Source organism: Molothrus aeneus, chromosome 5 (assembly GCF_037042795.1).
Source record: "Molothrus aeneus isolate 106 chromosome 5, BPBGC_Maene_1.0, whole genome shotgun sequence".
In the NCBI taxonomy this organism is placed as follows: Eukaryota; Metazoa; Chordata; class Aves; order Passeriformes; family Icteridae; genus Molothrus; species Molothrus aeneus.
Genome location: NC_089650.1, coordinates 63700029 through 63918676, shown reverse-complemented (window position 1 = coordinate 63918676; position 218648 = coordinate 63700029). Strand labels below are relative to the sequence as shown.

At 44.0% G+C, this 218648-nt stretch overlaps 6 protein-coding genes and 2 long non-coding RNA genes across 14 annotated transcripts; 4 read left to right on the top strand and 4 right to left on the bottom strand.

Annotated features, from left to right (window-relative positions):
• Positions 1–2480: 2480 nt before the first annotated feature.
• On the bottom strand, positions 2481–36617 carry CCDC3 (coiled-coil domain containing 3). The gene is made up of 3 exons (XM_066551002.1): positions 36446–36617; positions 35349–35523; positions 2481–4554 (listed from the first exon to the last, which is right to left on the bottom strand). Exons 1-3 carry the CDS (start codon positions 36550–36552, stop codon positions 4279–4281), a joined length of 558 nt encoding a protein of 185 aa, XP_066407099.1. The 5' UTR covers positions 36553–36617; the 3' UTR covers positions 2481–4278.
• A 28053-nt stretch (positions 36618–64670) lies between these two features.
• Positions 64671–81216, top strand: OPTN (optineurin). 4 transcript variants are annotated; one of them, XM_066550988.1, is made up of 14 exons: positions 64671–64731; positions 65377–65553; positions 67230–67432; positions 69735–69881; positions 70940–71016; positions 73090–73221; positions 74283–74364; positions 75619–75734; positions 76403–76552; positions 77517–77610; positions 78268–78426; positions 79100–79230; positions 79997–80076; positions 80226–81216. In XM_066550988.1, exons 2-14 carry the CDS (start codon positions 65388–65390, stop codon positions 80345–80347), a joined length of 1659 nt encoding a protein of 552 aa, XP_066407085.1. In that variant the 5' UTR covers positions 64671–64731; positions 65377–65387; the 3' UTR covers positions 80348–81216. The 4 variants fall into 4 exon arrangements, with proteins under 4 accessions (XP_066407085.1, XP_066407083.1, XP_066407086.1 ...); XM_066550986.1 differs by having other exon boundaries at positions 73087–73221; XM_066550989.1 differs by lacking the exon at positions 64671–64731 and adding an exon at positions 64803–64822.
• Positions 81217–83925: 2709 nt separating this feature from the next.
• Positions 83926–99089, top strand: MCM10 (minichromosome maintenance 10 replication initiation factor). The gene is made up of 19 exons (XM_066550985.1): positions 83926–83965; positions 84734–85054; positions 85809–85913; positions 86493–86627; positions 86845–87019; positions 87724–87889; positions 88992–89159; positions 90444–90560; positions 91574–91773; positions 92702–92802; positions 93806–93907; positions 94006–94123; positions 94475–94703; positions 95504–95663; positions 96335–96453; positions 97321–97434; positions 98146–98291; positions 98503–98545; positions 98915–99089. The coding sequence occupies exons 1-19, from the start codon at positions 83959–83961 to the stop codon at positions 98996–98998; spliced, it is 2610 nt and encodes an 869-aa protein (XP_066407082.1). The 5' UTR covers positions 83926–83958; the 3' UTR covers positions 98999–99089.
• A 1978-nt stretch (positions 99090–101067) lies between these two features.
• On the bottom strand, positions 101068–114219 carry PHYH (phytanoyl-CoA 2-hydroxylase). Its single transcript, XM_066550984.1, has 9 exons — positions 114097–114219; positions 111872–111927; positions 110999–111109; positions 110741–110906; positions 110084–110165; positions 108966–109147; positions 108061–108210; positions 106917–107048; positions 101068–105333 (listed from the first exon to the last, which is right to left on the bottom strand). Exons 1-9 carry the CDS (start codon positions 114193–114195, stop codon positions 105280–105282), a joined length of 1032 nt encoding a protein of 343 aa, XP_066407081.1. The 5' UTR covers positions 114196–114219; the 3' UTR covers positions 101068–105279.
• Positions 114220–118817: 4598 nt separating this feature from the next.
• Positions 118818–145281, bottom strand: SEPHS1 (selenophosphate synthetase 1). Of its 3 annotated transcripts, XR_010783749.1 has the most exons (10): positions 144411–144801; positions 141863–142124; positions 138693–138796; positions 134071–134178; positions 133105–133259; positions 132199–132289; positions 129156–129255; positions 127345–127557; positions 120736–121065; positions 118818–119498 (listed from the first exon to the last, which is right to left on the bottom strand). XR_010783749.1 is itself a non-coding variant. In XM_066550983.1 (9 exons), the coding sequence occupies exons 2-9, from the start codon at positions 142053–142055 to the stop codon at positions 120851–120853; spliced, it is 1179 nt and encodes a 392-aa protein (XP_066407080.1). In that variant the 5' UTR covers positions 142056–142124; positions 145218–145281; the 3' UTR covers positions 119737–120850. The 3 variants fall into 3 exon arrangements, 2 of the variants coding, with proteins under 2 accessions (XP_066407080.1, XP_066407079.1); XM_066550983.1 differs by lacking the exons at positions 118818–119498; positions 144411–144801 and adding an exon at positions 145218–145281 and having other exon boundaries at positions 119737–121065; XM_066550982.1 differs by lacking the exon at positions 118818–119498 and having other exon boundaries at positions 119737–121065.
• Positions 144448–149322, top strand: LOC136557286 (uncharacterized). Of its 2 annotated transcripts, XR_010783751.1 has the most exons (3): positions 144448–144742; positions 147199–147496; positions 148426–149322. It is a non-coding gene; the product is annotated as an uncharacterized lncRNA (long non-coding RNA). The 2 variants fall into 2 exon arrangements; XR_010783750.1 differs by having other exon boundaries at positions 147199–149322.
• Positions 149323–160612: 11290 nt separating this feature from the next.
• Positions 160613–207435, bottom strand: BEND7 (BEN domain containing 7). Its single transcript, XM_066550981.1, has 9 exons — positions 207144–207435; positions 203289–203372; positions 194099–194398; positions 188252–188374; positions 185520–185785; positions 180317–180542; positions 175328–175447; positions 167261–167311; positions 160613–162542 (listed from the first exon to the last, which is right to left on the bottom strand). Exons 1-9 carry the CDS (start codon positions 207202–207204, stop codon positions 162481–162483), a joined length of 1293 nt encoding a protein of 430 aa, XP_066407078.1. The 5' UTR covers positions 207205–207435; the 3' UTR covers positions 160613–162480.
• Positions 207436–207582: 147 nt separating this feature from the next.
• LOC136557287 (uncharacterized) lies at positions 207583–211460 on the top strand. Its single transcript, XR_010783752.1, has 2 exons — positions 207583–208713; positions 211111–211460. It is a non-coding gene; the product is annotated as an uncharacterized lncRNA (long non-coding RNA).
• The last annotated feature ends 7188 nt before the right edge of the window (positions 211461–218648 follow it).

Genomic DNA, 218648 nt, shown 5'->3' with positions numbered 1-218648 from the left:
TGTCCAGCTCCCCCTGCAGGGACACCCTCAAGCAAATCAACACTCCCAACTCTCATCCAGCTTGGTATCATCCGTGCCAGATCCTGATCCCCCAAGAGATGACTCCTGACAAAGACAGCATTGCTCCTGCCCCACTAAATCCCTGCTGAGCCTGCCTTGCCAGGCATCCCTGTTGGGATGGCTTGGCCTGGTTTCCTGCAGGGCCAGGGAGCCCTCCCAGCAGTGCCACATGTGCTGGGACGTGCTGTCCTGCTCTCTGTGTTTGTTTGAGGGGATTAGGAACATGCCTGAACCCAAGCACATGCTGGAAATGATGTTTCACATGCAGAGCAGGCTGGTTTGGAGGGAAATAGGTGCATGTCTGTGATTAAATGAAAATAATTGGTGTTAAATAGGGAGGAAAATGAAAATTTCCTTGCAATTACTTGGATTTGTTATAAGAAAGAATGACACATGTTTTCAGTTTCATCTGCTTTCTCCAGTTTTGCCTCTATGTTTTTTCTCCTACTTTCAGAAATTAATTTGGGCTCCTTTGCCTCATTAATGGGAGATTACCTAGCTTGGCAAGAGGTTTTGTGTATTAGAAATGGGCTTTACTGATACAACTCTGAAACCCTGATGGGCTCTTTAGTTCCAAAACCCCCTTCTGCCAAAACCCAAATAGAATAACATGGCTATTTCCCTAAATTATTATTCAAACATAAGGAAGTAATTTTTTCCCCAATGGTTTTGGTGTTAAGAAGCAAAGAAAGCTACTAACAGTGTCTGCTCCCCATAAATCCTACCTCACTTTGTGGTTCTTCCCCAGTTATTCAGGTAGGGTTTTTAAATCAGGATGATATTGGGATTTATGAGAAAAGTTTATTTTATATACTTTGTTTTATAAACATCCACTTTCAAAAAAACCCAGAAAATTCAGTGGTAAAGTCTAAAAAACTCAAGGTATTTTTGGGTGCAGATCACCATCTGAATTATCCCCTTACACTCTGGTGAGACACACAAGTCCTGCAAAAGTTGTGACAGAAATAGTACAAGAGGGATGTGTTGATGGTTAAAAGGAGAATCCCTATGAGAACAATTTCCCCTCTGCTGTTTCTTTCTGTCACCTCTCTTCTCTTCTCTTCTCTTCTCTTCTCTTCTCTTCTCTTCTCTTCTCTTCTCTTCTCTTCTCTTCTCTTCTCTTCTCTTCTCTTCTCTTCTCTTCTCTTCTCTTCTCTTCTCTTCTCTTCTCTTCTCTTCTCTTCTCTTCTCTTCTCTTCTCTTCTCTTCTCTTCTCTTCTTCTCTTCTCTTCTCTTCTCTTCTCTTCTCTTCTCTTCTCTTCTCTTCTCTTCTCTTCTCTTTTCTCTTCTCTTCCCTTTTCTCTTCCCTTCCCTTCCCTTCCCTTCCCTTCCCTTCCCTTCCCTTCCCTTCCCTTCCCTTCCCTTCCCTTCCCTTCCCTTCCCTTCCCTTCCCTTCCCTTCCCTTCCCTTCCCTTCTCTTCCCTTCCCCTCATCTTTTTTTCAATTACTCTGCCCTGTTACTATTAATTTTCCTCTTTCACTTCTTGTCATCCTCTGCATCCATCAGGAAAAATGTATTTGTCCACAAAAACATCCCCACAGTGAAGACAGATGCCAAAAATCCCATCCTTGTCTCCAGTTGTGTCCAGCTGCTCTGGACACCCCTAGCACTGGTCCTGCAGATGCTCTGGCAGCCTTCCAGCTCCTGATATGTTTTGAAAAAGCAGATGTTACTAATTTGTACAGCATCTTTGAACTTCTCAAGGGGACCTGACACATTTGGTGCTGTTTCTAACAAAATGTGAATTTTCTTTGTCTTTCTTTTTTTACCAGGATTTTTTGGGTTTCTATGCCATCTCTTGTGAGCCCACCCAGCTATGCCAACCTCTTCTTCATTTCTGCATCTCAGTCCCTCCCTCATAGCTTTTCAAGAGGAACATAATCATGCCTTTCCCATTACTCTTGGAAATGGCAAGAAATTCTGCCCTTTTTGCAGGTCTCCAGATGAGCTGATCCCTGAAATTGTATGGAGTGGGTCTAAAAATTATAGCTGTGTGATGTGTACCAGCCTGGGTGGACAGAACCCAAATTCCTCATTCCTCTTGTGTTTCCTGCATGTGCAGCCTTCCTGGTCACTCTCTGGACACTGTCACCAGCAGGGACAGGCAATCAATTCTGACACTTTAATGGCATTTTTATTCAGGTTTGACATCCCCTGTTGCTTGTCAAGAGGGTTAACTTGTGACCTGATCTGACTGCTAGTCCTTATCTCTGGAAATGATCCAAACCCAAGCAGGAATGAAAGGGAAAAACAAACTCACAAGGAAACAAACTTTTTGGGTTTTGTACCCAATGAAAGCATTTTGGGTTACATTTGGACTTTGCATTTTGGGAGGTTCTTTTTGTTTTCTTTGCAGAATAAATTAAATTCTCACAAAACTCACAAGGAGAACAAAATGTTTTACTTTTTTTTTTTTTTTTTAAGGAAGACAAAGGGGGAAACAGGAAGAAAATTCCAATCTTTTCATCAAGCAACAAAAATACCAGCCAAAAGAAAAAGATATTCAACACTGTGTTTGGAAAATCTGTAAGAATAGCAAAGGTTTAACTATATTAATTATAATTTCTCAGCTTTATACAAACACTTATAAAACATGAATGAATACCAGAGGGAATATTTTTCTTAACAAAAAATTAAAACACAAGCTTTTAATACCTATGCCAGGAAAATCAGTTCATTTATTTAAACAGTAGTTTAGAAGCCAGAAATTAAACAACAAAAAGTAGTTACTTTTCTATGGATTTAAATTTTGGAGTTAAAAATCTCTTGATGGCTTCTAGGGAAGCCTAAGTTCTGTAGCTATTCTCAGGAAACAGCATTGCTGACTCCAGCAGAAAACAATTCAAATTGTGGTGATGTGGAAGGTGGAGCCTTTGAAACCAGTGAAGCTTGAGGAGGAGTCAGAATCTTAAAAAATGCCAATTTTATTTCAAGAGGGGGAAAAAAAGTATTTCCAAAAGGAGCAAAACTGGAAGGTAATGAGAGTCAGCTTCTGTGTTCTGCTTGGACTGAAGCTCACATTTGAAAGCTGATATGGGCTTTTCCAAGTGCAGGGATAGTTTCAAGCATTAACATTATCAGCCATGGATACTGAGGCCTAAACCCACACTGCTTGAGCAGAAGTCAGTTTGTAAATACCTAATAAAGGATATGATGGACTTTTCTTTTTCATGAGATAAGAAAGAAACAGGTTTTACTTCATATTTTCAGAAATTAGACTATGTCAAATGTGTAATAAAAATATTTTCTATAGGATTTTAAAATATATACATATATAAACTACCTAAATTTTTAATGCCCTGTTGATATTGATGTGGTCTCTACAGGTTTTAAATGTAACTGAGGCTGCCCAGCAACCTCCATTATACCTCAGTGACTACAAAACTTGAAGCTTTGTCCACACTGTAATTAAACCTGCTTGAGAATGGGATCTGAAATTTCCTGCTGGGCCTGATCCAACACCCACTCATAGCCTAAGTCCACTCCTGACTGCAGGATTTGGTCTTAGACACAGTCCCAAAATGATGTGGTTTCCAACCCAGTTGGCTGACCAGTGATAAAGGCACCTGAGGGAGTTACTGAGAGCCTTGAGGCACTTTTTGGAAAAATAAAAGTTGTTATTTATTCGATTTAGAATATTTAAAGATATATAGGGACAGTCTTAAGACAATATGGGCACATGTATATTTTGTGCTGAAGAGAGGCACAAACTGCCTCTCAGACACAGCCTATGCCCAGGCACTGGGTGAAGACTTCAGTCAAGCCCAAGCAAGGCTGAGAGCCTGGGGGTGATAAGGGAGTGAAGGCATCCATGCCTTCATCCTTCCCACCACATTCCTCTCTAGATCCCAAGCCTTGCTTGCCCAGCCCATGAGGAGGAGGTAAACTGGCAGGAGGAGCTCCTATGTCAAGTGCCTGCAATGGCCCAGAGGTCTGGGCTGGCACTTCCATCAAACACAGCCTAAAGCTGGAGGTGCAGCTGGGTGAGGGAGGAGAAGCACAGGTGATTGTCGGGCCCTGTGTCCACTGAGAACAGCAGGACATGGCTTTGGGCTGTGCCAAATCCAGCTGCCATTCCTGTTTAATCTGGCACTGTGTCTAAAGCAAGGTCAGATTCATTTTCCATGCAAGGTTTGAAGCACAGCATAGACAAGGTGTGAGGGCCAGACCCTGATCTAACGCAGACAAAACCCACTGGCCTGAGCACTTACCCTGCATTATACTTTCAGGTAGGTACCGTGGGAGTTCTCCTGCTTCAAAGAGTTAATATAGGGCATTTGGCCACCTGCAGAGGAAAGTTTCTCACTGAGCTTTCTGTTCACCAGCTCCATGTGCCTGGAGTTTTTCCTGGCTTGCCGGAGAGACCTCTTGACTTTCTTCACTCGCTCTCGCAGCTGCTTGTTGCGCTTCTCCAGCGCCGCCACCTTCTGCTGCAGCTTCTTCACCCTGTCCTCCTCCTCAAACAGGGCCTTCTGCACCGAGGAGCACATCAGCTGTGGGGACACCAGCAGGTCAGGTTGCACAAGAAGTTACCACAGCAAGGGTTAATTCAGGCTTTGCGGAAAACACCTCACAACTTTTCAAAAGCTTGAATGCTTTTTGGGGGGAACTTTGATTTTGGTTTTATATCCTTTTAAGTAAAATCCTCTCTTTCACTTATGGATTTAGTTAAGATGTAGATTGTAGATCTTAATGATACTAGTGATTCAAAATTACTTTTATGAACTGTTTTGTCAGATCTATCCAGTGCACTGAGGCTACATCAAGTTTATGGAGAAAAGCTGGTCTAATTCTGGTACTAAACTGGAGTTTGGGTCAAGGGGTGTCGCTTTTGGAAAACTCTGGTTTGGATTCAGCTTAGCAGCCCTTCAGAAACCCCAAATTCTGATAAGAGCCTGCCCTTTGCTCTTTATGTCAACATGTGAAATAAGGACAGCACCTGCCAAACACAGAACTGGTTATTTTGCCTTTCCAAGAACAGAGGTGTCTTAAACACCTCATTATATTGGCTTGTTTAAGACAAAACCCTAGAGGGTAAGATCTCAGCAGTCTCTAGGAGAATCCACGATCCCTTAACTTTAACATAAATTATTTGGGAGGTCATTGCCTGAAAACTGCCCCTCCCACTCTACCCCATACAACTTACTGCAATATTTCCCCCAGAAGGGACATCAAGTTTTGACATTCACTCATGCCAGTGGCTCTTAGATAGGAGATAAAAAAGAGAGAAGGTTTTAAAGGTGCTGCCCCCAAGGCATCACTAGAGGAACAGCTCACAGAACATTTTCAAATCCACTGGGTTGGGTGATGGTACAACTGCAAAACATCTGTTGGACAAGTGCTCATCTTCTACCACCTCATCCTAGGATGACCCAAAAGATCTCTCTTATCTCATAGGTGTGTTTATGGTCTCACTGGTTTCGTGTCTGTAGGTGCAACAACAGGGGTGGGATGGCAAACACCAGCTGGGCTGCTGAGGAGTCAGTTCCCAACACACAGCCTCACTCAGGATGGGATTCAGCTGCCTTCTCTTAAGCTAAAAGTGAGACTCAGGTCTGGGCTCCTCTCTTTGCACTTCCCCTGTAGTGTCTGCAGGGAGAGACACCCTTCCAGGGGCTGATGTGCCCCTCCTAGGGCAGAGGGAGGAATCACCCTCTGAACACAGCTCTCTCCTTTTACTGACCACAAAGACACCAAGTTCCATTTTTTCTACCTGGAAAAAACTTTCCAGGCAGAAAAAGAGGAGACACCTGGAGCTCAAGGACAACTCCACCAAAAAGTTTCTGATTTAGAAGATCCACATCAAAATCAATTTCTCCTCAGGTGCCTCCTGCTTTTTTTTTTTCCCTACAAAAAGCATCCTGAGCTATTTTATTGTGCATGTGGGACTTTCATGTTGCTGCTGCACTGTGAGGACAGGCAGTGTATTCTGCTGGATTTATCTTCTAAATACATCTAGAAATTTTTCTATGTGTGTCAAGCACTCCTGGAGTCTGGATGGGCTTTCTCTGGCAGAACATTTGGAACAGACAGGGAATCTAAATAAACAAGTAAATCCTGACTGTGATGATGAAGGATTACATGTTTCTTTCCATCTTACTTTGTAGTATTTTCAACAACTGAAAGCTGGGGAGGGAGCCTGCCTTGATGAATAACATTTCATTTGCTTTGGAAACCCCCAGCAGTGGGAAACCATGGTCAGTCAACACAAACACAGCAACTGCTTCCACTCCCTTGGAAGCTCTTGTTCCTTGTGCAAAGGCACTGTGGGGTTTTGCTGCATGGCAAATTCTTGCCCCAACTGTTCTCTCTCTAGGGTTCTTTTATAAATGCATGCTAGCAAGATGGGGAGCTCACAGATAGAGGGCCAGAAATTGTGCTGAAAAGGAGAGGGTTTGGTTTTGATCACTGCTCAGTCCAAGTGGTCTTTGAAAACAGCCAGCACATCTTGGCTTTTGTGTTTGCCAAACCCTTGCAAAACCTCAAGCAGAACACTTCTTGAATTTAAATCGCCGTAAAGGAGGACACTGAGTTAGGGAAATATGTTTGTTGGGAAGACATGAGGTGGAAACTCTACTTCACCAGGGATTTCCTGCATTTTCCCTGGATGCAGTGATAGGCATGGCCCATGCCAGAGTCCAGTGCAGAGGAACAAACACTTCATGAAGCTGAAGTGGGAGGTTCTGTGAACCCAACTGCATTTCATGTGTCTGGGCTGGCTGATGGGGGAATAGCAGATATCAGGGATAGTATTATCCTCATCCCAGAGACACTCACAGACATTTTGAGGTTGGTCCTTTGTCAGGAGAGGTAGATCTGCTCTACAGAGCCACTCAGAAACTTCTCAAACACTATCAAAAAGCTAACCAGCTCATTTGCTTATACTGTTTTTCTACAGCCCTCACTCTCCAGTCTGAAAGACACAGTTTAGTGCTTAAATTATCTGGAGATATCCAGAGACATCACAGGAACAGCATGGTTCTAAAAAATGAGGCACTATCTGACATGCAGGGCTTTGTTTGCCAACAGGGTAGGTGATAGGAAGAGCCCAGCTTGATAACTGGATGCCTGTCTGCAACTGCAGGACAACCAGCTGGAAAATAAACACTTTGTTCCTTCTACCTAGGGAAAAATAACAAGGTGGAGTCCTCTCATTCTCACTGGCTGGTTACAAACAGCATTTTTCACAGGACTCTGCAGTGGGGATGATGATGATGATGATGATGATGATGATGTTTAAGTGTGAGTGCTGTCCTGTCCCTGCTGTTAGTGCTGGGGCTGTGATTCACCTGGCTGCAACCAAGTTCTCCTCAAATTGGTGCTGAGAACTGTGTAACTGTGACAGCTGTGAGCTCAGCACAGCCTGGATCACCAGCCCAGCTGCTGAACAAGCTGGTGAAAAGTTAACCACTCCAAGTTGCTACCTGGATGCTTGGGAAATGAAGAGAAGGACTAGGAAATGGCTTCTTAGGCAAACCTTACAGGTCATTTTCCAAATTCCATTCAAAATTTGGATTCCCTAATGATCCATAATTAGGAAGAGTTGTTTGGTCTGAAGATCAGTCTGCATGTCTGCTTGTTCTGCAGTTTTGTTAGGAGGGCATCCTCAGCAGTGCTACACTCAAGTTCAGAGCAGTACCAGGAGATGTAATGAGAAAGGTGGCACAAGAACCATACAGATCCTGAGGATTTATCCAGGACAGTCTACAGCTGTGAAACTGCTTATTAAATATGTTTGAGTATTTGTCTGAGAGACCATATCACAAGACCATGTCACATACTGAGTTTAAAGTGTCACCATATCTAGGAGATTTACAGAAAATGCCAAAGAAATCAGCACTGTAATAAATAGAATAGAATCACAGAATCATTGAGGCTGGAAAAGACCTCCAAGATCATCCAGTCCAATCATTAACCTAACAAACTAATATTAGATCATCGCATTATAGGCATGCAAACCCTTACCAAACACCCTGAACCTATATATATATATATATATATATATATATATATATATATATATATATATATGTATATATATATATATATACACACACACACACACTTTTTTTATTGACAGACACACACCTGCCTTCTGGAAGCCTGATTTGAGGGCACAGTTGATGAAGGTGCCATGGGTAAGGGTGTGATTGTAGTGTTCATCCACCACAAAATGTCCATAAGTGGTTGAAGTTAGTGTTACAGAACTCCAATCACTCAAAGCCCAGCAGTGGCACCCAAGTCTTGCCCTTCACCTACCCAAGGGAGAGATGTTGAGTCCCAGCAATCTCCTCATGCTCCTTATGGCAACACTGCTAAGAAACACTGGAGTCCCACTACCTAAAAGTCTTTCCAGTGGGAGTGAGTGTGTTGCATGGAAAGAAAGACAAGGAGTAAAAGAATAATGGGGGAGGTCTGGCAGAGGGCAGCATTGGGTTTGGGATGGAGTGACTAAACCTCCAGTTACTGGGGTTTTTCAGCCAAGACCAACACTCATGCTGAAGTGTGGAAAGGTCCCTGTCAGCACTGTTAAAGCATCGTGTTGGGTGAAGTGCTGGGGGCATGGCAGTGCTGAGTTAAACCTTTGCTTGCTGCAAGAACAGCACTTTCAGAGGTACAGAACTGGGGTCCCAAGGACATATCCATATCACTGGCATTAATGGAGATAAGCTGGGATTTCACCCTAGGACCTCATATGCATCAGCAAGATACACAAAACCTGGATGGAGAAAGAATTTGTAGTGGCTGTTGTTCCCTTGCAGAATGCTGGGTCAGCATTTGCCACAGGAAATATAATGTTTGTAACACAGCTCTCCAGTTCCTTCAAAATATTAGAGATGTGGATTTCTTTGGGGTATGAAGCACTGCCTACAGGAAGCCTCTGCCAGGCTACATCCACTCTCAAGGTGCTCTTCTTCCTCATTTCACTCCTCACTAAAAGCAGATTTTCTCTTTAAGCTCCTTAGATGCAGATAGTCAAGGGCACATCCTAGAGGAGATATCTTGCCTACCTTAGACACTTCCCTTAGTGCACTTCCTTTGGAGACTCCTGCCTAGATAACTGTCTCAGACTGGAATGGATGTCACCATGAGTCCCATCAAATGGCATCTGAATGGCACTGACTTCCCAGGGCAGGCTGCAAGGGCAAGATACAGATAATTTTCTTGGAGTTTGGAGAAGCTTGCCCTGGAAACAGACCCAAATCCATGTCCATGTGTACTTGGGGGTCTTTAAAAAGAGCTTTGTTCTGACCTGCATCAAATCGCTGTTTGGTGGGAAGGTATCTGAGCTGCTGGTGGCTCTCATCTGCAGTGGGGGTTGCTGGCATCCACTTCAAAACCCCACACTCCCCCTTCAAACTCACAGTCCTTCCACCCCTGCTCTGGCTGGGGGTGTTTTTACAGGATGCAGGGTCATTATGGGGCACTTGAGGACTGGTGAAAAGAGCCTCAGCCATGGAGGTACCTGAAGAGAGGTCCCTGGCCCCAAAACCACACATAGAGTTTGTCCTGAGGTGTTGCTTTGGCACTTGGAGCCCTGAAGCCTGAGAAGCTGCTGGGAGGATGGAAACAAAGATAGCAAGTGACAGTCACACCAAGTCACCTCTGCCAGGATTGGAAATGGGGATGGGAATTTGTCATCACAGTCACTGCCAGTGCCCAGGAAGGGATCAACACCTTATTCCCTGTACTTGTGAAGGAAAAAAGTCAATGGGTTAGCAAGTATTAGAAACCACACTAATCAAGACAAGAAAGGGGGGAAAAAAGGTGTAGGGTATGAGCCAGACTGCCTACCACAGGCACCTCACCCGTGCCAAGTGAGCAGATAAGTCAGTCCTGACAGTAAATCCCTAAATTCCCTGCCCAGGCAGTGGGAGACAGAAGGTCTCCAGGAAGAGAAAAATAAATCAAGAAGGTATGACCTCACTCTGGGGCATCTCCAAGTTCCCTTCCTGTGCTCACTGACCACGCAGCAACCAGGGAGGGACACAGGGACCAGCCAGGGAGGGACACAGGGACCAGCCAGGGAGGGACACAGGAGCCAGCCAGGGAGGGACACAAGGGCCAGCCAGGGAGGGACACAGGAGCCAGCCCACTGCTTTTCCCCGGCAGGTGCTGGGGAAGATGAAACAGGAAAGCCTTATAAATATGATTGTCTGGCAAAAGATTTTGAGAATATAGAAACTGTAAGCGAGACTGAAATGAAAGCAAGCTTTGAGATACCTTAGTTACTGAACAACTGGAAAACAATGGTATGGCTGGCTGAAGGTAATCCCCTTTTGATGAAACAATACCCTCTGCTTGCAGACAGCTCCAAGGGTCAGAGCAGACCCTACTAGCTTGGCAGAAGGGGTCCAAAGAGTAGTTTTTAGGGTTTAAAATGTAACACAGTATGGTAATGTAATGATTCTTATAGGCTGTATGTAAATGCTATAGGATTTGCATATTGTAGTAGATTGGTTAGTGAGAATTAGAATATTCATCACAGAAGAAGATTTATTGTATTGTAATGGGAACCTCACTCTCTTACCCTTCAATGCTCTTACCTTTTTTACTCTTTTGGGTTTTTTGTTTGGTTTGGTTTGTTTTTGTTTTTTTTTCCTTGGGTTTTGGTTTTTGTTGGGTTTTTGGTTTGTTTTTGGGTTTTTTTTGGTGTTTTTTTTTTCCTTGGTTGGTTTTTTTTGTTTGTTTGGTTTTTTGTTGTTGTTGTTATTGTTGGTTCTTTTGGTTGGGTTTGGTTGGGTTTTTTTTGTCTCAGAGTGATTGCAGTCTAAGCAGGGTTCAAAACTCTCTGTGAGAGGCTTTTCCCCCAACAATATGTACAGAACCTATTTATTACCACAGCTACCAAAGTTACCAAAACTTGCTATCCACTTTAATTTTCAACTCAGCTTTTTTCCCACCTAGTATTACTATTCTCACAATGAAACCAATTAGGTCTGATATGCCTAAAACTACTTTGCTAATATACCTTACCCCAAGTGTATTGTTCTCTGACTGAAAGTTGCTGTGTGACCATGTCTCCATCTCAACTTGTTTTACTTGGCTTGTATTTCAACAGGATTAGATCACCATTCCCCCCACATATACACACAGAGAACTAATTAAATACCAAGGAAGGGATAAAACCAGCAAGACCCAAAATCAAAGTGTATTGTGTCCTTGCTTCTCACTCACGGGAACTCAGGGAAATGAGAAAATGCTGATCAGAGCAGAACAGCATTTTATGATTTGCTCCTATTTATTGACATTTCTGAATGAACTGACCTTTACTTTGTGTTACAACAGCTTCTAGAAACCTCCTTTATTTTAGTGTTCTGTCAAGTAGAGAGCACACACCTTATAGCACAGTAGCAGAGAGGGAAGTACAGTATATCCAAATATACCATCCCCAGATGCAGCTGAAGCTGAGAACCAGAATCAGATGGTGAAGAAAAATATTTATCTTTACCACAATTAATTTGCATGAGAACAACACAGGTTTAACGTAGCATTATACCTGGTTTGGGGTCTTTACATTAAGTATGATTTACTTCAGTCTAATGTTTTACAACTTGTGGAGTTCCCTGGGAGTCCTGACACGTGTCTGATGGTCTGGTGTGGCAAGTGCTGCAGGGTTTAATTAAACATGGATGTAAGGGGTACAGAGGAGCAGGTAGGAGACATGGACTGTGGGAGAGAACAGGGGACACATGGAAACAAGGTTGATTAAGGTCTCAATGAATTCAGAACCTCCTGGGGGTGAGGCCATGGCAGACCCCCCTGTACCCCTCAGCAGGTTCAGAGTGCAAATGCTCAGAGCCCACACCCTCTGTCCCTGAGGAGGGAAGAACTGGGATCAGTAAATATATAATAAATGTTATGTATAATATGAAGAGAACCTTTGTTTCTCTGTCACCTATAAGTCAAAATGGGGAAAGAGAGAAGCCAAGCAAATCCCAGCAGGCTGTGGGTGGGTATTGGCAAATGGCCACAGCGTGACTGCAATGCACTAAATGCTGCCTCTCAAGAAAGCAAAGAAATGGGCATTTAGTGTAATTTGAGGCCATGTCTCCTCCTCAGACAATATATCATACCCAGGGGCACTTGTATGCACAGGGGGAGAACCCACGCTGAGAAAGGCAAATGTTTAAAGTTAATGCAACATCTATAAAAGTCAAACTCCCCTATAAATCCCTCTGCTCTGGATGTGTTGGCTTCACACTGCACACAAGCTGCTGCAGCTCAGCTGCCTCTACAAACAGATAGGGTTTCCTTGGCTGAAGGCTCAGCGGGAAGCCCTGAGCGTGCCCTGCTGCTGTGCACAGCTTTGGGATTTCAAAGAGGAATTGCAGGTGCCCCAGGGAAACCTGCTGCCCTATGGTGCCACTGGAGAGGGGGAATGTTCACATCCTTCCTGAGCATCCATAGGAACTTCTGGAGACATTTCACTTTTTTTCCAAGTGTATTTGGGTCCAGAAAAGCACGGGGACCACGCTCAAACTTGTATTTATTTGTGTTTGGTGGGTCCTTTGTGGTGGTCTTTGCATCACCCTGCTAAAATAGGTAACCTCAATCCTGGGTAGGAAACATTGGCTTTCTGATCTTTTTCTACAGTCTTTACAGGGATAGAAATTCCTCTGGAGGATGAGTCAGAGGAACTAATTTAGAGCAGGGAATCAGGCACTGAAACTGAGTTGAATAGTACGGAAACAACTCCAGCACGGCGCTTACGCACACGGTGGAGACACCCCTGCCATGGCAGGAGCAGGACAAGAGGCTCTAATGAAGCCTTTCCCTGCAAGCAGGAAGGGATTTGTGAATCCTGCATGGAAATGACGGCAGCAGCATTGAAGTCAGGCTGGGTGAAACACAAGGGCTTGACAAAAGGCATCTGCATCTGCTCCTGAGCTGCTCTGTAAGCCCAGAGCAAAGAGGAGAGCTCAGCAAGGAGCTGTTTGCTGTGCCCCATCCCAGCAGGGCTGAGGACCAGGTCCAGCCCTCATTCCAGCATGGCAGTGCCGCAGGTTGCCACGGCATGAAGTGGAAAAGCCTTGGTGAGGTTGAGGAAGCAAAGACAAAGGGAAGGAAAAACAAACATCTGTGATGTGCAGGCGCTCTCTGAATAATGTCAGTGCTGAGAAAGGGACCAAATGCCTGAGAGACTGATCAGCAGCTCTGAACAACAAGCTCCAAGCACTAACATCTGGCTGACGAGAGCTCACTGCTACTCACAGATATTCCTGTCCCACCAGGCAGCCCAGAGCAGCCTGTCCACAGCTCTGGCTGCTGCGTGGGCTGTAAATCCTCAAAGGGCCCCAGACCACCCTGGGTGAGATAAATGGGCAACAGGCTACTCTGAAGATGGCAGGATTTGGCAAACAGACAGTTTTCAGTGTGGAAAGATAGATGTGGTATTTAGGGAACCACCCTCCTGCTTGCATGTGCTCAGATGCCCTAAGCATTTGGGGCATTAATGACTATTTCTATAGGAGACAGAAGCTGCTTTCATTCCAGTACAATTCCTCAGATCAGCTTCTATTCCTGGGCCATTATTTCAATTCTCAACAGAAATACTGGATCAGGGAAATACAGGATCATATTTTAAATCCAATGTCATATTTAGTGGCCAAAATCTCTCCCTGCTGCTTTGCTGAGTTTCATACAGACACAGAAGCACCACAAACTCCCACCATGTGCTGCACAACTTACTGCCTTATACAAGGAAAAGCTTTTCACACAGGGCTGGCTGCAATGCCTGCAGAAAATAAGGTCATAGGGGAAGCATGAGTCAGGCCTCGCCATACACACAAGCCTGGAGCACTCTTTCCAGCCTGATTTCAGGAGAAGGAGGATTGCAGCCACAGTTACACAGGATAAAATGCTCACAGGGCTGGTGGATGCCCTGTGGTGAACTCTTTCCTCCAAGCATTTAAATTATAGAGCACACACCCCACTGCTGGTTAATGTTGCAGTGGTGGCTCTCAACTGTTTAATCCTATGTTAATAATTGTGCTGGAGAGAGATAATGACATAGCAAGTGCCACACCACTGCACAGTGAGCACATGGTGATACCTTAGAGCTACAGTTCAATCATGGACTACCTTGGGGTTTGGCTTTTTTGTGAATAACTGCACTGAGGTCTGAAAAACCTCATAATATCCTGCTGTTCTGTCTTTTTACCTGCAAAATCTGCTATTGTTCCTGGCCAAATACTTAGGGACAGGCAGTAAATGCTTTCCCCTATAAGTCTGTGTTACTGTTTGTGTATGCACAGGCTTTAAACATGATTACGAAATTAATTTTCTCTATCAGTCCAAAATTCTTCTGTGGAATTTGTTATGCTTGTCCCATATTTCTCTGACACAGAAGTTATCTGTACTTTCACCAGCTTTGTGTTGCATCACTTCAGCAATAGCAAGGGCCTGGGAATGGACAGCCTTGAGGAGCAGATGATCTGAATTGCCCCACACCCCTCCTGCCGCAGCAATCACAGTACCCACACCAGTCACCATCCCCACAACTCCACAAAAATTGCCTACCATCACAGAATTAAAAAAAAAAAAAGACAAAAAGACAAAAAAAGATGGCAAACCCACTCTGAGGAAGTCAAGACCTGGGCTCCAGTCTAGTTCCATAATTAGGACACTTGCCTGTCTTTTGGCAATGATCATGTTGGAAGAACAAAACCTCTATCGTCCTGAGCTGTGTTATCTGAACAGCTTGCTCTCATTAAGCAACACATGCACTTCACAGCTCATCAGAGAGGGCAGATAAAATCCTTGTCCTAATCAGAGGAATGGGACTGGAGGTCTCCACTACAGTGAGGACAATAACCAGTAAAGGGCAAGTAGGTCCAGTAAACAGCTTCCCTGTGCTTCCATTCCTTGTCTCCAAAAATGGGGATTACAGAACAACTGTGATTATGGAGTCTCTGAGTCACTATAACCTAATCCAGAAAGGTCTCTATTCAAAGCCTGAATGGTGTGTATGGGACAGGAGCAATAGCAGAGCCAGGACTCATGGGCAGATACTTCACTTGCATGCAGAATGGCCACAGTGTTTCTCTGTGCAAATTCAGAGTATGAGCCCAGAGACCATGTTTTTCCTTAGGTGCTGGTAGGCATCGCCCATAACTGCTGTCTTGTCTCCTGAAACATATTGCTCAGCAAGGATCCTGGACAAATTGCCTATCACTGAACCATGTGATTGATTGAGCTGTCAATATTGAGGGATTTAGTCAATACAATTTTGCAATAATAAAATTGTATCTTTCTGTGTCACTGATCAAGGCATTAAAGTGCACATTATCCAAGAAGGGGGAAATCCTGGCTTTATGAACGTGGCTCAGATATGGCTCAGATACATGAGCAATGCCAATGGTCCCAAGACCAAGGTTCCAAGTATGATCAAAGGGACAACTTCTAGCAGCTGCCTTTTTTGGGCCATTGAAGACAAAACAAACCATTCCTTAGGCACCATTCAGCAACAAAATGGGTGTGAGTGGTTAGGCAACAACGTGGTAATGGTCATTCCTCTCATTATTCTGGAGTTAATGGGTCAGTAAATGAGCAGAAAAGCCAGCAGAATACATTTTTACAGGAATGGAATAAAACTTTTATTCTCACTCATTACCTAGGCCAGAAATGAATGGGAATGTGAGCTAATCTGGAAGAGCACAGCAAGAACATGGCACTAAGCCTCTGGAGGGGATGGCAAAGACCCTTTCCTGCAGATATTTGAGGCCTCTCTTCTTCAGCCAGATGTGGTTTAGGGTTAGTACATGTAAAGTGCAGCACAAACTCAGCTGATAAGACTGGATGACAAATTTGTTTGATCTGAGCCCCATCCAGGTGATGTCTCAGTTCTGCCTTGCTCTGTTTAATCTTGTTAATAAGTACATCCCTGGCATACAGCACCTACACTTCTTGTGGCAGTCAGTGTTACTGAAAGTCAACCAAACTGATTTATCCTGCTCCCTCTAGATATCTGTGAGGCATTTCAAGAGAAGAAAAACAAACAGAAAAAAATCCTGATAAATTGCATAATTCCAAATGTTTTTCCTTCCACATTCTCTCCACCCTAAAGACTCTGCCACTTAGTAACATTTCTTTATTTAATCCCTTCCTAAAATACCCTTTTACCATTGAGAACTTTGCAACTGTTTGGGAGTGGGCCGAGTTGTTTGCTGTTTTGATGGAAAGAGAGAAACTAAATTATTTCCTGGCTGAGATTTATGCGTGAAGATTTAGCTTGCAGCCAGACTTTTTTAGCCAAGTTATAAAATCTGAAGATAATTCCAGCTCTCATCGTCAGTGACTTTTATGAAGCAATTCAGGATATGTGCAGGAATAAAAGGGAACTCCTCACCATGGAGGTTTTCATGGAAATGAAGAGACACATTCCTGCACAGAAGGAAAGGGCAGGAACATATGTCAGCCTAAACAGAGCTGTCAGAAAGCAGAATACCAGCTTACTAAAAACTCATGAACATGTTGATGAACCCATGGGGTTTTTTTAATACTTTGGATGCAAACTGAGAGTGAAGCAGAGGCTGCACTTGCCTGTGGACAAAACAAAGCTGAGTTTTGCTTGAGACATCAGGCTTTTAGAAACTTAAGAGCAAATGCCTTGGTGTGATACTGTAAAGATGCTCCTGATCTCCTGAGATTATTCAGTTCAGTGCTGGTCAGCTGGAAGGTATGATGGTCATGTTTTCTACCAAAAGGACACAGAAATGCCTCACTAAGCCATGGATAATGTTGTGCTTCTCCACATCTTCTGCCACATTTGCTATGCCAGACCCTGATGGGCTGACCCATGTCTGAACAGTAAGGTGGCCAGAGCAGTGTCAGGTGGACAGGCTTAAAGAAAAGAATAGAGAGGAAGAAGAGACAAGTAACTGAAAGTTCCAGAAACCCACAGTGAGATTTGTGTGCCTAAAACTCGAGGTGTCAGGTGAGACACCCCAAAAAGGCTTGTGCTGTTGGCTGCATCCACATGAGCAAGTCAATTGGAGCAAGAGGAATGTGTCTGTAGACTGAAGCTCTAGATGTGTTTGGGGTGAGCAAACAGGCAGGGAAAGGGCTCAGAAGGTGTTTGAAGGACCAGCTGTGGATCCCTCACGTTCCCATTAGGAGCTGGTGCACACCATACAGGCATCTGCAGCAGTCTGGCTGTGTTTCCTCCAGGAGGAATCCACTCATTGTGCAGCAAAACCTCTCTGTGAACTGAACCAACAGTTGTCAAGCAAAATCACATGTCTCCTACTCACCAGATTCATTCCCTGGATGAATGGATGGAGAGTGCACTGATTTGACACGTCTGGCAAGTTAAGACACTTCCTGTTCCCTCAGGTGCTTTGCCTGAGCTCCATGGCTTGGGAAACTTCCAACAGGAGACCTCACAACCATTGCAAAGCCTGCAATGCAACTGCTTTCACATTTGCCTCTCATCCTTCCTGATGGGCCAGCTCCAGGCTCTGGAGGTGTTTCACTGGCCTGGTGGAGGCCCCTCACAACTCATCTGAGGACAGGAGGTGGGGATGGATGTGCAGTGCAGCTCTGGGATTGTGAAATCCAATTATAACTCAGAAAGAGCAGCTAGTGGCTCTCCAGAGCCATCTCCTACCACAGCTCACTAAGTTTCTCTCCCTGAAGTTCCTCTAGAAGGCTCAAGCAAGGAGGCTGGCTGAGCTCTAAATCAACTCACCTATTTCCTGCCACTTGGTGCACTGCAAATCTTTACTGGTGCTGACATCCATGCTGTCCCAAACTCCTACATTTTTATGAACAGTTGAACCAACAAGTGCTGGGAGAACACCAAGACTGTGAAGCCACCTTGGCTGTGTTTCAACATCTTCTGGAAAGATCCTAATGCAACACAGACATTCATGATATGTTTGCACTTGCAGCTAAGTGCTGGCTACACTTGAGCTTGTCTGTAATGAGCTCTCTCCACAATACCACACATGAAATATAGACAGACAGACAGACAGACAGGCATATTGGTTTCAGAGTTACATGGGAAGGAAGGCAGATGTCTAGCAGCAAAAAGAACTCAGTAGATACAAGGACATTGCCTCCCAGCTCTGCTCATCACTGTCCATGCCTTAAAGCCAGGTAAAAATTGTTTAGACACTCCAGTTCAGAAATGAGTTGCTGAGACACAACCAAAACAACTCTGAGGCTGGAGCTGGACTGAGTTCCATGGATGTTCAGAGCCACTAAAAATGCCAAGAAATGTGGCTGACCTTTTGGTTTTGGGGCTGAGGAGTGACAGACCAGAGAAGATGTTTGGCTATGGATTCTAGGCTGAGTCCAAGTCTTGCTTACATGGCTGGGCAGCAATTGAATATAGCAACAGAAAGGAGAACAAAAGTAATGTGGTAGCAGCTAAAGAAGCTGCCATCTGTCCAACAGCTCATGACAGCATAGTTGAGCCTTTTGGAGTCAGGGGTGTCATTGCTGGGAAGGTGTAAACTCATGTTTTACATTAGTGACTTAAATACTTAAATTTAATGAAGACTGTTGAAAATGCATGTCACATCCTTTGATTGCTGAGGGAATAATTCCCAGGTATTTCAAAGCTTAATTATTCAAAAAACTTTTCAGTCAATTAGAACGAATGCATATGTAACAATAATAAAGAAACAAAAAAAAATATAGGGATAATTCAACTTAAACATCAGTTGATCCAATTACTGGGCTCAGCCCCCGAAGTTCAGGTAAAAGCAGATCTCACAAGCAATGTTCCACCTCTACCACTTCTCAAAGTAGACCAATACCCTAAACTAACAAAGCTACTTTCATCCAAAAATCTCTGAATGTGGCTTCATATTTCAAACTCATTTATTACTTTGCTTTCTATGTATAACTCACAGTTTTTGAGAACTATACAAAACCACATAAAAGGGAAGAGGAAAAGGGAGGGGTGCTATAATAAATTCTGCATTACCTGAGAAGATAGGTAAGTGTCTTTTTGTGCCAACTGCCCTTGGTGTTAAATTGCAGGAAGGGTTTATATGCAGTTATAACCTCATTGATTCTGAGCTGAGTTTTGAATCTTGGGTGGTGACACAGTGGTTACAATTGTGGGTTGCCTGGACTTTGAAAATGTGATTAAATTACAATAAAGTTACAGTAATGGCCATGACAAAGAGCGTCTGTAGCAACCACAAATGAGCACTCCTCAATCTTCACCCTGTGTGTCTGAGTTTTACCACTGTAGGCATTGCAGCTCACAAGAAATTCTCACACAGCATCTGTGAAGCTTGCAGAAGCTCAGAGGAAGAGGACACAGCTCTGCTCAGCTCTGACAAATTACAATCAATTCACTGTTACACATTCTCCATGTCTTCCAGGGCAATGCAGAGTTGTGGGGCACTTTTCACTCCTTGTAGCCAGCTGGGTCAAGAGCTTCCTGAAGGCTACCCCAAAAATCTGTGTCTGTGTTTCATCAGGACCAAAAAAACCCAACCCTGTAGCAGCTGTGAGAAGATGCTATTCCATCAGCCCTTTCAACAGCTGCTGGACACCTCTGAGCACAGTCTGCACCAGCAGGACCAGTGTTTTGCATCACTGTGTCCCCAGCAGGTCAGCAGTGCTGCAGATCTCCATCTCCTACATGCTCCTTTTCAAACTCCACCGTGTCAGCTGAGTTGAATCAGTTTTCTGGATGCCTTCCCACTTCCTTAATACTTCAGCAAACAGCACTAAGAGTGTGAAAGGGCTCAGTGCACATCTTTGAAGGAACCCAGGCCTGACAAGCTTTTCTTGGCTGTCACTCTGTGTCAGAGATATATTTGCCTTTGTTTTCCCCTTGTTTTTAAAGCTGCTCTATAGTGTGTTTTACTGCTTTTGATGGGGAACTTTAAAAAACTCCATAGAACAATGCTTTTTCTCACCCTGACTCCTCAGCTATAGTAGAAACTGGAAAGATGGTGCCTTGGACAGCTTCTGACCCTCCTCTCAAGGCTGCTTCTTATTCACTCCTGTGGTTTGGATTTCTTTGTAAACATGGCTGTACATGATTCCCTATGACCCATAGGGAGGGAAATCCCTAAGAATGGGCTTTGGGGCAGGGACACTGAATTCTCCATTATATGTAGTATAGTCCCAAACCCCACATTTTCTGTCAGCCAAACTAGAAAATAACTTGCTGTCCACTATGAGGCAATGAGGGCAACAAGAATCTGTTCTCTTTAAACCAGATTATATCAGACTTCCTGTATAAAATTGTTGGAAGTCATTCCTTTTGCTCACCAAAATACTTCAGCAGGTGCATATCTTTCCTAGAAAAGAGTTCCAACCTCTTTTTCAGTGATAGAAAATCTATCATGACCCCTGGCAAACTAAAAATTAATGATCTACTTCACTTCAAAAACCCACTATATTTAGGTTGGGTTATATGGATGCAGACTGCTGCCAGTTTCAAGCTGTAGGTCAAGAAAGAAAAATATTTAAGGCAGAATAGTTCTGGTTTGATTTCTGAGTCAGGAAATCCTTGCTGTAATTGCAGTCTGCCAGGTAAGACACACTTCCCCCTGTGCTCTCACCCAGACCACAGCCAGGTGTTTGAGGAGGTTCTGCCTTCCTCTTCAGAGAAACACAGTGGCCCCTAGCAATGGCTAATTGCCACTCTGCTGATTGACAAAGTGCCAAGGAGTGAGCTCTGCTACCTCCATAACCGATAATTACATTTTTGTCAGGCTGCCAAGGTCCTCACACACACCTGCACGCTGCCCACACAGTTGTTACAAAGAGATTTATAAGAATTAATTGTAGCATTCCTATCACGCATCTCCCCGCCCGCTTCCAGCAGCAACACGTAAATCCAGAGATGAGCATGTCTAATTTCCTCTCCTTGCTAACCTCAGAGTAAAGCCAGCTAAGAACACCTTCTGTTTGCATCCTTTGAAGCCTTGAGTCATGTTTTTTCCTGACATCTTAATTTCATTCTAGGTGAGGAATCACACTTTTTTCTCTTCTTCTTCTATTTTACTCTGCTTATTTGTTCACGCCTTCCTGACTAGTCTAGACAGCCCTACCACTTATGATTTTCCCGAGATGGATGCTTTCCAAACAGTACAGCTCTCCTCCCACAGAACATGGGCCAAGCTTCACAAAACCAAGCCTCTTCCCACGGATCAGCATTTCCCCAGCTAGCAATTGACTTCCAGAACTGAAGAGGTAGGAACTAAAGACTGTGTAACATATTCATTGCCTCCAGGATCCTTCCTGATTCCCAGAGGCATCTACTGTCCATGCAGCATCCCATCAAGCTGCATCCCTCATTTCTACCCCCTCCCTACTTCATGCTCACCCCTGGAACCTCCCAACCTGCTAACACTGATGAGCCCCTGTTGCAATGCTTTTCTTACTGGTCTTCATGCTGCCCCTTTTGGGAAAGCAAAAAAGCCCCATTGAAATTTTACTTCTCCTTGATTTGCTCCTAATCTGTTTTGCATTTTATTCTTTCTTTTTATTCCTTTTTTTTTTCCATACTATATTCTGTTTTTACATCCTTCTCAGTTTTCACTTTCTCTCACAGGTTGCTGGCACTATTGACATTCATCTGCACTTAATCTTCTTGGGGTTAGGTCTTACACACAAATATTTGCTTTCCCTGTTGGCACTTCCAACAGTCTAGGCAAAACTTTGAAATTTCCCTGTGGCAATAGCAGTGGGAGGTCCCAGACAGCCAGGGAAGGGGCTTTACTCCCTCTTTTCTTGCATTGCAGCAGTAGCTGATTCCTGTCCAGTCTGTAAGTCCAAACTTAATGTCTGAGCCTCAAAAAAAATGTAAGTTTTGAGTCCTGTGAGAGGGTTGAGGATAAAGGTCTACACAACCATGAAGGGAGAAAATAAAGACTTACAACATCTTCCAGCAGAAGAACTGGGAGCATCAGAACAGGTTGAAAGCAATCTAAAAGTTGGCAATCAAATCAAAAAGGCAATAAAATTCTCAAGAGAAGGCTGGACAGCTTTATGGGAGATAAATTGACTGGATGTCACTGAATATATAGACAGAAATAAATATATGGAAGTTGCTTCACCACAGAGACTTCTTCAGCTTAAAACATTGGAGAATGGGAAGGCATCAGCTAGAATTCTCTTCCTGTACTCTTCCACAGATACCTGACTTAGGTAACACTTGGCATACTGTGAGTCTTGGGATGGGGACAGGGGAGAATGCTGACAGTCTTTTACTTTACTTCCTCAGAAAACTTTTGGCAAAACTGCCATTTTGCACCAGTTCAGGACTTCTGATAATAAAATACCTAACAAAAGGACTCCTGTACCCCTCTCTGCTCTTGGCCAAAGCCCTTCAGAATGTTGTATACAATGAAATTCAATCTTTGCTCACATTTTAAGATCAATACTGAAGTAGACAAGCTCCTTAACTCCATTCAACTAATACTTAAAGACATCCAACCAAGAAGCCAATCCAAAGCCAGAATATTTATCATAAAATGCATAAAAAAACATGCTCACATGTTGAGTTCACTGTAGAGTCACATCTACAGTGTAGATTTGAAGTTCAAACAGAAAAAGCCCTAAAATCAATGCTGAAGTAATTCAAACAGCCCCATTACACCTCCAATAATGTTGACTGCACTAGAAAGATTATTCCAGTTGTTCTACAAACTTTAGAGTTAAAAGCTTTCTGTGTTAGAGACAATGTTCCCTTTTGGTAGAGTATTGATAACACGTGTCCTCTCTTTTTATTTCTTTTCCTAACATCATTTTAATTAATTTTTTTTTATTTCTTTGCACCATTTTCTGAATCAGTTCATGATTGACCACAGCCTTAAAAAAAATGGAGGCAGAGGTTTCAGAATTTCAAAACACAAGGAATTGCTTTAAAGCAATTTAGAAGATTGGATTTAAATCCACAAAACAAAACTCTACATCCTTCATGCACTCAGCAAATTTTATCCAAAAGGCTTTATGAGCTAGAAGATAAAGACTCCAAAATGCATCATAAGCTCCAGCCAAATTCAAGCCACCTGCTCCACACAGCAGCAGACACAGAAGGAGGACTCCAGGCATGCTGCAGTGCTTGATTCAAGCTCTGGACTTTTCCTCATCCACTGAATCTAAGCTGGAACTGCTGTATCGAGAAAAAGAAGCCAGTGAGACAGAGCCATAGTCATGGGCAAGGGGCTGTGGCCTAAATGGCCCAGGATCACATCAGTCCCTTTTAGACACAAAAAAGTTCATATGTGGCCAAGGCCAGAACCCAGTGTGAGCTCAAATTACCTCTATTCTTGCAATTAATATATTGTCTTTGCCCCAAAGACCAGCAGAATCTGAAAACAGTTATTTGTAGGGCTAATGTTGCAGTGGGTGCAAGATTAGGAGATCTTTCCACTCCCATATTGTGCTGGGCAAGGATTTCCAAATCCCTGTGCTGCTCTAGAGAAGTCAGGAATACTGACTGCAGATGAAATGGCAAGGGAAGGGGAAAGGGAAAAGGAAAAGGGAAAGGGAAAGGGAAAAGGGAAAGGGAAGGGGAAAGGGAAAAGGAAAAGGGAAAGGGAAAGGGAAAAGGGAAAGGGAAAGGGAAAGGGAAAGGGAAAGGGAAAGGGAAAAGGGAAAGGGAAAAGGGAAAGGGAAAGGGAAAGGGAAAAGGGAAAGGGAAAGGGAAAGGGAAAGGGAAAGGGAAAGGGAAAGGGAAAGGGAAAGGGAAAGGAAAAGGAGAAAGGAAAAAGGAAAAAGGAAAAAGAAAAGGAAAAGGGAAAGGAGGAAAAGGAGAAGAAAAAGAAAAGAAAGAGAAAAAGAAAAAGAAAAAGAAAAAGAAAGAGAAAAAGAAAAAGAAAAAGAAAAAGAAAAAGAAAAAGAAAAAGAAAAAGAAAAAGAAAAAGAAGAAAAAATATTTCCTAGGACCTGGAAAAAAGGATACTGGATCTGACAAATACTGAGAGCAAACATTAACACTTCAATAGCCACGTTCCCAGCTCATAGCTGTGGGGTTGAGGCCGCCCCAGGACACTGCCGATGTGTAAGTTAATATTTAAAGATACGTGTGGGCTTAGGAGCAGATTAAAGTACACAATGAGCCCTGGGCAAGCCTGAGATTTCTCCATTTCACAACATAGGAAATGCTGTAAATACCATGGCAAATGCAATTACCAGAGTGTGATAAACACCACTTCATTAGCAGAGACCACAGGAGGCTTCTCCTGTTTCAGAGTTTCTGACAATGAGCAGGACCAGAGGCTGATCCTGAACTCCAGACACAGAACAGGCAGGCAAATGCCTCAGGGATGCCTCCAGGCTGGGATTTTGTTTTTAGCCCTTCTCTGGCCTGATGCTTTGATGGAAGGGCTCTGCTCCTTCATATCCTCCACATCTGTGATGTGTTTTTTGAGCAATGACTGTCTGTAAGGACAGGATGTGTTCCAGCAGCTCCAGAATGCCACTGATTTGGAAGCACCACAACATTTTCCATCAGTAGTTCAGCTGCTTTCAGACCCTATATTTCAGTTAAATATAGGAGGATTTTGTCACTGGATGTGGTTTCAAGCCATTTTTATTATGGCAGGCAAGATTTGAGAACAAAGTATTATTTCCAGGACACATCTAATCAATGATTCTACACCTTTGGGAAAAGAATCAAAAATCACATTTGCTCCTCTGCCCTTTGAAACCAAGATTTAAGAAAACACAGGCTCAATTAGGATTTCAAGGGACAGATAGTGAAGTGCTCACACAATTCAAACAAAATATGCCTGAGCCCGAAATGTGTAAAAGGACAAATCATTGATGGTAGTAACAGCTCTTCAGTAGACCCTTTTTAAAAGTGTTTGTTTCCAATCCTCAGTGGCTTCTCACAACACCAGGACTCATGTCCAGCATGGCACAGAGAACTTGGAAGTGATTTTTAGAAAAATTCACCTCCAGGTTATCTTCTTAAATCCAGCTGATGGAGGTGGGCTTTGGATGGTACCTGGTACCTCCTGGAGCTGCTCAGCCACAGAGTGGGGGACATAAACCCTCTCCAGAGAGAGCAGCACCCAACAACAGGACAGGACAGGGGGCTCTGAAAGCCTGTACAGCCCCTCCCAGAGCCATGTCATGAGCTGTGCAATGGCTCTTCCTCCAGAGGCAGGCAGCCAGAGAATGTCTTCCTCTGACCCACTTCAATCTCCCAGCTAGACCCAAGTTTTGTAAGTAATTGAGATTTTAAATCAGTGGGACACACATTTCGGTGGGTTATTTCTTCATTTCCTATTCCCATGAGTTATTTTAATTTTCTCTCATTTACAATGTTATTTTTTCTTTGTCTCTACTCACAGAAAAATCTCCAGCAGAGGTACTTACAGACCAAGTAAGGTTCTTCCCCACAGATAAGCCATGTACACACAGAGTCTCACTTAAGACAACTTTTATAGACCATGAATAAACTCTCTCCCAGCCAACCCAGACCTCAGAACTCTTTTAAAGTGTGATCAGGCATGTGGCAGAGGTGCCCTATGGTCACTGTGACTAAGCCCCCTCCTCGTTATCTCTCATCTCCTACACCCAAGGATGTTGCTTTAAGGGTGGAAAAACAGCTTCCTCATTCTGCAACAAAATAGAGAATTTTGAGTGCATGTAGCTGCTGTGTTTTTGCTTCAAAGGCTCTGAAATGGGAGTTCCATCTTTCCCCATGTAAAGGAAATTAGGACTTAAAGCATCTGAATTTCTGTTCCTATCCCTGAGCCATTGTCAGTACAAGCTGTTCTTCCACTTTGACTTTCCCTCCTTTCTCTCCCAGCCACCATCCAGTTAAGCATTTAAGTAATTTTCCACAATAAAAAAATCTAATAAACAATACCCAGAAGAACATATTTGTGTTTGTACCCCGTTTAAAGGCTCTGGAAATACAAAAAGAAAGCCAACAGTTGTGCTCTGAAATGGGTGTACAGCAATGACAAACGAAAGCAATAAACTCATTGCATTTTGAGGAAATGAAGAGGATACAAGACACCATCCACCTGAAGAAGGAAGCCAGACTTCATCCCACCAACATGCTCTATTTGAATAAACAGCTAAACCCCAGCTGCTCATGCTAAACCCACCTGAAGAAAACTCCCTACTCAAAATGCAGCACTACCTGTGCAATAAGGCTGGAAACCATGGGAGGGGAAGGGCACAGGATTTTGACAAATAAGTTTACAGGTAAAAAAAAATAATTCAGACAGTTGTTTCTAATCCCAAAGGTCATGAATCTGGGAGCAAAAATAATTGTCTCCACTGGACTGGGATACAGAGCCCAACACACCTGCCTTTCTTTTTTACCTCTGCAGAATGGAAATAGCTCTCCTGCTGCCCCTGCATAGTGAAGGAGATGGGTCAGTTTGAGGATAACAGTGTGTAAATACCAGCTTGCATTTTAGTCCCACATCTTGTCTCAATATAAAACACTGCACCAACATTCTCCCTTGCAGTGGCTACTGGTTCCTTACTGATCTAGGAAATGCAAAAATACCGCAGAAAAAAGTCCATTAAGTGCTTTCAGATCTCAGGAAATATTTGTTTCCTTGCTTGCTCTTAAGTTTTTTGGGCACAAATTCAGACCTGGCTTTTTAGACATATTATTTTCCTTTTGTATTTTACAGTGTCATGGAAACTTGCCTCTCCCTCAGTGTGTTTTTCCCTGCTGTCATTCCTTTTACTGATGACTCCACTAACAGTTGCAGCAGCCTTGTTCCAAAAAAAGTTGACAGACTGGGGCAGCAAGAGGAGGGAGTCACAGCATCAGCTGCTGGAGGCACCTGCAATGATTTGCTCAGCAACCAGCTGCAGTTGGTCCACCAAAACCATATGTTCCCAGTCCCCCAAAACCAGGCACTTTGGTTTGTCACTTCACATTAGCTGCTGCAAGGGGCTGAGTGCTGCCAGGGCCAGCAGCCAAGCCAAGCCTGGCACCACATGCCTGCTCCTGGCTGAGCACAACAGGGCAAGGACACTTCTCCAGGGGAATTTGGAAAGGTTCTTGGCTGGTGGAGGCAGGATTTAAAAGGCTCTGTCTGCAGCTTCCATTAGGGACTCGGACTCCTACTGCCTCAGAGCCAGCTTGGCTTGTCATTTGTGAAAATAAACATCAAAATGCATGGGCTGGGAGAAAATATGTCCCAGATTAAAAGATCTCATCTCCCTTCAAGCCACAATGGCTGATCTGGTTACAGGCAGCATCACAGGTGTCCTGTCTGCCAGCTGGACTTTGGTGGCTGTTGATTTTAATAAATGTTTTGCTCCATCTTTTTCTGTATCTATCTCACTCAGGTGGGTCAGGAGAGAGAGAAAAATTCAAAGAAAATACTCTCCCTAGGTTCAAGGTCAACAGCAACTAAACCAAGGTCTGCCCACAGCGCCTTTAGGAGCATCATGTTCATCAAGGAGAAATCCTGGTCCAGGACTGCTGATCTACATGAATCATCCTTTCCACCTGCTGACCAACACAAAGTATCAATTTGCACACAAAAACCACCCAACTCATCTACAGACTCACAGATTTACAGAAGGGCGTGGTGGCTCCCATAACTGGGTTGAACATCACAAATTATGGGCACCTCCCACATTAATTTTGGCAGATCTTGTTCCAGAAAACTTGCCTGAGACTCATTCTGAATGTATTCCCCAAGAGCTGGCTCAAAACAAGCTCTAGGAAAATCCAAGCAGGTGAAGAGCCATGTGCAGCCAGCTCTGATGTTTGCTTCCCCCTCCTGCTCCCAGCCCAGCCTAAGCACTGGAATAGCCTCAGTGTGTTACTGTGAGCAGGATCCAGGACTCATCTGAGCATCTTTCAGTGGCTCCCAGGCAAAGTCAGAACCTCCACCCTCTGAGACTGAAACGTCATGGGACAAGTATGACTTGTAAGCATGACTGGATCCAAAAGAACCCATGATCTGCTTCTTTGGACTGCATATTCTGTTTTGCCTTGGGTTAGTAAGATGATACATCCACCTTAAGAACATTAGCCTCAACTCTTCTCCTTGGAGAACATCCCAGGTATCTGGGGAGCACCTTGAGCACACAAACCTCTGTTGAGGAAGGGGATTTGGCTGTGGACACAAGCTCTTTCAAGCGTCCTGCACTACTCAATTTCACAGCCCAGATCCACACCAACCCTTTCCCTGCACCTCTCCCTTCATCTTTCACAGTGGTGGGATGTCCCTTCTTTCCACTCTGGGGAGGCCATCAACAGGAGGGCAGGAAAGCAGAGGTATCACTCACACCCAGGGAAGGAGACAGTGGACTGAAATCAGCCTCCTCATGTGTTCTGGTTGCCAGTTTTCCCATGACAGTGTCATCTCCAGAGGGGATGGATGAGAGGTCCACTGCTCACTACAGTGCTGCCATTCCCAGCCCATCTTCACGTGTGGATGCTCAGGGTGGGATTCAACCTTCCCACTGCCCCCCCTGAGGGAGGTGTCACCCCCCTCAGCCACTTCTGTGTTAGCATAGAGGGAACATGGGCAGCCCAATCAAAATCCCAACTCTCCTCCCCACACAGTGCCTTGGCCCTTGGCTAAGAGGCTTCCAAAGGTCAGGGCCTCCCAAAAAACTTTTCATCCAGCTAAGAAAGCACTGCTGGGCTTGAAAAGCCATGTCTGGGCTGGAAAGTGCAAGGCTATGGCATCCTGCAGACAGCCTTGGATCTGAAACAGAGGAGGGACAACAGGGTCCCTTCAGCCCCACCTTTGTGTCTCTCAACATGCAGAGCTCAGCCTACAAATGCCAACTGCCCCCATGGCCACCAGCCAGGCAGAGAACCTCAAAACTGTCCTGGGGCTGGGGTCAGATGCCTGCTCACCACCAAGCTCAAGTACAGCAGCAGATAGCCTTGTGCCATGAAATATGGAATGAATTAGAGCGTTTGGCAGAGCTTCATTAAAGTGTGACTCTGGATAATTAAAAGAGGCCTGGAGCCATGTGGGTCTCCCTTCCCTGCCAGTTCCTGGAAGGATTGTTGCTTCACCCTTCGAGGAGGCAGCAGCACACACACACACACACATATCCCTGGTTGTCTTGGTATTTCCTTGCTTGGTGAGCTGGAAACTGGATATTTTTAAGGATATTATGTACTTGGATGTGCCTGAGACACAGCAAGAGAGAGCTGTGCTCTGGAGCAATCTGCAATGCCTGATAGGCAGCAATGGTCCAGACACGTTCACCAAGAGCTGTGGCACTCTTTGGGGCTCCCCTGTTGGTACCAGGAGGGGGCTAAGGGGAATCTCACCTCAGCACCTCCCTGCCAGCAGGGATGCCATGGGGGACAAGAGCTCAGATGGGTGGGAAAAGGCTCAATTTTCAATCCCAAATTCTGACTGTTCACAAATGATACCAAATCCAAGGCTCCCATGTTACACGGGTCATCCCTCCTGCATTGTGTATGAAAACCAGCCAACCTATCCCCACAGAAATAATGTGCTTCTAAGAAACAACTGAAAACCAGAGATATTGCCCATTTTTCTCCTGGGAAGCACTGCTCAGAACACCTTCTGGGTGCTATAAATATTATAAAGACCATATGCAATGGAAACATCCTGTGGATAAGGCTATTGTGTATTCCTTTGTGATCTTTTACTCCATATTTTATCAGCCTGTGTGCATGTGGAAAGATAGAAAACTGATAGGGATATGCCAGTCAGAGCCCTAAGAGTCCCCTACAACAGCCTGGGTGTGAAGATTTGGGAAAGAATCAATTCCATTTCCGTGCCAAAAGACTCCTGGGGATGTTACCCAAATGTATCAATTGTCTCGTGGTCTTCCCTTGCCCCAGACACTTGTCAGCAGTTCTCCATTTCATCTGATATTGCTTAAATGTACTCAAATTAAACGCAGATCATAGGGAGGGGGTTCACCCTGGGTGGGTTTCTGGGAGGAAAACAAAAGCTCTGTAAATCACTATGAAAACAACCCAGAAGTGATGGCACTTTCTATCATGCTATTAGGCTCATGGAGAAACAGCTCCTCTAACCAATGGCAGGGCAAGAAACCACATGCAAAAGAAGGTTTTCAAACCTCTAGATATTGGACCTCACTTCAATTCTATTTTGAGGTCTTTTTGTACTGCCCTTGCCACGTAGCACTGGTTTTAACTGAGGTTATTTTGTATTTCCCTAGTGCCTTAAGACCACAGAAGGGAGAATGTCTAATGCAGCTCATGCCACAAGCAAACACAAAAACTCAGTACATGGGAATTAAAGAGAACTGTCTCCACCAAGCCTGGATGCTACCTGCTCTTTTTCAGACTGCTTCATCTCCTAAAACAGCTGGCTCTGGACTCCATGAGCAGCATTTTCCAGTCTTGACATTCATCTCCCAGCACTCAGAGCAGAGAGGGAACTCTGCAAGAGCAGAAGCTCTTAACTTTAATAAGAGAAAAAAATATTACTTTTTCATTTTAATTTTGTGAATAACATGGACAACACAGTTATCAGCTTCTTTTTCCTAGTGGCCAGGATTTGCAAGATTCACAGAGCAGATTCACTTCTGGCATCAGCAATGTCCATCTCAGCCACCACAAGACCTCTGGCCCATGGATCCATGGCAGCTCAGGCTCCCTCTGGACATGGCACTATTTAATCACTTCCAAAATCAGGGTGGTCTGAAACATTTTGGGGACTTCCCCAACTTTCCCTCTTTCTTCCCCCTCTCTGGGGGCATGTTGTCAGGGAGATGGATCAAAACAAGTCCCCATAGCAAACATCACATGAACAAGCCCTTCTCTGTCTGGTAGGCAAGGAGCTCTAGTACAAGTGGCTATTTCTCTGTGGCTTGTGTCCTCGTGGTGCTGTGAAGTGTCACTGATTGAGACCCTCAGCCATTCACCTGGTTGAGAGCATCAGGGAAAAGACAGGCTGGACCAGCAGATGGGCTCAGGGATTCACCCAACCCAGTGGCTCCCAGTCCATGCACACAGCAGGTGCTCAAATACAGATAATTCTAAAACTATTTCCTCTACTTCCACAGAGGAAGAATGTAATTTAATTTAATTTTTGCTTTGCACAGTAATGGCAAGGCCATTTATGCAGTTACATTGCTTTTCTTATCTAGTTCCCTTTTCAGCTGCTCCAAAGTCTTCCAGGTGTCCCAGTCAGGTCATTAGTCTGTTACAGCAGCCATGGTGCCACCAGAGAAGAAGATCCAAACCCAAAGATGCTAAACAGATGCTGGGCTAACCCACTAATTACCTTGCTTTTTATTTGGGACACTGGCTACTCCCATAAAAGCTCTATGATTAGAGATCATACTCCAGATAAAGCTCTGGAGGTCTCTCAGAAGGAAAGTCCATTCATCTAAATCAATTGAGGTAACTGTGTGGTTGTGGCTCTGCTTGCTGCTTGAGTCAATGTAGGGAGAGAGGCTTAATAAAGGTATGATCTCCCCCTGCAATCTCTGAGCTTAATTGAAGTTATTGGACTCCTTAATTTCATGGACTTTATCTCAGTGCTGTCACTGTTGCTCACAATCGGGCTGACAGCTTGACATCAATCCCTTGTTGTGGGGTCATTTTGCAGCTCTCCTGCACACATAAAGGGAGAGGCCAAAAGAACACATCTCCTTACCAACCTGTAGACAAAACCAGTTCAAGCCCCTCTGAATAATAACTACAAGTGCTGCTAGAGATTTCTACTGTCCTTATTGACACCAGACCTCAAGTCACTTCTCCTGAAATCCCTTGTGTGCAGACAAAGCAACAAGGTCCTCTCTGTGAGATCACACAACCCTGCAGAAGGCCAGAAGGAGAAATTACAGCTCCTAGATTTGCACTAAAATGGTGAAACTCTGCAGGGGGGCTAGATTTCAAATCCCAATGTAAGGCATCATCCCTTGGCTTTAGAAACAACCTTGTGGAAACCACTGCAACAACGAGCTGGAGTAAAGCAAGAGATCTGCAAACATCACCAAGGGGCTGAGACAAAAAGTCAAGATGAAGCCACATGAGTATTTGCCTCTGCAAACGTAGAGGCCAAAATGCAAGTGCCTAAAGAAACAATGGCAGGAGCAATCATTGCACTCTGAAATGGCCAGAACAAGAGCCTGAGTGAATTTATGAGATTGTAGGGTTATTGGAAAACTATGGAAAGCAGCATTTGGCTCTTGGCCCAGACTGCAAGGGGCTTAAACATGCAGCTGGAATTAGCTTACAGCAAAAGCAGCAGGCCCAGGATGAGGAAAGTATTATACTCAGTGAGATGTGCCTTGGGTCTGACCTCTTTTCACCACACACCATGGGGCCTTTCCAAAAACTAAAAGCATTTTACCATGATGGAAAAGGCAGGTGGCACATCCCAGTGCATCAAAAAGTTCCTGCACATTTCTTTGCTCTCTTTTGCATCATCAGACACATTTGCTGGAAGGAGGAGAAGAAGCTATCAGTGTTTTCCTCATTTTACCCCTTGGGCAGCCCAGATAAAGCTGCCTGCATTCAAGGAGCCAAGCAGGAGGACAACATGTCAGTGGCCACTTTGGGGCCACCTGCTCCATGGCCAGCTCAAGTACACCCTGCAGAAGGGACCCCTTGCTTGGAGTAGGATTACATGAGGCAAAGACACTCGTCCATCATGGGATTTTCTCACATTCTGGCTGAGCATCCCAGAGCTGCAAACACAAATTATCCATTGCATCTGCGCGTGCTTCTAGCACCAAAGTCTCTCTCGAAGTGTCCACCCCAGAAATATATCAAGAGCAGGATTCCAAAAGACTTTCAGACTGTGGGATTTGTCTGTAAACAGAAAATTTTATCATTCCTTTATTTTAAACCTCCTCTGGCCTGCTGCTTTTTAAGTTGTCCCTGCATGCAGCGGTTCCAACACCTGGAGGCAGGACCTTACCTATGAACTCCTGGGATGAGACTCTCATCTCAGCTGCCTACTGATCAGAATGTCTCAACATTTCCACCTCTCCTCTCTGACTGCACAAAACATCCATGATGTATTTTAAGTAACAATTTATGTCAGTACACAGCAGCTAGTGAGACCCCTGACTCCTCACTACAGCATGAGCCTCATTAAACAACCTCCTCTCTATCCAAGCTCTTCCTGACTTGACACCATCACAGAACCCTCCCTTTGGATGTACCCAGGCTTCCAAAGAGGTTCTTTTCCAAAACCTTCAGGAGTAATGCTCTGAGTTATGTTCACTGCCTGTGCCATGAAGCTGGCACACAGCACAGATTTCAGCTTTGGAGCCAGCATGGGGCAGCTCGGCCGAGCACATTTGGAAATGGAAATTGTTCACACTGTGACAGGATGTGAGCAGACACAGTAACAATTGGGAAATCCGCCACAACAGGTAAAAAGGCAGAGAGAGGAAGGAGACATAAAGAGAGCTGTACCTGGGAAGAGCTGAGGAACAAATTCCTAATATTGCAGCAGGTAGAAATGTCATCCCTTTCCCAGGCTGGGGCACGCAGGCGCCGGGAGCTGGCGCTCGGCTGGGCAAACACAGATGCAGGAGCTGAATGGGAGCACAGTCAGCCCCATCTATTTTTAACTGGTGCAGAGGAAGCTTTTACTTTTCATTATGAGGGCTGGACAAAGTGTCCATCAGTTGTGCTGAATCTGTTCACTGGGTGGGTGGGGGTTGAAGTGTGTAAAGCCCCCAGCCCCAGCAGTGGGAGCAGCAGCCCTAATCCCCCCCAGTCTGCTCACAGCTGCATGGGTCAAAGAGTGCAACAGCTGAAATGCACTTCTGATACATAGGCTGAGGGTTGCCCCAGCTCACCCTGGGGGTTTCTGCCTGGTCATTTCCATTAAGGCTGACTGGTGAGATTCACTGCTGGCATAAACGAGCGCCAGCCCATCAAGATCCCCCACGTTTAGCTCAGCATGACGAAATAAACAGTGCACAGGCATCACCAGCAGACACTGGCAGTTGGGTCTGGTGGCCTCCCAATGCCACTTTGCTCCCCTGGACGAAAATCTGTGGATTTGGCAGCAGCAGCACCTTTACTTTCCAAGTATGTTGCTTGTGTCACTGGGGAGCAGGGGGTGGGAGGGAAAAGGCAGGGCTGGGACCAGGGCTCTCCACCTCCCCCTTCTTGCCTGGACAGGGTTACAACTCTGCAATTTAATTGTAGGATAACTATCTTCCTCTTAAATATCAGTTTATGCTGCTGTCCCATATATTTGAACAGCACCATTTTACAGTCTCCCCTCAAAAATATCAGCAGCAAGAAAACACTTGCTCACGGGGCATCCCAAGGAGAAGAGCTGTGTCACTGGCCAGATGGCCACACAGCAGCTCAAACTTTGTATGCTGGCATTTGGCCAGGTGGTGAAAGGAAAAGGCTCAGCCAGCTACTGAGTTCCCTCCATCCATCTCCCAAGCAAGCCACTCACACATCTGCTGTCACACATAAACATCATGCCTTGGGTAAATCCACAGAAGACACAAGCAATGACACCTGTCCTGTCCATCCTGACCTAGAGAGGTGCTTAAAATGTTCTCAGATACCAGGGGAAGCCACCAGCCTCACAAAACAAAGTTTAACACTAAACCAGCTCTCCAAGTTCCACCTTCTCAAAAGTGCACACACATCCAGAACATGCAGACACATGACAGCATGTTGCTCCTCTCTGCCAAATAAGCATTTGTTAAAATCGTGCATTTGTTACGCACACTACAATCCCATAAAGGGGCTCAGAAGCCACCAACAGTGGGCATCTTTGGATGTCCTTAAGGGAGGATCACCTAGAGGGTGAACTGCCTTCTGTGGCCTTCCTTGAAAGGAGAAAGAGACATCTCATCTGTCTTGTTCAGAAGTAAGTGCTGGCATCCCTCAGAGGAGCCCTGCCCTCATCACTCACATGAAATGTGCCCTTAAGAGTATTTTTTTTTATGCTGTTATGTGGAGTCAGGCAAGAATAATCCCTTACAGTCTGTCATGGTCTAGGCACTGCTCTCACTACATGAGATGAACAGAGAAGTTCAAAAGCAAAGATCGGCTCCTGAGCATTCCAGCTGAAATTAAAAAAAGAGGTCTAGAGATAGCAAACCCTGAAATTATCTGGGTTGGGGGAGGACAAGATCACAAGTAATACTATTTTTAACCTATTGTTCATGAACAAGTTGATACCAAGCTTTGCTCAGGTCCATGGGAAGCTGAAGAAGTTAACACAGAGGTCAGCTTTGAAAACAGTTTAATATTTCCTCACCAGTGTGTTACTTTGCTAGTGGTACTACCCAAGGAACAGGAAAATCAGGGACCTGCTGCTCTGCATTCATGTACACATGTTCACAAAGGACATGGGAATGCCTGTGCCCACTTTGAAAACAAGCACTGGAAAGCAAACAAATCCCTTACCCGGTTGTCCTCTTGAATCTCCCAGTCACTGGAGAAGCTCAGCACGTGTTGTGCCTGTGAGCAGTTGGAAAACTGGAAAAGGCTGGCAAACATTCTTCTGTTCTCCTGGGTGTCGGGGAAAATCGCCTCCTGGAAGTTGACTCCATGTGGCAGGAGGATGTAATTCTCATCCATTCTGGAACACAGATTGCAGGGGCAGCCCACTGTGAGAATGAACAGCACTCTCTCTCCTGCAGAAGTCACCTGTCATACTTCAGCCTGGCTCGACAAAAAGTCACACAGTCTTTTAGCCTGCAAGTAGCTCTCAGCTCTCCTGGCACCAAAATGACAATTTTCACCACAAGGACCGGATCAAGCAGCAGCAGTAAGGACCAAACTGCTCCTTCCACCCTGCAGACACCATGAAGGAGGCAAATCTGTATTTTGGGCCACAGTTTCTAGTGAATTTGCATCACTTTGCCCTTGAGCCCAGAGTTTAAGGACTCCTTCAAGCAGTCAATAAATAACTTGTGTCAATAAAATGTGTTTAAAGATGTTGGTGCAGACTAAGCCCTAGACAGCATCAAAATGAGTTTTGTCATGCAGTCTAAGGATACACCAAGTATTTCAAAACAAGCCACTGAGTAGTATTTCGCAAATGCTCTCGAATTGAAAGGTCACAGAGATGGCTCTGTTCCCACATTGTGGTTTATTTTCTTATTCTTTCGATGAGCCCAAAGTCAGGGTCTGGCTGGGACTCGGGAGAGTCGATGGAAGGCTATCGGGTGAGTATTCGGGGATGGGTTTTAAACTCCCACGACAAACTTCGGCAAACGCTCTGGCCTCTCTCCAGCTCCGTGACCGTCCCGCCGTAAAAACAAAAGCACCAGCACCCACGAGCTACTCAACAGCAGCTCCCTGTGCGATAATGCTGGAACACTACGGGAGTTTGGTGTTCCGGGCTTTTCTTTCCCTATGAAACTGAGGGTGGAAGCGCAAAAGAGAAGGCGGTGCGCGGAGAGCGGCCGCGGGACGGAGCGAACCCTGCGGGCAGGGGCGGGCGCGCATCCCCCGGGACATCCCAACCCCTGCCCGGACCCCCCCAGCCCGGGACTCACCGGAGGAAGAAGAAATAAGCGTAGCCCTGCATGACGGTGTGCGAGTGGCAGGAGAAGTAGCCGAGGCCGGTGAGGTTGAGGCGGGAGCCGGCGGGCACCTCCAGCATGCTGCCCCACGCCTGGTCGCACAGCAGCTCGATCTCGGCCGAGTAGAAGAGGTCCCCCGCTCCGTGCTGGGGGCCGCCGGGGGGGCCCCTCTGCCAGGGCAGGTAGTTGTAGGCGCCGTAGGGGTCGGGGTGCAGCGCCAGCACCCGCGCGTACACGATGATCGCGGCCAGCTCGGCCCGGCAGCCCTCGCTGAGCGGCCGCCACTCGGCCGGGAGCTGGCAGCCACCCCCGGCACCCGCCCGGGCCCCCAGCACCAGCACCAGCCCCAGCACCAGCACCGGCACCGGAACCGGCACCGGCAGCGACGCCGGCACCGGCACCGGCATCGCGGGCGGCTCCGGGCCGGGCTCAGCGGGGCTGGAGCGGGGCACGCACGGCCCGGAGGCTGCGGGGGACCGGGGCTGGGCAGGAGCGCAGGGAGGCGGCGAGGAGGAGATGAGGAGGAGATGAGGAGATGAGGAGGGGTGGAGGGCGCCAGGGGCAGAGCACAGAGGGCTGAGAGCCGGGCAGACAGGAATGAGAAGGGGCGAGGGGCAGGAGGTGTGCGGGGGCAGAGATGCGAGGAGCAGAGATGCGAAGGGGAGGGATGGGAAAAGGCAGAGATGCGAAGGGGGCAGAGAGGCAAAGGGGAGGGCTGTAAGCGAGAGAGGTGCAAAGGGGGAGGTGAAAAGGGAGGGATACAAAGGGGAGGGATGCAAAGGCAGAGTTGCAAAGAGGAGGAATGCGAAGGGAAGAGGTGGACAGGACGGAGGCTGCAAAGAGGGAAGATGTAGAAGAGCAGAGATGGGAAAGGCAGGCACACTCCGGGGTGAGCACTTGGTGGTACCCAGGGCTTTGAAAGGTGAAGGTGTGCCTCGTAGGGTTTTGGAAGTGCAAGGATCCCAGTGGAGCAGAGGGCTGTGCACAGCTCCCCTAGGAGAGAAAATCCTGGGAAACTTTAGATGTGTTTGTGTAGAAACTTGTAACTCTAGTCATCCACTTCTCCCACTTGAAATGAGGCTGGAGAAAAACTCACAAGTGTAGGAGAGCAGCCTGCAATAATTTTCCAAAATACACCTGGTGAGCAAAGTAAAAGTAAAAAGCCAGGTCTCAATATATTTTGACTTCCCGCTGCTTCATCCTAGAAGAGTCTGATGCAGCTTTTTGGCAGATAACTCGAAGACTGACCCTCTCCCCATATACAAACTGCTGTGGAGCTTCTCCCAAGGATCCCTGGGGGCCTTGCACCACTCACAGCCTCCAACAGCCTCTTTCTATTTCAGTATTCTCCTTTTCCCACATCTGGTCCCACTTGGAATAATAGTCAGGAATGGGCATGGGACACTTAAAATCTTCTGGAGGTTTTTTTTTTTTTGGTATGAATTTCATGGAGACACAGTCACAGCTAAATCTCTCCCTGGCTGTAAAGGTTACTCAAAGTCTGGCAGCATGTCCTGGCTGGTTTCTTTAATCTCATCTTCCATCTATCTCCATCTACCTCTCCAGTCCTCTACAAGGACTGGGAGCTCCTGGAAGCAGAAGGTGCCTCTTTGTTCCATGTTCATGCTGCTCCTGGTATAGGAGGGTCCTTGTGCAGGACTGGGGTTCAAAATAATGTGCAAAATAATGAATCATCAGTTAAATAATGCTGAGTCAACTTCATAACAGTGAGACAAAACAGCTTCAGTGACAACAGTCTTCCTCTGGAATAGTTTCATCAGTCTCATCTGTGTGCTGAAAAGTTTAACAAAGTAGTATTCATATTTTATGATGGCAAGATGCTACAATATATTTCACCATAGCTTTATGCATGAACTGCAAAGTTGTTTCTTGCTAAAAGATCAACAGATTTGGATTTTTTTTCCCTAGAAAAAATTTCAGAATGACAGTGTTTTTCTATTTTTTCCCTGTTTCTCAAAGATCAACAAATTGCTTCAAACTTTCAGGAAAAAAAAGCTTTAAAGACAATTTTGCATTTTTTAAAGAAAATACCCTCAAGAAATCCGAAAAGGCCAACCAGCTCAGTATTTCGTAAATGTTAAGCATTAGGAAAAACTGCTTTTTGCTTTGGAACCAGAAGGGACAAAACTGTGATAGAGAAGGTTTTAGAGCCTCTTTCAGTAAGTTTTAGATAAATAAATAAAAAATAAAGAGTAAAACAAATAATTGAGGCTGATGTTGACTTCAGATAAAGCTGAGGCAGTTTTGGAGGCATTTTGTGCAATCTGGTGTAAATGGAGGCTTTGATATGAACTTCATGTTTCTATAAGAAATGGTTTCTTGAGATACTGGCAAAGAATAAAGAGAGAAGCTGCAAGTGGTGGGAGAGATGTTCAGCCCATGCAGGCTGGTGTCTCCATGTCTGTCCATGTCTTTCCAAGTGGTGCAACTGGTGTCAGAGCCTGGCAGCTTCACTCACACAAATCTTGTGTGCAGCAGCATGTGAGTGCCTTATTACTTCAGTGCCACTTGTCTGGAGGCAGAGCCCCAAGAAGCTGAAGAGATGTTTGTAACCACAGGTTGGTTGGTTTTGTCCTGGGAACCAAATTCTCAGCTTGTGTGAAATGCAGTTGCTGTTTCCTCTGTGTATACACACAAGATTGATATCTTCTGGGTAAAAAAGCCTCACATTTAACCTTCACCTCTGCTTACTGTGTGTTGCAAGTAAATAATGGTCATCTGTCCTCAAACTGCTTTGGACATATCTGATCTAAGCTGTGATCTGTTCTGCTGTTCCTCACATTTCATTTAGCCACCACAAAACATAACATAATTTAGCTGGGAGGGAGAACAGGGTGAGAAAGGACAGGCAGCTCACAAGCAAAACGTGGAAGTCTCTCCTTAATGCTACTATTAATAGCCTAAAGTGCTTATATTTGATCAGGGTGCTGGAATCAGTGAGCCAGCTCAGAAAACACAACAGCATTTGCTGGCATACTCCGGTGCTGGCTGATGCTCTCCAAATTGCTTTTTGGTGGTGATTACCAGAGTGTGGATGCAAATAATTCATGCTCTGTGGAATTTCTCTGTCATTCTGCAGAGTGGTCATGTCAGCATTTTGAGGATATAGCAGGCATCCATAGAGTTGATTTTAGAGCTGAATGAGCTGAAGGAGGGTCTTATAACCCTGGAGCAGATGCAGTAGGTGTGAAAGTCTACACATAAAAATACTCTCATTTGGAAGTGCCTGATTTCCTTGGTCTCTTCCATTCATGTTTGCTGGTGCTGTGCCCACTGTCACTGTAAGGACTTGGGGTGGCTCATTTTCTCCCGTGCCCTCTATGACATGTCCCCAGCTGAGACCTCTCCCTGTCAGGAGTCTCTCTGGAGATTTATCGGTGCAACCTTTCCTTCCCATACCAATAAGATGATCCCTTTGCTGTTTCAATTAATTAGCAACTTAGATGGGTATTTTGGTAAAGAGTTCAAACCACCTACATTCAGTGATTATTGTGATTTTGTTCTTAAATTTCTCTCCACAGAAGCACCATCAATTTTCTTCTCTCTTCCTTCATTTCTGAGGTAGTGAAAAGTAACAGGAGCATCTGAATCCATTCCAGGAGTCCTTTCTCTTCCAGCTCTAGATAACGAGGAATTAGTGACATGAAGTAAGGATTTAAAGCCCTCCCTGGAGGCTGCATCCTTCAGATCTGTGTTTGCTGTTTCTCTGCAGGGATCCACAGGCTGATCTGAGACGTTTTTCAGTGCAGTGTGAATACTTTTGTACTGTGAACTCAGCGTGGGTCTGACAAGTGCTGTAGCCAAAACCAGCTAATCAGAGGAGCACCAATAGAGCCAATTACTGCTCAGGCTGCACTTTCAGCCACTCATGCATGTGCCACAGTTATTCATTCACTTCCTCTGCTTAGATAGTCTTGTAGACTTTGAGACAGGCTCATGATTTTCCCAGGCAGGAGCTCTTCCCTTTTTTTCACACATTTTTACAGATATTTAAATCAAAGATTTCTCCCCTTGGGCTATGTAATTTTCTCTGCTGTTTCTGTGGCAGTGCAGGTGTTTGAAACCTTTTAATAAAACATTGCTCTGCTCTGTCTCTCTTTGCCCCTAAAGTATTGACTGAGTGGAGCATTAGTCCAGGTATCCAACAGGAGAGCACAGTGCTCGGTCTGGCTGCCTTTCTGATGGGTGTAGGTGATCTGAAACCTCAGCCCAGCTGTCTTTTATTTCTATATCTGCAGTGATTCCTTTGTAGTCCAGGGTACAAAATATCAAACCCAGATTTTTTTCCCCCTGTGCACTGCTCTTTAAACTGGGTGACCTACAAAGATGAGTATTTGGCCGTGCTAGCATCCCCACAGGAAGAGATGTTTTTGTTAGCTTCTTCTATCTATGCTTCTCTAATTTGAGTCATTCTTCTCATAGTTTGACATTTGGTCCATTGTATTTAACTATTTTTGTACCAATACTGGGCTGGCTGATTCCTATTTAAAAAAAACTAAATCACATTTCCTGTCCATAGTTGTTAATGATTTTTTCTTTTGAAGAGTAATCATGACCATGAAGAAACTAGACCTGTCTTTTGGGATCAGCTGGAAATATTTGTCTCAAAGAGTTTGGAAATATTTATTTGATGCAGAGTAGTACAATTAGAATTTGAATTAAAAAGTAGAAGGATCAGGTAGTTGGTATAGATGGAGATCTTTGGCTACACCTCCACTGTATTTTTCTGCCCTTTCTTGCCCCCTTGTCCTTTACCCTTTCCTCTTTCCATCTTCACAGTATCATAGAATGGGTTGGGTTGGAAGGAACCTTAAAGATTCCCAAGTTCCAACCCTCCTGCCATGGACAGGGACACCTTACACTAGAACAGGTTGCTCAAAGTCCCATCCAACCTGATGCTGAACACTCCCAGGGGTGAGGCACCCACAACTTCTCTGGGCAACCTGTGCCGGTGCCTCATCACCTGTCAGTAAAGAGTTTCTTCCTAATATCTAATATAAACCTACTCTCAGTTTGAAACCAATCCCCCTTCTCCATTCTGCCCCCGCTGTGGTCACTGCGTCCTGCTCTCTTTTCCCTCTGCCCTGGTCTCTGACAATTCAATCCAAATTGAATTCAAATTCAAATTCTCTCACCAATTCAAATGCAGTTTCCTCTGGATCTGGGCCTCTGTCCTGTTAGCTGTGTTCTCCTACTGAAACATCTTCTCCTACTCCCACCTTAGCCTGGCTCCCTGACATCTGGGGACATCTGGTCCTCATCTCAGACCCATTGTGTCTGAAAGGGAACTGTTTTTCTCTTATCCATCACTTGGACTTACAACCTGGATGACATCCTCACTTTAGACTTGAGAATAGAGACCTCTCTATTCTCAAGGTTGTGTCAACACTTTCCCTGTAGCCCTGTATCCCAGATGTTCTCCCTTTCCTGCCATTCACACAACAAAGATGGTTTTTTGTCTCATGCCTGGAGTCCTGCTGCATCTTTTCCTGGGCAGACCCAGCCTTGGCTCACCACTGCCTATCCAGTCCTTTTCCAGCTCATCATGACTGGGCATGTTTCCCTCCCATCTTTTCCCTGGGTTCCCTTGGCCACCTGGCTCCTCCACCCCTGCTTACAGAAGAGCTCTGAGGCAGGGACTCCCTCAGCTCTGCATTTCTGCAGCAGAAATGGTTCCTGAGCTGTGACTGCAGGTCTGAGAACGAGAATAGCAACAACATGCAGGCTGATTGCAGCCCAAGACAGCAGAGGCCAGAAGTTGCTGTGCTCATAGGTCTGTTCATAAATCAGAGTGAAATGTGCTGTCTGAACGTTGCTCCCAGTAGACACACATCTGCATAACACATACCACTGACACAACCAGCAATGGGAAAGAGATCCAAACACAGCATTCCCACAGCTGGGGAGAAGGGAATAGAGACATCTAATTCCCCTGTCCCTGGGGTGAACCCTGGCTCAGGTAAATGCACTTTTTAAGCATCAGAGGTTTTAAAGGCAGAGGGATTGTTAGGAAATCTAACCTGTCCACGTTGATGATGTCACCCAGGGACTCCTGTGTCATGATCATTACTGAATTTAGAAGAACAAAGTGGAAGACACACAATTCTCACTTTAAAATCTCAGGTGGTGGAGAAGATAGGTCATCCCTTGGTCAGTTGTTCCAATGCTAAAATCTTGTGCTTTTTCTCCTTCTGGATCTGCCTGGCTTCGGATTCCATCCATGAGTTCATGTCATGCTATGTGAAAAAAAAAAAAAACCAACTTATTAGATATTCTCACCCAGCTTTGGCATTTATAATCCAATATAAGTACTCCCTTGAATAAATTGAATACACTTTCCTTTGCTTGGTGGCAGGATTACTGGACATTATTGTAGCTTGATTGCCCCAGATTTTTAAAGTTCTTTTCTTCAGCAGACACCAGAGATGAACTCAGGATCATAAAGCCTGGTCTCCAAAGAGCCAGGGAGAGAGCAGCACCACCACATCTCTTTGGATTTCTGTTCTTTTATCCAAGAACCACATTTATTCTGCTAGCCAGCATTACACAAGTATGGAACAATTTTCATTGGTCACTCCTGAAGAAAAATTGTATTGGCAAAGTACAACTTGCCCTTCAATCCAAGCTTCACTTATCAAGTGAAGGCAGTTCTGGCCTGGTTTTGGGCCAGGGCAATAAACCTCCAACACCCAGTCACTCACACTGGGTGAGCTCTCTTCAGCTGCAGGATCACAGCAGAGTGATGAAGAAAGTGATGCTTACATATCTAAGTCCTAATGTAACAGTCATATTGTAAGATTTTGGCTTCTTGTCTGGAAATAAAAAGATAGAGATGTGAAATGTTTTGTCTTTGCTTAACTTTCCTGGATTTATATCTTGTCCCTCCTATGTTTCCTGAGAGCTGAACTTTCTTCAGTTTTTGAATCACAGCTGGAGGTAACATGTTTGACACAGTCTTCTTCTAAAGTGAATTTAGTGTGCTGAGTGGTAACAGATTGCTGGGCCTGACTTCTGTCTGTGCCCCCAGCAGAAGAGAAGCAGGACATGTCAGAGCTGTGGGAGGGAAGGGGTTACCTTTCAAAAAGGCCCCAACAAGTGCTCCCAAACAAAGCCCACTCTGTCTTTGTGAGTGCAGAGAAGGTGTTCAGGTAGATCCAGCAGAGACAGATCATCAGAGACAGCAAGTGTCCCTGTGCAGCCTTTCTTCCTTCATCACTCAGAAACCAGCACCTGCCCTCAGAGGCTCTGGTGTGGAGCCCAAATGGAAATGAGAACCATTGCTCTTCTGCTATTGCTGCCTGAACAGCAATGGGCACTTGTGCACAGGAGGCTGCCCAGCCTCAGCTTGGGATGATCCCACGTAGACAAACACTTCTTGCACTTTGGCTGGACAGAGCAAAAAGGAGAAAAGGGCTTCTTACAATGAGAGATCCAGGCACTGTGTATGGTTAATGCAATTGAACTCACTCTCTGCTCAGTTTTCACAACTGGGTTCTTACTCTGATGAGTTAATTCCCTTTGACGTCCCTTCTGTCCCTCCCCTGCTTCCATTGAGTCTAAAATAACCCAACTGTCCATCTTGCTTATGGAATTACTGAACTTTCAAGAGAACACAAAGTGCTCTCCCACAAGGATTTGGGATTAAACCTCTCTTGTTTATGTTAAACATAACATCTTAATTCTTCCACTGCTGGAGGGCAAATGAGTCCCCACAACCCCAAAGAAACCTGCTTTCAAGCCTATAGCAAAGGTCAGTGTGATTTGTTTCTCATTATAGATGTTCTTTCTAGTGAAGTTGTCTCATGGCATATGACAGTTCTATTACAAAACACCTCTATATAATTTAAAGCATTTTTATTTAAAATATTTTCCATTATAAAGCAATGGATGCTTAATTTTCAGAATTTTTAATTCTCTTCTCTCAAACTGCACTAATCAGTGGAGTACCTGATTGTTTTTCATGGGATGGGGTAAGAAAAACAGCTGCTTCCCATCCCATGTCTCATTCAACACCCAAGGAGTTCTGGGTTTGGAGTGGGGAATCCCACTGAAGCTGGAATTTCCTTGAACTGGGTCTCACTTCAGTCTCCTGGCTCTGGGGCTATGTGTGCCCTCATACAGATGTGCATGCACATCTGGAGGGGGAGACTTGTGGCAAAGAGGGGCAAGGCGGCACAGATTACTGAGGGATAGATTACTGTGGACTACCACAGGGTTAGACGTGCCCCTGCACCCCAGGCACCCCCCAGATGAAGGGGTAGGAAATGATGAGGGATGAGGCAGACACAGGGATGCAGAGCTCAGGAGAAAGCTAAAGACAGTGGGGAAAAGGCAGAGGAAGTGGGAGAAAGAGACTCAGGACAGGAAGAAAAGGGCAGTAAGGGAAGTAGCTTGTCAAGGAAAATTTAAAGCAAAGAAGGAGCAAATGAAGGAGTTCAGTTAACTAAATGAAGAGTATATGGTAAAACTAGAGAAATACCAACAAGAAAGGAAGGACAAAAAGAACAATGAGAACACTAAGCCTCTTTTTTTACACGGCCACCAGCTGGAGGAGTCCAGTACAAACCCCATCAGAGAACCTGTACATCCCCACAGGAGCTGTCAGACCTTCTGTAACACAGCTTCCATCACGCTGGCCAGCTTGCATGGCCTCTTGTCCTGCAGAAAGCTGGGCTTAGCCTGAGTGCCATGCCCTGCCTCATGCCCTCTCTCAGCTGTTCCTCATGCTCCCAATCTTCCTGGAACCACAGAGCTGCTGTGCCTGCCCCATCACAGACCACCATCACCCCCAAACCACCTTTCTTCTCACCTACTTCAATTTCTGGGCCATTTTAAATGAAGTACCAAGAAGAGGGAGGTGAGTTTTGTGTCTGGGGTGGTCTTATAAACTGTGTCCCTGACAGTGCAGGGTCACAAACTTCACACCAACTTCCAGCAACACTCACATGGGATGTGCCCCCACCCCACAAGCCACCTATTCCCCAACCACCAGGCAGCAAGCTTCTCTCTTTAACTGCTGCTGAGAGGGCATCAAACCACCCAGAAAAAAACTCACAAAATGGGTGAAGGTCCTGCTTTATTAGCATATGGGCTTTGTATTTTTCTGTCTTAAGAAGCTCTGGTTCATCTCTGCCATGCTCTACAATAGAGCTCTGACACGAAAGCTCTGACATCCCCCCACTGTTGTACAGGAGGTTTCTTTGGATTTTAGAGTTAACCCAAGCACGTGGCCAAGGCAGTGAAATGGGCTCTGATCAAGCTCCTCTCCAGGAGGAGAATCCTCCTCTTTTCATGGCAATCAGCTGGCTTGGTGCTGAGCACCACTGTCCTCTTGACTCAGGGGAATTTCCTTCCTCCAGAACTGGGTCAGCAATGCCACCAAGATTCCTGAAGAATTCACTGGATTGCTTGTGATGAGGGCAATGCTGCTGATGGGTTCCTATTGGTACTTTAGTTCTGCTCCCAAGTTCTTGGCAATGAGATGCTCACACACACCATCAGAATTGCAAAGGAGAAGGAAACAGCTCCAGAACCTTCCTCAGCTGAAACTCACCCACACAGCTGCTGATGACCCAGTGGCAGGGACTGAGCTGTGCTGCTGTACAGGGATTGCTGCATTTGCACACACACAGCAGCCAGTGCAAAGTTATATATCAAATCCAGGACAGCTGTCCCCTGGCCACCATTTCAGGGGCTGGTGACACATGTACAAAACAGGTGCTGTTGGAGCCAGTGAAGGCTACAAGGTCCACCAGCAGCAGCCAAAGCAAATGATTTGCTGGATTATATGGCCTGTCAGCAGAGTTGCCTGGCTTTCCCTTGGATTGCATTAATTGTTTGGGCTGAAATATCACATTTTACATGTTTATCTTGGGTGAGATTTCTGTAGAAAAGATTTCAATGCTCTCTTCATCATGGCAGTCTAAAGAGTAATGCTTTTTTTTTTTCTTGTGTAGGAGACTTTTTCTACAAGTAGAGGCAAGACTTTCATATCTGGCTGAAAAATGAGGATGGAGAAAGAGATTGACTGGAATGATAAGATTTGGGGACAAAAATGCTGAGCCTGGTAAGTCACATGGGACCAGCTTCTTACTTCATAAAAGGATTGTGAATTCACAATCCATTAACTTGTTTGCAGCACTCAGATGATATGAAGACAAGCACCACAGGAAAGTCCATACAGGTGTTAATAGTTCTGCCTCCCAGGTTCTGTCTCTCAAACCCGTACAGATTCAAGGATGGGATCTCAGGACATCTGCACACTGAGCAGTGAAGATAAAACATAAATGCTCACTAGGAGGTCACATTCCAAACTGCTGCTCATGGCTCAGCGCCCTGAAGAGACAGCAGGAGTTCTTGTGCTACTGAAAATTTACCATTACTCGTTTGCATCTACAAGCACGTAGCACTGGGACAGAGGGAGGGATCTTCTCTGCTCATCCCATCTCCAACACAACAGTTAGAGCAGAGCTGCTTCTTGTAGATAACCTGCTAAAAACCCTGCAGATAACCTGCTAAAAACCCTGCTATACAGGGGCTTGCTGGAGCTGGGCACAGGCAAACCTGAGGTCCTGAAGCACTTAAAAGTGGCATTCATTATGTAGACAGCCCAAAGAATCTGTCCACCTTATTTGGAGAGTCAGTCAGTAGCAGGAATTTCTGGGAATAAGAGCACAAAGTCACTTGCTCACAGCTTTCCCATCACAGCCCTCCATCCTCTCACCATGAGTTCATCTCCAAGCCCTGTCTGCTACACAGGTGATAACGACCACAGGGGGAGGTGAAATATCTCTTACACAGAGGTGCATGTTAATCTCTAGTTTGGATTAAATATATCTCAGCTGCTAGAAACAGCTGTGAAGGATTTTTTTTTTCTCTGCTGTTTTTAAGTGTGTTGCATTCCTCCTCTTCACCATCCCCTCATGAAGGAGGAAAGAAAAGCTTGGATAAAAGCCTTGCTCCAGGGCAAGAAAAGATCCAAACTGCAGCTTTGCATAAATCTGTCACTTTGATTCCCCTGAGAATAACTACAAATGTGAAAAATGGCAGAGTAAAGCAAGCACAGGTGTTAACTCCTCTTTTTTTAATTGTGGGGAGAAAAAAAGGGAGAAAGCCTTTTCTTGTAAGTTGTGAGCAGCCCCCTGAACATGATGCTTTTCACTCAGCTTTATGCTTCATTAGCTCTTCCATAACTATCTCTGAGTCCATGAAATCTTATTTCTAAACCAGAAAGGAAATGGGGAAATTATCCCTTATAAGTATCTGCTGCAAAATCCACATTTTAACCTCTTTTGCTGCTTCTGCTGTTTTATTCTCCCTCTAGAACAATTTGTAGGGCTTTCCCCCCTCTCTCTCACTTTTCAACACTAATGCATCAAAGATTTTCTGAGTTTGGCTCCTGCGTGGGAGGGCAGCCTCTGAGGACGCTCAGTGATGTTTCACCCCAGGGTCAGCTTTGCATCCTGCATTAAACTCGGCTCTTTAACTCCCAACAAAGAAACAGTGTTGTTACAAACATTTTTCTGTCCTCAATCCTTTCACCTCCAAACGCTTCTGCAGCAAGTGGCCAGATTTTGCTCAGGGAAGTGGAGGCAGCCGTGGGGACTGAGCTCATCTTCGCTGCTTGCACCCAGCAGGACTGACAGCACCTGGAGGCAGGGGCTGCCCCTCGGTGGCACCGGGATTTGGGGCATGGGGCAGGGCCCCCCGCACCCGCGGGAATGGCACAGGCACCTCCTGCCCCCAGCCATCCCACACTGACCCCTCTGGCTGCAGCCCAGCTCCACACCCCTACCTTTGTCCCTTCATCTTCCAGGCTTTCATTAAGCAGGAGGTGTTTTCGTTAAGGCTCCATTGTGCAGAAGGAAATTGCTTTTGCCACTGCTGTCCCGAGGGCTGTACATTTCTCAGGCAATTAGACCTTTATCAGGCTCGACGGTGTAGAGATAAGGATTGCTGAGTATCTGTTGGCTGACACGGACTGACATAGACAAATAGCTTAATTAATGTAAGTGAAATGCTTTGAAGTCCTTTTTATTCTTCTTTTGGGGGCGTTTTATCTTGTTTGTTTCAGGGATTGTTTATGTTGTTGTTTGCTTGTTTAAGGCTTTGCCCAGTTAATTAATAAAAGTATATTTGGACTATATGCAATGAAATTATTTAGGATATTACTGGGTACCACTAGTAACCATGTCCAAGTCTGGCAAGCTGCTGTCTCCAGCTGTGATGGACTCGGTGACCAGTTCCCTCCTGTGACAGTCTCAGGAGCACAACCTGATGGGACTGGAGAGCCCAGATTACTCACACTGAACCACACCAGGACTCAGGGTGCTGATCCAGGAGAGAGCCCAGCCCTCTCTCTGACACTGGAGAAAGCTGCCCACCCCAGGACATCTCTAATCCTGCTCAGCTATAATCCAACAGTATGTGGAAAATGGTTCACCCACCAAGGAGTTTTGTATTACAGGGCTGTGCTGCTTGTGCTGGAAGCCAAATTAATGGTAAGGTTTGGCCACGTTCTGCATAGGCTGAAACCTGATTTTTGACTCCGTTTCTGTCTGACAAAGTGCACGATTTTGGCATCTCCATCAGCAGCTTTGTTTTCAGGCTCTCGCTCCCATTCCAGCAAACAAGGCACAGGTGGCCTGTGCTCACACTGAGGATACCTGTGGATCTTGTGAGTTGTGTCAAGAGCATTACATGGGGTTGAGTTTAAACAGATGAAAAGTGAGAATCTCTGGAATTTTGGCAGCCTGTACAATTAATTTGCAATGACAGAGGTAGGATGGATTCCACCATTGGAGTACATGGCTTTTCCTGGGGAGGTGCAGTCCAGGCTCATGTACAGTGATGACTGAGGGATCACACTGAATCACACCCAGAGCTGTGTTGGATTGTGACTGGAGTTTCTCATTTCAGTAATCTACCAACCCTCACTGAAACAAACAGAAGGCTGAAACTGATGTCTGTAATGTGATTTGGGTTGCTTACTGAAACCCAACATTATTTGTGATCATCTCTCTTACATCCCTCTGAAATCAAAGGAACTCACTATGGACAAGTGCAATTATATATAGATATAATAAACATATGATTAATACTCTACAGTTTAGATCAGAGTTCAGATCTCTCTTAAGCAAAAGATCTTTTTCTGCCCAATATCTTGAAGCTAGAAGACAATTTTCCAAGAGGAATCCTTGGTTCTTAAGATCATCTTTCCTGAAAGGCATTTGGTTCATCTTTCTTTAAAGGCATTTGAGAAAGTGGTAAGTTCTGCTTAGACTGGAAATTGCAGAACATTTTGTGAAAGAGAAATACATTTTAAGACAGCAAAACCTAGCAGGAGCTGGAGCCAGGACACCAGAGTGTAATTCTCTTTCCTGCCTCTGTGGCGTTTTGGGCAAGTCACCAAAAGATGAATCTTAGTCCCACTGTACCCCAGATTTTCATTTGTAACTAGGGATCACCCCATTTTCTTTGATCATGGTACTGTGGTGAAGAAGAGATCCTGGAGTATGATGATACCACAGTAATGGGGACTACATGAACAAGGCTCATGTTGCAGGAAAGACTACTAGCAAAGAATTTATAACTAGCAAATTGAGGAAAAGAAATACAGCAGTGAAATGTTCAGAACTGCTAACTGTGTGTTTAAAGGTTTGGGAAATTGCCTAGAGCTGTAAGTAGATGCCAAAAAAATTAATTATGATAATAAAACTTCTGGGAAGAGGTAGAAAAGCTGGAATGGTCAAATCATGTGTAATTATGAAGAATATTTTCTGTCCTCTTGGTAACAGAGAGCTGCAAGGAATGTGTGTGTTGCCTCCAGAAATGGGAGGAGCCAGGATGTCATTCTTTCAGAAACAAAACAGACAAGAACTGAAAAGAAAAAAAAAATTTAAAAGGAAGAAAAAGAAGATAAAAGCCAAACCAAACAAATGCCTCACAGGTCAATATGCAGCAGCCAGAACTTTGAAAGGCAGCCAGGGGAAATTCCCTGCAAACCTTCCCTCTGCTCACATAGGAATTCCTTGCCCCTAACCTTTGCCTGGGATCAGCTGAATCATGCTATATGGTCTTATTTTCCATTCCAGCTGTACACCTCCAGGCTGCACACATCCAAAGGATCATCAGGGACAAACAAGCCTCTACTTTCTTTCCTTTCTTCTGGCCCTTGAGTTCATGGTTGGAGATTCTTGCTCAACCCAGTGGTCTCTGCTGGAGCCACCTTGGTCTCAAAGAGTGATGGGTAGAAGTGGTTGCTGCAGCTGAGAGCTGTGCAACTGCTCCTTCACTGACACCTTTAAAGACAATATCTGCTGCTTGCTACAAAAAATTGTTCCTAAAAACCCAGCCCTGATGGCAAGTTGGCAGCACAATTACTTAAACTTTCTGTATAGAGGTCACTGGTGACTGTCTAGGCTGTGCTGTTTCAAGATGAATTAATTGCCTCCTGGGTTTCCCCTGGCTCTGCAAGGCTTTTCTGGATTTACACATACTGCCAAATGCTGCACAAAAAGCCAAAGGGGAAAGATAGAGCTCAGAGAGGAGATACAGATGGGGCCTATCTAGAAAAGCTTTTGTTTCACTTGCTTCTGAATATCCTGATCTCTTTACGCCACAACTCTTGTGGTGTTGCAGGCCACTGTAAAGAAATAATAAAAAAAACACATTGCAAGCCATGAAAATAAAATGTTTTGATCTTCTTCTGCTGTTTGGGAGAAAAGCTACAAACTCCACCTGCTGAAATGCAGCCCTAGCTGAGCTTTTCATAAACTCACTCCTACAGACTTCATCCAAATAACAAAGTGGGTCCCCATCTGGAGTTTGTGTCATCCCTTTAAAGGATGCTTTGATACACAGTAGTAGGATTCCCCCATGCACCAGGTAATGTTTTCTTGATTGTTCCCCCTTACAGAGATCACAGGCAGTTTTTACTCCTTGCAGAAATTCCTGATGGGATAACTTGGTGCTCATCCTCAACACACACCGAACAGCCCTGATGCAGTGAGTGCTCAGCACCATCCCAGAGTGCTGTCCTTGGGGATGCTCCCATCCCTTGGCAATATTTTAACACCTTTAAATCAGGCTGTCAGCCTCCTCACACTCCTTAGGATTCAGAGCACTTTTCCTAGACATGCTGCAAAAGGAACCCAGGAGATTCTCTGAAAGAAAGGGAAATTTTACATGGTATTTTTTATCTGTTGGCTCTGCAGTGATACTATCATGCATCTCCTGGCTTGCTGACACCTTGGCATTAATTCTCACTGAATTCCTTTGCCAGCTATATCCTGCTGTCTCAGATATGATTTATGCCTTTACTGATATTCTGCCCCATTAAAACAAGACTATCCCTCAGAGAAGCCCCCTCTTCTCAATATTTATGAGCAGGTTTGATCTAGAGATTCCCAAACCCAGTACTTTCAAAGAAGACATCATGTAGGCAACTTTCATAAATTGCAAAAGCCACCAGGGTGATATGACAATCTGATGTGACATTCTATTTCTCAATGGTTTATTGGGATTAAGAGACCCTGTCCCTTAAGCACTGTGTAATTTCATCAGGGATGTTAGGAACTTATTGCAGTCTTTTCCAGAAATGGCAGCATTTCAGTGAGGGGATGTTGTGGAGCATCACATTCTCTCACATGAGTGGGGTTCTCACCCTGCATTGTGAAAGTATCCAAATGTCCTTCAGAAACACTTCCAGTAGTGTGTTTATTGCTTTTTCTTTTCTTTTTTTTTTTTTTCACTCTCCAAGTTAAAAGCTCAGACTCTTTTCTTCTTTGTGTTCTTTATCTGATCAGCTCTCAATAAGTACATGATTTATGCTTTAGGATGAAACCTGGAAATAGCACTCAGACCCCTGGAGAGTTCATTCCTCCAAACCAAAGATGCTTTCAAACCATTCTGCCTGATTGCATCCCGATACAGAATGATTCAAGAGAGCAATCCTTATTCACTTCTGCCACCCCTTTGGTGAGAATCATGACAGCACAGCACAGGGGGGAGCCTGCTGTTTGGCTTTTTGATTTTATTTTGGTGTTTTTATCCCATTTTCCACCTCAGCCTGCACCTAATTCTCAGATATATTAGCTCAAGCCAGGAGTAACTGCTCTGATTTCAAGTGAGATGGGGTTTACTCAGCTGGCTGCCTACTTTGCTCAATTATTAATGTTGGAGCACTATTGATTTTGCCTCTCTGAGCTTAATGGTGAACAAGGGCTGAAAAATGGAAGTGGCAAGCACAGGAACAGGGAGAAAACAGCATATTCCAAAACAGTTCAGTCACCTGAAATCCAAGTGGTCCATGAAATACATTAATCTGTGTAAAATCATTCCCATAGCAGTGATTTTTTCTCTCTCAAATTCCTCTAGTTACACTCTCTCAACATTACTCTTCTTTCCCAGGTTCAAGGATAAGATGTGTCTGGGGTAATGGTTTGGGCAAATGATACCTTGGCTCTAATCTAGGAAGTTCTTTGAAATTTGGTTTGTAGAGACAACACACTGAAGAGTTTACAAGGGACAAAACCAAAGTAATATATTAACCTAGCTCTCACTCCCAAACTCAGTCTTCCCCTGCTTAATCTCAAAATGTATTTTACTGGCTGCAGTCTCAGGCAGCCCAAAATCTTAGATGGCCCTTTGTTTTCAAAGAATAAAGAAGAGAAAATGCCTCTTAAGAAGTTTACCTTCATGAGGTCTTCTGACCCAGCCCTAAGTTGACATATCCTATACAAAAATCCTCCAGGACCCTAAAGTGCCTTCCCCTATTTTCTCTCTACTCTGGAACACACTATTGCTGCCAAAACTCACCATGTCCAGCTGTGACTCCAGCAGCAGTGTGTTCAGCTCAGATTTGGCCTCAAGGAGCAACTACTGGGGCTTTTAAATAACAGATTTGTACTTAATCCCCACCTGGAGCACAGCCTATAAAAAAGGGGGATGGTTTCAAAGGGAAAGTTATTGGGCCAAGAAAAAAACTCTGCAGAAAATAGAACAGGTTGGTATAGATCCATAGGTTTTTACTACAGCATCAGGGGGAGCTCAGACCCTACAGTGATGCACTAGAGAAAAACTGCAGGTAGAAACAATCTCTTAAATGGAATCCTTGTCAGGAATAGTGGCAGTGATATTTGATATTAGTGATGTTTGACATTGGGCTTGATTCAGATTTTGTCACAGATCCCTTTCCTGCAGAATGATAAATGGCTGGCTAAATCAAAGCAATGGGACCTGGACAGGAACTCTGTCATTTAACCCTCCTCTGACATTGAAATGCTAATAAATGCATAAGGAAAAAATAATGTAATAGTCAAACTAATATTATACTCATTTATTACACTAACCCTTCAGTGAGAGCAAGTGGCTAAAAATTTTTAAATTTCCTTCCCCTTTCATTGTCTCTTGACTAAATTAATAGACAGAAGTAGTGATGTAATTCAGTCAAACACAAGAGTGACTTTTCTTTCTCTTCAGCATGGAGTTGAGGCCAGGTATCCTTTCTCCTTTGTACCCTCTAACCCAATGGCCAACCAGGAAGTCAAGTAGCTAGGGAAAATCAGGTAGCTAGGGAAAATCAGGTAGAAGAAGAGATGACTGTGAGTGAGACAGTAAACACCATACCAAGGGGATGGTTTGGCACAGGCTCCCAAGGGAAGTGATCACAATACCAAGCCTGTCTGAGTTCAAGAAGTGCTTGGACAACACTCTCAGACACATGGTGGGATTCTTGAGCTTGTCCTGTGCAGGGCCAGGAGCTGGACTTGATGATCCCTGTGGGTCCCTTCCAACTCAGGATATTCTATGATTCTATGATAGGAATTACTGCAAAGAAACTGCCTGGGTTCCTGTTTGGGTCTGCATCATGTCCTGTTCACCTTGAGAGAGCTGAGCAAATATAAGTAACCACAAGTGTTTACCTCCTGTACACTATATTATCCAATAATCTACCCAAATAAAACAATATCCCTTTACATCAAAGAAACAAGTGAAAATGAGAAGGAAAATAAAACACATATAAAGCAAGCAGCAGCTTTGAGGCTACAACCTGTGTGTTAACAAGTTATTTTAATAGGCTATTTCTCTGTCTTCACAGAACTCAGCATGTCTTGAAACACACTTTTTATAGCTGACTTTCTATGACACCAGCTTGTTCCCATCTCTGTAACTAGCCTATTGCAGCTATGATAACAACTGATCAAATTGTAAACCTGCTCATAAGGTCTGCTCGCTCATCTGCTTTGTGCCTTGGCTGGATGTCACTTTAGGAAGCCACAGGGATTTATTTTAGAGTGGTGGCTGTCTGTGGCATCCATCCCCTCCCTGATTTGCCATTAAGGGTGCCTGATTCAGGAGGTGCAGTCTGCCTCCAGTGGAGCAGATGGATATATACAGAGCCTCAACCATCAACCCCACCCGGGTCTGGTCCTGGCTGAAGAGAGATCAGAGTTGCAGAGGGAGGCAGAAAGGCTGGCAGGAGGGATCAAATGCCTCTGTCTTGTGTCATTGCATCCCACAGAGCTCAAGGGTCACACCTGTGAGATACTGACCTGCCCAGAGGCCCATGCCCCTCAGACAGCCCCCTGGGTCTGATAGCTGTGGTGCTGCCTGGAGCACCCAAAGGGCAGAAATAGACAAAATGTTAAGCAGGAGACACCCAAGAGAGATCACTTGCCACTGGGAACACCCACAGGCTACCCCTTGAGAAATAAATCCACTTTGAATCACTCCCAGCAGATCTGACAGACAGAAACATGGATTCAACCATTTGACATCTGGGTATCAGTCTGCATCTCATCAGGCAGCTGGACTTGATTTCTGCACATCTCTCCCTTTACTACCCAGGTATTTCTTCATGTGGAGAAAATAGATGGTCCCTGTGCTGCCTGGCTCTACTATGAGGAACTTATGCATTGACAAAGGCATTTTTTATATTATTGGAAATGCTGAGATGGGTTGGGAATCTCACATTATGAGTACTGAGAAATTATGTTTTCTCAGTGAAGAGAGTGGTGAGAAACATGCTCTGCCATTTCTCTGCAGAATCATTTCTCTGTGCTTCATCCCTCAGTGGGGAAACCAAGGAGCTCAGCAGCTCAGGAGCCAAGTCCTGTGCTCAGGGATGAAAGCAAACCCCTCCCAAAGGCCCCATGCCAGCTGCAGCCTGGCTTTGTGTCACAGAAGACAAAGAGGAAGACATTTGTTCTATGACAAAATGTAAAGCCTTAAGTGCCAGGGCACCTGAACAAAAAATGAGGTGGCCCATGCCATGCCTTGAGGCTCTGCACAGCTCAGGTTAGGAGACACCACCACAGCCACATTGTCATATACAAACCCTAATTTAAGACATTTTTCTCCATGTGGGGAACTCACCACGCACACATGTACCTAAGTGTCTTGGTTTGAAAAGACAGTGTCTGCTAAGGAAGGCAGGAGCCTCCCTTGAAATGGAAAATGCAAACCCCCTCCCTCTGAATTATTATAATTTTGAAATTAAGGGGGGGCTCTCTGGCAAAGATATGGGAATAGGAATAACAGTTCTTTACTAGGGAAATTAAAAATACAAATGCAATGGTACCAAAAAAACCCCACTGACAGAGTCAGAATAGGCCCTGACACTCTGTGGGTCAGGGTGGTGGCACAGTGCCATTCCATGGTGGCTCAGCCCTCCTGCAGTGACAGCTGTGGTTCTGTTGGAGCAGGGATCCTGTAGAAGGGTGGAGTTTTCCTCTGAAGGTCCAGTGGTGGTGTAGATGGGCCTGATCTTCCTCTGGGAATCCAGTGCAGAAGAAAGCTGCTGCTCTGGAAATCCAGTGGGAAAAGGCTGCCTGTGGTGTTCCAAATCCCAGATTATATCCAGGTAGGAATGCTCCTCCCCATGGGTGGAGCCTCTCCCAGTGGGATGATGGACTTTTATCAGCCAGGCAGTGACACTCAATGGCCATGAACAGAAGATATCTCCTGGAGGAAGGATTGTATGTGGAAGAGATAAAGAAAAGTGCCCAATTAACAGAAGATAACTGCCCCACCTCTAACAGATGGCAATAAAATACACACTCTCAGCCACATCTTGCAACTTAAGACACTGAGAGATGTTACATGCCCAATGTCAAATGGCCTTGCAAGTCACAGATCCTTTAATTTAATTACCAGTACTTGAAAATGCAAATCAAAGTTTCTGTGGATGAACACGAGGCAATTGACTGACTCAAAAATCCTTAACTTTCTAAGCCAAGATGTCCCTTTTGAGCTGAAAAAATTGCAGAAATGACTGCCACAGTAAGTAGATTAACCTTTCTTCTAAAGACATGAAGTATCCAACTAAGAAAGACTTTAGTTGCAGTAATTACTTGACTTTAATAAAATAAGTGAATGTATTAAGTGTATTTCATCAAAGTAAACTAATTTTTATTCATACCACTAGAGGTAATAATAAAAGTTTAAAAAATCAGAAGCATTGTTTCGTGTCCTAAGAAGCTTTAGAAGTACAAGGAATTAAGGATTTACTAATAAAAAGTAGTGAATAAACAAAAACCACAGAACCATTTTAAGAAGCTTGAATAAGCTAGAGAAATCAATGCAAGACAAATGAGAATCCAGAGAAATCTGATTTATATTAAAAATCCCTAAAAAGAATCATGCATCATAGTCTGGGTGAAATGAAATCACTATGTCTTTTTTCCAGACCTGAACAGACGTGCCCAAAATGCAGATTCCATCACAAGAGAGGCTATTTCTTGGAAAATTTGGGACAGCTATAGGTGGTGATTCTGGCAAAGGTGTGTCATGCAAAGAAACAGATCTCAGTGATAAGGATAAAACCAGGATGAGAGAAAACTGACAGAAGATGACCAGAATAAAAATATACAGGTATATGAGCCTAACATTTTTCTCCAGTTCTACTTTTATGGTGCTACTTGAAATTGCAATAAATAAACAAAACCCTGCTGCTTCAGAAGGGGAAATCAGTGATCAAAGTGTTCTTTCAAGGTGCCATTGAAATGAAGGCAATACATTTATGCTTGTACTGAAGCACATAAGCAGTTATTTAACCAGCTCTGGGTCTTTAATTTTTCAGCTATTGGCAGTGTTGGACCCTGAGCCCCTGCCCAGGCTTTGCTTACCAGCAGTGCTATGTGTAATTAGAGCATTTTAGTGCTATAACTTAAAGCCCAAAGCTGCAAAACGCCAGCTTCACTTAAGAAGTGCTCAGCGCCCTCAGCTGTCTGAAAAGCATTTTGTTTTCTGACAAAATTTCAGTCTGACTTTACTGCCTCAAATAGTCTCAGAAAAGTTCTCTTTCTCTACTTTTTCTTGCAAACCAAATTATTCCCAGTATTCACTGCTCTCCCAGTGTCATGGGCAGGAACAACTTCCACTAGATCAAGCTTCTCAAAGCCCCATCCAACCAGGCCTTGAATATTTCCAGGGATGGGGCATCCATCCATGGCTTTTCTGGTCAACTTGGGCCCGTTTTCACCATCCTCCTTGCAAAAAAAAAACCACTCTTATGTCTACCCTCTTTCAGTTTAACACTGTTTTCCTTTATCCTGTCACTACTAGTCCTGTTAAAAAGTCTCCCTTCATCTTTCTTACAAGCCCCCTTTCAGTATTGAAAAGCTTCAATAAGGTCTCCCCAGAGCCTTTTCTTCTCCAGGCTGAACAACTCCAACTCTTTTAGCCTGTTCACGTGAGAGGTACTTCAGCACTTTGTTAATTTTCATGGCCTTCCTCTGGACCTGTTCCAACAGGTCCAAAGGCTACTTCTCCCCAGCACACTATCAAAACCATGTGAGCATGTTTTGAGTCAGCACAAGCAAAACTGCTTTAGGTAAAAACTGATGCAGGTGAAAAACCTCTGGCCTGGTTCACTCTGATCTGGTTGTCTGTATGTCTCCATCTGCACTTCTTTCAGTGGCAGTGCTGTCTCAAAGAGGCTTAAACACCATACAAACTGCACTCCAAGGCTCCCTGCAGCAGCTATATTCCCAGGGATGCTGGGGTATTCCTATCATCACAGAGACAAGCCAAGGGTGAAACATGAGAATATCCCTTAAATGATATGGGGAATACTGCAATTTATGAGATGTGCTTGCAAGCTTCATTTCCAGCCAGTAAAAACCACAGTATCTCAAGAACAAGATGAGGATATGGTTCCATGTCTGCTCAGGGTTTATGGCTTGTAGACCCAGAAGATGCTCCAGAAAAAAACCCAGTTAGCTCCTATCAGGAGTGTGGTCTGGGGTGTCTTATTGGGAAATTCTGTACTGTAACAGCCTCCAGAATGTTCTGGAATTTTCCTCTTAGTGGTTTGTCTTTGCTGCATCCCATCAAAAATGCCAGTGCAACTCAGTTCACTGGGGTAGCACCATGTCCCTCCTCCAGATTGTGTAAAAAGAGAAATAGTGAGGAGTGCAATTACACAGCCCACTAGAGTGACATTTTCCACATTTAGCAGGAAAGCAGCTTGTGGAGTCAAAGAGCTCTTCAACCAAAAATCCTAGCAAGAAATTTGAGGTAAAAAGAAAATAAGGGGCATGCATGACTGAAAACATTAGAAAGATATTTTTTAAAAGGATTTAAGTGGCAAAATTAATGAAGAACTCATTTGCCTCCAGGCTATAGCTGAGAGTTGTGCTTTTTTAAATAATGTTTCTAAAATAATATATTTTTTTTTACATTTAAAATAATGTTAAATCTAAATATTTTTATTTTTTTATTTTGACCATCTCTTTGCAGCCAGGAAGCAATGCTTTCTTTATGTCATGATGTGTGATGGAAACCTGGCTCATCCCTCCCCATGGCCCATCTGGTGGTATGGAGCTGTTCTTGTCTAATGAGGAACACAGGTGCATTTCAGGATACAGAAAACAGTCTTATCTGCCAGAGATTCTTGCCACAGAACTTTCTGAAGAGAGCCATCCTCAGCTCCATTCTTGTTTCATTTCCTCTTGAAGATTTATATAGAAAATTAAGAAGTCACTTCTTCCAAGGGGACAGTCCACTGTGTGTGATTCTCCCTCCACAAGGTACACTGACATTGCTCCTTGGCTGCCTGAGACTTCTCCATCTGACCTGGAATCCTCATGTTCCATTCCCTTCTTCCATGGATCTCCAATTCCTTCTCAATTAAACCCTAAAATAGCCCCACTTTTACTTTTGATCATTCTTAGGCAAAAGCAAACCTCCCTCCCCCATCTCTGAGCCCTGGGTCACGTTTGCTGGTTGACCTGCCAGTGTTTTCCTGGCACAGCTGTACTTGGCAGCAGTGCCACATTCCAAGGGCTTCAGACATTTTCTCAGTCTGCTGCCTTCTTGGTGCAAATTTCACACTCAGAAAGAGCAAAAGAAAAGGGCAAAGATGCCTGTATTTTTTAATTCTTCTGGTATTCTGGAGCTCCTGACCTGTTCAACCGATGATGATATGGAAAGAGAATTACTGCCATCTATTGGAAAGAGAAAAGGATGGTGGTCAGTTTGGTTTTTAGATTTTCTGCACATTTATCCATTTTATTTTTGGCATGGCAGCTGCTGAGTGAAATGTACTGCATCCTGAGTTGACACCACTATCTGCTGAGCAGTCACGAAAGGGAAGACAGCCTGAACAAGGACCTGAACAAGTTATTCCACAGCCAGGAGCCAGTTCATCTCCTCTGCAATGACAGACACAAAATCACAAAACCATCAGACCTGTGGTTAACATTTTGCTCTTCTCCTCTGCAAAACTTCTAAAGCAGCTTACTGACAGGCAGAAAATTACTTTGTCATCAGAGCTCCTAAGGCAGGGCCAGGTACCTAGAGGAAAATAGTGTGGAATACTTTTTCATTTCTGCTGTTCATGCTAGACTGTCTATAAGTGGGATATTTTTGCTAGTTTGACTCAAATCACTAAATTTATTAGGAAAAAAAAACTACAGATAATATTTTTGACTGGTGACAGAATGAGTTGCTTTCAAGAAAGAAATCAGAGATGCTGGTGAGGAATTCCAGCATCTTGGCACAATCAAACTGCAACTCACTAGACGAAGGAAAAATCTGCAAAATAAAACTGTGACATCACAATTTCCCTACATTCCAGCAGTCTCTGTATTAGATCATCCAAACATTGTTCCAGAGCATCTTTACTCTCCTGTATCATTGCACAGGAGTGTTATATAACTGCAGTTGTAAAAGAAATGATCCATTTGGCTATATGTGGGAGGGAAAGAGGTACACAACACACTGCATTAAACTTGCAATGGGCCAAAACCAGTTAGTTAGACACATTCTTTGGTGCTACCTTTGCTTCACATATCCTGCCCATGGCAGGGTTATTAGATTGAAAACAGGACCTTGGGTCATTTTTTTTTCTACTACTTCATTTCTGTTATCTTTTGGCTTCCTGATCTTCCTTTTTGATCATTTTCCTTTGGAAGGTAAGAACAATATCAATAGCAATAGATTCAATGCTGGATTGATAATCAAAAATCCATGATGATCCCATATTTAACCTGTCCTACTATCTGTCAGTGGCAGACAAACATTCAGATCATACATCTGACTTTCATGCTCTTTGTAGCTGTTTTACTGTAGATGATAATCTAAGGCCTGATTCTGCTTAATGTAAATTTTACCAGCTGGCTCTGAGCCCTCTCCAGGCCATGGTAGCACTTAATTGTTGGAAGAAATGAATGCATTTCATCATCTTACTTCTCTCTAGGTTATGGTGACATTCATCACAGAGTACTGCTGACTGCAGAAGTTGGATGTGCTTTATAACAACTCCTCTCCCCCACTTAATCTGCTCAAAGCCTGCAAAGAACATATCTTGATGGTGTTTTCAAATTACCTGTCAGCTGGAAATTAAGCTTAATCAGCAAATCTGAAGTCACAGCAAACACTCCAGCATTTATGCTGGCAAGAGGCCCAGGTACTAATCAAGGTTAGTAGTTCTTCCACAGACATGCAGATAGCTCTGTGGCAGATTAAGCAAAGCCTCTTTAGGCACCTGAGCTGCTCAGAGGACATGATCCAGACAGGATAGTGCTATTCCTTATGTCCTGAGAGAAAAGTCAGTCTTTGGGTTATGTCTGCACATTATCTATGGGACCCTGGCCAAAATCAGGAGTTTCCAGCAGCTACTGCAGCAACAGTCAAGAAGGCAATGCTGAGACTTGAAAGACAGAAAGAGAAAAGCCAGCAGAAGAGATTCAGAAGCACGTGAGTTCCACATAATCCACAACAGACAGAGAGATGGATAAATTGTAAACTCTGAGTGTATATATATAGAGATATTCATAGAGAGGTGTCCTTTGTACAAAGCTTTCCAAAGTTCAAGCCTTGGCTGATTCTCAGGACTCAGCTTCCAGATAACTGCAAAAACAATACCTAAGATGTTAGCCCAGACTGATGTGATAATTCAGCATTTCAGACTAATCTAAACTGAATTATCCCACATTTGCTATGGAGTCAGGGTGCACACAAAGACTGTTTCCATGGCTCAGATGCCACAGGGAAATTTCTTAAGTAACTTGACTGCATCTGAGCCCTCAGACCCAGAGCTGACTGGTGTCTTTTTTTGCAAACAAATGTTATGGAGTGGTTTGGGGAAAGCTGGACACTTTCATACCTCTTACCTCCAAATATTTATTTTCTGTGCTGTATGGCATAGAGAGATGGGCTACTCCTAACTCACCCCAGCAGTTCAGACCACTCACCAGGAGAGCCAGAACAGATCTCATTCCTACACAGAGCCCACACATTTCATTTCTGTGTGTTACCTGTAACCTGCAGAATGGACAAAAGGATTCATCACATGAGAAACTGTGCTGAAAAAAAAATCTGAATAGCTGAGCTCAAACAATTGCTGTATCCCTTGTATTCCCACAAGGGAATACATGTGCAACAGAACTTTTGTGCAAACAATTTAATCTTCCTTAGACAGAAGCCATTTTTTTCTTACATGTAAATAAATTGTCTCATATTTTTTATTTTTCCCAAAGCCTCTTTGGTTATTTATCTCCTTTCTGTATCTCCAAGGACTCTAATTTTTCTTTGGCTTTTAAAAAGCAAACTGTTTCATTGCAATTAGAATCAGATATATGACTTCTGCTTCCAGGGAACCCACCTCCATTTTAGAACTGCAAGCAAGGATAATTCTTGCATTTGGATCTCTTCAAGGCATTGTGAGATACATAAATCTTACTTGCAGTGAAGCACACACTGAAAAGATAAACTGCTCCCCCAAAACTTGGTTATTTGTGGCTTAAATAATATCTGCTCCCAAAAATTAATTCTGGATTAATTTTGAATTAAATTTCTGAATTAAATCCCAGACCTGGGATTACTGAGGGAACAAGTAGCTATCAGGAGTGCAAAAAAAAAAAAAAAAAAAAAAGCTAATGTTTATTTAAACTTCTCTGACAAGTAAAATTCAATTTTCTTTGCTGCACATGCAGTAAGGTCATGCTGTCTGCAAGAACTTAGCTCAGAGCTCAAATAAAAAGCCATGATGAGCTGTAGTAATTGTGTTCCTCAGTCTCTCAGAAGGTTTCTTTATTGCCCCTCTAACTCCTGTCTAACATCCAGCCGCAGATGCAGTGATGGGAGACGACATCAATTCCAAAACCATATTCCCTCCCACAGAGATCTCACTCTACCATCAAGGAGACAGATTCTGTTCATTAGCAGTGTAAGCAAAAAGCACGTGGATTATGGACCCAGCATGCATAATCTGCTGTCAGACTTGTTCTTTGCACCATGCAGGTGGTCCCAAATATTTGCTGGCTTTATTTCTTGGCAGATTTGTAAGCTACATCCTGTTTAAATACTGAACCTGTAAAAGGACTCCTCCCTGCCAGTGTCCACCATTCAAACATCCAATGGGCTCTTTACTTCTCTCCCTCATCCTGGGAAATCCCTGGCTGTGGCACTTGGAGGGCAGCTGGGGAGACCAGCCCATGGAAGGGCACAATTTTATTAGACAACAGGCAAAGGACATGGCAAAGCAGCATTTTCAAATCAGAAGAGCTTATTTTTGAGCCATGGGGTTATTTAATGAAAGATTGGTATTTTCCACATCGGAAACTGACATTTTAGCTACAACGGCTACAATTTTTCACATTGTAAACAAAGGAACCAAAATGCTTTGTTACTTTAGAACTGGAAGTTGAGGAACTCCCAGGCCCACATGCTGCTAAACACAGTCACAAAGCACTGGGGCTGTGCAGGGTGAATGACCCCAGCTAACCCCATCCCGGGAATCTGCCATTTAAAGGCTTCTAACCACATCGTTTGACAGCCATTAATGGACTATATATCCCCACAGCATGGCAAAACCCTTCCTAATTGATTTGATCCTGTGGCAAAAATCACTAAAATGTCCTGTGCAATAACGTTCCCTTTTGTTCACCTCACACCCACCTCTCGATCCTGTCTTTTGCCTCACGCCAGGAGAAGCCATTCCTGCCCCTCGTACTGGGCAGGGCTGGGGCCACACCTCGAGTGCTGTGCTCAGTTCTGGGTCCCTCTGTTCAGGGGGGACTCTGAGGTGCTGGAGGGGGTTCAGGGAAGGGCGGTGGAGCTGGGGAAGGGTTTGGAGCATGAGTCCTGTGAGGAGCAGCTGAGGGAGCTGGGTTTGTTTATCCTGCAGAAAAGGAGGCTCACGGGTGACCTTATCGCTCTCTACAAATCCCTGACAGGAGGTTGTACCCGGGGGGATGTCGGGCTCTGCCGCCAGGAAATCAGCGACAGGATGAGAGGACATGGCCTCGAGCTGTTCCAGGGAAAGTTTAGGCTGGACATCGGGAGGAATTTCTTCACGTAAAGGGTGATTCGACATTGAAACGGGCTGCCCAGAGAGGTGGTGGACTCACTGTCCCTGGAGGTGACAGGAAAGGAAAGTCTGGAAGCGGCAGTCCGTGCCATTGCCTGGTGACAAGGCGGTGCTCAGTCATAAACTGGGCTCGAAGATCTCAGAGGTCTTCTCCAACCTCATGGACCCGCAGGATTTTTCCCCCTCGGAGCAGTGCTCCCCACGCCACCTTGCAGCTCCATGGGGGACTTGGCTCCCGCCCCGCTGAGCCGGGGGCCCTCAGGGCAGGTGCCGGGAAAGCGAGCAGGAAGCGAACACGGCGTGCCCGGGAGGCGGCGGGAGGAGCGGGGCTGGGAGGTCCCCGCGGAGGCGGAGGCGGGGACGGCAGGGGAGGGCGGGCAGTCCGTCCGTCAGCTGAGCGGCCATGGGCGCGCCGTGAGGGGTGAGTGGGGACGAGGTCCCTGAGGCCAGCCCAGAGTGCGGGGATGGCGGTCGCCATGGTCGGGCTCGCCCGGTGACTCGGCGGATCCGGGGTGGGCCTGCGGGAAGGAAGGGCAAGGCGGGGAAGCGCCGTTTTGCGGCTCCCGGGGGCCGGTCTGGCCCAGGGACGGAACAGCCGTGCCTGGGCAGAGGCGGGTGCAGGCGCCGCAGCCTCCCCAGCACCGCGGTGGGGTATGGAGGAGAACGGGAAGAGGGGACAAGAAAGCGAAAATGAAAGTTAAAAATCAGCGGAAACGGGCTCTCGGCCGGGGCGCCGACAGGGCCGGGCGGGCGGCGGGGCCCGGGTGCTGTCAGGGATGGGAAGGAGTGCGAGAAGTGGGAGTCTCGTTTCATTCCCAGAGAAATGGGCTCCTGAGGAAGGGTTGGTTAGCCCGAAAGACGTCTTGGGGATCGTGTGTTTTAGGCCCATGGGGGATTATGTAGACTCACGGATACTCTGGTGTAGCGGGGTTAGAGGGATTGAAGGTGCCTGTGTGCTGTGACAAGGGATGTGGCTTGCATGTGTTAATAAAATGAGTGTGTGATTATGCTTTCTTTATAACTGGGCAAGAAACTGAAAGTTTGCTCTTGGCAAACCTTGTAACAGCTGCTTCAGAGATGTCCAGCAAGTCGAAGGGCCGTCCTGCTGAAAATGGAGAGCATTCCAAGAGTAAAATGGAAAATGGAGTGGACAGCATGGCAGCCCCAGCCCTTAACACCTACACCCCGGAAGAGATGGTGCAACAGATGAAAGAACTAATCACTGAGAACAATGAGCTAAAAGGTGAATGCACACGTGAGCTGGTCTTGAAATTCAAGAGCCCCGAATCTCTTCTGAAGGGTTTGTTTTGTGCTATGAGTATGAATTCTGTGCTTATCTGCCCTTGCTGGGTAGCATTTGCTGTATAAACAACTCTGCAAATGACAATGCCAGTTTGATAATACACATCAACAGGATATTTGGTATCACACATCAAATTGAATTGGTGTGGTAAATTAGGAGGAGAACAGCCCAATGTAAGGGTGACTTACTTGCTCTTGAGTTTTATATATGAGCACTGTCTATTTTAGAGGGTGACATGAAAAATCTCTTCCTATGATGTGGGATTTGCTCATCAACCTCTAAAAGAATTTTTTGGCTTGTATTGTAGAACTGTTTGATCCATTACAAACATTTTGCCAAAGCTGCATTAGGAGGGGTGGGTACTGTACCTTCCATACTTCAAAAAGGAATGGTGGCTATGGCAGGATACATCTGGGAGAAGCCAGTAGCCTTCCCTGGAAATTCCTAATGATTTGAGTCCTTTGTGTGAGATACTTCTGGATCTGGAATTTAGGTGTCAGTTATTTCTTCCTTTAAACGGTTAGAGCAAAACCTGGGGGATCTGAGAATTTTCTGTGTAAAAGACAGAAGTATCTCACTGTTTATTTGACAGCAGAGCATGAAGTCACATATCTCCTGTATTGTGATTTTACACTGGTGTAAAATTCTTCCTGAATCATTTTTGGATGTGGTCCAACTTTTCTGTCTCATGGGAATCTAGCAGGAAAGTTGTTTGTAGAAGTTCGTCTGGTATTTTGCTAAAAAGTCTTATATAAGGTAGTATTTACAGCTCCTGTAACCCATAAATTGCAGAATCATTCTCCAGACTATATTTTTTTTCCATAACCTGAAGGATTCATGGGCAGTTTATCATATAACATCAGGATGGCATGGAAGTTACTGGAAAGTATAAAGGATTTTTAAGTAACCAGCTTTGAGTTACTTGCTTAAAAAAAAGCATGTCTAAAATAATTTCACTGATTCTGCCTAAAAATCTTGTAAGCATTTTGCAGGACTGATACTGTTACATACTGACTTTGTTAGGTACAGGGAGCTGACTTGGCTGTAAGTTGTTTGGTATATTTCATTCAAATCTTAACCAAATAAACCATACATTTTCGAGGGGTGAGACAGAGCATACCATTTAAATAAAATGTAACAGCACATTGGGGGAGAGCATTGTTGGGCATATTTGAGACATTTGATTTGATAGCATCTGTTTCCATGCAGTAATTCACCAGTCTAGGATGTTTTCCCTGCCAAGTCTCAGTAGTTTCAGAAGCTCAGTTCAGCAGTTTCATTCGGGCTGATCATGTGAATACCACACACAGCAAGATACCAAGTATCTCTTGTGAGCAATCCTTCTGGCTTCTTGGTTTAGGAAAAAGTCAAGAAGTCAATGAGTGTGGGCATGTGATCTCAGCAGTGGATTTAAAGCTGGTTATTATAGTGCTAATGGACTATGATAAGTTTAGTTTTGGTATTTAAGGTACGCCAGGCAGAGGCTCATATTTCACACCCAATTATTGCCAACCCATTTGATGCTGAAGAATGCTGAGCTCAGTGTAGTGGAAATCTGCTGTTTCATGGACAGAGTATTGATGTGATTCAATGTCTTCTCTCTGGCTACCATTTAGAAGCCATGAAGTTGCACAACCAAGCTATGAAGGACCGATATGAGGAGCTTTCCACCTGGAGAGAGAAGCAGAAAGAAGAGCGAGAATTTTATGAGTTAAAGTTTAAGGAGGCAAAGCAGTGCTTGCAGGCCAAGTGCATTGAAAATGAACAGCTACAGCAGCAACTTCAGAGCTTAAAGGAAAGAGAAGAAGGAGCTGAAATGGTAAATAAGGAATTGGTTAGATTGACATGCTTTTGAATTGAAAATCTGGAGCATTCAGTCCCTTCTATGATTCTAGGATTCATCACACTGGGATGGTTTGGAGATTTGTTAATATCTCCATTTTTATCCTTAGCTCTAAGAAATGGTCTTCACCTGACTTACTTTATAAAGTGAGGCCTTTCGGAGTGTAGTAACAGAAAATTATGGCACACCTGAGATAATTTCCTTTTTTTGTTAGCATTTAGTAAACAATAATAATTAAACTTTTTTACATAATAAATAAGAACTGGCATTTCTTGCTAATTTTTCATTTATCCTTGGGTATCTCTTTACTTTATCCTTCTCTTTACTTGTTAGATTATCTGTCTCTCATGATCATTTAATTGCTTTTTTAATTGTGTTTCCAGGGAGAAACAAGTCTCATTGTTGTTCCTATTCTCTAATCACGCTGGAAGAGATACAGGGAAAGGCATGTGAAGTATTTAAACTAAGAATTTCCAAACATGAAGACTATCCGTGGAGTTTTTTTATTTATCTGTATTGCCATGATAGCATTACATACAAACATGTAAACAAGCAAAAAAAAAAGTGCCATCTATTTTTATTATATCAGTCTTCTTTTCTGAAAGCTCTTTTGCTGAGGTCAGATTAGATCTGTATTTCTGCTGCTCTGTTTGAGTGTGACTGAGCTTTCTCTCTGTGTCCTGCCTTTGGCTCTGTTACACATCATTTCTAATGTTGCAGGTGGTTGCACAGTAGCCAGGCAACATTTTGCAGGTGGTACTAAAGGCATCTGTGGGCAAAGCTGATCAAAACAAAACCTGCTTTGTGTCCCAAATAGTCATGTGAAAAGTTAATTAAGAAGTTCATGCAGAGCCAAACTGATGCATTCTGGTGTCTGGTACCTCCAAGACCCATGTGGATTCTCTGTTGTCTGATGAAAAATGAGTGTATTAACCTTTTTCTCAACAGGGTCACTAGTAGACTCTCCCTTCCTCCTGACTGTTTGATGGAGCTCTGTAAGAAATGTTTCAGCATGTAAATCAAAATTGGCCAATAGGTCAGAAGATGCAAGGGGGAAGAAAGTCATGTTTAAATAGTGTGATTGTGTAAGTATTACTTACACAGTCTTTACAGAATGAAAGCTGTGTTTCAGGATTGTCAGGAAAATTCAGGATTTCATAAATTGTTCAGAATTTCATAAATCTGGAATATTTTTAAGGGTATCCAGAGGATTTATAATCTTTCTATCTGTTGTAGAACTTCTTGTACTTTGAATGCCTGAAGAATGCTGTTGCCAGAGTCTTCCAGCCTGCTTGAGAAATCTAAAATTTCTCTCATTCCCTGGAACTGACTCTAAACACATCCTCTTACAGTAAAAGCACAAAATCAGAGGCAGCAGAGGGTCAGAGTGGTATTTTGGGATGAGAGGCACTGTCAACACAGAGATAATTTGGAGATTTAGCATAATCATATCTGAGAATGTAATTCAGACTTCAGGAATTGTTCAGAATTTGCATTGATGGTATGTGCTGTTATAAAGGCATTATCAGGAGGTGAAAGCTCAGATTACAAAATGAGGAAGAAACAAACTCACAGGGAAAAGTTTCATAATGGGGAGCAGCATTTAAAGGAGAGGAAATAATGAATCTTGCTGGTTATGTAGAGGCTTAGGAGAGGGTTTTGAGTAACCTAGAGAAAGGGAGAAGGCAGAAGGCAAAGGAGATGATTGTGATTGGAAATAGGGAATTTTGGGGAGAATCTCTGAGGAGCAGAGACTTTGTGGAAGGGATCTGGGACTTTGTATGAAGGTCAAGGAATTGGGAGAATTTATACATGGAAATGGGGTACAAAGAAGCTAGAAGGTGGGGAAAGGCTAAGAATAGGATGTGTGGGAAAGCTCTCTGTCCACTGGTCTTTTCTTCTTTGGATCTTGGTTAGATTTGGGAGAAGAATAGGAATATGGGTGAAAAAATGTAATAATTCTGGAGGTTGGCCAATACCCTATGTAGTAGCAAAAGGCATAGACTCAGGCAAAAATTTACATCCTAATTATGTGTGCATTCAGAGAACCAGTCCCATATTTTCCAGCAGTGACATGCCCAGTGTTTGATTCCTTGGTTTCGCAGTTTAGACTTCTTCTGTTGAGTGAACCAGAACATACTTTAGGGGTCTGTCCTGTTGGGTTTTCAGGCAAGCCTGAAGAGAAGAGAAGGGATGCAGGACACTGTTCTGTTCAGGCTGTGTGCTCCTTGGCTGCTGTTCCCTGTTGGTTGGCTAATGCAGGGTGTTTTTATCCCAGGAGGCTCCCGAGAAGGAAGTGAGGCAGCTGAAGGCCCAGGTGCAGCGGCTCCAGGCTGAGAAGGCAGATCTGCTCGCCATCATTTCAGAGCTGCAGGTCAAGCTGAACATCTCAGCAGAGGATTCCTTTGTGGAGATTGGGATGAATGTAAGTAAAGGGAACAACAGGAGCACAGGAACCTGCAGCCAGGTGCCAGGCTAAAAAATTCTGTCATTCTTTGATTCTTTCTGTCATTCCTAGATTACCTGCCTTAGAGCACTTGTGTCTTAAAGGACTTGGAATTAGTTTTTGTCCTTCCACTGTAAGGCTCTAAGCAAATTGATTTCATAGATAGCCTCTATTGCACTAATTAAAAATGTTAAGTCTTGTCTTAGTTGAAATTTCTGGGAACATCAGTACTGTGTTTTGTTAAGGGGCAACACCTGTGCATAAATGGGGCATTTTCTTTGGAAAATGGGGCTTACTTCCTACTGACAGATAAATAGAGATGCAGGCAAACAAAACATAAGTGCAAAACTCTAGAGAGTGTTCCCTAGAGGCAAAAAAAAAAAAGTACTTTTTTTACTGTTCTTGTATCTGGAATCTCTTCATAAACTGAAATGTGAAAATGTAGCCTCTGCTACCCCTCTATTCCCCATATCATCCCTCTGTAAAGTAGATGTGCAACAAGAAATTTTAAAAATGTAATTAAAATTTATTTGGAGTTGTCAGAGAAAACATAGGGGTGCATTCTCCTTTTTATTTGCTAGAAGGATTCTCCTTTGGGCTACAAAGTGAGTTTGTAGGAGTGGGGAGTCTGTCAAGGAGTGGGGTTTGTAGAGGGAAAGAAGAGTGGTTCTTTTAGGAGGCTGGAGGGTGATCTCTAGGCTTATATTGAAAGTCACCTGCAGTGCTGTTGACTTGCTGTGTGCCCAGTCATCTTCACAGGGGAGAGTGGCTGTGGAAGTTGCTGATGAATGGAGAAGGGCAAGTCTCAGTGTTGTTCCTGTTCTCTAATCAAGCTGGAAGAGATACAGGGAAAGGCATGTGAAGTATTTAAATTAAGAATTTCCAAACATGAAGACTATCTGTGGGAGTTTTTTTATTTATCTGTATTGCCATGATAGCAATTCTCTGTTTTTCTTCATTCCTTAACTCAAATAAATAAAGTCTTGCTGTTCTGCTTAGATAAAATACTGAGCTAATAGTGTTTTTTTCTCTTCTAGGAAGGGGAAATAAATAGAACTGCAAAGGAACATCAAGAGAATGGTGGTGAAATCTCCAGTGAGGTCACTGTCTACATGTACGTAGGTTCTTGTGTGATATGTGTGATTCACACTTCTGCCTTGAGTTTTGTTTTCAATGTAAGGGAATTTCTTTCTATGAGGAATGCACTAGAAAATCCTCTTTTTCTTTGGCTTTGCACCCCTCCATTGCAGTAGCTCTACCTCATAGCATGCAGCAAGACCCTCAGCTCTCTCTGACATTTTTCCTTCCAATTTTTACTAGCTGACAAGAGGGAGTGCATATTCTGGCAAGTTGGCCAGGCATTTGTGGACATTCTGACTTGCCAGCTCTTCAGGCTTTTAAGGGAGGCCAAACAGAAAAGACAAAGAGGCTGCAGGGACTTGTTCCCTCGTAATCATTGGAGACCATCCAATAGAGTATCTGTCCTCTACCCAATTATACTGGTGTTGGTAAGAGTCAGAGGTCTTACAGTCTTTCAGATCTGACCCTGTTGGAGTGTGGTTGGTATGAAGTGTTTCCATGATGGGGTAGACACACAGTGCAACACAGTCCTTGCTTTTCAGGTTATTGGGTTTAAGGTAGCAGCATTCTGTTCAGGTTACTTCTCAAAATTCAATCTTTACATCAGCTCCAGGACACAAGGGACTTTCTTGCCCCTGGCTGAACCTTTACTCCTCGTGGACATAGACATCTGATACTGTTCAACTTTCTACTTTGGATACTGCCCAGTTTAGCAGCTAGATGGTTTTGGCTGAACTCTTATTTACTTTGTGCCTGTGCTTTTGAAAGGGAAGAATACAGAAAATGCTAAGGACGTAGCAGGCCAGAAAGCTGTGCTCCATGTTGTCACTCTTATGTCACTGCAAGGGAGAACAGTGCTTCAGTGTAATATCAGAGAAAGTTGTCCCTCAGCATGCAGATAAGAAGTTGAAGGAGGAAAAAAAATAAGGGTGTTACAGTTGTGGACAAAACTGAAAGAGTTGCTGACCACAGACCAAGCTGCAAGTATTAAGCTTGTTGTTAGTTGTGGCTTGTGAGAACACTGATTAGAAGACATTCCCTGTGGAACTTGCTTACCTTTGGAGGAGAATCTGGGCCATATCTACAAGAACAGGAGGCATACGTAGCTCTGAAAATATTTCCAGTGTCACCACGTGCCTTTGTCCAGCACTGAAACTTTAGACGGGTGCTGTTAACAGGTTCAATGAAATGTGAACCACTCAGGATGGATTTATTTCTGTAAGGGTAGAACTGCACTAAAAATCCCCTGATAAAAGTTATTTACTTAAAATATCCTGGCTGAACACTGTCTTTTGGGTATTGAATTTTGCTCACCAGAGGTTTCTAGCTCTCAGAAGCACACAGAAGACTCTGCTTTGCTTTCTTTTCTGAACTACAAAAGCAGAACTTTTAACACATGCTGTTTTACAGATGAGACTCTGAAATACACAGTCTAACTTGCCTGTCATCCATACAGTTTGGGGACTTTGACTTTCTGTCTAGATGGCCATAAAAATGGATATAATGGAACACAGTATTTTATCACTTATCCTATTTTTTGGAGCTTTGTATTTGTTCTGGTTCAATTTACAGTAGTAAAATATGATTTTGAAAAGAGCTATAGGATGTGAGGAGGGTAAAGTGTTAGTTAAAGAGTTTTTTTTTCTGAACAAGAAAGTGATTTCTGATGACCATTTTTAGTGGGATATACTTTGTTTTACATAAAGGAGCAAGGCAGAGATAAGAAAAGTTCCGTGCTTTATTGCGAGAAAAAGTCGTTTGTAGGAATGGACAGCAGCACTTTGCAGAAAGGGCTGCAAAATAGGTCAGAATAAGTGCACTGGGTTTTGTATTGTCCTGACTGCTTTTGCTGCCCTTCCTGAAGTGCTGAATTGTTCCCTCAGCTGGAAGGGGAGTGCCTTTGCTCTTCATTTGCACTCACAGGGGCTGTGGCTGCTGGTCTTGGCTCTTGGCAATTGGGAATGAACCCTTTGCTCAGAGCACTGGTTTCCAGCACTGTGTGAATTGGTGGCCTCTCAGACTGGATTCCAGCATTAGGGTTGAGGGAGTGTGCTGCTATAGGGGTAGCTGTTGTTATTTACATCTGGTTTGGTTTGGTTTGAAGCAGGAGCAAATCTGCAGATGAATCGAAGAATTTGGAGTCTGAGGAGCTAACTGTGAGCCAGCTGCTCTGCAGCCTTAGAAATGAAACTCAGAAGAGGGAAGAACTTGAGAAGGAGCTGCAGGATCACAGAGAGAGGTATGAAGTAGGTGCACTGTAACATTTGGAGCTGTTTTCTTTCAGGGCTGCTTGAATGATCAGCAACAAGCTGAAATATCGGTGTGATTTGGGGAATTTCCTGAGCACTCAGTTGTTATAATATTTTCTGGTTTTCTGTATAGGGATAAACCACAGTTTTCTTCCATGGGATTTTATTTTCATTTCCTGAAGTGCCACAGATCCAGGCAAATGACCCATTTCTTCTTGGGTTTGAACTATCCCTGGGTTATTCAGAAAGATAGGATGACTGTTGAGGCTGTTCTCCCCATTCACTCCTCCATAGTCATTTGGCTGTGGATGAATCATCTCTGTGTGTGGCCTTAACCAAATCACTATGTCTAAAACAGGTCCTCTTCGTGATACTGGCATGCTACATTTAGCAGTGTGTGAGCTTGCAAAAGTTCCTTAGAAATGTCTAAAATAAGTTTAATTCCAGAGTTTTCACAGTGAGACCTGTATGAGGGTCTATCTCAGCTCAGTTCTGTGGGTGTAAATCAGCACGACTGTTCAGGAGTGGCCACTTCCCCAAGCAGTTCCAGATCCCCACTTCAGAGAAACAGAGTAAGACGTTATCTACTATGAAAGGTTGGTGTCACAGTAATTGCTTCTATGTGGTCTTCCTAGAAGAGGTAATGAGCCATAACCAAACAATTCTTAGAAACCTCAGCCCCTGAAAATACCACAGGAAAACAGAGACAATATTGATCACTGGATTCAGTGAACAGAATGATCTGTTTCCAAAGAGTTGGCAGTTTTGGACTGTACCAAAGATCAATCCCTTTGGACTGAATGTCATGACCTTCATCACACCTGCAGACTTACACATCCATTTTCATTAAATGTACAGTGTCCTGTATTCTTCAAGAACCCCCATGATTGTGCAGGCCTTCCTGTATGTCTGCTTTCTCTTCTGGCTTGTGGTTTTTCTGTGGCTGTGATGTTACAAAGAGAGTCATCACTTGCATGAAATCCTTGTATAGTCACAGTCTCACCTGAAGCATAAGCCAAATCCATCATTTTTGGCTCCTTTTTTTTTCCAGACTGTCAAAGCTAGAGAAGGAGACCAGAAACTGCCTGGAGAGTGGAACACAAACTGAACAGGAAGAAGAGAGTTCAGAAGCTGTAAGTTCCTGTCCTCAGTCAAGATATAACAGCATGCAGCTGACTTGCTGAGGTCACCAACCTCAGGGTCTAGATTTCCACTTGCACTCAGGGAGCAAAGGGCAATTGTCCTGCACGGGTAATGGAAGTGAACTTTGATGTGTCTTAGAGGTGGTTCCACATTACAGCAGCCACTGCAAAGGGGTGGGACTGGGGGCCAAGTATTCAGGAAGCTTGGCATAACTGCAGTCACACCACATTGCCCTGGCCATGCCCAGTAAGCAGAGAGAAATACAATAATTTCTACCCCCAGAAATCATCTAGACTGTGTGAATTTCCTCACTGCTGCCTAAGTCAGCTTTTGGATCAGAATCCAGTGACAGCATACTGTAAAACAGACTTTAAACGTGGAGCTCATATGGCACCTGCTTTAGGTTTGTTCATGTTTTTAGTGGGATTACAGTGGTGGGGCATAACTATTTTGGATTGAGACACAGTTCCAGGCAGAAACTTAGTCCTGATGTTCTCAATTAAGATTTGGGGTTGGCATTCAGCTCCAGTCAGATGCTTAAACTTCTGTGCCTGCAGCTGTAAGCTTCTGTGTGAGGTGAGAGTGCAGCCCCATAGCCTTGGAGATCCATGCTGGTTCAGTGCAACTGCATAATACAGGCAGCTAAGAGTGCTTTTATGTGAGGTGTGTGAGTTTGTGAAGTGCTGCATGGGAATTGGAAATATGCTATGGGATCTGCTGGAGACCTGTGCCCTTCTGAAGGTCAGGAGAAGTATTTTAGGGCAGGGCTGGGTTGGTTAAACAAGACCAGTCTGCAGTCAGGCCAAGAGATGCCCTTGCTAGGGAAAGCAGATGATGTCTCAGTTAATTAATGCTTCCCAGTTCTCTTATCTCCACTTTGCCTGAGTTACAGCCTGGGCCCAACACTCCTCATTGAAGTGGACACTGAGGTCAGCCCTTGTGCTTGTGCTGGCAGCAGTTTCCATGTACACTGTTGTGTTTCTTCAGAGGCTCCTGTCAGCAGAGCTCATGTTAGCTGCCTCTGTGGTAAAATGTAAATCTTTAGTGGAACAATGAATGGGGTGCAGTGTGGAATAATTGTGAAGCCTTGTAGATGAGGCCTTAATACTGAGTATAGACTGTAACTGTGCAAACTAACTTAGGCAGTTTTCTCTAGAGTGAGACTTCCTACTTATCTTTCTTAGCCTGTAACTTTACTATCTTGAAATGTCCATATGTAATTTTCTTTTTTTTTTCTCTAAAAGGTTGGCAGTGAAGTAGAAGCTCTGAATCTGCAAGTTTGTGCTCTGTTTAAAGAGCTTCAGGAAGCTCATGAGAAGTTAAAAGAAGCAGAATTGATTCAGAAGAAACTTCAAGAAAAGTAAGGCTCAGAAGAGCAAAAGTTCTGTCATGACACGCAGTACTTGTATGACAACTCCCATCTTGGGAAACTCACCAGCTCTACAAATACCAACTAAAATAACTGTTTCATAGAAGTGCTGTTAAAGAGTGCTCCTTCTTTGTAAGTGGTGAAGTGCAGAAATACAGCAATTGTCAAAAAGTCTGAGCTGCCAACCTAGTTCTGCAAATAGAACTTCAGTGCCTTGAATTATAAGATTTGGGTTGTAACCCTTCATGATGTAAAGAAAAAATCTTTTCTGTTTTCTCCTTCACATAATCAATCCCTATTCTGGCTTTAGGGGAAGAAGCCAAGGGACTTGGTTATAACCTTTTCACATGAGCTGTCTGGGCTTTTGAAGAGAATTGTGTAGGTTATAAAAGTGGTTACAAGACCCTCACTTTTTTTGCTTTGTTTCCTGTCAAATTCCAGTTCTTTGGGATTCATAATAGTAAGAAAATAAATGTTTGTTTCTATAGCTTTGTTTTCTGATGGTTGTGTATAGACTGATTTTTGTCTTTCCATGTTTTTCATCAAAATAAGCCTTTAAAGTGAACCATACAAATACTCTTTTTCCTATATGCCTCGTGGGAAAAATCCATCAGGAGAGAGTGAACAGAAGAAATCAATCTTTTTTTCTTTTCTATCAGGTGCCAGGTACTGGAAAGAAAAAGCTTGGCTGCTGCATCAGAATTGGAGGAGAAGCAGCAGCTAATATACACCATCAAGAAGCTGGAACTTCAGGTGGAGAGCATGCAGGCAGAGGTCAAGCTGGAACAAGCCAAGACACATGAAGAAAAGTGAGTATGACTTGGCTTTGTATTCCAGGAAGGTATTGTCAGTGAAGAAGAGAAGTCCAAGGGAACCCAGCCAAAGGAGAATTGAATCTGAAATACTACTTTGTGTCCTGTACCCTTTGAAACTAGGCTGTGTTTGTAGATTATGGGGTAGAAGTCTGTATTCTTTCCTCTACTGAACCCCTCACTTAGGAATACTTGAGCTGTCAACTCTGACTTGTATCTTCCTTTACTCATAAAGTCCAAGGTGGAATAGAGCTGGGTGTAACATACAAGTGGAGGAAGCAGATAAGTGACAACAGCTGTGCCACTGACTAGCAGGGGTAAATGTGGACACATCCTGGAGGGCAGAGACAAGCCAGGTGGTGACAGTGCTGGGAAAGGGACATTTCTGAAGAGGTCTGCAATCCCTACAATATGTTTGCACTAGGAGAGTTAAGTGTGTGGTCAGGCTGAGGTAAAGAGAGGCTGTTTGCTTTGGCTCCCTGCTCCCTTTCATGTGCAGTCCATGTAAGGAGTGTGAAAATGTCACTCCAAGCTGTTCAGAGAGGCTGGGCTTCCTGAAGGACACATCTTCAGCTGCTGCAGAAGCTGCTCATTGTCTTCGGAGTCTGTGTCTGGCTATTCTGATAAATTCTGCTTCACTTGAAGTCTGAGTCAAGACTTGGATGTCTTCCAAAGAAGGGTGTTACAATGAGCAGAATTTGTGAGCTTCATATAAAAAAACTGAGTGATGGATTCTTTAATATGAAATGCACGTGATCAGTAAGGACATTGGTTTGACTCAATCCATGGATAGAGCAGCACACAACTCATTGCAAGAGAGATGTTGAGACATGGGGCATGACTTTTTCTCACCAGAAACGCACACTGATTTGCAAGGAGTTGGTAGTGGCTTTTTTTTAAGTTCTAACATTATTTAGATTTCAAATAATTGTTTCAAATTTTCATCTCTTGTCATAAACAGGGCAAGATACAATAACCTTCAGGATTCATATAGCAAGCTCCTTCCAGAACTCACTGAGGCAAAGAAAAAAATTGATGAAATGAAACTCAAAGAGGTAAACTCATCACAAGAAGAAATCATAATTAATTAGGGGTGAGGGGGAAGGGATGGGAGAACATCTTTAGAATCAAATTTGGTCAGGAAACAACTGTCATCCCTTCTACATAATTACATGCAACATAGCAGCACTGCTCTGATAAACATAGATCCTGTGCTGTCAGTTACAGAAAACTTTATCCACACATCAGTACTTCCATGGTGTTTTCTGGGTAAGGTCTAATCTGCAGTGCAGTGCAGCACAGAGTCCAGTCCTCAAACAGAAGTGATAGATACATCGATGTTCTTGCAGCATCATTTATAAAAATGTGGGAAGGTAAATCTCGAAACATTTTTGTATTCTTAAATAGAATGCCTGCCACAGTGAGGTCTTGTTAGGAACTGAACCACGGTGGAAGTACCATATTGCTCTGTGTAATTTCAGAAACTGGGAAAACGTCTTTTACAGTGTCCACTAGGGGGTTGTCTTTTAACTTGATACAATGTAGTTTGAAAGCTCAAAACTAATCTTTAAGGTAAAATATCCGTCACCACTGCTGTCTTAGTCCAAGTTCCTTTGGTGACCAAAATGGGAACCTTTTCCAAGGACAGGAGGAGTAAGAAGCAAACTTTCACTTCAAGGAGTTCATGTTGTAATCACAGTTCTTCTTTGCAGCTGGACAGAGTAGATAAAGCTGTGGTGGAACAGCTGACAGCAAAGGTGGAGTTGGCAGAACAAGCCCTTGCTGCAAAGCAGCTCCAGATAGATGAAATGAAGCAGATGATTGCTAAGCAAGAGGAGGACCTTGAAACTATGTCTGTGCTCCGTGCTCAGGTATCAGCTCTTCTGCACAAACTGGCTACTTCCCCACCCAGTATTCAGAAACCAGGAGGTATTTAATGGCTCACTCTGGACTGCTGAATACGTTTTCTCAACTTGAAAGCATAACACCCCTTACTTGGCTTGTCTTGCAGACACTTGCAGAGCCTTTACCCACTGTATTCTAGGGCTCTAGGAGGAACTGTGTATGCTGGAGTCTGGCACAACAAACAGAAGCTGGGAGTAGATGTGTGTTTAGAACCACTGGCTTAAGAATCACTGCATATGATTTTACTCAAACCAGCATGTGTTAAGTGACTAAAAAGGGTTTGCCTCACATTTAAGGCACAGAACTGGCATCTTGGCCTGGTTCCACTGTCTGAACCACAGATATGTGTGTGTAATCAGTCAAGTCCCCTCCTCACTGCTTGTCTGTGCCTCATTTCTGCCTCTGTACAGCAGAGGCAATACCTGTGTCCCAGGTAAGACACTCAGAGTATCTTTTACAGAGTCCAGAAAGCGTTAGGTCTCCTTCACCTTGGGAGAAGTGCAGGTCTTGGCTTTGCACTGTGTGTGTGTTTTGAGTAGATGCAGATTATGATACAGATTCGTGATTTTGATATGTAATACACAAATATGGTTCAGTCAAAGTTACAAATTTTCAGTCTGATTTCATTTCTCTGATCAGATGGAGGTTTATTGTTCTGATTTCCATGCTGAGAGGGCAGCAAGAGAGAAGATCCATGAGGAGAAGGAGCAGTTGGCTGTCCAGCTGGCATACCTACTAAAAGAGCAGCAAAACTTTGAAGACCTTGGCCGGTGAGAACAGACTTTGGCTGAACTGCCTTTGCACTGTCCTGTTACTCTGTGTGCTGGTGTTGACCAACATTGTCTTTGTAAGCATCCCAATAGAAAGGCAAATAACTTTGCAGACATTTCTTGCTTAATTTGAATTTAAAAGGAGAAAAAAAAAAGAATTGGCTGACTTCTCAATTTTCTGGTAGAATGTCTGTAAAGTGTGTTAGTTCTTAGTTGGGTGCCTTAGTAAGTTTTCATTTTGAGTGATTGCATGCTTGGTAAATTCTCTCTGTTGATCCATGTGAGTTTCTTTGGGTTTTGGCCTCAGTTTTAGCTGTGAATCTGCAGGTAATCTTCCTGCATGTGTGCCAGGGATATCTGCTGCTTCTCCAGGAGGCAGTAGTGAGTACACAGTTCTGAGTATTGTGGTAGTTGAATCAAGTTGCATTTCACATTAACTGCACACTGAGTCCTTTTTATGGTATAACTTGCTTTTCTACTTAAAGCAAATCTGCAGTTTTCCCTGAACAGCTGAGAGTCCTTGGAGTTTTCCTTGGAGAAGGAATTCTGTGAAAAATAGGGTGCCCTAGATCCCTAGGTGTGTGTGCCTGCCCAAATCCTGCTGCTGGTGTCAGTTGCATGCCCCTGATTTCAGCAGACCTCTGGCATGGTCTCCCAAAGCAGTGGCATTTCTAGGCCCTGTTCCTGAGCAGCAGTTGTGAACTAAATGCATGACCAGTTGACAGGAGTCTGTTTTCAGAGCTCTTGACCTGTTTATTACCCACAGAACCTCTCTGGCAGAGATGCAGAGTCGCCACGGAGCCAGGATGCCGGATCAGGAGCACTCACCTCACCTTGTCCAAAGAGGTACTGCAGGCACCTTCTGCAGCCCTCGGGGTCAGGTTCAGCTTAAAGCAGCTTTGCTTTGCTGCAGACAGCTTCCCTGTGGGTATCCCTCTGCAGAGAGCAAAACTGGGTGATACAATAGTTCATCATTTTATCTTCTCTGCTTGCAGGAACAAATAGTCAAGACTGGCCAGAGCAGCGGAATATTTCTATTTATTCATGTCCTAAATGTGAAGAAATTCTACCTGATTTGGACACACTGCAGATTCATGTTATGGACTGCATTAATTGAGTGATGCCCTCCAGTTCTTTGTCTTCTGGAATTTCACCTGCCAAATACTTGGGGTTTTTTTCCTTCTTGCTCAAATAATGCTCAGCTCTTATGTCCTATGAAGGAGGTTTTCAGGAGTTTGCTTTGCTAATTCAGTGGGAAAAGGGTAAAAACTCTTCCCGTGTCCTGTAGTGACTAATCTTGTTGTAATCTGCTTTAGGGAAGGAGTTTTCATAGATTAACAACATGGATGTGCTACAGAACTTGCAGTGTGTCTGCTGCTATGAAACCTTTCAGGAACATTCCCCTGAAGTGCTCTGCTCCATGGCTATTCTGCAGAACAGGGCTGAATCACTGAAGTCAGAGGAGAGATGAGATATTTGCTGATCAAATATATATATATATATATATATATCAAATATATGTGAGCCTGTAAATACTTCATCTCTTACATACTATATACCAGGAAAGTAATACACGAAAAAAGCTGTTTGAGAAGCTTTCAACAAAATGGAATAGTGCTGTATTCATTGAGAATTTGAAGTGAACCCTGATCTTTCTCCAGATGGCCATTTCATTGCTGCCCTTGTGACCATACTAATCTGATGTTAAATTTTTGATGGCTTATGTAACTTCTTGCTTTAGCCAGATGTGGGTAAGGTTTAAAATAGATCAGCTAGGTCTGATACATGTAGCTCCTGCTGTACTCAAGTCACTTGATTTTATAGAACTGTTAATTTTTATGATGTTGTCTTAATTTTTCTTTATTATAATACAAGCATTTGCACTTGTACAGTATTGTGGTAGAAAGCACTGAGATGGATGTAACCTAATTTAAAAAGAGTATAGTGGATTTTCACATATCAAAATAAATCTATTACGATTATGAATTTATCTGTGCCTGTGAGTACGTGGGAGACTGGAACAGGATTTCAAATTCCTATGTCTGAAAAGCTTGTGTAGAAACAACTGTAGAGGATTAGTTCTATTCTTGTCCTCCCAGGTGTTTTTATCTCAACAAAAAGGAGAAAATCCCTTTTTTGTCGTTGTAATTCGAGTAAGATTTTTACTTTGCTTGTTGTCACTGTTGTTTTAATTATCACTTTTAGACTCTGGATTCTTATTTTCTGTTATAGCTTATCTATAGCTTCATCCATAATTTCAGGTAACACAAGAGCTGACTGTTGTGAGTAGGTTTTTATCAGCCTTGTTGCAACCGTCTTCATCAATTACAAGTAGTCCCAGCAGATGCAGTCTCTTACTGGCTTTTAACTGGTTCCTTTTGACAGTAGGATTTATAGGTTTTTTTACCCTGAATCCAGTTTTATCATGGGAGCTGTGATGGTTACAGATTCTGCAATGATCAAAATCTGATGGAAATGCTACTAGGCCAGAAGCAAACTAACAGAATAATAGAGCTGATTTCATCTGAGAAGTATTAACCTTAATGAAAACACAGAAAATCAGTGTGAAAGGAGGAAGAAGGAATAACTTATGCATTCGTCAAATCAAAATGAATAATCTGAGGAGGTTTCAGAGAGAGGGGATGTTAGCACAGGAGTGCTAAGAGGAAAACATGGGCATTAGGTGAAATAGATCTTCACAGAAAGATAAAAGAGCAGGTCTAATAGTAGAAATCAGGAGGGGCAAGGAACTGCAAAGAGTAAAGCCACAATACACTGAAACCTGTTCATGTTACTGGGAAGATTATTTTTTGCTGTCATTACTTGCTGCAGTCCAGCAATGAGCTTGTACATCCTCAGAACTATTTTTCACAGAATTACAGTTCTACCAAAGAAAAACTGACCAAACTACAAAATTTTGTCCACTGCATGTGACAATAACAAGGATTGAATTTGGTGGTGTAAAAGAAGTGTTGACATTGTTTAAGTTCTCCAGATGAGGATGGCAGCTTCTGTGACCCCTCCTGAGGCCGCTCTCCCCAGACACGGGCAAATCTGCAGCCAAATGGGCTTACCCAGAGCCTGGATCAGGAATAATGGCCTCCAGCAGGAGCAGGGCTGTGATTCTTCCCTCTGTTGTGGACATTGGTGTGGCCACAGCTCGAATCCTGTGCCCGGTTCAGCTCAGGAAGGGCATTCAGGTGCTGGAGAGTGTCCAGAGAAGGGCAGTGGAGCTGGGGAAGGGGCTGGAGCACAAGGCTGAAGAGAAGCAGCTGAGGGGGCTCAGCCTGGAGAAAAGGAGGCTCAGGAGGGACCTGTTCACTCTCTGCACCTCCCTGACGGGAGGGTGTAGCCAGGTGGGGGTCGGGCTCCTCTTCCAGGTAACACGATAAGAGGACATGGCCTCAAGCTGCACCAGGGGAGGTTTAGGTTGGACAGTGGGAGCAATATCTTCACAGAAAGGATGGTTCCACATTGGAGTGACCGTCCCTGCAAATGTTTAAGGAAAGTCCGGACGTGGCAGAGAGTGCCGTGATCTATTTGACAGGTGGTGATCTGTTACAGGATGGACTCGATAGGACTTTTCCAATCCCATCGATTCTGTGATCCCCACGCCGCCATCTCCCCCCCGCCGCTCAGCGAGCGCCCGCCCCTTCCCCTCCGCCCGCCCACAGCCAAGATGGCGCCGGCAATGCCGCGGCTGCCAGCACTAAAGATGACGTGAGCGCGCATGCGCGGGAAGGGGCGGGGCCGCTCCGAATTCTGGCGGGTACTGGCGGCGCGCGCGGCGGTGAGCGGGGTGTGTGAGGGGAGCGGGAGAGCGGGGGGAGCGGCGCGATCGGCGCGATCCCGGGCACACGGAGCGACCCCGCGGCATACGGAGCCTTTCCGGGGTACACGGAGCCTTGCCGGGGTACGGAGGGTCGGGGAGCCTCGGAGGAGGGAGCCCCGCAGGAGGTCGGGGTTCTCCTGGGTGAGGGAGGCGGCCGAGCGAGAGGGGAACTGTGAGGGAAAAAGCGCGGGGTGCGCGGTGGTCACCGGCCTTCCCTGCTCGTGCGGGTTAAGCAGTGTTGCTGAAAATGAGTATTTTCGAACCAGAGAAAACTATCAAAAGTGGGCGAAACAAAAGATTCTGCAGCAGGAAGATCTGTAAGCACAGTTGGAGTTAGGGTTTTTGACTCATTTGGCCTCAGTGGATATCCCATCTTTCTTGTCCAAGCTTCCCTGGCCCATTCGTGTCCGGCCGTGCTGATTTATTTTTTCACGGGCCTATGGAGAAGCTGTGAGAAAAGCAGAATGTGCACTTTTGAGAATAACAACTGTTAGACTTTAATAACTATAGTTAAATGCTAGTTGTAATTATGGTGTACTCAGTGTAATCAGGTGAGGTAGAATTGGTTATTACTATGAGAATGTAGTAGGCATTTCTTAAATTCTTTGTCTGTAGTGGGCTTTTTTTTATAAAAATAGTGTCCTTACACTGCAGCGGGTTAAGCAGGGGTCAAAGTTTTGATGTAGAAAATGTATGTGAGGGTTTTAAATTGAGTGGAGTTCTCATCTGTGGCTCTAAACAAAACCAAGCTGGAAGATTGTCAAACAAGGAGCCTGAACACAATAACAATATATATTTCTATATAAGTTATATGTATTTTAACAGTATCACTTTTGTTCTTTCCGTAACAGAATATTTTTGCCTTGAGGAGCTCTTGAAGAAATCCTGCTGAAACTATGGACGGTAAGGGAGAAAATTCTGTTCCGTTATCAGCCTGTTAGCTAATAAGTTCAAGTATTCAGAAAACCTGGTGAGGCTTTTAGCAAAGGAATTTACACTCCCCTGAGTTTATTTGCTGAGTCCTTTGAGGTTGCCTCTTGCTTTCTTTATTGTCACTTTCCTGTGAGGCTGCTGTTTGCCTTCCCTGGTTTGGTGTTTTCCTCAGCAGCAAAGGCTAAATCAGTTTCTTGGCTTGCTCAGATTTTCATTTCTGCTCTGTCATATTCTTCTCTCTGTACTTATCTCTTCTCCATTTTTGTCCTTATTTCTTTGTTCTCCTCGTTTTTCCAGGAGCACACTGTATCCTATGAGATGCTTTGTTGCCTGCCTTGCACATCCCTCTTCCCCTTCCTTTGGCAAAAGCCACATGAGTGTGTCTGTTGGCTACATGTTTACAGGTTCCAGGCTTTTCTGTGTAACAGCAGCTGCTGTTCGAGGAACTGCAGAGGAGGAAAAGCCAGTGCTGAGTAGCTGGCAAGTTTTCTGCTGAGTGCCAGCCTGTGCCACGAGCTGAGAGCATCTGCAACTACATTTCCATCTGGCCTCACAGCCAGAAGCTGCTCTAGATGCCTTTAGTTAAACCTGAAATGTATTCTTTTTAAAAATGCTACTTGCTGCTCTGATTTAGTTTCAGTTGTCATTAGCTTGTAATCAAGGTGTCTTGGATGTTTATTCCTTAGCAGCTTTTCTTTAACTCGACAGAAATAACTCTGGGTTTGATTTTTGCCTTAGCTGATGATGACTTGGATCTGCTGGCTTCTCTTCTGGAAGAAAATGAAGCAACTGAGGAGGGGAATTCTCCTGAGGAGGAAGATGCTCCAGAGGATGAAGATGGAGAACCAGATGAGTATGATGAGCTCTTTGATGCAGAAGATGATGCGTCCTACACTGAGGAGGCTGATGCTGAGGACAGCACGATTGATGAGCAGAAGGAGAACTTGGCTGCGCTGTTTGGAGATGTAGAGGACCTGGTGGAAGAGGAGGAGGCAGAGAAAGCTGTCCCCACTTCAGCTCCCAGTCAGGCAAAGGAGAAAACCAATGAAGAACTGCAAGGTTTCTGCAACAGCTTCTTTGATATATTCTGTCTCTAGAGAGCTAGAGGGCAAGAGGCATGGCCTGCCCCTTCTTGATGATGGCTGGAGAGGAAATACTGAAAGGCCTTGTGAAAGTTTCTAAGTTCAGTTTTCAGGATCCAGTGGCCAAACTCACCAAACCTGTTTTCCCAAAAGAAAGAGAGAGGACTTAAGTAAGCCAGGGAGACTAACAGAGCTGTGCTGAGTAGCATAGGGAAGGTTGCCTGTGTACCTGTGCCTTGTCTGATGAAGAGCAATGTTGCCTCAGTCTTCAGGGCATCACATATCATCCTGGCATCTTTCACCAGCAGGATTCCCTTCCCCCCCAGGATTATTGACAGGAGGTTCTGCCCCAGCAGTGTGGAAGCAGAGCTGGCCACAGCTTTCCTGTGTCCAGGCTGTGTATTTGATTATAGAAGGAAGTACTTCTTAATGCTAAGGAGTGCAATCATCAGCCATTTAAATTGTCTTATGGTGATCAGAAAAGTTTTATTCAACATGGGAACACCACAATTAAGTAAAATATTTTTATGAGAGGACCCAGCTCCAGGCTGTATAGAAAAGTTTGCCTTCACTATGTAGAATCAAGTAAATCTGCACTGAGACTCAAGTCTTCATTTAAGTTTCCATGATGCAGTAAAACTGCCAGACTTCCAGAGATCTCATAAATCCCTGCGTGCAATGGCTTCCTGGTGTCTTCATTATTATCCTTTTTCTTCTCCTTTCTTTCCTAGCTGAGCTGAGAAAATTGCAAGAACAGATGAAGACGTTACAGGAGCAGTTGCAGAAGACTGCACTTGGGCAAGAATCCAGTTCAGGCCCTGAGAAGAAAACCCCTGGTAATGAAACTAATTAAATGGATTTATGATTTATTGGCTTACCCATGTGAGTTTATAGGCAGGACTTAAAATAATCCTGAAGCAGGCACTAAGTAGCAAGGAGGAGTGGTGATCTGGTGTGTTCCCACACAGGTTGTTTTTTACAGCTACAGATGAAAACAGTTTTGGTCTCTGGATCATGGGTTAATTCTACATTGGACAGGTTTCATGACAAAGTGCTCCAGACTCTTCTGGAGGTGTCTCTTACTGGCAGATGTTGGTACACCCAGTATATGCAGCTGTGCTTGTTGCTAGAGTGTGCTAGATGTAGTAATGAACCTTCATGGGAAGATTGCAAAACAGGGAATGTTTCTACTTTCCACAGTTTGAGGTTGCAGTGACATCCAAAGTCTTAAGTTGTCATGGGGAAGAGTCTTTGTCACTTTTTCAGCTGTTGCATTTCAGCTGACAACTTGGCTGAAAGGTTTCCAAGTGGGGCACTGACCTGGACTTGTTTTTCAGGAATTACACTTTTTGGAGCAGTGCTTAGAGCCTGAGTCCAGATTCCAAGGTCTCATAGTTTTTTGTTCCCTTGGCCAGGTAAATCTCCCTGTCCACCCTTAAAGGAAAGGAAAGTTCAGAAGCTGCAAGAGTCACCATGCTTCTCAGCCCAGCTGGGCAATCCTTTACCACCAGCCAAGCAAGGAAGGCAGAAATCAAAAGCATCTTCAGCAGGTACCATTCCCAGTCTGCCTTTTACTAAAGCCACTGAGCTGCTGTTGAAAGCTTGTATTTCCCAGTAGTGGTGGTGTGGACACATCCAGGACAGTGTCACACTACTCAGTGCACCAGGAGTGATCTGGTCACAGTGGCAGAGAGCTTGTTAATTAATTATTAAATTAATTATTGTATTCTTTGTAATGGGAGCTCTGCCTTTTTTCTTCTGCTAAAGAGAACAAGATTCCTCCTCCACGGCAAGTCCTCAGTCTGGCGTTCCAGCCTCTCAAGTCTGCCGCAGGGAACACCCCCAGTAAGGTGACCAGGGAGAAGACTCCTCCTGTGCCTGCATGCTCCAGCACAGCCACACAGCCAGTGTCTGTGGAAACCTTCTCAGGACTGAGATTAAGGTCAGCAGCCCAGCTCTGAGCCCTGTCTGGGGCCATCCCCTCCAGTAAAGGCAAAGAAAACAAAATGTATATAGGTGGTTTAACCATGTCAGATTAGTCACTTATCATGAAGGGATGTAACACAAAGCCACAGCACTGGCTGGTTGATCAATAATCATGTAACAGTGACTTTTGGCTCAGTACCATGTTTCTGTTTTCACTTCTGCTCTTTTCTAACAGAAAAGCTCTAATTTCATTAGCACTGCCTTCCCTGGGATATCCTCAGTGGCAGAGCAGGAAAGCAGTGGCCATGTGCAAAGCCCAGCTGAGCTCCAGTTGACCCAGGTTTTGCTGCACATGGAAGCCTCAGGAACCACTCACCATCCCTGTACTCAGTGTGGCCACAAGAGGACTCTGAATCCTCACAGTGTCCTCACCAGAACGAGCTGTATTCCCAGCTCAGTCAGCCATTCTTGGTTAGTCTGAAATGAGCAGAGTTAATGTAGGCTTGGGGCTGAGTTGCAGTGCAGCTATTTGGATAAAAAACCAGTGTCATCAGTAGCTTTCTGATATGGGGGGTTTTATTTCACGTGACCTCAGGGTGAAGCAAGGCACAGAGGTGTTTTGCAGGAAGATGTAGTCTCCCCAGAGAAGTGCTGGTTCTTTTTGATTGTCCATTTGTGCCAATGGATGCGTTGTCTTTTCCCTGCTTTTACTGGATCTAGAAAACCCCGGGTGTCTTCAGCCGAAATGGACAGGAAAATGGCTAACAGGAAGCTCATCCGACTGTCTCAGCTGAAGAACAAACTTGCTACTGAAAATCTGGAGGAAATAGACTGGGTAACGTTTGGAGTCATAGTGAAGAAGGTCACTCCTCAGAGTGCAAATAATGTAAGTAACATCACTGTATCCCTTGCTCAGTTCAAGTGAAATGCTGGTGGTCTTTGCTGAGAAACTTCCTTAGATCTTCAACTTAATCAGCCAACTTCATGAATTGTGGGGGTCCCAGTTGTGGGTTTCTCTGGGTCTGGATTGAAGGCACTTGAGATGGCAGTTCATGTTGGGACTCAGCTATTTATTGTTTCTTATCAGTAAAAGTCTCACTACTGTGAGTTCAGCAGCTTTTCATTAGAAGGCACAAAATGGCCAACAATCTCTTGTTCCAAGGTCTTTTAAGACTAAACTATGCAATTAAGAACTGACACCCAGATTATTTTCCCTTTTAACCCAATAACTGATCCCAAAGAGCTGCAATGCTGACTTTCCTGCCCAATTACAAAATGCCACCCAAACCCATGAAGGAGGAAGAAGAAGCATGAAGAAGAAACCTACGACAACACCCTGTGCCCTCCATCTTGCTTCCATCCACAACATACTAAAAATTCCAAAACCTAAATTTCTCATCAAGTGATAGACCTACACTGCTTTCTATAATCTATTTCACACTTTTGTGGATTCTAGTCTTGAAGTCTGGGAAACTTTCTCCATGGATGAGGGTCAAAGTCAGTGCTCCCCCTGGGGGTCAGGGCACCCCAGAGTAGACAGAAATATTCCCAATGCTTTGGGTTTCCACAATGTAGTTAATGGAAAACTTCTGTAGTAAAGATCTGGGCTTGTCTGGTTTCATCCAGTGTTGTGTCCTGTAGAAAGTCATTGATGAAACAGATCTGGATATGCCGTGGTTTTGCGTGTTCAGTGGGGTAGAAACCTCTTTATTCAACAAACAAGTGTGCTGCCCAGCTTTGATATCAGAAGGGTTGGTAGGGCAGTAGCAGAATTATTTGCTATTTTGGCCTTTAGGAACCCCAGAACTGGCAACATGGATGGCTGGAGATACTGTACCTAAGCCCTACTGTGATTGCAAACTGTGCTTTTCTAAATCATGAAAACCTTGGGAGGGGGAAAGTCAGAGTAGCTCTTGAAAAGAAACAGCCAGTGGGGACGCAGTCAGTGTGTGCAGCAAAGCTGAGAGGAAAGGGGGTGTCTGTTCCAGGGCAGGACCTTCAGCATCTGGCGGCTGAACGACCTGCGGAACCTCAACGAGTGCGTCTCGCTCTTCCTCTTCGGTGAAGTCCACAAGGAGCACTGGAAGACTGACCAAGGCACAGTCATTGGCCTGCTCAATGCCAACCCCATGAAACCTAAAGAAGGCTCAGATGAGGTGAGAGGATTTTTCATTCAGCTGTAGATAAAAACCCATACTGAACCTTTTCATATTTGGCTGAGATTTCACTTTATAGCACATCTTCATGTTGAAATTGCAGCAGTCTGCCCAACAGTTTGAATTGCATTCAGGTAGTTGATGGTGTGTATCTGCTCCTGGCCTCCTGGGAGACTGATCTTCAAGAACTCATATTAAACATTTAAACCCGGAGTTTATTCCAGTTTTTAATCTGCTCTCAGTAGCAGTTGGCTCTTCCACAAATATAGAGAGCGTATTTTCATTTCAGTTTATTCAACTACTTCAGTGTAACACCTATTTCAGCCTAGAGGTCTCTCAAAGCTGAAAAAGGTGGAGAAGTACATTTCTCTCTTCTAATTGAAGCATGAGATATGACTTCAACATGTTTCTGGTTCAAAAATCGCAACAGAGAGGCAGCAATATTTGATTTATAAATAAACAACGTATTATGTAAATATATGTCAACTGATACATAGTAGTTCACTTGTTTAATTGATTATTTATAAATGCAGAACATGCAGAACATTTAAGATGGCTTCATTTTGCTAATAAATTAATATATTTTTAATTGCACTGGAATGGAACCCATTTCCAGTTACTTCTGTCAAGGGGGATTTCAGTCTATTAGCTGATGATGTAGTGTTCTGCGTGTTAAATTCTCCAAATAGAAAAATTAAGGCTCTCATTAATTGTCTTTTAAGCTGTATAATTGCTTAAATTAGCATGAATAAGCAGTAGATAGTCCCGTTGGTGAGCAGAAAGGCACACCAGATTTAATAGGAGGGCTGCATTTAACTGTCAAGAATGGCTCCTCCTAGCTGAAATGTTCACATTTATTACTACATTAAAACCGACTTCTGAAATTGTTCCTTGGCTACAGACACAGTCCCTGGTGTATTTGGGGGTGTGAAGCAGACACTTCTTGCACAGGACTCAGTTTTGATTGGACCAAGACATTTGGAGAAGGACAGAGAGCTCTGGTACAGCTCTTCCTCCCATCCCTTGCTGGATGTGGAGGTTAATGATGGTATCAGAGCCAAGGAGCTGTACAGGACCATTTACAGCAAATTAGAACTGCTTTAGGTGTTGTTTGGTTTCCTGAGGCTCTGAGCATAGAACTGAAATGTCTTTCACTTGGCTTTCTTAAGCTAGGCCTGCATTTTAAGACTACATTGTTAGTACCAGAGGTACTGAACCAGATCAGAGACAAACCAGTGACATCTAGAAAGAGGTCTGACCAGGAGTGTTCTGTTTTCTGTCTAGGTGTGTTTGTCCATTGACCATCCCCAGAAGATCCTCCTCATGGGAGAAGCTCTGGATATGGGCACCTGCAAAGCCAGGAAGAAGAATGGTGATCCTTGTGCACAGATTGTGAACCTGGTCTGTATCTCAGTAATCAGGGCATTCCTAAGCTGTTGGTGAAAATCTGGCTGCTGATTTTGTACTCATACTCTGACTTTTTTACTTGTTTCTGGATCTTGACTTGCAACTAACTAAAGTGGGTGGAGAAAGTGAGAAATGAAACTCAGAGGAGCTGTTTCTGTGCTGTCACTGTGAGGGGATTTCCCTAAATGCCAGGTTGGTGCTGCAGTGAAAGGAGATGGTATTGACCCATGAGGCCACAGCCTTTCACTCTCCTTTGCTCCATTGCAAGCTTCCATGCATTGCACTAGAAAACTCATTCAGAGAAAAACAACATGAGATTTTTTTTTTGGGAATGGCTATTTTTTGGAATTGTTTTACCCAGTAAGCTTCCTTGTCCAGCATACCTGCAAGCTGTTAGAGTACTTACACCTGAATGTGGGGCACTGGAAATGAGAGAAAAAAGTTTTGGGATCCTTTCAGGACATTACTGACTTGTACTAGTTTAAAGGATTTGTGGATTATGTTACTTCATGGCTATGGTGATGCTGTGATAGCTGAAAGGAACCTTGTCTGAGTCAGAAGGGTTGAAGATAGTAGGGTATCAGAAGGAGGAGAAAAAATGAAGGAATTAAGAACTGGGAAGAAGAAAAACACAGGAGGTACTTGTAGCCAATCAAGTCTGTGATTGCAGACCCACTCTAGGAGAAGGCTGTGCAGACAGTACATAAAACTGAGTGAGGAATACAGAATCTGGGCAAGATGTCCTGGGTGGGAAATGAGCTGACTTCAAGGAATACCTTAAAATTCCTTGATGCACAGGGTTGTTTCTAGTGATTAGTACAGGCAATTTTAGCTTTGTTTTTTGTTGCTCAAGTGTGGGCATATTTTTGCTTCGTTGATCAAATGCTGGAGTACCACAGTAGAGATGTTACTTCATTTTAGCCATACAAGGATGCATGTGGGGGAGAGGAATGGAGGGAATTGTAATTGCTGGTGTTCTGTAACAGGCCTCTCCTGTTTCCTTTCAGAATGACTGTGAATACTGTCAGTACCACATCCAGTCCCAGTACAAGAAGCTCAGCTCGAAGCGAGCAGATCTGCAGTCCACCTTCTCTGGGGGCCGCATTCCCAGAAAAGCTGCTCGGAAAAATCCCACTTTGAAGGAGAGGCTGTGTCAGGATGGCTTTTACTATGGAGGAGTCTCTTCAGCAGCATATGCAGCTTCAGTGTAAGATAAACCATTTATTTCCCTTGCTTTTGAACAGAACTTCCCAGAATTACATATACAAGGGAGCCTGAAGCTATGTCTAAGGGAATCTATTCATTTAGAGAATGCCTTTGCCTTAACTACATTCACTAAGCAGGAATAAAGCCCCACACTTGGCATAATCCTACTGGCCACATGGGGTAACAGAGCTGCTGTTTGACAGGAAAATTTAAAGTTAGTACTAAGATGTGGTAAGGGTTGTTTTTACCTCTACATGAGTACTATGGTGTGAAGCCAGGCAGCTTTGTGTTTCAGTAGATTAATGGACTTTGAGATCATGAGATCCCAAACATTCGAGTCTCTGAGATTGGATGTGTATTTTCTTAGGGCTTATTGCATTCAATCCCAGAGTCAGTGTTTTCTGTATTTCCTCATGTCTTCCCTGGCTGAAATAATACATTGTCACTCTGGGTTAATGAGGAAACAGGGCTGACCAAGATCAGTATGCATCTCATAGGGGCCAGGTCCTTTATCCAAATCCCATGAAGACAGCTGTGGAAAGATGAATCGCAGCTGGATCCAGCCCTGTGCTTGGACACAGCTTTTATTCCCTTACCACTGCCCTCTGATACCTGGTGTGACTCCACAGTAATGAAGCAATTCCAACCTCCTTTCCATCCCTGGAACGACCTGTGAGCAAAGCAAAGCTTTGATCTATGTTTAGTTTTCCTGTAATGCAAAGGAAATACATATCTCAACAAAGGGAGAAATAGGAGATCCTAAGCATTATGCTGGAATTTGGATTTAGTTTCACATCCTTTCAAAAACCAGACAGCTGGCCCTTTAGGTGGCTGGAGTTTTGCTGTAGCACTGGGCTAGCATTCAGGCTTCTGTCCTTACTCTAAGCATGGGAAAACTCTGATATTCTGTATTTGTTTCCTTTTTCTAGTGCTGCAGCTGCTGTGCCAAAAAGGAAGATTCAAACCACTCTTTCCAACCTGGTCGTGAAAGGATCTGATGCAATTGTCCAGGAAACCAGGCAGAAAATTGGTACCCAATTACTCAAGTAGTCTCTTCATTCTTTAGATGTTTCCAGCTCGATGTGTAGATGTGTCCCAGGGCCTTCTAGTCACTAACTGAACCTGGCAGTCACTTTGCTGCAGAAGGGGTCATTTGCTTCCTCAGTTGGTCAAAACTCCTCTTCCTTCTTGAGATCACAGTTTCAAGGCAAATGTAATAAGCAACTGTGTGGCTTCTTGCATCTTTTTTTCATCAGTGCCCCCAAATTAAGTCTCCTGTTCTGTCTTTGGACAGTGACAGAAGATCTTTGCCAGATTAATGGGAATTGGAAGTTTTAAGAACTTTGAATCAGAGGATTTATTTTATTTGATTAAAATAAATTACTTCTGCCACCTTGAAAGCTTCTAAGGAATACTAAGTATAAATCAGTCAGGTCTGCAATGCAGGCTACCTCCTGAGAACCCACCTTGTTTCTAGTGCTTTTCTTTTGTGTCAAAGCATGTTCCTTTTGTAGCCCCTGGGATGTCATCAGTCTCCCCTGCCTCTGTTTTGTTTCTGTAAAGCTCTTAATATTACACTCTTGATGCTCTTTGGACAGCAGGTGACAGATTATTCAAACTGTGTTCTAGGTGCCACTTAGTCTTATTTACATCTTCCAGTTCCATCTGTTGGTTGCCTCCCTTTCAGACAACATAGAGTATATCCATAGCAGCTTTTAGCTGCTCTGAATTCTGCAGGGATAAAGTGTGGAGCCTTCAGGACTGTCAAGCATCCTAAAAACAGGAATGGTGCAAGTAACACAGACAGCCAAGGCTGATGAGGAACTGATTGAGTTGCTGAAGTGATAGAAATGTCTGTGACAAATGACAAGACCTTGGGCAACCAAATATAATGTAAAGGTTGGTCTTGCTTTGAGAAGTGGTCAGCTGACCTGCAAGGGTTTCTTCCAACCTAGACAAGTTTACATCTCAAAAGCCAGGCCTGCTTCCCTTCCTCAGGTCAAATCTGTTGTATTTCTGCCTCTTCCACTCAGGTGCAGCAAAGAGACCCATGCAGTGTTCTGAAGAATTCAGGGAACTGCTGGCACAGCCAACTTTTGGAGCACGAAACCTCTGCAAACACTGGACCAAAACAGGTATTGTCCTTTTGCCTGAAGGAAGACCCACTCCCAAAATCACTCGACCTCCTTCTGAACAAAGTGGCTTTTTATTTTGCTTTATTATTTTTTCCCAGATGCTGAAAAGAAGCAAGGGGCAGATTTCCAGTCTATCTCTGCTTCAGCCCTGATCAAGCAACAGAAACAGAAATTGCTGGAGGCCAGAAGAAAGCGATCTGAAGAGATTCAGAGGCGGTAAGACACACTGGATTTCACAGGAAGGTTCTGTTATTGTATCCATAAGGATAGCTCTGTTTTCACTTCTTCTCAGCTTTGTGTGATCTCTCTCTGATTTTAGCTTTGAAAACAATTGGTCATTTACTCCTTCTGGTGACTTGTTCAAGTCACTTTTGATTTCAGTGACCTAATGAGTCCTTTACCAGTTTTGTTTTCTTCTCCTGAATGCCAAAATTGCTGTGTGTTTCTTTTAGCAATTAAAGGCCAAATAGTAAAAAATCTTAGTCTGCATCCCCTCCTATTGGTTTCTTAAACCTTTTTATTTGTGATTTATGTCTCTAATTGAATGAATTATTCTTGTCTTACAAGGTTTCTCCAGAACACAGGTAAAGCCAGCATTCCTGCTCTCCCATCCTCCTCCAGACAGACCTCCCTCCATTCCCCAGTGCCCGGGGCAGAGTTTCCCAAAGCTGCAAAAATGTCAACTCCTCAGAGGCCCAGGCTAGGTACAGGCTTCTCAGAAGGAGAAGATATCCTCTTCTTTGACAAGTCTCCTCCTCCAAGGCCAAAGCTAGACAGCTTGGCAGAAGCCAAAAAGGTACCAGCTCTTTGGGTCTTTAAAGTATTAAACAGAGGTTAAGGGAAATTTGGTTTGTGGTAGAAGAGGACTCTCTGGTCAGCTCAGTTCTGGTGTTGGTGAAGTTTCTCATTTGTGGGATCACACTGGCCATGTTCCAGCACACAGGATACTTGTCAGTGCCAAAGTCCCTGCTGCCATCTTGCCTTCAATCAATCTCTTGAGGGAAGGGATTTGTGCTGAAAATCCCTGGAGAGCTAAACTCTGGCACTGCTAGTGCAGTGTAATGCAGGTGTTTGACAGGTAGGTAAGCAACTGGTTTAGCTGTGTTGTGCCATGAGTCTGGATAATTTTATTTTCCAGCCAAAACAGTCTGCATCTTTTTTGGCAAAAATTTGTTCATTGTTTGTCAAGAAACTTTTCCAGCTAGAATGAGGAGGTCTTAGCATTCTGGGAGTATGAGAAGGAATAGTTGTAATAGATTTTCTATTAGTTCCTAATTATTATAAATTTATGTGCAAATCTCAAGTGAATTGATTTTTCTGAAAAACTTGCTGATTTGTGAAGCAGGTAAAGCTCAGCTGCAGAGACACCAGGCCTGGTAACACCTGTGGAGAGGTGATTTTCTGCTTTGGGAAATCCCAAAAGGTTGGGTGTATGTCAGAGCTGGGAATTCTCTTGGGCCTCTCTCCAAACAGCTCCATGCTCAGGCCAGTGGATGTTGTCTCTTCCAGCTGACAGCCTTTCTCTGCTAGTCCTGGGATCAGGAGCTGGAACCAGACAGGTCACACCCTCAGTTCCCTGCTCTTTCTGTTTTCCAGCTGGCTGCAATACAGCGACTGCGAGCAAAGGGCCAGATCCTTCCCAAAACAGACCCAAACAGCGTCAAGAGGAAGCGGACTGATGCTGAGGATGTCCTAGAAATTGTTGAAAGAGTTGAGAAAAATGTTGCTCAGCCACGAGGTGCAGAAGCAGACAGTGGTATGTACTGTTAGCTTCTAGAACAGAAAAAATGTGCTTCTGTCCTACTGACAGAGCAGGAGTTGCTCTGGGTTAAGGACTTAATTGCTGTGCTAAAAAGAAGCCAAGTTAGGTCTGTTTGGAACTTCCAAGGGTTTGTTGGAAAGACTAAAAAAAAAATCTCTAACCCTGTGGACAAAGTTTGAGATGTAATCTCTGCTATCTCCCTGTGCTCATCTCTGTTCTCTTTCTTCTGGCACTTGAGTATCTGCAGTGCAAGGCTGACTTCACCAAGGGAGAACAAGAACCCTCCCACCTGGGAAAGTGTCTGAATTTTTTGTGGGAACTTGAGTTTGCCTGCTGGTGATTTACTGTGTGATCTTGGATGAATTGTTTAATTCCCTTTAAAGTTTCTTCATCAGTCAGTGAGGGAACACTGCTTGCACTCCTGGGAGCAATGTGAAAATTCCTAGTACAGTGCTTTGAGAGAAGATGCAATGTTATTTTTAAAAAATACTTTTATTTTTTCTGAAGCCATATTTGAACTTGTTTTCATGTTCCCAAACTGTGAAAGGCTGCTATTTGACCTGAACATCTGCCTGAGAGACCTGAGACTTCCAAAATCTCCTGCAGTGAGCAAGTTTAGCCATCAGAGCCTTGTTATGTAGGACTGAACCTTTTTGTCTCCCTAGAAATGGATGAACTGGAACCTGCCCAAAAGAAACGGCGTGAGCAGCTGGCCTATCTGGAGTCAGAAGAGTTCCAGAAAATCCTGAAGGCCAAGTCCAAGCACACAGATGTCCTAAAAGAGGTATGGCCTCCATCCAGCTGTGACTGAGGGCTTAGAACTGGGAGCTGACTGGACTCCTCATGATTTCAGCAAGAAGCAGGCACCCAGCATCTCACGGGCTCCAGCCTGTCCTGAGGAGTAGGGCTGGGTGTCTCTGGCATGCAGGGCACAGTGCCTGCATCCAGCACTGCTGCCATAGCCAGGGTAAGGCCATGTTGCCAGTTGACACCAGTTTTATTCTTGTGTTTGGAAGAATCAGTGAAGTTTCCTATTGGTGGATAACCAAAAAAATCCCTCTGCCTTAAAATCAAATGAGCCACATGCCTATTTTGTCCCTCATTACTTGACATCTTGGCCACATAAAGCCAGCTGCCACCTTCATCTGGGGCTCATGTCAGCTGTGAAATGCCATCAGGTGCCCTGGAGAGCTGAGAGCTTGGCTTTGTCACACTGGGGGTCTCTGCTGAGCACTTCCCCAGAGTTGCAGCACCTCCAATGGCACAGGGCTCTTGTCTTGGACACAGTGACAAGTCATAGTTGTTTTAAGGTCTTCTGGGGAGTAATATTTTGGCTAAGAACCCATTCCATTCATTCCATCTGCCTACCTGACTTCTCTCTGCACTGTCCTCGTGGCTATGTGCTCATTTCACTACTTCCTGCTGTTGTTAACCTTCCCACTCGTGCATTTCAGAGCTGGCTCGTGTCAGTGCAGTGAGCTACAGCACGTGTACAATAATGGATTGTTTGAAACAAGAGAGATGTTGTGTTTCTCTGCTCCCAGACTGCAGTCTGCTTCAAGCAGGCCTGATAATAAGTGGCCTTTGGGCTATTTATGGAGTGGCTTCTCCCCTCTTTGTGTCCTCACAACCCATTTTGTGTGCCCCACAGGCTGAGGCTGAACTGCAGGAGAAATACTTTCAGCCCCTGGTGAAAAAGGAAGAACTGGAAGAGAAGATGAGGAACATTAAGGCAGTGAAATGTCGAGTTGTGACATGTAAAACAGTGAGTGAAGGGGAGCCAGGGTACCAGCAGGGGAGTGGAACATGGATCCTACAAAATGGTGCAGGACTATCCTGCAGACTCCCATCTGCCACTCTCTTGGCTGTGGTCCAGTGCAGGGATTGATGTTTTGTTCCTCATGCCTGTTGCTGAGAGCAGTTCAGAGTGACTGAGACATGGCAAGGCTTCAGTGCTTATGCCAGTGGTTCCATGGGTATTGCTGTCCTGAATTTCTCCATTTCTTCCATGAAGTGCTTTGAACCAGCACCCTCAGTTCCCCATATTTCATGAAAAAATAAGCAAAGTCCTTGAAAACATTAACACTGGGTGGGAATCCTCTATCTGCATGTCCAGGGATTTTGCCATCTGGAAGAGGATGGGAGCTTTATGACTGTCCCAAATGTGCTGAGAGGAAGGGAAGCACTCCTCCCACTTCCAAAGTTTCAGCCCCTGCTGAACTTTACCTCTTGCTGCCTTCCCTACCTGTTTTGGGTTGCACAGAGGGACTTGTGTCCCATGAAGTGCTGGGAGCAGGACCACAGGGTGCTGGCAAGGGGAGGATGGCATTAGAAGGAGCAGTGACAAAGCCTGGAGTGGTGATCCAACTGCTGGGCTCCTCGGGATGGGAGAGGACAGGGATGCTTTCCTCTGAACATTCAGCTGTTGCCGGTCCCCAGAGCAGGTCTCATACACACTCTCTCTCCTCCCTGACAGTGTAATTACACCTATTTCAAGCCTCTGGAGACTTGTGTGCAGGATAACCACAACTACCTCTGGCATGATGCCATCAAGAGATTTTTCAAATGTCCTTGTGGAAGCAGAGCTATTTCCCTTGACAGGCTTCCAAAAAAGCCCTGCAGGTAAGAAATGAGCCTCATGAAATAGGGACTGGGATTTAGGTACTGTCCCTTCACAAGTAACTTGCTGTGAGTCACATAACCATGTCCTAAAAGGGCAATGGTGGCCCTTGTGCCAAGGAGCATGGGCTGGGTGTGGGGCTACTTCAGGATCCCCTCACCCTGTGCAGCAAACACAGCACAGTGATCCTCACATGCCATCTTCATCTTTCAGTTACTGTGGCCTCTTCAAGTGGGAGCGAGATGGGATGCTAAAGGTGAGTGTGAGTGAGCACCTCAGCACTCTGGCTGCTTCCTGTGGTACTTCTGTCCCCCTCTGGTTCTGTGCCCCTGTAAGCTCCCAGCAAAGCCACCAGCTCTGTATTTTGGCAGGTACACACAGGTGCCTGCAGGCTGTGTTATAGTGCACTTCTACTTTTTGCTTTCTGTCCTCAAAGCTTTGTTTTATTTAACTGTGGGGAAATGGCATTTGAACAAAGTTATAAGAATTCAGAATGTCAAGGTCCCTAGAGGGTCTGTCAGTGCTTAGTCAGGTAATTTAGCCCTACCACAATTTCTGCCAGAGAAGTGTTTGGGAGATTCCTACCACACATTTAACTTCTTTTCTCCATGGTTTGTGTTTCCAGGAGAAAAAAGGTCCGAAGATCGGTGGAGAAACGCTTTTACCGAGAGGAGAAGAACAACCAAAATTTCTCAATAGTCTCAAGTGACCTGGAGTTGATTTCTTCCATAACATATGGATGGATTTTTGTGTCTGAAACACATTTATACTGGACTGCTAAGAGGATTCTGGTTTTAGTGATGAATCAGTAGGGGAATCAGTTTTTGATGAAAGGATCATCTGCCAAGGGTCCACCAGGCTGCTGCATGGATATGGAACTTTGTTCTTCTTTTAATTGACTGAAGAAGACTTCATGTGAAAGGCACAGTCATGCCTGTTCTTTCCAGCTAACAACACAAGAGTGACCTCACTATTAGGTGACAAATCATCATGAATGGGACTGACTGTAGATTCCATAAGCACTTATGAAATTAGTACCCTGATGTGTTGATGCCAACCTGTCTTCAGCTCTTGGACAAAAAGGGGGTGAGAGGGTTGTGGGCACAGAGCATTCTCCATTGGCTTCAAGATTACTCACTCTGAACCCTAGAAATAGATGTCAAACTGCTATCCTGAGTTTCTCCTTGGCTTACCTGTTACAAAACCCTTCCATGGCTTTGGCCCTGCAAGCCAGCAGTGCTTATGCTGGAAACTCAGAGCTCCCTGTCCCCCAGCACCATCCACACTACAGCGCTCTTGTGGCTACAGACCTGTAGCTCCCACTTTGAAAAACTTTTTAATGAATCTGGCACTACTTAGTGAGTGGTTTTAAAGAGCTGAGTGATTATATTTAAAGGTTTTTACCCTTTTTCTGGGATATTAAATAGGAACAGTAGCTGTGTCAGAACAAGTAGGATGAAATCTCCCTGCAAGAGGTGGCTCCTGAGAAATGCTGTCTCCATACAGGCATTTTTCTGATAGCACATCTCTCTAGGGATGCCTGGGGAATTAAACCAGCTTATCCTGGACCTGAGCCTTTTCCTGCCCCTAGCTCATGCCCATAGGATCACAGGATATTTTTAAGTGCCTAAACCCCCCCTAACCTTAGTGACTCAATCAAAGTGCTCCTAAACATCTCACATGTCCCAGTGGTCTTGTCAATGTGTCTTGTTTGCTTGCACAGGGGCTGGAAGAGAAATAAGTGACTTCATTTGGAGCAAATGGACAGATTACCTCAGCATTCTGCAGCCCTCATCTCTTACTGGTGCTTTTATTGGTGCCCTGTAGCATTGATTTCAGTCTCCTGTTGGTACCATTTGCTGAGTGGGACAGCATCAGTAACTGTGACATTGCTTGGCAATGTCTCCTGTGGATTCCTTATTCAGAATAAATAGAGTACAGATTAAAACACTCCCTGCCTGGGTCTGCATGGTATTTCTCTGAGGAAGAGGATGAGTTGCTTCCTCAACATCTTTGTTTTCTCCCAAGCTCAGTGGTGAATCACCAAAAGGAACTGGTTTGTTGTGGTCTGTTAGTTCAGCTTTCACAGAATTTGCTCATTCAGACTTAACAGGAGTTTCTCACCTGGAGTCCACAAAACCACCATGGAATTCCACGTTGGTCTCAGCCTTCAGGCAGCATGTTGAAAGCTTCACACTTTTGCCAGTTCCTGTCTCTTGGGCCCAAGGAAAGGAGATTCTGAAGAAATTAAAATGTCAAAGGAGGGTTAATGTTTTGTTTTCATTAATGCCCCCAGGACTGGGGTATGTAAGACATGTATCTCCATGGGAGTGAAAGCAATGCTTGTGTGCAAAAACAGGGTGAATAAACCAAACAAATTCCTTTGCTTAAGCTCTAGCAGTGAACAAGGAGTGGGGGAGATGGATATATTGGGATTTGTGTGCCTCACTGTTCTGAGATGCTTTTCTTGTGCCAGAGGTTGCACTACCCCCATTCCTGAACACTCTGCTCTAACACCAGGGGAGCTGGGATCAGTCAGGATCGTCACAGCAAGGAGAGGAGGAGACTGGCAGGTGCTTTGCCCAAAGCTCTCTCCAAAATGAGCTTGGCCCAAACATCCTGCAGGACCAGCAGTTACTGGATTTTTGGGTGACTCAGCTGCGGCTCCCCAATGTTTGCCTCAGACCCAGCACGTGCCTTTCCAGGATTCACTTGGGTTATTCAGCCAAAGAAGCCACAACAGAATTTCTGAGCCACAGAAATAATCCAGTGCAGCCATTCAAGCAGGTTTTGCTACAATTTAATCTTCATTTCAAAAACAAAATAAAATCCACATTCTCCATCAGCTCTCCCAATCACTTCCCATGTAAGCTCACACTGAAACTGATTCACTGGTTGATTTTGTGCAGAAGAAGGATGTTAAAAACCTTAAACACATAATTACACATGGAATTTTATATTAGTATGATTTTACCAACTATATTATTAGTAACCTTACATTAATAAAGTATCAGCCCAAAAGCATATCAAGAGAATGACTAGAAAAAATAAGTAATGCACAACTCACCATATTATTAGTAGGTAATCATTTGATTACCTAAACTAGCTGCAGCAATTTTGTAGGTCAGGTTTTCTTTGAAGTCCATCAGGTGTTCAGCCTTGCTGCACCTATTTTGTATTAGCATGAAATACTTTTGTAATGCAGCATTTGGGGCAAGTTCCTTACACAGGGGGCAAAAAGCACATGAATCTGGCTCTTAGACACAGGTTTCCCATCCTGGTCTTTGGAGGTCACTTTAAAGATTGATTCTTTTTCCTTACACTACCTTTGCTCATTTCTTCCTAGCTACCTGCATTTAAAACTCACAAAACAACAGCAACAACAAAGCCAGAGAACAGCATCTTTGAGTGCAGTGTTCCCTGATTTTTGCTGGTTTGAGCAGATCTGTTTGGCCATAGAAACACCCATTCACTTATTCACTGTCTCTTCAAAAGTCTCAAACAGAAATGTAGAGACAACACTAAATGAAATTAAAAGCTACAAGCTCCAAGGCACAGAACCCTGCTTGGTGTAAGCCAAAAGGCTCATTGGACTGATGTGGTGAGCAGAGAAGGCATTCAGATGGGTGTTTTATAAACTATGTCCCCTTCTTGCAAATCCAGTTAGAGGGGTTGAACAACAGCCTCTCCTATCTAAACACCTGCTGGCACAAGCTCATCCTACCTGGGTTGATTTCCACAGAAAATACAGCAAAGAAATCAAATTTGGATGAAATCCAATTTGGATGTGGATGAAATCAAATTTGGCAGCCCAGAGGTGGGAACAGTGATGAGTAGGGCTGGATTTGCAGAGCTCCTGGGCTGATTTCCAGAGATGTGAATGGGCTGTCTGTGGAGCAAGGGTGCTTCTCCAGCACAGGCAGGCAGCAAGAAGCCTTATCAGCAAAAAGGCCAAAATTACTTGTGAGTTACAAGATAAGGTAGTGATTTAAGATTAGCACAAGGTCTGGAGCAGAAACAGTTTTATATTTTGCATGTCCAAATTCAATTACTTCTTTCTCCAGCTGCTCTTGGATCATGTTCTTAACATCCCTGTAGTAGCACTCTGAGCTGGTGAGGTGACAGCTGTGGGAGGACACTGGGCATCACTCACTGCCACTTTGATTATAAATGACTGCTGGAAAAGGATCTCCCACATCCCAGATCAGCTTATAGCATCAAATCTACTTTGAAAAAACTATAATGTAGTTAATTAAACTTGCTTTTCCTCCCCATTTCTCTTGCATGAAGTAAGACTTTGATCTACAGCACCAGAAGCCAAAGCTGGGATTCAAAATCCTTCCTTTGGCACCTACCCAGTGTCTTCACATCAAAGCACTGAGCTGTCAGCAAGGTCAGGAGTCAGACTAAATCTGACATTTCTGAACTGTTAGTCTGGAAAATAGCACATAAATTCTGAGCAGAAGATCTCTGTGTTTATTGTCTTTTACCAAGCTCCAGGAAGCCTTTGTTTTCAACACATGTGAAATGTCAAGGCAGGAAAAAAAGTGTGTCTGAAACACTGGGGCTTCAGGCTTCATGCAACTGCAGATGGCCAAATAAACAGCCAGATGTCCAATTTTTACATGGTCCTTTTTGAAAATTGGATGCTGCTATTAAAAAAAAGTCATCCAAGAAGGGCTAACATGTTTAAGCTCCTGCAGGAACATGAAGTTAGCTGGAAAGAAAGTTTTAGATGTAACATGCTGTTACATCAATTTAGGAGCATCAATTTAGTACCTCCAACATGTGAACCTGAACACCTACAGCAAACCAAATTATAAGAAAGATCCCACCAAGCCAGGGCTAAACTAAAACACACTATTACCAAAATAAATATTTTGCTTTTAATTTGATTCAATTCAAGCAACTTTTCTAATAGGGAAAGGGCTGATTCACAAAAATACCCAGCAACCCAAACATTTCATTAGGTTCTGCATTTCCCTGTCTCTTGAAGCTCTGCCTAACGGATTTGGAAGTTTATTTCTCAAAGGTATTATTGCTACAGAGGAGACATCCAGCAACACCACACATCCATTCTGGGAGAATCCAGCTTCCCCCAGCTGTGTTCTGCCCAGCAGAGGGCACAGCCTGCCCCAGAGGGAGGTTACCCAACCAGGTGTGGGAAGGAATGAGGACACAAGTCTCTTATCAGGTGCTGAGTTTGGATGATCTCTGAGGTCCTTAATGGGTTTGTTCTTCTGAAAGAGGCAATTGTAAGCTGAAATCCATAGGCAGAGGGGCATAAATTCTTAAAGGCAAACTTCTTCCTTTTCTTCTCTTTCCTAGCTATAGTAAGAGAAACTCTGTCTTGAAACCGGGAGTGTGACACCTGTAGCTCTTCTCTGTGGTCACAGCTCCCTCTGCAGTCACCCCAGCTCCACCAGTGATGCCAGACACGGAATTCTCTCCATGAAATCCTGTGCTGTGAACCAGACAGAATGCACCAAGTCCTCACAAAAATCCCATGGAAGGGACTCAGCAAAGCCACCAGAGGCATCTCCAACTCACAGGAATCACTCACCTGGGCCCTTGCTCTCCACAGGAGTGATCAGTGTCAGGGTTATAGAGGGCATGGGAAAGCAGGACACCCAAAACCACCCACGGAGCCGGGCGGGGGGGTCTGTCCTAAGTGACCCCTGATCAGACTTCTTGGTGCTGTGGTCAAACCAGAGGCTGCTGAGAGCTTATGGCTGGCTCCAGGAGGGAACCACAGCCCTGATACCTCACTCCAGCACCAAGGGTGCAGGACCAACACTTAACTGTGCTCAAACCTCACCTTTAAAAAACAAACAAGAAAACCTAGAGATGCTGCATGAAGATGAAGAATCACAAAACAAGGCAGAAGGTGCCAAAAGAGCCCATCACTGCAGCCTTTGGTCCTTTTTTGGGTGGGCTGGGGGGAGTGGAAACAAGCTGAGGGCTGATGCTTTGCACTGGGGTGTTCAACATCCCCAGCACCAGTTTCTGAGCAGCAGCAATGACACAACAGAGCCCTCAAGTGCAGTTTTGCTCTGGTTTATTCTTTATTTCAAAAAATAGATTCTGAAAGCGAAAGAATCTTTCAGAAAGCCAGAAAAAACACTGTCAAAGGCAAGAGGATAATTTCAGCGTGCATCACTCCACCCTGCCACCACTGCATCCCGGGGAGCATCCAAACACTTCCCCAACCTGGCAGCAGCAAAAGGCTCCTTTTCCCAGACCTCCAGACTCAAAGTATTCCCTCACTTCACACAGCCTTGGATCAGTTGTGCAAGGCCAGTTGGAGGCTGCTTGGTTGGCCCAGTAGCTCCCAACACTGTCAGACTCATATTTCACTGTGCCAGAGCTGCCTGGTCAGGTCTGATGCCACACCAAGCCATGCTTGAGGAGCTCTGCCAGCAATCATATTCCTGTCCATGAATCCCAATTTTCTCTGTGAGTGGTTGCTGCTTTCTCTTTAGCCACTTCCTTACACCATTGTTTGTGCTGGTACCAACACCCACATCTTCATCAGCTACACTAGTAACTCCCCACGTCACTCAGGGCTTGTCTGAAACTGATGTTTGTTTTTTTTTTTTGGCACAGGAAAGTAAGTTGGAAATACTGGAAATTCTTGCATAAAATCCTATATTGGTATAGCATCATTCTAAAGCTGTGTCATGTTAAAAACTTTTAAGAATCAAGAATGAAAACACCAAGAAAATCAAAGTGTTCTTTCAAGACTCTGATTCTTCGATTGTCTAAGACACCTGCAGCAAATCTGTTTTTCTAGGTTAGGTTTCCTTTGACACACATCAGCTGCCCAAGCTCAGTGCAATTATTCTGAATTAGCATAGAACGATTTTGCAGTGCAGCATTTGGCTAAGTTACCATTACAGAGGTCAACAAAGGGAATTCTGCCTGCCCAGAATTCTGTGTTCTTCCCTCAGAGAAGCTCATTCTCAGGGCCATGTTTTGCATCCTGCTCTTCTACAGGTTGATTCTTTCCCCTTGCACAAGCCGTGCTCGGAAGTTCCAAATATCCTTCAAAACAAAAATGAGACAAAGAAAAAGCACCTTGAGGGCCAGAAAAGAGTGACCAGGATTTCAGTTTACACAGATGGAAGTAGAGGATTACTTAGTTCTGATCATCTTGTGAAGGTGAAATAAGATGTAGGCACTCCTCTGGGAGAAAACTCCAACTCTGGCTAAAAACAATCCTTAAAGCTACACAGAGACTTCTCTGGGGTTTGTAAGAACAACCTCATTTCCACTCAGGGGAAGGAGAGAGCCTCACTACACATCCCTTTGGATTTCACCAAGCACCTAAATAACCCCAGGAACTGAAAGCCAAGCAAGCTGTGACTTTAGAGCCATGAAAGATCAGATTGCAAAACGCAGCTGGGCACCCCACCACACCCAGGCACACTGGGGGGAAACACACAGAACAACACAAAACCAGCAAGGGTGACATGTGGCAGCAGCTCTCTGGCCACAGACAGCAACAGGCACAACTTTCCCAGGCATTGTCCTGGGAAAGGCTGGGAGAAGATCAGAGAAAAGAATGATAAACAATTCTTATCTTCACTGGCTCCATCTGTTGTTGTGAACGTGGGGAATGTGTAATGGAGGTTTGTTTACCAAAGGGTGGTTTCTTGATTGGCCAGTGGGGATGGTGTTTGGATTGAAGGACCAGTTGGGTGCACCTGTATCTGTCTATAAGGGTGATGGGTTTCTTAGTAAGTATAGTATAATAAAGTGATTGATCAGCCTCCTGAGAATCATGGAGTCAATGCTAATTAATACCTGGCTGGGGGCCTGCAGTGACAGTGAAAAAGAAAGTTCCCCCCTCCAGAAAGCCCTAGATATTGTAAAACAAGTACATTTTAAAATAAAATTGCTGCTTTTACATCTGGACTTAACTGCCTTGATACTGGCTTTGCACACGCTTGGGAACTGCTGTGGATTAAGATATTCAGAACATTTTCACCTCAGTAACAAGGCTTATTTTTCTTCCAGTGGCTGGATCCCTGAAGAATTTACATTTGCTTTCTGTTTTACTCAATGGTCTCAGTTATTCAGCAAGAGTCCAATAGTCCCATTTTTTTTGAGGCAGATATGTATCACTGCTGACAAACCTGCTATAGCCTCGAGTATAAACAACTGATGTGGGATTATATTTAAACAAAAAAAAATCCATTTGTTATTGTGATCAGATGTGGCTGTTTGTTTTAAAAGGAAAATCCACCAACCAGTGGGGGAGGGGAGACTGTAAAAACTGTGGACATAAAAACTGGACAAGCACTCAATTTATTCCAATTTATAGTTTTGAATTCAGGGCAAATGACCACATTTTTTATTTACAAGCAGAGCTTCTGAAGGAATTTCTGGAGATCATGGTATGTGAAGAGGCTGCCAGTGAACAAGGCATTATGAGGAAAAAGGCCCCAAAAAAAGCCTGCCAGTCATCCTCTGAACATCAGGTCTTTCATCCTGCCAAGCACCTCTGCCTGGTACAGCCAGATCGGCCACGCAAGGCATAGCAAAGAGCACCAATGTGCCACAGCAGAGACTTGGGAAAGGGAACTGACCTGGTTTGTAACAAAGGGCACTGAGCCAAGTCTCACCTTGAGCTCCACAGAAGTTGCATTGTATTTCTTGCAAACCATTTCCTGCAGCTCCTTCTCCAGGTGCTCCTGAGTTGTGTTCTTGACATCAATGTAGTGACACTCGGAGCTGGCAAAGTGGCAGCTGATGCTCTGTGTGAGGAAATGGGTGTCACTCACTGTCACACTGAGACAAACAACTGCTGGGAAAAAACTCATGCATTCCAGATTGTGGGCACATCACTCCTTCCTTACAGATCATGCCAGCAAAACCCTTCCTCCTTTCCAAGAGCTCTAGAGAGTGTCCCCTTGGAGGAAACTCTTGCTGCTGACTTCCTTCTCTCCCTCTTCTTCCCTCCCTTCTCCCCCTCACTCCCTCAGCATGAGCTGTACTACTTGATCTCAGAGTATCAGCAGCTGGAGTGGAAATAGGGAGAGCCAGGGCTGGGGCAGACCTGTGTGTGCTCTAAGGGCTCTTAGTTCCTGCACCCAGAGGGTCACAACCCACTTATTTTGAATCCACCAACAAACTGCCACAGGGGCTGAAAGAATAGGCCACACAACAGGAAATCCAAAGTAAAAACAGCAGCCTATGCTGCAGTGCCTGCATGAATCCCTCCTGAGACAGGACCAGGCCTCCAAAGGAGGGCACTTTTGCCTGTTTCAGTTAAAGAATCATGCATGTCAACAAATCTTTTATAGAAAAATAGGTTGTATAATCATATAAATAAATATTATTTATTGAATAATGGAGACTCATGTTATCCAGAGATGGGATACCAAGAAGACAGGGAAAAAAGATTAGGTAAAGTCCTGATGTCTGGGACAGCTGAAAGGGAACTTTCAGAAAAGCAAGTTGAGCCAGACAGGCTTTAATTTAAATGTAGATTCAACATCTAATTTCTACTCCTGTTCTGTTTTTCCCAAGCAGCTGCACAGCGTGCTCTTCTTACAGAAGACAGATGTTTAAAAATAAAATAATAAATAAACAAGAGAGTGCTGAAGTATATTAGGAAGATAAAAACTCTTTAAGACATTCATCCACATATTCATGAAATGAGAAAGGATTCGAAGGGGGTGAGGGATAAAAATAGAGGGACAGTTGGATAATTTTGTTTTAAAAATTTAAGAATATAAAAAATTGTATCAAGAGATGTTTTCCTACCTTTCGAAAACCTGATGTCCTGTTTATCCCAGAGCCATGAATGAGCAGGGGGTGGAAGAACACTGTGTCTCCCTTCTCCATGACAAGGTGAACCTTGGGAATCTTCTCATCCTCATCAAGCAGCCCATGGAAAAGTTTGTTGGTTTTACCCTAGGAAAGAAAAAGGCTGAACTGAAATCACTCAGCTAGAATTAGAGGAAGTGCTGATTCTCAGAGCACAGCAGGGACAGCTACGGATCTGCTTTCCCCTGGAGAGAATATTCCACATGCCAAGCTAAAAATCTGACTATTGCCTACTAGTCCTTCTACCTCAAGCCTGACATACAGAAAAATGACACTTTCTGTATTTTCTGCAGCTGGATTTGGACAAAGACATTCTCAGCTGGAGAGAACAGAGAAGAGCACTGGGAAACCCCACAAGGGTGGCCTGATGCCACTGCTGGAGTCCAGCCTTCTGCTCCTGGTATAACCATCACCAGTGACAGGCCAGGCCAGGAAACACACACTCTTAAGAGGAAGGTATCACTTGGTATTTCATTCCATCCAGCTGTTTACTGTCACACTTCTCCTCTTTGGGACAGTACACATGCTGCCAGGCAGGAACAAGCTGACAGGAGGAGGCAGAGCCCTCACACTTGGCAAGGGCAGTGGAAAATGCTGGCATGTGTTTATACTGTCATGCCACAACGTGCTGGACATTTTCCAGGTGAAGGTGGGAACAGAGGCAAATCCACCCTTGGAGTGAGGTCATGCAAGAAACTCTCTCCCAAATCAATGTCAGTATTGGCATAAACAGAAAAAAAAAGTCACTGAAAACCTCAGTTCTGACCTGCACATGCTCCCCCTACAGTGAGTCCTTCCCAGCCGAAACACATCCCCTTCCTAAGCCCTCCATGACTCCCTACCTCCCACTGAGGATAACCATGAGGCTTCAGGGCTGTCCTGTGTGTCCCTGGCTGCACGACCAGGCAGCCATTGTCCTGGTGAGCCCTCTCCATGGCGGTCCAGGCGCACACGATGCGGGACGCGGGCCGGAAGGGGAAATAGTGCAGGTCCTGATGCATGGGGTGCAGGAAGGTCTGCTGCTCTGCAACACAGACAGAAACCTCCAGCTCATCAGTGTGACACAGCCTTCTCCTGCTAAACCACTGTGGCACATCCCAGGAGCTGCTGCTTCCTGCTGGAGACACTTGGTGTACTCAGTGCCCGCTCCAGCCCAGCCAGGGAAGCCAAGCCAAGCTGCCATCCCAGCCCAAAATGGACCATGGTGGTGGCTCTTGGGTCACACAGTGAAAGCTGCTTAGCCTGTGACCCCTCAGAAGGCTCCTTTTGCTGGTCTTTACCACCAGCACACATTTTTCATCACTCATTTCGGCTGCTCTGCAGTTTTGAGATCTTTAACCAGCACAGTGTTGCACAAACCTCCTGAGCACAAAGCCCTTCCAACAGCTGTGCTCTCTGCAGGCACTGGATGTACTGCTGTGATGCAAGCAGAACCAACCCTGTCTGTGCTGCACACCCTGCTCATGCTTATTTAGCTTTTTCTTTAAAAGAGGGGAAAAAAAATCTCAGTTTATGGACTGCAGTCCCCACAGAGAGTCTCTGCCCTAGAGGCTCTCTTCCATGAAGTCTAAACATAAATAAATATTCTTGAAGTTTTGCTTATTATTTTCCCCCCATGGAAATGGAAACATCATCCACACCAGAAGAACCTTTTATATATAATTTATATACTTATTTGGCCATTGATTTTGCTCCTTAAATAGATACAGTAGGATATTTCTACTTGCCTCATTTGCCATACTACTTACACTTTGTGCAGCCTCAAAAACTCTCCTGTGTTTTCTCATCTTGTCTCATTAAACCAAGGTAAAAAGAAAACAAACTATCACCAAAATGGCTTTGTAAATTTTCAATGTTATTTGGGTTTCATTTTTTTTCACAGCTTTTCTAAAATACTAAGTTCAATTCTGGCATGCACACAATAATTCATCCATTTTCCACTAATCCAAGTTTTCCTTACCAGAATCTGGAAGTTTATTTATCAGCATGGTGTGCATTGCCATGATGTTTGGCCCTGTGAAGCACTCAACATATTTGAGGATCTACAAAGACAAAAACATTAGGAAAAGAAATCAGAAACATGAAAAACAAGAAGAAATATTGCTGAGGAAGCACTGGGAGCTGGATGTTTGGCTGAGGACAAGGGTACAGGAGGAGAGGTTGGGAAGGATGGAGGGATGCAGGACAGGAGGCAGGATCTGGCTTGGCACACAAATGGGAATGGTGGGAGGAGGCCAAGAGGGAAGATGGTGCTGCAGGCTGCTGAGAGGGATGGAAAAGATGGGGAGGCTATCCCCACAGAGCTGTATCTGCCACATGAATTTTGGCTGCAAGGCTGGACCCGCCCAGGGACAGATGTTTGCCTGGATGAAACACACTCAGAACATGTGGCTGATCTGCCTGGCATGGTTTGGCCAAGTCACATTCCTGATTGGTTTCACACCAGGGGCAGAGCAGCACTGCTTTAGGTCTTCTGCCCCAACCTCCATCCATCCCCTGCTCACTCTTAAAAGCTGACTTATCTTCCTTCCTCACTTGTGTGTTTATGGGAGTGGCCTGCAGGGTCAGATACCTCCATACAGGCTCTTCCACCACCAGCACCCTTTGTTTGTTTTACCTCAGGCAGAGTGCAGTATCTGAACAGCTCTTCATCTTCCTGGAAGTCCTGCACTTTATTAACCACGCTTTCAGACTGACCAAACTGGGACTTCTGGGACTCATCCTTCATAATCATAACTCCTGGTGGCTTCACCTCTCTTTTGCAGATCCTGGTGAACTCCTTCCTGCAAACCAGAGGGAACATCCATGTTGGAAGAACCCAAGGATCTCCAGCTCCCCAGAGCTCCCCCCAGACCGTCACGCAAGTGCCTGGTACCTGAAGCGCTCGATGTCCTGGTCAGACACGAGGTTCCTGATGAGCAGGTACCCATTGTCCTCATAGAACTGCCTCTGCTCCCTGCTCAGCACATCGTTGTCCAGGGTGTAGCTGGGACACAAGGGACACATGAGCCACACCTAGTGACCCACACGTGTGCTTGGGGGAATGTAAGAGCTGAAATGAGGGATGTGGGACTCCAGGGGCTCTCCAAAATGCAGTTTATTCCATCCAAGAGTTACAGCAGTCCAGGGTTGTGAGTGACAGAGCCTGTGCCTACAGCTGTCAGCTCCAGACCCTTTGGTTTTGGTTACATTGCATTATATCCTTTTCTTTGCTGAGCATCTTAATACAGCAGAACCAATCTATACCTTAACTTTTATCTATAGCCAATCATAACTACTGTAATTACCATATTCATGGTACTGTTCTCCAATCACTAAAAGTTAGTACATTACAGTTTAAGCTAGAAGTTGTTTTTCAGTTTTCTTGCAGTGGAAAATTCTGAGACCTTTTTTCTACTTGTAGCTTTGCTGACTTGTTTGCCTGTGCTCTCTTTCTGCTTGGTAAAAACATCTTCTTGTTTGAGGTGGGTTCATCCTTTGCTCAAAGTCATAAGAACCCCTTCTAACTAACACACCCTTTGCCTCCTTGGTTATCCAGTAAGACTGGCTCAGCAATTCTTTTCTTCTATATCAAAACTTGCTTCCATCTCTATTCCTTCATCAGACTCTACATTTAAAAATCTTTCTGCTAAGCACACATATCTGTGAGACTTTCTTGTCAAACTTTCATCCTTCCCAACAGGGGAAGAGAGAGCTGAGCTCTGAAGGTTGTTTTGCTTTCATCTCTACCAAGGAAGATGGAGCTTACCAAAACCTCCCTGAATGAGGAGCAACAGTGACTTGGGCTGAAGTAGGATTGCTTATCTGGGGTGGGAATTAAGGAATATACAATCAAGCAAAATGGATTAGAACATTATGTACAGGTATGAGTCCTCGATCCTACAGTGCTGCTCATCTTAAAAGCAGGTGCTGTGATGGACACTCAATCCATGTTCTTGTTAATTTTGCTTCTATAATAATAAATTATAATAAAAAATATTCTATAAATGAAAAGAATCTAAAACAATAAAGCAATAGGAGTAAACCTGAGGTTTCATGTTCTCAGAGAGTGTTGCAAACCCTCACCATCTCTCCAGTTACTGCAGAGATCAGGTCCCTTCTAAATGACAGGGATAGCAGGAACAGAGGAGAGCTTTAGGCTTGTCCTCCACTTCAAGTCATTTCAACAGGTTTTTAAAAAGCTTTTTATTTTCTCTTATGCAGAGACAACATTCTCATCAACAGGGCAATTAAACCCTACTTGCTCAAGAAGCCTCACAAGAGCTTTATGCATGGTATTGAAGTGTCATCCATAACAAAAATTAGCATTTTCACGCTGATCTTTTGGTCTGCACATGCACGTTTGCTTCAGGGTTTTATGAAAACCACTGACTTTCCTCTACTGCTCATAAAACCATGAATGCTTTGGGAATGAGAAATAAGTTTCATCACAGCAGTTGTGTCCCCACACCAGGAAGCTTAAACATTATCCTGTCATGGGTCACATAGAGCGGGAGAAGAACAACACACGCAAAAACGTGTGGCAAAACATGATGAGCCAGAGGGAGGAAAAGGTGCTGGGAAGTGGGTGGAAGACAGAGAGAAGAACATGGGGGACCTGCTGCCACAGCAGCTCCCAGAGCAAGGAATCCCCCAACTGAGGGCACCAGTGCTCCACACACATTTCAGGCGTAATTTCAGTGAATATGGGACTCCTGATCATTCAGGTTCCTTAATGTCCACAGACAGCTGATGGAGACACAGGCACCGGCTGAACCCCAGCATGGGACCCTCCTCAGCACCTCCACCTCCCCAGCAGGGGGACGGCAGACAAGCCCACCCAGTGCTGGACTCCATTTCAGCACCTTCCTCCCTGCCTTTTCCTCTCACTGGTTTTCCTCTGGACACTTTGCAACATTCAGAGGACAAGTCTGGGCTGCCTGGACAACTGAAACCATGAGACACAGATATTAAAACAAAACCAGTGAACTGATGTACCATTTGATGTATCAAATAAATCATTCTTATTAGTCTGTAATTTACTTTACCCACGCACCTTTCCTGCTCCAGCCCAGCTTAGTCGGTTTTGGTCCAAAGCTATTTGCATCATGACCCAGATTTAAACACAAACAGGTTGTGCAGCACCTCTCCCTACTTCCTCTATGTTACAACCAGGGTGTTTTTCTGATAATTTATTCCTAATTTTGTGTTCCTACTTGTGTTATGCCAGTCTGAGTCAACAACTATCCATCTGCCTTCATATTTTTAATCGATTTGAGGACTTCTACATCCTGTTTGATCACATCCTCTTCTATGTATTATAATTCAGAGGTAACTTGTCAGTATTTTGCTCTGTGAAAAAGCTTTTTAAAAGCAACATTTATGACAGCAGCTTTAAAAATATTCTCAGCAAGCAGACTCCACTTAACTTCTGGAACCAGGGGACATATCAACGCAAAAACTTATTTCTACCCAGGTTTCCTTTGCCTTATGTTGGCAGCCATTTCCACCTCGGATCCCACTCACAAACCAAACCTTGATGTTTTTCCTGCTGCTGCTCTACCAGTCCAGGGTGGACCTTTCAACGAAACCTGTGACTTGCCGTGCAACTTCTAAGTCATGCGGAGTTGAATCTCTAGGAGGAGAATTCGCTGCAGGGAAGCCTCTGGCTGGGTGCTGGGGGGCACTGCCAGGATCCACGGCTCCCCACAGCCTGCGGGGCTGAAGCTCGGGGAGAGGCCTTGGCGTGGGTCAGCTACTGACCCCGATATTCCAGTCGGGGCTGCCAGCAAGCGCTGTCCTCCAGCACCAGGCACAGGGCAGGATCGCCCCGTGAGTCCCTGCCAGCCCGGTGTCCCTGTCGGACACAGCACGGGCCCACAAGGGCGGCGGAGCGAGGGGCAAAGCGCGCCGGGCTGGGGGAAGCGGAGCCCCGACCCACGGGGGGCCAACGCGCTGCTGCCGCCCCATCCCGATCCCACAGCAGAAGGATACAGGAGCCGGGGCCGCTGCCGGCCGCGGGGAGAGGTGCCGCAGGATGGTGTCCAGCCGGACCGCCGAGCGCTCCCCCAGCCGCTCCCCGAGCCGCTCCATGACGCCCGGGCGGCCTCAGCGCTATCCCGGCCAGGGCGGAGCCGCAGCCGCCGCATGCTCAGAGCCCCGGCTCAGCCGGGAGGCACGGGACGGCGGTGGGAAGGGCCTGAGGGAAGCCAGGGCGGAGCCGGGAGCCCTCAGAGCCCGGGTCGCGCCGGGCTCCGTGGTGCGAGGAGTGTGCGGGGCGGGAGGCGACCGTGAGGGACCCGGCGCCCTCAGAGCGCCGGAGCCCCGGGGAAAGGGCCTGAGGGAGGCCGGGCCAGGCGTGCGGAGAGCTTGGAATTTTCCGTGCGGATTTCTTTGTGTTTGTCCTCCCGCTTCCCCTCATTTTCCCGTTCTCTGCCAGCAGTGAATTACATCAGCCCCGTGTGCAGAGCAGCGCTTGGCACAATGCGCTCCTGAGGCCGGCATGGATCGATGCCTTGTCTCGCGTCTCTAAGGAGACCGTCAGAGTTCACCTCATTCATGCATGAAAACCTTTGGAGAGATTCTTGTGGCCTCAGTGTGAAAAGAGGTCTCACACCTGCCGGGTTGTCCATAAAACCCTTGCTCACGAGCACTCCAGGCCCTGTTCCCATCACAAGTCTCCTATAGATCCAGGCAGGCCAATGATGACAGTGTGCAGCAAAATTCTGCTTACAGCTGCTTTAGGAAGTTCAACTCCCATTCTGCAACAGGTTTTGCTGGAATCTGGGCTGACATGTTGGTAGATCAAAAACTCAGCTGTCAATACATTAAGCTTCCTGTTAGTGCTGCAGATGAACAGAAGCCAAGGCATGGGTAGAAAGGGTTTCTGTACATAACCTGTATAAAGCTGGTTCCCTTTAAAACTCAGAGGCAAAACTCCCGTTGATTTAAATAAACTACAGCAGGTTTATGAACTGCTCTGGTCTGTGGTGCATTCGTGTTTATGGCTCTTACAGTATCCTTGGTGGAGTCACTCCCTTCAGGGGCGTAACAGAACAGGCTGTTCACGGAAATGGGACAAACAAGGTTGGGAACCCAGGAAAAAACCCTCTCTAAACGATTTGGTGTAGTCACAGAGGTAAGAGTACAGGCACTGTGAAAGTACAACAGCAGCAACAGTGACAGCACCCTTCATTGCCAATAAAATCAGACCTTTGACTCCTGAGCCATAGGAAAACTCTTAGTCATAAGAAAACAAAGTTAATAAAAGTCCCTCAAATCAAACTAGTGAGAGGGAACAGAAAAAAAAAAAGCAACTAGAGTAATAGCTTTATTACTGAACTCCTAATTATAACTGCATTGAAAGGCCTATATATAATTTAGATCTATGCTGCAATTGCTTTCACAATCCAAACTGAAACAGGAACCTCAATAAATCCTCATGTGTTGCAAAGTTTAGGTAAAAGCCCTATCAAAAAGATGAAGCAGAATAATACTACACACGCCTATTGTGGCATGGACCTGTTTGCAATGTAGATATTTCTTCCACAGGTACATGTTTGACAGCATTTTATGCAAAGGTGTCTTTCATACCTGTAAAAAATGAACAAAAAGTATGGATTTGGCTGTACTGATTTAGGAGAACTAATATGCTTTTGTATATACATAATACACACGTACATAAATATATATATAGAATCATAGAACATCCTGAGTTGGAAAGGACCCACAAGAACCATCAGTCCTACTCCTGAAGTCCAGCACAAGACAAGCAAAGAATCCCACCCTGTGCCTGAGAATGTTGTCCAAAGGCTGCGTGAACTCTGTCAGCCTTGGTCTGTGACCACTTCCCTGTGGAGCCTGTCCCAGTGCCCAACCATACTCTGGATGAAGAACCCTTTCCTAATATATGCATTTTTAAACAAGAAGAGCCTCAAAAATCCCCAATATCTCTGTGCATTAAAGACTATTATTCCTAATTACATACAGCCTCTCTGGCAATCTCCATACCAGTGACTCCCGTGTCGCTGGACTGCCCTGGTGTATTCTACCACACAGCAAAGAATTGAGGACACCCCGCCCACCTTGGCAGGAGCAGCGGGTGGCTGAGGTCATTGCCCTGTATTTGTACCCTCCTGCTGAGGGATCGAACTTGAACACAACAAAAGATCGATCTCGGCCACTGCCGGCACCACGCAGTGACAGGAGGCGGCTGGTGGTGTAGCCACACCCCCTGGAATTAGAAATGTGTGCACACCTAAAAAAACCCCAAAAAACAACTCCATCCTTTGCATCTAAACAGTCCAGAGTGAATAATTTTCAAATCCATTGATAGCATCACTGAAATACAGGCTGAATGTCATGAACCCAGTAAAAGAAACAAGGCAGAAATTTTCTTTGTTAAGGAAAATGATGGTGGCATTAATCATTGTATTAAAATGGATGGCATTTAAGAGAGGCTGTGTCTTTGCAAAGTACTTTTACAGCTATGTCTGTCAGTTTCCTGAATTTTATAGAACATTTTTATACAGATGGTTTGCATTTGGCTTTTTGTTTTAATGTTTTCTGTTCATTAAATCACAAAACTAATAAAAACTAAACGATTGAGATTCCTCCAGCAGCACAGGAACATTCCTAATGCACAGTCTTATAATTTAATAAGCATCTCAATTGACTATTAAAATCCACATTATGATCAGAACTGTAATTCCAAAGATGAGGTCTTCTGAAAGCTTAATTTACTGTGGTGAGAAGTGGCAGCTGCTCCAACTCAGCAAAATTAGCTTTTTTAACTGAGGTGCCAGGAAAAACAGATGTTGATGAGACAATAACAACAAAATCCACCACCAACATGCAGGTTCATTTCTCATCACCAGAAGAGTCAAGAAGGGCTTCTATGGATGGTAGAAGGGAGAAGGAGGGAAAGGGAGATATGGATTAATCAGAGAACAAAACAAGGGGCATAGTGACAAAGGATATGGGAAGGGTCAAGGGTCTCCATGACTTCTCTGCCTTGGGCTTTGCTTTAGTTCCTGGCCCCCGCTGAATTCCAAGGAGGAGCTACTGCCAGGCTTCTCTGCAGCTGTCCCAAACTTCTCAGCTGGGGGTGCCCACCCATTCCTTATTGACACATCCCTTTGGAGATACCAGAGACAGCTGGATCCGCCAGTGCTCTGAGCAGAGAGCGTAAGAGCCCCAGCTGTGGTTGGCTCTTGCAGTGCCAGTGAGCCAGAAAGGAGAAGTCTCCCTCATGGACATGGTGCTCTTATTGGTGTCCACAGCTCCCAAAACGGTTCCCATTCTCCCTCAAGACCACCCAGCTGGGAAAAACACCTACCAAAGGGCTAAACAAGAGGGTGTTTTATTACCTTTCCCCTTTTCCAGCACCAGTCACAGGCGTTGCCATCACATTTCGTGGTCAGAATGCAGACATGGACTCAGGTGGCTCTTCCCAGCTGTTCACTGACTTCCAGTGAAACATCAGTGAAGCACTAAATATCAGCCACCGTGCCCACCCAACTCAGGTTTGCTGCCCTCTCACTGCAGCAGTCACATTTCATTATCTCATTATTAGAAAAGCTTCAATCCTGAATTTAGAGCAGAATATGAAATAAAAAAATACCTAACAAAAATGGCCAAACTATTCTGTCTTTATATTACTGCCACAGATTTAAAGAGTGTTGTTTTTCCTGGATGCAGGGGGGAAAGTAAAATGCTGAGGAAAACAACAGACTAAAGAGCAACAACTGTTACAAACTTTCCAAAAACATATGCTACTTATCAGATGTATTGATTAGCCTAGTGAATATTTCGATTATTAAATGCTTTCTTTTCAAAGAAAGATAGGTTTTTTCCCTTCACTCTTTTCACAACTTGGATGGAGTTCTACAAGCAGGGATGGGAGCTGGTGCATGCAGAGATTCCTGTGTATGTAAACAAAGTACATCATGTTTGTATAAATGACGTGGCTACTAAAAACAACTGTTCACTGTTGCTTTCTCACAGCTTTTTGACACCAGCATCTCAAAACCCCTTTCATTTAAGAAGAATCTCTAAGCGTTTTGCTTAACGGTGAGGGATTTAGGACTTGCCAGTCCCTTACAAGATACCCTCCTATAGCTCACTGGGATCTACAATCTCTGATTTAGCACAAGAAGTCATAAAACTTGGTCAACAAAGGTGATGCTCACAGAGGACTTCCCAAGTTATCACCCACTCAGCGGCGCACCAGGAAGCGCTTTGGGATGTAAATTCCAGCCATCAGGAAGCACTGGGAGAGAGCTTTTAAATCGGCTCACCCGAGGGGTTTTCCTCATAGCTGAAATCTTCCTCCGCAAGTCCAGAGATAAGGCAGCCTCCTTGGAGATGGACCTTCTGCCATTCCGGGCACGTCCAGGCAAGGACAAGGGTTGGTTTCACACCTGGCCGATGAACCCATTATCACAGCGAGTGAGAAAACCCAACAGCATCGACCCACAGGGACCTTCTTCTGCCGGAGGGGAATTGACACACATCCAGCGCCACTTTCAACTACAACTGACCTTTCTGCATGCACTCCCATACAGAACAACTCAACTGTTCTGCGCCCATTTGATATACTTACGTTTTTTTAAAACTAAAATAACCTATATCGATACAGTCTTGCCCACAACCACAGAGAAAATAACAGAACAAACATCACAAAACAGCAGGGAAAAAAAAAAGAATTAAATCAGTATTTTTTGCACAACTGGTTTTTGATACTTTATTTTCAGAACTGCCATGAAAAACCTAACAGTTTTTGGGTTTTTTTTTCTCAAAGCAAAGTCAAAAACTTGGTTACTGCTTTGAGGTTTTGTGGTGAACCCACAACTCTCAGACTTCTTTTCCAGGAAAAGGAGCATGGGGGGACTGTGTGGTTTAAGCCATTCACAAGGGAGGAATTAAAAAAAAAAAGAACATTCTAGCTTTGCAAAAGGTGTCTGTTAAAAACACTGCTGAGTGGAAAAAAGATGAGCCAAGGTTTGCCAGAGGTGCTGTTACGAGGAAGACTGGAAACGTAAACCGTGCATGATGCAAGACTCGATCTGACCCAGTAACTTGTTTTTTATAGATGGAAGCCTTTGTAATTCTTGCTGCAGTAACAATTATCCAAGGTTTTCTTCTTGCTGGTCTGAATATCAAGGAGCAAACTCCAGAACCTGGGAGAAGCTTCGGGAGCGGGTTCGGCGCAGTTCAGGACAGCAGGGAGCGTCTGGGCAGAGCGGGGTCAGCGGCGAGGCTGCTGCAAGGGGCAGCTCCCCGTGCTGGCCGGGCAAACAGGGGCTCCAGCATCCCTTCCACGAGCCCTCCTCTTGCTGACAGCAGGCACAGGAGCACTTGCAGGGGAAACAATTCAAAATGTTGCAGACTTGGTGCTGGTAAGTAAAATAAACAAAATCAAGTGGGTAATATACTTGGAGATAATCTACTTGCCCTCAGCTTTACTCGAGGTTACCACTGGACATCACAGCTTGGAGAACTGATTCAAGGAGTGATCACAATTATCAATATAATCACACATGCAATATAATTTTTAAAAATTAGGATTTCTCCTCTTTCAAGTGAATAATTCAGATAGGAATCAAAAAAGTTCATGCACTTATACAAGAGCAATAAAAAAAATTAAATATTTATTTTGAATAACAAGCTTAAGTTCAAGCTGCATTGTTGGCAATGTTGGTTTTAAACACAGATCACAAAAGCGTGCAGAAAATTGTATTGAGCAAAGAATAAAATAATACTAAGAATTATACTAAACAGCTGCTGATTTTTAAAGAAACAAAAAAGGCTTGTAATCACTATACAAAATATAAAATGTATTAAACACTACCATCCACAGAACAGAGGTTTATTTTAGTTTGATTATATTTAAAAATTATTTGTGTAGTTATTTATATAGTGAATTGTAAATGAATATTATACAGTAACCTCCTTTTGGTCTGCAAAACCTTTGTTGCACTATAGCACATCCAATCAGGTTGCAAAAAAAAAAAGAAGATTTATTTGTCCTTACTATCAATAAAGAAAACAATAATTGATAATACAGTAAATATTTGTCAGGTCTACAAATAATGAAATTCAAAATGACTCCTTCGACTCTGAAGCGCTTTCCATGCAAAAAGTCAGCACTTGCTGTTTAAACTGAGTGCACTACCAAGCAATGTCCAGGGTCGTAGATGCTCTTGGTAAGACTAAACTTTACCAAAAAATTTAGAAAATAAAATAAAATAATTTTTTTTTAAATCGAAGATTGAATGCAATCATGCAACTCTTACTACTGGGTAACCCACTGTGTCTCTTGTCAATTTATTGCCTTTCTGGAATATCACTCAAGGCATCAAAATTAGATTCATGATAAATATACACATAATGAAAGGACACAAACTGCTATTCGACACTACTACTGGTAATGTCTGTGCTACGTGAAAGCACCTTTAAAAAGAGCCTATGCGGCAAGAGATAAGTGTCTAAAGATTCAAAATGAATCAACAGTATTGGATAACAATATAATTCTCAACTCAGAAGCTGCCTCAAGATTAGGTGCATCTTCAGTTAATGTAACAGGAAAAAAAGGCAATGGATTTTATTATTTGTATCCACTCATAAACTGACCTAAGGCCACCAGATGTGCAGACACAACAAGTTTTCTTTTCTTTTTACAGTTCTTTAAATTGTAGGATGATAAGGGAATAGATCTATTCAAAAACAAACAGCTATTTCATCTCTATTAAGAGGTGGCACCGGGCGTGGGGTTCACGTTCTGAGTGGCCACTTGCGGTGCCACTTCAATGATCCGGGGTTTGTCTATGATCCTGGCCGTGCGGTTGCCCTTCTCCACAATGCCGATAATCCACGCCTGGTGGCCCTCGCCGTATTTCGGGGACTTGATCTCGGCGCAGAAACGCGCTGCCTGCTCTCGTGGTAGGCAGATGAGGAGGCCTCCTGCAAAGAAAGAGAGCAGAGCATCAGAATATCTGACTGAAAAGTATTTCAGCCTTGCTCTGCCATGTTATGAGTAGAAAAGTTGCCCATTTTTTTAAAAGGTTGCAGAGTTCACAGGTTGGGCCACTTGCTGCCAGGGTGGAGTTCTAACTGTTTGTTGCTGTAATCACCTGTTGTTCAATAGTTTTTCGTTAACTGCCTGTTGTAGATGGTTGGGAATTCCCCTTTTTTGTCGAGTAACACACTGCTGCTTCCTGGAGGATGGCACCCGGGATGGTGAAGAGGAGGGGACATCAGGGTTGGCATGCAAAGGAAGAAGCCCCTCACCAAACCTGTCAAAAACCCCTAAAAACAACGAGCCAACATGGAATTGAGGGGTTGAAGTGATATCTAGATGTGAGGAACAGAATCCAGTGTCCGCTAAGACCCTTTTTACCCCTCACCCTAATCTAAAAAGATGTTAGCTGGAAAGAGGACCTCGAATGTCAAACCAAAAAACTGGGAATCTCCTGATGCTCTTGTGAGGACAGAAGCCCCAGCTGTGCCTGCAGGCCAGCCGACAAAGCTGCACTTTCTGCTCCTCCTCAGTGCCACTCCTGGGAGCAGCGGTGGCATGAGCATGTGTAACCATGATATTTTCTGAAAAATCTTTTCCTTAGGATTTTTCCTCCTGAGAAGCTAAGAGGCCTCAGGAACAAAATGTAAACAATGGTTATCTGCTGCTGTGGAATGCAACAGGTGCATCTGTGATTGGTCTCATGTGGTTGTTTCTAATTAATGGCCAATCACAGTCAGCTGGCTTGGACTCTGTCTGAGCCACAAGCCTTTGTTATTCATTCTTTCTTTTGCTATTCTTAGCTAGCCTTCTGATGAAATCCTTTCTTCTATTCTTTTAGTATAGTTTTAATCTAATATATATTATAAAATAATAAATCAAGCCATCTGAAACATGGAGTCAGATCCTTGTCTCTTCCCTCTTCCTCGGACCCCTGTGAACACTGTCACAAGCGTGACCTGTCGATTCTTCCCACCCAAGCTGATTTTTAATAAAGGCATTAAAAGGAGAAAGACCTCCTGCCCTAATTAGTTCATGCCAGAGCCCTACTTGGACAAGTACTTGGTGACTTCAGTGGAGTCTGCTGAACTCCAAAGACTCCAAGAAAAGACGCAGGAGAAGCCCAATCTCTGGCTCTACAGCAAGATGTCTGTGCCTGAATGCAGTATTTAGTTTCAGATAAATGAAGCCAAATACACACAGATGTTGGCAAAAGGACGTGGTATTGATGCCAACAAATGACATACTGAAACAACACCAGCATTGTGACCTTCCTCACAGGACTGCAGAGTGCCTCTACGCAGAAACATTTTGGATAAAGGTCATCTGCAGATACCTGTAACCACATATTGGTGGCAGCTGATTCTGTGAGTAATCCCATTGCCTGCAATGAAATCATTCATCCAAGCAGGGACCACTGCCCTGCTGAGAATGCAAGAGGCAGAACATGAAGCACAGGCCTGATCCAGTACTCCCTGTGACTGCCCTTGTGACCCCTTTGTCTGACAATTTTCTAACCTTTTTAGCCTTTCCTGTAAGTTTTTTTCTCAGACACAATAGAAATTACTTCATTTACTAATGAAGGCTTTCAGAAGCAGCACAGTAATGAGTTAGCAAGCTCACCATTCCACAGTTAAACCCAAAAGCACTTCCATTCTTAGAATCCCAAAGCACTGAAAAAGACAGGTTGGCAAGTGAATTGAAAATGTTTGGAGAACACAGGCAGAGAGTAGATTCACACACCGAGGAATTTGGGCACATGCTGAGCCTCACTTCTCTTTGACCCCAAGCATTCTCATCCTCACAAGTTCTGCCACCAGCTCTGAGCCAGCCTTGGGGCAAAGGGCCATCATCACCTGCTGAGCAGGTCACCCTGGGCTCGGGTGCCACATCCTCCTCCTCCACAGGCAACTCCTCAGCACAGTGGGCACCTTGATGTTTGCTTTTCTGAGCACACAGACCCCTCGGTGGTGACTTAAGACACTTCATTTAAGGCCATGAACAAGCAGCTACTGAACATGAGGAGTTAATTAAAAGGGCAAGTGGGAGTGTGAAAGTGATTTCTTTAGATTTTGTATGAAGAAAAGTGTACCAGCCAAAAAATGCCTACCTCTCTGACATTTCAAAATAACATCCCAGTATTTCCATCAAACACAACAACAAAAAACCCATAAGCTTGAATGACAGTGGCTATAACTACTCCAGATGTAACAGACAAATCAATTGCAAAGGAATTATGTGACATTCCCATGGAAGGCTCTAAATTCAATTGAAGAGAAACTTATGTCATGGTGCAGGTGAGTCGAGGGAGATGCGTGCAAGTGGCAGTGCAGAGAAGGTGCAAACTAGCCAGGAGGGAGATGTGCAAAGTAATCTTGACTCAATTTTACACACACATACACACAGAGGTTCTTCCTGCAATTTTGTATCACTTGTACACATACCCCCTTATCATCCTCTGGCAACACCAAAAGTATGAACAAAACCCCAGTTTCTGGTGGAAAAAAAAAATCACTCCCCACCTGCTGGCTACATCCCAGTCTGATCAATAGTGCTTAAAAAGGCTATGGGCTACTCTCAACCAGCAGCAGGCTTCCTGTATGCAGTTGTGTCTCTGGTACACTGACCGGTCTCTTTACCCATTGGGTAAATCCTTAAGATGTTTCTTAGGTTAGTCTGTGCTATTGGCATTCCCAGCTGCTTGGCTTTTTGGGGATTGAAAGGATGCAGATATTTGGTGGCTGTCCTGGCTTATCTTTGGAAGAACAAAAGGCTTTTTTTTGTAACAGGCTTTGAACGTTGCTGGTTTTAACAAGTAGTATTTCAAGCAGGGAAGTAGACACAGAACACTTCAAAAGCAGGCCAGACAAAGCTCTGTAATTAAGAGCAGAGATACAAATAGTTCATGAATCAAAACCAAGTCCTTGCTCCTGCTAATGGCTTTCTCCCACAATGACTTACAACAGGATGACATCATTAGCCTTGCCTCTTGTCAGGCACTGACACAGCCATTCCATCTTTTCCATCCATCTGCCTATTTCCACCCAATCTCCACAAATACCAAGTTGCTGAGATACCTCTACAACACTAAAAGAGTCATCTGACACTATCCAAAAGTTATTAGGACTGAAAAATACATACATGTATCAACATCCCAAACAGTAACTGACTTATCTCTGCAAGTAGCCACTCTAACAAACAGCTCATTCTTTTGAAACCAAATTCCTGACTGCAACTTTAACCATTACCAAGGAGTTCCCTAAAAGAGAGTGCAGAATCATATAAAAGTGCAATTTTAGGAGACTACACCATTAGCAAGAGTACCTCAAGGATGGAACAGATGACATAATACATCTTTTCAACACTGGCTTTTGTCAACAGGTGCCCAGCAAATGCACATAGGGGGAAAAAAACCCCAACTCAGTAACCTTAAAATCCATTCAAATAGTTTTCCAGTAAACTTCTTATTGCCTGTGCACTCAGCTGAAAAACATCTGTTCCCAGATGAAGAAGCTACAGACAGAGTGTGTCTAGAAGTTGAAGCCAACAGAGAAGAAGTGTCAGAGTAAGCAGAGCCTTGAGCAGCCCCAGCAGGCCTCCCCACAGCTGGGTATCAGGCACAGCAAGGCAGGCCTTGGCCTTCACATAAATCAAGGCCAGGACAGGAGGAGTGCAAACAGCCTGGTGTGAATGCTAAGGAGCCATGCCAGCAGAGCCTGCCCAGCTCACACTGCTGACACTCACCAGGCCCTGCAGTGCAAGCCTGAAGCCTGTGGGTGGTTATTCAGCTTCCTAGCCAGGGTGTCCACATGGCTACTGATCCTTTTTGGGGATCTGGCAGACACTGCCCTGTGACAAATCCCTGTGGCCATCTCTAATGCGAGAAACACAGCGCTGTGATCAAATCAGACAGATGTGTTCTGAGGCACCCGCAGTTCACCACCAACCAGATCTGTCTGGCTGTTTTTCCCATCATCATCCATCTCTGCACAATGCAAGCTGCTCAGCATTTCAAAAAGATCTCTTGCTCTCACTCCCAGAAGAGATTCTGAAGTCAAGCATTTCCCACTTCCTGGCAGTGCATCCATCTGCACTGTTTTACATTCCTGCAGTGAAAAGAGAATTGGGTATCCCCAAGGTGCAGGACAGGCAGCTCTGAAGATGTAAGCACTTGGTTTGCAGCTAAACCATTCCCACACCAACTGCTACCCAAACCTCTACTACAGCCACTCACCTGGAAGGGCACCTTGCAGTTCCAGCTCTGTATCATGTCATTTTTTGGGCTTTTTCCAAGTAATAAATGTACTGGCACTCCAGCTATGTGGGCTCCTGGGTTTTAAGAATCTGACTGGTATTACCAACCTTACTGACACAGCTTGCCAAGCTGCCACCAGATATTTCTGCTCCCTTCTGACTGACTCTGGATTTGAAAAGGGTTCATGTCCCATATCCTGTTACACATCATCTGAGTCACACAGTCTCTGTAGGACAGAGTGTCTGCTCAAGCACAGAGGGCCAAAGAACAACTCAGCAGATCAGGGTAAGTTATGTATTCACGAGGGGAAAAGTTTATTGCTCTCATTGTGAGGCTTTTTTCCAAATCTTCCAACTGTTCTGCTTCAAGGGGCCCCCTATGTTGTGAACTGCAGAGAACATGGGTAATACTTCTGAAGAGCCAGAAGATGGCAGGGAAATGAAATAAGAGAAAAAGACAGATTAGTTGCTACATCTCTCCATTTCCCAAAGAGAAAGAAGAGTCAGACTAAATTAGAAAAAAATAAAAATAAACAGAAGATTCAGAACAAGTAGAAAGACATTCAGCAGATGACAGTGATCATGCTTATCAGAGAAGAGCCTACTCTTAATAAGGCAACTTAAAAACCATCAGAAGTTCTCATCACCTGATGACTCTGTTTTTGTCCATAGCCAGGTTTTCAGTGCAGTCTGTTGTACTCATTGTCACTGCACGTGGCAGCTTTATTGAGCTCGAGTAATAAATGGGTCAGAAAGCAACACTGACTTTTCTGCTGCTTGTCACAATCCCTGAAGTCAGATTTCATACAAGTAAAGGAGAAAAGCTGTAAGCTGTATTCTTGGATGTCTGTATGCTGGGGACAGAGAAGGCCTCAGTTGCCAACACTGGCCCACCCAACACTAAATTTTATAGTACCAAACCAAACACCATCCTTTGTCAGGCAAAACTACTGCCAGTGGCTTTGCTTTTGAGAAAACTGTGCCAGATGAGGTGGAATTTCCAGATATCTAATGTTCTGCAGTTAACAGAGTTTCAAAAGAATTCAGAATCATCACTAATTTCTAACTGCAAACTGGAGGGTTGCAGGGTTTCTCTAATAGTGTTCCATATGGGAGCAAAAGACACTCAGGACAGGATGGTGGTTTGCAAGTCCAGCTGAAGCAGTCAGTTGTGAACAGCTGTATGGCTGCTGCTCATTAGCCTGGCCAGGTGCCAAACCAACTGTGACTCTGAACACACAGCACCAATTTGTGCATCTGAAATGGAACTCTGAGGTGCAGGTGTAGGGTGTTATGAGTAGAAAAGTTGTCCATTTTTTTAAAGGTTGCAGAGTTAACAGGTTAAACCAATTGCTGCTAAGTTGGAGTCCTAACTATTTGTTGTTAATAATTTCATGTTGTAATCACCTGTTGTTAATAATTTTTCTTTAATTACCTGTTGTGGATGGTTAGAAATCCCCCTTTGTCGAGTATCACCCTGCTGCTTCCTGGAAAATGGCACCTGGGACTGTGAGGAGGAGGTGACATTGGGGCTGGTATGTAAATGAGGAGACCCCTCACCAAATCTATCAGGAAAAACTCCTAAAGCAATGAGCCACCATGGAATTAAGAGATCTAAGTAATGTCTAGAGGTGAGGAATGGACTCCAGTGTCTGCTAAGACCCTTTTTACCTTTCACCCTAACCTAAAAAGACGTCGGCTAGAAAGAGGACCTCGAATGTCAAACTGAAAAATGGGGAATCTGCTGGTGCTTTTGTGAGGATGGAAGCCCCAGCTCTGCCCACAGACCAGTGGACAAAGCTGCACTTTTCCTCCTCCTCCATGCCACTCCTGGGAGCAGCGGCGGCATGAGCGCAACCGTCAGTTCTCCCCACCAGAGCTGATTTTTAATAAAGGCATTAAAAAGGAGAACGATCTCCTGTCCTATTTATTGCATAGGGAAGGAAGAGGGTGGCACAGCTGTCACCTACCTGAAGTCTCTGGACAAGTGCCGTGCATGAGGCCGAACATGTTGCCACAGGCCTTACTGACAGCAGCCATCTTGGCCAGGACGGGGAGGTTGTGGATGACGAAGGACACCTCGTTGCGCTGCTGCTTGGCAAGGTTCTGTGCATGGCCCAGGATCCCAAAGCCTGTGATGTCTGTAGCTGCATGTGCATTGAACGTGTGCATGAGGCCAGCAGCTACAGGGGAGGGAGGGGGAAAGAACACCACATCACAAAATACCCAATCGTCAGGAAAGTGCTTTAGCAATATCGTGCACAGTTGCGTACAGTTGCGAATGAAGTTGCGAACCTTTAATGCAAACCAGGTTGGGTTAAAGAAATAAAATAAATAAATAAAAGAAATAAAATCGTGCTTGAAGAGAACTGGAATTCACCAATAGTGCATGTTACACTTAAAAAATTCAATCTGTACTTAAGACATTAAATCATGCTGGAAATCTGTCCTGGAAGTTGCCTTAATGAGCATGGGCTATTAGACACGTGCTACTCATTTATACTGGCAGTCTAAGAAACAGGGGTTGCTTCAGATCCAAACTTCCCAAAGCTGAGGGCCAGGGAGGTTCTGAGCTCAGCTTTGCTCCACTAAGGGCAAGGACCAGACACAGCTCAGTCTTCTCCCACCTATTCCCCTGCCGCCCTGAAATATTGACATCAGAACTTGAGATTCGGACACTCGAAGTTTAAGAGCTGAAGAACAAAGCCCGTGGCTGTGGGGGAAGGGCCCCAGCCTCCCCACCTATACATTCATGAAATTCCTGCACATTTGCAGCTCCAGGGTGGGAAAAGGGCACCCCTGCTTGCAGGACAATAGCACCAGTTAAAAGTATTTAAGTGTTGTTAAAGGTGTCTGACAAGAGTAGAGAAAAACAAAACTGAGAACACTTGGACTTTCTTTGGGTGCTTCCCAATGCAGGAGCAGGACCGAGTTCTTTTCCATAAGGCAATGCTGGTCATTTATCTTCCCTGGAAGGCTTTGACAAAGAATGAGAAACCAGGGGATGACATAAGAAATGAAAACTGAATAAATGGGAAAAGAGATATTTAACTATGCTTGTTCCTTCAAGTGAGAAGTAAGTAAGGAAATACTTAACTCAATTCTCCACTCTGCCAAAAGATACTTTGAACAAAGAAGGGAAATCCTGGATTAAAACTTCTAGGGTAAAAGCAGAACCTTTCCTCTACCAAAATTAAAAAAAAACCACAAAACAAAAAACCAAAAAAAAAAAAAAAAAAAAAAACCCCAAAAAACCCACTACAGGAACAGGAAAAAGACAAACAGGAAAAAAAAGTATGTTCCACATATATCCACATATATACTCCACACTGTGGAAAACACAGTACGAGAACGAATTAGGACAAAGTAAATTTTTTTTTTAAAAATCAAAATTTAAATTGAAGCTTATAGAGCTTTTCCTTTTTTATTCTATTTCAAATTCTTTTAATCTTATCACAGCCAGGCCTTCTCTATGCAAGAAAATAAGGAACAAATCCAATATTTTTCGCTTTCAAACATACTTTAACTCACTGGGATGTTACTTGCAGCACGCACATGAGTCATAATCATATCCAGCAGCTTTGTGTTTTTGCTGTATAATTACAAGAGAGCGTTTGATTTTAATTTGCTGGCTTTGCAACACTGAACAGCAGAGAAATGGGGCAGAATGAAAGGGACAAAGTGGCTGTGTCACAATTCCCCAAAGCACTGAAATGAAATTGATATGGAATTGGAAATACTCACAACCCCTGCCCTCCAAGACACACACATCTCTTCTTACCTGTCCTGTTCAGCCGTGCCATATTCATCATTGCCTCCTGATATGCTAGTTCTACATCTTCCTGCGTTACCACCAGTTTGATTTTATTCCACTTTTCAGGCTAATGGATGAAATAAAAATGTTTCTTTTAGATTTTCAGCTGTACATTTTAAAGCACACCCTGACCACTTAAAAAACCCCAAACTCTTAATCCAAAATGTACTTTTTTTTTTAACAGTTAAAGAGGGGGAAAATGTTCCAGTCAGGTGTGTGCCTTAGTGTGCTGTACCCCAGCAAAGTTCATTTCAAGATCTATTAGGCACTAAGTACCTCAAATCCTACTTTCAGCAGCTGAGTGGAGTGAAATACACTACCCTAGGGAAAGAACTCCTTCAAGGCAACTCTCTGGATTGAACTCCCACAGCCAAATTAAAAAAAAAAACACTTTGTTGCTGGGTGTTGAGATTTGTAATTTCTGGCTTCTTGGGTTTTTAAGAGATTGTTCTTGACTTCACACCTGGGCACTCTGATGAGGAAAGACCACTGACATCCACCAGTCCTGGTCAGAGGACTGTATGCTAAGGCAGGATATAATCACTCTAGTTTAGGATTAAGGCAGTTTCATAAGCCTCCTCTACAATTTAATACCAGCATCTTCCACCCATTCTCCAATGTCTGGTATGGTGTCATCCCTTCATAATATTCCCATAAATGCTCCTCATCCCAGAAGGGTTTCACAACAATTTAGGAAACAGTACCTTTATAAAGGGTAATTGTTTCATTCAAAGCTGAAGTGATTCCAGATCCAGAATGAAACAAAGCTACTATTTTATTTTTAAAAGCCACACTACAACTGATTTAACTTTTTTTTTTTTTTGCAATGAAAATAAAATTACAGAGAACTGAAAGTCAGAAAACACAGGATTTTTGAAGCCACAATACTTACACTGCCATTCCATAGAGTAAATGTATAGAACAAACATCTTACTTAGCAAAAAGTGCAGGAACTACTAAGAAATGGTAGGTGATGCTACCCTGGGAAGGATCTTGTCTTAACAAATGAGTGCTGACTTCAAGGGGTGTAAGAGAGAATCCAGAAATGGCAAAAGGGGGAAAGACTGGTCAGCCAAAATAAATAAATTGTTAAAGAGCAAGGAATGATGGCAGTGGGACCAGATTTTCTGATATTAGGTTGAACTGGATCTACCAATTAAAGAAAAACATCTTTGTTTACACAAATTAGAGGCCAAATAAAAAAATAAGATGTGGCTGTTACAGACATGACAGAATAGTGATTATTCTTACTCTGGGAATGACTGAAAAACATCTGAGCAGTCATTCTGCCTTAGGTTTCAGAAACAGTTCTGAGGCTGATCATAGGACAGAAACTGGTCAGATGATGGCAATGGAAATCACAAACAATGTGGAAGCAGAACTCAAGGCTGAGGGTAGAAGAGCCACAAACACAGGTAAGATATGAATTGAAGGAAAATTCCTCTCCACTACAGCAATCAAAGTACTGGTGTTAGTCAACAGGGAATTAGGGTGGAAAAATTTGCAAAAACTCCCAAACACATTATAAAAGCAAGATTGGATTTCCAAATAGGAAGGGTCTGTAGACAACAGCAAAGAGCAAGAAAACCCTCTCTGAAGGGGCACATCTCAGCCCCTTTCGTGCCTTTAAGCACGAATATCTCTGCACTCCAGTTTGCCTTTCTTGCCTGTGCATTCACTTGCTATACTATACCTTCTCCCACACACTTTTTAATGTGAAGTCCAATTCCCCACCAGAAGTTGATTTACAGGTGGATTTGTGATGGGTAATTATTTCTAGTTTCACTTTCCCTGTGCTTTCACAAAACAAAGCTAAAGAAAAGGTAGCATAGATACTCAGAAGTTTTCCTACCACAATCAAAGATATATTCTGCTTACACACAATAATAGCAGTATTGATTTCCTGGCTCTCCTCATTTTTCAGACCAGGTTTTTCTGTTTGACAGTTGAGGAAATTAGTAGTATTTGAAATATGTGGAAATTTAGAACAGCCTTAATTTGCAAGTCTGCTCATCAGTACAACAAGAAGATATGTTAAAAAGTAAGATTATGGCCAGAAAACATACTATGGAATTAGGATCTTGTTTCACTTCATTTTCATTTCAAGATTATCTGAGACCCTGATCCTTGTATCTGTGGAAAACACAGGATTCTGAAGAGGTCCAAGTTGCTAGGCCAGACCCTATGAAGAAGGAGAAAAATATTTTTCCCTTGTTGCTCTCACTTCAGACTCCGATGAAGGTTTAAGCTGGTTCTCTCCCACTTTGCTAACACTAGCTGTGTTAATTAGAATTCATCTGACAATGCAGTGGCCAACAGCCAAACTAAAGCAGATTCCAGCTCACTCCTCTGCTAGTCTTTTGGCTCAGGAGTCCCAAAAGTAGAAAAGATGCATCTTTTTAGAGTGTAAACTGAGCAGTTATAATTTGGAAGTCACTTACTGGGAGCCAGACAACATAAGCAGATGCCAATTTTGCAGTTACTTTTCAGTTCAGTAGTTACATTTTTCCCTGAAGTAACAGATGGAAGTATGTCTACATCCATAATGCTGCTAGAAATATTCTTACTGAATGCACAGGGCAATACATGTGAAACGCAGATAAACTTCCATGTACACAAGCAGAAAGCCCAGGAACACAGAGAGAGCATTCCTGGCCTAACTGCCATCAGCAAGTGTTGAAAATTACTTTGGCAGGTGGAGTAGGGCATAATGTTGCCCAGGGTGATAGTCTGTTGTTCTGTTAGTAAACAATTTTGGTTATTACAGCAATGCCTGAGAAATAACTAAGAATTAGGTGCAATTAAGATGGGATCACTAAGCACAAAATTGTAAATTGCCTTGATTCCAAAGAAATGTTACATACAAGTAGGGAAGGCTGGAGCATATCAAGGAGGAAGGAGGAGAGAGGTGACAGATGACTCCCATCTGAGCTGAACTTTGTCATGTTGAGGGAATGAGGAAGGTCACCTTTACACCTCTTCCCTATTGCTTTTTTTGCAGTGTACTCACAATATCTAGCCACTGGTGGACAGCTACAGCCACTTGTGTTCCCAAGGGTTTAGTTAATACAAGCACATCTCCTGGCACTGCATTGTCTGGCCTGGAAACAAAGAATTCATATATTAACTACACAGTGATATTCAAACATGCTATTAGGAATAAGTGCTGATAATTGCATTTTCACAGACCCACACATCTTACTGCGCAGTTAAAAAACTGACTAATTGCAGAATTACCCTTTGGGATTCATTGCCACTCAGTATTTTTGAGGAAAATGCTAAAAACTTGTTTAAAAAGTGCTAATCCTTCTTTCTTGGAAAAAACAATGCTTGTAGTCAGACACACACCAAATTACACCTTGTCTTTGAAATTGTTTGAGAAGACATAAGAGAGGATAAGGGAAAAAATTTACCTTTTTTACCCAGGGCATAAGATATCCAGCATTAAGATCATGAGTGAGTTCATTTGTATAGAGTAACATGCCACAGTGGGACATTCAAAATCAGCTACTGTTAAATGGACAGAATGCTCTAAAGACAGCAGTTCTGTAGTTCTCTACAGCCATTAACAGGATAATTGGGACATGGTTTAGAAATATATGTATAAGTGAGGCAGAAATTTATGTTCAAAACAATCTCCACTGCCTTTAAAGATTAGGCATTTAATTCTCCTGTCAAAAGGAGAACAGGATCAAAAAGGACTGGGGTGTGGGGAGAAGTAAAAGGACATCCTGTTCAAAAAAAAGCAAATATGTACAAAGAGATGTGGCATCTTGTTGAGTGCTAAGGACAAAAGCAAGCAGAAGGTACTGCTTTATTCATCAGAGACACACCACAAGATCACAACACGGTGCTTAAAGGATTTTTACTGTATCCCTCAGACCAGTGCCTTTGATTGTTTAGTGATTTAACTTACATTATAAATTCATTAGGCTGACAGACTGTCGTGGCCACTCCTCCTAAAACAATCCAGGGATTTAACACTGTTTGGCCACCAGTAACAGATGTTCCTGCCTCTTCTGCTGCATCTTTGAAACCCTGGATAATTAGAGGCATCACTTTGTCTCTTTCCTAGAGATCAAAACAGAAGTCAGAGTTCCATACACAGCAGTGCTAGTCATTGCAAGACTGGTCCAAGGCTTTAACCACTCCAACCAAATGCCCTCATGGCAAATAGTTCATGACAGAAAAGCAACCCTTAGGAAGAGTCTGGCCTCCTGAAGCCTCATGTTATCCCACAGAGTTACAGTTTTACAGCTCCCTGTGGAAGTTGAGCAGAGACACTCTTACACTGAAGAAACATTGTTCAAAAGGTCATACAAGAGTCATCAGAGTTCTGGAAACTCAGAACAATTATCCTGCTGCTGTAAGGTACAGGCACAGCAGAGCAGTGCTAAAAGGCAACATTTAGCCAAGATGGCATTTGGGGTCCATTGACCATCAAAGTTTCAACTTACATCCTTCTAAGAAAATACATTCCTTTTTTACTACAGCAAAATGAACATACATGCTGATCATGCTGATCTCTTCCACAAAAAAAAAAAAAAAAAAAAAAAAAAAAAAAAAGGGCAAAACCATCCCATAATCATCTATCCAGATTGATAGATGAATTGGCAATCAAATGCTGGCCTTTGATAGAAGGAGGCACCCCATTTTGGTGGGGATGAAGGCAGCAGATTACAATGCCACAGAAAACTGAACTTCTAGCACATGACCTCAGAATATTTATGAGGCAAGATCCTGCGAACTAAGCCACTCAATAAGACCATCTCTTCTTTACACAGCTTCAAACTTTGAGGAGAAAATGCACTAAAGGTAAATACATTCCGAGCACATTTAGCTGTTTGACTCTTCCTTCAAGAAAAAGTGTCAAAAGTCTTACCCTATCTGTCATTTTATTGCTGATTCCAAGGAGCATCAACATGTTGTCACATTCTGTGACCCCCATGGCATAAAGGTCACTTAGGACATTGGCACACGCTATTCGTCCCTGAAAAACAAAGAGAGACAAGAAAAAAAATCTGCAGCACTCTTGGTGAATGTTTAAACACTTTCCACAAGCAAAGCTTCAGTGTGAGTTTGCACTCTGACACAGCTTCTTACCCCACAGCATTAAGAAACCCAGCTAGAGATGTGGTATGGTCCATTACATGCTATGTGCCCACCTAGAAGTGCAGGTATCCTTCCTTTTACAGGTATGGAGAGAATTCATCCCAGCTGTCTTGGTCAGCACTCTCTCCCACTGACTCCACAGGAATCCCAGAGTTCACACTGGGATCACACAGAGGCTAAAGTTAAGATCAGCAGTCTATCCTTCATAACAAGCTCTGTTCACTTTACATGGTATATTCCTATTCACTTTATTCCAGCACAAAACTCTACATCCTGATGGAGATGGCCATGGCATGGAACTCACAACTGCTAGGAAGTTCATCCAAAAAGCACATATTGCTGAACTTGTGCATCAGAATACGCAGGAGATGGGTCCTTGAAGAGAAAGATGTTTGTTCCTTGCCCTCCTCTGGAGGCCATGTCTGCAATCCTCAGTTTCTAGGATAGAACTCCTCTTCCCTGAGGATACAGCTGTGCTGCCAGCACACACCCACACTGGGCTGCTTCCTCTGCTCTGGGGATCCCAGCATGTACAGGGAATAGAGAAGCTCAGGGCTCTCTGGATTTGCCACCACTGGGGGAAGCTGTGTACCCCCACCACTCACACTGAGAGAGATTTATGTGTTTATCTGGCACTTTCCAGGTGACAGAATCAGGCTGAATTTTGCTACAGCACCAACAACTTTACTGACTGCTGTGTGTGCATGTGAGTATCTCCACTAACAAAAACTTGTACAAGATACAAAACTGTCTGTCTGCTGAAGATTGCTCTAAGAAGTCAGGAAGCTGACTGGACTGAGACGCCATCACTCACATTGCATGAGGTTAGTTACTCTAATTTTACTAAATTAATGGATCTGAGTCAGGGTTTCTGAGGTATGGACCCAACAGAGATGACACATCAAGTTTCCTGATGAATATGCAGAACTGCCTTATACAGTGTGTGTCCTAAGGGACAGCAAGATATTTTAAAATATAGGACAAATTCTGTCGTGTTACTCTGGAAGACTCCATGCATTCTATGAAAGTTGTTTTAGGTTTAGAGCTGCAGAACTGTAACCAACACCTGGCTTTATGATTTTAAATCTGTGCTTTTCATTATGTTCAAAGGCATTCAACACCATTGTGGTAAAAGTAATAACATGCTTATTTGATACAATTTGCAAATAGGTAATATTTTCAGGCAGTTACTTCACTTGCTGAAGACATGAAACATCTCCATCACAAATAAATTTAATACAGTTTTTCATAAATTCAAGAGTTTTCAATGGCATCACCAAAATCCCTGAAATTTGGAACTGGAATATATTTTAATAATTCAAATTTTAAACTATTAAGAAAAGACTTGTGTACTGCACTATCTGATGAATATTAGCTGTTAAATTTCTATAAAATTAGAATTGCCATTTCCCTTTTGAAATGCCATTTCCCTTTTGTGGAACTATCAAGCCATTCTCTGTTATCTCCAGTATCTACCAAGCAAACTGCTGGTTTGTTCCCTGTTAGGAATGACAGATAAGTTTTTAAAACCATAAGGACAATACCCCTGACAGTCAGAGGTCAGTCTAATAATGCTTTTGCCAACTGCCAAAACCACTATGGAAACAAATTCAGGGAAGTGCAATTCCCAAGTCTGAAGGAGCAGAGAGAACAACACAGGGCTCTTGTGAACACCAGCCAATCCCACAGAGCTCACAGACAGGGGTCAGCCTGGCCAGGTCCTGCAGGTCACCTGCCTGCTTGCACAGTGCCCTGAAACACAAAGTCTGTGTGCAATACTAAGAACTATTTGTAAGGGCAAAGGATGAAGAATCAGACAGCCATCTCCAGTTTTGAGTGAAGGTTCCTAAAACAGCAACAAAATCGCTCCTGGATGGAAGGGGAAAGATGTGCTCTGTCAAACCAGCCAGCTCCCTGCTCCTGCACTCAAACAGGTGTCTCCACAGTGCCACAACAGAGGCCAGTATCCACTACTAGTCCCAGTGGATTGATACTTACTATGAAACCTTTTTTTGATTGCTTCTAACTTTTCTAATAAGCCATTTAAGCTAAATAAATCCTATGCTTGGTACAGATTTTACAGGTGTACATCCTAGGGATAATTTTGCACATGGACTGAGCATTTTCAAGGACAAAGTGAAAGTGAAGGAGAAAGAAGGAAGAATGGTTTTGCATATAACTGCAGAACTTAGTTTTAAAATAAGCAGTAAGAGAGTGAAAGCTGTTTTCTGGAGCAGAAATAGGAAGTTCAGCTGAGTCCACAAGCAGTTTTGCCTTCCTCAGCTGTTTCCTAATCCCTTCTGTCACAGCACCCAGCTTGGAGTTCATTTGCACTTTTGGCTTTCCCTCTTTGCTTCCTCTCCTCCAATTAGGAAGAGAGATCAGATAAGGAGCTGCAGGTAAACCCTGTGCACAGAGAAAGGAAGAGACTCTAGATCAGGAAACACCCACTCAGAAGTGCCTGGGTAAGGAGACTGAAGGGAAGGGCAAGGAGGGTGTGCACTGCAGGTGAGTGATACTGGTACCATAGTAACAACAGGCATGGGTCAGGGGACACCTGGACTTAAAGCAGGGGAAGAAGCAGTTGGAGAAGCAGGGTAGCATTAGCATCTCTTGAGCACAGGAGGCCAGAGCACACCCCTTTATACAGCCTGGACACCAACTCAACATTCCCAAGTGTCACAATTCCTCTGCTTGTAACAACCATCCATAAACCCCATGGCAAACTGTATTTGACTGTCCTCTAACCAGTGCTGGTCCACACAAGTAAGAGGTAATCTATTCTGTCCCTTGGGGTACTCCTGCCCTCAAGAGAGAGGTCTGAGCAGAGGGTCCAGGAGCAATATCCTGCTGGATCATCATTGGTGGGATCAGCAAGAAGGCTTGAGACAGAATCCCCATCCTCAGTTAGCTCTTAGGAAGAAATACACATATGTAAACAGATTAGGAAGTGGCCAGCCACCAGATTAAAATAAATGCCCTCAAGAATGAAAAGTGAAGGACTTGAGAGTTAGACAGCACCAAGGTTACAGCTGCTGGTGCATGTGGATCACAGCACAGACTGTAACTATGATGCAACCACTGAAGCTGGACTAAGGCCAAATTTACATTCCACTCCTACCACACTGACCTAAACCTCATCTGGGCACAGGCCCATCTATCTACTCCTGTGGCATTTGTATCTGCAAACAAAGCAACCCTCCCCCTACACCACAGCCTTCAACACTGGCCCTCAAGTTTTTGTTACAAGGTGAGAAAAGAGTTTCTCAGATGACAAACTTGAACACAGATCTCCAAACCATTTTTTCTCCTCTGGTCCCTGACAAGTTCCCACATGATATTAAAGCAACCCTCTTGAATCAAATTTCTCAGGACAGCTCAACAACTCCACTCTCCAGAGGCCAGCCTGAGATTTTTGGTTGCTCAGTTTGCAGAAAGAAAGCTCTCCTGGAAGAGAAATTACAGGAGCTAGGCTTACATATATGCAGAACACGTGGTCAAGCAGGCTAAGGAAAAAAAAAAAAAGCAAAAAGATGGTCCCAATCTCAAACTTTGTCCAAAACCTACCAGAGAGGTCTCACAGAGCAAACAAACTGACAGCAGCACATAAAACATTCAGTCACACCAACAAGAAAAGCAATGAGTCACATCCAAACCACAGAAAACATAAATTCTAGCACCTTTCATTTAACATTTCCTTATAGCTTTATTAAAGTATTTTTTAAAGCTCATTTGCTTCCCAGGATGTGTTCCAGTCAATACTGATCACTGCCACACATGCAGGAATCTCTGCTGAGGCAGACCAAGTGTGACAGGAACACAGAATGGACCAAGGCCAAAGTGCACACACCAGTTCCCTCCAGTCATTTCCATGTGTCCATGTTCAGGTGGAGGTAGCACCACAGGACAGCTGGTGTTCACAAGGCACTCTGAAACTGCCAGGTGCTATTGACAACTACTGACATTAGGTATTTCCAGTTCTAATGGGTTACCTGGTTATTCCAATACCTCAAAAAAGGCCAATTATAATGTGGTTCTGCTTGTAAGTGGAGTTTACTCTCTGCTACTTCACAGGCTGCTCTTTTTTCCTCCTTTTGGGCTTTTCAAACCAAATCCCACAGAACAAGAGATGAAGGGAAATCTGAATTAAAGGTGGCAGTTCTCCCAGCCTTCACCTACATAGAAAGCAGCACTGCAGCATTCCTGGCCAACATGGGAGATTCCAGGATGAAATTATGCATTTCTCTCTTCATGTCTATTTAGGAAAGACTCTGAATGCAATTAATCACACAAATAGCACCACACATCTAGAAGAAAATGTCAGAACTGCCATCAGGTTGGTGAGAAGCCCAAATCAGCAACAGACCCAAGAACCAAGTTTAGCCAACTTACCATCATGTAAGGGTCATCCACAATAGGATAAATATAATCTGTCGTCTGGACTAATGACAAACCTCCATGTCTTAATGGAATAACACAAGTGTCCATCCCAATTCCTGCAAAGACAGAAATCCATGAGTGAGGTGGGTAACTGTGCCCTAAATTATCTGTTGCTCTTAACTAAAAAGTTTATAAAACATGTCTGTGAAATACAACTCCTAACATTGCCTAAACAGACAAGGCAAATTCCTTTGCCAGGAAAAGCACATAGCACAAGTCAGAGGAAAAAACAAGCAAAGAAAGAAAACTCCTGGTTGGAACTGAACATAAGTGCAAATGGCTGAAGGCAAGAACTAAACTACAATGTTTTTTATTCTTTTGCAGCAACATAGCAGCACATCAAGAACATCTGTGCTTTTATGTAAGTACATTTAAAGTTAAGAGGAACTAAACACACTGATATTGTCAAAAGCAAATAGGTTTTCCTGTCACTCTGATCTCAACAAAAACACAGTGACAGTTGTGAAGGGACACAGCATCTCATAAAGGACATTCCCTCACTTCAGAAGCAATAAGGACTCCACAAGTCACAGCCCAGGCCCTTGGTGAAAGATGATTGACCCACTTGGAGCTTTAGCAACTGCATTAGCCTCGCCTGGCACAGCTGGAAGGTTGCAGAGCACCTGATAGATACAGAACCCCTTGGAGAAAACCACAACTCTGAGCACCACAACCTTCTCCCTGGCAGTGGATATTTCAAACAGAACATGTGATATTAGAACCTCCCAGCATTTGCTGCCAGGGAAGAGCCCACACCAAAGGGGCAGGTGACAAATCACAACATGCTGGCGGAGCCACACTCCCCTGTGGATAGCCCTGTGCCCTGCAGCAGTGGCAGGAACTTACCTCCTTCCTGAGCTGGCAGCAAGCTACCTGGAATTACTCTGCATGCCCCACAGGGCAAGAGTCTTCACAACAGCCCATTTTTAGGGAGCAGATGTCTCACAGGAACTTTTCACCATGTATTAATGAAACACACTACCCTAGCAAGAGCTACAAAGCAGTGCTTGGCAGTGTCCTGTACAGGGATGGAGCAAGTTGCTGTCATCTGAGAGGACAGAGGTCTGCCATGCAGTCAGTATATAGGTGGAGAGGATCTTGCCTTGGAAGAGCACTAACAAGCTCTCAAGCAGCAATTTAGGGCTGCTCAATCTCCACAGAAGCTCCCAAGCCATGGTGCCTGACATCCAGTGCCTCCAGGGAAGGGCACATAAGCAGTTACAGAGAAGTGGCTCAGGTGCAGGAGCTGTTTTGCCCTCAGTTCACCTGTTCATGCCATAATGCTGCAAAACCAACTCTGTTTGCCAGACAGACCAAGGGGCTAGGATGATGGTCCTTCTGAGGCTGTGTTAATGCTCCACCAAAACAGCTCTGAATAACAAGTGAATCTGTTCAGAGCCATGACTGATTTCTGATCTATAACACTCTGAGAATAAACATCAGATTTGCAGTTTCTTACTCTCAGTTGTATTTAAGTTTGCTCTGGGTAACATCTCCTGCAGAACTAAAAAGGGCAGAGCTCGAACCTGCTGCTGGCAACCTCCCTCCTGACTGCATTTCAAAAGCTCAATGCCTATGCACAGGGGGCAAAGTTACGTGTCTATAGCTTTTTAGCACAAGACATCAAAGGCAAATCTCACACCAAACTTATCCAAAGACACATTTGCTAAAGGGACACTCATCACAAAAGCATATTTGAAAAGAGATCTGAACTCTTCACCTTCTATTACTAACAGATTTTCTGTTACATAGTATCACACCTACACACTGATGGCATAAATCTACTTTTATATCTTTTCATATAGCTGTAGAAGAAGTCTACTAGCAGTTCCATTATTGTTTAGAGCCTGTAAGTTTGTAAGAGAAAAGAAATCTAAACCAAACTATTGCTGATTTTACAAAATTGCCAAACTGAAATGCTGCTGTGAACAGCTTACTTAATCTAGAAAGATACATATAAACAGCAATTTGGGGATGAAAAAGGATGGAAGTGTCCCCTAGCAGGGAATATTAAATTATAGTGCCACCCCAGCTTCACACACAATTGCTGCTTAGATACTTCATACAAAGATCCTCATTGTTTAAGCAAGAGCATGGGTGCCTTACTAATCTCTGATTATATTCAATCTCTACCAGAATAGTGGGTTGCAGCCTGTTAGCCTGCTAATAGACAATTAGTAATGTTTATATAATTTTAAATAAGGTTATTGAACACTAAACTGATAATAACTTCAGAATAAATGCTCCATTGGTATTCTTAAGTTGAGGGGAAAAAACCATTCTGCACTGCAAAGAGATTGAATATGCAGGGCTGAGTAAATAGACAAACAGAATTAGAAGTGTCATTAAACACATTATCTACATTAATTTATCTATATCAATATTAGGTACAGTAGCTGGTATCAAAATACCTACATTTGCCCTGTTCCCCATGTAGGTGGCTTGTGCAGGTTGTTTTCCCTTACTGCTTGCATCATTGTGCAAATATCAAAGAGAAAGTGAAGCTGGCAAGAACACAGAGGTCTTGGAAAGGCAGCCTTTCCCAGGCAGCTTCTACAGGTGAGCAAAAGAGTTAGAGTGGGGAACAAGGAAAGGACTCAAAGGAATAATGACAACTATGAAACAATTTGCTCCCAGTGAGCTGAAGCAAGGAAGTTCTCTTGCTCACTTTCTGTGACCCAGGAACAGAGGGGAGGGGAGGGAGGGGAAATTCACCTGGGAGTCATCCAAATTCATTCATCCATTGCATCAAATTCCAAATGCAATGCATGAACATAAAAGTCTAGAAATGAACTGAGAGGATTTCAGTTTGCACAGCATCTACTGGGGGGAAAGGCAGGAGCAGACTAACACCTAAGCATGTGCCCATCACAATGGCCATTCCTGAGTGTTTTGCCTTTGTAGTTGAGTGCACTGCAGGATGTTAAATAATTAAGATAATATTCTTGTATCCCAGATGCCAACAAATGACAGCATGAGATTCATTCTTCAGCTTTCTGGATGCTGTGCATGCATTATACAACACACAATTTTCAAACTGGTTGAACAAACCACAAACGTGATCGTGGCACTAAGGAAACTGAGCAGAAAGACCACCAACGTCCAGAGCAGCAACTACTTACCCAACCTGGGCATAACTGCCCCCAAGAACTGTTCATCTTCCTGAAAATGGTTTTCTTGTAGAGATTCGAGCAGTTTCTGTAAGACATCCTGTGGCACTTTGCAGCCTGTGCCCTTCAGTTCAGTGAATCGGGTGAGACGGAAGCTCTTGTCCAGTTCGTAACTTTCTGGGTTGAAGGACTCCCGAACAGACATGGTTCTGTCCCACGGACTGCCGGCCTCTCCCAGCCCAGAGCAACGGGATCAGTTTCTCTGCTGATCACTCTTATTGGAAAATAAAAATAACAATTAAAAAAAAAAAGAAAAGGGAACATTGCAAAGTCCTGTGACCTGCAAGACAACGTGTTTTCCACACGGTGCAAGTTAAAAGCAAAAGAAAGTGCTCGTTATGGCTGTTCACCTGTTAAGACAGGTGTGCACATCTCACACAACTCATTTCCCTACGACTACACAGGGATGACTCCTCATCCTACCTTCTGACATTTAAAACTACAACTCTGCCAGGTGAATCAGAGAATTAAGCTCTTTTCCAGATATGCTACGTAAGGATTTCATTAAAAAAAGAATCTAACACACTTACTGTCCTCATTTAACACAGAGGTAATGAAAGAAATAATAGTTCCCAGAGCACACAGGCCAAAAGGCAGCCTGGGCCCTGGTCCTGCAGCATGCTCAGCACAGACATCTGTTTGTACTCAGCTCAGTGTGGGGTCATGATTTTAGCCATTAACATATTAATCTCAAAAATGGGATGCTTTTCAAATTATGGCTCTGCTTCAGTCCTGAAGCTTCCTACACCTGTTCTCCTTGGGAGAAAGCACAGCCCTGGTGTTCTGTTGGTACAGGTAGCAGAAGAACAAAGAGGCTGTATTTGAGCAGAGTGCTTCACCTACAAGCATGCCAGTTTACCTTTTAGCATGTTCACAGACAAAAAAATACTAAAAAGTTTCTTGCCTCTTCAGCCCTTTTTTAGTCAACTAATGATACGGAAAATCAGAGAATTGTCCATTAAAATAGTAATGTAAAAAGACACTGATGCAATTCATTTAATAAAATTCTTAACAATGCGTGTCTAATTTTAGAACGTTTTTCCACTCTGACTCACATCCACCACACTCCAAAACTAATAAGAGGCCTGAGACACTGACTTCTAAACAGGAACGGCTGTGATAAAATACAATTCATCTTTCTCGGAGAACAAGTTTTCAGGAATTACTAAAAGCAATCTGTCTAGTAGCAGTTTCTTAAAAAGCAAGGTTCCTATGGAATAGCAACAAGAAGAGAGTTCAGTGGCATCACTGACAAAACCTGATGCTGATGGTCATGCCCTAATGAGGTTAAGCTGAAAAGAAGAATTCAAGGGACTGGTATTTGCCAAGTTCAACGTTGCTAAATGAGGGAAAGAAGTAAATCTACAGACCGTGCTCTATCTGCCCTCCACAGCACTTATTAACAAGCACATCTGTTCCATAAACCTTTAAGTCAATTTATTGTCTGTAATTTGTAGGAACTGAAGTTTTAAGTTCCCTGAGAACTTTTTGATGTGGAGCCCAACTCCCCTTCACTGTGTTTTCCCTCCTTCTCTGGGAGGTGTGGCACTTATTTAAAACAAATCTTCCAAAGCCTAGGCTCGGGCAGAAATCCAAACTCTAGTTACAGGAACGTGTCTTGGATGAGCAATGAATTCAGTTCCTAGCCGTTGTCTTCCAATGCAAGACACTAAGCACTTGCAAAAAAAAAAAAAAAAAGAAAAGTGTCTGGAAAACAACCTGTCAACAGAAATAGGAGACAAAAGCTTTTCAAGGAGAGTTTTTTTTTCTTCATTCTTTTTTTAACGCTTCATTCTAATTAATTCCAGAAAATTAAAAAAAGCAGCTTACCCCACAAGAGAAACATCTTCCTTCATCTAACCAATAAGTGCAAAAAGCTTAGCACCCCCTGCCTACAGAGATGGATGCAGAGGCCACAGCCTACCAGGAACTTTTTGCAGCCTTGAGGACTGTAAGGACACAGTTGCCCCGTTTGAAAACAACTCGTGAAACAAACAAGGTGATTTCATTTAGTGGAGAACATCCCCAGTGCAAGAATACAGTAACTTTTCTAATAAAGATCTGATTAAAGCTGCATGCAACTGTGTAATTCGCAGACTCCCATGGGAGTAACATTCCAAGTTTTGGTGACTTTGGTAGTCACAGCACCGAGCCTAGCAGAGTTCACGAAGAGTTTGGGCAACTCTCAGGCTCGAGGTGTGATTCTTGGGGCTGTCCTCTGCAGAGCCAGCAGCTGCACTGACGGCACTGAGAGTCCCTTGCAACTCAGAACATTCTGCGATTCTGGCAGTCTATGCAGCACTGCGATGTGAGTGACAAGCATCCCTCCCCAGCAGCAGACAACACCTCCTAACCCAGACGTTTCTTACTTTAAAAGAGCGGCATAATAAATATTAAAAGCTAAAGTTTAACCCTTGCCTTCCTAAACAGCAGAGAGAGGGGAGCACAGGAGCGAAAAGGGGGGGGAGGGAGGGAGGGAGAACCGGAGCCAGGTACATACCCCAAACCAACCCCAGCGCACCCAGCGCCAGCCCGACCGCCCGAGGCACACGAGGCGAGGCGCTGCAGCCACCATCGATCCGGGGAATGCGGCGGGCAGCGCTGCGGGCAGACATGGCTCCGGGACACCTTAAATTTCCAGCCGCTGCCTTTAGAGGCAAACCTGGGGCCTTCGCTGCCGCTCTTTGTGCAGCCGGAGAGGCGGCGAGGGAAGAGGACGAGGAGGAAGGAGCTGCGCACGGAGCGGCGGTGGCAGCGGCCCCTGCCCGGGCTACGGCGGGGACGGAGCCCGCGGGTGTCCGGCCGCGGTGTCCCCCGTGTCCCCACGTGCAGGTACGGTGTCACCGGGGCGGGGTTCGCCCCTCGCTGGCGGGGACGGCCGGGGGGATGTTGGGAGCAGCACCCCCCCCCCGCCCCCCCCCCCCACGCCGACACTCCGTAATGGGGAGGGAGAGGAGCACGGGGGTGGGGGGAGGAATGGGGGGGGAAAGGAGGGAAAAGGGAAAAAAAAAATGTCGGCGGGCGAAAAATTTAACCCGTCCGCTGCCGGCATCTAAATTTTTTTAAAGCGGCCGCATCGCGGTGAGGCGCTGCCCCCCCATCCCCGCTCCTTCCTCCGCCCTTCCCCCGGGGCCGGGCCGAGGGAGGGCGGCGGGGCCCGGGCCGGGCGGGCACCCCGCGCCCCGGCCGCGCCGCGCCACCCCCCGCGCCCGGCCCGGCGGGAACGGCGGAGGCGAATTCCCCTTTAAATCTCCCCGCCTTGCACCCCCCCTCCTCCTCCTCCTCCCTCCTCAGGTCTCCCTCTCACCGGCTCTCGCCGCCTCCTCGCCCTCCGCCTCCTCCCGCGAACGGGACTCCCAGCGCGGTCCCACAATGCACCGGGCGCGACGGGCTCCCTCAGCGCCGCCTGAATAGAAAATGCCGCCGCCGCCGCCGGGCACGGGGGGGTTAAACCCCCCCCCCCCTTTTCCTCCCTTTCCCTGCTTTTCCCTCCCTTTCCCTGCCGCCTTCCCGCCCCCTCCCGCTCCCCCTCACGCCGCATCCCACGCGCGTTCCCGCGCGGGGGCGCTTGTCGTTGCAGCGCGACATGTCGCGACACCGCCCCCCCCCCACACGCACATCCCACAGACGTCCCCGCGTCCCCGCCCCTCAGCTCGGCCCGTGTGGGCAGCCCCCGTGCGTGTGTGGGGTCCGGTGCCTTCGTGCAGTCCCGCAGCCATCGAGGCTGGCAGAGACCTTTAAGATGGAGCAGTGCGAGGCAGCAGTGCTGCTGTAACCCCTTGGATACTGAACCTCAGCACCTCTGGAACTCAGCTCCGGGCACCGCGACCGCACCGCCTGTCTGGGCAACCTACCAGGAAAAAAAATGCTTCTTTAGTATCTAATCTGAATCTCCCCTGTCTCTAAGGCCATTTCCCCTTATCCCAGAATTGATTAGAAATTGATTGGGAAAAACCTCTGAGATCGAGTGCAACCTGTGATCAAACACCATCCTGTCAACCCGACCATGGCTCTGAGTGCCACATCCAGGCCTTCCTTAAACACCGCCAGGGATGGTGACTCCATCGCCTCCTTGGGAACCGGTCCTAATGTCTAATCATCCTCCCTGTGAAGAAATTCTTCCTCACACTGATGTTTCCCCTGAGAAGCACGAGTCTGCCTGTAGAATTCCTTGCTCAGATACCTTCTCCTTCAATATGAAAACTTTGAGATTGGGAACAATTTGGGTGGGAAATTTAACCAGAGCTGAGAAGACCTGACAGCTGCAAAGCCAGGTCCTCTGCTGATGCTGAATTTTGCCCAGAAACTGGACAAAAAGTCACATTTGAGCGATGTCACACCAAAATGTTGGGCTAAAGGAAAGTGAGGTGTTCAAATGGACCTGACAACGGGCAAAATTTGGCCAACATTAAATTTTTCTGAATGCAAAGCCAAGACTGTGGCCACAGGGAGATAGAGGTGTCATTTCCTCAGGTGTCATCTCCAAGGGGTTTGATCAGTGCGTGGCCCATGGAAGGCTGCAGGAGCACTGCAATGTGGCTGGGTGTGTCAGCTGGTGACTTTTTTTACCCCAGAATGTGGTTTTGAGCATGCTTCAGGAAAAATGTAATCCTGTTTTGCAGCAGGTGGTGATGGGTTCAGCACAACTCTAGGATGCTGGGGTGTGTTTTAGTAGCCAACAGCCAGGATTGTCACAGACTACTGCTCAATTCCACCCTTTTCCACCACTGATTTGCAAAGCATCCCATTTTTTCTTATGCATTTAACACACAAATCACTGGAATCTAACATGTCTTTAACATGTGTGATTTCCAGTGTCTTCTCAGTTCATTTTTCTCCCTGAAAGTGCTTTTTGTGCTTCCAAAGACCCTTTTCCCAAACGATTAAAATCAGGATTCAGATGAGTCTCTTGCTTCATGTGCAAGACAAGTTTTCTCTAGAAAGGAGGGAATTTCTGTGTTAGGGATAGCACAGGGCCCAGTTTACATTTCCAGATAGATAAAACAGGCACTTTGCTTCATGTAATTTGCAGCTAAGTACCTAATTAAGTAATTGCCTGTTAATTCAAAGATTGCTTTTCGTGCAACTGGCTTTGAAAAAGTCTTGTCTAAAAACAAGCAGAAAGAGAAAAAAAATAAAGTGTTGCTTTTCTTGCCTGATTTTAATTACTCTCTTTATCTCCCAGAGAATGTAGTGCCCCAGGACTGTGGACCAGAGGTGCATGGGAGCTCCCGGCACTGAGCACATTTAGGAAGTCACTAATATTTGGATAATTAATTGATTTTCAGGCTCCTCCGTGTTGCTCTCTGAAAGCATTTCAAGCTCCACACACAGAAGCTGTTTCTCAGTGAGCAGCTGTGGGGCATTTGGCTGATGGTTTTGACAGCAGAGATGAATTGAGGACGTGGCATCTGCAGTCCTGACCTGGAATTTGAACCCTTTAGTGCCTCTCCCTCCTCCCAGATGGAGAGGAGGCGGAAGATCTCGGAATCTTCTGATTGCCATCTATCTGATTTTGCTGAGCACTGGCCTCGTATCACATCTGTGTGTTCCTTGAGAGATGATTTCAATCTGTAAAAAACCCCTGTAAGTATCTTGAGAGCTGGAAATCAGATGCTCTGATCTAACATTTCCCCAGCATTTAGCCATTGCCTCTACAACCAATACCTCATTAAAAAAAACCAAACATGAAGCGTAAGGAAAACCCTGAGATAACATTGCTGATTTTGAGCCCTGACTTACATGATTTTCCTTTCTGATATTTTTGGAGGGAAGAGGGAATTGGATCATATTTTTATCTTCTTTTTCTTTTACCCCATCTGTAAGGACTAGACATTACTTTAACAGAGGAGACAATAAAATAAATTGAGAATTCCAGGTGGTAACATGGCTGAAAGAAAACATGAATACTTGGAAATTCATGCTCATTAGTATTGCCACAGATGTGACTCTGTAGAGTTGAAGCTAACCAGGACCAGGGTATAGAGATGAGAACTGCACATAATTGAAGCCCTGATTAATTAAAAGCAATTTCTTGGCACAGACAGTGATGGAGCATCCTTGGGTGGATCTGCACAAGTCCCTGTGGACGTGTGGCCCGGGCCCTGCTGCCTGTGCTGGGGATGAGGCTTTGTGTGGGCAGGCAAGGGGTAGAAAAGTGGCTGTGCCAAGGAAGCCAAGCCAGGAGGAGCAGTGGCCACCACTGCGCTGCAGCCTCAGGTGTGCTGCTGCCCCCAGCTCTCACCTGCTCCCGGCTTCTCCGGGGGCTCCACGCTTGGAACAGCTGCAGGAAGGGAATCAGGGCATCAGGAAGGGAGTCCTGTGCACACAGGGGAGTGTCCTTTTTGTGCAGGATCATAAACAAAACCCTGAGAGAGTAGTGATGGATCCAGCAGCCCTGGGGAGACCCCACACTGCTGGAGCCACCAGCTTCATGGAATATTTTCCTGGAGTCCAATAGTGGTTTTCTAGACTTAAAAACTGATCACATTTCCTTTCCTCCCTCCCTCCCAAAGGCGTTTTTTGTCATCTGTGTCCAAAACCTCCAGCAGAAACTCCATGATTGGAGCAATTTGGTCCAATGCCATGAGAAGGGACTGCTCCACACACTTTAGGAAGAGCAAAAAGGAGAAAGAAAAGAAGGTGAAACCCTCTGTGCTGTGCCTGATCACTCATCAAAGCCAGCTGCCTCCTGTGCTGGCTTGAGGGCGTGACAGATGTCTGTAGCCTTTACAGGTGCAGGGGCTGCATTTCATCAGTCTTTTTTCCATGGATGACCTGGAGTGTGGTTTATTAGCAGCTCAGATTTCTTTGGCCAAGGTGCTTTGTTGTGTACACATCCGGGTTAAAGCTAAGCAATATTTCTGATCCATGTAGGATTCTGACTTGGTCCTGCATCTCTGGTGTTTACAAAATGATCAGAGTTTGAACTCTGTTCTGTTTCTTAAATGTCAGCAGAAACTTTTTCTTATTTTTTTTAAATAAAACAATACAGCCTTCCCCTGCAATGTTTGTAACCAAGAAACTGTGGCATCACAAGAGCATGAGGAAACATTGGCTGATTAAAACCAGGGTAAGAAATGACAGAGAAAGTGTTTGTCTTTTTTTTTTTCCTCATTTTAGAATTCACAATGAAGTGGCTGGTAAAATGGGACCAGCTGGTTCAGCCCCACTTGGGCTGAATACCATGTTTAATGTGCTGAAACTACTTCCACTGGCAAACTTTAGTGTGATAATTTAATTTCTCATGTAAAGCACATCTCACAGCATGACTTTTTTCCCCTACCTCTCTCTGTTTTGACAAAGTAAAGTAAGTTTGGGCTGTTGTTGGTTTTCTTTGCCTTGCTTTTTGTCTTTTTCCTGCCTCTCATTAATATACAAGTGGTATTAAATAGTAATGGTGCCAGTATTGACCTCTGCTGTGCCTTGGTGTTTGTTCATTTTTGCTTCAAGCAGCAGATGTTGTCTGTCTTTGTTTTCTGTTGCCAAATGGGGACTTTGCCCCTTTAACCTTTGATAAGGTGCATTAAAATAGTCTCTGATGTGAGATTTTATCAAAAGCCAAGTAAATCATACCTGCCTGGCAGCTTCTTTTAAACATTCCCATCGTGGTTTACAGCAGTTCAAGAAAGTGCAGTTTTCTCTGTGTTCTTGCAGGCTGCATTTATCCCCTGCACCCAGCTGAGCATCCTCCATGGAGGGAACACCCATGGCAGGGCTCCTGGGGTTCTGCTCCTGGATGATGCTCCAGCACTAGTCCCTTGCCAGTCTCCACCCTGTAGCAGTCAAACAGGGTGGTGTTGCCTGTCAGTGACCTATGGGGTCTGACTAGACTCACCTGGACCCCATTTTCCATCAGTTGCTGATGTGGGAAGGGGAGGGTGGTGTGTACACAGCTGCTGCTGGGGTCTTGGTGCTTGTTCCCTTGCTGTGTGCCCAGAGAGGGGCTCCTGGCTGCTTTTGCACCAGCAGTTTAACACCCCTGTGCTATAAAGCTGCTTTAACCCTCCCTACTAAGAGGCACCCTCACAACATCTGTCTCTTCCTCATCCCTTTTGCAGCATTTCATACTTTGCTCCTGCACTTGGCCTCCCCAAAAGTTGCAAGGGAAAGTTCACTTCTCAGTTTCTATTTGTTTTTTTGGCCAGGCAACTACATGGCTTGTACAAGCAGCCACCAGCCCTGGGCTAGGGTGGTGAGAGCTCTCCCCAGGGTGGGCAGGCTGAGTTGTACCTCGGGTGGAAGCATGCCTGGCTCTGGGAAGCCTTGTGGGCACTTTGGGAAGGTGGCATTTTGTGTCTGAGATGTGCCTGTGTGCTCTCCCACGGCCTCTTGCAGTGTTAGGGATGGCTTCTGCTGAACCCCTCTTGGATTTACACACATCTCTGCAAAACTGCATTGGATTTGGTATTCCCACCCTGCCTGTCACATCCTCATGGTGTCACATGTGGGGGAAGCAATTCCTGGAGCCCCTTTGTTCTGCCAGTCTGGGGCAGCAGGCACAGCACAGCTGCTCTTTGTTACTGGCCACCACACAGAAAATAAAACAATCACAGGGGGCTTGGTGAGGCAGCAGCCTCTGCCCCACTCCCCTCAGTGCCACTGCCCAGCCCATGTGGGAACCACTTCCTTCCCCCTCCAGACCTGGAATTTCACCTGTGCTGACACCACCTGCATGGGGACAAGCCTTGTGCCTTGCAGTGCCCACAGAATGCTCCTTGTGCCCTTCTCCCTTTGCAGGGCTTGGTGTCCCTAAGCCACATCCCACCACTCTGAGCCTGGCCATCCCCAAGCATTTCCCACTTCCTTTGGCAGGGATGAGCCCTGGGCAGAGCTGCTCCTGCAGTGTGGATGGCAGGGGCACTATCCCATCATCACCACCATGGCCTTTGGTCCCAAGCACTGCCAGGGTTTCCCCAAGGCTGGAGCCTGTGAATAATCCAGGAGTGTCTCCTCCTGCCCAGCTCTGCACTCTGCTCCCTCTCTTTGTTGCAGAATGAGCTGTGTGGTTCTGCCAGCCAGAGCTGCAGCCACCCAATACAGGCTCCCTTGGGATGAGCCTCCAACACTGACTTCCCAAATTACTGTCTGGAGTGAAGGGTGCAGCCAAGCTGAGCCAGCAATCCTATTCCAGCTGCTGGCACGTGCCAAAACATCTGCCTGCCTGTGCTGTGCTTGCTGATGGAGCTGTGAGCAGCTCCCAGCATGTCATTTGGGAATATAAATTGAGTTTCTCCAAGCTGGAACCACCTGCTTCAGATAATTTCTCTGGCAAGGAATCTTTTTCTCCATCCAGGATTTTCCTGCTTTCCTCTGCTGCCAGCCCTGTGTAGAAGCTGAAGGGTTGGTACTGATGGGTGGGAATTTAGGTGAATCCAGAGGGGAAATGTCCTGCTGCCAAAGCACAGCAGAGGGCAAATGTGCTGTTTAAACCATAGGATTTTAGAATCCCTTACTGGTTTGAGTTGGAAGGGACCTTTAAAGTTCATCTAGTCCAAACCCCCTGCCATGGACAGGGACAGCATTTGATATTTTGGGTTGCTCAAGGCCAGCCTGGCCTTGAACACTTCCAGGGATGGGGCACCCACAGGTTTTTGAGATGCCAGGCCCTTCTTGATGCTGAATTAAGGCTGGTGGGATGCACAAGCAGGGAAACAAACCTGGGAAACAGGTGGCTGTTGCAAGGAGCAAAATGACCTCAGCAAACCTGGAAACCAGGGGTGTGGGAATGAAGGATGCTGCTGCTCCCAGCTTCCCTTTTCCCTCCCTAGGGTGACATGCAGCCAGCCCTCCAGGTCTATTATCCCTGTCCCTTCTCCTTCTTCTGTCCCAACAGTATCTATTAGATGAGCATGTAATTAGGATCCCCTAAACACACCTGAACTGTTGTCTGTCAAAACAAAGCTGAATCCCACTCAGAATTGTGCCAACCAGGCACTTAAAACTTGAGCAAATGGGGAAAAGTGGTTTATATGGGAAACAGGTGTAACATCAGCAGAGCGCTCTCAGAGCTGCAGGTGAGGTGCCCTGGAAGAGACCAGGTGTGCCCAATGCCACCTCTCATCTCCACAGGGATAACCACTGTGCCATGGTGTGTTTTCCCCGTGGAAAAGCAGAAACAAACCAAACCCAAGCCTCTAAGCAGGGGCTGGGTTTGGTTTGATCACCTTGAGGGGCTGGATGTGAGTGTGTTGCCATAACAGTCTCACAGCAGAGGAGGCACTGAAACATCTCTCCTGCTCCCAGTCCAAGTTGCTAGCAGGAGGAATGAGGATTGCTGAGCCCACAGGCAGTGGCTCCTCCAGGAAACTCCTGGAAAGCCCCTGATTTACATGCACCAAGACATGCAAAGGCTGTTTCAATGGAGTGCTGGATCCTTGGAGCTGCCAGGAGGTGAGACCCCTCTGGTGGGACTGGCTGGGATGTGGGGGTGGATGGAGGAGGGTGTCAGGGCTCCCCATGTCTCTGTACCCCCAAATGCAGCCCTGCACTCAGCAGATGCACCTGGCAGTAGTGGGAAGTGCTCCACATTCTCCTAAAGGGCTTTTCCCCAGCATTTAAAAGTAAAACCCACAAAATCCCACAGGTAGGGAAACAATCACACAGTAAGTCTTCCCATTTCTTCACTTCTTTCCCATTCCCTGCATCCCACTGCTCCTCCTCCCTTCTCTGCAGCCAGATTTGAGTGCGTTTTCCCAGGATTTGTGCCCAGCATCGGCATTAAGTAAACTCTGCACACCAGCATCTGCCTTCGCAGGACCTGACGCCTGGGCAGCGGGATAAGGGGCAGTGTGGAGAGGGGCAAATGCTCAGAGCGGCCTGCGGAGAGCATCCCTCCAGGTGAGGCATTTCCCCGTGCAGACAGGAAGGCAAAGCCGGCTGATGGGCAGCGCCTGGGGGAAGCAAAGCCCAGCAGCCAGCCCCCGTGCCGCTGCTTTGATTTCCAGAAAGGCAATTAACACCCGCCCGGTGCAGCTCCATTGCAGAGAGCAAAGCAGCAGGAAATAGCTGCTCTTCCCAAATGCAAAGCGTTGCCCCAAGCCCCGTCTGCTGCCAGCTTGAGTGATCCCTGCGGAGCCCAAGGAGTCAGCAGAGCCAAGGCTGAGCGCTGTTTTTAACTCGGATTTTGATTTAATCCAAGCTGCAGAGCTACATCTCTATGAGCAATATCCATAGCACTATCCATTTAGCTAGAGTGTAATCGATGGGTCAGGGAATAGATGTGTGCTTCAAAAAATGGAGTTTCCCCACTTTACTTTAGGGTTGGTTTGATCTCTGCACAAGCTGCTGTGAATGTGGCATCATGAGGAGTGGAGGTGGGATGGGTGGATTGCAGCAGAGGAACAGGGAGCTGGGGCTGGCTGCTGGTGCCACTGAAACTGCCACCAAACATCAGCTTCATGTGCACCTCCTGACACTCAGCAGGTAACACTGGGGCCAAAGAAGTGAACCCTTCCAGTTTGGATAAAATCTATAGGCACTGGAATGTCTCTTGTTCATAGAATCACAGAATGGTTTGGGTTGGAAGGCGCCTTTAGAAGTCACCTGGTTCCAAACCCCCTGCCATGAACAGAGACATCTTCAACTAAACCAGGTTGAAGTTGAAAACTTTAACCCCAACAAACCTGACCATGAATGTTTCCAGGGATGGGGCATGTACCACCTCTCTGGGCAAGCTCTTGCAGTGTTGCATCATCACTTTCATTGTAGAAAATATTCCCCTTCTATCAGAGTCTACCATCCCCAAGGTGATCTTTGTGGTGCACAACACAGGTGGTCCTGCACTGCTGGTGGTGCCATCTTGCATTGCACCCTCAGCATCCCGCCTGGGTGGGACCACTGGCATGACAGGGATGGGCAGGGTTTGATCCAAGGGAATCTCCACTCCCAGGAGAGGCCTGCAGTGCTCACAAGAGTCCACATATCTCATTGAGTGAGTCAACTGCTCCTAGAAGCAAATACTGTGTGCAGTTTTGGGCACCACAATATGAGAAAGATGTTAAACTGTTAGAGAGTGTGCAAAGGAAGGCCATGAGGATGGTGAGGGGTCTGGAGGGAGAAGCTGTATGTGTAGGGGCTGAGGTCACTTGGTTTGTTTAGCCTGGAGAAAGTTGAGACTGAGGGGAGGCCTCATTGTGCTCTTCAACCTCTTAATGAAGGGAAGAGGAGGGACAGGCATTGAACTCTTCTCTGTGGTGACAGTGACAGCACTGGAGGGAGTGGCCTGAAGTTGTGTAAGGGGAGGTTAGGGTGGATAATAGAAAAAGGTTCTTCACCCAGAGGGTGGCTGGCACTGGAAGAGGCTGCCCAGGGCACAGCACTGAGCCTGACAGAGTTCAAGAAGTGTTTGGACAATGCTCTCAGGCACAGGGTGTGACTCCTGGGGTGTCCTGTGCAGGGCCAGGAGCTGGACTTGATAATCCTCGTGGGTCCCTTCCAACTCAGCATATTCTGTGATAATATTTTAGAGGTGATCTTCAACAGGGGACAATATTCCAGTGAGTTATAGACCGAGGAGGCACAGTTCAGGGTAGAAAATTGCTTAATAAGTTCAGCCATTTAGGATATCAGCATCAGTTTTTCTTCTAAAACTTACCAAGTGTGAGCAAGAATCACCTCACCCACCCACACTCACTAAATATTTAGTCATTTTTAACAAGTTAAACAAAGCCCTTTGATTGGATTTATGCTAATGGCTCCTCCGTAGGCATTTCTGATTCATTTACATTTCATTTTAAAATTGCCTGTGTACACTGCTGATTCTCACCAACACCATTAGCAGATAAAAGGAACGAGCAACGGGTCACAGACGCCACAAGATGGCAATAGTTGAAGAGCAATTTGTTTCTGGAGGAAGAGATCTGGGGCTCACAGTGAACCCTCCCTGGGAGGGCAGCACTGCTGTGCATTAACCTTGGCACTCACAGAGGGCTCTGTGGCCCACCAAGGCAGAGGGGTTCCTGTGTGGGGTGGGTGGGTTCACCTCCCCCCCTCGGAGGAGGATGGAGAACATGGAAGAGCTGCTCAAGGTCAGCCCAGCAGTGTTCTGCCTCACAGCTTCAAGGACCAAAACTTGCATGAAGCAGAGGGGGTTTGCATACCCCAACACGGAGCCTCAGAGCCCTGCTTCTGTGTGCCAAGGCTGGGTTTTGCTGGGTCAGAGCCTCCCAGGGGTGTTGCTGTGCCAGCATCCTGTGTGAATCTGCAGCACCTGATTTGCCAGGTCAGGAGAAGAGGTCTCAGCCCCACAGCACCCCTAGATCCAGCACAGAGGTGTTTCAGTGGATGGGATTGTCTCTGACTCTGTCACAGGGTGAGACAGGCTGCCACCTGAATACTCTTCAAACGGTGTTGGATCCTGTATGACCTACAAGCCACAGCAATGGGGTTCAGGGCTCCTGTAAGGCTTTTGATATGGTCATTCCCATCACTTTGGCCTCGAGATGGAGAGGTATGAGTTTGAGGCTGTTAGGTGGAGAAGGAACTGGCTGGATGGTCATTTCCAAAGAGTTCAGTCAAACATTTCATGTCCATGTGGAAAGCAGTAAGGAGTGATGTTCTTTAAGGGCTTGGACCAAAACTATTTAATATTGTCATCAGCAACACAGGCAGTGGTTTCTAGAGCACCCTCAGCAGGTTTGCAGGTGACACCAGGTGCTGCTGATGTGCTGGAGGGAAGGGATGCCTTCCAGAGGGACTTGCACAGGCTTGAGGGGTGGGTCTGTGTGAACCTCATGAGGTTCAACAAGGCCAAGTGCAAGGTCTAGCATCTGGGTCAGGGCAATCCCCGGGGACACCATGTAGGGGGATAGAACATAAGTAAATAAAGGTGGTATAGAAAGTAATCTTGCCCCCTAAAGAGTTGCAGCTGGGTTAATTATTAAGGATTAGGAGCAGGCCTGATGTTAACAGGCTGCAGCTGTAGCCAGTAAGAAGAGTGTTATAAAAGAGTGGATTGGTTGGTTGGGGAGAACTGGAGTCAGTTTGCTGCTGTGAGGATAAGGAAGAGTCAGTGCCTGGAGGAGCGGCCTACAAGAAACATCAAGGAGGTACAAAACTCTAGCAATATGGAACTCTTGCACTGTAATGACAATAGAACTCTTGCACTGTAATGACAATGACACCATCCCACTGGGATGGGTGCTGGGGGCCTGCATGAGGCAGGAGTCTCCACTGCTCCAAGGCCTCTCCAAAGGGGCTTTGAATGAGAGGTGGGAGATGATGCACCATGCTCAGTGAAAGGCAGCAGAGGAGCCATGTGGGAGCCCATTTGTAATGAATATTAAATGTAAAATCTGTGTTAATGCACTGGGGTTTGGTACTCTGTGCTGTCCAGGAGATGAAGCTGGGAACATGATGCCCTGATGAGCAGAGGCTCTAGGAAGAGCAGTGCTCCACCTCTGTGGGATGCAGCACATCCACTGCCATTCCTTGGGGCTGGCAGCAGCACCTGGCTGTGCAGGTGGCCATGGGCTGCTCAGGAGCCTCTGTCTGTGCTTTAGCCCTGGGGGAAGGAGTGAAGGCAGCAGGACCCCCAGGCAGGATGGGACTCTGTGGTGTCAGATCACCTCTGTGGTACCTGGGGCCAGAGGGACAGAAAGGACAAATCCACAGTGAGTCATCGGCTGTCACTGCTGCTGTTCTGTTGTCCAGCCAGACCGTGGTGATTGGGCAAATTTTATGCAGGCAAAGGTTCCTTCTAACCCTGAGGCAAACCCCATTCCCTGCAGGGTGTCCAGCCCAGTCTTGGCTCTTCTTACAGCATCAGAACAGTACATGAAGGGTGGATGGTGATGCAGGAAGAGGATACCCCACTGGTGCTGCCAGCATCAGGCCAGGGAGGTGGAGGTCTGTTAGTTTTGAGGATGGAGCCATCACCAGGTAAAAGTGAAGAAAACAAAGGGTGGATGATGTCACATGGAATATTAATCCCAATATTACCGGGTGGGACGTGCCTGGCCTCGTCTGACCCTTGCTGCTGGACCAAAGGCAGCAGCTGTGGTGTTTCACCTCAGAGATACCTTTGGCCAGCTGGATGCTGCAGCTGGGCACTCAGAACAAATCCAGGCAAAATAGGAACTCCGTTTACTTCTTGTGGAAAAGGTTCAGGCAATGGTGAAGAGAAAAAGGAGAGGATTCTGCCGCAGAGTTTTAATCCAGAGTTTATTCCAGGATGACAGACCTCTGACTCTTGTAACAGCTCCCAACAGAATCCAGACTGCATGGTCCCGTCTCCTTTTAAGCCCTGGGGACAAGTGAGGGCCAACCAGGTGAGAGGAGGGGAAGGCTCAAGGGATAAAGACACTTGGACAGGCCAATGAGCCTGGACCTGAGGGGCATCTTTTGAACTTCTGCCAACCACACCACGACCCTGCTGGAATGTTAAGATTGATGGACAGCTCTCAGCAGGAGGGGAAAGGAGAGGCTGGCACACCTGAGGGGTTGGGATAGGTGAAACAGGAAATGGCATCACACTGCAACAATGTCACCCTTCTCACCAGCCAAAAAGTGAGGCATGGCCCACACCACAGCTGTGTCAGGAGGCAGGGATGTGGCAGTGGGGAGAGCTGGGCACTGAGGGCCTGTGAGGAACTCAGGAAAAGGGAAATCAGGAGGGAGCAGAGGTCCAGCTAAGAGCAGAGCAGTTTACACACGTCCCCTGTGCTGTGATGAATGGAGACATGAGATACAGTCGGTGAATCCTGAAATCTCTCGGGATTAAATGATTACATTAATCTTTGCTTTCTCTAAGCTGTGGTAATGGCAGTAGCCACATGCTGGTTCCAGTCCAGATCCATCCCTGCTAACTTCCCAGTGACTCCTTGGGGAGCTGGCACGGGCTCACACTGTCCTGACACACAAATGCCCCCCTCATCCTTCTCTAGCTGACACCCCTTTCACCTGATGTCTCCAGGGCACTGCTGGGCATGGGGCAAAAGCAGAGCAGGGATCCTGTGGTGTGGGAGCATTGCTGTAAGGGAGGTTTTTTAAAGTTTCCTGGACTGATTTCCTTTGCTGGAGTGCACATGCAGTCTGTATGATTTGCTGAACCATCCTGGGGCAGGAAAGATCCTCCAGGCCACCTGAGGGTCAGTGGATGGCAGAACTATGTGGGTTGGCCTTTTCCATCCACCCCAACCTGAAAATGACACTTCTGTTGGGTGTGCTGGTGATGGACACAACCAGGGGACATCTCTGCCCATGGTGATGGTTGCCACTCCAAGTTGGCCCTGTGGCCGGGCTCCAGCAGGAGCCATGGGCCACCATGGTACCCTCACCTGTCCCTTGCTGGGCATAGGTGGATGAAGCTCTTCACCCCCTGCTTGTTGGTAGCTCCAGGGGCAAGGATGGTGTTGTGAACGCTTTAACATGAAGTTACTGCCCTTGTTATCAGCTGGGTGTAACAACATGTGCATGGAGGGGATAGAAAAAGCTGATGGAATTATTTTGGGTTTTTTAAAACTCAGAATTGATGTTTACACTCCGGAGCTAAATTATTTATACACATAATGTTATAGGTTTCACATCAGTGGCTTTTATTAGCAGTCGGCAGATGAGAAATCATACCTGACCTACTTGTACAAATTCCTCTCGTGCCTCTCTGTGATCACAGCGTGGCAGGAAGGAGTGCAGGTGCCTATCCTAGCCCAGCTGCAGGGATGCTCAAGCAGTGGGAGAGCCAGTGGAGGGAGAAGAGATATCTCAGCACCTCCTACAAGACATTTTGCTGCTTTAGGTTTGGGGGAGAACATGCACAAGGGGGTTATATTTGAAAAGTCTTGCAAAATGCTGGCAACATCTGTTTCTCTAGGAGGATGTGGCCCCATGGGGTTTTTTCCTAGGACTGTGCCCCCTCCCTTCCCCAGAGAAGGAGAAATGCACTTCCCAGCGAGGCCTCAGCAGAGGGGAGGCTTTTTGGGGAGAAGGTTTCTCTAGAGGAGGGGTGGCTGCATCAGGACCACCCATCCCCAAACCCCCCTGATGTGACAGAGTGTGTTTCCCCCGAAAGACTCAGCCAGCCATTTCTAAACCAACATGTCACAGGCACTTGAGATGACTTTCTTCTTGTCTCACAATTAATGCATTTTTTATAAAGCCCAGGCTTCGGTTTCCTTTCATGTTACCAGGAGGATATCCTTTTTCCTCTCCAGCTTCAGAAGGATTTTTTTCACCCAAAGTAATAATCTCCAGTGTCCTGTAGACAGGACAGAGGGATGCACTGGCTGACTGGGCCAGCAAGGAAGCAGGAGTGTGGCTGGAGCTCAGGTGTGGCTGCTGCCAGAGTCACTTGCTCCATCCCAAAGCTGTTCCAACAGGTGAGCCTGCAGCTGGCAGCAGCACGTGCTGGTGGCTCTGCAGCACAGATGAGATTGGTGCTGTGCAGATCACAGCACACAGGAACATTCCTTGCTCAGAATTGTACCTTAGACTTAATTTCAGGTGCTCCACTTAAATGTTGCAAGACACAGTGTATTAACCTGATCCCTGTTTTTTAAAACACAAACCAAACAAAGCCAGGCTTTAACATCCTGGCCTGTATCAGCAGGACCAAGACAGTGATTGTCCCCCCTGAACTTGGAACTGGTAAGGCCACACCTTGAATCCTGGGGACACTTTTGAGCTCCCCACTACAACAAAGACATTAAGGTGCTGGAGTGTGTCCAGAGAAGGGAGAACAGAGCTGAGGGGCTCAGCCTTGAGAAAAGGAAAGTTTAGAGTGGTGTTTCAGTACTTACAGGGGGCTTGTAAGAAAGATAGAGAGGGACTTTTTACTAGAGCCTGTAGGAACAGGATAAGGGGCAGCAGTTTTAAACTGAAAGAGGGTTAGATTTAGATTAGCTATTAAGAAAAACAATATTACAATGAGATTGGTTTACAGTGATGCTCTGTAACAGATTGCCCAGAGAAGCTGTGGATGCTCCATCCCTGGAGTGTTCAAGACCAGTTTGAATGGGGCTTTGGCCGACCTCATCTTGTGCAAGGTGCTCCTGCCCATGGCAGGGGTTGGAGCTTTTGAGGTCCCTTCTAACCTAAACCATTCTGTGATCACCGAGATGCTCTTCCAGCACCCCCCAGAGGGGAGAGCCTGCACTGGCTCTGCTCACCCCACACGGATGCAGGCTCTGCACCAGGCTCCATCCGATCCCGGCAGCCACTGAAATGTGAAGGAAGCTCTCCTTGGGACTTTTTACCATCAGTGTCTCCATAGTGCTTCTTGTATAAAGCCAAAAAGGTGTGGTGAGCTGCTGCTTCACTTCACATCACTGGCTCCTTGGAATTGATGGAAGATTACCAGGAACATGTTTTTGCAGGAAGTATTTTCTAAGGCTAAACATTTGATGAGGGTGTGATAATGAATTACCAAGCATATATCTTTGCAGCTACTCCAACCTCTGAGTATTGGTTTGTCCTTCCTGTGTGTTGTTTCCATAGAAGCAGAGCTTAACCTTTTAAGTGCAGATTATAAAGGCACCTAATTCAATTAAAATTAGACTTCAAGCATATCAGTTTGTAATGCTCAAGAGTTATTACATGATTGGATATAGATGTTGTGATTGGCAAGGCCAGTGTGGTTTCTGGCTGAGCCAGCTGGAAAAACAGTATCCTGGTGGGAACTTTCAGGGTTTTCCTATGCGTAGTCCGCTGGTGGCAAAGTAATTCCTCTAAAATATGGGAATCCAGCATAGAACACAGGAGCACACATGCAATTAAAGTTATTTATTGTAGGTTTTCTTTTCTGAACTGACAAAGAGGATTTCCCAGAGATTGGTAACACAACACAATGTTATACACCATTTCACAACTAGTCCCTTGTTGCTTTATTAAGAACATAGTAATTTAAAAATATCTAAATATTTACATATTAATAAAACATATATACAGAAGATTGAGACATTTTTACCTAAATATGGAATGATTTTTTTTTTCTTCTCTCTAATAAACCCTATAAAAAGATTTCTGAAGAAAGTCTGAACAGTAGTCACAGTAAGTAAACACAAATGCAATCTTCCAAATTTACAAAACGCTGATTTCATTGCTGAAGGGTTACAACACAACGGACTGGTGCCCCCTGCCCAATGCAGGCAACTCCAAGCCATGAAGGAAGGAAAGACTCAAAATTTAAGGTTTGCAGTGCACATTCAATCTATTCCACAGTTTCAGAGAGAACATGGTCATTCCTAAAAGTCCATGGAAGGTGTGTGGGGAACAGCTGGGAGCCTGATTTCTCAGGTGCCAACAGAACAAACTGTTCACGTTGGCTTCAGTGTTATTTGTGGGTATTCTGTGACACCTGAGAAACAGGCATTAGGATTGTTAAAAAAAGAGGTTGAACATTTTGAAAACCATCCCACTCTGTAATAGCACTTCTGTTGAGACACTCAAAGGCCAAACAGTTTCCAAAAAATAAAAAAAGTACCTAAGATAAGATACACACAGGGAAAGGAAACACAATGGCAAAGGCTCTAGCAAGCTCTCCCTCGAATTGCAGGACATGTGCTCAAACTGCCTGGTGATCAATAGGTGTTGTAGGTAAGACCTTCCAGATTTCTCTGTGACATTTTTAAAGTGAATTTAGTGCTGATGAAAGGTGCAGAAATGAAGGTTTGCAGGAGGGGCCACACACAGTTTTACCTTAGCCCTGACCTGACCCTTTCAGTGTCTAAGAGGGTAGTGCAATTTCTTGATCGATTCCCTTGTCTTAACTGCTGAGATATTGATACAGTGCCAGTTGAAAGGTGACTTGTTTTTTTTTTAAATAGGTGAGTATTGTTGCCAAGGACAGGGGCTGAAACATCACAGTGAGCAGACCCTCTTCTTAGAAAACAGAAAAATAATATATTTTGAAATTGAGGTGTTGAGCAAGCTGGGGGCAACAGTGAGGGGAAAATGACCACCTCCAGCAATCTGCACAACGAAGATGCTCAAGAGCCATCCCACTAGGACCACACAGGGGAAATTGTTTGAGGAATAGCTGCTCCTTGCTCTAACTAGGAACCTGGGCACTGCTGGGAGAAATCCTCCTTTACTCCCTCCTAAACCCAGTAAGGACTTTGTTTAATCAGAGCTGTGTGTGACTGGTCGTTGGTACCACAGCAGCCAGGAAAGGAAAAGTGGGTCTGCAGAAGCAAAGAGCTCCACCAGGTCAGATGCTCATTAAGCCCCCAGGGTTCATGGTGGAGAGAGAGGCCACCCTGGTCCCTGGGGACAGGAAGAGTCACAACTTCCTTGTGGTTTAAGATGAGACACTGCTGGCAAGCATACAAACATGTGGAAAAATACAATCATGGAGGAGAAACACAGGCAAGAGAATGACCTCAGAGTGGGTACCCCGCTAATTCAGTAATGCATGGGATGCAGAGGGAAATCATCTTAATTAAGATGAAGAACAGTGAAGAGATCTGGTGGTTCATTACTTGAGGTTACATGGAAAATACACAGCCTTGTAAGAAAAACTGTATGGATGCCCATGTCTTGTAGTACACTGAAGGTCTCGTGCTGAGCTTGCAGGAGCATTGCTCAAAGGAGAGGATGTTTCTATCCGCTAAGAACACTGATGCAGGATGTGAAATTCAAACTGAAAAATCTGGGTTTGCATCTATCAGATGGTCTGTTGTGGTGTCGAAAAGGTTACCTGAAGGGAGAAAGAGTTTGAAGGAATCAGTTAAAAAATGAAAGAATTGAAGATATCAGTAATTTGAAACAAAAAACCATAGTATTTTAGAATAATGGAAATAATGTATTTGAGTTTTAATTTTAATTAGTGATGAGGCTGAGCTGCTGGTGTGCACACAGGCAGTGCTGCTGAATTCCAGTAAGAGTAGAGCTCGACAGGCTAAAGAAAAGCAAATTAAATAAATTTTTTTGAATACAAAATTTGCCAGCCAAGTTTTTCACACAACATACAGTGCAGCCCACTTCAGATGTAAAGCACTCCATTAGTCTTCAGCACAAACTGCACTGCTATGCTCACCCCTTTGAAGTTTAGGTTCTGAAGAAGTGAAAAAAGCACCCCATGAATTTTAAACCTTGAGTACATACTTTGGGATCTTATTTGGTAAAAACCCCCACCACTCCACAGCAGTCTAAATGCATATAGGAGAAAAAAAAAAAATATATATATACACACACACCTTTAAAAGGTGCACTGTATGATTATATCCCATCTTTTAAAAAGCACTTTAAGAATGTGCTTTTTCTAAACAGAACAATGAAAAGATGGACAGAAGAATTACAACGAGGGCACTAAGAACACAGGGCAAAGAGAAGACAGACATCAATCAGCCTGAGAGGCAAATACATCCCAATGAAAAGGGAAGACTCATACAATCACGCATTGAAAGGATAAAGATTTATATTACAATAAAGGATTTATATTTAAGGTTTTGGAAAAGATTTTTCTTTTTTTTTTCCCCCAAGTTTCATTTTCCTGATATTGTATTTCAAGAGAAAAGGAGACAACCTATATAGAATTGGATTGTTGCTGTTTTCTTATCATCCGCTTCTTTACCAAGAGATTGCTCTCATCTTTTCACAAAGCTGTATCACCCCTAGACCTGAGGATTGGGATGTTAGTGTTTCAGCTTCCGTTAGGGATATCAAAATTCTTTCTCATCTCAAAATTAACCCCAGTGTGGAGAAACTACACAAACTCTCAGCATGGCTGTGGTCCAAAGCAGGGGTAAGGAGTGCTACCTCATGGTCCTAAACCTGCCTACATCTTTCCAATCCAATTTACAAGATGAGGATTCAAGAAAAGGGTGTTGCAGCTGTGTTACATTTGTTCTCACATGCAGAATTTATGGGTTATGCCTTCCTTTTGTTTTTCTTTGAAACCACAAAATCCCACTGCTTTGTGTAAATTGTACACTGAAATAAGATGAGCCTTTTCACAATACCATCTTACACAGAAAGACTCTAAAAGGTGCCTCATCCTCATCCTGATAAAGATCTATCTCACACCCTCCAGGTATTGTGTATCACCAAGAAACTAATCAGCCTTTCCACTGAGCCCACGATAATTACCCCCAGAGCTGTCTGATCTGTCTCAGCTCAGGTCTGGACACAGCCTGCAGCTTTGGTTAGGTGCAAAAGCTGGAACTCTCTGAGACCTGAGCTTTGATAACATTTGTTAGGGACAATTCTTGTAGTATTTTCTTGAGATTTATCTGTCAATGAACCAAAGTTCCCAGCAAGTTTAACTGCCACAGTTCTTCCAATTTACTTTAAACACCCTTCAATCAACAGCCTTTAAAGACAAGGCCCTCTTAGTATAGAGGGTGATTTTAACACAGGAGCATCATTTCTGTTCAGGAGTGCTAAAATATAATTGGGAAAAATGTCTTAGCTTTATGAGGATGTACCAGCTTCATTATTTTTTACCAGGCTTTTGAGTTCCAAAAGAGCTTTCTGAAAACAAAGCATCCCCTGCTCTCCTCATATCCCAGGACTCTGCTAGTTTGTGGGCACAGAGGGAGCTGGTTCAGACCTGGCTGTGGGCACTGGCACCAATTAACTGCACTCAGAGCCTGATCCTGCTGGCACCAAAAGAGAGACACCTCCAAACACAACTGCAGCTGACCTGGCCTTCCCTCTGGAAGCAGCTCTCTTGCCACCAATGATGGAGAGAGTTGAGAGCAACCACACCTGTGACTGAGGTGTCCCAAATGAAGCGTCAGCCAGAGGCTACAATCCAAAATCATACAGACTGAGACATTTCAGCACTGATAGTCCACATATACTCAGATCTTGTTCATAATGGCATTGGTGTCACAGGCAGGACTGACAGAGCTGGAAAGGCAGATTTAAGGCATCTGAGTTTTCCCTTGTTTTTTGGCACCAGTGCTTATCACTGATTTAAATAATTCTCCCTGGGTGCTTTTGCTTCACAGTTTGTTCAGTTATTGAAGATCAAGAGAGGAATTGTTCATGGATAGCTCCTATACCCCATCTTTTCTCCCCATCCAGTCTCCTGCAAGATCCCCTCAACCAACCCAATTCACTCTGGTTTTATTACACCAAAGCACCAGGTTAACCACTGATCACAGAGTAACAGGATCATTTAGGTTGGAAAAGATACTTAAGATCCTGCACTGCTAAGTCCACCAACAATCATATCCCCAAGTGTCACATCTACACATTTTTTAAATACTTCCCAGGACCATGACTCCACCACTTCCCTGGATAGCCTGTTCCCGTGCTCAACAACATTTTTGGAGAAGAAATTTTTCCTAATACCTGAGGCCATGATTTATCTGGTATTAGCTGTCATCTGCAACCAAGGCCCATTGCATGAGGCACTGCACAAACACAGTCAGAGAGACTTTTCCCCAAAGATTTTTCAAGCTAAACAGAGAAGACAGCTGAATAAATTGCACGCAGACTCTCTTTAAAGAACCTGTCAAGCACCCTTTTGTAAAACCAGCTGTACTAAAACAGGGAAAGACCCCAGTAAAAATCATATTCCACCTCTTTTGCTACATTCCTTGATACAAAGCAGCTATATTTTGGCTCTGTCTCATAATTACTGTCATTATACTGTCTGTGTATCACTTTAAATAATCTGCTTCCAACAACAGTATGATATTACACAGATCTGTCCTATAAAGAGGCACTGGCACACATATAATAATGGGTGTGAATCAAATTCTTGGCTCACAGCCTGTGAGCATCACCTCCCCCCAAATGCAAATTGCAGCGTGGTTTATTTAGGCATCCTTCCACAGGTAGTGTGGAGCAGTACACATCACACACAAGCATTTCAGCTCCAAAGCTGCATGCATGGATGCTCAGAGGCGTACAAGCAAGCAGACCACAAGGGTGATCTGCAGTGGAGTGGAAAGGGAGTCTCTTTCTCTACCACAACTATCTCAGCACGTTCATCTCCATCCCTGATGTACAACCTGAGCAGCGACTACAGAAAGTGCTCCAAGAAACCCGCAGCAAACTGCTAATTCTGCTCCAGAGCAATGAGGAGATAACACTACACCACATTAACAACCTTTATTAGGGTCCTCTGGCAGCGGAATTGCTTCCCTCCCTGATAAAAGAAACCAACAGGATGTTGCTTGGAAGGGACCTTTCAAAGCAGAGCTTCCTGCACCTTTCATCCCAGCCGTAGCCTGCCATATTATTCAGCCAGGAAAGCAGGATGGCAGCTCCCAGGCAGCGCGTGCTCCCAGCCCCCCCTGGGTCCCTGCCAGAGCCAGACTAAAGCTGCTTGTCCTCCCAACTGCTCTGCTGCTCCTATTCCTTAGTAACTGCACGTGCTCCAACAGCGCTCCACGGCTGGCAGCTGCTGCTCCAGCACACAGCGGCGCGGTGTGAAAGCTCCTTCTGCAGCCCTTGTGCAAGAGAGATTAGGGAGTCCTGGCACAGGAGACAGATGCTGTGATGGTCACCAGTAGTCTCCTGTCCTCCCCACAGCTGTCAGGTAGTGTGTGGTGTGCTCAGCAACTCAGTACCAGCCCTGTCCTGCTCTTCCAGCAGTGGCATTGCTGAGCTCTGACCACCCTTTGTTGTTAAATGAAATAACACAAAACCGCACTATAATCAGTGACGTTATTTGTCTGCCCAGGACCCTCTCTGCTTTGGGAATAAGAAGCAGCATCTCAGTGACATTACAGACTTGGAAATGCAGGGAAATGACCACCTCCCCAGACTCTGGCCCCACTGGATTTTCAGAGGATGGCAGCTCAGCTCCTACCATCACGGCACCTACTGATGGACTAACTCCTTATGTGAGGGTGCTTCAAATTTCAGTCTCAGTCTGGTGATTTCAGCACCAAATTCAACAGTGTGGAAAAATGTTATTTCCCAGTCTACACAGCTGCACAGCCAAGCTGCTGCATAGCAATTGTCAGGCTTTTAAGGCAGGGTGGCTGCACTTCAAGAATAAGTAAACTAACACTTAACTAGCATGTAAAAATGTCTGTAATCCTTCTGTGAGTCCAAGATATTATGGCTAATACCGCCAACAACTCAACAGATGTGACACTACAAGTGATTGTGGTTGTCCCTACCAATAACTCTGTTAAGAGATAAAAAATACTCCCAGAAGTATCAGGGATGAGCACAAGTCCCTATCTGGCATAAGAAGTGTAACTTACAGGCCTTATTAGCTTAGCTGCTCCCATGGACCTTGAGGTTTTATGAATATGAAATTGAGGGGAAAATTGTAAGATTCTGATGCATTTGTTTTTGAACACAGACCATTCAAAACTTTAGATAGCAGAGTCCTGTGTGCAATTACCCAGCTGTACATGGCAAGTTAGGATTATTGAAAAGTGCTTCTGTGCCATAAATAAACAAAAACACATATGGAAGACTGATAAAAATTTTGATGCATTTTACCTGTTTGTAGTAGAGAAATGTCCGGCTTCTCATCACAGTCAGTTGCCTCTGCTGATGACAAATATAAACAAGAAATCTCATTACTTTTACTGAATATGGGAATGTGATTAAAAAGCTGCAGACTGTGAAGTGATTTTGCATTTTCTATCTACTTTCCTCAGCTGCAAATTTGCAAGTGCTCTGTTAAAAACTCACTGCTTGGAGGAAAAGGTCATATAATAAAAATGCAAACTTGGAAGAGGGAGTTGGGTATTAAGAAGCAATTGTACCAGCAATGGGATGGAGTAACAGTTGTTCTTTTTCAGGTTTCAGGATATCTGTATGATAAGAGGAGTTGTTATCACTTGGTAAAGTCACAAGAAAAGTCCCCAGCGGTCCTTAGAGGAAGAGCCTTGCAGGCTGGAACTCCACCCACCGACAGTCATCTGATGCCTGCAGGGAAAGGAACACTCCCATTTCTGCACCCAAAATTCCCATGACCACAGGCAAGCTCACTTTGCAGGGGACAGATTTACTAGGGAAAAGTGTCTTCAAAAACGCAGGTGGGTGCCCAGTGTAATTAAAAAAGCACGTGACCACACTGGCAATTAATGTGTATATACACACATGCTTTCAACCCACAGCTTATGCAAAAGCATTTGACTTAATTTGGCCCACGGTGAAGGGAGGCTAAAAGCCTAATTTGTTAATTTTGTGTTTGCCCGAGGCCAAGGGATTGCACAGACATAGCTTGCCTCACTCAGCAGATGTGCAGGGACTTGTTAGGCTGTAGTACCTGGGACGTGCATGTGAACCCTGAGTAAATCAAAGGTGTGTAACAGGAAATCCGTGCCTAACCTAAACAAGCCCTATTCAAAATCCTATTACCTTTGTCTTTTGGCACTGCAGCACGATATTTAAGGCCTTTGAAGCACAATGAGATCTTTGAGGGCACTTCAGCAAATGAGGTGTGGTCAAACAGGACAAGCCCATTATCACTGAATCACAGAATAGTTTGGGTTGGAAGGATCTTAAAGGTCACCCAGTCCAACCCTCCTGAAATTAGCAGGGAGAGAGCTTCAACTAGATCAGGTTGCACAGAGCCCTGCCCTTGAATAATTCCAGGGATGGGGGCATACAGGATCTCTCTGAGCAGCCTGTGCCAGTGTAAAAAATTGTAAAAAATTCTTCCTTGTATCTAATCTAAATCAACCATGTTGTAGTTTAAAATGATCACCCCTTATCTATGAACTACCTTGTACAAGGTCAGTGTGGTGGATGTATATCTGCTCACATCCATTCACTGCACAATATCCACAGGGATCAAAACCAAAGCTGCAGATAAACTAAACAACTCAGTTCACCTCCCACTTGAGCCTAAGTTAACTGTCCTGATCATCTTTATCATGGTTCTGCATATGAGGATGTTCAGTTGTTGCCTTCATTATGATAATGTATAATCCACCTCCTAATCTACATTAATTTTCTAATGTTATCCATCAACCCTTGTCTCTCCATCCCTGGGCCAAGAGACTGCTGTCTCTCCCACATGCCTGGATGTCAGGTTAGTTTTTAGCTATATGCTCTCAGTTCTGCAAAATTAACTGAACCAAAGAAAACATAAGCAAACTAAAACCCTACTATCAGGCAGCTTTCCTCCCACAAAAGGTTTAAATGCAGAGCCCTGGTTAAGTTCATGTGGCACAGACTTGCAAGTGACTCAGTGAAATTGAGACCTTTCTCTGCTTTCTGGGAGAAGGTGCCACAAATTCAGTGCCTGGTACAGCTCACTGTGAAAACCTTGAATTTTGGAAGGGACAGGTGGCTCACTAAGTGGGAAGGGATCACCTAGGCTGGTCTGAATCTGGACCAGACTCAGTGATGGAAGGACTGGATGTGCAAGGGAGGAGACAGCATGGTGCAATGAGAAGGCAAAACTCAGCCAATGGGATATACATTATAGTCACATGGGATATACATGGCTTTAAAAATCCTGTCAGTCTGAGGCCAACTTCTAGCAATGCTGTGAAGAACTACCTGCACCAGGTGATTCTGTGGCACAACTCAGCATACAAGGACAAAGCTGCATCTGGCCCCTTGAGTAGAAGGGAGCCAAGCTATGAAAATGGGGGAAGCTGGATCTGAATGCTGGCAATGGACTGGAGAGCCTTCCCTCTATGAATATCAGGGGTGGTGCCAATGGGCTGCCCACTGTAGTGACAGCTTTTCTAGAAACTTCTGCAGCAATTTGTGAAATAGCTCCAAAGATGTGGTCACCTTTCTGCCTAACTGCTCTTCCTACACCAAAGGAAAGCAATAATACAGAAAGAAACAAATGGAAAAAAAGGAACTTCCAGAAGGTAAGGACTTGAGTCTCCAACTCTACAGAACCAGAAGTTACCTGGCCATTTTAATCTGGCAGAAAACTGATAAATGAGGTTCAGCTCTCCATCAATTGTTCCAGTCTCATTCCTCGTGCCAGCACAAATGTTTATACAGTCACCAAGATCAGATCCAGTTAAAAACTGACAAGATGGCCACAGGAATGCCTGTGCCAGCGCCAGCAAGGGAGTGGGAGCACAGCAGATGCCCAGAGAGCTACTCACTCTTCTCAGCAGCTGCCAGGATTTGTTTTATGAAACTGGATGTGTAACTGCAGCTCCAGGTGAAGCTGGAAATAACACAGGGGAATGGCAAACATCTCGACCTCCTAACATGGGTATAAACCACCAGTCTCTTACATGTCATTCCAAGAAGAAAGGAAGGTTTGCCTTCCACAACCACACCCACAGACTGCAAGCCAAACCTCACTGTCCTGGGCCAGCTTTCAAGACAAGGCAAGCAGGAAGAGAGCCTACTGTGGGAACTCAGAGCCTCTTCTCTGTCCTTTGCTTAGATAGAGTGTTGCAGACCTTGCAAAATAATGCTGGTAGTCATTTCCTTAGATTCCCCCCAAATTGTGTAGCTTCTGAGGTACATGTCTGCCTGTTAAGTTGCTGCTTTCCTGGAAAGAAGTACACACGTGCTCAGGGCTGGAAAGTTGACTACAGCAGTTACTATTTTAATATTGCCGGTTTTTATCTAAAATACTGGCCACAAACACATTGTACCACATGCTGGACTCCATCCTACATCCTTCCTGTCCCTGTGTGTATTGCTAAGCAAAAATCAACCTAATCTCTTGCAGCATGTAGATATTGTGTCAAAAGCAGAAACCAGGGAATCAGAAGGCTGAAGAAAAACAGAAAGAAGATAAAACCTCATGTAAAACAATGGAAGCAGCAGTTTGAACAAGGACATGGGAGAAAGCATATTCCCAGGGAAAAAATTAATAAATAAAAAATAATTTTTTCCTCCTTCCCCACTATTTTACAGTGCAACAAAGTAATGTTAAACAACAATTCAAGGATGAAGCATCATGGCACATGATTTATTTAAATAATTTTCAGCATGTTTTCCAAAACTGCTGTATTTTCCTTTAAGGAGCCAAGCAATCCAAAGGTTCCAGGTTATGCAGAAATAATCACTTGGCATGAACAGCTCATGCACTGTGGCAGTGTTAGAACAGAATCACAGCATATCCTGAGCTGGAAGGGACCCACAAGGATCATCCAGCCCCTGGCCCTGCACAGGACAGCCCCAGGAATCCCACAGTGTGGTAATTTACATATTATTGTTATTACATATTCCCCCCACAGCATCAGCTTTCCCATGGATAGCTGCTATGGAATAATGGCTCACGGGCTCTTCAAAACATAAAAAGGGAGGAAGAACTTACTGTGGGAGATGTGTGAACCCTGACCTGCTGCTTATTAATGGATGGAGAGTTTAGTAATCAAAAGGCTCAAATGCAGTGCCTGCACAGAGGTGACAGGAACAGCCAGCCAGCTCCCTCTGATTTTACCCATTTAAGATCTCTGTGATAATGGCTGACTGTGTCCCTGTGTGCTGCCACTGGCAAGGCCACCAGACACCTGCTCGTGTTCTCTTTTGCAGGGTGAAGGGACCACGCTGGGGCAAGCCCAGCACCGTAAATTATGAGGCAATTTACATTGTAATTCATGCTGCTTTAAGAGGGGAAACCCATGCACACACACTTCCTTTGACTTCTTTCCTTCCAGGGCAACTTTGCATCCCATCCCATCCACCAAAACGGTTCAGCTCCTCTTCTGGGAGAAGACAGACCTTGCATCATGAAGCTGTTGGCATGACATGGGACCAATAGTCAAGGCTGAAGAATATTATCATACTCTTTAATTTTAATTATAACATCTGTTTGTAACATTAACCTCACAGTCTCTTTTCCCCTTTGTGACAGCTAACTTGTGAAATTTTGAAAAGACTGAACAGGGCCAATAAAAATTTAATGGCAGCGGCAGCTTTATTCTCAGATCTAACAAATAAAAAAACCCTATCCAAGTCTCAGATCTCAGGCAATAATCTAAAAGAACTAAGAACAAGCTGAAGCAAAATAAATAAATTTAAAAAATAGAATATTCCCAGCTATGAAAAATATTGTCATTGATTCAGAACGTAAATGAAGTTTTATTTGGCTTAGGATAACAACCTTTCAAAATCTACACAGGGGAACTGTTTTCTAGAAAGCAGAATTTTTAAGTGTTTTTTTTTTATTAGCTTTTGAAATAAGGAGCTTTTTCAGTCCCTAATTCTAGGAGATGAGCCAAATATGGTAAATAAGGTTGAAGCTGGGCAGCATCTATGATCTAGTGATCATAATTTCATTTAATTTGGAAACACTCATGGGAGTACACCCTATAGAAGGGGCTACAAAAAGCAGATCCACCCCAGTCGTTTAAAAGAATTCCCTGAAATTATTACTGTAATTGAAAGATAGAGCAGGATTTACATTTTCAGACTGAAATAATGTTTCACAGGATAAAGTGGAGAGGGCTGCTCATGAATGCAGTGTCTTACTGTCTGGTTTGAAATAAAAAACTCATCAGAGGATGCACTGAATGGCTTGGGGGAAGGCAAGCAGGATGAAAAGCCTGTCCCTCCTCTTAAATACTTCTGTTATTAAAATTTAGCCCAACACAGTGCTGACTAAAAAGTTGTCTTGTGACCTCTGAAATAAATGGATCATCTTAAGCTTTTTCCTTATAAAGCCTGTGCATTATGACAAACCAGGAACTGATGTAGATAAATAATGAGATCAAGCAGCAGGGAGACACATTGGGTCAGAAAGTCCTGGCTGAAGTTAGATAATTGGTGGCTCAGATTTGTTCTTTGGGCACCTTAGCCTATCCCCACAAGATCAGCTGGCATGTTCCAGTGAGCAAGTGGAGACAAAACTCAAAGAGAATGTACATAGGACACTTGCTCAGCTTCTGCTCCTCTGGCCACAGGCAGACTGGGAGAGCTCAAGAGCTGAGCCAGAAGAGTGATGAATCCCACATCTCAGTGGCTGCAAGTCCCATAGTTTTAAAATACCTAAAAGCCAAGGTTTACAACATGAAGTCCTGGAAGAGCTTCTCCCTCCATGTTTGCTCTCCACTCTTGTTTTGGTCTCTGTAAATTACACACAATTTTGGTATGGTTTCACATTAAATAGAGAAATTGTGCATAATTCCAACATCACCAGTTCTATATCAGGATAAAGCTGATGAGGGCTGAGAGACTATCCTACCAAACACCACAACATCCTTCCCTCAGTCCTACAGAGCTCCCCAGGCATCAGCTAACAGCCAATGCTGGACACAAAGTATGGGAGTAGATGGATCTATTGCCTGGTCAGCTCTAGATTCCTCATATCAGAAGCTCACAATTGTAGCATAAAAGTACCAACAAATCTTATTTCAACAACACAAGGATGTTACTGCAACCAGCTGTCTGCTCCTGCCTCTTTGCTCCCATCTACTGCTTTGCTGTGACAAAGGCCTGGGAAACCTCTTTGCTTTAGTGCAAAGTCAGGTTGGGTTAGCTACAGCCACCAGAGGAGATGGCAGTGGCTGGAAGGGTGCAAGTGGCCACAGTGGTGTGTTCAGTCACTCCTGACACACTGAAAACAGCATGTCTGCCTGTGGCCACATCAGAGAGAAACTGGGGCACTTCAGGGATTGGCCAGTAAACACCACAAAAAAAGAGCTTTTCTACCAATCTAGGTATTGTGCAGGGTTTTTTTCAACAAATAAGCTTGAGGGGCTGCTAGGTACACTGCTGCTCACTATGCATCCACATACAGGTGAACAAGTTACCTTCCCTCTGCAGCACAGACAGGGGAGCCTATCTGATTCTGGCACACTACTCAGCTTCACTTCTTTTCCTTCATAGTCTTGCTAGCTTACATACAATATCCTCTGCTTAGATTCTCCCATCCTGAGCAAGGACCAGAGATAGAGGTGGCCCCATTTGAAAAGCAAAAGCTGAATGTCATTGTCATTTTAATTAATATCCTGCAGAGGCAAGAAGAAAAGCAAATAAAAAAGGATGAAAGAAAATAAAAATCAAAACAAAATTAGGTCAATCCTCTTTCCTGAGGGATCTTCTGCAAGGACCCTCTGATCCCCCACATCCTGCACTGCACCCTTCACCTTACTGTAGCCTGACATCCCACTTCCACCCTCCTGTCCTGGGGAGGCCGAAAGGCAGCTTTGGAAGGGGCAGAAAACAATCCTGTTGTACAACACCAGTAATCTGACACTGCCTTTAACAAGATTATCTCCTATCCCTCTGTCCTCCCTCCCTCAACACACAAGAAACCCTTTTTAAGGCCAATGCTGGTTTGTTTCTCTACCCTGGGAAGCTTATGCTACCGAATAATCTGCACTTTTGTCCTCCCCCTGCGTTATTTCTGTCTCTGAGTGTTTCTCATTTTCCTCTCTCTTATGCTTTTCCCTCCTGGCATCAATAACGTTGTGGAGAATGATTTCAGATGCCAGCCTAAGTGTGTGTTTCAGAGATGCAGCTTTGGACAGAAAAGGTTGGCCCTGTGAGACAGGGAGATGGGGAGGACATTTCCTGTGGTCTCACTCACCACCAGGGACCACAGGGTGAGCATCCCCCGTGGAGCCATCAGGTTTCCCATCCATGGATACTAACAGGCACTTAATTGTGGTGATGGGCAGAAGGGAAGAGGGGAAAAGGCAGGCAGCTAAGTACAGTAACAGCAAAGGACTGTGTTTAAGGAGGTGGCACAAGTGAAGTGCCTCAAACAGCAGTGTCAGATATACCCAGGGAGAGAAAGACAAGAAATACAACCCTGAGAGAGCCTTAAGAAACCTGCAGGCTGAGAAAGGGGAAGTGAAGCCTCGTGTGGAGACAGCCCCTTGTAGGACTGGAGGGATGAAGATGGGAAGTAGACTAGTTATGGTTTATAAGGTAATTACATGGCTCTTCATCAGTAACACTGCTTTCCCAAGAACCCCACTGGGGATTTCCAGGCTGCACACTCATGGCTGGAGCTGAGGGCTCAGGAGCCAGGTGCTGTCAGGGTGAAAGCTCAGCACTGAGCTCACTGCAGGCTGGTCCCAAGCATCCAGGTTATCCCAGCCCAAGCTGAGCAGCTTTGCTGCAAAACCCTGCCTAGATTACCTGTCACTGCTGGCAAGCTGCCTCCCACGTATTGCAGAGCCTTGCTGGCACAACAAGGGTGGGTGGCTGGCTTTTCTTTTTTTTGGTTTTTTTTTTTTGGTTTTTTTTTTTTTCTGATTCTTTCACAAGGAATGTGAGGAGACTCATCTATTCTTCCAGACACATACAGTTTAGAGGGAAAGGTCAGCTGGGTTATGTCTTAACAGTACAGTCAGTGGCTTGTCAGACTAAATAACACAGAATTAAAAAACTTCTACTTGCAACCCTGGATGGATCAGCTAATTTCTGAGAAGAAGAGTCTGGATGCTAAAAGAAAGGAGACAACATTTGAGAAACACTCAAACTTGTCTGTAGAGATAGCTCCTAAACCTGCTCCATTCCAAACCCACAAGACCTGCTGAAGTGTTAAGAGTTCTAATTTTCATAGAATGAACAAGTACAACTCTACAGTCAACAGGAAAAATACTTCTGTGGATACAAAGGCTCTAAGCTTTTAATCTTCCACTCACATGTTGTAACTCATATTTTTATACATACCTGAGCCTCTTTTTAATCGTCTTCTTGCAAGTTTAATTTGATCCTGAAGAATCTGGACCCAGTCCCTAGGACCCGGAAGTTTATCCACGTGGTTAGCAGTGCAGTATTTTTCTGTAAAGACTGAAATAAAAAGATACCACATTTTTGAAACATGCCACCAAAAATGGAGAAAAGGAGATGGGAGAGGATGTTAATCAAAATATATGAAATGATTCAATTATCAAACAGAATTTTAATGGAGGATTTATTCTCCCAAATGTAGGATTGTGAGAATAAATCCCAACTCAGTGTTTCACAAGTTCAGCATTCAGTAGTGACTTGGCTGCATAAATGTCACAGGAATGGCATCATTACTACGTATAAAAGCCTGTCCCAGAGAAATGTTCTACACCTGATGTCTTCATGAAATTCACACAAAATGATCACAGAAAAATAACAGTGCACTTAGAACTGAGTTTTAGATGTGGCAGGCACTTGTTATTGCTGCCTGCCATATGGTACAGGTAAGGAGTTGAAGATCTGGTCATTTGGGGGCTTCTTGGTCAGGCTCCTAAGGCTGCAGGCAAAGTTGTGAAAGAATAAAGTCCTACCACTGGGGAAATCTCCACAGTTTTATACTGCCAAACCAGACGGAATAGAATTTATAGAAAGCCACTAAAAAAAAAAAAAAAAGGCAAAACAAAAAAAAAAGAAAAGCACTATTACTGAGAAACAAAATATCCTACAGGTCCAATTTTGTGTTTTGTAAAAAAGGTACAGAGAGAGTCAACATTATCTTTAAATCCATATTTACAACAAACCTAACAGTGTTTTACCAAAAATACAGAATTATAAATGGAGTGAAACTGATGCAATTGATTTTCATCATGCAGCTGAGAGGTATGCAAAAAATAAAAAAAGCAGAAATAGAAAAAATATTCTTGCTGTTAGTATTGCTATTGTAAACTTGGTCAGAGGTCTCAGAGCCCAGTGTCCAATTATGACTGGCAAGCAAAGAGAAAAAGCTGGTACCAGCTCAAGGGATTTGTAATCCTTGAGAATAAGTATCACACAAATGGGATCGGGAAACGGGCAACAAAAAAATGACAACTTCAGTATTTCTATACACACACTTTGAAGAAGCACTACCTGCTAAGTATAAGAGAACCAAAAGTAATCCCCCCTCCAGACTCCTTCCATGCTAACAGCTTCACAAAACCATGGCAAGGCAGGCATCAGCAACACTTTGCTCTGCACTCTGATCTACAAGGACATCAGACCAACTCTGAGGGCTGCCCACAGAAGTCAATACATCCCCAGACATTCACAGTGTTTGATTTGCAACAAACATCACCTTTGTGAAGGTAGAAATAATCTTTCCCTTCTGAATCCATATCGTATCTGACACAACGGGCACCTGATCAATGACTCGTGACTCCTACTTACTTAAACCAGGCAACTGCTCAATGTGTGCTTAGAGAAATAACAACATGGACAAAAAGGAATGGGAATGCAGCAGCAAGGAGTCCCAGGAGAATTGGGACCTGCCTTTCTAGTCCACCCAAGCTGTATGGTATTAACAGACCCTCTGCCATGGAGACATAGACTGGTTTGAATTTAAAGGGGACTTTAAAGACCATCTAGTCCAAGCTCACTGCCATAAGCAGGGACATCTTGCACTTCCTCAGATTGCTCAATGCCCTGTCCAAGCTGATCTTAAACACTTTCAGGGATGGAGCACCCACAGCTTCTCTGGGAAAACTGTTCCTATAGTCTCATCATCATAAAAAAATAAAAAAAAGTTTCCTAATGTTCAAATAAATGTACCCTCTTTCAGTTTAAAGCCACTGCCCCTTTGTCCTGTCACTAAAATATCCATCCTCGTCTTTCTTACAAGCCCCTTTTCTATTATTATTATAAATTTATATTATATTAAAAGTCCACAATAAAGTCTGCTAGAGCTTTCTCTTCTTCAGGCTGAACCACAAATCTCTCATCCTGTCTCCATAGCTGAGTGAGATCCATAGAGATGCTCCATAGAGGTGCTCCAGCCCTCTGACCATCCTGGGGGTCTCCTCTGGAATTGCCCCAACAGGTCCATGTCTTTCCTGTGCTGGGAGCCCAGAGCTGGTGCAGCACTGCAGGTGTGGGCTCTCACCACAGTGGAGCAGAGGCAGAGGATCATGCCCACAGTTCTTGTGGATTTTTTGTCTATCAGTACCCCCAAGTCCTTCTCTGCAGGGCTGCTCTCAATCCCTTCATCCACCAGTCTATACTGACACTGGGGATTGCCCTGACACAGATGGAGGACCTTGCACTTGGTCTTGTTAAACGTCAGGAGGTTCACATGCCATTCCTCCAGCCTGCCAAGGTCCTGGATGGCATTCCTTTCCTCCTGTCAACCAAGCACACCACTCAGCCTGGTGTCATCTGCAAACTTGCTGAGGGTGCCCTAGAAACCAGTGCCTGTGTCATTGATGAAAATATTAAATTGTACTGGTCCCACTATGGATCCCTGAGGGACACATCACACTTATATCTGAACACAGCTCATTGATTTCTGCAGGGAAGGATTTCACTGGCATTTCTAGTCAACAACTCAAAGGAAAAATGCTTCTGACTAGTTTTATTTTTTCATCTTTTTTTTTTCCCCCAGTTCTGAGTGCAAGACTCACAAGAGAAGCTGATTGCCCAGGAGAAACACTGCAACTGATACAACAAGTGCCACTGAATACCCAAAGTCAAAAGAGAGAATTGCTCCCTGGCTAATCATTCTGTTGCAGAAGCATTAAATTACTTTTAAGGACAGCAGTGAAAATGTTTTCAGACAGGAAGAGTGATTTTCAAACAGTCCCTCCTTTAAATTCTCTGCCCATTTTTGTCATTAATGTAGCCTTTTGTATCTCTGTCATGGAAAAGGAGTGAAAGTGCCACTAAAGGATATCTGGGCACGTGGTAGAAGAATTTCCTAATGATAATAATGCAAACAACATGATGTTGTTCTTGTAGAGATTTCATACTGGCCCAGTTATTTCTTGGAATAAATGAAACCACAGTGTCTGATAGCCCAGCTCCTTGGAGGGAAGAAGGGTGCTATTGGAGCCAGACTGAGTGAAGACTCACAGGACATCAGACCTTGGCATCTTATTCCATCACAGCTTTTAGGGACAGGCTTCCCTATCAGGGAGCAGGCACCAACATTTGGGCAACACTGTAAATGCCAATAGAGATCACTGTTATGGCAGTGGTACCTTGTAGTACCATCACAGATTAAATTTTTCTGTTGGAACTACAAGTCCCTCCTTTCTTCTCTTAAACTCAAAGGAAGAGGTTAAGCCAAGCCTCAGAAGTTGCTTCATTAGTACAATCCTAGCTACTAAGAAACATTGCTCTCTGAAGTGTGTACCAGCTGCTATTTTAGTAGTCCTGTTGCATTTACTGTAAAACATTTATCAAGTGCTTTTCAAATTAGAGTGGGTTTTTTTGAAGCAATTTTGAGCTCCTCTTTCTTTCATTTAACTTATTCATTAAAGCTTTTAAAAAACAATGAGATACAGATAGAGAGAATTCAGACAGATTTTTGCAGATTACTGAGCTCAAGAAAAGAAGGTACAAAACAGTGTTTGTGATTTAAACCTAAATACAAGCATAACTGTAAGAAAGTCTGTCAGCTGCACTGTAAGATATATTAGGACTATGCCATAGGCACAGCATACACATTGCTGCAGAACTGCACACTTGAGAGGGTCCTCTGAAGGCCTCCATGCCCAGCCTGCTGCTCAAAGCATGGCCAACTACACCATAATGCTCTGGCCTGTGACCAGTCACATTTTGAGTATTTCCAGGGCTGGAGGTCCTGCAGCCCCTCTGAGCCCCTACTGCACTGCTCAGCCTTTATGTTGAAAATGCTTCTCCTTATCAAATTGCAATTTTCCATGTGTTCTGTGCCTCTTGTGCCTCTGAGAAGAGTCTGACTCCACTTCTCCACACCATCCCATTAGGTAGCTGTGAACAGCAGTAAGGTTTCTCCTGGATCATCCTCTCTCCAGTTCTCTCAGCCTGTCCTCATTTGATACTGGAGCAGGGAAGTGGTGAAGTCCCAAGTCTTGGTGGTCCCTCCACTGGACTCGAGCCAGTTTGTCAATGCCTTTCTTTCATGGGGAGAGGGGTCCAAAACTTGGCACAGAGGTGGTTGCAGAAGATTTTCCTGCCTCCTTTTGCTGCCAATGGACTCAGAGAAGCTCTTCTTATTACCCTGTGTCTCCTAAGTTAGCAATCTGTACCTGAGAACAAGTCACAGACTCTAAAATAAGCTCCACTCTTAGAGCTTATTTTTGGCCTGTCTTTTGGTAATGTGGGTATTGTCCCTACAATATCAGATTTCAAAATAGAATCTAGTTCAGAAACTCTGGCCTAATAATATCAGCTCTTTATATGCTGTCATCACAGAGTTTGAAGGAACATGTGCTCTTCTGGAAGCTAGACAGCAGCGACTGCTAAGAAAAATCAACCAGCAAAAGGTGCTCACACCAAGAAATTTGCTCCCCCAAGAGAAGGACCACTGTACTTATGAGCAATAAACTAATCTCATGCCAGTATTATCTTCCTCCATCTCTCCCCAATCCAGCCACCAACTACTGAAAAATTTACAGAGCAGACATAGTCAAATACAGTGCAAGACTCAGAACCTTGATTGAGTGTATCACTTACACTGTCATTATGTTTTCAAGATCTCTTTGCATCTCTGATATCTGGGGGGAAAAATAATTATCTTACATGAACATTGAGTTTCCAGCCTTAGAGCCTGACTTCAGAAACCAGGATCACTGGCTTAAAATTAACACAAGCTGTCCCCGTAGAAGCTATTTTTAACAAGTGAATGAAAGGGAATAAAAATAAGACTGCATATTTTAATAGACCTAACACACGTCAGAAATTCTAATCCCCTTACACTCTCCTTAGCTGAGAATATGTTCTAATTACACATAGGAAGGAAAGCAGAAAACATACCTTTTATTGCACCCACAATATTTTGGTCTAGTCCTTTCCGGTTGTCATTGAGCCCTCTTTTCCTTTTGCCATTTGGTAAAGAGTTAGCCAGAGTCTTGTCATCAAAAAATGCACAGACCAGCTTCCTAAAGAGCAGACTTCCTGAGCGAGTGTAGTTTGATAGTATAGAGTCCAGCTGTGATTTTGGCATGAAGACATCAAAGCCTTCTGCAAGTTGCACTTCTGGCTACCAAAAGAATACAAATGTTTTAATTAAACGAGCATTCAAAGACATTATTTTACTTCAATCATGCATCTGGTGAGACTTTACAATCACTTCATCAAACCATGAATCTTTTTCTAGCTATTCAGGACCACAGCAGCCTAATTCATTGAAATCAAACCCTATCAGTGAATAAGCACCTTAAAAGGCAAATCAAACAATCACACTCCTTGTCTAATGTCTGTAAAAGTTAACAACTACTGACATCATTTCTAGGCATACAGCTAACAAAAAGACAGGAGATACCTTTCAATGTTGGGTAATAACGACAAAGCACAGGATCATCGCAGAGCAGTGCTCCAAAGTGCTGCTTTTTGAACATTTATCTAACCATTTAATGGACTTGTTTCACTGCCAAATGCTGTGAACAAGTGTGCTGTGGGGCAGCCAGGCACTTCCAAGAAGCACAAATGCAGGGATACTGGCCCAATCCATGTGGCTTCCCAAGAGGGCTTCCAGCAAAGATATGGCCCACGTGAGTATCAGCACATGATGAGTCTGAGGTTGCCCCTGGAGCCAGCACTTGCTGAGCATCCATTTGTCCCTCCTTTTCACAGTCCCATAATGCATGTTTAGAAGAGGATGATGTTAGACAGACAGTTTATTTCAGTACAAAAATCCTCAACAATGAATCACAGGGATTTAAATCACTGCCAAGGTGAAATGGAGGGGAAGAAGAGAAAAGAAAATCATGCTGTATTTCACAAGAGTCTTCTCTCAAGTACACTGAGGGCCAAAATAGACAAAGGCCTTTGAGGAAGTCCCCTTACCAAGAGTCTTTTTGCTGCCCCTGTCTGTACATATCAGAAATTACACGAACAGCATTTGCAGAATTTTCTTCTGTGAGTACCATACAATGCTTATGGTAAGATTTCTTCACAGAATAATTATATATCTAGAAAATACATTGGGAATAAACTAAAGTTTTGAAAATACTGTTTAGAAGTTGGCAAGGAGGTAAAACAATCAGTGATCATGATGTGAGGAAATAAGCCAATATTACAGCCTTGCTCCTAAGAACTTGCCCTTTTTTTGCCCTACATGAAATATATTCAGCAATGATGATGCCTTTTCAGAGAAGTTTACAGAGCAAGAGCAAATGCCATCTCCCATCATATCACCTGCAAACATCTTGAGTCCAGACAGAAAAAAGGGCTGAAGTCTAAGAACAATTTGTGTAATTCTTTTCCCATGGATTTCTAAAAATCAGTATGGATTGTGTTGCAGCAAGTAGAGTATTTCCAAAGCATGTACTGTCATGAGATATGGATGTGTACTGTGTGATAAAACTGAAGATTACCATGCTTTGGGAAGCCAGGATGAAGAATCTTAAAATATGCAGACAACAACAACAACAACAACAACAAAATTATAAGAAGCATGTAGTTCCTCAGCTTGTCCTAGATGAAAATATGGATTTTTACCTCAAGAACTTTGAAAATGCTGGATCCAGAAAAACAGCCAGTTACTGACATTTGACAATATTCAAATGTAGGTGGGTTTTTAATATGTTACTTCTAAACTTCTGGTGACAGATTTTTAAGAGTAAATAAATGCGGGCCAAGTTCGCAACTTGGGAAAAATTCTACTTCATATAAATCAAAAACCAGAATGCAGCTGACATGGTGATGAAGGATACCTGCCCTACTCTGTTTCTTTGGTCTTGTGACAGCCATCTAAGATGACCTCAATGATCCAGACACCCAGGGCAGAGAAATTATAGAGCCACAGGAAAGTTTAGGTTGGAAAAAGCCTTAAAGATCATTAAGTCGAGCCATTAACCCACCACTAAACCATGTCCCCAACTGCCACATTTACATTTCATTTAAATACTTCCAGGGATGGTGACTGCTACCACTTCCCCAGTCAGCCTGTTCCAGTGCTTGACAACCATTTTGGGGAAGAAATTTTTCCCAATATCCAAAATAAATCTTTTGTGGTGCAACTTGAGGCCATTTCCTCTTGTCATATCACTTGTTAGTTGGGAGAAGAGACTGACACCCACCTGGCTACACCCTCCTGTCAGGAAGTTACAGAGAGTGATAAGGTCCCCCCTGAGTGTCCTTTTCTCCAGGATAAATATTCCAGCTCTATTGCCCTTCTCTGGACATGATCCAGACCCTCAGTGTCTCTGTTGTGAGGAGTCCAAAACTGACACCAGGATTTGAGGTGAGGCTTCACCAGTGCTGGGTATGGAGGGACAGTCACTGCCTTGGTCGTACTGGCCACACTATTGCTGGTACCCTCACCAACAGCCAGCTGTTCCTGTGGTACTTCTTCTGAAACCTCCTACTTAAAACCCAAAAAACCAGAAGGATCATGAGGCCCTGCTATTATCTTCTCTATTTGTGCTGAAAAATCAAGTGAGTCTCTCTTCTCTTCTCTTCTCTTCTCTTCTCTTCTCTTCTCTTCTCTTCTCTTCTCTTCTCTTCTCTTCTCTTCTCTTCTCTTCTCTTCTCTTCTCTTCTCTTCTCTTCTCTTCTCTTCTCTCTTCTCTCTTCATGGTTTTCCTCTTCCCTGGTTTTACCTTGGAACACCTGCATTACACTTTGGCAGGTGCATCAACCACTCTACAATAGAGCTGTAAAATACATTTCAAATCTTACCATTCTACCATTGTGGAGGAGTCAGTATTATTTTAGTTTTGATTGTTTTATTCTTAATATAGGGATTGATTTGTTTATCAGTGAAACAGTTTGGAGGCAAAGCTATGATTTATTCTTGCTTTCCTTTAGTAGTTAGCTATTCTTCAATCAAAGACAATCAGTAACCATTTGAATTTCATGATCACTCTGAATGTAATTTCTCAAAGAAAAAGCACTTATTAATAGATAATGATCATGGCAAAAGGAACTGGAGGGTAAACTATTTGTGAATAACAAAATAAAGAAGACCTGAATGCTAAAGGCTTTTGCTGTGCTAAAATTAACAGGCAGTGAATTAGATTTAATCCTAGATATTTTAGTAGGTTGTAATATGTAGATTAAAAATGATTAGGTTATAAATGAAATATTACAACTGTAAAACAAACACAAGTTCAACTAAGAGTTGTAATCAGACCACTGCATTTAAAAAGCAGATTCTGTGATCCATGGTCCAGATTAAGGGTTTGTCTCACCAAGACATCTTCCAGCTCTGTAAGTAGCACTATTTCATCTCAGCAGGTCTGGACTAATTGCACTGGTTTTGGCAGCCCTGATTTTATACCCATTAAACTTGGATTCTTCTTAAAGTTCAATAAATGTTGGCAAAATAGCAGTGGCAGCAGTGGTGATGTATGACACAGCACACACTACAGACAACCTGTGGAATATTCTCAAGGGAACATTCATTTATGGTGCTTTGTAAGATGTCTTTCAGGGTTTTTCAGGAAAACAGACATGCTGGTTGTGACCACACCAGAGATGCTCATAAAAAAGTAGAAAAAGATAATACTGCCATTCATTCTCAAAGAAGTGACTTTCTTAAGCCTTCTCAAAATATTTAAGGTCACATTTTATTTTTGCATTAAATATATCTGTTTTCAGAATTCAAATGTTTTCTTTCTCAAGACAAAACAAAATCAATTTGTTTGTCTCAAGGTTCTGGCTCTGTAAATTTAGTCAAACAACTGTTGTGGCAAGCAAAGGCTCAAGCATGGAAGGACAGATGAAGACCTGATTTATGAGCCAAATGTTTTCTCTTTTTTTCCTTAGGTCAAACTGGCAACTACAAAGAATCGTGTCCAGCGATGAAACACATTCATAAAGCCAAATTAAATTCCACTGCAAGCACAAAACTGTTTTCAAAACCGTGTTTCAAGCTGACAAGAGTGCCACAAGCAAAGAAAAATTATAAGCACAAATTGCATACTGGAGATAAATTACCAGTCCTCCCTAAACCTTTACCTCAAACATTATTAAGCTCAGTACTACAAAAGGAAACCCTCTGAAAAAAGCATAAACTAGTTACTCTGTATCACTACACTGACTCTGTAGCAACCTAATTAGTGGTGTGGCTTGCATCTCTGTAACTGAATTATCCTGACTGCTCTTTTTTATTATTAGTTCCCTCTTCCAGAAGGATAGAATATTATCTGCTGCATTGTTTTCATTTATGCTTATTGATACAGAATTTAATTATGTTTTTCTAGCTCATAGTACTTAGGAAATTGGAAAGAGCCTGCTCAAAATTAAAAATATATTCGAGAAATTAATGAGCAGTTTACTTGTCAGTGAACTGGTTTGGATGACATCAATTTGGTCATTAAACAAAGCCAATCATCCACCAATACATGTAATTTCTATCAGTGTGTACATGAATCAGGAAAACATGCTTACTGCAATTTTCTATGGGAAAAGTGCATGTTCTTAGAGTGGCAAATTTTGGCCATTTTAGTCACACTGACATCATCAACAGTGCTGAGGCCCTACTACAGCACACACAGCAATCAAGACCAAAGGACCCCATTCAGCAAAGACTGAATATGAATTTTGCTAGAGATGAAGAGTCCCCCAAAGTCAGTGGGACCATAAAAGCAGGAAAGCACATAAATACTCCTTGGCAGGATAAAGACCCACGTGTGGATTACATGAGCTCATCAGCAATGATGGGGCTGTGAATGCTTTACACACCTTGCACTTTTCATGGCTCCTCACCTCAACTGTGGCTCTTGGCATTGGGAGAGATGAAGAGCAAGTTTCCACTGAAAGCTCAAAGAACAGGAGCCTTGAACTCAAGGGAAAACTTCCTGCTGGTGAAAGTTGAAAAAAAAGACCCAAAACCCTGTAATGAGCACTCCCCACATCTAACCCTAACATCTCCATTCACTCCTACCCAAGATTTGCTTGTTCATTCTAACAAAAAGTGGGAAGATGCATCAATGTGACTTGAGTACTGATTCTTCTGAATGAGTCAGTATTTCAAAATCTTTCAATGCTGCATATTAAAATTTTAACTTACATCTGATGAAGCTGATTCAAGGATAATTCCAAACCCTGAAACAGGGGTCTCTGGCTTCAGGGGGGGTTCAATTGCTTGCAGACTCGACTGTTCTGAGTTTGCTGTCAGCCTCTTCTCATTCTCTGGAGAGCTGGGTTTCTTATTTGTGGAAACTGCTTCAACAACTTTGAGGGGCAGTTTTCTCTTTTTATTTCTCTTTCTTGATATTGTTGACTTCTGTGCACAAATCAGAGGAACGGGAGGCTGCTGTCTGTTTTGAGTCCCAACTGAATGAAAGAAATTAATGCATTAATTTTACAGAGAAAAGCCCATGAACATCCACACAGATGCACCATTAAACTACTGACTCATTGAACTTATTTTCTAGATAAGTGATGTGATTTTCAGGGCTGCTGGTGCATGGGAAACAAATAAGTTTTATCACCTTTGCATAATTTTCCAATCTGAACAATGGGGATAATGACAGTGAGCTCTGTGGTGAGGCTTTTCAAGCCTTTTCAAGCCATACTGATGAACAGTATGTTAAGGAAATGAGGAATACACAGTTCTTTTTCCTAGTGACCACTGGATGGCTGGTGACATGAAGCACTTAAGAGATGATTAATTTGTGTGTCCTCTGAATGACTGAGAATCTCACTCTTTGAGGATCTGCTCCTGATAAAGTAAGATAATACAAGTGCTAATGCAATTACAGTTATTTTTATGACAGTGGTCTCCAAGTTAATTAGCTCAGCAAGAACATTTCAAGTACCATTATGTCAAGAATGAGTGAAAACACTATTCAATAGTTTAATTTCTGAGGGGAAAAAAAGTAACCCAAAATTCCATCAGTTTGTTTTGCTCATACACAAAAGCTGACATGTATTACCTCTGAAATATAAGAAACCATATTTTACATTTATCAATATTTTGCATTTTCCAGCATTCACAATCATTTGTATAAATTAAGGCACCAATCCTGAACCTGTACCAATATGAACAAGCCCTCCAGAAGAATGCTATCAAGATACCATTATGTGTGTGGATAAATCACTAACATCAAGGTCAAAACAAAGAAAAAGCCACAAGTGCTCTACATGCAAATCAAACTCATTCAAGATATGAGCAAGATACAAAAAATCCTCATCTACAAAGCTTCAGGAAGAAAACAAACCTCAGACTATTGTTTATTAAAATATTTCTGGAATATTTCATTTCTGGCAAGGATTTACAAGACTGTGATGTGTAGTTTATAATTAAGACAGTAGGGTGTCTGAATACTAAAATAAGTTATTACACTTTCACTTATAGGTTTGAATTTTAGGTTTTTTTTTCTTTTAGCGACAAAAATGCCAAATGATTTTTTTTCTCTGCAAAACCTTAATTTCAGAAAATATGAAGTATTCCAAGTGAATAAAAAGATTCATGAATTAACAAAGGTACTTACTCTGTAGATACATAATAAATAAGAAATGTTCTACTACTGAGGAGTCAGCTCTTTTGGCATAGACCCCAGTTTTCTAACTCTCACTCACAAGCCATTTTTCAATCACCCATGTGATCTCAATGACATAAATTGGTGTGATTGCATAAAAAATCCCATGTACCAGCAAAAATTGTAAAACTGGGCTTTGGTGTACTTCTTTGTAAACTGATGACTTCTAGAAAAGCATTTTTATGTGTGCCAACTGATATTACAAAACCTGTCTGATCGTTCCCATCACTCACTCAAACATTATACACCGTGAAGACAAGGAGTTTAGTCAGCCCTTCACTCCACCCATCTTTCAGTTAATTACTCAACACTCCCTTTTCTTACAGAGGTCTTATCCAGCCTCTCCACAAGAGAAGCCTCCATGGCTCCAGTCCCCATCACTCATGCTGGATGGGCAAGTCAGCTGACAAAATTTCCAACATCTCCATCTCCTCATTAGTATTAACACTAATTTTTAGGTAGCACAGAGCCTGCAGCTTCACATCAGCCTATGATGACTTAACTCTACCTACCACGTTCTCATTATCTTGCTGGCTCAACTACTCCTCTGGCTCTGCACTGTTCTGTTTCAGCTCCCAACCTAGGAGAAAACTAGACTCAGTAATTTTCCCCAGTGAACAAATTATTGCTGGTATACACACTAAAAGCTGGTGCTTCATAGCCAGAGGAAGGGTGGAGGCCACAACATGCAGTAGCTAGCTCAGCTGAGACTACCACAGAGCTAAAAGAGGTTTGAATGAAGAACTATTTGGTAACTTTCAGCTACCTTCAAATTTTACTTTTTTTACCCCTAAGATTAGTGAAGTGCTAAGGAGAACACAGGTGAGGTAGCACTTGGCCCCCCTGGATCAATACACTGTGAAAACAAAGTGGGCATATTGACCTGCCCACTCAGCTCTCATTATGTATCTGATCACATTAATTTTATTTTCAATTTAGCCTTAAAAGGCTAAAGATAAAATCCCGTATTTCAGGTAAGGATCTGAAAAGTAGAAGTTGCATTTCCAAGAAACCTGTGAAAATTTGACTTTGACTTTGATATGTCAGGATAGCAGGAAACAATCCAAGTTTTCCTGAGTGCCCACACAGACTTTAATCTCCTAGACCATTCCCTAACAGGAAGATCACGGAATCATAGAACAGTTTGGGTTTGGAAGGGTCTCCAAAGACCATCTCATCCAACACCCCTGTATCAAACTGGGCCATCCTCAAGTCATTGCTTGCCAGAGGTTTGCACATACAGGACTGGTCACTGTACCTGCTTGCAGCTGCATCAATTTTCGCATGGTCTTGAGCTCCTGAAGAATGGCCTGCAGGGTTGACTGGCAATTACACGTACAGCAGTTTGGTCCAACTGATGAATTCACCATTGGAATTTCTCCTGAAAGAGAGTGGAATGAAATGGGTGAGATGTAAGCCACACAAAATCACCCAGCCAACAATTGGCAGGTGTTTGAAGCTATGATCAATATACTAGATTGTAAAATCAGATCAAAAGCATGAAAGGAAGTAATTTTCAACATGATTCCTTTTAAGAGGAAGGGACCACTAGTTTTTACTCAATTTCTAATATGTGCAATTATATTGAGTTGGGATGCAATGTTACATGGGCTGGAGAAGACTGCTCAGAGTGTGAATATAATGCAGTCCTCACAGCAGGGCTTTCTATTGTCAGGCTGGATCATCTTGAATAACAAAAGCACCAAACCTCATTACAAACATACTTATTTTATCACACTCACATAAAAAAGCCCAGCTCCTGGAACAGTCTTACAAAGAATGAAGACAGTCTGTGCAATAAAGGTTTGTGCTGTACATAAAATGAGGGTCTAGCAATTTTTAAACTGCTTGAATCTTACAGGTGATTCTTTACCATGTGAAGAAGAGAGAATGAAAATAAAATACCCTACTTGGAGAAAAAAAAACCCAAAACAACAGGACAGAAAAGAGCCACATGAAAGCTTTCAAATCTGCTCTTCTATTTAGTAGGGTGGGATTGTTTTCAATGTTTTCCAGCACTGTGACCTGCAAGATGGGGTTTCCAGAGTCTCCCTTTGAAAATTAATATAGTAGTTCAAGACATTCCTTTTCTCTAGTAATTCTTATTAGTGTTTAACTGAACTCACATAGTTGTAGTTGTAGGCCCTCAGCAGTGCTTTTATTACTGTCTTACTTTCCAGAAATTTTGCATTTTTTGTTCTGAATTAGACCAGGCTGTAACAGCTGAGGGATTTCAAACTTTGCAGGATAGTTGTATCCTGCACTTTAGCTTAAGACAGCTGTATCCCTAGACAGCTATCCCTAGCTGCAAATAAAAATTTCAAAATTCAACAAAACACCTAACAGTATCTGGTTGAAGCTGAGACTAGATGGGATGCACCTCCCTTCCTTTCCAAATATCCTTACAATGATTTAAATTGATGGCTATTTTACTACTCAAGACTGCAGGAGGAGGGATGACCATTTCATGAAGATAGGTACAAATGCACCTAACAAAATAACCTCACTTGGTGTCACATGTGGACTTCAGCCAGTGTATTTCCCTTTTTCTTCTGCAGACTGACACTTACCAGGTGCCCTTTAATCATGACCTAGCTAAAGTGAACAGAAGCAATTCATTTAATCTCCACTTATAAATCTTCTCATTTTTCATTATTACTTCTGCTTTCCTCTGAAGCCAAACCAGGTTATTAACACCTTTTCAGGTTTGGGTTGTGTTCTTTCATCAGAGATCCCTGATGTCAGATCCACACAGATGCCCTGACTTTAATCCTCATTTGAAATAAGTGAAAATCTGGCCACCACCAGGCACTTGTTCTCTGCCTCCTTCCATACAGTCCTTCAGACCTGAAGCAACATCTATCAGACTTGAGCAAACTCATGGTAACACTCCAAAGGTGAGCTGCTTGTAAAGCTAAACTAATGCATCACTTAAAGCCAGCTGGCATCTTCTGGGTGTCACACTCCTCTTTTCCTCCAATATTTAGATACTCCACACTCCTGCAATTACAAATTTTGGTATTTTAAAATATCATACATGGATAAAATCTGTTAAAACTGTATTAAGATAAATGGAGTAGTTAACAAAATCCCTGCAAATCTAGCAGTTGCAAATGCCATAGAATCACTGCCTTCATCTCTCAATTTCAGCTGCAAATAAAACAATTTTTATACTAAGAAGTTACTTGGAAAACAGGCTGAGAATCTCAAAATGAAACAAAAAGGCTTCTGACTCAGCAGGACTCTGCCTAGTTTGATCTCACCCTTCCTTTGTACACAGTCTATTCATTGGAAGTTCCTTGGGGCATGGATGAGATTTTACCTTTTCAATGGTCCACAAAATGTTTAGCCCATTGTTACAGGTACAGAGATAAAAAAAAAAAATTGTTATCTTTAGCTTTGCAGCAGATTAATCAGAATCCCTCAACTTGGCTCCACCAACACCCTTCACCTACATGTTTTAAGTAGATGAATTTCAAGACAACTTATAATTTAATAGCACCAGCATAACCCTACCTTTCAGTAAGACAAGCAGGTACCCCAGAAATGGGTGCCCCAGAATTTAAAAGAGTTTTATTAACAGACTAATACAAAGTAAGACCATCCTTCCCTCACTCCTTTCTCAGTTGTTTTAGACTAAAAGATCCTTGGGATGAAGCCTGTCCTTTCTCTTGATCAGAATTCAATATTCTAGAGGGCTTCTGGAAGTGTTTTCTTCTGGAAATGATATCTGAAAGACTCTGGGGGGGAAAAGGGTTGGTGGTTTTTGTTTCCTTCTTAACCAAGGCTCTACATCACGGTGAATTGCACGTGAAAACTTGAACAAATTGTATCAGTAAATACCTGTGCATCTTTCCTGTTGCAATATAACATGTTCCTAATGAAAACACACAGGCACACAGGCTCCTGATGGAAAACCACAGGGTCTATTTTCCCATTGAGGCATAGGGGATTTACTTTATAATCCCCATTAGCATTGATAGAAATTACCCATGTAAATCTACCATAGGTACTGGGAATGGGAAAAGAGACCACCAATATTTTAAATCAAAGCAGGGTTCTACTGACTCCTTACATATTCATGAGGGTTTTTTATTTTCTTTCTATCCTCCCTCCTCTGATCAGTTATTGTGTTGTAAGAAATATCTAGTAGAGTGTTCTCAGTCATTATTCTAAGCACTATCTTTATCATTTTTAGAGGACAAAAGCAACCCTTTTCAACTGTTATAAATCAATTTTTAATTTTAAAAGGAGATCAGACTTTTTATTTTTATGAAGGAGTCTTTAAAGAGCCATCTCCCTCTCTTTTGGAAGCTGGCCAGCAGGCAAATTTGATACCTGCCTGTGTGACTGAGAGAAGGAGATGACACAAGTACAGGAGTTGCTTCCCCCATGTGAGCAGTAAGTAGCCCAGGACAGTGTTTTCTTCCAGCTGCATCTGCTGAGAGGGAATTCACTCACTGTAACTAACATTGCTACCAGTTTATACTGGAAAAGCATGCAAGAACTACCCAGTGAGAATGATCTTGATGCAACCCAAAAACAATTCAGCTGCTGTATCACTGCTGGATTTGGTACAGAACACAAGAAATGAAACTCAAGTGTGAGTTTACTGTCTATAATAGGACAGACATGGTGCTTATTATCTGTAGTCCCAGGTGGCTGCCACTAAAAACAGTGGGTCACAGATGTCTACCTAACACCCTGACTTGTGGAACCACCACCTTAAGTCTGGTCTGGAATAAATCCCTTTAGTTTTCATGGTCCTACTCTTCCCTCTTTTGCAGCAATGTCTATTATTTTATTTTAGTTGATGCCTTAAGTTTTAGCTCTCACATTTTTCAGATTCTGTACTGCATTAGTATATAAGTCTGAAATTCATATAGAGTGTTCGAAAGTTCTCTTCACAGTTTAGTAAGACAAAACAATCCTTTTCCAAGCCCCAAAAAGTATAAACAAAAGCAAATTAGGGGGAGTAAAACTGGGAGAATGTCACTTCATTACCTGAAGCTGTGATTGGACAATTAACCCCAATATGTAAATGGACCAAACTTATAAAAGAGTGAAAAACTTGTGACCCGTCATCCATCTTGGGTGTAGCCTGGGCCAGGCCCTTGCACTGCCCAAGGTGTATCCTTTGAAGGCCTTTTTAACAAATCCCTACTTTATTTCTCTTACTCTGTCTAGCCTCTGCTCTAGGTACCCTCTCCAGGCATCACTTTCAATAACTTTCTCGTGAATGTTTTCCACACCAGCACCTATGAAACATTTATTGCAGCCTCTCCTTGAACCACCTCACCCTGTGAGTGGATAAGTGCACCACTGGGATGGACTTGATGTGTCTATTACATTCAACTTTGAGCAATTCAGATGGCCTACAACACAGATCTTCATTTTTTACATAGTATCTATCCACAGTGGACAGAAAGAGTTTCTGGACTCAGAAACTCTTCATCACCTACTACAGATGCCTGAACACCTCCCCAGTGATGACCTAAGCCTGACAGCCCCAGGTAATAACATTATGTCTGGCAGTTTTGTTCTGGTAACTTAAACACCACGGTGAGAACCAAGGAGTAAAATCTCCCTTGAAGTACTGCTCAGCATTTCTACACCCAACTTTTAAGAACTTTGTCCATCCTCTGAATAACATCTAAAATACTGAGTTTGATGCTCAGGCTCTCAATGCAAGGGCTGGGGGGGGAATCAGGCTGTTAAAACGCCCAGAAGAGCTATGTACTGGGTGAGGAGCAGTTTCAGGGCTCAGAAATGCATCAAAAGTTTTTCTCGCTGCTCAGAAATGCATCAAAAGTTTTTCTTCCCTAGAGGCCAGGGTTTGGAGCCCAAGCAGGAGTCAGGATCACAACAGCCCATCAGAGGCAGACACTTCAAACCCAACTGCTACACAGATTGTCTTTTCAAAGGCGGCCAGAGGAGAAGGCCCACACCCTCCTTTATGTAATAACCCAAAAGATTGCATTCCTTTCAGCAGCAGGACAGCTGCAAAGGGAGGTGCCCCCTGGGTGCCTCCCCCAAGGGCTGGGAGCTTGGGCATTTCTCCTGCCCAGCCCAGCAGGTTGCTCAACCTGACCCTTCCATGTCCCATTGACCACTTCAAACCTGTAAGAGATCATGAATCAACTGAATCCTTCCTCCACATATAAAAAAATCAAAGCTGACATTTTCTTGCATATAGGGCCAAATCCTGTCAACACATTTTAGCTCACATGCTGAATCAGGCCCCTGAGGGGATAGAGGTGCTGCTCCACCTACTTTCTGGATTTGGGAACAAGGCACCTAATCTATGCAGGCTTGGGCACTTCTGTGCATGCAGAGAACTGTCCCTGCCAGTGCCCAGGGCCTCTGAGGACAAAGAAGGAGATGTGTGATGAATTTTGGGTCCTTCCATATTTAGAAGATTGTTATGGTGGGGTTTTGACAGCAGAGTTTTTTAATCTGGCAGCAAAACTTCCATTCTCTGGGACTTAATAAGAAAAAAGGCTTTTTAAAGGCACACTGCCATCTACTTCAGGGCAGAATTCTCTGCCAGTACTGGATTGGCCACAGTCTAGAACATGCTGTTCACAGGTAGACTCCATCATCTCTTTTCTCCAATAGTCTCATTGGAATAAAAGCCTAAGGCTGTGATGGAATTTTGTACCTGCAGTTCAGTGGCCAGTTATAAGGCTGATGCCATCCCTTTATGAAAGGCAGTAGAATCCTGCTCCACAACTGGTGTCACAACAGTGCTACATTACTCACAGCAAAGAGGAGTGGTATAGGTTGACATTTAATTAGCCATGAATTTAATAACAATGACAAAAGCTGTTTTAATAAGTACTGTATAGAAATTAAGCTTGTAAAGGCATTGAGTAATTCTATCCTATCACCATTTTAAAAGCTAAGACAGATGGTAGCAGAATGTACAGTGCCCACTTTCACACCTTTTTGCAGTGATAACCATGTGCTCATTTTGTAGACTCTGAACTATAACTGCTTTCAGTGCAGTGCTACAATATATAATCACAACAAAGGCAGATATTTAGTAGACAACAAGGAGAGGGGGGGAAAAAAGGCACCATTCTCAGTGTCTAACAGGTCATACCATTGGATGCCACAGTTCGAGCCTGATTTTGGAATGTTTTGGATCGAGTTCCATATTGCCCTGACAGGTGGCTGGCTTGGGGTGATAACTCATTCCATGCTCCGCTCTGGGACGGATGAAGGCTCGCCTGGGACTCCGCAGGGGGATTCAGGCGCTGGGCCCAGGCTAAGTCTAAATCTTGGGGCTCCTCCTTCAGTTTTTCTCCTTCTTTGCCAACTCGTTGATAGATTCTTCCAGTGCTGTCATTCAGTAATCTTCTCATCCCTGTAATTTGTTTTTTAATTTCCCGGCTTTCATCTCCTAATGAAAACAGAGCCACAGTTATCACTGGAAATTAGCAAAAACAGTAATGGGTAGCAATTAGTGGTTTTAGATGCCAATAAGAGTTGGAGCAAATAAATAAATAAATAAATAACAACGAGAAAGAAAAGGGATGCTTGAATGGTCATTGGGATGTACCAGGCTATGCCTTCACACAGCCATGGCTGACAGCTCTCATGCCTGAAAGACCTGCTGAACTTCGCTTTCTTGATGTTGTTTCTAAGGCTTTGATGAGTAAGATTATTTTTTTGCCAGAAGGAAATAATAACAGCCACAGCAATTTCAAATAAACTGTCCTTTTAAGAGCCTGATCCTATTCAGGCATTGACATCAGTGGATATTTTCCCTGAGTAAAGCCCAAAGGATCAGACCCTTTATGTATCAGGTTGCTGTATGCTCAAGGATAGATCCTACAAAAAAAAAAAAAAAAAGCACAGAAAGCACCACATCACACACATGCAGAACAGCACTGCATCTATTGATTTTAATGAACAGAATTAGTTCCTTATTCCACAGAATTTAGTAATACTGGATTATACAGGAATAAATTAAACAGTAGCTAATATGTGTCTAACTGCAGATAGCTGAATTGCTGGATGTCTTAAAAACGTAGATTCTAAAAAGAAAATGAAAATATATACCAGAAAAATGTGACTGTTCCAAATAAATTCAGGGCATTTAAATAATAAAAGTTGCATACTTAATATGCCTGGCACCATTTAAGTATTAATTTTACATATGAAACTGCTGATTGCACAATGAATAGAGTGTTTTGGGCAGATAGTAGCCTGTTTTGCTTGTTAAAGCATATATTACATTTCATGAGTAATAAGGAAGTATTCGTTGCCCTTTCTGAAGAAAGAAGCTTCTGGTTTTCTTACTGGTAATAGAAAAATTAAATACCCTAAGCAAATGTCATAAGTAAGATCTAGAAACTGATGAATGAACCTTCCTTTATAGAATACTTAATACAAAAATGCCTGGTATCCTCTATTCAATTTATATTCCTGCTTCCCTAAATAAACCTATTTTTGGAAAAGCAAGTGTTCTAAAGAAACTTTAGAAGAAAAAAAAACTACTCTCCAAAAACCCAAGATGCGAGGTGTGCCGTCTCTGGTTCAACAAGGTACTTGAAAGTGTGCTAAATTCCAGGCATGTGAACAATTTTATCAACTCAATAGCACCATTCAATTGCCTAAACTTAGGTGCACGTTTAGGTAGCAGCTAAACCAGACAGCTAAAAGAGCAGCAAAGCCCTCCCCAACACAGGCCAAGCTCAGTGTGGCTGGGACTGCTCCAAGCCTGGTATGCTGAACATCCAAAAGAGGGAGGTTTTGTTCTAGGAGGAGAACGAGCAGAAGGGGAGAGGAGCTGAACAATGTGCTCCAACCTCTGCTGGATCCCAGCATCTCCTGCTTGACCTGGTGCACCGGTTCCCTGGGCTGCTGCCAGCTGGCTCCAGCCCACCCCGATCCAGCGAGGAGAGTGGGCGGCTTGCAAGAAAGCTTTGAGTCCAAACTTAGAAAAATATTTGCCAACCCCGTAGAGCAACACTCCAGCACCATTTCCACTCCAGCTAACACAGTGAGAGAAACCCTCTGCAAGGAAGTTCTGCGCTGTATTTATTTATTTTGTTGGTTTGCCTGCAGATTTCTGTGTGCGGGTGTGATTTCATTAACAGTAACAGCACCAACTCCTTTAAAATGACACTTTTTGGCCCCCACCCAAGCAGGAGTTGACTGTTTGCAGTTCCCAACCTTGAAAGGCTGCAGAGTAGCACTGGACTCCAATTACTGAGATACTCACAGCCCTACACTGCACGCTGCCTTTCTCCTGTACACAGCTGTACCTGCCCCTGTCCCAGCTCCAAATGTTCCCACCACACCACAGCCTGGAGCAGTCCCTTCCTGTCGTGCCATTTAACATTACCCTGGGAGCTTTAAGTTGGCAATTTGGATTTGTACTCAATGGCAAAAAGTGTGTGAGTATCAAAACAGCTTCCCACCCACCTCCTCCTGCTGGGTGCAGGGACTGTGCTACGTGTCTGGTCGGGTGACATGTTGTTAGAAAGATTAAATTTCCGTTACCCAATTACATAAAATATTAATGTTAATTGAGCTTATTCAGCCTTGATTCTGTTCCCTTGTTCCTTTATATAGAAGTCTTTCTATACAGTGACATGAGCATACTTAACTCCAGACAGAAAAAAAACACTACATTTATGTTAGAATAAACCCTGAACTTGCACCCTACATAAACTTATCTTTTTGATTAGGTAGATCCTTACAGGGAGACTCACCCTTTGTAAGCTCGTTTGTTGGGGTTTGGGTTTTCAGAGTTTTTTCAGGGATTTTTCTGTTTGTTTTTTTGTTTTGTTTTTAAAATATGTCTTCCCTTTTGCAAGAAAGCATGTTAAAATCCTACAGGCTATAAGCCTGACTTAGTCTTCAGTGCAAGTTTACATCTCCCCTCTCCCAGTCATGCCTTTTTCCAGCTCTTAGTTTGTAGCTGACCAGCAACAGCAGCATCCTCCCCACAGGAGTGGAGAGGAGAGGATGTTACACCATCTGAATCTGCAGATAGGTGCAACACCAGTAACAGATTTAACTTCTTGCTCCCTGGTTACCTCATTTGGCTATTAGCTCTAGAGCCCAAGGACAGCGTTTTGTTATCAGTTATTCCACTGCTGATAATTTTCACAGATAATAACCATGTAATTTTAAAATGAAAAAAAAAATAGATGGGGCACAGAGAAAACACAACAACTCAAATTAGTATGTCCTGTGGAAGAGCCAGCCTTCTTTTAAATGCTAAATAGAATAATAAAGCACTGGAAAAAAAATCATTTATTACACAGAAATCTGCATTATATATCTGTGCAAAGCTTTCTAAGATAGATGCTGAAGCCTGAGAAGAGTGGTGCATACTTCAGCCTCTCTCTGTACACATACCAGAGCTCCTCACCATTTCCAAGGAGATGGGGATGCCTCCAAAGGCTGCCTACAGGATTTGCCATTTGGATACCCCATGTAAATCCCTGGGTTTTATCTGAAACCATTGAAGTTACTTGCAAAACACTAAGACACTTACAAAATGCTATTCAAATAGAGCCATGGCAAGTTAGAGCCCTATTTATAACTTGTATATAGAGATGTCAATTGTTATAACAAAAACATATTAGGAATTTTAAATAACTGCTGTTACAGGTGTTTCCACGATGACCCCTTACAAACAACCTATTCTTTTTCCTATGTGATGTGACTATAATCTTATAAAAACAACATCAAAAAAAAAAAAAGGCAAAACAAAGCCCTTTAATAAATGCTACACAACATAAACAGTAATTTCCTCAAAATTAATTTCAATCTATTTCCTTACTGAAAGTGTACAGGACTTTGAAAGATGCAAGAATGTTTAAAATTACAAAGGAATAAATGGAAACCAGAAAACTGTTCCAGGCTGCAGTAGCATCCACGTGCTAAGTGTGCAGCTGTCTGAAGCAACAGGCCTGTAAACAACCCCAGTTAACAACATATTAATGATAATTTATTTATTACACTCTTCACTCCTATATGCCTGTCCATCTTTTCACTATTATGTTTATTAAACTTAATATATCACACTGCCTACCAACACCTTGTTATACTTTTCCTGAACAGTTTATCAAATATTATCATAGCACTGCAAACAATTATAAAATTATATGTGACCATATTGATATGTTCAAGCATTAATTTTATCCCAGTATCACAGAAGTGGCAACCATGACTGTATTAATGTGTGTGCTTTAAAGTGTATAAATGGGTGAACAGAATTAAAGTTGGACAAATGTCTGTACCTGAGATTTCCTTCCTTTGACTCACAAAACCAAATAACCATCATGATCTCTTTGTCCAGTATTTTGGAATTCCTTCCTTTATTTTTAACATTTGTGTTTCTCATATACTTTGGGAAATATTCACAAGCTGACTTTGAACGTACAATTTTTCTATTAATTACAGTTTAATTTTATGGTTTTTTGACAGACAAAACACCTGTGGAATTTTTTCCTTTGTTGAACATACAAATAGGGATTTCTCCCGGATCAGGCTGCTTACTGAAGTTACTTTTATCTCAGATTTCCAATTTGTGTCCAACTAGGCTGAAATTGGTGGAGCTGTTGTGAGGGTAGGAATGGCAGCAACAGACAGCCAGACAAACACATGTGAGCTGACAACAGGAGTCTGGTTTGTATGGAAACAAGGCTTCAGAGGTGAGAAAAAGTGGAAGTTGAAGCATATGGTGTGAAAGCTCAACAAAAAAATAGTAAGTAAGTGCAAAGGGTTATATAATTAAGCATATTAAACTGCAATTTATTAGATGCCATTTGAATGTTGCCCTCTCTGGAAGGGGGCCAGCAAAACTCGCCTGCTGTGTTTGAAGACTGTAAAGGGCTGATTCAGCTCAAGGAATCAGCAAGTATGTACACACAGGGCACCCATCTCCACTGCTCAACCAGGCTGAACTCACCAAAACACCTTTTGGAATGCTACACGCTGTTCAGGTATTTCCATCAGAGACAGTTATCCTAGAAGGAAGCTCAGCATCCCTTCTCAGCAAGAACTATACCCACATCAAATCCTAATTTTCAAAAATCTAGGTATTTTTTGGTCATCTTGTACCACAAGTTGTCCTGAAACAGAAAGTTGCAGAGGTCAGCATGGGGAAAACAGAGGATCCATGTGCATGATTCCTTATCAGAGCAAAGGTCTCCTCAATCACGTGGAATCTTACTGTGGCTTCTCTGTGCATAACTGGAATCAGGCATCTGTGAACTAAACTGATGGGGTAAGCACACATTTCCCAAAAAAGTGATCCCAGGTCTTTGCCAGCATACAAGATTCTACACTTAGGCAACAACATCCTTGGCAAATTAAAAACCTAAACCCCAAGTCAGCAGGGAGGGCAGTGGTCATGAACAGTGTCAGAGGGTCACACAAGCAACATGAGTTCCAAGCTGGAGAATTTGACTCTGCTAAACTAACGTGGGGACATTGAAGCTGTCTGAGTTGAGGCACCTTAGCAATGCTCTGAAACATCACCTCAAAGCATTTGCTATGTTCATGTCACCACACAAAGCACTAGATTTAGATATGCAGGAAAACTGGATCACCCTCAAATCAGACCTCTTACAAAGCAAGCACAGAAACACATGGTTTAATAACCCTGCCTATCATGAGACAAACAAAGTTATTAAACCCCACAAACACTAATGTAAGCAAAGAAATTTGCAGAATCAAACCCAGGATCAGACCCTGAGAGCATTCAGGCTTTTGGGGTTATTTCCCTGGAAACTGGGTCATACCAGGTGGCCCAGCCACCACTCCCACCTGGTGAAAGAGTTTCAAAACACCCAAGAGGAGAAGCTACAGAAGCCCAAGTTACACACTTTCATGCCATACTAAATCGCTTGGGAAAGGACAAGTGAGCAACTACTCAATAAAAGCATATATTAATGGGGTCATATAATTAAAAAAGTAATAATAGATACACATCAACATCCCCCAGTTCTTGGAAATAGCCCAGGCCAAGACCACGCTTTAGCCCTCAAGGGAAATACTTTACCAAGTTAGATCATTAGAAAACACAGATACATAACATAAACTTCTATGGAGTCTTAATTACAGAAGCCACTGCTGCAACAACTAGACTTGGGATATAATCCTATTAACAGTAACACAAGTCTGTGAAGTTACTTGTTAAGTCAACTTTTTCTCTGTGAATAAATTGCAAAGGATATAATTTCTGGGACAGAATAAATTCTTGAAATTAGTGAGTAACTTATGCATTGCTCCCCTGCTCCAAGAACACATTATTTATTTTTACCATGACACAGTGAAGTTATTAATCTGCTGCCTTCCATTTCAACAATGTGAAATGCTGTAAAATGCACAGACACCTGCATTACAGTACATTTCAGTTCCACTTTATATCAGTCATAAACATCTCTGCTTTGGACATCTCTTCAAAACAAATGCTCCAAGCACACTGTGTGTAGCGTGCAATTTTATGAAACTATAAAAGTTCTTCACTGTTAATTACACAGACAAATGTCTCATCACACATTTGATTACCAGGATAATATAATTAGTTTTCTGCATTAACCTTTCAAACATAGAGCCGGAATTTCAAGTTGAAAGCATTGTAAAAACACTCAGTCTGGAAGTATACTGTATTTCCACTTTTTTGTGTTGGTAATAAAAATATTAAGACTGGAAAAAACCTATATGGTGTATGCAAAAGAGTTTTTTAATAGATAGTGTAAGTTTAATCATCACTGTCCACAAGACACAAGTGTACATGATCCCTTCTAGGGCTTGTAATACCAAGTCTGGGCTAGCAGCCCTGTGACTTTACTGGAAAAACAGAAGTCAGGTCTGTTTTAAATTTCACCCATGTTTGAGGTTTAAGCATTTCACTCTGGGCTGCCTCCTCCTTCTCAGGCTAAGCAGTCTGTCCTGGTACCAGATAACTAAGCCCTTTCCTTCAAAACAAAAGACATGCCAGTCCTCATCTACAAAATATATTCCACATTCCCCTGGAATCTTGTAAAGACTGTGGTTAGCATGTCCTTCATCTAGAAAGATGTGACTTCTTGTTCATCATCTTATCAGAACAAAGGACTGGGGGAGAGGACAAGCCACCACATCCCCACTCCCAGCACTGCACTACATGAGAAAACTTCCAAGCTCTATTCAGATTGCAGTTGGACTCTGCACCATTGCAGCCATCAGAGGACATATCCAGTACCATGTTCCTTTAACTGCACTGAAGCTTTCTCCAATTTTCTCCAATTGTGCCCATCTATGCTGGTGCAAAAAAGACCATCTAGGTTCATCAGGTCCTTCTTGACATCTCATCCTTATTTTATCTGTACATTAAACAAACTGGATTCTTGTGATTTACTCATTTACCCTAGCAGCTCCCCTCTTCTCAACAGCAGTTTTGAGTTAACCATGCTCAGATGTGCAAAGGCATTTCCACATCCCATTTGTCATAAAGCTCCACTCATTTATAGACTGCCACTAACATTTCACCTTCCCTAAAGGTAATAGTTTCAATGCTGTATCAAAGCATCCATTCCATACTAAACACTGCATCACACTCAGGTTTCAACTGCCTATCCCATGGATCACTTAAACTGGAGAACAAACTTGACTCTAAATCACCAAGTTGGAATAAACATCCTTCAGAGATAAATTTTGGCATAAAGCAGTGAAATCAAGTGAAGCAGTGATTACACCCTGACTATACCTGATAAGAAGATCCTTGATAGGATTCACATTCTTAAAGGTTAAATTCTGACTGACTCTTGAAATAGGTGAACTTGAGGCACTTAAATGCCAGAACACTTTCAGTCACAATGAAAAGCTGGACTTACTAAAAAATAAAAACCCAAATGAACCTAAGGACAACACAACCAAGCCAAAATCAAGATCAGTGGGTCTGACTTGCAGCACAAATGTCAAAGCATAGACTACTGCACCCTGGCTGATGCCTAATTCTTGCTAAAGCTTTTCATGACTTAGAGTTGGAAGAAAAAGCATTTAAAGTAAACCTGTGGTGGAGCTCACTCCATCAGGTTTATCAGACTTCACCAAAAGTGCATCCAGAACATGAAATCCAAACACAAAGCACAGCAGTGGCCTTTGCTTCTCCTTGGAAATGGGCGTAGGGAAGAAATACTTGCTCAAATGGTGAAAAGATGAGAAGGGAATTTAAGGCAGCTACAACCCCTGTTTTATTTTTAACACCCTTCCTATTCTCTCCCATTTGCTTCTGACCTCTAGAAGAGGATGTGGCACTATGAATTTAGGAGACAAAGGCATTTTGCATGCAGAGTATCTTCAGGTGCCAATTCCCACATTTCAGTGCTACTCGCTGGCTCCAGGGGGCAACACAAACAGGCTACAGAAACCTTAAATCGCCCCACAAAAATGTTTGGGCTCCTGGTGCTGAAAAGGAGAGGCAGACAGTCCCAAGTTTCTTGGTGCAAAGGCATCTGCTTTCTCCAAAGCCTGAACAGAGTGTTCACAAGCTTGCTTTATACAGCTCAAAAAACTGGCCTCTCCTTCTTTGAATTTAGCCTGCCAAATCTTTGCCAAGAGGGGCTTTACCCAGGTGAGGTCCTGGATGCAATTGGAAGGGAATAGAAGCAGGAAAAGAAGAAGCACTCTGCAGCTGAGGAGTTAGAGAGGATAAAAAGCACACAAGAAAGGTAAAGGTTCACTGATAAACAGTCACTGATATGCTGTAATACATATCATGCTGCAGACTCTATATTACTTCTGTATTTTCTTTACACATTTTAACTGTTGATTTAATTTAATTTTGCCATGCCAGGATTAGCAAGCAAGCTCCAGAGGTGAAAGGACATTACATTAAGACAGCACATTAATCCTCTATCCCACCCAAGGCAGAAGCAAAACCAAACAAATAGCAGCTTCCTGGAAATTGAATTTCTGTTATCCAGATGTCAAAGATGTAATACCCCAATTACACAAACTATTGCCAGTGAAGCATGCCAGGGAATATGCAATGTAAATGGGGTGAGCACAGAGCTGCAAAACTGCAGAGTCAGCATCTGGCTCTCTGAGTGAGTGATAATTAGCACTGTGTGTAGACACTAATAAACATTTATGTCTGAAATTACAACTTTTAGCAGTGTTAATAAAGGATATATTGGCAATTCATAGAATAAAAGGGTCTTGAAAAGAACGTCATATTAAACAATGGCAGGCGCTTTCTGTGCTTGCACAGAGGTTTTTTCCTCCCTAATTGCAAATGGCCACGCAATGTTGCTTGAAAATTAATCAACACAAGCACATACCTAAAAAAACTGGTTGTGTTTCTTTGGTCTCCCCATTAACATCATTGCTGTAGTCAGAGATCTTATATATCTCATGATGGTAATCTGGAATGAAAAACGATAAAAAAAATTAGAATTCAAGTGATCTGGAAAAAATGAACACTGAACACATTGCTACAGTTTTACTACACAATTTATCAATATATCTGCAGTTTATTTCATGTACATCAAATTAAGCACAGAAAATGTGCTCTGTATCAGCACCTCCTAAAAAACCTTTGCTCACACTGGAGAGACTCAGCTCAAATATTTCACAGATTTTAGGGAATAGCTACGCCTGCCCTAAATTACTGTGTTCATTTTCACAGCAAATTATCCCACCAGATGCCAATTATCTGGCTTCTTGCTTTACAGAAGGAAAGCAGATTTATAATGAAAACTTTACCTTCCCAGAGACCAAGGCAAACTTTCAAACTTCACCTCAGTAAGGAATCAGCTATGTACATCAGGGCTCTATTGCTCAGCTGGCTTGACTCATACTGATGTCACTGGCCTCCCAGTTCTGAAGAAAGGAGGATCAGTGACACCTTAGGATATCCATCTATAGAAATTAATGCCCATAATGACCTGAAGAATTAGCACTGGCATCTCATATACAGAGATGTTACAAGATATTAAAAAAAAAATCACCACTAAGTTTCTATTTTAAATAAAAGAATATTTTGCTGTGAAGGTCTCTGTTGTAACACCAGGCAGGTGTTCACTAAAACCAGAGCTTTGTTTACACAGAGAGAAATAGTAAGTCCAAATAAAAAAAAAAAAAATCATCTCAAGGCAGCTTGTCGTGGATGCTGTTTCTGACTCTGATACTGGCACACGCTCTGTCCTTCGGCAAATCGCTCAAGACTGAACAATATATTCAGTGTCTTGAAAGAGCCACCTCCCCACCTCACTCCTTCCATGCCCTCCCAGTTGCCAACGCTCTTAGCTACTCCCTCCTTAAACTGGTTTTATGTTTACTTGCCTCACAAAAAGCAAGGCAGAGATTAACTCATGGAAGGGACTTTGGGGGGATTCACTTAAAAGGTGTAACACAAGTGGAGCGCAGCAGAAGCAGCTCCTTCCACAAGCAGCACACCTGCACCTCTGACCAAACAGGCACAGGACTGGAAAAGTCTCCTGGAAGTCACTTTTTTGTTAGGTGTGTTTATTTGTACAGCACAACTGTCTCGAAGGCACAAGAGGAGGAACAACCCAGTATGTAAACTAAAGTCGAGCCTAACACAGCAATTCTACAGAATGAGAAGGGCCTGGAAAGAAAATGAGGGGGAAACAACCACACCACAGAAGTGGAGAGGTCAGGGATGAGGTGCTACACAAAGGATTCCTCTGCTTCCTGAGCACGCCCAGCCAATGAAATGGGTAAAGGTGAAGTCTGAGATATGACATTGAGGAAGTAAAATCTTCTTTTATGAGACTAAACTGGCAGGGTTTGTGCTGCCTTCCATGATCACTAGCTGTCCTGTTGAGCAGAGGGTGGGATGAAGTGGCTTGGTGGGCACCTGATGGCCACAGCCAGTCAGGGTCTACCTGCCACACTCTGCACCTTCATCCTCTCAAGGACATTCAAGATCTGTGGAAGCAAGTAAGTGGAAACTAGGACTTAAATGACTTACAGACTCATGGACCTTAGATATACAGATTACACCCAGTTTCTTCTCTAGCACTTCCCTGTACATCCAGCTGGGCACAATATTCTTCTGGTCTGCAGCTGCTGCCTTAAAGTCACCACATTTCACCCCAGAGGTGGCTCTGGTTTAGCACAGCAATGGACTTTTTCTTGATTTGGTCACTATTGATAATTGTGATAAGGTGCTCAAAGTAATTTTTGGGACAGAATAAGCATTGTATGGGCACACATCAATAGCAGATGGTGTGTTACCAATTCATACAGCATAGCCTTTTCTCTTTGGTTTCCTTTTTCTGCCTCGGATGTTACAGTCCAGGCACTGGAAAACTGTATCAATTTCACAACAGTAAACACTAAACTGTGACATTACAGAATAACTCCTGCAAGAGGCAAAGGCCAATTACAAGAGACAACTATTTATACATAATTATCTTTCTAATCAACTGTGATAGAAAAGAGTATGAGAGTGCAGACTCACATACAAAACCTGATTTTTATCTCCTCCATTCTCAAAGTAAAAAGACATAATTTTCTCTCTAGCATATGCTTTTAGTGTAGCTCTGTATTTGACTCTCTACATCCAAAAAGAGACCATAGATAAAATATTATTAATAATGTACCATCATAACTGGATTTACCTATTAAAATAAGGTTAAATAGATTATCTCATACACTGAGGCATATCTAAACCTGTAAGACGTGGCAACTGAGATTGGCAACACAGTAACCTATTTCTGGCAAATACTCTTTTTACAGGCCCATTAGGACGGAAAGAAAAAAAGCAAAATTTCAGTTTTGTTTTCCACATTTTGCTTTCACCACCTCCATGCTCCAGCCCAGTCATGCACTAACTCTGCCTCCAAGTTGGGAGCATGTTCACTACCAAAAGCCCACAAAGCAAACCCGTTCTCTGTAAAATTACACCTTTGATAGGTTTGGTAATGGATGCAGACCTCCAATGCATTTCAGACACGTCTGGCAAGTCCCTGCCCCTCTAGTTTTAACAGGGACCATGTGTGATGCCCCAGACCCCCCTACCACGATACAGCACTCATTATTTACTATTCCCACCAAGTGAGTTTATTTCCATCTTTGAATTTCTTTGCTTCAAAGGTAATTTTGCAGAGCACTCCTCAGACAGCAAATCTTGACACTCGTGTGTGTGTCCCCCTTTTCACCAGCGTGACATTACACCCAAGCAGTCACCTGCCTTGAACTTGGCATGCAGGACACACACAGCGTTTCATGGAGATATTCCCGTCCAATACTTGAGAACACAAAAGGAGAAACGATCTCGAATCAATTCCATCAGGGCAAAAACATCTCATCGGCCGGAGAAGGGATAAATCCCCAAGCAAAATAAATCCCCAGGGCTGGGAAGTCCACCTGTGAAAATGCCTACCAGCGGCTCTATCTTTTTCCCCCTTTAATTAAAGAAAACAACAACAAGAAGACTGAAACACAGAGCTGTGCTTCTTTCCCGACATGAATTCAAATATTTCTCCCCTCACGATCCCTTTTAAAATATCCTCTTTTCCAAAAGCAAACACACCCCGAGCGAACAAGTTACACGCCAGCGGCTCTCCCCTGCCCACGTACAATTAATTACCTGCGTGGATTTTTAATAAAGCGATCTCGATTCAGCTTTTCTTTGAAATACAAGGATGTACACAGACGAGGAGAGGAAAAAAACCACCCCAAATACAATAAATCCACAAGAGTTGAATACTAAGGAGGTCTGTCGCTGCTCAAGTGTCATTATTTTTTGCTCGCTTCCCGATTTTTTTTTTCTCCCCCCCGCCCAAGCTGGATTCACCACTAAACACGATCCAACTTTATTTTGTGCAAGGTTCTTTGCTTGTAAAAAAATAACACGTCCACCTGAGGTGGTGGTGGGGAGGCTTGAGGTGGTGGTTTTGCAACAACACGTAACACACATGCAAAAAAATAATTAAAAAAAGAAAGAGGAAACGGGAAAGGGGCGAAAGAAATAAAATTAAAAAAAAAAAAAGATAGGCGTGCAATGGTTTCGGGGAGTTCAGGGAGAGGATTGCGGAGTTCAATAACAGAGCCGGGAGGGAGCGGCGGCCCGGGGGCGCCGGCGTTTCATAACGCCCCGCTCCCCCCGGGGCAAAAGTCGGGGCTGCCCCCGGCCAGCGAACAAAGCCCGGCCGCCCCCGCCTTACCTTCGTTGACCAGTTTAAAGCTTTGGGATTTCCTGCTCCTCTTCCTCTGGGCGAACTCCATGGTGCGGGCAGGAAGGAGCGGGGCGGACACAGGACCGAGCTCCGTCCCTCCGATCAGCAATACACGCGGGGGTTGGGAGAGACGGCGGCTCCGGCGGCGAATAAAGGGATCCGGGACAAGTTGGCTCCGGTCTCCCCCCCGCTCCCGCCCCGAACTTTGAGGAAAAGCGGGGTGCGGCGGGGGGAGCCCCGCGGGGGCGATGCCGCCGCCTTCCCCCCCGCCGGCTGCGCGGCCGCGGCCCGGCGGCGAAGGGCGGCCCGCAATGGCTTCGCCGCCGGCGCCGGGACCCCGGTGCCACCTGCTGGGGGAAGGAAGGCGGCGGTTCCGCCGGCCGGGAGCCGCCGCCACCCCGGGGTCGGCCCGCCGCCACTCGGCCCCGCCGCGGGCTGAGGGCGAGGGGCTGAGGGGCAGCGCCATTTTGTGTCCCCCTCCCGCCGCGCGTCTCGCACACGGGCACCGGCGCTGCCCGCTCGGCACCGCGGTGCTGCCCGCGGCTCCCCTCAGGGGCTCAGCGGGGGGAACTCCTCGTGTTTAGCAGGACCGGGCCAGGGCCGGCGGGGAGAGGGTTGAAGTTGGCGTGCGGAAGAGGGTAAACCTCAGGAACTGATGGCAACACCTGTTTGTTGCCGTGTTTTACAGGGATTATCGCAGCGATGTGTCCGCTGGTGTCATGGACCGAGGCCTGGAGAAGAGCGCCGAGCCGCCAGCTGGGCTGAGCTCTGCCAAACCTGGATCGCCTTACCGAGAGGAAGGGAGTCCCTCGGCCAAAAACTGGATCGCCTTAACAAGAGGAAGGGAGTCCCTCGGCCAAAAACTGGATCGCCTTAGCAAGAGGAAGAGAGTCTCGGCTCTCCAGAGGAGCGAGATTTAGGGCGTCTGGCAGCCCTCCCGACGGTCACCGTGAGGTCACTGCAGCCATACGGCTGGCCCGAACACAGCTGAAATTAGTGCTTTGATTTATTCACCACTTGACGCCTTCAGCCACACTTCCAGTTCGCTCACTGTGCTAAATTCACTGAGGGTCGAGTGGGTTTTTTTACAGCCGAGAGTGCTTTTGCCTGTTGCCTGTAGAGAAAGGACCCAGGCGTTTACAGTTATGACTGCTGATAACTGCAAACACAGCTCCGATCATCATCTTGTGTTTTACGTGTAGTCAGACTGTGTTGTGACAAGGAGAAGACTATGTGATACTTGCATACGCCTACTTGAACAGATGCAAATGCAGATCTTGCCTTGGTCTCCTCAGAGTACCCAGGAGAATCCCGTTAGCTCCAGTAATATTGACCGACCTTATCACTCAGAATAACGACATGAAATGAGCAGGAGGGAAGCAAATTGAATACTAACAGTAGCGATTTGTATCCTAACTGTGTGCATGGACATAGTCAGACCTGAACTCTTTGGTTCAAGGTGCCATCCAGACACTACACAGAGGGTATACATGGTTCTGAAAAGAAAAATTGGGAAATAGCCTTAATGGTGAAGCAATATCAGAAAATATGCCTAATGGTAAAATTTATTATATGCTGGAAAATTAAATTCACGAGGGAGGTTATGGAAACCTCACAGATTGGGTAGGGGTGTAATTTTCTATTAAATTTCTAAGTGGAAAATCCCAGAGGCAATCAGTATGCTACTTTTGGAATTTTCCTAAACTTCTCTGTAAGACTTTATGAAAGGAAACTGGGCTAACGTACTATTTAAAATCCTGCATTATATATTTTTGGGAGGATGCTGAAGCAGCAAAGGTAGATGGATGTCATATGCTGTTTGCTGGATTTTGTGGGTCCAATTAATCTCTGGTACAGTGTAATGAAGTCGGGTTTGAAATGCAGCAGCAGTGTGCTTATATTTTTCCTACAAAAAGTGTATTTTCTCTTTTTTTTCCTCCCCAAACAGTCTGCTGATTTTTGTCTGCTAACTAACTTTATTTATGGGACTTACATGATGAAACTGACTCTCATCCTTCCTGGGATAATAGGAGAATTTTTATAAAGCATAAGGCCCTCATTTACAGTTCAGCTCACATGATGAGCTTTATCCTGCATTTGCCAAAGGAATGTGCTACAAAAATCTTTTCTGTTTTCCTCTGTTACTCAATTTTGTGAAACATTCTGGGGTATAATTTATGGCAATGTTTTATCAGCTGCTCTTTTACTGGTTTTAGTTCTTCCTTCCCTGTGCTGATATTTTGCTTAAAGGGGCACTCGTGGCTTTAAATGACATTTCAGTCTGGGCAATGCAGTTTCCAGTAATGTTTTCCAAGAGTTAGCACATCCCCTTTTCCACTGATATTTCTCATTTTCCTTTTTGTGAGTTAGAGAGATCCATCCTTTTCATGCAGAATAAGCCTGATCCTGCAAGCTAGCCTAGTTGTGGTCGCTCAGATGAATAAATCTTTGCAGCTTTCATTTCTGAAAGTACGAGCCAGTGTGGATACCACAGCCCCAGTCCTGCCATCTCATCTGCATAAAAGTGAATTAGAAACTAGGACAAGGTGACTTTAGGTCAAAGTCTTGTAGTTATCCATACAACACGTAGGAGGATCCGGTGGCTGGAAGCTGCTTTCTGTCCTGCACTGCTGGTGCTTCTCAGCTGGGACTGAGAAAAAACTACACAAATTCAAAGGCTCCCATGTACAGGGAGCTGTGAGTCTGTTGTTGGGCATTTTGGGGTGGCCATCCTAAAACTGGCCTGGGATCATCTGCTCGTTTGTCACAAGCTACCATTGCATTATTCCAGCTGGAGAAATGCAGGGATGAAAGTCCTCTTTATCCCACTAGAATGGCTGCCTTGTGTCACCCTAGATAGTCACTGCCTGCATCGCTGTGGCAGCCAAGTGACTTAGGATAAAGTGCACACTGGCTCTGGGGGGCAGACAGCTTTTAATTTCATCTTTTATTTCAGTTTCTGTCTCAATATCATGTTGTTATTATTACATATTAAGAACCCATAGGTCTTTTTTTTCTGGTGAAAATATGAAAAATTCGAGCATTTTGTATCTATTCACGAATGGTTTCAAAGTATTTCCTCAAACCATTGACTGAGCAGTGTGTTTTTCAAAATGCCATGAAATTAGCCAACTAAATAAGGGCTTTGTCTTGCAACATGTCCCAAGTCAGTATGATCATCCCTGATTATTTCCTAGTTAACATTTTATTATACTTCAAGTTACTTTCAAAATATCCCCTCCCCATTCTAACTGATAGTGACTTTTCCAACAATTTTCTGGTGTGCAAAATAGTTTTCTTTTTCATTTCAGATCATGAGCTAACTGATTAAATAGAATTAATCTAGTAATATTTCAGTATTAACAGCAGCAGTGCTCTTCACACAGGATGTCCCAGACTTTTTGTTTCCAGGTGTGTCCAGTTCATGATAATATTTTATTATTCAGAAGTAGTATGGCATAGGACAACGATGACTAAAGAGTCCTAGAGCTGAGGAGAATTAAATAAGTGTACTAAGAACCACTTCAGCTTTTCAGTTGGAAAAATTATAATGGAGAAAGTCTCATAAACTCAGTGATTTGATCTGAGGCTTAAAGTCTAATGTCAAGGAATTCATGTGAGGCTGTGTGAAGAGGGAAGAGGCTGCTGACTGTCACATTAATAGCACCACGATTACCACTCATCCTGGAGCCTGACGAGGTTCCGTGTGGTACTGGGGAGCAGGAGAAGGGTGAAGAGGTAAATTGGAGACCAGGAGCTGCACAGGTGACAGCTTAATAGGTGAGTTATTTTGGTTAGTTATGTGTAATGAATGGCACTGAGGATTTTATAAACTGTAGTAGTGTTTCCAGTGGTGGTTTTGAGGTCATATGACACATGTGGGCAGTACTTAGCCCCAAAGCTGACAATAGGCCACGTTGTGCTCTGCTGTCTCACTACAAACCTTCCCTTTCAGCAGGCTCTCAGGCTGGCATATCCAAGGACTCAGAGAGGAAGGTGTCTGGATATCCTGAAGAATTCTGAAGTCTGGAGTGCAGTTTAACGTGTTTTCCAATCCTCCCTAAGTTTTTCCTGACCATTTGAGTCACAGTACTTGACATTTCATGTCTCTGTCCTTACTCTCTTTTTCTTTTGGAACACAGTTTTGAAATGCCTTCTTGTCCATCCTGCTGCCTGTTAATCTTTCTCATATAAATTTTAAAGAAAAAAATTCTAGGACAGACCAATGTTTTCATCTGTTTGCCAGCTCAGGGAGACCAAAACATTCCAGAACTGTTTCAACAATAAAGAATATAACTGAATCTATGTACAAAGTGTTCTTTGTGTGTGCAGTCACAAACCCTCTGAACATTTCCATATCGGAATGCAAACCTTCTAAACATTTCCATATCAGAATGCAAACCCCCTTTTGACTGTAAGTTTGGACTTTCCCCCCTGTTTTTGAATTTATTACAGCTTGGACTAAGGTTTCAAGGAAGGGCACTGTGTTCTAAGAGTCAATGCTTGATGGTCATCCACTCTGATCCAATACTTATGGGATAATTGGATATTAAGTCATCCTTAGGACAAACCAGTGTTTGGATTTGAATTCTGGGAATGGAGAGGAGACCAAGGTGTCTAAGCAACAGATGTGGTTGAAGGATGAAGAAAGAAAAGGTCTCAACAATGCTCTTTTTTTATGAAAGAGGATGTGGGAGAGTAAAAGAGATCTGCCTACATGGACATCCTCTGCTTCTCTGCAACATGGAGAAACCATGGGCCGAACTAATTTTGGCCTTACAACCCAAGTCCTTCAAGGCAGCTGAGAACAACATGAGTATGGCTTGTTATTTTGCCTAGAAATTTGAACTTTCCTGCTATATGAAGAGTAATAGTGCTTAGAAGTTTTAGGCTGGATGTATCTTTACATCACTACCACCTCTGCCTAAGAGATGAAATGTAAAGCAAGGCTGGTGTCCTCAGAAAGGGCACATTTGAGCTTTGGGTCATCCCAGAGTCAGTGTCAGTGGTGCCAGCCCAAGCACAGCAGTCAGCACTCCCAGTTCTGATGGATGCTGCAGGCACAAATTGCAGCAAGCTCAGCTCAGGGTCCAGCAGCCCAGCGAGCCCCCTGCTAGGGAGAGTTCCAAGAGGGTCATGCTGCTGATCATTCCTACATTTTTGTGTCAGTTTGCTTCAGCCACGGCAGCTGAAGGCAGATGTAAGAGTGCAGCAATGCAATTGCTGGGGCTATAGATGGAAAACGAATGCAGCCTCAGCTGCAGGAACAAAAGCATTTAACACCATTAGACAGCTCCTTGAGGCTGCAGGGTGAAGCCCAGGCAGCAGCCATGCTCCTCTAAGTCCTGACTGAGCCTGATGGGGGGATGTTGTGCCATGCTCCCCAGCCCAGCCTCTCTCTGTTTCCAGCTTGCCACAGGGACTTGCTCTCCATGTCTGGATTCTGCCTTGATCCTCTTCCATTTCTCCTGCCACACATTAGTAAATGCACTTGCAGTAAAATCAATGGGAGTTTGAAAACTAAAAGTAATGTGTGCTTTGGTATGCTACTAATCCACTTATTTGGATCCTCTTACTGCTCCTCTGGGCTGCCCTGATCCTCTCTATCAGCCCACCCAGCTGCTCTGATCTGCTCTCTAAACTTGTGCCGTGGCTATATTAGCATCCCTGTCAACTCACAGGGCTGCTGCCTCAACGCCATCAATCCCCTCTCCCAATGAGAGTTTCTCTACTAATAATCCCTGTAGCTCAGAATACTGATGCAAACTAAAATACATTCATGAAAAGTTGCTGCATCTCCTTCTAAGATGTTCTATTTTCCTAAATGTTTTCCAACAGTACTTACATTTCAGGCTGGTGAAATAGCTTCAGACACATTCGTAACCACCTGCCCTGCTTTTCAGTTCTAAAAAAAAATATTTCATTGCAAGGTACAATGGAGTTCAAAATCTACTCACACATGTACTTTTTAAAGAGAGATTATGTGAATTTTAAATCTCTGTCAGGCTGCAGACTGACAACATCTGAAAAAGGTGCTTTTATTCAGCAGTAAGATACATACAGCAGCATTTTCATTAATGTGACCCCCCCTGGATTTACCTTCAGAGATGTGTAGATACTGAAGACTCCATCACCCATTCAATCCCTGACCTTTCTGCTGAGGCAGCCAGTGCACCTGCATGGGCATTTTCTCTGAGATGGACACATCCTGCAGGGATCACACTGACAACACAGAACTATGATCAATTAGTAATAACTTTGAGAGATTTCTTGCCTGTGTTGAATAGAAGCTAATGAACTCAGAAGTACAATACTTTATGCTCAACCATTTATCTTCTATATGCATTAAAGTGGAAGAAAAATAGATGTTTTTATGGGCTTTTATACCATCCAACAAGATCTACTTGGTGTTTGGATGGTGTCTGTTAATACAGCTAAAATGTCTCAACACCAAGGGATGTTAAGTGTAGATATTCCTTTGGGGAAGGTTGAATGGATCTAAAATGCAGTGCATGCAGTTTGACAACACAGTCTGTATTTGCAGGGCTTAGTCCTGTAACTGCACCTTTCCTGGAAAGACTTTGTTGTTTGGGTATGTGTAGTGCAAACTGATGCTGGGAGTAAGGATGTTCAGTGCTTCACATCATTTGCCCTGCACTGCTGGAGTGCTAGAAAGAACAGCTACAAAAATATCAACAACAGCAAAAAGCCAAAACCAAAGCAACAAAAAAAGGCAGCATGACCATTTTCCTCCAAGATGTTTTGGATTCTTTAACAGCCACAAATGGCCACTGCTGTCTAAAAAGCACAGTCTCCCTAGTGACATCTTGGGACCAATTCCTTAGGGACTCCAAGACACAGTGCCATTAGCTGAGCCACGAATACTGTTCCTGAAACAACAGAATTTTCATCAGATATCTCATATATCAGTCAGTTTGGCAATAATTAGCTGTTCTTAAATGCAAAGCATTTTAGAAGCAACGATGAGTTTTTTACACCACCTCAGTTTTACAGATAAAGCTGCTGGGATAGGAAAGACTCACGCATCCTATAGGCAACCTAAACAATGCTCATAAATATTGCCTTGTCAAAATCAGAGAATAATTAACAGCCAAACATTATTTCAAGTGTGTTTCTAAAAGCCACACTAGCCTTACTAAGCAGTAATATCCATACGGATGTCACTACTTTCCTAACTATTTTAACAGTGCATTCCAGAGGTGTGTCCTGGCAGACAGCAGTTGCAGGGGTTGACTTACCATGAGAACTAATCAAGTGATACTTTAAAAAGCAAAACAAAGCAAATTGAAATGTCACCTTCATGATACACAGATGCCCTACACTTTGGAAGAGTTATATTAGAAATGTGGGAACCTTTTTTCTGCCATTTCCTCCCCAGTGAGCTTTCCTTGTCTTTTTAGTGTGATTTGGACACCTGTGGTGGAGCACTATCTCCAATTTCTTCCTCATCCTTCTCTCTAGCTGAGTGTTTCTCTGACTGTGATCTCCTGAAGATTGTGTGCTGTTTGGAAAAGTGAAAGCCCAGAGTGGCTTAAATTGACTAAATGGATGGGATGGGCCCATCCCCAGTGTCAGGGCTGTAGGGAAGTGCAGTTTGCAATCCTTAGCAGCAATACTAACACCTCTGATAGAACACCTGGAGGTGCCTGTAGATATGACAAGCTGGAGGTACCTGTAACAAAGTAGATGTGGGGGCAAAGAATGGGGAATTGGGTGAGTTAATCCCTCCCAAAAAGTTAAGGACTGCTTTAATAAAAAAAGAAAACTCAGACTGGGTATAGAGCTGCCTTTGCCAGAAGCGGACATACTTAGTCATGGTGTAAAGGCAATTTTATCCAATGTCTTTTTTGGTATAGTGTTTTGAAGATGAATAAAAGGAACCATGTACTTATCTAAAAAGGGTTTCTAAGAATCATCTGTGCCCTTGTTACTTGAAATGAGTTCTGCAATCTTGGTCAGCTGCAAGGCATCAGTTCTGCCTCCTGTGTGCAAGTGAAAGCATATGCTGGCTGAACTGGGGATTTCCCCTGTTCTAATATCAAATAGATAAGTGAAACTTGATGCCCATAAAGATATGACCTGAAAACAACTAAATGTAAACTGAATACAACCACTGAGAGCAGTCAAAATTACTCTGATCCGTTTTACCACTTTGGCAAATAGATGACATCTGGGTTATTTGAGTGAAACTGGGTTATTTGAGCTGCCTTCAATAATCTGTCTGCAGGTTGACAGTTGGCTTGCAGCAGATAAAGCTGAGCAATCACTTAACCAGCTAGAAATTGGAATGAAACACCTCATGTATGTTGTAAGCTTCTATTTCTATTGCTTACAAGGCTCTTACAAATGTTCCAAGATTTTGAATAACTTCTAGATTTCCCTTTCCAGTCTTGATTTCATATTTAATGTTTTGAAGGAAATGACTTCAAAGTAGCTTTGTGGTTAACCCTGTGGGTTGTTCCAGAGGTCTGCAGAAACCTAGAAATGGGGAAAACGTGGGTAACACTATTGCTTCCAGACCCAAGCTCAGTTGCTGGGAGCTCTCAGGACTCTGCAAATGATTTTGTGAGAGCTTAAAGGCCTGACTACAGCCCTGACAGCAAATATCATATTTATTAATCACATGAGAGACAGAAATACACAGCCATAGTGGTACCAAATCAGCAGGACTGCCCTGAAAAGCAAAACAGGAGCAGTAGAAAACAAATAGTCAAGCTTTGGATTTATAGCAATGATCTAATTGACTCTAATGAGTAGAGTAATGCCATGTATGATAAACTGATAATTTGAAATACAGCTGGAAAAGCACACATTTCACTATGTTAAAAATATCTTATACAGTGATGTCATCTAAGGGATCATTGCATGGATGAGGGACTGGCACAGGGAAGCAATTGTCTGCTTTCACAACACAGTTAAACAGTTTCCACACTCTCAGGGCTCCTCAGAATGGTGGTGACTTGGAGAAATCCTTTTGCAGTGTGGAGGTACAGTTTCCACTACATGATCCAAGGATGGTATCTCACACTGTGAGCTTTCATGAGCACCATGAGTTTGCCCAGCAAGTGGAGCTCCATCTACCCACCCTAGGGCCAAGGAGCACGTGTGAATGGAGACAGTCAGAGCATGAGAGATCCACAGTGAAGCAAGCAGGGACCATAGCAAATTGCCAGCACAGATATTGCCTCAGGAAAATGTTCTGAGGAACAGAGGAGCTTTGAACTGTGTCCAGTCAAGACCTGATCCAGCCATCTCACCAATCCACGTCCCTCAGCAAACACTGCCCTGACCTCAAGGCAAAGAGGAGTCAAACAGATTTGCCATCCTGGAGATCAGACAGGAAGCAAGAGTGGATCTCTTCATGAGGTGTCAGTGAAAGAAAAAAGATATCACCTCTTCTTATGGATTAGAAGGTTTTGCAATCCCTTCAAAAAGAGAAATCTCCAATGGATGGATGGCACCAAAGATTTTCTTTTCTCTCTTTCCTTTTTTGGGGGAGATATTGGTGAATGTTCTCAAAAAACCAGAACCAATATAACTACATATTTGCATATGAGTTACATACAGTAACTCTTCTGGGAGATGTAGTACTCTGGAGATTGCCACTTCTGGTCCATAGGACAAGACAAAGTCTAGATCACAGAGGGGATTTACATTACAGGATGCTTTGATTTGGAGGCAAGAGAGCAGAGAACCAGAAGTACTGGAAAAAGAGCAATTGTGGAAAGTTAAATCATCAATAGTGAACTTTTAGGTCACTTTTAGAGGTACAGCATTACTTTCCAACCTTGCCAAAGTTGTTTCACCAACATAAACTAGTCAGCTGCTTCTTTGTCCCTTTTACCCCTCCCTGACACCTTTTTTTAAAAAAAAAAAAAAACCCAAACCAACAAACTGGGGGATCTTTGGTCTAAGAGTCACCTGGCAGTAACTGCATCTTTCTCACAAATACTGTCTGTGAGTTGGCTTCCCTCCTTCCTTTTGGACTGTCTCTAATTGAGATATAATGTCTATCATGGTTTAATCCCCAATGGTGCACAGGTTCTCACTCTTCCCCAGCCACAGAGGGATGTGGGAGAGAATTGGAAGTGTGAAAGTGAGAGGACTTCTGGATTGAAAGACAGTTCAATGGGACAGCAAAGGAAGAAATAATAATAATAATAATAATAATAATAATAATAATAATAATAATAATAATAATAATAATAATAATAATAATAATAATAATAATAATAATAACAACATAATGCACAAAACAAATTATGCACAATGCAATTGCTCACCATCTACTAAGTAATGCCCAGCCAGTTCCTGAGCAGCAGCCCCCAACCAACTTTCCCCCCGTGTTATATACTGAGTGTGATGCCAACAGTATGGAATACCCTTCTGGTCAGCTGGGGTCAGCTGTCCTGGCTGCCTTGTGTCCCCCAGTCTCATTGCTGGCAGGATATGAGAAGCTGAAAAGTCCTTGACTCAGTATAAACTCTGGTTAGCAAAAACTAAAGCATCAGTGTGTTATCAGTTATTCTCATACCTGATCCAAGCCACAGAACTGCACTAAGTACTAGGAAGAAAATTACCTGTATCCCTGCCAAAACCAGGCCAGTGTGAGACTGGAGCAGGAAATGAAGAAGGTCTAAAATTGTGTGTATTCTAGAATAAATGAGGGGGCAGCTGGCACTCTGACACAATTCCTTTACCATAAAGTCCACTACAGGGAATTCCTCCAGCCTCCCGACTTGTGCCCTTACCCAAATGTGGGCACATTCCCCCAGGACTCATACAGAGACATTCTTGGATGCTATCACCATCAGATGTGATGTAATTTCCTTTTAGAGAGCTCTGAGAAGCGTAGGAGGGCTCTTCCTGCTTCCTCATTGCAAAGCAATTGCATTCAAGCCTGAGGTACAGCAGTGCACGACTTCTAAATCCAGAACCCTCCAGCCTGGGGTTAAACAACCCCTGTAAACACTGTGCCATTTTCTACAAGGAAGAGTCATGACACACAGCTCAGGTTATTTAAAGTGGGTGAAAAGCCAGTTGTGGTTACAACTCTCCAAAACAGGATCTTACAAAGGGGAAAGACAAGGAAGAAATCTGTGAGGACCTAAAGGTGAAAAAAAACCACCTGAGAGGAGTTCTTACTCATTCTTCAAAGCTTTTCTGGTTTTCTGGACCCTTTGGACTTTGCAAGCCACAAGGTGGAAATAGCTGGAGAAAATCAGGTAAATAAGGAAAACAAGAGATTTCTTGATGTTACTACCTGTGTCACAAATGCTGAGAGGTTGATGACAAAAGCATTTAGCTCTGGGATCTGCACTCTAAGGAACTCAGTAACTACCAGCTGTTCTCAAGGCCTGAAGGAAGCAGATTCCAGATATCACAGGTATCCCACATGGCATTTACACCCTGTGTGGTTGGCCAGTAACCAGCCTCATTGAATCATTTAGGTTGGAAAAGACTTCTAAAAGC

Bases quoted from the DNA above. Each gene is read 5' to 3' on its own strand.
- CCDC3 (XM_066551002.1), bottom strand. From the start codon at position 36,552: ATGCTGGAGGTGCCCGCCGGCTCCCGCCTCAACCTCACCGGCCTCGGC. The intron at 35,524-36,445 runs GTGAGTCCCGGG...TCTGTGTTCCAG, and splicing joins GCTTATTTCTTCTTCCTCCG to AATGGATGAGAATTACATCC. The intron at 4,555-35,348 runs GTAAGGGATTTG...GTGTCCCCACAG, and splicing joins AGATTCAAGAGGACAACCGG to CTGATGTGCTCCTCGGTGCA.
- OPTN (XM_066550986.1), top strand. From the start codon at position 65,388: ATGTCCAGCAAGTCGAAGGGCCGTCCTGCTGAAAATGGAGAGCATTCC. The intron at 77,611-78,267 runs GTAAACTCATCA...TCTTCTTTGCAG, and splicing joins ATGAAATGAAACTCAAAGAG to CTGGACAGAGTAGATAAAGC. The intron at 79,231-79,996 runs GTGAGAACAGAC...TATTACCCACAG, and splicing joins AACTTTGAAGACCTTGGCCG to AACCTCTCTGGCAGAGATGC.
- MCM10 (XM_066550985.1), top strand. The intron at 96,454-97,320 runs GTATGGCCTCCA...TGTGCCCCACAG, and splicing joins ACACAGATGTCCTAAAAGAG to GCTGAGGCTGAACTGCAGGA. The intron at 97,435-98,145 runs GTGAGTGAAGGG...CCTCCCTGACAG, and splicing joins GAGTTGTGACATGTAAAACA to TGTAATTACACCTATTTCAA.
- PHYH (XM_066550984.1), bottom strand. From the start codon at position 114,195: ATGGAGCGGCTCGGGGAGCGGCTGGGGGAGCGCTCGGCGGTCCGGCTG. The intron at 111,928-114,096 runs GTATCCTTCTGC...TTCCCACCCCAG, and splicing joins CGGCAGCGGCCCCGGCTCCT to ATAAGCAATCCTACTTCAGC. The intron at 107,049-108,060 runs GTAGGAAAACAT...TTCCTCACACAG, and splicing joins GGACATCAGGTTTTCGAAAG to AGCATCAGCTGCCACTTTGC.
- SEPHS1 (XM_066550983.1), bottom strand. From the start codon at position 142,055: ATGTCTGTTCGGGAGTCCTTCAACCCAGAAAGTTACGAACTGGACAAG. The intron at 138,797-141,862 runs GTAAGTAGTTGC...CTGTCTTTGCAG, and splicing joins GGCAGTTATGCCCAGGTTGG to GAATTGGGATGGACACTTGT. The intron at 127,558-129,155 runs GTAAGAAGAGAT...CCTCCCCTGTAG, and splicing joins GGCACGGCTGAACAGGACAG to CTGCTGGCCTCATGCACACG.
- BEND7 (XM_066550981.1), bottom strand. From the start codon at position 207,204: ATGGAGTTCGCCCAGAGGAAGAGGAGCAGGAAATCCCAAAGCTTTAAA. The intron at 194,399-203,288 runs GTATGTGCTTGT...TGTTTTCATTAG, and splicing joins AACACAACCAGTTTTTTTAG to GAGATGAAAGCCGGGAAATT. The intron at 185,786-188,251 runs GTACAGTGACCA...TCTTTCATTCAG, and splicing joins ATTGATGCAGCTGCAAGCAG to TTGGGACTCAAAACAGACAG.